The sequence below is a fragment of the Oenanthe melanoleuca genome, chromosome 9, assembly GCF_029582105.1.
Source record: "Oenanthe melanoleuca isolate GR-GAL-2019-014 chromosome 9, OMel1.0, whole genome shotgun sequence".
NCBI classification, from domain to species: Eukaryota; Metazoa; Chordata; class Aves; order Passeriformes; family Muscicapidae; genus Oenanthe; species Oenanthe melanoleuca.
The window spans coordinates 23690730-23939681 of record NC_079343.1 but is presented as its reverse complement, the minus strand read 5'-3'; the positions used below and the strand labels follow the sequence as shown (position 1 = coordinate 23939681).

The window sequence follows — 248952 nt, the reverse complement described above, 5'->3', positions numbered from 1 at the left end:
GAGTACTATTTGGCCCTCTTAGAAGCAATCCCACTAACAATATGCTTTCAATATTCAAGTTTCAGAAAATCTCTGAAAATTTCCATCCTCTGCCTGGGAAACTGTATGTGAAGGCATGGAGACCTGTCATCCACTGGTGGTTTTGGATAAGGAGATTCAGGGAGATCCACTGGGTCTGAGAAGGTTTTGAGTGATTCAGGGCTGCCTGAATTTGCTTTCTTAATTTTACTTGGAAACATCAGAGTCTAAGGAGGGGGAGGGAGAACCTGGTTGCTGCTTGTTGAAAGTAAATGATCAGACCACACTATGGACTTCATCCTCAAAGGCCCTTGGGAAGCTCTGTGTTTTGACAGCTGAAAACATAGACCAAACCAGCTTCTTCCAAGCAGGAAGGAGCAGAATTTCTTGTAACAATACCAGGAAGACAGAGTTATGGCAACAATGAAATCAGTCTTGTTTCAAAGGCTGGTCTGTTCCGGTGACAATGTCACTGTAATTCATCAAATTTCAGTTTCCAGTTTTCCAGGACTGTAGACTCAGGAATATTGCATTATTATGTGTTTATAAAGAGAGATGCTGGGAAAGACTGGAAAACATGTGAAACATAAAGAAGAACACCAAGATTCCTGGGAAGTATGCTGAGATGACAGTTGTTGAGACAATAGTTCATAAACATGAAATCACTGGTCTGATTACACAGGTAGAAGACAGAGAATGTGAAATTGTCAAAAGCAAAACAGTCACCTGTTATTAACAAACCACCTTATCAAGAAAGACAAAAGCTCAGGATGGAATTGGTTTGGTAATCAATGACCAAGATATCTCACTTTCCTGACCTCTTCTGGGCTCCTGTGGAAGGAATAGAAATCCTGCCTCAATTCCCATTTTCTTCTGGGCTGTGGAGAACTAGTCATCTTTTCACAGAAGATCAGGGAGGAACAGTACAACATGTACACCAGAAATATTGTCCAGCTTTTGCAGACGAGACACTATATGGAGTATCTATACCCAGACAGTGGTTTTGACCTTAATCAAAACTTTAATCAGAGCTTATGCTGGGGCTGAAATCCTGAAAGGATTTCCACTGGCCTCACTGCAACTGCATGTATATGACTCCTCCCACAAACAAGCCTTGGGCTCATTAAGTGTCATTAGTTAATGCTACAAACAAGTTTTCATTGCTTTTCAGTTGAATATGGACAGAGCCAAACAAACAGAGAGATGCACAGCCTGAAACTGAACTGCTGTATTTCTCTTAGCTGAATTGCATCTGCTGAAGATTTAGATGCATAAGTAATATTGATATGTTAAATTTCCAGAGCAGATGTAGGATCACAGTAATTGCATGTGTCACATCAAGTGTGTTGTGCTATTCTAAAATTTCCTCCTAATTTATTGCCATGTAAATTTAGCATTGAGTTACTGACCCAGCTTGTAAAGGTTTCAAATATTAGCAGTGCAAAGCTGACTGTGGACATGCAAATTACTGTTATTAAGGATATTAGTTGATATTAATACTCATACCAAGGCTTCTGTCCTCTTGCTGCAAATAAGCACAGGCTTTCCTTTTTTGTCTATTAAGAATATTATGGGCTTGTCCTCAAATTTGTCTGCAAATTTGAAGCTCAGGTCACTCCTATAATTCACTGAATACCTTAAAACAACCCCAAGCAAACACAGAGCAGATGATCTATGGCTCTGTGGTTTGTTATTTTAAGTGTCACCGACGTGCAAAGAGGTGAAGGGCTCCTCAGTGCAAGAAAGACAAGGAGCTACCTGAGAGGGTCCAGCAAAGGCCACAAAGATGATTTGGGGTCTGGAACATCTCTCTTATGAGAAGAGACTGGGAACTGGACCTGTTTAGTATGGAGAAAAGTGAGAGGAAATCTCATTAATTAATATTATAAATATCTCAAAGGCGGGTGTCAAGACGAAGGTGCCACACTCTTTTCACTGTCCCCAGTGACAGGAGGAGCAGTGGCCATAAACTAAAACACAGACAGTTCCACCTCAATATGAGGGAGAACCTTCTATTGTGAGCAGCAGAGCACTGGAAGAGCTGCCCAGGGAGGTCATGGAGCTCTCCCTCTCTGGAGATGGTCACAACCCACATGGATGGTTCCTGTGTCACCTGCTCCAGGTAACCCTGCTGGCCAGGGGGTTGGACTGGATGATCTCTAGATTCCCTTCCAACTCTAACAATTCTGGGATTCTGTGAGAGCAGTTTTAACAGACGATAGAAAGATTTCATTTAGAACCACATAAGATCTAATGGCACAAGACTCCAGACAAGCCAACAGCAGCAAGAAATATGTCTTCAAAAGAATGTTCTACTTTCTTGAGTTTCTCAATAGCTCTTCTTATCCTATCTAGATTGTTTCTCTGTTGATTGCAGCTCACTAGGTACTGCACTGTAAAGCTGTGATTGCAGTGTCTAGTAGAAAGTATATGCAGAAAAATGCTGCAGAGTTAAACAGAACCCTTTGCTTTTACAACCACAGGAATGATCAGAAAATTGAAAAATTAGTATTTAGAAAAATTCTTACAGTTAACATATAAGCATAAAAGCAAGTTCTTCAGTCGTGATTTACTATTAGCAGGTAGCAAAATCAGGCTCATTGAAGCAGACAAACTGGGGGATTCCAGTTCCAGCTTCCATTGCCTGGCAATTGGCAGAAAAATGCGAAAGCAAACACAGCTGCTCTCTACATAAGCACAGCCATGGATGGCTGCTTTTGAGTACCAGGGGGAATTTAATGCTTTTAATGCCTAATAGCTGTCTCCTTGCTGGGGATTCAGAGGTAGCTCTGAGGAACAGAGGAAGCCTGGAGCTAGTTCATATCTCCCCCAGAGTATAGGGAAGTGTGGTAAGAACTCTGCATCCACTGGGGACAAATCATTAATAGAGTGGTTCTTTCCTCAGGACTGGTGACATTACTACACAAAAAACAGGCAAGGCTCTGCAGATGCAGTGGCCACCCCAGTCATGCTTGAAGTGTGCAGAATGAATACAGTTATACATTCTTGTCTGTGTGACAATTCGCTGGCCAAATTTCAGTGTCTGAACCAGCAGCCTTTGGCTAACTATAGGCTGGTATGTGTGAAAATGTGTAAAGAATCAAATATTGCCAGATGAAAGTTCTACAAAGGGATGTTGCAGAAGGCTGTGACCCTGGTTTCCTGGAGGGATGTTGACAAGGTGGAAGTGAAATGGCTTATTATGATCTCAGTCTGAAACTAAATGTTGTGTTATTTCTAGTAGGTATATGTTCATACCTGAGGTAAAGATCACCCTGGAAGAAGTCTGAAACCATTTTGCAATTAATAGAAAGTCCTCTCCCATTATTGTCAAGCACTTCTACAGGTTGCTGCTGTAGGTTAAGAGGAAACAATGCACTTACTTGTCTCCCTATTTTATTTCATGTCAGTGGAGTTCTGTTAGGAGAAAGTGTTTTTTCCGTCAGCAGCTGTAACATTATTTCACTTTTTGACAACTACTAGGCAAGCTCCCACCATGCCTCAAGTTTAACCCAAACAGCTTGCTTTCAGCATCTTGTAACACCTCAGATGACAGGGTGGCTGTGGTGCTGTGAGCAGGCTGCACAGCAGAGTTACTCTGTGGTCACCTTCTCAATTCCAGTTTAATTAAAAACATCAGCTCCATGACCATGTGCCACTTCCATAGCCAGCAATGCCTTGCTCAGCAGGGACAACAGGAGGAATATGAAATACCCACCTCCAGCAGCAGAGACCTTCACCTCCTATCACTCAGTCCATAAAATAGCTGGTGCTGGGACAGACTCTCAGATCTTATGCTCTCTAGACAGTTACAGATAGAAGAAACCTCTGGCTGAGCAGTGTTATTGCTGCTGTCATCAAATGTCTGTTCTGCACTTGGGAAGCCCTTACAATTTTGGCTGCACTAAAGGCTGCTGCAGAGCATGTGGTGATCACTGGCTTCACAGCACCTCTGACAGAACAGGCGTGTAGGGTCATGAGTGAGAGTGCACAGATCTGAAAGGTGCTGATAAACCAAGCTTAATTCCTCAGGAACTGCAAAAATACAGAAGATTAGGGGTTTGAATTGGGTTTGACCCAATTTCAGTGCTGGGATGATTCTTGTGATGTTAGGAGAGCTTTGTGCTTGGCAGCTAATATTTCTGAATCAGGTACAAAAGTGGAATCATGTGAAGGGGCAAAATATAACTGTGACTACAGCATAGATTTCTCTGCCATTAGTTAAAAAACTTTCAATCCAGATGCTGCAGTCACGGAGCAGCCAGTAAGAATACCTTTTACCCAAATGTATGTGAAAATAATTACCTGTTTGTGTAGAAATGTGCTTGATTCCCAGAATTGTTGAGCAAATTAGTAATGTAAAAGCAACAGCAGCTTAATCTGGGCATTAAAACTGTAGCTGCAGAATAAAACAGAAGAAACAGACTGCTGCAGGTGAAGGGTAGTTAAGTAGCTGTGCAATACCTTAAGGCAAAAATATTTGTCTATGGAATTTGATCAGTTTTCCACTCTTCTGAGAGAGCCTAAGCATAGACCCTAAACACAGAAACCATCTGCAGCACTAATAAACCCACAGCACTGTAGCTGTTAAGTAGGATTTGTGTTTTGTGTTTGGAGCAGGGAAGGTGGAGCTGCTGCCTTTGCTGTGAACACCTGACCATTTAGGACGTGATTAAGTTTGTTGGCACCATTCTGGTGTTTTGGGCCAGTGTTGCATCCCCAATGTTTGTATGTACATGGTTCTCACCATAGGTTTTTATCCTTATTGGTATTACTCACCAGGGGAGAAAGGACATACAGGGCTTCAAGTTTAACAAAGATCTGAAAAGCTGCATAATTACAGTCAGGGTGTAGATTGACTGTAGGGATCCTGAGAGTTAAGAAAAAGCCCCATGATACAACTTCATCTCTTCCAAAAGAAGAAATGGAGCTAGAAGGGTCTGAGTGCTGCCTAGCTGGCTGGTGGGGGCCAGGGAAGAGGACTTGCTGTATAATGGGGCTTTGGGAGAGATGGAAAAAAAACCTTGAGAAAGAAGTCATTGTCTCAGGCAGGCAAAGGAGGGTAGTTAAGGAGAAATTACCATTGTGTATCCACAGTATATGAAGGTCCTCTGAACATTTGATATATTAAAAGGAAGAGTGAAGGAAATTTATGTATGGATTTACTCTGGGCTCCCTCCCTTTGTCCCAGTCCATGCCCATCTTGGGGGCACAGACCCACAGAGGATGAAGAGCAGAGAGCAAAATAAGATCCTGTGAATCTGAAAGGTTCATCCAAGGCTACTGGGACCACTGGGACCACTGGTAGGTCACCATGTGGGGACAGCCTTCCCCAGCCAATAATCTGGGGCCACCAACATGGTCTGTGTCCCCACTACCCAAAGGCATTTCAACCTGGCATGAAGGGACAGTTTGGCTGTCATTGCTAGTACTGTGTGCTGGGAGTGCATCACCTGACCCAGTGTTTCAAGGGACATTGGTATCTGCAGAGAGAAGGGTGGAAACACATTCAAATGCCACATTAACCCACAAGTTCTGTGAACTAGAGAGGCCTTCAGTGGGATCCAGCTGGTGAGCTGGACCTGCTGTTCCTCATGGGGCTGCACCACGGCTCTGGGGCTGCTGCTGCTGGTGGCAAGATGCTGCTCTCAAGAACCATTGGATGCACATTTATTGCTAAAGCCTGAGGGCCAGCACATGTCAGTTTTCCAAATGCATCCTCTGAAGCAGGCAGGGTGCTGCCCTTCTGGAAATGCAGGACAAGTGCCAGTGCCTGTGCCCATCCCCAGCCCCCTCTGCCCATCCTCACTGCCCTCTCCAAGGACTGGCCACACAGCTCCACCAGGGAATAAAACAGCCTTTGGCCTGGTTTTTCTGGAATCCAGCTTTGCTTGAAAAATGTCTCTGACAGAAGCTGGCTTGCTCCCATTTTTCCAAAAGCAAACAGACTCTCCCCATATTCCAGACTCAAACTTTATTATGTATTATTCACGCATACATATATCACAAACAGTCATATGGAATAGAAAATTTGGTTGCAAGTACTTGGGGACTACCACAAAAATTATCTCAGACAGTGAAATCAAAGCAGGTGTGAAAACTAGGCTAGTTCTGCTGGTGTCATCTAGAATGGTGACATTCTTGTCTTATTAAATCTAATTGGATTACAGAAAGAAGCAAGTCTGAGCAGTTGAATCTGCATACAAAGCAATACTCAAATAGATAAAAGTGGATTTTAGGCAAGATGTGTTTCAATTTTAACATTTCAGTAAGAATTTTAATTATCACTGCAGTTGCTAGCAAATCTTGATTACACTTGTAGCAAAAGCTGGACAGGGATCATGGAATCCATGTATCCCTTGAGCTCTTCCTAACAGCAGCTCTTTTCTAGTATATCTCTTCCTGGCTTTCTGAATTCGGCACAAATGTGAAAATGAGCAATACGGTTGCAAGCGAAACAAACACAGGCAAGAGTACAAACAGAAGCTATAAGAGCACCACTGGGAACAAAACTAAGTCCTATCAGTCCTGTCACAGTCGCTGCGGCAGAAAAGTTATGGATATAATCAAGTTTTGTCATGACCTGTAAAGTGAAAGCGAAACACAGGTTATAGACATGATAAACAATTACAGTTACACCCAGACATGACAACCAGTGACAGGCAAAGATAATGAGGGTAATTAAACCAGAAAGAGGCATGTGCCCCATAAGCCACAGGGGTAACACCAAGATTTGCACCCCTCGGAGGTGGCACTCAGTGGCAGGGCACTGTCAGGGTGCAGACAGAGCAGAGTGCCCCTCCAGGTGCAGGGGCTCTGGGCAGGCCAGAGGCAGCGCTGGTTTGGAGCCCACGCCTGGCACTGGGCTGTGCCCATGCAGGCTGCAGGCTGTGTCCCAGTGCCCAGCTCACAGCCAGCAGCCAGGAGCTGCTCTGGGAGCACCCAGGGCTCACCCTGTCACACTCACCTGCTCAGCGACTGCCTCTCCATAGCGGACCTTGGTCACAAAGTGCTCACAGTTCCTGTACAACAAACGATACAGCACCACCTTGCCAATCTCGCGCTCAGCACGCCGGATGATCTCCTCCACAGGGAAAGGCTTGCGGTACAGGTCATATTTGTTGTTGACACGCCATTTATAATTTCCAATCATATCTCGCAGGAGCTGCTTCTTCACCTTCGCCCTTCTTTTGACTAATGAAACACTACTGGCTAATGTGGGTGGTAATTTTTCACCTGGGGAAGGCAGGGAGGAGATAAGACAGGCAGGAAAACCTTCTCTGGCCCCTCCAAAACCTCACATGGCTTTTGGACTGCTCCTGGAAATCTCATCTACACACACAGGCTCCACATGGAACAGCACCTGGAGGTAGAAAGGGAGCCAGGAGCCCAACACCCCCTCTGCATCTTTCCAGTCTACACCCTCCTTACCTACAGGTGTCACATGGATGACATATCCACCTCCCACATAGATGGCCCAGTGCTGGTAAAGTGGACGCTTGATCTCAATCAGGTCCCCAGGCTTTGGGGAGCCCCTCTCATTAGTTATACCATGACAGTGCATTTCAGCATCTAAAAAAGCCTTCTGCTGGAAAACACACAGTTAACCCTCAGCAAGAAAATTAGTTTACTTTTTGAGAAAGTTAAGGTTAAAATCACTTTCTTCATAGAAACAGCCAATAGGATGTAGCTGATAAAATAAGGATGAGACTGAAAGCTTACACCAGTCCTTGGCAAATCACTGGAGGGGGGGTGGCAGCATAAGGAAAGAATGATTTGCTTTCATGTGCTTGAAGACTTCCACAAAAATCATCACAGACAAAAGGTAAAAGCACATGTGAGAAACAGCTCAGTACTGCTGGGGATCAGCTTGAATTGATGATATGATTGACTTGGTATTTCTTAATGGGATGACAGGGAGAAGCAAGGCCAGAATGCTGAACTTCCACACAAACCTAAGTTCATAAAAGAGAAGATTCTAGGCATGATGAGCTTGAGTTTTTACATTTTATTAAGGCTTTCATTTAAGTGTTTCACTAAGGGTGGCAAAAGCAGAGCAGAGATCCCATGCAGCCAGGGAATCCCTGCCTTTCTCTGACCTTTCCTGATGGCCCATCATTGGTCTTCTCTCTGGATTTCACTCCAGCAATCCCATTCACAAAGTCAAGGCAACAACACGGATCCTACTGCCAGCATGCAAACAATTGCTACCTTAAAAGGTAAAGGGAAAGCAAAACTAAGGCTGGAAATATGAAGAGCATTTTCATTTAGCCCAAGGTATGGTAATGAAATATAAGCAGCTATAGTTAGGTGAATTAAATAAAAAGAGGCATGTTCTTCATTTGCAGGAGAGGGTAACACCCAGGTCTGTAGCCCCAGGAGGTGGCACTCAGTGGCAGGGCACTGTCAGGGTGCAGACAGAGCAGAGTGCCCCTCCCGGTCAGGGGCTCTGGGCAGGCCAGAGGCAGCGCTGGTTTGGAGCCCACGCCTGGCACTGGGCTGTGCCCATGCAGGCTGCAGGCTGTGTCCCAGTGCCCAGCTCACAGCCAGCAGCCAGGAGCTGCTCTGGGAGCACCCAGGGCTCACCCTGTCACACTCACCTGCTCAGAGAATGCCTCTCCATAGCGAAGTTTTTTCACAAAGCGCTCACAGTTGCTGCCAAACGAACGGTATGTCACCTCCTTGCCGATATAAGCTTTAGCATGTGAGATGATCTTTTCCACTGGGAGAGGATTGTGCTGCTTATCAGATTTGTTGTTGACCTGCCATTGATTCTTTCCAGCCACGTTCACCAGGAGCTCCTTCTTCACTGCTCTGATGAATTCTTGCACCCTGAGACCTTCCTGTTCAACCTCCCATTTATCTGTATATGGAAGAGAGGAAATAAGGCAGGAAGGCAGACTCACTATGGCCCCTCCAAGCCCTGTAATGGGTTTTCTCTTCTCCTTGACAGGGACTTTTACAGAATTACAGAATTACAGAATAATGAGGTTGGAAGAGACCTCTAAGATCATCGAGTCCAACCTATGTCCTAAACACCTCAACTCAGAGTCTACACTACAGCACCAAGTGCCATGTCCAGCCTTTTGTAAACACATCCAGAGATGATGATTCCACCACCTCTCTGGGAAGAGCATTCCAGTACTTTTACACACAAAGGGTCCACCGTCAGCCCATGGAGGGAGACAGGGCTCCCGGAGCACAATAAGAAGTCCACTGGAGGTTGTCACTCGGCAGTACCCTTACCTTCAGGTGTCAAGTGGATGACATATCCATCGCCCATGTAGAGGGCCCAGTGCTGATGAAAAGGCCGGTCGATCTCGATCAGGTCCCCAGGCTGGGGGTTCCTATTGTCCTGTTCCATCTCAGGAGCGGGCAGTCAGGAGGCACAGCTGTATCTGGGCAGGCTGAGCGCAGGGCAGAGCGCAGCGGGGAGGCGAGGGCTGTGCAGGGCAGCTGCCGGGAGCGCAGGCACGGAGGGTGTCAGCGGCGGGCCCCGAGGGCAGCGGCTGCCGGAGCGGCGGCCCCGCTCCGCCGGCCCCGGCTCGGGGCCGCTGCCGCCCGCCGGCGCAGGGCGAGGCAGCGAGCGGCCCCGCTGCCCCCAGCGCCCCCGCCCGAGGCCGAGCCCGGCCCGGCTGTGTGTCCGGCTGCTGCCGCCGGCCGCGCTGCCCCCGCCCGCCCGCGGTGCCCGCGCTCCCGTCCCGGCCGCGCTCCCTTCGGGGCTCCGCTGCCGCCGGGGCCGGGCCCGCTGCGCTGCCCGAACGCGGCTGCCCGGGGGTGCCCGCGGTGCCCAGCCCGTGCCCGGCCCCTGGGGCAGCTCCGGCCTGCAGGGGCTGCATCCTGCTGGAAAACGCCCGCTCGCAATTCCCGAGATCCGCTCACCCCAGCGCCTGCCCCACTGCTGCCGTGAACGAGATCCCATTCTATCACTATAAATACCATAGCAGAGGAAATTGCGTGGTTCCTGCTGGGCTCACTGCGAGCACTGACCCAGAGTCCTCCCGTAGGTCTTCGGACGACCCCCTGCTACTGGGAAGGCTGTGCTTCCAAGGGTGGTGCCAAAACAACCCTTTGATTGGAAAATCTCATCATGTACCTGACAAAGTCTGGCCACTGCCCTCTTACATGGCGACTCTTTTCCAGACAGGCCCTCCTGTCCAGTTTTGGGCAACTGACCCTGTGCATTTTCAATTCCACAGAACATTATCTATCAGAGCAAACACCTCTGTGTGCTGATTAAATCCTTCCTTGAGGACCAGTCAGTCAGGAGCACAAATGGCCAAGACATTTGAAATGGCTTTGTGTAAATATAGAAGAGTTTGCAGCAAAAACATGGATTGGATTGATGTTAATACCAACTACAAACGCAGTGAAGAGGACCAGGTGAGATCCTGAAGCTGGGCTCCAGGCTTTACAATGCTGGGGCTTCACTGGCTTGCACTGACTCAGCCCAGATTTTCATCCTCTGATGTGCTCCAAATTGAGACTGTTGAAATCCCTGAAAAGCCTTTCCATTTAGGGACACACTGTGCCTGTGCAGGTTGTGCCCCACAGCACAAGCAAGGTTTGTTCCCTCAGCTGCTGGGGAAAGAAGAGCCTTGACTCTACTGCATGGCAACTGGAGCAGGTCTGGGACCTGGCCAACATTTCCTAGAAAGGCTCAGGAGTGTTGGATACAGCAAGTGATGGATTCTGCTGTTCCTGTTCACACTCTCAATTGGTGCTTCAGGCAGTGTTCCACCAAATCCTGTCCATGCACTCACTAGGTTGTAGCTGCTTTTCTTCCAGTTCCCTTACAGGCACCCCTCTCCATCTGGAGCACTAGCACCCCTCACCCAGACAGAGCCACTGCCTCTCTCCAGCACAGCACAGAAGGCAGCACTAATTGAGGCTGAGAGGAAAATGCCAAGGCAGATGCCCACATTTACAAATAGCCCCAAATCCAGCAACTCCTGCATGGATATGGGTGTTGTCCAGCAGCCTAGCAGAGCTGAAAACTACCTGGCTTTGTTTGGGGGTTTGACCCCTGTCACGGATCCGCTCAACCCGAGCGGGAGTCGTGATGGTTCGTTCAATCCCAGGGTGCAAAAGACAAAAGGCAAGAGACTCAGGTTTGTTCAGCAGAAAGCAGAAATGCAGTTTATGGTGATTAACAATTTGGTTTTGTGATAGAGAGAGAGGGGGGGAGAGAGAGAGTAAGAGAGATAGTGCGAGGGGGAGAAAGAGAGGTAAAAGGAGAGAGAAAGAGAGAGAGAGTGAGAGAGGGAAAGGATGGGATATAGCTACCAACAGACAGGATGCATCCTTGTGCTTCGTCCGACGAGACACATCTTCAATCCGTTGGGGAGAAAGAGATCTCTCAGTCTCTTTAGGAAAGTCACTATTTACAGTCCTTTTCCAAAGCAAGTGGCCTCTGGCCAAAACGTGGGGAGATTTATGGACTCTTGTATGTGGACATCATTGCTCCAAGAAACAGGTGGAACAGGACGCTACAGGCAGTACCCTGATCGAGCACAGCGCACCATGACAAGCACCAAACACACCTACAAACAGTCCTTGGCAAGCATCCACCTGGGCCAGGCCAGAAACTCCCGTCCAGAGCGAGTGGTGCAGTCCCAGGGTCTCAGTCTCTGATGATGGTCGTGAGGCAGATCAGAGAAAACTTCGAATCGACTCTTACAACCCCAAAGATGCTCCTCTAGGACCCCCAAATGAATGCTTTCTCCTCCAAACAGGGTTCTCACGAATTATGGAGATTGCATTTTAAGAATTTCTGAAAAAGCCACAGTTCAGTATTTATTAATTATGAATTGGGAAGGATATGTTTTCACCTTGTGACTGCCATGGATTTCAGGCCTTGAAAGTGATCCATGCAGTGACATCACTGTTAGAACAGGAGGTGTCTGTGGCCTCATCTTTCACCTCCCAAGTGCCCAGTCTCCAGTGTCTGCCTCAGCTGATCAGGTGAGTTTGCTCACAGGGTACTGCTGCCTGCTCTGAGCTTGGTGTGTAGTGTTGTGAGTGGGAGTGCACAGCTCTCAAGGGTGCTGATAAACCAAACTTGATTCCTCAGGAACTGTAAAAAATACAGAAGATTAGGGGTTTGAATTGGGTTTGACCCTCAAATTTCAGTGCTGGAAGGATTCTTGTGATGTCAGGAGAGCTTTGTGCTTGGTAGTTAATTTTTTTGGATTAGGTTCAGAAGTGGAATCATGTGAAAGGGCAAAATAGAATGGTGATCACAGAATAAATTTGCCTGCCATTACTTAAAACACTTTCAATCCAGATGCTGCAGTCATGGAGCAGCCAGTAAGAATACCTTTTAACCAAATGTATGTGAAAATAATTACCTGTTTGTGTAGAAATGTGCTTGATTCCCAGAATTGTTGAGCAAATTAGTAATGTAAAAGCAACAGCAGCTTAATCTGGGTATTAAAACTGTAGCTTCAGAATAAAACATAAGAAACAGACTGCTGCAGGTGAAGGGTAGTTAAGTAGCTGTGCAATACCTTAAGGCAAAAATATTTGTCTATGGAATTTGATCAGTTTTCCACTCTTCTGAGAGAGCCTAAACATAGACCCTAAACACAGAAACCATCTGCAGCACTAATAAACCCACAGCTCTGTAGCTGTAAGTAGGATTTGTGTTTTGTGTTTGGAGCAGGGAAGGTGGAGCTGCTGCCTTTGCTGTGAACACCTGACCATCTAGGACCTGATTAGGTTTGTTGGCACCATTCTGGTGTTTTGGGCCAGTGTTGCATCCCTATTGTTTGTATGTACATGGTTCTCACCATAGGTTTTTTATCCTTATTGGTATTACTCACCAGGGGAGAAAGGCCATACAGGGCTTCAAGTTTTAAAAAAGATCTGAAAAGCTGCATAATTACAGTCAGGGTGTAGATTGACTGTAGGGATCCTGAGAGTTAAGAAAAAGCCCCATGATACAACTTCATCACTTCCAAAAGAAGAAATGGAGCTAGAAGGGTCTGAGTGCTGCCTAGCTGGCTGGTGGGGCCCCAGAAAGAGAACTTGCTATAAAATGGGGCTTAGGGAGAGATGGGAAAAAAAACAAGACTTGAGAAAGAAGTCAGTGTGTCAGGCAGGCAAAGGAGAGTAGTTAATGAGAAATTACCATTGTGTATCAACAGTATGTGATGCCCACTAAAAATTTGATATATTAAAGGAAGAGGGAAGGAAATTTATGTATGGATTTGCTCTGGGCTCCCTCCCTTGCCCCAGTCCATGCCCATCTTGGGGGCACAGACCCACAGAGGATGAAGAGCAGAGAGCAAAGTGAGATGCTGTGAATCTGAAAGGTTCATCCCAGGCTACTGGGACCACTGGTGGGTCACCATGTGGGGACAGCTTCCCCAGCCAATAGTCTGGGGCCACCAACATGGTCTGTGTCCCCACTACCCAAAGGCATTTCAACCTGGCATGAAGGGACAGTCTGGCTGTCATTGCTAGTACTGTGTGCTGGGAGTGCATCACCTGACCCAGTGTTTCAAGGGACATTGGTATCTGCAGAGAGAAGGGTGGAAACACATTCAAATGCCGCATTAACCCACAAGTTCTGTGAACTAGAGAGGCCTTCAGTGGGATCCAGCTGGTGAGCTGGACCTGCTGTTCCTCATGGGGCTGCACCACGGCTCTGAGGCTGCTGCTGCTGGTGGCAAGATGCTGCTCTCAAGAACCATTGGATGCACATTTATTGCCAAAGCCTGAGGGCCAGCACATGTCAGTTTTCCAAATACATCCTCTGAAGCAGGCAGGGTGCTGCCCTTCTGGAAATGCAGGACAAGTGCCAGTGCCTGTGCCCATCCCCAGCCCCCTCTGCCCCACATCACTGCCCTCTCCAAGGACTGGCCACACAGCTCCACCAGGGAATAAAACAGCCTTTGGCCTGGTTTTTCTGGAATCCAACTTTGCTTGATAAATGTCTCTGACAGAAGCTGGCTTGCTCCCATTTTTCTCAAAAGCAGGAAGATTCTCCCGATATTCCAGAGCCAAATTTTATTATATATTATTCACACATACATATATCACACACATATATAGAATAGAAAATGTGGTTGCAAATACTTGGGGACTACCAAAAAAATTATCACAGTGAAATCAAAGCAAATGTGGAAATTAGGCTACAGCTGCTGGGGTCATCTAGTCTAGAATGGTGACATTCTTGTCTTATTAAATCTAATTGGATTGCAGAGAGAAGCAAGGCTGAACAGTTGAATCTGCATACAAAGCAATACTCAAATAGATAAAAGTGGATTTTAGGCAAGATGTGTTTCAATTTTAACATTTCAGTAAGAATTTGAATTATCACTGCAGCTGCTAGCAAATCTTGATTACACTTGTAGCAAAAGCTGGACAGGGAAGAAGGACTCCAGGCATTCCTTGAGTTCTCCCTAACAGCAGCTCTTTTCTAGTATATCTCTTCCAGCCTCTTTGAATTTGGCACAAATGCGAATATGAGCAAAACGGTTGCAAGCGAAACAAGTACACACAACAGTACCAACACCAACAGAAGCAAAAAGAAGACCACTGGAAAGAACAGAAAGACCCAGCACTCCTGCCATAGTAGCTGCGGCAGAATAATAATGGAAATGTCGAAGTTTTGTCATGACCTGTAAAGTGAAAGCGAAACACAGGTTATAGACATGATAAACAATTACAGTTACACCCAGACATGATAACCAGTGACAGGCAAAGATAATGAGGGTAATTAAACCAGAAAGAGGCATATGCCCCATAAGCCACAGGGGTAACACCAAGATTTGCACCCCTCGGAGGTGACACTCAGTGGCAGGGCACTGTCAGGGTGCAGACAGAGCAGAGTGCCCCTCCAGGTCAGGGGCTCTGGGCAGGCCAGAGGCAGCGCTGGTTTGGAGCCCACGCCTGGCACTGGGCTGTGCCCATGCAGGCTGCAGGCTGTGTCCCAGTGCCCAGCTCACAGCCAGCAGCCAGGAGCTGCTCTGGGAGCACCCAGGGCTCACCCTGTGACACTCACCTGCTCAGCGACTGCCTCTCCATAGCGGACCTTGGTCACAAAGTGCTCACAGTTCCTGTACAACAAACGATACAGCACCACCTTGCCGATCCTCGCGCTCAGCACGCCGGATGATCTCCTCCACAGGGAAAGGATCGCGGTACAGGTCATATTTGTTGTTGACAGCCCAGTCATCATTTCCGATCACGTCTTGCAGGCGATGTTTCTTCACCTCCGCCCTTCTTTTGACTAATGAAACACTACCGGCTGATGCGGGTGGTAAATTGTCACCTGGGGAAGGCAGGGAGGAGATAAGGCAGGCAGGAAAACCTTCTCTGGCCCCTCCAAAACCTCACATGGCTTTTGGACTGCTCCTGGAAATCTCATCTACACACACAGGCTCCACATGGAACAGCACCTGGAGGTAGAAAGGGAGCCAGGAGCCCAACACCCCCTCTGCATCTTTCCAGTCTACACCCTCCTTACCTACAGGTGTCACATGGATGACATATCCACCTCCCACATAGATGGCCCAGTGCTGGTAAAGTGGACGCTTGATCTCAATCAGGTCCCCAGGCTTTGGGGAGCCCCTCTCATTAGTTATACCATGACAGTGCATTTCAGCATCTAAAACAGCCTTCTGCTGGAGGAAAATACACAGTTAACCCTCAGCAAGAAAATTAGTTTATTTTTTGAGAAAGTTAAGGTTAAAATCACTTTCTTCATAGAAACAGCCAATAGGATGTAGCTGATAAAATAAGGATGAGACTGAAAGCTTACACCAGTCCTTGGCAAATCACTGGAGGGGGGGTGGCAGCATAAGAAAAGAAAGATTTGATTTCATGTGCTTGAAGACTTCCACAAAAATCATCACAGACAAAAGGTAAAAGCACATGCGAGAAACAGCTCAGTACTGCTGGGGATCAGCTTGAATTGATATGATTGACTTGGTATTTCTTGATGGGAACACAGGGAGAAGCAAGGCCAGAATGCTGAACTTCCACACAAACCTAAGTTCATATAAAAGAAGATTCTAGGCATGATGAGTTTGAGTTTTTACATTTTATTAAGGCTTTCATTTAAGTGTTTCACTAAGGGTGGCAAAAGCAGAGCAGAGATCCCATGCAGCCAGGGAATCCCTGCCTTTCTCTGACCTTTCCTGATGGCCCATCATTGGCCTTCTCTCTGGATTTCACTCCAGCAATCCCATTCACAAAGTCAAGGCAACAAGCACGGAATCCTACTGCCAGCATGCATACAATTACTAACTTAGCAGATATAGAGAAAGCAAAACTAAGGCAGGAAACATGAAGAGCACTTGCATTTAGCCTCAGGTATGGTAATGAAAAATAAGCAGCTATAGTTAGGGGAACTGAATAAAAAAGAGGCATGTGCCCCATTTACAGGAGGGGTAACATCCAGATTTACAGTCCCAGGAGGTGGCACTGCAGTGAGAGGGCACTGTCAGGGTGCAGACAGAGCAGAGTGCCCCTCCAGGTGCAGGGGCTCTGGGCAGGCCAGAGGCAGCGCTGGTTTGGAGCCCACGCCTGGCACTGGGCTGTGCCCATGCAGGCTGCAGGCTGTGTCCCAGTGCCCAGCTCACAGCCAGCAGCCAGGAACTGCTCTGGGAGCACCCAGGGCTCACCCTGGGACACTCACCTGCTCAGAGAATGCCTCTCCATAGCGGAGTTTTTTCACAAAGCGCTCACAGTTGCTGCCAAACGAACGGTATTTCACCTCCTTGCCGATATAAGCTTCAGCATGTGAGATGATCTTTTCCACTGGGAGAGGATTGTGCTGCTTATCAGATTTGTTGTTGACACTACCATTGATTCTTTCCAGCCACGTTCACCAGGAGCTCCTTTTTCACTGCTCTGATGAATTCTTGCACCCTGAGACCTTCCTGATTAACCTCCTGTTTACCTGTATATGGCAGGGAGGAAATAAGGCAGGAAGGCAGACGCTCTCTGGCCCCTCCAAGCCCTGCAATGGGTTTTCTTTTCTCCTTGACAGGACTTTTACAGAATTACAGAATCACAGAATCACAGAATACTGAGGTTGGAAGAGACCTCTAAGATCATCGAGTCCAACCTATACAATAACACCTCAACTCAGAGTCTAGACTACAGCACCAAGTGCCATGTCCAGCCTTTTGTAAACACATCCAGAGATGATGATTCCACCACCTCTCTGGGAAGAGCATTCCAGTACTTTTACACACAAAGGGTCCACCGCCAGCCCATGGAGGGAGACAGGGCTCCCGGAGCACAATAAGAAGTCCACTGGAGGTTGTCAGTCGGCAGTACCCTTACCTTCAGGTGTCAAGTGGATGACATATCCATCGCCCATGTAGAGGGCCCAGTGCTGATGAAATGGCCGGTCGATCTCGATCAGGTCCCCAGGCTGGGGCTGGCGCTTGCCATCAACCATCTCAGGAGCGGGCAGTCAGGAGGCGCAGCTGTATCTGGGCAGGCTGAGCGCAGGGCAGAGCGCAGCGGGGAGGCGAGGGCTGTGCAGGGCAGCTGCCGGGAGCGCAGGCACGGAGGGTGTCAGCGGCGGGCCCCGAGGGCAGCGGCTGCCGGAGCGGCGGCCCCGCTCCGCCGGCCCCGGCTCGGGGCCGCTGCCGCCCGCCGGCGCAGGGCGAGGCAGCGAGCGGCCCCGCTGCCCCCAGCGCCCCCGCCCGAGGCCGAGCCCGGCCCGGCTGTGTGTCCGGCTGCTGCCGCCGGCCGCGCTGCCCCCGCCCGCCCGCCCGCGGTGCCCGCGCTCCCGTCCCGGCCGCGCTCCCTTCGGGGCTCCGCTGCCGCCGGGGCCGGGCCCGCTGCGCTGCCCGAACGCGGCTGCCCGGGGGTGCCCGCGGTGCCCAGCCCGTGCCCGGCCCCTGGGGCAGCTCCGGCCTGCAGGGGCTGCATCCTGCTGGAAAACGCCCGCTCGCAATTCCCGAGATCCGCTCACCCCAGCGCGCCTGCCCCGCTGCTAGCGTGAATGAGGTCCCGGGCCGCTTCTCTCAGTATAAACACCATAGGAGAGGAAATTGCGTGGTTCCTGCTGGGCTCACTGCGAGCACTGACCCAGAGTCCTCCCGTAGGTCTTTGGACGACCCCCTGCTACTAGGAAGGCTGTGCTTCCAAGGGTGTTGCCAAAACCACCTTTTGAATGGAAAATCTCATCTTGTGCTTGAAATATAGTCCTGTTAAATGGAGACTCTATTCCAGAGAGGGCCACCTGTCCAGTTTTGGGCAACTGAAAATGTGCCGTTTCAATCCACAGAACATTATCTATCAGAGCAAACACCTCTGTGTGCTGATTAAATCCTGCCTTGAGGACCAGTCAGTCAGGACCAGAAACAGCAGACGATGCTGCCAAGACATTTGAAATGGCTTTATTTAAATGCAAAAGACTTTGCAGCAAAAATCATGGATTGGATTGATGTTAAGACCAACTACAAATGCAGTGAAGAGGACCAGATGAGATCCTGAAGCTGGACTCCAGGCTTTACAATGCTGGGGCTTCACTAGCTTGCACTGACTCAGCCCAGATTTTCATCCTCTGATGTGCTCCAAATTCTGTTGAAATCCCTAAAAAGCCTATAGATTTAGGGACACACTGAGCCTATGCTGTGTGCTTGCCCCACAGCACAAGGCAAGGATTGTTCTCTCAGCTGCTGGGGAAAGAGCCTTGACTCTACTGCATGGCAACTGGAGCAGGTCTGGGACCTGGCCAACATTTCCTAGAAAGGCTCAGGAGTGTTGAATACAGCAAGTGATGGATTCTGCTGTTCTTCACACTCTCAGTTGGTGCTTCAGACAGTGTTCCACCAAATCCTGTCAATGCACCCACCAGGCTCCAGGGAAAGGCAGCCCCATAATGAGCAACATCACCCCGACTGCAAAGAGAAGCACGGTACAATTGCAAACTGCCACATTCCTTGAAATGTTACAGCTTAGATGTACAGCAAGACATTCCCCAAAGGAAGTGATTCTGATATTCTTCTCTTGGAGGACTAAGTAGAGGTGTGGGAGGTCCGTATGCTGCCCTCACACAGTGCTCCCTTAGCAGTGTGTGGAGACAGAATTCTCTGAGAACATAAAGGTAAAAGTCTATGAGTTGCTGTATAACCACTTAATTAGCCATGAAACAAGCTTTGATCCAATTTCCAAGAATCCAAAATGAGTTTCAGTTTCATTTTGATTATAACATGCCTTCCTGTATTGAAACTAAGAGCGTTATTCAGATGTAACGACAATGGGCATTACGAAACAACAGGAAGTGTTGGCTTGTTTATTTCAAGCATTATAAAACTGTCATTTAAAAAAGCAGTGAATTAATTTTCTGTTTTGCTTTGTTTGCTTGCACAGCTTATGATACACCTACTCATCCACCTTTCTCTAAAGGCAAAAGTTTTTCACTTCAGCTCTTCTGATTACTTTCTGGATGAGGCTGAGCAGGGAGTGAGTGAGTGGCTGCCTGGTGCTTTGCTGCTGGCTGGGGTTAAACTGGGACAACCTGTTCAGAGCAGACAAAATCAGCCAGCCTCTCACAGACAGCTGTCCTGCTCTCACCTGTCCCAGCAATGCAGGTAATTGCATGTAAGAAAAGCAACACAGGATTGTGTGTCTCACAAGTGGGATGCAGGTTACCTGGTTCCAAACACTTGAGGCAGATACTCGAGGTACCACCAGGACAATAAAGCATACTCCTCTTGGAAGTTTTCTTCCAAGACAATCCACACATCAGCTTTGTGACAAGGAAATGGTGTGGCTCAGTACACTAAAAAATGCTTTGTAGGCAGGGAAAAATCAAACAAAACACCATCATCCCAAAATCACAGCACTCCTTTAAAACTCTGAAGGATACAGCTCATAGGACCTGCTCTTCCATCCAACCTCCCAACCTCCCACGAGTTTCTCAGTTTAGGCAGCACAGACTCCAAGACACTGCACATGCCCTGCCTGCTCCTTTGCAGATATTCCAGCCAAGGCTTTCCCTCCTACATAGAGCCTCAGCTGGAAAACACTCAGCAGTAATTTTTTTTTTACTTTTTCAGAAAGTTGAGGTAAAAAATCACGGATATACAGAAAAAGGCTACAGGATCCAATTGATGAAAATGAATGAAAAGCTGGTACCTGTGCAAATGCACCCAGACTACCACAAAAATCATCATAGGCAATGAAATAAGAGTAGATAAAGCAAGAAGGCTAGTACAGCTGTAGGCTACCTTAAATGATGCCAATCTTGACTTTTCTTCATGAGATAAAAGAGAAAAGCAAGGCTAAATAGTTGAACTTAGATGCAAAGTTATACTTAGATAAAAGAGTATTTGGGGCAAATAATGTTGGGGTTTCTGGCATTTTATCAAGGCTTATTTAATAGTTTCCAGAAAGGCACCGTTGCAAGGAAGCCTTGAGGGAAGGTGTAGCAAAAGTTGACCAGTGACAGCTGTGTCCAGGGGCTCCTCCTGCCTTGCTCTGAGCTCTTCCTGACAGCCCATCACTAGCAGTTCCTCTCTTTACTCGAATTAGAAGAGAAGCTCTTCACAACAGCAGTAGCCATATGAGACAGAAGGAAAGTTTCTGCGGCTACCACAGTACGGAAAACTACATTTCTGACCTATAAAGGGAAAGTAAAACACAGGCTGAGGAGCACTTATGTTTACAGCCCCCTTGCATGATAATACAGACGCAGCAGGGACCATTAGGGTAATTAAATCAAAAAGAGGCACGTACTCCATAAGCTGAATGGGTAACACCCAGGTTTGCACCCCTAGGAGGTGGCACTCAGTGGCAGGGCACTGTCAGGGTGCAGACAGAGCAGAGTGCCCCTCCAGGTGCAGGGGCTCTGGTCAGGCCAGAGGCAGCGCTGGTTTGGAGCCCACGCCTGGCACTGGGCTGTGCCCATGCAGGCTGCAGGCTGTGTCCCAGTGCCCAGCTCACAGCCAGCAGCCAGGAGCTGCTCTGGGAGCACCCAGGGCTCACCCTGTCACACTCACCTGGTCAGAGAATGCCTCTCCATAGCGGAGTTTTGTCACAAAGTGCTCACAGTTCTTGGAGAACAAGCCCACCAGGCTCCATGGAAAGCAGTCTCATAATGAGCAACATCACCCTAACTGCAGAGAAGCACAGTACCATTGAAAACTTCTGTATTCCCTGAAATGTTACACTGTTCAAGAATGACAAGACAATTCCCCACATAATAGATGCCAGTTCTCTCGTGTTCCAGGACGAAGAAGTGAAAGGTCCATGTGCTGCCCTCACACAGCACTCCTTTGTCAGGGTGTGCAATTGAGAATGCTCTGAGTGCAGAAAGGTAAAATATCATGGATCATTGTATAACTATCTAAATTGCCTAGGCATAAAACAAGTTTTGATTCTATTTACAGGAATCTAAAACCGAGTTTTAGCTTAAGTTTGATTATGATGTGTTTTCCTGCATTAAAAGACAAGAACTTTACTCAGATATAATAAGAAAGGCAGTACAAAATACAGGCGGAAATCTTGGCCTGGTTATTTCAAACATTACAAAACTGCCATTTTAAAAAAGCAGTGGATTAATTCCTTGCTTCGCTTTCCTCCAATGTAGAGCTTTTGTTTACCTACTAAACAATTTTTTCTCAAACCACAAGTTTTTCACTTCAACTCTTCTGATTCTCTCATTAATGGGGCTGGCAGGGGAGCTAGTGAGTGGCTGCCTGGTGCTTTGTTGTTGCCTGGGGTTAAACCTGTAGAAATTGTTTAGAGCAGACAAAACCAGGCAGCCTTTCACAGACAGCTGTTCTGCTCCCACCTCTCCCTGCAGTGCAGCAGTTGCATGTAACAACAGCGACACAGGATTCTGTGTCTCACAAGTGGGATGCAGGTTACCTGGTTCCAAACACTTGAGGCAGATACTCCAGCTAAAGGACAATAAAGCACACTTTCCCTTGGAAGTTTTCTTCCAAGACAATCCACACATCAGCTTTGTGACAAGGAAATGGTGTGGCTCAGTACACTGGGAGATGAAGCATGGGTGCCTCACAGCTCATTCTTCACATCCCTCAGCCCCAGCACTGCAGGGATCCTGGCTTTGTCTTCCTGCTGCCTGGCCAAAGATTGAGCTGGTACTGGCACTATGAAAGTTTTAGAATCAACATTTGGTCACTGAAGTGAGAATGGCCACAGCTCTGTGAGTCAAAGTTTCCTGGCTGCCTTAGTAATTCTTTAAGGCCCTCAATGTTTTGGCAGCTCAAAGAGTAGAATCCTAGAACAGGCTATGAGTTTGAAGTGATGATAAAAATCGTCTATCAGGCTTGTTCTGGTCCAAAGTCAGCAAGCACTGCAAATACAGGTGTGAAGTGGGAAATTTTGATGGCACAGAGGAACAAAGAGCTGACAGAGAAAAGAGAAGCTGGGGTTTCTCTGTCAGACCTTTCCACACTGTGGGTCTGCCGCTGCAAAATAGTCAGAAGAGTCAGGGATAGGAAAACTTTGTAGTCAGGGGAAAACACCATGGCACCAAAATCAGAATAACCCTGTAACAGACTGAAGGATACAGCCTGTAAGACCTTCCCTTGCTTCCTATCTCTCCACTTCCCAGGAGCTGCTCAGCTTAGGCAGCACAAGCACAGGTTTCAAGACACGGTACGTGCCCTGCGTGTCTATTTGCAGACCTGGCAGCCAGAGCTTTCCCACTCTTACGTGTTCAGGCTTCTTAGTGAATTTTTCCCATTGTCATCGTGAGGACGCCGGAAGCAGGAGAGGGTGAATACGTGGAGATAGAATGCGGGTGAATGAGCCATATGAAGGAATTGTCTGATAGCCCTGGACACCAACGGATCCGTTTGTGGCAGGGAATGGGGGTTCGGCAGTTTCGTAGCCGGTTTTGAGCTCTCTCGCTCTCGGGGCGCGGTGCCAGGGGCAGCGCTGCGCTCTGTGCCAGGACGTGGCTGCGCTGAGGGTCGGCAGCACGATGTGTTCAGAGCAGACAAAACCAGCCAGCCTCTCACAGACAGCTGTCCTGCTCTCACCTGTCCCAGCAATGCAGGTAATTGCATGTAAGAAAAGCAACACAGGATTCTGTGTCTCACAAGCGGGATGCAGGTTACCTGGTTCCAAACACTTGAGGCAGATACTCGAGGTACCACCAGGACAATAAAGCCTACTCCCCTTGGAAGTTTTCTTCCAAAACAATCCACACATCAGCTTTGTGACAAGGAAATGGTGTGGCTCAGTACACTAAAAAATGCTTTGTAGGCAGGGAAAAACCAAACAAAACACCATCATCCCAAAATCACAGCACTCCTTTAAAACTCTGAAGAATACAGCTCATAGGACCTGCTCTTCCATCCAGCCTCCCAACCTCCCACGAGTTTCTCAGTTTAGGCAGCACAGACTCCAAGACACTGCACATGCCCTGCCTGCTCCTTTGCAGATATTCCAGCCAAGGCTTTCCCTCCTACATACAGCCTCAGCTGGAAAACACTCAGCAGTAATTTTTTTTTACTTTTTCAGAAAGTTGAGGTAAAAAATCATGGATATACAGAAAAAGCCTACAGGAAATAATTGATGAAAATGGATGAAAAGCTGGTACCTGTGCAAATGCACCCAGACTACCGCATAAATCATCATAGGCAATGAAATAAGGGCAGATAAAGCAAGAAGGCTAGTACAGCTGTAGGCCACCTTAAATAATGCCAATCCTGACTTTTCTTAATGAGATAAAAGGGAAAAGCAAGGCCAAACAGTTGAACTTAGATGCAAAGTTATACTTAGATAAAAGAGGATTTGGGGCAAATAAAGTTTGAGTTTCTGACATTTTATTAAGTCTTATTTAATGTTTCCAGAAAGGCACAGTTGCAAGGAAGCCTTGAGGGAAGGAGTAGCAAAAGTTGACAAGTGACAGCTGTGTCCAGGGACTCCTCCTGCCTTGCTCTGAGTTCTTCCTGATGGCCCATCACTAGCAGTTACTCTCTTTACTCGATTTAGAAGAGACATACCCCACAACAGAATTAGCCACATGAGACAGAAGGACAGTTCCTGAGCCTACCACAGTACGGAAAACTACATTTCTGACCTATAAAGGGAAAGTAAAACACAGGCTGAGGAGCACTTATGTTTACAGCCCCCTTGCATGATAATACAGACTCAGCAGGGACCATCAGGGTAATTAAATCAAAAAGAGGCATGTACCCCATAAGCTGAATGGGTAACACCCAGGTTTGCACCCGTAGGAGGTGGCACTCAGTGGCAGGGCACTGTCAGGGTGCAGACAGAGCAGAGTGCCCCTCCAGGTGCAGGGGCTCTGGGCAGGCCAGAGGCAGCGCTGGTTTGGAGCCCATGCCTGGCACTGGGCTGTGCCCATGCAGGCTGCAGGCTGTGTCCCAGTGCCCAGCTCACAGCCAGCAGCCAGGAGCTGCTCTGGGAGCACCCAGGGCTCACCCTGTCACACTCACCTGGTCAGAGAGTCGTACTCCATAGCGGAGCTCTGTCACAAAGTGCTCACAGTTGTTGTTAAGCACACTAAATTCCACCTCCCTGCCAACGCAGCTCTCAGCACGCTGGATGATCTCCTCCACTGAGAAAGGCACATGGCGGCGATCATACTTGTTGTTGACACGCCATTTAGCATTGCCGGCCACCTCAGTCAGGAGCTCCTTCTTCACCGTGGCCTTGCCACTAAATGTTGATGTGATGCCATCTGTACTGATTACGATTCCTTCATCTGGAGAAGGCAGGGGGGATATAAGGCAGACAGTCAGAATCCCTGAGGCCCCTGCAGGACCTCAGATGGGTTTCTGACTGCACCTGGAAAACCAGCTACACACAAGGTCCAATATCAGCCCATGGATGGAGAAAGGGCACCTGGGGCGCCCACTTGGCACCTTGACAGGCTGCACAAACCTGTCACATGGATGACATATCCATCGCCCATGTAGAGGGCCCAGTGCCGGTAACCACGCCGGAAGATCTCGATCAGGTCCCCAGGCTGGGGGTTGCTGTTTTTCTGTCCCATCTCAGGATCCTGCAGTCAGGAGGCGCAGCTGTATCTGGGCAGGCTGAGCGCAGGGCAGAGCGCAGCGGGAGGCGAGGGCTGTGCAGGGCAGCTGCCGGGAGCGCAGGCACGGAGGGTGTCAGCGGCGGGCCCCGAGGGCAGCGGCTGCCGGAGCGGCGGCCCCGCTCCGCCGGCCCCGGCTCGGGGCCGCTGCCGCCCGCCGGCGCAGGGCGAGGCAGCGAGCGGCCCCGCTGCCCCCAGCGGCCCCGCCCGAGGCCGAGCCCGGCCCGGCTGTGTGTCCGGCTGCTGCCGCCGGCCGCGCTGCCCCCGCCCGCCCGCGGTGCCCGCGCTCCCGTCCCGGCCGCGCTCCCTTCGGGGCTCCGCTGCCGCCGGGGCCGGGCCCGCTGCGCTGCCCGAACGCGGCTGCCCGGGGGTGCCCGCGGTGCCCAGCCCGTGCCCGGCCCCTGGGGCAGCTCCGGCCTGCAGGGGCTGCATCCTGCTGGAAAACGCCCGCTCGCAATTCCCGAGACCCGCTCACCCCAGCACCTGTCCCGCTGCTGCCCTGGATGAGGTCCCGGGGCGCTGCCTCCCGCTATAAACGGTCGTTTCGTCATCACCGCCTGTCCGGCCCCGGAGCTCGACATCTCACACCACCCATTCCTACAGAGGAAAGGCTCCTCTCCTAGGGCATTGTCAAATCCACTCGTCGAGTGGAAAACATGATCTTGTTGCCGAAAATAGGGCCATCACCTCCTCATGGGGAGACTCTATCCCCGTGTCGTCCTGCGAAGTGCAGCAGCCCTGATCCTGCACCTTGTCACTCCGCTGGACGTTTTCTTGCAGAACAACTGGATCATGCTTAAACCTGGCTTGGCTACCAGTCAAACACTTGGTACCAATAATGGCAGAGGATGCTGCAGAAGGATCTCGAATGGCCTCTTGGACATGCAAAAGTCTTTTCAGGAAAAAGCAGGTGGATTAGATTTATGCTAACCCCACACAAAAACATAGAGAAGGGCACCAGGTTGCACAATGCTGGTGCATTTCTGGCTTGCACTGAATCAGCTCAGATATTCTTCCTCTGATGTGCACCTCATACACATGGTTGAAATCTCTGCAAAAGCCTTTCCATTTAGGGACAGGCTGTACCCATGGCCCTGACCATAATCAAGGATATTTCTCTTGGGTCTTGGGAAAAGAGCAGCCTTGACTCTGTTCCATGGCAACTGCAGGACTTGGGCCTTGCCAATATCTTCTATAACAGCTCAAAATGCAGCAAGTGATGGTTTCTGCTGCTCCTCCTCACACTCTCACCACATGGTTTGGGCAGTGTTTCACCAAATCCTGTCAATGCACTCACCAGGCTCCATAGAAAGGCAGCCTCATAATGAGCAACATCACCCTGACTGCACAGAGAAGCACAGTACAATTGCAAACTTCTGCATTCTGTGAAATGTTACAGATTCAAGAGCAGCAAGACAGTTTCCCAGATAAAATAATGCCAGTTCTCTTGTGTCCCAGGATGAAGTAGAGAAGTGAGAGATCCATATGCTCCCACAGCACTCCTTTCTCAGGGTGTGCAGTGAGAACGCTCCGGGTTCAGAAAGTAAAATGTTCATAGGTTGCTGTATATCCACCTAAAGAGTTTGCCCAAGAAAGAAGTTTTGATTTCATTTCCAGGAATCCAAAATCGAGTTTTTTATACACCTACTAAACCAACTTTACCTAAAGCCACAAGTTTTTCACTTCAACTCTTCTGATTCCTTGCCTGATGGGGTTTTCAGGGGAGGGAGTGAGCGAGTGAGTGGCTGTAGCTGGGTTTTTTGGGAGAGCAGGAGCTTCCTTGCTCTCCTCCAAGCAACTACTAAGAGTCCGGATAGCCCAGAACTACAGTGGCTACTTGCAGCTACTCGCTAGCGACGAACGAAAGCTTGAGACAGTGTTGCAAAAGTTCCGGAGACAGTTTATTATCTTCGAAGGGACTTGCAAGCAACCGTCTAATTACATTAAACAATACAAGGGTATTTATAGGTTTCTGGAGGATTGACTTTTTTTCCAATAAAATTAACACATTTCAAAGTAACCAATTATCTCTAAATTCTAAGTACAAAAAGAACCAATTATTGTAACACTTTAAGTACCAATAGAAATCCTAAAAGATAACGGGAGCTGAGGTAGGGAAGAGGGCCCCTGTCCTTAGGAATGTCTTTGTTCTAAGGGATATATTTCCAGGGTCCTGGTTTGGGGAAATCTGAATATCCTACAAGTGGCTGTCTGATTCTTTTCTGCTGGCTGGGCTTTAACCTGTTCAGAGCAGACATATCCAGGCAGCCTCTCACAGACAACTGTTCTGTTCCCACCTCTCCCTGCAGTGCAGCAGTTACATTTAAGAAAAGCAACACAGGATTCTGTGTCTCACAAGTGGGATACAGGATACCTGGTTCCAAACACTTGAGGCAGATACTCCAGGTAAAGGACAATAAAGCACACTTTCCCTTGGAAGTTTTCTTCCAAGACAATCCACACATCAGCTTTGTGACAAGGAAATGGTGTGGCTCAGTACACTGGGAGATGAAGCATGGGTGCCTCACAGCTCATTCTTCACATCCCTCAGCCCCAGTACTACAGGGACCCTGGCTTTGTCTTCCTACTGCCTGGCCAAAGACTGAGCTGGTGCTGGGACCATGAAAGCTTTAGAATCAACATTTGGTCACTGAAGTGAGAATGGCCACAGCTCTGTGAGTCAAAGGCTCTTGGTTGCCTTAGTAATTCTTTAAGGCTCTCAGTGTTTTAGAAGCTCAAAGAGTAGAATCCTAGAATGCACTGTGAGTCTGAAGTGATGATAAAAACCATCTATCAGGCTTGTTCAGATTCAAGGCAAACAATCACTGCACTTTGAGGGGTGAAGTGGGAAATTTTGGTGGAAGAGTGGATGAAAGAGCTGACAGAGAAAAAGGCAGCTGTGGTTTTTTCATCAGACCACCCCACACTGGGAGCCTGCTACTGACAGAGAGAGTCATCAGAGCCAGGGAAAGGAACACTTTGTAGGCCAGCAAAAACTGACCAAAACACCATCGTACTGAAATCAGAATGACCTGTAAAACACTAAGGAATACAGCCTGTAAACCTGCCCTTGCTCCCTATCTCTCCACTTCCTAGGAACTTCTGAGTATAGGCAGCACAAACACAGGTTTCAAGACATAGCTCATGCCCTGCCTATCTTTTTGCAGACAATGACGCTCTTGATTTATAATTTCTTAGTAGGATGGCATGGAGAAGAAAGGCTAAATTGTTAAACTTGAGCATTAAGCTATACTCAGAAAAATGAGGATTTTAGGGCAATATGAGTTTGGATTTCAGATATTTTATTGAGGATTGTTTAATGTTTACAGCAAGGGTGGCAGAGTGCCTAGGAAACGTTGATGGTAGGTGTAGCAAAATCTGACCAGTGGCTGCTGTGGTTAGGGGCTCCCCCTGGATTGCTCTGAGCTCTACCTGGCAGCCAAGCAGCAATACTATATCCTGGACAGTATCATCACAGCAACAGCAACCACACCAGCAACAATAGCTCCGATTGCTGCTGCAGCACCGTCAGAAGATGATTCTTTGTCCTGTAAAGTGAAAGTAAAACACAGGCTGGAAACATAAGGAGCACTTATATTTACTCTCCCCCTGTGTGATAATGTAGAAACGGCAGGGATAATCAGAGTTCATAAATCAGTGAAAGACATGTGCTCCATCAGCAGAAGGGGTAACATCCAGGTTTGTAGCCCCAGGAGGTGGCACTCAGTGAGAGGGCACTGTCAGGGTGCAGACAGAGCAGAGTGCCCCTCCAGGTCAGGGGCTCTGGGCAGGCCAGAGGCAGCGCTGGTTTGGAGCCCACGCCTGGCACTGGGCTGTGCCCATGCAGGCTGCAGGCTGTGTCCCAGTGCCCAGCTCACAGCCAGCAGCCAGGAGCTGCTCTGGGAGCACCCAGGGCTCACCCTGTGACACGCACCTGCTCATAAAGTTCTACTTCATAGCGGAGCTTGGTCACAAAGTGCTCACAGTTCTTCCAAAGCACATCATATGGCACCTCCCTGCCAACCCAGCGCTCAGCACGCCGGATGATCTCCTTCACGGGACGAGGAGTGCGGGAGCGGTCATACTTGTTGTTAACACGCCATTTATCATTTCCAGCCACCTCAGTCAGGAGCTCCTTCCTCACCTTGACCATGGCGGCCCATACTGATTTGATGCTACCCGAACTGGAATGGGCTCCTTCATCTGGGGAAGGCAAGGAGGGGATAAAGAGGCAGGCAGATCCTCTCTGGCCCCTGCAGGACCTCAGATGGGTTTATGACTGCAGCTGGAAAAGCCAGCTACACATGCAGGGTCCAGTACCGGCCCATGGAGGTAGACAGGGCTCCTGGGGCACTCCAATACCGACTCGGCACCGTGCCAGGTTGCACAAGCCTTACCTGACACATGGATAACATATCCATTTCCCGTGTAGAGGGCCCAATGCTGGCAAACACGCCGGTCAATCTCGATCAGATCCCCAGGCTGGGGGTTCCTATTGTCCTGTTCCATCTCAGGATCGTGCAGTCAGGACGCGCAGCTGTATCTGGGCAGGCTGAGCGCAGGGCAGAGCGCAGCGGGAGGCGAGGGCTGTGCAGGGCAGCTGCCGGGAGCGCAGGCACGGAGGGTGTCAGCGGCGGGCCCCGAGGGCAGCGGCTGCCGGAGCGGCGGCCCCGCTCCGCCGGCCCCGGCTCGGGGCCGCTGCCGCCCGCCGGCGCAGGGCGAGGCAGCGAGCGGCCCCGCTGCCCCCAGCGCCCCCGCCCGAGGCCGAGCCCGGCCCGGCTGTGTGTCCGGCTGCTGCCGCCGGCCGCGCTGCCCCCGCCCGCCCGCGGTGCCCGCGCTCCCGTCCCGGCCCCGCTCCCTTCGGGGCTCCGCTGCCGCCGGGGCCGGGCCCGCTGCGCTGCCCGAACGCGGCTGCCCGGGGGTGCCCGCGGTGCCCAGCCCGTGCCCGGCCCCTGGGGCAGCTCCGGCCTGCAGGGGCTGCATCCTGCTGGAAAACGCCCGCTCGCATTTCCCGAGATCTGCTCACCCCAGCACCTGTCCCGCTGCTGCCCTGGACAGGGTCCCGGGGCGCTGCCTCCCGCTATAAACGGTCGTTTCGTCATCACCGCCTGTCCGGCCCCGGAGCTCGACATCTCACACCACCCATTCCTACAGAGGAAAGGCTCCTCTCCTATGGCACTGTCAAATCCACTCGTCGAGTGGAAAACATGATCTTGTTGCCGAAAATAGGGCCATCACCTCCTCATGGGGAGACTCTATCCCCGTGTCGTCCTGCGAAGTGCAGCAGCCCTGATCCTGCACCCTGTCACTCCGCACTCCGCTGGACGTTTTCTTGCAGAACAACTGGTTCATGCTTAAACCTGGCTTGGCTACCAGTCAAATACTTGGTACCAATAATGGCAGAGGATGCTGCAGAAGGATCCTGAATGGCCTCTTGGACATGCAAAAGTCTTTTCAGGAAAAAGCAGGTGGATTAGATTTATGCTAACCCCACACAAAAACATAGAGAAGGGCACCAGGTTGCACAATGCTGGTGCATTTCTGGCTTGCACTGAATCAGCTCAGATATTCTTCCTCTGATGTGCACCTCATACACATGGTTGAAATCTCTGCAAAAGCCTTTCCATTTAGGGACAGGCTGTACCCATGGCCCTGACCATAATCAAGGATATTTCTCTTGGGTCTTGGGAAAAGAGCAGCCTTGACTCTGTTCCAAGTTCCTGCAACTGCAGGACTTGGGCCTTGCCAATATCTCCTATAGCAGCTCAAAATGCAGCAAGTGATGGTTTCTGCTGCTCCTCCTCACACTCTCACCACATGGTTTGGGCAGTGTTTCACCAAATCCTGTCAATGCACTCACCAGGCTCCATAGAAGGCAGCCTCATAATGAGCAACATCACCCTGACTGCACAGAGAAGCACAGTACAATTGCAAACTTCTGCATTCTGTGAAATGTTACAGATTCAAGAGCAGCAAGACAGTTTCCCAGATAAAATAATGCCAGTTCTCTTGTGTCCCAGGATGAAGTAGAGAAGTGAGAGATCCATATGCTCCCACAGCACTCCTTTCTCAGGGTGTGCAGTGAGAACGCTCCGGGTTCAGAAAGTAAAATGTTCATAGGTTGCTGTATATCCACCTAAAGAGTTTGCCCAAGAAAGAAGTTTTGATTTCATTTCCAGGAATCCAAAATCGAGTTTTTTATACACCTACTAAACCAACTTTACCTAAAGCCACAAGTTTTTCACTTCAACTCTTCTGATTCCTTGCCTGATGGGGTTTTCAGGGGAGGGAGTGAGCGAGTGAGTGGCTGTAGCTGGGTTTTTTGGGAGAGCAGGAGCTTCCTTGCTCTCCTCCAAGCAACTACTAAGAGTCCGGATAGCCCAGAACTACAGTGGCTACTTGCAGCTACTCGCTAGCGACGAACGAAAGCTTGAGACAGTGTTGCAAAAGTTCCGGAGACAGTTTATTATCTTCGAAGGGACTTGCAAGCAACCGTCTAATTACATTAAACAATACAAGGGTATTTATAGGTTTCTGGAGGATTGACTTTTTTTCCAATAAAATTAACACATTTCAAAGTAACCAATTATCTCTAAATTCTAAGTACAAAAAGAACCAATTATTGTAACACTTTAAGTACCAATAGAAATCCTAAAAGATAACGGGAGCTGAGGTAGGGAAGAGGGCCCCTGTCCTTAGGAATGTCTTTGTTCTAAGGGATATATTTCCAGGGTCCTGGTTTGGGGAAATCTGAATATCCTACAAGTGGCTGTCTGATTCTTTTCTGCTGGCTGGGCTTTAACCTGTTCAGAGCAGACATATCCAGGCAGCCTCTCACAGACAACTGTTCTGTTCCCACCTCTCCCTGCAGTGCAGCAGTTACATTTAAGAAAAGCAACACAGGATTCTGTGTCTCACAAGTGGGATACAGGATACCTGGTTCCAAACACTTGAGGCAGATACTCCAGGTAAAGGACAATAAAGCACACTTTCCCTTGGAAGTTTTCTTCCAAGACAATCCACACATCAGCTTTGTGACAAGGAAATGGTGTGGCTCAGTACACTGGGAGATGAAGCATGGGTGCCTCACAGCTCATTCTTCACATCCCTCAGCCCCAGTACTACAGGGATCCTGGCTTTGCCTTCCTACTGCCTGGCCAAAGACTGAGCTGGTGCTGGGACCATGAAAGCTTTAGAATCAACATTTGGTCACTGAAGTGAGAATGGCCACAGCTCTGTGAGTCAAAGGCTCCTGGCTACCTTAGTAATTCTTTAAGGCCCTCAGTGTTTTGGAAGCTCAAAGAGTAGAATCCTAGAACAGTCTATGAGTTTGAAGTGATGATAAAAACCGTCTATCAGGCTTGTTCAGGTTAGGGGAGGCAGGAGGGTGCGGGCTGCTGTGTGGAGAAACCCAGAGCAACCCCGAAGGAGCAGCGGTGCTGGACCAGCCCCGACCCAGCTCAGAGCAGGGCAGGGAGAGGGGGAGTTCAGGATTTACGGGCACACGAGCAGGTGGTGATAGCGCCCTCAGGCGCCGGTGAATTCTCCGTGCAGTAAGCGGTAGCCTGGATGTCTTTTTGTGATGTCAGAGAGAGAGAGCTAAAAAAGATGCCTCTGGGCCAGTCACAATTGGATGTTTCTGCCACTGTCCCCAGCAGAGCCAGTTCCTGCAATCCCCCATCACCCCAGCAACAGAAATAGGTTCTGCCCCCACATGTCCCGATGACATTTGGGTACACCATGCACCAGTATTAACTAATGCCTCATATTTTTGTTGCTGTTAATATGTCCGGCCATCAGATCTACACTGTCTAAAAGACCTGGGATTCCCATGCTTCTTCCTGGCTAGAGGAAGGGACCCTCTAGCCTTGGTTATAATTTTTTTCTTGGACATATATACCAGATGTTTTTTTAAGGGGGTCTGGCAGATCATCTTCTGTTCTGTAATACCTGGCAGCTTGGTTATGGGAGGTTGAGGCTACCTTCACTTTGGTAGAACTCCCTTGGTTAGTGTTTCCCTTCCTGAACTGATCCCCCTGTGCTTCTAGTACAGAAGTGGGTTTCCCATCCCATAACATACCATGAGAAAATTGTTTTCTTGTGGGCAAAATACCTCCATAGACTGAAGAGAAGTCTCCTCTCCCAAGTAAATTGGTGAAAGACTATTTTTAGAGATGGTGAACTGAGTGATTTATTTCTGTACATCATCAGTGTGGAAAAAAAAAAGTTGTTGAGAGAGGAGAAAAGTTCTGAAAATGTCATTCTGAGGGTTTTTTTTCTTTATAGTTTCTAGTAATAAAGTTTTTCCTTGTAACTTTTTAAGTTTGAGCCTGTTTTGCCTTCCTCCTAATCCTATCTCACAGCAGGAAATGAGTAAATAATTCTAGTGGGTGCACGGCAATTTGGCCAATGCTAAATCGACAACAACACATCCAAAAGATTTCCTCTGATACTTGTAGTCTCACCTTGCCAGACTTCCAGTCTTAGAGAAGGGAGAGAGAAAAGTCTGTGGTGATAATATCACCTTTAAAAGCCTATCTCTCCTTTTCTGTTTGAGTCCTCCAGAGATGATTTAGCCCACCTAGCTGTCAGATGACTGAGAGCTCTCTTGCAACTGCAGCTTTTTGCTCATGGATGAGAAGGCAGGACTTGGGTTAATCTGAGCAGACTTGACTTTTTTTAGGAGTTTTGTTAAAAGGCGGGTCCCAAGCCCATTTCACAGAGCATTGGTTCCCTACAGAAGACAGGTAAGACCAGAAAGAAGCTGCAAGCAGGCAGGCTGAGATATGACAGAGGATGTATCAGAATGCAGCTGAAAAAACCAGGATGTGGGTAGGGAGCCTGCAAGCACTGAAGAGGAAGTGGTGGGGGGGCTAGGGTGAGAGTGGAAAATAAAATGGTGACATTCTTGGTTGCTGAACTGTTGAACCTGCACACAAAGCTATGTTCACACAGATAAAAGATGATTTTAGGCCAGATGAGTTTGGATATTTACATTTTTACAAGCCTATAAATTAATTATCAGAGCAGTGGCTAGTAGTCTTCATTATACTTCTGGCAAAAGCCGGACAGTGACCAGGGACTCCATGCCTTCCTTGAGCTCTTTCTAACAGCACCTATCTTGTAGTATATAAATCTTTGCCTTTATGAATTTGTCAAAAATGAAGGTATCTGATAAATTCCTCTTGAGGATAGCAGAAAGAAGAGTAACACCATCAGCAGCTACAAGAGTAAGAGTGGCCGGAAAAGTAAAAATGATGAGAACAGAGACACTGGAAGTTCCTACCCCAGCAAGAATGGAACGGATCTTTTCAAGTGCTGTCATGGCCTGTAAAGGGAAAGTAAAACACAGGTTAGAAATATGATAAGTACTTATATTTAGCCCCAGAAATGATAACTGAAAACAGGCAGAGACAATCAGCATAATTAAATCTACAAAAGGTACATGCTCCATAAGCAGAGGGGTAACGCCCAGGTTTGCACCCCTAGGAGGTGGCACTCAGTGAGAGGGCACTGTCAGGGTGCAGACAGAGCAGAGTGCCAGCTCTCAACACACTGGATGATCTCCTCCACTGAGAAAGGCACATGGCGGCGATCATACTTGTTGTTGACACGCCAATTATCATTGCCGGCCACCTCAGTCAGGAGCTCCTTCTTCACCGTGGCCCTGGCGGTAAATGTTGATGTGATGCCATCTGAACTGAATAGGATTCCTTGATCTGGGAAAGGCAAGGAGGAGATAAAAAAGACAGACTCTGTGGTCCCTGCAGGACCTCAGATGGGGTTCTGACTGCACCTGGAAAAGCCAGCTACACACAGGATCCAATATCAGTCCATGGATGGAGATAGGGCACCTGGGGCACCCATTTGGCACCTTGACAGGCTGCACAAACCTGTCACTTGAATGACATATCCATTTCCCACGTAGAGGACCCAGTGCTGGTAACTACGCCGGTCGATCTCGATCAGATCCCCAGGCTGGGGGTTCCTATTGTCCTGTTCCATCTCAGGAGCGGGCAGTGAGGAGGCGCAGCTGTATCTGGGCAGGCTGAGCGCAGGGCAGAGCGCAGCGGGAGGCGAGGGCTGTGCAGGGCAGTTGCCGGGAGCGCAGGCACGGAGGGTGTCAGCGGCGGGCCCCGAGGCCAGCGGCTGCCGGAGCGGCGGCCCCGCTCCGCCGGCCCCGGCTCGGGGCCGCTGCCGCCCGCCGGCGCAGGGCGAGGCAGCGAGCGGCCCCGCTGCCCCCAGCGCCCCCGCCCGAGGCCGAGCCCGGCCCGGCTGTGTGTCCGGCTGCTGCCGCCGGCCGCGCTGCCCCCGCCCGCCCGCGGTGCCCGCGCTCCCGTCCCGGCCGCGCTCCCTTCGGGGCTCCGCTGCCGCCGGGGCCGGGCCCGCTGCGCTGCCCGAACGCGGCTGCCCGGGGGTGCCCGCGGTGCCCAGCCCGTGCCCGGCCCCTGGGGCAGCTCCGGCCTGCAGGGGCTGCATCCTGCTGGAAAACGCCCGCTCGCAATTCCCGAGATCCGCTCACCCCAGCGCCTGCCCCACTGCTGCCGTGAACGAGATCCCATTCTATCACTATAAATACCATAGCAGAGGAAATTGCGTGGTTCCTGCTGGGCTCACTGCGAGCACTGACCCAGAGTCCTCCCGTAGGTCTTCGGACGCCCCCCTGCTTCTGGGAAGGCTGTGCTTCCAAGGGTGGTGCCAAAACCACCCTTTGATTGGAAAATCTCATCATGTACCTGACAAAGTCTGGCCACTGCCCTCTTACATGGCGACTCTTTTCCAGACAGGCCCTCCTGTCCAGTTTTGGGCAACTGACCCTGTGCATTTTCAATTCCACAGAACATTATCTATCAGAGCAAACACCTCTGTGTGCTGATTAAATCCTTCCTTGAGGACCAGTCAGTCAGGGGCACAAATGGCCGATGATGCTGCCAAGACATTTGAAATGGCTTTGTGTAAATATAGAAGAGTTTGCAGCAAAAAGCATGTATTAGATTGATGTTAATACCAACTACAAACGCAGTGAAGAGGTCCAGGTGAGACCCTGAAGCTGGACTCCAGGCTTTACAATGCTGGGGCTTCACTGGCTTGCACTGAATCAGCCCAGATTTTCATCCTCTGATGTGCTCCAAATTGAGACTGTTGAAATCCCTGAAAAGCCCTTCCATTTAGGGACACACTGTGCCTGTGCAGGTTGTGCCCCACAGCACAAGCAAGGATTGTTCTCTCAGCTGCTGGGGAAAGAAGAGCCTTGACTCTACTGCATGGCGACTGGAGCAGGTCTGGGACCTGGCCAACATTTACTAGAAAGGCTCAAGTGTTGAATACAGCAAGTGATGGATTCTGCTGCTCCTCCTCACACTCTCAATTGGTGCTTCAGCCAGTGTTCCACCAAATCCCGTCCATGCACTCACTAGGTTGTAGCTGCTTTTCTTCCAGTTCCCTTACAGGCACCCCTCTCCATCTGGAGCACTAGCTCACCCAGACAGAGCCACTGCCTCTCTCCAGCACAGCACAGAAGGCAGCACTAATTGAGGCTGAGAGGAAAATGCCAAGGCAGACCCCCACATTTACAAATAGCCCCAAATCCAGCAACTCCTGCATGGATATGGGTGTTGTCCAGCAGCCTAGCAGAGCTGAAAACTACCTGGCTTTGTTTGGGGGTTTGACCCCTGTCACGATCTGCTCAACCCGAGCGGGAGTCGTGATGGTTCGTTCGACCCCAGGGTGCAAAAGACAAAAGGCAAGAGACTCAGGTTTGTTCAGCAGAAAGCAGAAATGCAGTTTATTGCGACTATCAATTTGGTTTTGTGATAGAGGGAGAGAAAGAGAGAGAGAGAGTGGGAGAAAGAGAGGTAAAAGGAGAGAGAGAGAGAGAGAGAGAGAGAGAGAGAGAGGGAAAGGATGGGATATAGCTACCAACAGACAGGATGCATCCTTGTGGTCGTCCGACGAGACACATCTTCAATCCATTGGGGAGAAAGAGATCTCTCAGTCTCTTTAGGAAAGTCACTTTTTATAGTCCTTTTCCAAAGCAAGTGGCCTCTGGCCAAACCGTGGGGAGATTTATGGATTCTTGTATGTGGACATCATTGCTCCAAGAAACAGGTGGAACAGGACGCTACAGGCAGTACCCTGATCGAGCACAGCGCACCATGACAAGCACCAAACACACCTACAAACAGTCCTTGGCAAGCATCCACCTGGGCCAGGCCAGAAACTCCCGTCCAGAGCGAGTGGTGCAGTCCCAGGGTCTCAGTCTCTGATGATGGTCGTGAGGCAGATCAGAGAAAACTTCGAACCGACTCTTACAACCCCAAAGATTCTTCTCTAAAGAAAAGCTTTCTCCCCCAAAAATGGTTCTCACTAATTAAAGATATTGCATTTTAAGAATTTCTAAAAAAGCCAGAGTTCAGTATTTATTAATTATGAGGTGGGAAGGATATGTTTTCACCTTGTGACTGCCATGGATTTCAGGCCTTGAAAGTGATCCATGCAGTGACATCACTGTTAGAACAGGAGGTGTCTGTGACCTCATCTTTCACCTCCCAAGTGCCCAGTCTCCAGTGTCTGCCTCAGCTGATCAGGTGAGTTTGCTCACAGGGTACTGCTGCCTGCTCTGAGCTTGGTGTGTATGTTTGAGTGGGAGTGCACAGCTCTCAAGGGTGCTGATAAACCAAACTTGATTCCTCAGGAACTGTAAAAAATACAGATTAGGGGTTTGAATTGGGTTTGACCCTCAAATTTCAGTGCTGGAAGGATTCTTGTGATGTTAGGAGAGCTTTGTGCTTGGTAGTTAATATTTTTGGATCAGGTTCAGAAGTGGAATCATGTGAAAGTGCAAAATAGAATGGTGATCACAGAATAAATTTGCCTGCCATTACTTAAAAAACTTTCAATCCAGATGCTGCAGTCATGGAGCTGCCAGTAAGAATACCTTTTACATAAATGTATGTGAAAATAACTACTTGTTTGTGTAGAAATGTGCTTGTTTCACAGAACTGTTATCGAATTAATAATGCAAAAGCAACAGCAGCTTAATCTGGGTATTAAAACTGTAGCTTCAGAATAAAAAAAAAGAAACAGACTGCTGCAGATGAGGGATAGGTAAACAACACTAAAATACCTTAAGGAAAAAATATGTGTCTATGGAATTTGAACTGTTTTGTACTCTTCTGAGAGAGCCTAAACACAGACCCTAAACAGAGAAACCATCTGCAGTACTAATAAACTCCCAGCTCTGTAGCTGTAAGTAGGATTCGTATTTTTTGTTTTGAGCAGGGAAGGTCGAGCTTCTGCCTTTGCTGTGAACATCTGATTATTTAGCTATTAAGTTTGTAAGATAGAGTTTGTTGGCACCATTTTGCTGTTTTGGGTCAGTGTTGCATCCCCATTGTTTATAAGTACATGGTTCTCACCATAGGTTTTTTTAGCTAGAAGGGTCTGAGTGCTGCCTAGCTGGCTGGTGGGGGCCAGGGAAGAGAACTTGCTGCAAAATGGGGCTTTGGGAGAGATGCGGAAAAAAAGAAAAAAAACCTTGAGAAAGAAGTCAGTGTCTCAGGCAGGCAGAGGGTAGTTAAGGAGAAATTACCATTGTGTATCCACAGTATGTGATGCCCACTTAGACCTTGAAATATTAAAGGAAGAGGGAAGGAAATTTGTGTATGAATTTACTCTGGGCTCCCTCCCTTGCCCCAGTCCATGCCCATCTTGGGGGCACAGACCCCCAGAGGGTGAAGGGCAGAGAGCAAAGTGAGATGCTGTGAATCTGAAAGGTTCATCCCAGGGCTGGTGGGACCTCTGGGACCACTGGTGGGTCACCATGTGGGGACAGCTTCCCCAGCCAATAGTCTGGGGCCACCAACATGGTCTGTGTCCCCACTACCCAAAGGCATTTCAACCTGGCATGAAGGGACAGTTTGGCTGTCATTGCTAGTACTGTGTGCTGGGAGTGCATCACCTGACCCAGTGTTTCAAGGGACATTGGTATCTGCAGAGAGAAGGGTGGAAACACATTCAAATGCCACATTAACCCACAAGTTCTGTGAACTAGAGAGGCCTTCAGTGGGATCCAGCTGGTGAGCTGGACCTGCTGTTCCTCATGGGGCTGCACCACGGCTCTGGGGCTGCTGCTGCTGGTGGCAAGATGTTGCTCTCAAGAACCATTGGATGCACATTTATTGCTAAAGCCTGAGGGCCAGCACATGTCAGTTTTCCAAATACATCCTCTGAAGCAGGCAGGGTGCTGCCCTTCTGGAAATGCAGGACAAGTGCCAGTGCCTGTGCCCATCCCCAGTCCCCTCTGCCCATCATCACTGCCCTCTCCAAGGACTGGCCACACAGCTCCACCAGGGAATAAAACAGCCTTTGGCCTGGTTTTTCTGGAATCCAACTTTGCTTGAAAAATGTCTCTGACAGAAGCTGGCTTGCTCCCATTTTTCTCAAAAGCAGGAAGATTCTCCCCATATTCCAGAGTAAATTTTATTATGTATTATTCACACATATGTATATCACAAACACAAATTGTGTTGCAAGTACTTGGGGACTACCACAAAAATTATCACAGACAGTGAAATAAAAGCAGATGTGGAAATTAGCCTAGTTCTGCTGGTGTCATCTAGAATGGTGACATTCTTGTCTTATTAAATCTAATTGGATTGCAGAAAGAAGCAAGGCTGAACTGTTGAATCTGCATACAAAGGAATACTCAAATAGATAAAAGTGGATTTTAGGCAACATGAGTTTGGATTTTAACATTTCAATAAGAATTTTAATTATCACTGCAGTTGCTAGCAGATCTTGATTACACTTGTGGCAAAAGCTGGACAGGGATCAAGGACTCCATGCCTTCCTTGAGCTCTTCCTAACAGCAGCTCTTTTCAAGTATATCTCTCCCTGCCTTTTTGAATTTGGCACAAATGCGAATATGAGCAATAATGTTGTAAGCGGAACCAGAACCGAGAATAGTACCAGCGCCAGCAATAGCAAGAAAAGGAACACCAGGCACAGAAAAAAGACTTATCAGTGATGCCACACCCACTGCAGTAGCAATCATATTGGTAGATCCAAGTGTCATCATGGCCTGTAAAGGGAAAGTAAAATATGGGTTAGAGATGTGATAAACATTCATACTTACACTCAGACATGATAACCAATGAGAGACAAAGATAATGAGGGTAATTAAATCAGTGAAAGACATGTGCCCCATCAGCAGAAGGGGTAACAGTCAGGTTTGTAGCCCCAGGAGGTGGCACTCAGTGAGAGGGCACTGTCAGGGTGCAGACAGAGCAGAGTGCCCCTCCAGGTGCAGGGGCTCTGGGCAGGCCAGAGGCAGCGCTGGTTTGGAGCCCACGCCTGGCACTGGGCTGTGCCCATGCAGGCTGCAGGCTGTGTCCCAGTGCCCAGCTCACAGCCAGCAGCCAGGAGCTGCTCTGGGAGCACCCAGGGCTCACCCTGTCACACTCACCTGGTCAGACACTGCCTCTCCATAGCGGAGTTTTGTCACAAAGTGCTCACAGTTGTTCCAAAACAAACGATATGGGACCTTCTCACCAACCCAGCCCTCAGCTCTCCAGATGATCTCCTTCACAGGGAATGGATTCCAGTTCTTGTCATATTTGTTGTTGACACACCACTCATCTTTTCTAACCACCTTCTCCAGGAGCTCTTTCTTCACCACCACCTCTCCAAAGGCTGATGAAACACTGCCAGATGACGCACCAGTTCTATCTGGGGAAGAGATGGAGGAGATAAAGCAGACAGACAAACATTCTCTGGGCCCTCCAAAACCTCACATGGCTTTTGCACTGCTCTTGGAAACTTCATCTACACACACAGGCTCCACATGGAGCAGCATCTAGAGGAAGAAAGGGTTCCTGGAGCACCCCAAAACCCCCTCTGCATCCTACCAGGCTATACCAGCCTTACCTAAACCTGTCACATGGATGACATATCCACGCCCCACGTAGATGGCCCAGTGATCAAAGTATCCCCGTTTGATCTCAATCAGGTCCCCAGGGATGGGGAGGTACTTGCGATTTATCAGATCACGATGGTGAATTTCACAACCTTCAAAAGCTCTAAACTGGAAAACACACAGTAAACTCTCAGTGAGAAATTAATTTCTCTTTTCAAGAAAGTTAAGATTAAAATCTGGTTTTCCTTAGAAAGAGCCAATAGGATGTAGATGATAAAACCAGGATTAGGTAGAAAGCTTGCACCTGTCCTGAGAAAATCGCTGGGAGGAGGTGGCAGTGTAAGGAAAGGAAAATTTGGCTTTCAAGTGCTTGCAGATAACCACAAAAATCATCACAGATAAAAGACAGAAGCAGGTGTGACAAAAAGCTCAGTACTGCTGGGGATCACCTGGAATTGATGACATTCTTGACTTGGTGTTTCTTAATGGGATGGCAGGGAGAAGCAAGGCCAGAATGCTGAACTTGCACACAAACCAATATTGATACAAAACAATATTCTAAGTATAGTGAGATTGGATTAATCTGTTTATGAAGGCAGTCATTTAGTACTTTCACTAACGGTGGCAAAAGACCCCGTGCATCCAGGGAATCCCTGCCTTTCTCTCAGAATTTCCTGATGGCCCATCTCTGCTCTCTTTCTTTCTGGAATTCATCCCAGAAAGCTCACTCACACACTGAAGGCAACAGCACAGATCCTACTGCCAGCATGTAAAACACCTGCTATCTTAGCACATAAAGGGAAAGCAAAAGGCAGGCTGGAAACATGAGGAGCACTTTCATTTAGCCCCAGGTATGGTAATGGAGAATAGGCAGGTCAGGAAATTAAACCAAAAAGAGGCATGTGCCCCATAAGCTGAATGGATAACACCCAGGTTTGTAGCCCCAGGAGGTGGCACTCAGTGGCAGGGCACTGTCAGGGTGCAGACAGAGCAGAGTGCCCCTCCAGGTCAGGGGCTCTGGGCAGGCCAGAGGCAGCGCTGGTTTGGAGCCCACGCCTGGCACTGGGCTGTGCCCATGCAGGCTGCAGGCTGTGTCCCAGTGCCCAGCTCACAGCCAGCAGCCAGGAGCTGCTCTGGGAGCACCCAGGGCTCACCCTGTCACACTCACCAGACCAACATGTCGAAGTTTGCTCAGAAAATCGACAGATTTGAATTTAGACACATCATATGTCAACTCCTTGCCAACGCAACCCTCAGCATGCCAGATGATCTCATCCACAGGCAGAGGAGGGAGGTGACAGTCATACTCATTGCTGACACGCCATTTCTTCTTTCTGGCCACCTCCCTCAGGAGCTCCTTCTTCACCTTGGCCCTTCTCATGTGTCTTGTGTCACTGCCGCCTGACAGAGATGGGGCTCTTTCATCTGGGAAAAGCAGAGAGGAGATAAGGCAGATAGGCAAACCTTCTCTGGCCAATCCAAAACCTCACATGGCTTTTGGACTGCTCTTGGAAACTTCATCTACACACACAGGCTCCACATGGAGCAGCATCTAGAGGAAGAAAGGGTTCCTGGAGCACCCCAACACCCCCTCTGCATCCTACCAGGCTACACCAGCCTTACCTAAATCTGTCACATGGATGACATATCCACACCCCACGTAGATGGCCCAGTGATCATAATGTTCCGAACTGATCTCAATCAGGTCCCCAGGGATGGGGAGGTACTTGCGATTTATCGGATCACGACAGTGAATTTCACCACCTTCAAAAGCTCTAAACTGGAAAACACACAGTAAACTCTCAGTGAGAAATTAATTTCTCATTTCAAGAAAGTTAAGATTAAAATCTGGTTTTCCTTAGAAAGAGCCAATAGGATATAAATGATAAAACCAGGATTAGGTAGAAAGCTTGCACCTGTCCTGAGAAAATCGCTGGGAGGAGGTGGCAGTGTAAGGAAAGGAAAATTTGGCTTTCAAGTGCTTGCAGATAACCACAAAAATCATCACAGATAAAAGATAGAAGCAGGTGTGACAAAAAGCTCAGTACTGCTGGGGATCACCTGGAATTGATGACATTCTTGACTTGGTGTTTCTTAATGGGATGGCAGGGAGAAGCAAGGCCAGAATGCTGAACTTGCACACAAACCAATATTGATACAAAACAATATTCTAAGTATAGTGAGATTGGATTAATCTGTTTATTAAGGCAGTCATTTAGTACTTTCTCTAAGGGTGGCAAAAGACCCCGTGAATACAGGGAATCCCTGCCTTTCTCTCAGATTTTCCTGATGGCCCATCTCTGCTCTCTTTCTTTCTGGAATTCATCCCAGAAAGCTCACTCACACACTGAAGGCAACAGCACAGATCCTACTGCCAGCATGTAAAACACCTGCTATCTTAGCACATAAAGGGAAAGCAAAAGGCAGGCTGGAAACATAAGGAGCACTTTCATTTAGCCCCAGGTATGGTAATGGAGAATAGGCAGGTCAGGAAATTAAATCAAAAAGAGGCATGTGCCCCATAAGCTGAATGGATAACACCCAGGTTTGTAGCCCCAGGAGGTGGCACTCAGTGGCAGGGCACTGTCAGGGTGCAGACAGAGCAGAGTGCCCCTCCAGGTGCAGGGGCTCTGGGCAGGCCAGAGGCAGCGCTGGTTTGGAGCCCACGCCTGGCACTGGGCTGTGCCCATGCAGGCTGCAGGCTGTGTCCCAGTGCCCAGCTCACAGCCAGCAGCCAGGAGCTGCTCTGGGAGCACCCAGGGCTCACCCTGTCACACTCACCAGACCAACATGTCGAAGTTTGCTCAGAAAATCGACAGATTTGAATTTAGACACATCATATGTCAACTCCATGCCAACGCAACCCTCAGCATGCCAGATGATCTCATCCACAGGCAGAGGAGGGAGGTGACAGTAATACGCGTTGATGACACACCATTTCCTCGTTCTGGCCACCTCCCTCAGGAACTCCTTCTTCACCTTGGCCTTTCTCATGTGTCTTGTGTCACTGCTGCCTGACAGAGATGGGGCTCCTTCATCTGGGAAAAGCAGAGAGGAGATAAGGCAGATAGGCAAACCTTCTCTGGCCAATCCAAAACCTCACATGGCTTTTGGACTGCTCTTGGAAACTTCATCTACACACACAGGCTCCACATGGAGCAGCATCTAGAGGAAGAAAGGGTTCCTGGAGCACCCCAACACCCCCTCTGCATCCTACCAGGCTACACCAGCCTTACCTAAATCTGTCACATGGATGACATATCCACGCCCCACGTAGATGGCCCAGTGCTCGTAATGTCCCAAAAAGATCTCAATCAGGTCCCCAGGGATGGGGAGGTAATTGCGATTTATCAGATCACGACGGTGAATTTCACCACCTTCAAAAGCTCTAAACTGGAAAACACACAGTAAACTCTCAGTGAGAAATTAATTTCTCATTTCAAGAAAGTTAAGATTAAAATCTGGTTTTCCTTAAAAAGAGCCAATAGGATGTAGATGATAAAACCAGGATTAGGTAGAAAGCTTGCACCTGTCCTGAGAAAATCGCTGGGAGGAGGTGGCAGTGTAAGGAAAGGAAAATTTGGCTTTCAAGTGCTTGCAGATAACCACAAAAATCATCACAGATAAAAGATAGAAGCAGGTGTGACAAAAAGCTCAGTACTGCTGGGGATCACCTGGAATTGATGACATTCTTGACTTGGTGTTTCTTAATGGGATGGCAGGGAGAAGCAAGGCCAGAATGCTGAACTTGCACACAAACCAATATTGATACAAAACAATATTCTAAGTATAGTGAGATTGGATTAATCTGTTTATGAAGGCAGTCATTTAGTACTTTCACTAACGGTGGCAAAAGACCCCGTGCATCCAGGGAATCCCTGCCTTTCTCTCAGATTTTCCTGATGGCCCATCTCTGCTCTCTTTCTTTCTGGAATTCATCCCAGAAAGCCCACTCACACAGTGCAGGCAACAGCACAGATCCTACTGCCAGCATGTAAAACACCTGCTCTCTTAGCACATAAAGGGAAAGCAAAAGGCAGGCTGGAAACATGAGGAGCACTTTCATTTAGCCCCAGGTATGGTAATGGAGAATAGGCAGGTCAGGAAATTAAATCAAAAAGAGGCATGTGCCCCATAAGCTGAATGGATAACACCCAGGTCTGTAGCCCCAGGAGGTGGCACTCAGTGAGGGGGCACTGTCAGGGTGCAGACAGAGCAGAGTGCCCCTCCAGGTCAGGGGCTCTGGGCAGGCCAGAGGCAGCGCTGGTTTGGAGCCCACGCCTGGCACTGGGCTGTGCCCATGCAGGCTGCAGGCTGTGTCCCAGTGCCCAGCTCACAGCCAGCAGCCAGGAGCTGCTCTGGGAGCACCCAGGGCTCACCCTGTCACACTCACCAGACCAACATGTCGAAGTTTCCTCAGAATATCGACAGATTTGAATTTAGACACATCATATATCAAGTCAATGCCAACGCAACCTTCAGCATGCCAGATGATCTCATCCACAGGCAGAGGAGGGAGGTGACAGTCATACTCATTGCTGACACACCATTTCCTCGTTCTGGCCACCTCCCTCAGGAGCTCCTTCTTCACCTTGGCCTTTCTCATGTGTCTTGTGTCACTGCCGCCTGACAGAGATGGGGCTCCTTCATCTGGGAAAAGCAGAGAGGAGATAAGGCAGATAGGCAAACCTTCTCTGGCCAATCCAAAACCTCACATGGCTTTTGCACTGCTCTTGGAAACCTCATCTACACACACAGGCTCCACATGGAGCAGCACCTAGAGAGAGAAAGGGTTCCTGGAGCACCCCAACACCCCCTCTGCATCCTACCAGGCTACACCAGCCTTACCTAAATCTGTCACATGGATGACATATCCACGCCCCACGTAGATGGCCCAGTGCTTGTAATGTCCCAAACTGATCTCAATCAGGTCCCCAGGGATGGGGAGGTACTTGCGACTTATCTGATCACGATGGTGAATTTCACAACCTTCAAAAGCTCTAAACTGGAAAACACACAGTAAACTCTCAGTGAGAAATTAATTTCTCTTTTCAAGAAAGTTAAGATTAAAATCTGGTTTTCCTTAGAAAAAGCCAATAGGATATAAATGATAAAACCAGGATTAGGTAGAAAGCTTGCACCTGTCCTGAGAAAATCGCTGGGAGGAGGTGGCAGTGTAAGGAAAGGAAAATTTGGCTTTCAAGTGCTTGCAGATAACCACAAAAATCATCACAGATAAAAGATAGAAGCAGGTGTGACAAAAAGCTCAGTACTGCTGGGGATCACCTGGAATTGATGACATTCTTGACTTGGTGTTTCTTAATGGGAAGGCAGGGAGAAGCAAGGCCAGAATGCTGAACTTGCACACAAACCAATATTGATACAAAACAATATTCTAAGTATAGTGAGATTGGATTAATCTGTTTATGAAGGCAGTCATTTAGTACTTTCTCTAAGGGTGGCAAAAGACCCCGTGAATCCAGGGAATCCCTGCCTTTCTCTCAGATTTTCCTGATGGCCCATCTCTGCTCTCTTTCTTTCTGGAATTCATCCCAGAAAGCCCACTCACACAGTGCAGGCAACAGCACAGATCCTACTGCCAGCATGTAAAACACCTGCTCTCTTAGCACATAAAGGGAAAGCAAAAGGCAGGCTGGAAACATAAGGAGCACTTTCATTTAGCCCCAGGTATGGTAATGGAGAATAGGCAGGTCAGGAAATTAAATCAATAAGAGGCATGTGCCCCATAAGCTGAATGGATAACACCCAGGTCTGTAGCCCCAGGAGGTGGCACTCAGTGGCAGGGCACTGTCAGGGTGCAGACAGAGCAGAGTGCCCCTCCAGGTCAGGGGCTCTGGGCAGGCCAGAGGCAGCGCTGGTTTGGAGCCCACGCCTGGCACTGGGCTGTGCCCATGCAGGCTGCAGGCTGTGTCCCAGTGCCCAGCTCACAGCCAGCAGCCAGGAGCTGCTCTGGGAGCACCCAGGGCTCACCCTGTCACACTCACCAGACCAACATGTCGAAGTTTGCTCAGAAAATCGACAGATTTGAATTTAGACACATCATATGTCAACTCCATGCCAACGCAACTCTCAGCATGCCAGATGATCTCATCCACAGGCAGAGGAGGGTGGTCAGAGTCATACTTGTTGATGACACACGATTTGTCATTTCCGACCACCTCCCTCAGGAGCTCCTTCTTCACCTTGGCCTTTCTCATGTGTCTTGTGTCACTGCCACCTGACAGAGATGGGGCTCTTTCATCTGGGAAAAGCAGAGAGGAGATAAGGCAGATAGGCAAACCTTCTCTGGCCAATCCAAAACCTCACATGGCTTTTGCACTGCTCTTGGAAACCTCATCTACACACACAGGCTCCACATGGAGCAGCATCTAGAGGAAGAAAGGGTTCCTGGAGCACCCCAACACCCCCTCTGCATCCTACCAGGCTACACCAGCCTTACCTACATCTGTCACATGGATGACATATCCACACCCCACGTAGATGGCCCAGTGATCATAATGTTCCCAACTGATCTCAATCAGGTCCCCAGGGATGGGGAGGTAATTGCGATTTATCTGATCACGATGGTGAATTTCATCACCTTCAAAAGCTCTAAACTGGAAAACACACAGTAAACTCTCAGTGAGAAATTAATTTCTCTTTTCAAGAAAGTTAAGATTAAAATCTGGTTTTCCTTAGAAAGAGCCAATAGGATGTAGATGATAAAACCAGGATTAGGTAGAAAGCTTGCACCTGTCCTGAGAAAATCGCTGGGTGGAGGTGGCAGTGTTAGGAAAGGAAAATTTGGCTTTCAAGTGCTTGCAGATAACCACAAAAATCATCACAGATAAAAGACAGAAGCAGGTGTGACAAAAAGCTCAGTACTGCTGGGGATCACCTGGAATTGATGACATTCTTGACTTGGTGTTTCTTAATGGGATGGCAGGGAGAAGCAAGGCCAGAATGCTGAACTTGCACACAAACCAATATTGATATAAAACAATATTCTAAGTATAGTGAGTTTGGATTAATCTATTTATGAAGGCAGTCATTTAGTATTTTCACTAAGGGTGGCAAAAGACCCCGTGCATCCAGGGAATCCCTGCCTTTCTCTCAGCATTTCCTGATGGCCCATCTCTGCTCTCTTTCCTTCTGGAATTCGTCCCAGAAAGCTCACTCACACAGTAAAGGCAACAGCACAGATCCTACTGCCAGCATGTAAAACACCTGCTATCTTAGCACATAAAGGGAAAGCAGAAGGCAGGCTGGAAACATAAGGAGCACTTTCATTTAGCCCCAGGTATGGTAATGGAGAATAGGCAGGTCAGGAAATTAAATCAAAAAGAGGCATGTGCCCCATAAGCTGAATGGATAACACCCAGGCCTGTAGCCCCAGGAGGTGGCACTCAGTGGCAGGGCACTGTCAGGGTGCAGACAGAGCAGAGTGCCCCTCCAGGGGCAGGGGCTCTGGGCAGGCCAGAGGCAGCGCTGGTTTGGAGCCCACGCCTGGCACTGGGCTGTGCCCATGCAGGCTGCAGGCTGTGTCCCAGTGCCCAGCTCACAGCCAGCAGCCAGGAGCTGCTCTGGGAGCACCCAGGGCTCACCCTGTCACACTCACCTGCTCAGAGACTGCCTCTCCATAGCGGAGATTTTTCACGAAGCGCTCACAGTTGCTGCCAAACGAATGGTATGTCACCTCCTTGCCGATATAAGCTTTAGCATGTGAGATGATCTTTTCCACTGGGAGAGGATTGCGCTGCTTATCAGATTTGTTGTTGACACGCCATTGATTCTTTCCAGCCACGTTCACCAGGAGCTCCTTCTTCACTGTTCTGATCAATACTGTTATCTTGAGACCTTCCTGTTCAACCTCCTGTTTACCTGTATATGGAAGGGAGGAAATAAGGCAGGAAGGCAGACTCTCTCTGGCCCCTCCAAGACCAGTGATGGGTTTTCACTGCTCTCGGAAAGGGCTTCTACATACAAAGGGTCAACTAGCAGCCCATAGAGGGAGACAGGGCTCCCGGAGCAAACCGAGACGTCCCCGGCACCTCGCCAGTCTACAATATCCTTACCTACAGGTAACAAGTTTATGACATATCCATCCCCCATGTAGAGGGCCCAGTGCTGATGAAATGGCCGGTCGATCTCGATCAGGTCCCCAGGCTGGGGGTTCCTATTGTCCTGTTCCATCTCAGGATCGTGCAGTCAGGAGGCGCAGCTGTATCTGGGCAGGCTGAGCGCAGGGCAGAGCGCAGCGGGAGGCGAGGGCTGTGCAGGGCAGCTGCCGGGAGCGCAGGCACGGAGGGTGTCAGCGGCGGGCCCCGAGGGCAGCGGCTGCCGGAGCGGCGGCCCCGCTCCGCCGGCCCCGGCTCGGGGCCGCTGCCGCCCGCCGGCGCAGGGCGAGGCAGCGAGCGGCCCCGCTGCCCCCAGCGCCCCCGCCCGAGGCCGAGCCCGGCCCGGCTGTGTGTCCGGCTGCTGCCGCCGGCCGCGCTGCCCCCGCCCGCCCGCGGTGCCCGCGCTCCCGTCCCGGCCGCGCTCCCTTCGGGGCTCCGCTGCCGCCGGGGCCGGGCCCGCTGCGCTGCCCGAACGCGGCTGCCCGGGGGTGCCCGCGGTGCCCAGCCCGTGCCCGGCCCCTGGGGCAGCTCCGGCCTGCAGGGGCTGCATCCTGCTGGAAAAAGCCCGCTCGCAATTCCCGAGATCCGCTCACCCCAGCGCCTGCCCCGCTGCTAGCGTGAATGAGGTCCCGGGCCGCTTCTCTCAGTATAAACACCATAGGAGAGGAAATTGCGTGGTTCCTGCTGGGCTCACTGCGAGCACTACCCCAGAGCCCTCCATCCTGCCCCCTGACGGTGCCCTGCTCCTGGGAAGGCTGTGCTTCCAAGGGTGTTGCCAAAACCACATTTTGAATGGAAAACCTCATCTTGTGCCTGAAATACTGTCCTGTTACAGGGAGACTCTATTCCAGAGAGGGCCACCTGTCCAGTTTTGGGCAACTGACCATGTGCCTTTTCAATCCACAGAACATTATCTATCAGAGCAAACACCTCCGTGTGCTGATTAAATCCTGTCTTGAGGACCAGTCAGTCAGGAGCACAAATGGCCGATGATGCTGCCAAGACATTTGAAATGGCTTTATTTAAATGCAAAAGACTTTGCAGCAAAAAGCATGGATTAGATTGATGTTAAGACCAACTACAAATGCAGTGAAGAGGACCAGGCGAGATCCTGAAGCTGGGCTCCAGGCTTTACAATGCTGGGGCTTCACTAGCTTGAACTGACTCAGCCCAGATTTTCATCCTCTGATGTGCTCCAAATTGAGACTGTTGAAATCCCTGAAAAGCCCTTCCATTTAGGGACACACTGTGCCTGTGCAGGTTGTGCCCCACAGCACAGGCAAGGATTGTTCTCTCAGCTGCTGGGGAAAGAAGAGCCTTGACTCTACTGCATGGCAACTGGAGCAGGTCTGGGACCTGGCCAACATTTCCTAGAAAGGCTCAGGAGTGTTGAATACAGCAAGTGATGGATTCTGCTGTTCCTGCTCACACTCTCAATTGGTGCTTCAGGCAGTGTTCCACCAAATCCTGTCCATGCACTCACTAGGTTTTTGCTGCTTTTCTTCCAGTTCCCTTACAGGCACCCCTCTCCATTTGGAGCACTAGCACCCCTCACCCAGACAGAGCCACTGCCTCTCTCCAGCACAGCACAGAAGGCAGCACTAATTGAGGCTGAGAGGAAAATGCCAAGGCAGACCCCTACATTTACAAATAGCCCCAAATCCAGCAACTCCTGCATGGATATGGGTGTTGTCCAGCAGCCTAGCAGAGCTGAAAACTACCTGGCTTTGTTTGGGGGTTTGACCCCTGTCACGATCCGCTCAACCCGAGCGGGAGTCGTGATGGTTCGTTCAACCCCAGGGTGCAAAAGACAAAAGGCAAGAGACTCAGGTTTGTTCAGCAGAAAGCAGAAATGCAGTTTATGGTGATTAACAATTTGGTTTTGTGATAGAGAGAGAGAGGGGGGGAGAGAGAGAGTAAGAGAGATAGAGCGAGGGGGAGAAAGAGAGGTAAAAGGAGAGAGAAAGAGAGAGAGAGTGAGAGAGGGAAAGGATGGGATATAGCTACCAACAGACAGGATGCATCCTTGTGCTCGTCCGACGAGACACATCTTCAATCCATTGGGGAGAAAGAGATCTCTCAGTCTCTTTAGGAAAGTCACTATTTACAGTCCTTTTCCAAAGCAAGTGGCCTCTGGCCAAAACGTGGGGAGATTTATGGACTCTTGTATGTGGACATCATTGCTCCAAGAAACAGGTGGAACAGGACGCTACAGGCAGTACCCTGATCGAGCACAGCGCACCATGACAAGCACCAAACACACCTACAAACAGTCCTTGGCAAGCATCCACCTGGGCCAGGACAGAAACTCCCGTCCAGAGCGAGTGGTGCAGTCCCAGGGTCTCAGTCTCTGATGATGGTCGTGAGGGAGATCAGAGAAAACTTCGAACCGACTCTTACAACCCCAAAGATGCTCCTCTAGGTCCCCCAAATGAATGCTTTCTCCCCCAAACATGGTTCTGACTAATTATGGAGATTGCATTTTAAGAATTTCTGAAAAAGCCACAGTTCAGTATTTATTAATTATGAGGTGGGAAGGATATGTTTTCACCTTGTGACTGCCATGGATTTCAGGCCTTGAAAGTGATCCATGCAGTGACATCACTGTTAGAACAGGAGGTGTCTGTGGCCTCATCTTTCACCTTCCAAGTGCCCAGTCTCCAGTGTCTGCCTCAGCTGATCAGGTGAGTTTGCTCACAGGGTACTGCTGCCTGCTCTGAGCTTGGTGTGTAGTGTTGTGAGTGGGAGTGCACAGCTCTCAAGGGTGCTGATTCCTCAGGAACTGTAAAAAATACAGAAGATTAGGGGTTTGAATTGGGTTTGACCCTCAAATTTCAGTGCTGGAAGGATTCTTGTGATGTCAGGAGAGCTTTGTGCTTGGTAATTAATTTTTTTGGATCAGGTTCAGAAGTGGAATCACGTGAAAGTGCAAAATAGAATGGTGATCACAGAATAAAGTTGCCTGCCATTACTTAAAACACTTTCAATCCAGATGCTGCAGTCATGGAGCTGCCAGTAAGAATGCCTTTTAACCAAATGTATGTGAAAATAATTACCTGTTTGTGTAGAAATATGCTTGTTTCACAGAACTGTTATCAAATTAATAATGCAAAAGCAACAGCAGCTTAATCTGGGTATTAAAACTGTAGCTGCAGAATAAAACATAAGAAACAGACTGCTGCAGATGAGGGATAGGTAAATAGCACTAAAATACCTTAAGGAAAAAATATGTGTCTATGGAATTTGAACTGTTTTGTACTCTTCTGAGAGAGCCTAAACACAGACCCTAAACACAGAAACCATCTGCAGCACTAATAAACCCACAGCTCTGTAGCTGTAAGTAGGATTCGTATTTTTTGTTTTGAGCAGGGAAGGTCGAGCTTCTACCTTTGCTGTGAACATCTGATTATTTAGCTATTAATTTTGTAAGATAGAGTTTGTTGGCACCATTTTGCTGTTTTGGGTCAGTGTTGCATCCCCATTGTTTATAAGTACATGGTTCTCACCATAGGTTTTTTTAGCTAGAAGGGTCTGAGTGCTGCCTAGCTGGCTGGTGGGGGCCAGGGAAGAGAACTTGCTGCAAAATGGGGCTTTGGGAGAGATGCGGAAAAAAAGAAAAAAAACCTTGAGAAAGAAGTCAGTGTCTCAGGCAGGCAGAGGGTAGTTAAGGAGAAATTACCATTGTGTATCCACAGGATGTGATGCCCACTTAGACCTTGAAATATTAAAGGAAGAGTGAAGGAAATTTGTGTATGAATTTACTCTGGGCTCCCTCCCTTGCCCCAGTCCATGCCCATCTTGGGGGCACAGACCCCCAGAGGGTGAAGGGCAGAGAGCAAAGTAAGATGCTGTGAATCTGAAAGGTTCATCCCAGGGCTGGTGGGACCTCTGGGACCACTGGTGGGTCACCATGTGGGGACAGCTTCCCCAGCCAATAATCTGGGGCCACCAACATGGTCTGTGTCCCCACTCCCCAAAGGCATTTCAACCTGGCATGAAGGGACAGTTTGGCTGTCATTGCTAGTACTGTGTGCTGGGAGTGCATCACCTGACCCAGTGTTTCAAGGGGCATTGGTATCTGCAGAGAGAAGGGTGGAAACACATTCAAATGCCACATTAACCCACAAGTTCTGTGAACTAGAGAGGCCTTCAGTGGGATCCAGCTGGTGAGCTGGACCTGCTGTTCCTCATGGGGCTGCACCACGGCTCTGGGGCTGCTGCTGCTGGTGGCAAGATGTTGCTCTCAAGAACCATTGGATGCACATTTATTGCCAAAGCCCGAGGGCCAGCACATGTCAGTTTTCCAAATACCTCCTCTGAAGCAGGCAGGGTGCTGCCCTTCTGGAAATGCAGGACAAGTGCCAGTGCCTGTGCCCATCCCCAGTCCCCTCTGCCCATCATCACTGCCCTCTCCAAGGACTGGCCACACAGCTCCACCAGGGAATAAAACAGCCTTTGGCCTGGTTTTTCTGGAATCCAACTTTGCTTGAAAAATGTCTCTGACAGAAGCTGGCTTGTTCCCATTTTTCTCAGAAGCAAGAAGATTCCCCCCATATTCCAGAGTAAATTTTATTATGTATTATTCACACATATATATATCACAAACAGTCATATGGAATAGAAAATTTGGTTGCAAGTACTTGGGGACTACCACAAAAATTATCACAGACAGTGAAATCAAAGCAAATGTGGAAATTAGGCTACAGCTGCTGGGTCATCTAGTCTAGAATGGTGACATTCTTGTCTTATTAAATCTAATTGGATTGCAGAGAGAAGCAAGGCTGAACAGTTGAATCTGAATACAAAGTAATGCTCAAATAGATAAAAGTGGATTTTAGGCAACATGAGTTTGGATTTTAACATTTCAATAAGAATTTTAATTATCACTGCAGTTGCTAGCACATCTTGATTACATTTGTGGCAAAAGCTGGACAGGGACCAAGGACTCCAAGCATCCCTTGAGCTCTTCCTAACAGCACCTCTGTTCTAGTATATCTCTTCCTGGCTTTCTGAATTTGGCACAAATGTTATAATGTTCAATAATGCTGGAAGCAGAAACATAACAGAGGAGTCCACCAGCACCAGCAACAGCTAGAAGAGGAACCCCAGGCACAGAAAAAAGACTTATCAGTCCTACTACACCCCCTGCAGTAGCAGCTATATTGGTAAATTGAAGTCTTGTCAAGACCTGTAAAGGGAAAGTAAAATATGGGTTAGAGATGTGATAAACACTTATACTTACACCCAGACATGATAACAAATGAGAGGCAAAGATAATGAGGGTAATTAAATCAAAAAGAGACATTTGCCACATCAGCAGAAGGCGTAACACCCAGGCCTGTAGCCCCAGGAGGTGGCACTCAGTGAGAGGGCACTGTCAGGGTGCAGACAGAGCAGAGTGCCCCTCCAGGTCAGGGGCTCTGGTCAGGCCAGAGGCAGCGCTGGTTTGGAGCCCACGCCTGGCACTGGGCTGTGCCCATGCAGGCTGCAGGCTGTGTCCCAGTGCCCAGCTCACAGCCAGCAGCCAGGAACTGCTCTGGGAGCACCCAGGGCTCACCCTGGGACACTCACCTGGTCAGAAAATGCTTCTCCATAGCGGAGCTCTGTCACAAAGTGCTCACAGTTCTTGTCCAACAAACGATAGGGCACCGGATTGTTAATCTGATTGTTAATCTGCTCAGCACGCCGGATGATCTCCTCCACAGGGAAAGGCTTGCGGTACTTGTCATATTTGTTGTTGACGCGCCACCATCTTTTTTTAACCACCTCCTCCAAGAGCTCCTTCTTCACCATTGCCTCTCCATGGCCTGATGAAACACTGGCAGATGACAGAGCAATTCCATCTGGAGAAGGCAGGGACAAGGTAAGGCAGGCAGGAAAACCTTCTCTGGCCCCTCCAAAACCTCACATGGCTTTTGGACTGCTCTTGGAAACCTCATCTACACACACAGGCTCCACACGGAGCAGCACCTGGAGGTAGAAAGGGTTCCCGGAGCACCTCAACGACCCCTGTGAATGCTACCAGGCTCCACCAGCCTTACCTACACCTGTCACATGGATGACATATCCACGCCCCATGTAGAGTGCCCAGTGCTGGTAAGGTGCCAAGTGCGGGATAAATCTCCATTTGATCTCAATCAGGTCCCCAGGGATGGGGAGGTACTTGCGATTTATAGTATCCTGATGGTGAATTTCACCACCTTCAAAACCTCTCAGCTGAAAAACACACAGTAAACTCTCAGCAACAAATTAATTTTCCTTTTCAAGAAAGTTAAGATTAAAATCCGTTTTTTCTTAGAAATGTCAAAGAGGATCTAACAGATAAAACCAGGATTAGGTAGAAAGCTTGCACCAGCCCTCAGAAAATCGCTGGGAGGAGGTGGCAGTGTAAGGAAAGGAAAATTTGGCTTTCAAGTGCTTGCAGATAACCACAAAAATCATCACAGATAAAAGACAGAACTAGGTGTGACAAAAAGCTCAGTACTGCTGGGGATCACCTTGAATTGATGATATGCTTGACTTGGTCTTTCTTAATGGGATGGCAGGGAGAAGCATGGCCAGAATGCTGGACTTGCACGCAAACCAATATTCATATAAAACAATATTCTAAGAATAGTGAGTTTGGGTTACTCTGTTTGGTAAGGCAGTCATTTAATACTTTCTCTAAGGGTGGCAAAAGCATGGCAGAGACCCCATGCATTCAGGGAATCCCTGACTTTCTCTGAGCTTTTCCTGATGGCCCATTAGTGCTCTCTTACTCTCTGGATTTCACCCCAGAAAGCTCACTCACACAGTAAAGGCAACAGCACAGATCCTTCTGCCAGCATGTAAAACACCTGCTATCTTAGCACATAAAGGGAAAGCAAAAGGCAGGATGGAAACACAAGAAGCACTTTCATTTATCCCAGTCATGACAATTGAGAATAGGCAGGTCAGGAAATTAAATCAAAAACAGGCATGTGCCCATTAAGGCAAAGGGGTAACACCCAGGTCTGTAGCCCCAGGAGGTGGCACTCAGTGAGAGGGCACTGTCAGGGTGCAGACAGAGCAGAGTGCCCCTCCAGGTGCAGGGGCTCTGGGCAGGCCAGAGGCAGCGCTGGTTTGGAGCCCATGCCTGGCACTGGGCTGTGCCCATGCAGGCTGCAGGCTGTGTCCCAGTGCCCAGCTCACAGCCAGCAGCCAGGAGCTGCTCTGGGAGCACCCAGGGCTCACCCTGTCACACTCACCAGACCAACATGTCGAAGTTTGCTCAGAAAATCGACAGATTTGGATTTAGATACATCATATGTCAACTTCTTGCCAACACAATCCTCAGCATGCCAGATGATCTCATCCACAGGCAAAGGAGCGAGGTGACAGTCATACTTATTGCTGACACTCCATTTCTTATTTCTGGCCACCTCCCTCAGGAGCTCCTTCTTCACCTTGGCCTTTCTCATGTGTCTTGTGTCACTGCCGCCTGACAGAGATGGGGCTCCTTCATCTAGGAAAGGAGAGAGGAGATAAGGCAGGCAGGCAAACCTTCTATGGCCAATCCAAAACCTCACATGGCTTTTGGACTGCTCTTGGAAACTTCATCTACACTCACAGACTCAAAATGAATCAGTATCTAGAGGTAGAAAGGGTTCCTGGAGCACCCCAACACTCCCTCTGCATCCTACCAGGCTACACCAGCCTTACCTACAGGTGTCACATGGATGACATATCCATCCCCCACGTAGAGGGCCCAGTGATCATAATGTCCTTGTTTGATCTCAATCAGGTCCCCAGGCTTTGGGTATTCCTCATCATCTCTCATATCAAGAATGTGCATTTCACCACCTACAAAAGCCCTCCACTGGATAACAAACAGTGAACTCTCAGCAATAAATTTAGTTTCCTTTTTGAGAAAGTTAAGGTTAAAATCCATTTTTACATATAAACAGCCAATAGGATGTAACTGATAAAACCAGGATGAGACTGAATGCTTACACCAGTCCTGAGAAAACTGCTGGGAGGAGGTGGCAGTAAAAGGAAATGAAAATTTGGCTTTCAAGAGCTTGCAGATAACCACAAATATCATCAGAGACATAAGATAGAAGCAGGTGTGACAAACAGCTCAGTGCTGCTGGGGATCACCTTGAATTGAAGATATGCTTGATTTGGTCTTTCTTAATGGGAAGGCAGGGAGAAGCAAGGCCAGAATGCTGAACTTGCACACAAACCAATATTCATATAAAACAATATTCTAAGCATAGTGAGTTTGGGTTATTCTGTTTGGTAAGGCTTTCATTTAGTACTTTCTCTAAGAGTGGCAAAAGGATGACAGAGACCCCGTGCATCCAGGGAATCCCTGCCTTTCACTGAGCTTTTCCTGATGGCCCATTAGTGCTCTCTTACTCTCTGGATTTCACCCAAGAAGGCCCATTCACACACTGAAGGCAACAGCACAGATCCTTCTGCCAGCATGCAAACACCTGCTATCTTAGCACATAAAGGGAAAGCAAAAGGCAGGATGGAAATATGAGGAGCACTTTCATTTAGCCCCAGGTATGGTAATGGAGAATAGGCAGGTCAGGAAATTAAATCAAAAACAGGCATGTGCTCCATAAGCCAAAGGGGCAACACCCAGGTTTGCACCCCTAGGAGGTGGCACTCAGTGGCAGGGCACTGTCAGGGTGCAGACAGAGCAGAGTGCCCCTCCAGGTGCAGGGGCTCTGGGCAGGCCAGAGGCAGCGCTGGTTTGGAGCCCACGCCTGGCACTGGGCTGTGCCCATGCAGGCTGCAGGCTGTGTCCCAGTGCCCAGCTCACAGCCAGCAGCCAGGAGCTGCTCTGGGAGCACCCAGGGCTCACCCTGTCACACTCACCTGGTCACCATAGCGGAGTTTTGTCACAAAATCATCAGATTTGAAGTCAAACACATCGTCTACCATCTCCTCGCCAATGCAACCCTCAGCACACTGGATGATCTCCTTCACGGGCACAGGAGTACAGTGGCAGTCGTACTTGTTGTTGACAGCCCAGGTATCGTTTCCAGCGACCTCCTTCAGGAGCTCCTTCTTCACCTTGGCCTTTCTCATGAGTCCTGTGTCACTGCCGCCTGACAGAGATGGGGCTCCTTCATCTGGGAAAGGTAGACAGGAGATAAGGCAGGCAGGAAAATCTTCTATGGCCAATCCAAAACCTCACATGGCTTTTGGACTGCTCTTGGAAACTTCATCTACACACACAAGATCAACATGAATCAGTATCTAGAGGTAGAAAGGGTTCCTGGAGCACCCCAGCACCCCCTCTATATCCTACCAGGCTACACCAGCCTTACCTACAGGTGTCACATGGATGATATATCCATCCCGCATGTAGAGGGCCCAGTGATCCTTTTTGATCTCAATCAGGTCCCCAGGCTTTGGGTATTCCTCATCATTTCTCATATCAAGAATGTGCGTTTCATCATCTACAAAAGCCCTCCACTGGATAACAAACAGTGAACTCTCAGCAATAAATGTAGTTTCCTTTTAGAGGAAGTTAAGGTTAAATACAGATTTTCCATAGAAATAGCAAATAGGATGGAGATGATAAAAACAGCATGTGGTAGAAAGCTTAGAAAAGTCCACAGCAAAGCACTGAAGGGGAGGAGGTGGCAGCGTAGGAAAAGATTTGCTTTCAAGTGCTTGTAGATAACCACAAAAATCATCACAGACAAAAGGTAAAAGGAGATGTGACAAACAGCTCAGTACTGCTGGGGATCAGCTTGAATTCATGATGTGCTTGACTTGGAATTTCTTAATGGGATGGCAGGGAGAAGCAAGGCCAGAATGCTGAACTTTCACACAAAACAATATTCTAGGCATGATGAGTCTGGGTGTTTACATTTTATTAAGGCTTTCATGTAATTCTTTCTCTAAGGGTGGCAAAAGCAGAGCAGAGATCCCATGCAGCCAGGGAAACCCTGCCCTTCTGTGACCTTTCCTGATGGCCCATCATTGGTCTTCTCTCTGGATTTCACTCCCAGCAATCCCATTCACAAAGTCAAGGCAACAACACGGATCCTACTGCCAGCATGCAAACAATTGCTATCTTAATAGGTAAAGTGAAAGTAAAACTAAGGCAGGAAACATGAAGAGCACTTTCATTTAGCCCCAAGTATGGTAATGAAATATAAGCAGCTATAGTCACGTGAATTAAATAAAAAGAGGCATGTTCTTCATTTGCAGAAGGGGTAACACCCAGGTTTGTAGCCCCAGGAGGTGGCACTCAGTGAGAGGGCACTGTCAGGGTGCAGACAGAGCAGAGTGCCCCTCCAGGTGCAGGGGCTCTGGGCAGGCCAGAGGCAGCGCTGGTTTGGAGCCCACGCCTGGCACTGGGCTGTGCCCATGCAGGCTGCAGGCTGTGTCCCAGTGCCCAGCTCACAGCCAGCAGCCAGGAGCTGCTCTGGGAGCACCCAGGGCTCACCCTGGGACACTCACCTGCTCAGAGAATGCCTCTCCATAGCGGAGTTTTTTCACAAAGCGCTCACAGTTGCTGCCAAACGAACGGTATGTCACCTCCTTGCCGATATAAGCTTTAGCATGTGAGATGATCTTTTCCACTGGGAGAGGATTGTGCTGCTTATCAGATTTGTTGTTGACACGCCATTGATTCTTTCCAGCCACGTTCACCAGGAGCTTCTTCTTCACTGTTCTGATGAATACTGTTACCTTGAGACCTTCCTGTTTAACCTCCTGTTTATCTGTATATGGAAGGGAGGAAATAAGGCAGGAAGGCAGACCCTCTCTGGCCCCTCCAAGACCAATGATGGGTTTTCACTGCTCTCGGAAAGGGCTTCTACATACAAAGGGTCAACTAGCAGCCCATAGAGGGAGACAGGGCTCCCGGAGCACACCGAGACGTCCCCGGCACCTCGCCAGTCTACAATATCCTTACCTTCAGGTGTCAAGTGGATGACATATCCATTCCTCATGTAGAGGGCCCAGTGCTGATGAAATTGGCGGTCGATCTCGATCAGATCCCCAGGCTGGGGGTTCCTATTGTCCTGTTCCATCTCAGGATCGTGCAGTCAGGAGGCGCAGCTGTATCTGGGCAGGCTGAGCGCAGGGCAGAGCGCAGCGGGAGGCGAGGGCTGTGCAGGGCAGCTGCCGGGAGCGCAGGCACGGAGGGTGTCAGCGGCGGGCCCCGAGGGCAGCGGCTGCCGGAGCGGCGGCCCCGCTCCGCCGGCCCCGGCTCGGGGCCGCTGCCGCCCGCCGGCGCAGGGCGAGGCAGCGAGCGGCCCCGCTGCCCCCAGCGCCCCCGCCCGAGGCCGAGCCCGGCCCGGCTGTGTGTCCGGCTGCTGCCGCCGGCCGCGCTGCCCCCGCCCGCCCGCGGTGCCCGCGCTCCCGTCCCGGCCGCGCTCCCTTCGGGGCTCCGCTGCCGCCGGGGCCGGGCCCGCTGCGCTGCCCGAACGCGGCTGCCCGGGGGTGCCCGCGGTGCCCAGCCCGTGCCCGGCCCCTGGGGCAGCTCCGGCCTGCAGGGGCTGCATCCTGCTGGAAAACGCCCGCTCGCAATTCCCGAGATCCGCTCACCCCAGCACCTTTACTGCTGCTCACATGGATTGGGTCCCGGCGCGCTGCTCCTGCTCTAAATATATTGGAGGAAATTGCGTGGTTCCTGCTGGGCTCACTGCGAGCACTGCCCGAGAACCCTCCCATCTGCCCCCTGACGGTGCCCTGCTCCTGGGAAGGCTGTGCTTCCCAGGGTGGTGCCAAAACCATACTTTGATTGGAAACCTCATCTTGTACCTTACAAAGTCTGGCCACTGCCTCATTGCGTGGAAACTCTGTTCCAGAGAGGGCCACCTGTCCAGTCATGGGCAACTGACCATGTGCCTTTTCAATCCACGGGGCATTATAGAACAACCGCCTTTGTGTGCTGATCAAATCCTGCCTTGAGGACCAGTCAGTCAGAGCACAAATGGCAGATGTTGCAGCTGAGCCATTTGAAATGGCCCCGTGTAAATGCAAAAGACTTTGCAGTAAAAAGCATGGATTGGATTGATGTTAAGACCAACTACAAATGCAGTGAAGAGGACCAGGTGAGATCCTGAAGCTGGACTCCAGGCTTTACAATGCTGGGGCTTCACTGGCTTGCACTGACTCAGCCCAGATTTTCATCCTCTGATGTGTTCCAAATTCAGATTGTTGAAATCCCTAAAAAGCCCTTCCATTTAGGTACACTCTGAACCTATGCTGTGTGCTTGCCCCACAGCACAGCAAGGATTGTTCCCTCAGCTGCTGGGGAATGAACAGCCTTGACTCTACTGCATGGCAACTGGAGCAGGTCTGGGACCTGGCCAACATTTCTCTAGAAAGGCTCAGGAGTGTTGAATACAGCAAGTGATGGATTCTGCTGTTCCTCCTCACACTCTCAGTTGTTGCTTCAGACAGTGTTCCACCAAATCCTGTCAATGCACCCACCAGGCTCCAGGGAAAGGCAGCCCCATAATGAGCAACATCACCCCAACTGCAAAGAGAAGCACGGTACAATTGCAAACTGCCACATTCCTTGAAATGTTGCAGTTTAAATGAACAGCAAAGCATTCCCCAAAGGAAGTAATTGTGATATTCTTCTCTTATAGGCCTAAGTAGAGGTGTGGGAGGTCCGTATGCTGTCCTCACACAGTGCTCCCTTAGCAGTGTGTGAAGACAGAATGCTCTGAGTACATAAAGGTTAAAGTTCATAGGTTGCTGTATAACCACTTAATTAGTCATGAAACAAGCTTTGATTCAATTTCCAGGAATCCAAAATGAGTTTCAGTTTCATTTTGATTATAACATGCCTTCCTGTATTGAAACTAAGAGCTTTATTCAGATGTAATGACAATGGGCAGTACAAAATAACTGGAAGTATTGGCTGGGTTATTTCAAGCATTGTAAACCTGCCATTTAAAAAAGCAGTGAATTAATTTTCTGTTGTTCTTTGCTTGCACAGCTTATGATACATCTACTCATCTACCTTCTTCTAAAGACACAAGTTTTTTACTTCAACTCTCCTGATTACTTTCTGGATGAGGCTGAGCAGGGAGTGAGTTAGTGGCTGCCTGGTGCTTTGCTGCTGGCTGGGGTTTAACCCGTTCAGAGCAGACATATCCAGGCAGTCTCTCACAGACAGCTGTCCTGCTCTCACCTCTCCCTGCAGTGCAGGCAGTTGCATGTAAGAAAAGCAACACAGGATTCTGTGTCTCACAAGTGGGATGCAGGTTACCTGGTTCCAAACACTTGAGGCAGATACTCCAGGTAAAGGACAATAAAGCACACTTTCCCTTGGAAGTTTTCTTCCAAGACAATCCACACATCAGCTTTGTGAAATGATGTGACTCAGTGCATCGGGAAATGCTTTGCAGGCAAGGAAAAATCCAAAAAAACACCATCATCCCAAAATCAGAGGGCTCCTGTGAAACTCTGAAGGATACTGCTCCTAAGACCTGCCCTTCCCTCCAACCACCCAACCTCCCACGAGTTTCTCAGTTTAGGCAGCACAGACTCCAAGACACTGCACATGCCCTGCCTGCTCCTTTGCAGATATTCCAGCCAAGGCTTTCCCTCCTACATAGAGCCTCAGCTGGAAAACACTCAGCAGTAATTTTTTTTTACTTTTTCAGAAGGTTGAGGTTAAAATCGTGGATACACAGAAAAAGGCTACAGATATCCAATTGATGAAAATAGATGAAAAGCCTGCACCAATGCAAATGTACCCAGACTACCAGAAAAACCATTATGGCAATGAAATAAAAGAAGATATAGCAATAAGCCTAGTACTGCTGGAGGTCACTTTAAATTGTGCCAATCTTGATTTTTTATTTCTTAATGAGATAGCAAGGAAAAGCAAGGCTAAGCAGTTGAACTTAGATGCAAAGTTATACTTAGATACAAGAGGATTTGGGGGCAAATAAAGTTTGAGTTTCTGACATTTTATTAAGTCTTATTTAATGTTTCCAGAAAGGCACAGTTGCAAGGAAGTCTTGATGGCAGGTGTAGCAAAAGCTGACCAGTGATGGCTGTGTCTAGGGGCTGCCCCCACCATGCTCTGAGATCTTCCTGACAGCCCATCACTTGTTTTTTTTCTTCTTACTCGAGAAAATGGTGAGAAGTGTTCCACAAATGACACCTAGGGCTCCAACAGCAGCAAGAACTACTTTTTTGACCTATAAAGGGAAAGTAAAACACAGGCTAGAAACATGAGGAGCACTTATATTTACTGCCCCCCTGCATGATAATAGAGAAATGGTAGGGACCATCAGGGTAATTAAATCCAAAAGAGGCATGTGCCTCATCAGCAGAAGGGGTAACACCCAGGTCTGTAGCCCCAGGAGGTGGCACTCAGTGGCAGGGCACTGTCAGGGTGCAGACAGAGCAGAGTGCCCCTCCAGGTGCAGGGGCTCTGGGCAGGCCAGAGGCAGCGCTGGTTTGGAGCCCACGCCTGGCACTGGGCTGTGCCCATGCAGGCTGCAGGCTGTGTCCCAGTGCCCAGCTCACAGCCAGCAGCCAGGAGCTGCTCTGGGAGCACCCAGGGCTCACCCTGTCACACTCACCTGATCAGAGAATGCCTCTCCATAGCGAAGCTCTGTCACAAAATGCTCACAGTTCCTAGTAACCACATCATATGGCACCACCTTGTCAATCAATTGCTCAGCTTTCTCGAGGATCTCCTTCAGAGGGCGAGGTTGGCGGGAGCAGTGAGGCTTGTTGTTAACACACCATTCTCGATCTCCCACCACCTCTTTCAGGAGCTCTTTCATCACCTTGCCCTTTGTGATGAATATTGATGGTTCCCCTGTATCTGAGGAATACAAGGAGGAGTTCAGGTAGGCAGGCAGACCCTCTCTGGCCCTTTCAACACCTGAGATAGGTTTCTGATTGTTCCTGGAAAGGCCACCTACACACGCAGGGTTCACCAGCTCCAGCCCATGGATGGACACAGGGTACCTGGGACATCCCACTCAGCACTCTGCCGGGTGGCACCAGCCTTACCTAGAGGCATCAAGTGGATGACATATCCATCCCCCATGTAGAGGGCCCAGTGATGAAAAGGCGTTTTGTCGATCTCGATCAGGTCCCCAGGCTGGGGCTGATGCTTGACATCAGCCATCTCAGGAGCGGGCAGTCAGGAGGCGCAGCTGTATCTGGGCAGGCTGAGCGCAGGGCAGAGCGCAGCGGGAGGCGAGGGCTGTGCAGGGCAGCTGCCGGGAGCGCAGGCACGGAGGGTGTCAGCGGCGGGCCCCGAGGGCAGCGGCTGCCGGAGCGGCGGCCCCGCTCCGCCGGCCCCGGCTCGGGGCCGCTGCCGCCCGCCGGCGCAGGGCGAGGCAGCGAGCGGCCCCGCTGCCCCCAGCGCCCCCGCCCGAGGCCGAGCCCGGCCCGGCTGTGTGTCCGGCTGCTGCCGCCGGCCGCGCTGCCCCCGCCCGCCCGCGGTGCCCGCGCTCCCGTCCCGGCCGCGCTCCCTTCGGGGCTCCGCTGCCGCCGGGGCCGGGCCCGCTGCGCTGCCCGAACGCGGCTGCCCGGGGGTGCCCGCGGTGCCCAGCCCGTGCCCGGCCCCTGGGGCAGCTCCGGCCTGCAGGGGCTGCATCCTGCTGGAAAACGCCCGCTCGCAATTCCCGAGATCCGCTCACCCCAGCGCCTGTCCCGCTGCTGCCCTGGACAGGGCCCGGGGCGCTGCCTCCCGCTATAAACGGTCCTTTCGTCATCACCGCCTGTCCGGCCCCGAGCTCGACATCTCACACCACCCATTCCTACAGAGGAAAGGCTCCTCTCCTAGGGCATTGCCAAATCCACTCGTCGAGTGGAAAACATGATCTTGTTGCCGAAAATAGGGCCATCACCTCCTCATGGGGAGACTCTATCCCCGTGTCGTCCTGCGAAGTGCAGCAGCCCTGATCCTGCACCCTGTCACTCCGCTGGACGTTTTCTTGCAGGACAACTGGATCATGCTTAAACCTGGCTTGGCTACCAGTCAAATACTTGGTACCAATAATGGCAGAGGATGCTGCAGAAGGATCCCGAATGGCCTCTTGGACATGCAAAAGTCTTTTCATGAAAAAGCAGGTGGATTAGATTTATGCTAACCCCACACAAAAACATAGAGAAGGGCACCAGGTGGCACAATGCTGGTGCATTTCTGGCTTGCACTGAATCAGCTCAGATATTCTTCCTCTGATGTGCACCTCATACACATGGTTGAAATCTCTGCAAAAGCCTTTCCATTTAGGGACAGGCTGTACCCATGGCCCTGACCATAATCAAGGATATTTCTCTTGGGTCTTGGGAAAAGAGCAGCCTTGACTCTGTTCCATGGCAACTGCAGGACTTGGGCCTTGCCAATATCTTCTATAACAGCTCAAAATGCAGCAAGTGATGGTTTCTGCTGCTCCTCCTCACACTCTCACCACATGGTTTGGGCAGTGTTTCACCAAATCCTATCAATGCACTCACCAGGCTCCATAGAAAGGCAGCCTCATAATAAGCAACATCACCCTGACTGCACAGAGAAGCACAGTACAATTGCAAACTTCTGCATTCCATGAAATATTACAGATTCAAGAGCAGCAAGACAATTCCCCAGATAAAATGATGCCAGCTCTCTTGTGTTCCAGGATGAAGCAGAGAAGTGAGAGATCCATATGCTCCCACAGCACTCCTTTCTCAGGGTGTGCAGTGAGAATGCTCTATGTACAGAAAGGGAAAAGTTCATAGGTTGCTGTAAAGAGTTTGCCCAAGAAAGAAGTTTTGATTTCATTTCCAGGAATCCAAAATCGAGTTTTTTATTAACCTACTAAACCAACTTTATCTCAAGCCACAAGTTTTTCCATTCCAACTCTTCTGATTCCTTGCCTGATGAGGTTTTCAGTGGAGAGAGTGAGCGAGTGAGCGGCTGTCTGATTCTTTTTTGCTGGCTGGGCTTTAACCTGTTCAGAGCAGACAAATCCAGGCAGCCTCTCATGGACATCTGTTCTATTCCCACCTCTCTCTGCAGTGCAGCAGTTACATGTAAAAGCAGCAACACAGGATTCTGTGTCTCACAAGTGGGATGCAGGTTACCTGGTTCCAAACACTTGAGGCAGATACTCCAGGTAAAGGACAATAAAACACACTTTCCCTTGGAAGTTTTCTTCCAAGACAATCCACACATCAGCTTTGTGACAAGGAAATGGTGTGGCTCAGTACACTGGGAGATGAAGCATGGGTGCCTCACAGCTCATTCTTCACATCCCTCAGCCCCAGCACTACAGGGATCCTGGCTTTGCCTTCCTACTGCCTGGCCAAAGATTGAGCTGGTGCTGGGACCATGAAAGCTTTAGAATCAACATTTGGTCACTGAAGTGAGAATGGCCACAGCTCTGTGAGTCAAAGGCTCTTGGTTGCCTTAGTAATTCTTTAAGGCTCTCAGTGTTTTAGAAGCTCAAAGAGTAGAATCCTAGAATGCACTGTGAGTCTGAAGGGATGATAAAAATCATCTATCAGGCTTGTTCAGGTTCAAGGCAAACAATCACTGCACTTTGAGGGGTGAAGTGGGAAATTTTGGTGGAAGAGTGGATGAAAGAGCTGACAGAGAAAAAGGCAGCTGTGGTTTTTTCATCAGACCACCCCACACTGGGGGTCTGCTGCTGTCAAAAAGTCGTCAGAGCCAGGGAAAGGAACACTTTCTAGGCCAGCAAAAACTGACCAAAACACCATCGTACTGAAATCAGAATGACCTGTAAAACACTAAGGAATACAGCCTGTAAACCTGCCCTTGCTCCCTATCTCTCCACTTCCTCGGAGCCTCTGAGTATACGCAGCACAAGCACAGGTTTCAAGACATAGCTCATGCCCTGCCTATCTTTTTGCAGACAATGATGCTCTTGATTTATAATTTCTTAGTAGGATGGCATGGAGAAGAAAGGCTAAATTGTTAAACTTGCGCATTAAGCTATACTCAGAAAAATGAGGATTTTAGGGCAATATGAGTTTGGATTTCAGATATTTTATTAAGGATTGTTTAATGTTTACAGCAAGGGTGCCTAGGAAACGTTGATGGTAGGTGTAGCAAAATCTGACCAGTGGCTGCTGTGGTTAGGGGCTCCCCCTGGATTGCTCTGAGCTCTACCTGGCAGCCAAGCAGCAATACTATATCCTGGACAGTATCATCACAGCAACAGCAACCGCACCAGCAACAATAGCTCCGATTGCTGCTGCAGCACCGTCAGAAGATGATTCTTTGTCCTGTAAAGTGAAAGTAAAACACAGGCTGGAAACATGAGGAGCACTTATATTTACTCCCCTCCGTGTGATAATGTAGAAATGGCAGGGATAATCAGAGTTTGTAAATCAGCAGAAGGGGTAACACCCAGGTTTGCACCCCTAGGAGGTGGCACTCAGTGGCAGGGCACTGTCAGGGTGCAGACAGAGCAGAGTGCCCCTCCAGGTCAAGGGCTCTGGGCAGGCCAGAGGCAGCGCTGGTTTGGAGCCCACGCCTGGCACTGGGCTGTGCCCATGCAGGCTGCAGGCTGTGTCCCAGTGCCCAGCTCACAGCCAGCAGCCAGGAGCTGCTCTGGGAGCACCCAGGGCTCACCCTGTCACACTTACCTGCTCATAAAGTTCTACTTCATAGCGGAGCTTGGTCACAAAGTGCTCACAGTTCTTCCAAGGCACATCATATGGCACCTCCCTGCCAACCCAGCGCTCAGCACGCCGGATGATCTCCTTCACGGGACGAGGAGTGCGGGAGCGATCATACTTGTTGTTAACACGCCATTTATCATTTCCAGCCACCTTAGTCAGGAGCTCCTTCTTCACCTTGACCATGGCGGCCCATACTGATGTGATGGTACCTGAACTGGAATGAGCTCCTTCATCTGGGGAAGGCAAGGAGGAGATAAAGAGGCATGCAGATCCTCTCTGGCCCCTGCAGGACCTCAGATGGATTTCTGACTGCAGCTGGAAGAGCCAGCTACACGTGCAGGTCCAGTACTAGCCCATGGAGGTAGACAGGGCTCCTGGGGCACTCCAATACCAACTCGGCACCATGCCAGGTTGCACAAGCTTTACCTGTCACATGGATAACATATCCATTTCCCGTGTAGAGGGCCCAATGCTGGCAAACACGCCGGTCAATCTCGATCAGATCCCCAGGCTGGGGGTTGCTATTGTTCTGTCCCATCTCAGGATCGTGCAGTCAGGAGGCGCAGCTGTATCTGGGCAGGCTGAGCGCAGGGCAGAGCGCAGCGGGAGGCGAGGGCTGTGCAGGGCAGCTGCCGGGAGCGCAGGCACGGAGGGTGTCAGCGGCGGGCCCCGAGGGCAGCGGCTGCCGGAGCGGCGGCCCCGCTCCGCCGGCCCCGGCTCGGGGCCGCTGCCGCCCGCCGGCGCAGGGCGAGGCAGCGAGCGGCCCCGCTGCCCCCAGCGCCCCCGCCCGAGGCCGAGCCCGGCCCGGCTGTGTGTCCGGCTGCTGCCGCCGGCCGCGCTGCCCCCGCCCGCCCGCGGTGCCCGCGCTCCCGTCCCGGCCGCGCTCCCTTCGGGGCTCCGCTGCCGCCGGGGCCGGGCCCGCTGCGCTGCCCGAACGCGGCTGCCCGGGGGTGCCCGCGGTGCCCAGCCCGTGCCCGGCCCCTGGGGCAGCTCCAGCCTGCAGGGGCTGCATCCTGCTGGAAAACGCCCGCTCGCAATTCCCGAGATCTGCTCACCCCAGCATCTGTCCCGCTGCTGCCGTGGATGAGGACCCGGCCGCTTCCTCCCTCTGGGTACAGAAAGGTTAAAGCTCATGGGTCGCTATATAACCACCTAAAAAGTTTGCCCATGAAAGAAGTTTCGATTTCATTTCCACGAATCGAAGATCAAGTTTTTTATTAACCTACTAAACCAACTTTATCTTAAGCCACAAATTTTTCGATTCCAACTCTTCTGATTCCCTGCCTGATGGGTCTGGCAGGGCAGAGAGTGAGCGAGTGAGTGACTGCCTGGTGGCTTGTTGCTGGCTGGGCTTTAACCTGCTCAGAGCAGACAAAACCAGACAGACTCTCACAGGCATCTGCTCTGTTCCCACCTCTCCCTGCAGTGCAGCAGTTACATGTAAAAGCAGCAACACAGGATTCTGTGTCTCACAAGTGGGATACAGGTTACCTGGTTCCAAACACTTGAGGCAGATACTCCAGGTAAAGGACAATAAAGCACACTTTCCCTTGGAAGTTTTCTTCCAAGACAATCCACACATCAGCTTTGTGACAAGGAAATGGTGTGGCTCAGTACACTGGGAGATGAAGCATGGGTGCCTCACAGCTCATTCTTCACATCCCTCAGCCCCAGCACTGCAGGGATCCTGGCTTTGCCTTCCTACTGCCTGGCCAAAGATTGAGCTGGTGCTGGGACCATGAAAGCTTTAGAATCAACATTTGGTCACTGAAGTGAGAATGGCCACAGCTCTGTGAGTCAAAGGCTCCTGGCTACCTTAGTAATTCTTTAAGGCTCTCAGTGTTTTAGAAGCTCAAACAGTAGAATTCTAGAATGCGCTGCGAGTCTGAAGGGATGATAAAAATCATCTATCAGGCTTGTTCAGGTTCAAGGCAAACAATCACTGCACTTTGAGGGGTGAAGTGGGAAATTTTGTTGGAAGAGTGGATGAAAGAGCTGACAGAGAAAAAGGCAGCTGTAGTTTTTCTGTCACTGACACTGGGAGCCTGCTACTGACAGAGAGAGTCATCAGAGCCAGGGAAAGGAACACTGTCTTGGATTGAAAGACAGATGTCTGCTAGGGAAGGTAGGACCCTCTTTTGAAATTTAGAATATAAACTCTCTCTCTCCGAATAAGTGTCATTTTGAAATTAAGGGGCTTCCACTTAAAGGTATGAGGGTAGGAATAATAGGTTTTTTACCAGTCTGTGTAACAAGGCAAAAACCCCCAATAACTATGGCATCAACAGCAAAGAGAACTAAGGACCTGCGAACATTCTTCTCGGCCGCAGGCACTTTCCCTTTGGTGTGGTTACTGTTCCTGTCGGCAGGAATGAGCGAGAAATCCCGCGGTGCTGGACGGCCGTAGCTGTAGAGCGTCCCGGGAAGGCAGGAGGGTGCGGGCTGCTGTGTGGAGAAACCCAGAGCAACCCCGAAGGAGCAGCGGTGCTGGGCCAGCCCCGACCCAGCTCTGAGCAGCGCAGGGAGAGGGGGAGTTCAGGATTTACGGGCACACGAGCAGGTGGTGATAGCGCCCTCAGGGGCCGGTGAATTCTCCGTGCAGTAAGCGGTAGCCTGGTTATCTTTTTGTCATGTCAGATAAAAAAGATCTGCTACAGCTTTAGCCTCTGTTCGGTGCGACTGTCCCTCTGGGAGAAACTCCTAAAAAACCAAGACAGATTTCTCCCTCTCCACTCCCGGATGCCTGAAGCACTTAATCATCAGTGCTTTTTTGCAAAGCAATGGGAAAAATTCCACAAGAAAAAAGAAAAGAAAAAGAAAGGAAAAAAAGAAACTCAGCTCCCATCATTATCCACGTTGAATATTTTCTCATACCAATATGTTACATCAAATTTAAACTTTTAAATTATATGTGTACATGCACTACCTTAGTTTTATACATACATACACAAAATACGGATACAGACATAGTGTCATGGGTAGTTCACCTTAAAATAACATTTTTTTTAGGCATTGGAGCTCTCTGTTTATTGCATTAGTCACCAGGAGCAGCCTGGATCAGTCTTATGCAGATGGTGGGGCTGTGTTTCTATTCTTGGGGAGTCGGTTTTAGGTCTGCTGCACGCACCAGGTGCAAGCAATCAGAGACCTGCAGTCTGCTGCCAGGGAAATGGAGAAAAACATGTTAGCAATGTCAGATGTGGTGCACCACTTTGCTGCCTTGGACTGCAGTTCCTATTGGAGTTCCAGCATGTCCAGCACAGCAGCATTCAGCAGTGGTGTCACTTTAGTTAAACTATGATAGTCTACAGTCAATTGTTTTTTTCTGTTAGACTTGAGCACAGGCTAAATGGAACTGTTGGAGGATGACTGAGCCCTGCTGACCTTCCCTTGGCTCTCCAGATCACAGCTGATCTTGTGGATGGGGATTACAGCATCTTGATTTGTTTGCTACTGCTGGCAGTGCACTGTTGAGGTGGCAATTGGTACCTGCTGCTCCTCTGCTTTCAGGAGTCTTATTGTAAATGGATTTTGTGATAGTCCAGGCAAGGTGTTCAATTTCTTAATGCCCTCTGCCTCTACAGCAGCTATTCCAAAAGCCTACCTGAGCCCCTTTGGCTATTTGCAATAGCCATTCTAGAGGAAGTCTACGCCTAGAATGCACCATGCCTCTGGGCCAGTCACAATTGGATGTTTCTGCCACTGTCTCCAGCAGAGTCAGTTCCTGCAATCCCCCCAACAGAAATAGGTTCTGCCCCCACATGTCCCGACGACATTTGGGTACACCATGCACCAGTATTAACTAATGCCTCATATTTTTGTGGCTGTTATGTCAGGCCATCAGATCTACACTGTCTAAAAGACCCGGGATTCCTGTGCCTCTTTCTGGCTAGAGGCAGGGACCCTCTAGCCCCGGTTATAATTTTTTCTTCTTGAGCATACATACTAGATGTTTTTTAAGGGGGTCTGGCACATCATCTTCTGTTCTGTAATACCTGGCAGCTTGGTTATGGGAGGATGAGGCTACCTTCACTTTAGTACAGAGACCCATAGGATGCAGCTGATCAAATCAGGATGTGGGGAGGAAGCCTGCACAAATCTTCAGAAAAGCACTGAAGGGAAATGGGGAAGGGAGGGGCAGAAGTGGAAAATTTGCTGACAATTGCTTGTGGACTACTACAAAAATCATCACAGACAATGAAACAAAAGCAAATGGGGAATCCAGGCTAGTGCTGCTGGGGTCACCTAGACCAATGACATTCTTGACTTACTACTTCTAATGGGATGGCAGAGAGAAGCAAGTCTGAACAGTAAAACCTGCACACAAAGCAATGTTCAAACAGATAAAAGATGATTTTAGGCCAGATGTGTTTGGAGTTTTGCATTTTAATAAGCCTTTGAATTAATTATCACATCAGTTGCTAGCAAGTCTCCATGAAGTTTGTGGCAAAAGCTGGACAGTGACCAGGGACTCCATGCCTTCCTTGAGCTCTTTTTAACAGCACCTCTTTTGTTCTATATATATCTTTGCCTTTATTATTTCTTCCAAAATGAAGTCATTCCTCGCAAGGATAGTGGAAAGAAGAGCAAGACCATTACCAGCCACAACAGGAAAAGCAGGTGGAAAAATAAGACCGGCTAGAACAGAAAGACTGGCAGTTCCTACCCCAGCCATCACTGTACCTATCGTGGAACGGATCTTTCCCAAGGCTGTCATGGCCTGCAAAGGGAGAGCACAACATAAAACAGAGACATGACAAACAATGATATTTACCCCCAGAAAGGATAACTGAGAACAGGCATAGATAATAAGCATAATTAAATCTCCAAGAGGCATGGGCCCCATAAGCCAAAGGGGTAACACCCAGGCCTGTAGCCCCAGGAGGTGGCACTCAGTGGCAGGGCACTGTCAGGGTGCAGACAGAGCAGAGTGCCCCTTCAGGTCAGAGGCTCTGGGCAGGCCAGAGGCAGCGCTGGTTTGGAGCCCACGCCTGGCACTGGGCTGTGCCCATGCAGGCTGCAGGCTGTGTCCCAGTGCCCAGCTCACAGCCAGCAGCCAGGAGCTGCTCTGGGAGCACCCAGGGCTCACCCTGTCACACTCACCTGCTCAGACACTCCCTCTCCATAGCGAAGCTCTGTCACAAAGTGCTCACAGTTCTTGTAGAACAAACGATACAGCACAACCTTGCCAATTTTTCTCTCAGCATGCCGGATGATCTCCTCCACAGGGAAAGGCTTGCGGTAGTGGTCATACTTGTTGTTGATACGCCATTTATCCTTTCCAGCAGCGTCCTCCAGGAGCTCTTTCTTCACCTTTGCCCTTTTAATAAGTAATGTCATAGTGCCGGCTGAGGCAGGTGGAGAATTTTCACCTGAAGGCAGGGAGGAGATAAGGCAGACAGGCAAACATTTTCTGGCCCCTCCAAAACCTCACATGGCTTTTGGACTGCTCCTGGAAACCTCATCTACACACAGAGGGTCAACATGGGGCAGCACCTGTGGGGGACCCTTCACTCCTGCAGCACCACAACACCCTCACTGTGTGCTGCCAGGCTGCACCAGCCTTACCTACAGGTGTCACATGGATGACATATCCATTCCCCACGTACAGGGCCCAGTGCTGGTAAAGAGGCCGGTCAATCTCAATCAGGTCCCCAGGGATGGGGTACTCCTTGTCACCTCTCGTATCAAGGATGTGCGATTCACCACCTACAAAAGCCCTCAGCTGGAAAACACACAGTAAACACCAATAAATTTACTTTCTGAGAAAGTCAAGGTTAAAATCAGTATTTCCATAGAAAGAGACAATAGGATGTAGATGATAAAATCAGGATGAGGTAGAAAGCTTACACAAGTCCCCAGCAAAGCACTGGAGGGAAGGTGGCAGCATTAGGAAAGGAAAAATTGCTTTCTAGCACTTGCAGACTGCCACAAAAATCATCACAGACAAAAGGTAAAAGCAGATGTGACAAACAGCTCAGTACTGCTGGGGATCACCTTGAATTGATGATATGTTTGACTTGGTATTTCTTGATAGGATGGCAAGGAGAAGTAAGGCTGGAATGTTGAGCTTGCACAGAAACCAATATCCATACAAACTCCAGGCATGATGAGTTTGGGTTTTATGTTTTATTGAGGCTTTCATTTAAAACTTTCTATAAGAGTGGCAAAAGCAGGGAAGAGACCTCGTGCAGCCAGGCAATCCCTGCCTTTCTCTTAGCTTTTCCTGATGGCCCATTAGTGCTCTCCTACTCTCTGGATTTCACCCCAGAAAGCTCACTCACACAGTGCAGGCAACAGCACAGATCCTACTGCCAGCATGCAAATAATTGTTATTGTAGCAGATAGAGGGAAAGCAAAGCTCAGGCTGGAAACACGAGGAGCACTTTCATTTAGCCCCAGGTATGGTAATGGAGAAGAGGCAGCGACAACCAGAACAAGTAAATAAAAAGAGGCATGTGCCCATTAAGGCAAAGGGGTAACACCCAGGTTTGCACCCCTAGGAGGTGGCACTCAGTGAGAGGGCACTGTCAGGGTGCAGACAGAGCAGAGTGCCCCTCCAGGTCAGGGGCTCTGGGCAGGCCAGAGGCAGCGCTGGTTTGGAGCCCACGCCTGGCACTGGGCTGTGCCCATGCAGGCTGCAGGCTGTGTCCCAGTGCCCAGCTCTGGGAGCACCCAGGGCTCACCCTGTCACACTCACCTGGTCACCATAGCGGAGTTTTGTCACAAAATCATCAGCTTTGAAGTCAAACACATCATATGCCATCTCCTCGCCAATGCAACCCTCAGCACGCCAGATGATCTCCTCCACGGGCAGAGGAGTGCAGTACTGGTCATACTTGTTGTTGACAGCCCAGGCATCATTTCCAGCCAACTCCTTTAGGAGCTCCTTTGTAACTTTTATGTTGAGTATTGTGCCACTGTCAGCTGACAGGGATGGGACTCCATCATCTGGGAAAGGTAAGGAGGTAAGGCAGGCAGGCAAATCTTCTACGGCCAATCCAAAACTTCAGAATAATTTTGGACAGCTCTTGGAAACCTCATCTACAGACACAAGGTCCACATGGCGCAGTACCTTGAGGTAGAAAGGGCTCCTGGAGCACCCCAACAACCCATCTGCATCCCACCAGTCTACACCAGCCTTACCTATAGGTGTCACATGGATGACATATCCATCCCCCACGTAGAGGGCCCAGTGATCATAATGTCCCCGTTTGATCTCAATCAGGTCCCCAGGCTTTGGGTATTCCTCATCATCTCTCATATCAAGAATGTGTGATTCGCCACCTTCAAAAGCCCTCACCTGGAAAACACACAGTACACCCTTAGTAATAAATTTAGTTTAATTTCTAAGAAGCATAAAAATATTTTTCCGATAGAGAGAGCCAATAGGATTTAGATAATAATGCCAGGATGAGGTAGAAAGCTTACACCAGCTCTCAGCAAAGCTCTGGAGGGAAGGTGGCAGCATTAGGAAAGGAAAAATTGTTTCTAGCACTTGCAGACTGCCACAAAAATCATCACAGACAAAAGGTAAAAGCAGATGTAACAAACAGCTCAGTACTGCTGGGGATCACCTTGAATTGATGATATGATTGACTTGGTATTTCTTAATGGGATGGCAGGGAGAAGCATGGCCAGAATGCTGAGCTTGCATACAAACCTATATCCATATAGAAGAAGATTCCAGGCATGTTGAGTTTGGGTTTTATGTTTTATTAAGGACTTCATTTAAAACTATCTATAAGAGTGGCAAAAGCAGGGAAGAGACCTCGTGCAGCCAGGGAATCCCTGCCTTTCTCTCAGCTTTTGCTGATGGCGAATGACTGCAGTTTTTCTCTCTCGATTTCACCCCAGAAAGCTCACTCACACAGTGCAGGCAACAGCACAGATCCTACTGCCAGCATGCAAATAATTGTTATCTTAGCAGATAGAGGGAAAGCAAAGCTCAGGCTGGAAACTCGAGGAGCACCTTAATTTAGCACCAGGTATGGTAACGGAGAAGAGGCAGCGACAACCAGAACAAGTAAATCAAAAAGAGGCATGTGCCCATTAAGGCAAAGGGGTAACACCCAGGTTTGCACCCCTAGGAGGTGTCAGGCAGTGAGGGGGCACTGTCAGGGTGCAGACAGAGCAGAGTGCCCCTCCAGGTCAGGGGCTCTGGGCAGGCCAGAGGCAGCGCTGGTTTGGAGCCCACGCCTGGCACTGGGCTGTGCCCATGCAGGCTGCAGGCTGTGTCCCAGTGCCCAGCTCACAGCCAGCAGCCAGGAGCTGCTCTGGGAGCACCCAGGGCTCACCCTGTCTCACTCACCTGGTCACCATAGCGGAGTTTTGTCACAAAATCATCAGCTTTGAAGTCAAACACATCATATACCATCTCCTTGCCAATGCAGCCCTCAGCACTCTGGATGATCTCCTCCACATGCAGAGGAGTGCAGTACTGGTCATACTTGTTGTTGACAGCCCAGGCATCATTTCCAATCACCTCCTTCAGAAGCTCCTTTGTAACTTTTATGTTGAGTATTGTCTCACTGCCAGCTGATAGGGGTGACACTCCTTCATCTAGGAAATGTACAGAGGACATAAGGCAGGCAGGCAAACCTTCTCTGGCCCCTCCAAAACCTCACATGGCGTTTGGAGTGCTCCAAGAAACCTTGTGTACACACACAGGGTCAATATGGAGCAACATTCGGACATAGAAAGGCCCTTGGAACCCCCCAAAACCCCCACTGAATCCTACAAGACTGCACCAGCCTTACCTATAGGTGTCACATGGATGACATATCCATCCCCCACGTAGAGGGCCCAGTGATCATAATGTCCCCGTTTGATCTCAATCAGGTCCCCAGGCTTTGGGTATTCCTCATCATTTCTCTTATCAAGAATGTGCAATTTACCGCCTACAAATGCCCTGTGCTGGAAAACGCACAGTAAATTCTAAGCAACAAATGTAGTTTATGTTTAGAGAAAGTTAAGGTTAAAATCAGTTTTTCTGATAGAAAGAGCCAAAAGGATGTAGCTGATAAAATCAGGATGAGATTGAAAGGTTACACCAGCTCTCAGCAAAGCTCTGGAGGGGAAGTGGCAGCATTAGGAAAAGAAAATTTGCCTTCAAGTGATTGCAGACTGCCACAAAAATCATCACAGACAAAAGGTAAAAGCAGATGTGACAAACAGCTCAGTACTGCTGGGGATCACCTTGAATTGATGATATGCCTGACTTGGTATTTCTTAATGGGATGGCAGGGAGAAGCATGGCCAAAATGTTGAGCTTGCACACAATCCTATACCCATATAGAAGAGAATTCCAGGCATGATGAGTTTGTGTTTTATGCTTTATTAAGGCTTTCATTTAATACTTTCTATAAGAGTGGCAAAAGCAGGGAAGAGACCCCATGCAGCCAGGCAATCCCTGCCTTTCTCTCAGCTTTTGCTGATGGCCCATTAGTGCTCTCCTACTCTCTGGATTTCACCCCAGAAAGCTCACTCATACAGTGCAGGCAACAGCACAGGTCCTATTGCCAGCATGCAAATAATTGCCATCTTAATAGGTAAAGTGAAAGTAAAAGTCAGGCTGGAAACTTGAGGAGCACTTTCATTTAGCCCCTGGTGTGGTAATGGAGAAAAAGCAGCAATAATCAGGAGAATTAAATCAAAAAGAAGCATGTGCCCCATGAGCCAAAAGGGCAACACCTAGGAGGCTACACCTACCCCTAGGTTTGTAGCCCCAGGAGGTGTCAGGCAGTGAGGGGGCACTGTCAGGGTGCAGACAGAGCAGAGTGCCCCTCCAGGTGCAGGGGCTCTGGGCAGGCCAGAGGCAGCGCTGGTTTGGAGCCCACGCCTGGCACTGGGCTGTGCCCATGCAGGCTGCAGGCTGTGTCCCAGTGCCCAGCTCACAGCCAGCAGCCAGGAGCTGCTCTGGGAGCACCCAGGGCTCACCCTGTCACACTCACCTGCTCAGACACTGCCTCTCCATACCGGAGCTTGGTCACAAAGTGCTCACAGTTCCTACCAAATGAACGATATTTCACCTTCTTGCCCATGTATGCTGCAGCACGCGAGATGATCTCCTCCCCTGGGAGAGGATTGTTGGACTCATCATATTTGTTGTTGACACGCCACTTATTAAGTCGCACCACCTTCTTCAGGTGCTGCATCTTCACCATTCTGGTGAATACTGTCACCTCGTGGATTCCCAGTTTTATCTTCGGTTTACCTGTATATTATATTGAAGGAGGAGGTCAGGCAGGAAGGCAGACCGTCTCTGAACTTCCAAGAAGTCAGAGGGGTATCTTCTGCTCCTAAGAAAGGCTTTTACAAACAAAGAGTCGAGCACCAGGCCATGCAGGGAAACAGGGCACCCAGAGCACACCGAGAAGTCCCCTGCACCTCGCCACTCTGCAATATCCTTACCTACAGGTGTCAAGTGGATGACATATCCATCGCCCATGTAGAGGGCCCAGTGCCGATGAAACGGCCGGAAGATCTCGATCAGGTCCCCAGGCTGCGGTTTACTTTTTTTCTGTCCCATCTCAGGAGCGGGCAGTCAGGAGGCGCAGCTGTATCTGGGCAGGCTGAGCGCAGGGCAGAGCGCAGCGGGAGGCGAGGGCTGTGCAGGGCAGCTGCCGGGAGCGCAGGCACGGAGGGTGTCAGCGGCGGGCCCCGAGGGCAGCGGCTGCCGGAGCGGCGGCCCCGCTCCGCCGGCCCCGGCTCGGGGCCGCTGCCGCCCGCCGGCGCAGGGCGAGGCAGCGAGCGGCCCCGCTGCCCCCAGCGCCCCCGCCCGAGGCCGAGCCCGGCCCGGCTGTGTGTCCGGCTGCTGCCGCCGGCCGCGCTGCCCCCGCCCGCCCGCGGTGCCCGCGCTCCCGTCCCGGCCGCGCTCCCTTCGGGGCTCCGCTGCCGCCGGGGCCGGGCCCGCTGCGCTGCCCGAACGCGGCTGCCCGGGGGTGCCCGCGGTGCCCAGCCCGTGCCCGGCCCCTGGGGCAGCTCCGGCCTGCAGGGGCTGCATCCTGCTGGAAAACGCCCGCTCGCAATTCCCGAGATCCGCTCACCCCAGCGCCTGCCCCGCTGCTGCCGTGAAAGAGCTCCCCGGCCGCTGCTCTCAGTATTAATACCATAGCGGAGGAAATTGCGTCGTTCCTGCTGGGCTCACTGAGAGCACTGCCCCAGAGCCCTCCCCTGTGTCCTTGTATGACCCCCTGCTCCTGGGAAAGCTGTGCTTCCCAGGGTGGTGCCAAAACCATACTTTGATTGGGAAATCTCATTTTGACAAAGTCTGGCCACTGTCCTTTTACATGGAGACTCTTTTCCAGAGAGACCCTCCTGTCCCGTCATGGGCAACTGACCATGTGCCTTTTCAATTCACAGAACATTATCTATCCAGACAACCACCTCTGTGTGACGATGCTGCCGAGAAATATGAAACAACTTTGTGTAAATGCAAAAGACTTTGCAGCAAAAAGCATGGATTGGATTGATGTTAAGACCAACTACAAACGCAGTGAAGAGGACCAGGTGAGATCCTGAAGCTGGGCTCCAGGCTTTACAATGCTGGGGCTTCACTGGCTTGCACTGAATCAGCCCAGACTTTCATCCTCTGATGTGTTCCAAATTCAGATTGTTGAAATCCCTAAAAAGCCCTTCCATTTAGGGACACCCTGAACCTATGCTGTGTGCTTGCCCCACAGCACAGCAAGGATTGTTCTCTCAGCTGCTGGGGAATGAACAGCCTTGACTCTACTGCATGGCAACTGGAGCAGGTCTGGGACCTGGCCAACATTTGTCTAGAAATACTCAGGAGTGTTGAATACAGCAAGTGATGGATTCTGCTGTTCCTCCTCACACTCTCAATTGGTGCTTCAGACAGTGTTCCACCAAGTCCTGTCAATGCACCCACCAGGCTCCAGGGAAAGGCAGCCCCATAATAAGCAACATCACCCCAACTGCAAAGAGAAGCACGGTACAATTGCAAACTGCCACATTCCTTGAAATGTTGCAGTTTAAATGAACATCAAAGCATTCCCCAAAGGAAATAATTCCAGTATTCTTTTCTTATAGGCCTAAGTAGAGGTGTGGGAGGTCCGTATGCTGTCCTCACACAGTGCTCCCTTAGCAGTGTGTGGAGACAGAATGCTCTGAGTACATAAAGGTTAAAGTTCATAGGTTGCTGTATAACCACTTAATTAGTCATGAAACAAGTTCTGATCCATTTTCCAGGAATCCAAAAATGAGTTTCAGTTTCATTTTGATTATAACATGCTTTCTTGCATTGAAAATAAGAGCTTTATTCAGATGCAATAACAACGGGCAGTACAAAATAACTGGAAGTATTGGCTGGGTTATTTCAAGCATTGTAAACCTGCCATTTAAAAAAGCAGTGAATTAATTTTCTGTTTTGCTTTGCTTTGCTTGCTCACACAGCTTTTGATACACTCATTCATCCATCTTTTTCTCAAGACATAAATCTTTTACTTCAACTCTCCTGATTACTTTCTGGATGGGGCTGAGCAGGGAGTGAGTGAGTGGCTGCCTGGTGCTTTGCTGCTGGCTGGGGTTAAACTGGGACAACCTGTTCAGAGCAGACAAAATCAGCCAGCCTCTCACAGACAGCTGTCCTGCTCTCACCTGTCCCAGCAATGCAGGTAATTGCATGTAAGAAAAGCAACACAGGATTCTGTGTCTCACAAGTGGGATGCAGGTTACCTGGTTCCAAACACTTGAGGCAGATACTCGAGGTACCACCAGGACAATAAAGCATACTCCCCTTGGAAGTTTTCTTCCAAAACAATCCACACATCAGCTTTGTGACAAGGAAATGGTGTGGCTCAGTACACTAAAAAATGCTTTGTAGGCAGGGAAAAACCAAACAAAACACCATCATCCCAAAATCACAGCACTCCTTTAAAACTCTGAAGAATACAGCTCATAGGACCTGCTCTTCCATCCAACCTCCCAACCTCCCACGAGTTTCTCAGTTTAGGCAGCACAAGTACAGGCTCCAAGACACTGCACATGCCCTGCCTGCTCCTTTGCAGATATTCCAGCCAAGGCTTTCCCTCCTACATACAGCATCAGCTGGAAAACACTCAGCAGTAATTTTTTTTTACTTTTTCAGAAAGTTTGAGGTAAAAAATCATGGATACACAGAAAAAGTCTACAGGAATGAATGGATGATAATAGATGAAAAGCTGGTACCAGTGCAAATGCACCCAGACTACCACAAAAATCATCATAGGCAATGAAATAAGAGTAGATAAAGCAGGAAGGCTAGTACAGCTGTAGGCCACCTTAAATGATGTCAATCATGACTTTTTATTTCTTAATGTGATAACAGGGAAAAGCAAGGCCAAAGACTTGAACTTAAATGCAAAGTTATACTTAGATAAAAGAGGATTTTGGGGTAATTAAAGTTGGAATTTCTGACGTTTTATTAAGGCTTATTTAATGTTTCCAGAAAGGCACAGTTGCAAGCCCCTCACTAGCAGTTCCTCTCTTTACTCGATTTAGAAGAGAAGCTCTTCACAACAGCAGCAGCAAGACCAGCAAGAAGGACACCTCCTACAGCTGCCACAGTCCCGATAACTACATTTCTCACCTATAAAGGGAAAGTAAAACACAGGCTGAGGAGCACTTATGTTTACAGCCCCCTTGCATGATAATACAGACACAGCAGGGACCAGCAGGGTAATTAAATGAGTGAGAGGCATGTACCACATAAGCTGAATGGGTAACACCCAGGTTTGCACCCCTAGGAGGTGGCACTCAGTGGCAGGGCACTGTCAGGGTGCAGACAGAGCAGAGTGCCCCTCCAGGTGCAGGGGCTCTGGGCAGGCCAGAGGCAGCGCTGGTTTGGAGCCCACGCCTGGCACTGGGCTGTGCCCATGCAGGCTGCAGGCTGTGTCCCAGTGCCCAGCTCACAGCCAGCAGCCAGGAGCTGCTCTGGGAGCACCCAGGGCTCACCCTGTCACACTCACCTGCTCAGAGACTGCCTCTCCATAGCGAAGCTCTGTCACAAAGTGCTCACAGTTGCTGCCAAGCACATCATAATCCACCTCCTTGTCAATCCACTGCTCAGCTCTCCGGATGATCTCCTCCACTGGGCGAGGAATGCGGGAGCAGTCATACTTGTTGTTGACACGCCATTTATGATCTCCCACCACCTCTTTCAGGAGCTGCTTCTTCACCTTGGCCTTTCTGGTGAATACTGATGTGGTGCTCACCAAAAGGGAAGGGGCTCCTTCATCTGGGAAAACAGGTAGGAGTCAAGGCAGGCAGGCTGACCATCTCTGGCTCCTCCAGGACCTCAGATGGGTTTCTGATTGTTCCTGGAAAGGTCATCTACACATGCAGGGTCCACCAGCAACTCCATGGAAGGAGACTGGGCTCCTGGAACATCCCACTCAGCACTCTGCGAGGTAGCACCAGCCTTACCTACAGGTGTCACGTTGATGACATATCCATCGCCCATGTAGAGGGCCCAGTGCTGGTAAGCACGCCGGTCGATCTCGATTAGATCCCCAGGCTGGGGGTGGCTCCTGCCATCTGTCATCTCAGGATCGTGCAGTCAGGACGCGCAGCTGTATCTGGGCAGGCTGAGCGCAGGGCAGAGCGCAGCGGGAGGCGAGGGCTGTGCAGGGCAGCTGCCGGGAGCGCAGGCACGGAGGGTGTCAGCGGCGGGCCCCGAGGGCAGCGGCTGCCGGAGCGGCGGCCCCGCTCCGCCGGCCCCGGCTCGGGGCCGCTGCCGCCCGCCGGCGCAGGGCGAGGCAGCGAGCGGCCCCGCTGCCCCCAGCGCCCCCGCCCGAGGCCGAGCCCGGCCCGGCTGTGTGTCCGGCTGCTGCCGCCGGCCGCGCTGCCCCCGCCCGCCCGCGGTGCCCGCGCTCCCGTCCCGGCCGCGCTCCCTTCGGGGCTCCGCTGCCGCCGGGGCCGGGCCCGCTGCGCTGCCCGAACGCGGCTGCCCGGGGGTGCCCGCGGTGCCCAGCCCGTGCCCGGCCCCTGGGGCAGCTCCGGCCTGCAGGGGCTGCATCCTGCTGGAAAACGCCCGCTCGCAATTCCCGAGATCCGCTCACCCCAGCGCCTGCCCCGCTGTTGTCTCAGCCGAGCTCCCGGCCCGCTGCTCCCGCTATAAATAACAGGAAGATGGCGCTTGATCCAATCCTGCTGGGCTCACGGGCGACAACCGGCTGACCGAGCTCTGTCGCGCCCGTCCCCTTCTCTTCCATCCCGTCCCATCCCACCGTCCCCGCCTTCTCCGTCCCACCGCCCCTCCCACGCTGACATTCCTCTCCCGAGATTGCTGCCAAAGCATTCATTAAGTGGAAATTCCGATCCTGTCCCCGAGGGGGACGTGGTATTGCCACTTTCCCGGATACTGCATCAGCTTCTCGAGCCCCTCCGTCGCGGAGGGGCTCCGGTCCCGCTCGGCCGAGCGGTGAGTGGTCATCCCTCATCAGGAAACCTTTCGAGAGAAAAATGGGGTGCTGCCGTTCTACTTCTTCCCCGTGATGAGAAACAAAGGAGGTGGATCTCTGAGTGAAATAATTTTAGTGCAAAGGGATTTTTAGGATGTGTTTTTATGACGTGGCCTCGGCATTTCCTTTGGGACATCAGAGGAAACTCATGATTGTGCCCAGCAAGTGTCCTGGTCCAAGAGTTAAGCACGGCTGAACCCGTACAGGCAACTCTTTTGCTGGTGCTGGCACAGCGTGCTAAAACTAAAAAGAAAACTCTCCTCTGGGTAAGTTGAACTAAGCAGTGTATTTAAAGCCTTGCATTTCAGAAGTTGTGTGAGCAAGCTGATTGATTTAAAAGATGGGAACAGTGGAAAATTTGTCAGTTTTCTGTCTTCAAGTGACATGAAATTGTTAATTCAGTGGAGCATTGAACAGCAGTTCTGCTTTCTGTATCACCCCCTTCTTTAAGTCTGAATTATTTGCAAAGCTTTGCAGTGGAAATTCAATCACCAAGGCAATTCTTGTGGTATGGAAAATAAAAAAACCATATAAATGGAACCCAGATATCTGCTTTACCTGGGCACAGCAGGGTCCTGTTGCTTGGGGGTGCCTGAGCTGGGATCCTGCAGGGCAGGGACTGGCCTGTGGTCCCAAGCAGTGCAAAGGGAGGTGAGTGTGGGCAGCACTGCTCAGCAGTCACTGAATCACTGTAGCAGGCACGAGAGTGCAGTGGAAACTGCCACTGAACAGGCAGTAAAGATGGTATTATAAACACAGTGAAATTCCAGCATAAAGTTGACAGTTCATTTGTGCACGAGTAGGTCTCTCTCGCTGATTCATTTTCATTGTGTAATGAGGTTGAAAGGCCCTTTCTATTCATACCCTTTCCAAAATAGATGTGGCCTGTGTGTATGGACTGCTGGTGTGTTCTTAAATGGACCAGAATCACCTAACTCAACATGGAGACTGCAAATACTTCTCTGGCTAACAGCACACATGAGGATAGAAGGGAAAGGAGAAAGGGAAAGTAAATAATAACCATCATTACAGCAGAAACAGCAACAAGGTCTGGCCATCCAGGACCCACTCTGGCAGTCACACTTGCTGCACTTGAGCTGGGACTGAGCCCCTTTGAGGTTCCCCCCTTGACTTCCTATGCACTTCACACTCACACATTCAGTCAAAATCTTCTCACCTGCTGGGCCCCACAGCAGAGTCTCAAATATCTGGATCCTTAAAATAAATTAATCATGGTGCAACAACAAAACAGCTGATAATGGATGAGCTGGGTGTCTCTGATCAGGAACCCCAAACAAAAGAAACCCTGTGGATTTTGTGCCCTCACAGTCTGGGCTCCTCAGCTCCTGCTGTATTTCTGAGTGTCTGTTCATGTGCCTGAATCACAGGTCCCTGTTCCCTTTGTTATGTAAAGGGTTGGCACCAGTTCAGTCAGGCTTTACCACACAGAGCTCAATCTGCATCTCACACTGCATCTGCACACTGAGCTGCCTGCACTTTATGTCTTCCTCAACAATCTGAAAGTGACCTGCAATGAAGTGGAAAAGCACCAGAAAAATATTTCATGGTGCTTTATGTCCTAAAGTTTCACTCACAGCCCTGCTAATCTGTTCTGGGCTTGGACAAGGCTCAGGCAATGCTTCAGTCCCTGAGCTTTCTGAGTGATCTGTCATGGGGTGGGTCTCACACAGAGTGTGTAACCAGGTATTGCTACCAATGCCTTTGGTCTCCTGATGCAAGGGAGTCCTTAGTATGATCTGGGGCTGAGTTGGTGCTGAGCTCCTCTCACAATTATCAGTGTGGCAGCTTCTCAGTTTGCAAAGACCCCCAAGGAAAGTTTTTAACACAATCTCATTCTTCAGAAGGTTTTTGTTAAGTTATGCTCTTGCTTATCCCCCACAGACTGGGGACTGATGACAAGCCTGCTTCTTGTCCCTCCACTCTATGTGGATAATGGGGGTCATCCTTTTTATTACTTTTATCCTCAGGTGAGCTCAGTGTCTTATTTCTTTCTCTCCCTAGTTGGACATGCCTTGCCAGAAGAGGGGTAAAGAACTGTCTCCATGTCAGTCAACTAATCCCCTCCCCATGAAAGGATTTGGGTAAGATCTCATGAAGACCTGCATGGGATGCTATAACTAGTTCGTAGAATCATAGAATGGTTTGGGTTGGAAGGAATCTGAAGATCATCCAGTTCCAACCCCCTGCCATGGGCAGGGACACCTTTCAAAGGAATTCTTTCCTAAAGCTGACTTAAACCTACTTTTTGATATCTAACCTTAACCTACTCTCTTTCAATTTGAATTTGAATTTGATCACATCAGTCTATGTTTTGTACATCTGTCAGAGGTGTGTATGTGATGTCATGCAGCACACTTGTGCCATCAAGGTCTGGCTGGAATTTGTGTTTTTCAAACATCCTTTAAGGACAACAGAGTCTCTTCTGTCAGTTAGAACATATTTCAGTTTGGGCCTACAATGTGAGATCTGAGAGATATTTTAAATGAACGATTTCAAAGGTTTTCAACAAATGCAATGATAAATTTATTATTCTATCTTCTCAAAGTATTAGAAATACAATTGAAATACAAAAGTAAAAGGTATGACAAATTAATAGGAATAGGAATAGGAATAGGAATAGGAATAGGAATAGGAATAGGAATAGTATTGTTAATTATAGGTGTGTATTTGGGGATTCATTTTGATCAAATGCTCTGTTCACGATGCAGCCATAATCTTGCTCACGTACTCTGGCATTTGATTCATCTCTGGACCATTTAAAAGAAGAATCCCTTGATACTGTAGCTGAACCAGACTTTCTCTTCCTGCTGTACAATGGAAAAGAAAACAAAAACCTATTTTAATTTCCATTCTTATTTATAGTGTGAGATCAAACAATATTGTGAGCATGAATGGAACTGGGTTTTGGAGAAGCTAGAATTTTATGATAAATGATGCATATGCTCTGTATAAAAGAAATGGCATATGTTCATTCCTGATTTTTTAAGAAAAAAGTTAAGTTTTCCCTCAGAAGAGATCCCCAGTGTTGTGGCTCCTTTCTGGTCTTGCAGTATGTGACTGATGGGAGTTTTGAGGTTTACAGGTGCTAAAAGAGGTGTCTTTACTTTTCTGAATGTAGCAAAGCTGGGAAAAGCCTTACCTGAACAGGTACACTGTGGAGGAGATGAGAATGACAATAACAACTACACCTGCCACAACTCCGATGACAATGGCAACTGTGTTGTTCGAATCCCCTGTGTCAGGCTCTACAACTGAAAAACAGAGTCTTGTTACTGAAAGCTAACCGTGCTGTGAACAGGAAGGTTTTTTCTCCACCCTTGCCTGTCTGTTTGGTTTTCTGGAGTGGTGTCAGACCCAGGTCCTGTGTGCTGTACCAAGCCCTGCTGTCCTGCTTTCTGGTACCTCTCCACTGGACTTCTGACCCTTCTTTCTGCTTGGATGACCACAGGCTCTCACCCACTGGGCCACTAACTTACATCATGAAAATGAAGAGCAAGCCCAGTCTTCTCCATAACAACATCCATTTTTGAAAATGATGTGTTTAATGCAGACAGGGAAATCCAGAATAGTTTTATTACCTAATTTTTCAGCCTCACAGTTTGGTCCCGTGTAGAGTTCTGAACATTCACAGAAGTGGAGGGAGGGGCCGTTGGAAGTTTCAGAGCAAATGCCATCATTCTTACAAGGATTTGGCATACATGGGCCACCTGGGAAAAAAGGAGAAACACTTGGCTCTCAGATAATCCAACCCTGAAGAGAACCATTCTTGCTTAGATTACTCTGACTCCTGTATTTTAGCGTGTTTCTTGTATCTGACAATGCGAATAAGGGAAAGAAACACTGTTCCTTTAGTAGGAAACACTGTTTCTCCAGTGGAACATCAGAGCAAGATCCCTTGCATGGTTTTCTTCTGTACACTCTTTTTTGCAACTATCTCTAAGCCAGTGATGCCCTTTAAAGTTAGACTTCATAGAATCAAAGACAATGTGATAATTGTTGACTCACTCCTGTAGCATCCACGACTGTAGTTTGAAACGCCACAGATTTCATCAGACCCACACACTAGATCAGTGCAGGAAACAGTGGAGCTTTCTGTACACCAGCATTTCTGAGAGCAGTCATCAGTGGTGAATATTTCTCCAATCTGGAAGACCAGGAGTTAAATGTTAAAGAGACCAAATAAAATCAGCAAAAACCCCACTAATGTAGCACTTGAGCCCTCATTATACTCTCTCCAACACTTTCCTGATGAATGGCAATAGGGTAGGTTGAGTTTTTTAAAGTAGCTTGTAAAAAAAAAATATATATATAAAGCAAGAAGCTTACTAATGCAACTCTCTGAAATTCAAGGATGGCCCAAGAAAGAAAGCAAAAGAAGACTTGGGGCATGAGATCCTACCACCAGGCAAGGTAACCAAAAATGGGCAACGATTGCTGTTGCTGGAGATGAGTGGCAGATGAATCACATCATACTTCCAAGACAATGTGGAAATGCTATCTGCCATCTTTCTTAAAAGTGCTACCTGTTAATAGTAAATCTTTACTGGCTTTATTGGCTTAGGACTTTTTTGTACCAAATCTCTAGTGGTTAACCAGAAATCTGTGAGATGATGGAGCTGTTCTATCCTGCAGTGGCAGTGAAGTGTTCTCCTCAGAGCCCAGTTTTGCTCAGGGGTCTCTTCATGACCTTTCCAACTTTACAGACTCTCAACCCTGCCTGCATCACTCTTCACTTGGAGAAACAAGGCCACAGTGATGCACAGAATTTTTCTGTAACTGGTGTGTTGTAAACTTTAGAGCCTATGAGTGTAATAAAGGTCAAGAATTAACATAAATTTAATCACATAATTTCTCCAAGTGTCTGCCTTGGACTGTCAGGCAGAGTTTCAGAGAGAGACCAAGAGATCTTGACCTCTCTTCCCTTTCTCCAGAGACCAGAATTTTATTAAGCAATTGCTCTTTGTTTCTAATGTTTCTACTGCAAAATTACATGCTGAAGATTATGAGAAGATAGTCAAAATAACTAATAGAAGAAAATACTGTTTAGTGCTGTGGGAGCTATCTGACCCACAGAGAGACCATACCTCATAGTATTTGTTAAGATATGTGCAGCCACACTGTTTGTAAGGCACACAGTCAAAGCCACTAAGAACATAACCAGGGAGACATTCACAGCCTTCAACACAGGGTGATTCACACTCAGAGGGGCTGGTCAGGTCGTTGCAGGATGCTGGGCATGCAGACATGCATGAGCTGTACTGGCTGTTGGCAGGACATGTCAGAGCTGTAAAAATAAGGAGTCCAGTTATACCAGGCTGCTGTGTGGTACTTACCTACAGAATTCACTTTCTGATCAATTTTGCAGGAGGCAATATGATAAATAAACACACAGATGTGCATACCTATATAATAGTGTTGAAGTTGTAAGTAAAGCACTCAAAAGTCAGGAAATGCATCATCAAAGATATTTGTCTATTGTGTTCTCATTCCTGGTATACACTGGTCTCAAAACAACTTCTCACAAATTCAGGGTTGACATCCCTGAAGTGCCAGATCTGTTCCACAACTTTGGGAACTGTGTTTCACCAGAAATACAAAGTTACCTAACCATATCAGACACAGGGAAAATATGGTTTGTTGAATCTCCAAACTCAAAAAAAAAAAAAAAGGGTGGGGAAAATATGTTTAAGATGGTTATAATTTCTATTTCAGCATTTTTTACTCTGAAAAGTATTGAGTTTTCAGTTGAATTTTTTAAAAAAATCTTGAAATTTCACAGGAAAAAAGACGATTAGTATATTTTGTAGATTTAAAGAGAGTTTGAAATTACATTTCAGATTTGTAGCTTGTGATGGTCTCCAAAATTTAAACTTTTTGTCCCATTGGGAATAGGGACATCTTTTCACTCACAAAACTTCTGGTGATAGGGGGCTGACAGCTAATTTCCTAAGTATCTCTCTCTAAGCTGGAGTTTAAATGTAGAAGTCAGCATAGGACACAGAAGAAAGTCCAGAAAAACAAGTGTGCTTAACTGTGAGGGGTGAACAAAGTGTGAATCAATATGTTTTTACTCCCTGAAAAAATTTGATACAAGAAAAGACTTAAACTTCAGATTTTTAGAGTTGTGTAGGTAGAATCCCTGCTTTCTATTTCTTCCTGTGCTTACCACACTCTGTCTGTTGCCTCCAGCCATCCATGCTGACTCCTTGCTGCTGACAAGCCAGCACATATTCCTCCAGACTGCGACACAAGGTAGCGACCTCATCTCCTTCCACACACATATCGAACAGGCAGCTCCTGTGAGAAAACAGTAATTCCCAGTACATTTGTTACTGGTTATTTTCATCTGCTGCCTGACTCCAAGTTAGTTTTGTTTTCCAGTATCTGGCTGACAGGAAACAGAGGAATAAAAGCACATGATTGGGAAGATCAGGTCATTTTTGTGCAGCTGCTGCTGCTATGTGAGGTGTCCATATAGGATCATAACATCATTAAAGCTGGAAAAGGCCTCTAAGATAATCTAGCCCACCCTTTAATTTAATTCTGCCAGGTCCACCACTAAACTATGGCCCTAAATAGAAAATTTTCCTCATAAGCAATCTAAGCCTCCCTTGGATCAAGAATGAAGAGTTACCTGACTTAACACAGTGAGTTCTTCTTTACTCTCTGCTTCTGTTTCAGAATACATCTTGCTTATAGAGCACTTTTTCATGCTGCTAAGTGTTACAACTGAACTGCACACTCCTTTTAACACGTGGGTGCCCTGCCCATGTCCATGTGCCTTGAATGTTGACAGAGAATTCTGCTTTATCTAGTGTTTGTTTGCTAGTGCTGCCTTCTCGGTTTTGCTCATCATTTGAGTTTTCATGGCTTGATTTTCAGAGGCATTGATATCCAAGATGAATGGAATCTGCAAATATGCAGCACCTCAGAAAAATCAGGGCAACCACTAAGCAGGTAGAGCAGGCTGCCCAACCAAAATCTAGAGTGAGTAGGCTTATGTTAATAATCAGGAGATATATCTACATCTACATCTACATCTACATCTACATCTACATCTACATCTACATCTACATCTACATCTACATCTATCTATATAATCTATGTATAACCCATAGCTAGATATAGATATAGATGCAGATATAGATATAGATATAGATATAGATATAGATATAGATATAGATATAGATATACACATTGAAGCCGGTGGTCCACTTTATTTGGCTCAAGATACTGCTAACATACTTCTCACAGATAAGAGGGACTTTGGGGTGAGCATTATCTGTCTTTAAACAGACATAACTATGTAACTAAAGAAAACTGGCAGCTACTTGGCAAATTTGTGACTGATGATGGATGAAGAATGAAAGATGAATGTGGGGATGAATATAGCTCAGAATTAGGTATGATGGAGTTGTATAGGTAGGAGGCAGAGCAACCTTGAAACACAGCAGAGGGAACTTTCTTGAAGATACCAGGTTAATTACTCTTCACTAATCTGTTTTTGTACTTCTCCATGAAAAGTCCAAGAAGTGTCATTGACAGCTTCAGCCTTTGGCTAAGGCACAATACAGATTGTATGAAGCTAGAACTGCTACCCAATAGACCCAGGTGCTAAATTCTTACTGAGTGTGGATGAGAGCTGTAAGCACATTGGAAATTCCAGGCTACAGGGATAATGCTTAACACTGTTGCTTTACCTGTGTGGGAAAAGAGGAAAGCTGCTTTGTAGAGCTGGCAGAGAAGTTAAATGCTGAATAGATGAAAGAAAGATAATCACAACTATTTAAAAATAAGTAAGAGGATGTAAATATATCAATAATGGAATCACTGGGTCCAGTTCTTCAAAGACACTTATTATCCTCCACTCCTGTTAATATCCTGGAAACTCCAGATGACTGAAGATAGTTCTTGTCAGAAACTATTGCCAAAATGATTTTGCAAATGGAGAGAACAACTGTCTGCAGTAGACACTTACGTGAAATAGAAACCTGGTTCGACTGTAGAATGACACTTGGCAAAAGGACCATTCGAGTAAGTCAGGATTTGACACTCTGTTGTTGTGTTTTGCTGCTCCAGCTGATTTTCATTGCAACCTTGGAAAAGCCCTGGATCTGGTTCCTCCTCAGACTCATTTTTGGAGATGACATCTCGTCTGTAAATGAAGTCATTATGAAATAATGAGTGTTCTGTGTATATCCAGCATTCATGGTACTTCTTTCTGAGTAACACTGCAAGAATACTTCTGCCTTGTGGTGTAAATGTAAGCTTATTTCTCTTTCATGTTTTTTCCTGAATGGGAAGAAGGTTGAGCAAATCAAAGATGGTCTGGAACACTTCCTACCATCTCAGAGATTTATGTATTTTTAAAATAAAAAGGATATGTCCAGTTATCTGTTTGGAAATTCTTCATGGTACATGTTTTATCTATTGCCTCCTCCATCCAATCTATTCAACAAAACTGAATGTTAGTCAGAAGGATGCAGCTGGAATAAAGCCCTGTTTCTTGGATATATGTTAACTTTCACTGAACAGCTGGCTGCATGCCTGAAATGCCAGAATTTTCCTATGGGCGCAGCCTCCAGTACCCCTTTATGCTCAACACTGCCTCATATACTGTTTTCTGCTATTCTAGCAGGCAAATTTTTGCAGTCAATACATATCTGGACATTTAATACAGTTTCATTTTCTTTCTGAAAAAGCAATGTGATAGTGGCTAAGCAATTTCCAAAGGGCTTTCAAAGCAACAGGAAGAAAGGCAGGAAGGCAGGAAGGCAGGATGGAAGGAAACCTCAAGGAAACAAGAAAAATATTTTTCAATGTTGTGTGTGGACTAATTGGCACAGCATCTTCCTGACCATAAATATCATGTTCATGTACAGTCAAAATAATGCCCTTACTTTTTGTGTACCCACAGAAAAAAAATAGATAGCTATGAAAGCAAGAAAATTGGATTCTTCATGAACCTTTTCTGGGAGGAACTGTGAATTTATGTTTACGGATTTCAAAGCTACCTTCATGTTTCAGAGGAAAGACTGACATTGAATCAGGATTTGCACTCACTCAGGCCCATCCAGAGCATGTATTCATCTTTGCCATGATCTTGGCAAAGATGTTACTCATCCCTGTGCCCTAACAATTCTAATGGCTGTGGCTCCAAACAGGGGCACAGAACTGGGCTCATGCACTGAGTATTCAGGACTCTTTTGGCCAGATAGAAAAGTCACTACACACAAACAAAGGGAAGAAGAAAGGTAAGAAGAAATGAGATGGTGTAGCTACTCCTAGAGGTTAACTACAACTTAATCCACTCACTTCTAGTGGCAGTGCTTGCTGTGGATATTAAATAGCAAATCAAGTACCTGAGACGAGAGCTTCTTTTCAGAGGAACTTTCCAACTTTCACCAAACACATTCACATTCCGCACCCAAACACCATTTGGATTTTTAAAGTCATTTCTGTATCGCCCATCAAAGTCACCACATAAGCCTTCCACTCTGCTTCTGTAGGTGGTAGCCAGCTTTATGTCTAGGCAAAATCAGAAAGAGGAAAAGCTGTTACATAGAAATTGTTGCCACTGAGTGTGTGGAAGAGGTGGAAATCAATGCCAAGTGCCACATGTCATGATGCAGATTGCAGGTGGTAACGTGACATGGGCTGACTACATAGCATAAGAGCACAGCCCTGAACATACCTGTTCACACGTTCCTGTGCTCTGCAATGTGGATCATGAAAAAGTAATTTTTGACAGGTTTTTATATAACATTATATCACTGCCTGCCTGCTCTTAGTGCATGCTGCTTACTGCTTTGCCACAAACAGAATGCATCACCCACTTTTTGCCCTTCCCCCAAATCCACTTGATCACTGAAAAATGGAATTTCTATAGACAGGCATTTGCTTTCTGCAGTTGGAATTTCAGGGTTTGGAATGATGGCCATGTAAATAAAAAGCCTGGCACTTTCACCACTTTCAGAAATACTCTAGCTATATGCTAGGAGTAGCTCTGCTTTGAACAGAGGAGGTATCATGTGTCTGGCTTACATGAGTGACTTGTGTATACACCGTGTGAAAATCCTGACAAACACTGAGGAATGGGATTATCTGGAGCAGGCTTAGGAGGAGGCATGCAAAATGATACACTCACAGGGTATAGCTTGAGGATCTCAGTCTTATGACTCCTGTGGCTGGGTTCAGCTGGCAAAGAGGCAGATCCAGATTTTGCCCCATTATCACAATTAACAATTTCAAATGATTTACTTCTGTTTTTATCATTCAGACCTTACTTAACATGAAAAAAATGCCTGACAGTCTGACTCTACATCTCATTTCTCCTAAGTTCACAGGGATCCAGAGAAATGCCAGTTTTATGTTTTTTTTCTGGTTCCTGGGAAACACTTCTCACTGGTATTTTCTGGTTTTCTTCTGGTATTTTATATAAGAAAGGACCATAGTGCAAAAGGTGAAGATTTCAGATTTTGCCTTGGGTTTAGACTTCCTCTGGAATGAGAACATTTTTGGGGGCAGTGCATAAATATTTCTGCACAGTTTTTTAATATCACTTACCTGCATTTTGATTGCCATCAAAGCTCAGGTATAAGCCAAAATCTGTCTCCAGGTAAATTCTTGTTGTCCTCTGATATATACGAATACCTTCATGAGGTCGAACAGGGGGCCTCACCCTCACACCATCCAACTAAAAAGGAACAAAAAAAAATAAAATTCATTATATATAGGCCAAATTAAAATCTGCTTTCAGTACAAGTCAATACTACAATACAATACTTCTCTGGTTTTATGATAAATATATCAGATAATTTAAAAACATTTATTTTTTTAAGTTAACAAAATGATGTATTGAGGAAAGTGATCTGAACGCAGTACTTTCATATCATCCAAAGAAATTTCTATTATTGAGCTAAAAATGTAATATAGCAGCAATGTATGCTCTTACACAGCAAAAAGAGGAAGGAAATTTAATTATCCAAGCATGACACCACTGATGAAAATTGGTGTGGTTTTATTGCTAGCCTTAGGATATTTGGGGTTTCACTGCTAAAACTGTATTTATTAATTTATTTGTTTGATGTAGAATTGTATCTTTCATAGCTATGGAGAAAAAACACTCAACACAACTGCAAATCTCATTTGTGGTTGCCTCACAGCACTGCTGTAATAACACAGTTTGCTTTAATACTTTAATTCTTAAAAAGAAAAAATGTCCATTACTCAAAGATATTTTATGTCAAGGGAGGGTCTTCCTCTGTGCTCTGAAGTCAGGGAGGGACTTACCAGAACCTGCTTGTTCTGCCTGAACCGCACTGTGTGGTTGTAAACATTGATGAGCATCTCTTTCAGGTAAGTAATGTGTCGACTTCCACGTAAAGGATAGTTTGTGCCTTCAATGCTGAACTGTGCCAGAGTGTCAGGCAGGTCAGGGATGGTCTGAGCCAGAATATATGTGTATTTCCCTTGGAAGTGGTGCACCAACCCATCAAAGGTGATGTAGTGTGGGTCACCCATCACCTGGCATTTCCCAAAACCTGCAAGGAAAGAGTTAATTACTCTCTACTGGTTTTGCTTATCAGTTTTTGGGGTTTTTTTCCCCTCTTCTCAAATCAACATGCCATGGGAAAAATGGAGTCATTGTGATAGGATTCACAAATTGAGTTTTGGGTTCAGCAGTGGGAATTTTTAAAAAGAAATTTTATTCCAACTAGTCAAACTTTATTCCAACTGTCAAATTTCTAGATATAAGTAAATTATACCCAGGTATCCATTATAAATTCTCTGCATGTAATAGGAACCTTCTATTATAAGAACTGAAGCCTTTTTGTATTTTGTAGCATGTTGTCAACAAAACAGTCAGAGATGCCTTCTTTCCCCATGAAAGAATGGAGTTGCCATGAAAGAAAGTATGTACACCCACATTCTCCCTTTGCAGCCTTCAAGTGAGCCCCAAGTGAAGAGCTGCTGCACATACCTGTTGGATTGCACTTGTGTTTTCCATTTTTAATCACACAGGTTTCTCTAGAATCACAACTATAGCTCTTGCAACTGATGACACCATTCTTCTGGCACTGGCATCTTTTGGTGCAGTGTGGAGTTAGCCATGTCTCCCCAGCCTGGACACAAGTTGTGTTAATAATATGTTAAAGGTGCTCAGCTCTGCAGTGCAATGGAAGTTCAATAGCCATGGGTGTGGGCACTAGCTAGGTGCAGCCTTGCCCAGTTGGCAATTCCATAACTGCTTGATTAAGTGTAGTCTCACCAAGAGACTGTGAGAGGGGATCTCTGTCCATTTGTCTTACTGTCTTTGACATGAGAATTTGAACAAAAAACCAGACTAGGACAGGCTGCCTGAATAATTCTGGTCAGTTGGCGGTTTTAAAATAAGCCTCAGTTTTGGCCTCAGGTGCAATGTACCAAGCAAGCTTCTGTATCTCCTAATACCCAATACCTAATACCAGCTTTTACTAATCAGATGAAATGTATTTAAGAGGTAGATCCTTAAGTATTTGATCTCTCTCTCTCTTTCATATTAAGATGGACAGGAGACCAATTTTCTACAAGTTTTGAAGTCAGAGATTTGCCCCAAAAACTACTTACGCTGTAGTAATTGTTGTCATCATCCCTGCAGCCACAGCTGCTGAGAGGCACACAGTTGCCATTGCTGAGCACATAATTATCATCACATTCACAGCCTTCTGTGCACTCTTCTGTCTTCTCACAAAGGGAAGAGGCAAAAATGTCACTGCATGTTGATGGGCAGGGAGAGACACAGTCTTTGTAGTGGCTCCGGGATGGGCAGGGCAGTGCTGTGTGGGAGAACAGAGCCAGTGTTATTTAATACATTTACAAAGTGCACTGCAAACACTGAAAGCTACACCTTGGCCTATGGAATGGTAGGACTGAACTGCCTTTTAATAGCTGATTTTGATCATCAGCTAGTTTTAATTTTTATATTTTACTTTAAAAAAACAAACCAACAAAAAAAAAAACCAAACAAAAAACAAAACAAAAAAAACCACCCAACAGAACAAAGAATGCATTCTGGAACTGCTTATTCAGTTTAATTACAGGTATGAGTGAACCACCTGGCACTAGATTATCCAGATTCGGTATTCCAGTTCAGCTGCAAAGGCTTCTCTGGGCACTGCTATAAATGAGCCTCTCAAAGGCAAATTCCTTAAGACATTCAACCCTCCATTGATGCAGGTGTACATTTTGCTTAACTACAGACGTGCAAGAGCAGCAGATATGTGTTCTCAGACTGCAGGGTCATCTAGCTGTAAACCCTGTTTATACCAATGACTAGATGTGCATAACAGGACAGTTCAAAAACAGTGTAACATGACAAAAAGTCTGTAAGTCCAGTATTTTCCTCCACTCATGACAAGGAGGCAGCTGGGGATTTCTGATGGATCTATTAATCTGGCTTGGTTTCTAACCAGTTAACTGTTTTGTCCTCCACAACATTATGTGATAATCCCATGGTACAATACTAAATCGTAAAAAACCCCACCCAAATAAAACCCCATTACATGATCTTTTCTGATTTTTATTTAACTTGTTTGTAGCTTTGTTGAAAGGGTGGAGTGAAGCATATACCCTGGAGATGAATCTGAGTTCAGGGTTCATAATAAAACACTGGGGAAATTGACAGGTTTTATTCAAATGACAGTGAGTTCTGTGTCCTAGAACAGTATCTTTCTTTCTTTTAGTTTTCTGATTATATTATTTCTATATTTTAAGCTCACTACAATATTTCATTTACTACCAATACGATTCTAACTCCACATCAATATTCATAACTTGCCCAGTTCTGAGTTATCTCTGGGTTTTTCTGAGTGTGAACACAGTTCAGTGCAGCAATGGAATCATGATGGTAGAATTGTATTTTATAAGAATTTAGATTTAATTTTCTTTTACATAACTTGTTCAATTAATGTGCTAATCTTTGCATGCTGTCAGTCATCCAATTTTCTGATTTTTCACTTGCTTGTGTACTTACGACAGAATGTGCTATTCCTCCATTTAATGGTGATTCCATGGTTCTTGCAGGTGTCCACATAGGCTTGAACAATGTCACAGAGAGCAGACTTCATACCATCATACTGGCACATATCATAGATGCAGATCTCTATGAAGTCATCAGGGTTGACTAGACTATGGCATTCTTTGAATTTGTCTGATTTTAGAACATTGCACTGTCTTTCAATGGGTTGTTTATTCTCAGCAGTGCAAGGAGGATTATCATCTTCTCTTAAGTCTGGCAAACAACTGCAAGAAAGCACAGACACAGGCTGCTATAAAACAGACTGAAACTGAAAAGTATCTTTCCACTGCAAAGTAGAAAAGGCTGGAGACTTCCATCTGTCAATAGATGAAAGACAGGGCAGAAGTGGACCTGGCTGACAACCACCACGTTGTGTCTGGTGCCTGTTACTCTCATTGAACTTGACCCTGACTAGAGGATTGACTTTACAGCTTGACCTTGGATCTGTCTCATCACTGCACGTTTCTGTGTGGTGACCTGAACTGAGCCAGGCTGACCTCAGCTTCCATCTGTGGGGCTTCCCCACTTGCCTCACTCTGGTAGAGTGGGATGGACCCTGGCTGCTGAGGCCACAGTTTTCTCAGCTGTGTTGTCACATATGGCTCCCTGTCTGCCAGGGAGCAGTTGGCCCTCACCATTCCCCAGCACCATCATCTTGCTCTGGGTGTTACCAGTGTAAAATAAACAGTCTGCACTGTGGACTGCCCCAAAGACTAATTCTCCAAGTATGTGTGTAGATTGATAGAACAGCTGTGGTTTTCCTCTGGCCTGTGCAGTAATTTCCTGTGGGAATGGCTGTTTTTTGAGCTACAAATTCAAGAAGAGGAAACTCTGGTATACTGTGCTTATGTATCAGCCAGTCAAAACAATTGAAAACATTTCTGTTTCCTGAAGCAAGATGAGAGGTATGAAAATTATTTAATATTTACCCCTTATCACTGTCTGTCTCCACTTCCCAGCTATTTCCAAACTGTGGGGCAGTGACAAGTGTACCATTGGTCAAGGACAGATCATCTTCATGATTACCATTGAAATTGCCACACATGCCATGCACCTGCAGAGGAAAAAGAACCATGACCCTTTTGCATCAACTTCCCCAATAACTTCTTATTCATTGCCTATGAAATAATGTGGCCAAATCACCACCAACTACCAATCCTGTACCAGACATTTTAGACATTCTGACTGCACCCACAGAGAAACAAAACAGAAATTACAGTAAATCTGTGATTCCCTAAGGCTTCAAGCTGTTTATTTCTCTAAGTTAGAAGTATTCCCCTAGAAAGGCAATTTCTTTAACTACCGTCTTGGAACACAAAGAAACTGTTGTGAGGAGAAAAAAATAGAAAGGAAAAAGTTACAATACAGCTGCAAAGAAAGATGCAACAGCAAAACACAGGAATAAAAGGAACTAAAAGTAAACATACAAAGCAGCAGTTTTGAAACAACTCCAGATGTCCTTATATTAAATCTTACCTGTGAGAAATAAGAGCGTGGGAGGGTGATTTCCAGATGATGATTGCCATCAAATTTCACTGTCACACCAAAGTCAGTTTCCAGTACTATAAATCTGCCAACATTTCCAATGGACATGCCTGGCAGTCGGTTCTGCACTGGAGTGTAGACTCTCTCGTTGTTCAGCTGGAGAGATGTGTCATTTGTCAGTATGGACATTCTTCCATGAAAGCTCACAATCTATATTCCTATCAGTGCTGAAGATTTCTCTGTGACAGTTTTAGCTTTTTACATTTCCACCTTGCATATTCCAACTATGGGTTGCAGGAATCAGCCTTTTAGCTGAGGAGGGCTTGGCAGGATTTGTATCCTTTGCTTTTAACAGGGAACTGGAAAGATCCCTGGTAGTAAGCAAGCTCTTTCTCTGCCCATGGGGCAGATTCCCTGCCTCCAGTACTGCCATGGCTCCCTATGCTATTCCAGGCTGATACGTTATGTCTTTCTTGCTAAGGTGACTGAGTTTATAAAAGTTGCTGAAGTGGAGAGTCCCATATTTTAATTCAGGCAATAGTTCCCCAGTCTGAGGCCCTGCATTTAATCTCTAATATACGGATGATAGAGCAGTAAACCCAAACCAGAAGCCTTGGAAACTAGTGAGAAATTCTATTTCCTCATCACATCCACTTAATGGGGATGCCCACAAGTGTTAAGCATATGCATTTATGTTCCTTAGGAAATGTCAAGATCCTTTTTGCTACAGCTATTCTAAGTGAGCTAATTTTAAGATACTTCTTGCCAGAAAGAAGAGCACCTCCACCTACCAGGATTCCTTGGTTTTTCTGAAGGGTGATTCGTATACCATGCACATCTACGTAGACTTCTTTCAGGTATGTGGCCCCTCTTAGTCCCCTGTCTTCATTCTTGCCAAGTATGGTTATAGGAATGACATTGGTGGCAGTGTTGACAACCTCAACCAAAGTGTAGGTGCAGGTTCCCACAAAAGTGTACTTCATTCCATCAAAAGTGAAATAATGGGGATCTCCTACCACTTGACATGTTGCTTGACCTGAAGGCAAAAAAAAAAATCTAAGAATTTTGTACTGGATTGCACGATGGACTCAGCTGACCAAAGCAGTTTGCATTAGTGGAGCAATCTCATCCTGATAATTGGGCAAATTGTGGGCAAATTTCCAGAGAGGCATCTCAGATTCATGCCAATGACACTTATTTTTAAATAAGAGCTTTCCAGAAAGCATCTCCTACATTTAATTTGCAAATTATATACAAAATAAACTTCTGTATACATTACTACATGCTGTTGTAGCTATGATTTATAGCATAGTTGAGAGAAATACAGAACTTTTCTACTTATCTATATGAAAACACATAATTAAATGTATAAATGTAGATGTAAATATTAAAGTAAGTAAAATTACATCTATATGTACATCAATATGTAATGCACTTGTCATTATGCAGGCCCACAGAAACACAATTCTCATGGAAATGCAACCAAATTTAAATCTTTCAGCACTGGTGATGTGGGACTTGAATTTTCATTATCAAGACAAATGGAATCCAAGCAATCTGGCAAACTTTGGGCATCATCAGTTTTTGCTGATATCCACTGCAACAGGAAGGTATCTGTGCTTGCAGGACAGAACATGCATTTTCATTTCTTAGCACTGGCAGCAGTAAGTTGGGACTTCTTTACTGTCCCTTATGAAATTCTATTTATAACAAAGATAGAAGGAGAAGAGGATCTAATTATGGAATTGACCTTGGGGTGGTTTTCAGGCAGGACTCACCATTGGAATGGCAGCCCAGCACACCATCCTGAATACTGCACTCCTCCTGGGCTCCACACTCCCAGGATTTGCACTCTATGGTGTTATTGGCCTTGCAGGTGCAGCGCTCAGTGCAGGGGTAACGGGTGAACCAGCTTTCATTCAGCTGCATGGGAAGAAAGAGTGCAGAAGTACACATTATAAGATAAATAGGAAGGTAAAATCATAAGGAAAAATCAAAAGATTAGCATTTGAATGTGCATGATATATTATTTGGGCAATTGTAGCCACACACCTCATGGACCAAGAAAGCTGACAAAGTAAGTCTATCTTGAAATTATTAATGGTATAAATATGAGTTATGTAGTGTTATTAAAATGGTTTTTCCCTCTCAGTGATAAAGAATGAGATGCCCTGATTTTGTTTTTTCCTTTTTTTCTTTAATATCTGATGTAACTTGCCTGGTGATACTGGTTTTTTTCATCAACACAACCACAGTTGCTTTCTGGCACACATTTGTCTCCACTCAAAACATAGCCTTCCTTACAGAAGCAACCTTCCACTGGCAAAGAACTGCAGGAATCAGCTGATGAGATGTTCAAACAGGTAGAAGGACACCTAGTACCACAACTCTTGTAGATGCTGCCTCCAGGACATGACATTGCTAAATAAAGAAAAAAAATAAGATCACTCAAAAGGACAAAATCATAAAAAAGGTTTTCCTGATGCTTTCATTGTTTGCTCCTGAAAATATACAAAATGGCTGTTAGAAAGTCTGACAGGAGAGTGCTGAGTACAAACCTTTTACTGCTCAATTAAAGGCATAAAGGTACCCAGTTATGGGAATAGAAGAATTTTTGCCATACCAGTTGATATGTCCCCATTACTGTAGTTACTATTTGAGCATCTGCTATATATTCCAAAATAGAACAAAAATCACACTCTTTCACTGAGACTCCTTGAGAACAATATCCTTTCACACCCCATCTGCTTATGGTAGAATTGGGCTACTATCACACAGTACATGGTCTCCAATGATAACATTATATTTTACAGAAATAATTTGTCCATTTCTGTAATCTGAAAAAACAGAGAAAAACATGGGTTTGGCTGGATTCTGTTAAAAATCACTACATATGATTTTTATTTATTTCTGTACCTACAACAGGATCTCTTAGTCCTGTCAGACAAATTCAGCTGACATCTCCAGTCATTTAGCCAGACTTCCTTCCCCTAGTCAGAACCTCAATTGAGTTTTTATTTGAATCATTAATGAAGAGAGCACTTGAGAGTCAGTCTTTCTAATGTTACTAAGTTTTCTCTATTACTATAATGAAGCCATAGATTATTAGGTTCTGGCCTATATCCTCAGACTATGGAGTTTGGATGTCCACGGCTTTAATCTGATTTGGAGGGTTAGACACTCATTTCTTGTTCTGTCTTCTTTTTATGTAAGAATTCCTGGTGCTCTTACTCTCAGGGCTGACTTACTGGGTGCTTTATCACAGTAATTCTTCTTCCAAACTGACCAGCTCCTCAAACCTATCTATTTTTTTATGCTTTAGCTTAAATGCAGTGCTAATTGTTCACATTAAAAAAAAACAAAAAACAAAAAACAAGAAACAAGAAACAAGAAACAAAAAACAAAAAACAAAAAACAAAAAAACAAAAAAACAAAAAACAAAAAACAAACAAAAAAAAAACCCCACAAAAACAAAAACAAACCAAAAAAAAAAAAAAAAAAAAACACCAAAAAAGAGAAAGAAATAAGGTGCAGGTCTGCAAAAGGTAATCCAGTGGTAAGGGGTGTAATAATAATTAGTGCAAGACAAAAAAAACATAGAGAACAATTACAGTTTATTTAAGTATGGTTGACCTTTAGAGGAGTTTCTTTTCTCTCGAGTGTGTAGTTTGTGGGCTTAAACATTCTGTAGAAAATGCTGCCCAGAGAAGTTGTGGATGCCACTTTCCTGGAATTATTCAAGACCAGGTTGGATAGGGTTTTGAGAAAGCTGTTTAAATGGAGGGCATCCCTGCACATGGCAGGAGGGCTGGAACTATATGATTTTTAAGGTTCTTTCCAAGCCAAACCATTCTATGATTCTATGATTCTAGGTGTGACAAGCAGAAAGCAGCCCAGTGTTGCTTATAACCAGCACCAGTGTGACCCCTGGAAAGCTTTATGCTAAGAAATATGAGTTCATTATAATAAATTTGCCATAAGGTCATTCTAAAGAGAATTAATCAATAAGTGACTTTGCTTTAGAGAGAAATAGAGCATTTCCTAGAAACAGCTGCTTTTCAAGGTCTCTTGTGTTTTTTAACCAAAGGCCATTGACAAACATGTTTTATGGAGGACTAGCAGCTCCACTTACATTGAGGATGGCAGATTTTCACTGAAGCAAAGGAACTTATTTCTCCAGTGCAGAAGCTCACATAAGACACAGTTGAACGTAATCGGACTTTTCAAGAAACTAATAGCAAATTATAAATATTATAAAACTTTAAGGATTTAACCTGCATGTATCCTAATGTTCTCGAAATTAGTGGTTTATTCAAATCCTGGAGTGGTTCTGAATCTGAAGCAGGCTCAAGACATTATAAAAGACAGACTATACTCAGAACATTACATAAAATGAAATAACATGCACAGGAAAGGTAAAGGACAATGAAGTTAAAATTCAGAATAGATATTTATATCAAAATACTCACGGCAAAGAGTAGCATTCCTCCATTCTATGCATATCTCAGCATTGACACATGACTCAGCATAGGCCTGCAGTCCATAGCATAAGGAGGTTGCCTGTCCCCCAGTGAAACACATGTCATAAACACAGTTTTCAAAGAAATTCTGTGGAGGCACCTTGGAGTGACAGTCCTTGAAGATTCCTGTGTAAATCAAGGAAGATATATAGAAGGGTAGAAAAAATCCCACTGGAAAACTACTAGTTCTAGACAACTATAGGGAACATGTCCAGAATTCAGATGAAGTATCTGTAATACACACACCGACAGTCTGTCTGCATTATTTCTTTTTAGCAAGCAGAGTACAAGTCACCATAACACAAAGAGCAGCTATGGTTCCCTGCACATGTTCTCAGATAAAATTCATGGACAAATTGACATTGTCTGAACAGATGACATATTCTGGCAGGCACCTATGGGTTTTACACTGGCCATTCACACTGGAAGTTTTATATGCTTCCAATATAAGTTCAGAAAAAGAGACTATAGAGAAGGGACAAAACAAGCTCGACCATGCTCCATCACCTGGCTCACAGAGATCTACCAACACACTACCTGTTGGGTCTGTGATCATGCCACATGCTGTGTTTTTCTTTGCTTCACTCTCCAACACAGGATCACATTGCTCTTCCGTCCCACCACTGGAGCATCTGGGGAAAGCAAACAAATCAAACATGTTTTACATCTATTGCTATCTGATTTTCAGTGGAAAATTAGTACATGACAACCCTGCACAAAAGAGTGCATTTTATTTCTGTCACAAGACTTTATCCAGCTTCTTTGAAAAGCTGATGTCAGCCCTCTCATTGAATGGACTCCTTTTTTGGTCCCTTCTGGGTGATTCAAAGGCTTATTCTTAGTTTAAAAAAAGGGCTATGGGATCCAAACAGTTATGGTTTCCAATCAGGGAACTGGACTGGTGTACCATCCCCCCTCACACTCAACAGACAGTTCCTGCTTTGGAAAATGAGACTTAAAGGACACAAGCCCTCTTATAATTCACTTTTATGTTTATGTGGAAGTTTATGTGAAAGTCCAGCTCCCTTCTTCTAATGGGCAGCTGGAAGATATAGAATGGCACTAGATGAAAAAGCCAGTGAGTAGATGGATGTTTGATTTTAAGAGTTTGCTCAGAAAATCTACATGATGAAATGATTTTACATACATGGTGTTATTTTCAGGCACCTGCCAGCTTTCTCCAAGATCAGTGGAACCACTTGCAATGTCACCATTGGGCTTGATATTGTCATCATTGGGATCACCATTATAATTACCTGTGAGGGTAAAAAGATATTTATGGTACATATGAAATTCAAACCTGCAGAAAAAAACCTAGGTTTCAGGCTGTAAAATAAATTGAGATAGGGAGAATATATATGTAACATTAATCTGTACTGCAGAATAGTGTTTTGATTACTGACATGAGCTGCTGCTCAGACATTTGGAGCAGGAAGTCTGTAAGTTCCTATGTAACTAGATTACATGGCATCCAAGAAAAAACTTATCTAAACTTGTCTAAAAAACCCCTCATTTTCTTGCATCCTACATGTAGAATGTTGGACTAAAAATTAAACAGTCCTATTTGTACCATTATATTCTTTAGGTAGATTTCCTGAAATGAATGTGTGAAAAACTCATGAAGAGATAATTGAACTAGAAAAGTCCAGATAATCCAAACCGAAGAATAACCAGAAACTTGCAAGACAAACTAGTCTTGTAATTTCTACATGCTAAGAAAAAAAAAATTAAGTAATCACCAGCTACCACTTACCACAGAGGCCACAGAGCAGACCACTGTAATTAGAGGGCACAGAGACTTCTGCATAATGATTTCCATCATATCTCACCCACAGTCCAAAGTCAGTTTCCAAGAGAACATATCCACCACTGCTTTGAATACTGATCTTCTTTTCAATAAATACAGGCAAGTTCATTCTGTAACCATTCACCTGTACAGCAAGTTGTAAAAGTAAGTAAGTATATGGCTGTTGGGACCCCTACAACTACCACAGATAGAACAGATTGCTGAAAGATAGGATCTTGTGCATAGGGGAACTGGAACTGATTACAGAACATCTGAGCAAGTTTGTTGGAGATTTCATTAAAAGAGGTAGATACTATTAATAAAAAGACAAAAGTTTTGTTATAAACTCTACAGAGATAATAATTATTTGCATGTCAGTTAAAATTTATATATGTCTTTTAAGTAGGTATTTTCTTACATTCACTTTCTTGTTTTTCAGCAGAGAAATCTGATTGTCATAGACTTCCACGTGCACTGACTTCACATAGGAGACTTTGGTGTTGGCTCCTCTGTGCTCATTTGTTGTGGACACATCAAAGTATGGAAGACTCTCAGAGACAGTGCACACTTTGGAGAGGGTGTAAGTGCAATTTCCCATGAAATTATGGACTTTGTGGTCAAAAGTGTTGTAATGTGGGTCCCCAGAGGCGCTGCAGGAAGCACGATCTGTAAAGAAAGAAAAGGTCTCTCTGAGTTTTCACCAGACTTTTGCAGCTGCTTGGTTCCCAGTTTGTTTGTTTTATGTTGTATTTGTTGCTCAGATGTAACAGTGATGACATCAGTCAATAGCACTCCAAAGGCCAACCCAGCCTTCTATCTTTGGACCCACAAAGACCTACTCTTGTGTATCAGAAATCTGTGCTAGAGGTTGATGAAGAAAGTTGGGTAAAAGGCATTATTAAGACATCATTATATAAAGTGGACCTGTGAGATTTTAGTGTCCAGATCTGAGCAGCTCTTTCTCACTAAATAGGAAGAATTTACCCAAAAAACTTCACAGGATTAGTTAGCCAGAATAGATCGCTGCACTATCAGCTGTCTGGGGTCCAGTACTCATTTATGGAACTTAAATTGAGTATTGCTTTCACAAGATATCCTTTGCACACTTTAAAAATATTAAAATTGAATAGCCAGTGATAATATGTACAAATGGAGATACACTGTGTATACAGTTATGTGCGAGATCTGCATAAGATTTTTGAATGCTGATAAAAACTGATTTGAGGGAAAAAACTTCCCATCACATCTTATAAGAGTTGAACCTGAAGGTACTTTTTGGTGTTTACAAAAACCAACAAAAAATAAGGAAAAGAGATTCTTATATCTTTGCTTTTCAACGCCATATTAAACTATAGCTACACTTGGAGTGGTGTCTACATGTCAACCTTAACTCCTTATAAAGAAAGATATACTTAAACAGTTACTGAGAAAAGCAGAAGAAATCTAAATTGACTAGGTGAACCAGGACTGTCTTGTACTTAACGAGCAGATAGGTATAAAAATTAATGATTAACATAGGAGGAAATTAGAATTTATCTAGACTGACAATTTAGTACATATCCTATATAATAAACTAGTCATTCCAAGAAAAGATAAGAGGTTTATATCTGAAAAAAATCCAAAATTTGGAAATAAAAAAAAAATTAAAATATACAGAAAATAACATATGAATAACAGGTGAAAATTTGCCATACGAAAGACTAATTTACAAATACATGGACAAGGCAATAAAGAGTATGTGAGATAACTATCACATCTGGTCTACTCCTACAAAAATATGACCACTGTGGCAAAGAGACCTATTGGAAGATGTATAGAGTTGGAAGTCAGAAAGACACCAAGAAGAGCAAAAAGGTTCCGGAAGTCTGTTTAGCAAGGAAAAGCAGGAATCTTCCTGGACACACTCACAGAAGTCCTTCTCGAATGTGCAGGCAAAATTACAGTCTGTTGGTGGAGCTGAACATAGTGCAGAAAGGAAAGCAGAGGTTGTAGAGTGAGGGTGGGGCCGCCTTTTCCCCATGTCCAGCAGGGCTCAGAACATCCATGTACATCATACATGGCAGGCCCAGGGACAGTCAAGGGTGGCCAGCCAAGGGCAAGTGCTCAGCACAGCCACTACAAAAGACAGATGGGAGACAACGGTACCTGTGCTTGTCCCAGTTGACGGTGATGTTGTCGTATGTGGAGGCCGCGTTGTAGTGCCTGGCGACGGGGGTGAGGCTGTAGGAGCTGGTGAATGGAACAGAGTGAAACAGAAGTGGAGAAGGTATGTTTGAGAATGGAGATTTGTTCCCAAGTGGGGATGTTGCACGCTTCCCAAACACCCCCACACCATTGCAAACAAAGTGCAGGACGGGGATTCCACCTGCCTGGAAGAGTCTCTTCACGCAAGGGCTGGCTGGCCCACCAGAGTGGGGGACTGGTAATGTGATAGATGGAGAAATCCCTGCCCCCTGTACTTCCCTCCAGAACTGCCCCATGCCTTGTCTCTGAGACTCAAGGAAATCAAAGGAGGTGAACAGAAGACTTACCACAGACAGTGCCAGCACTCCAGTCTCCCAGATCAACGCCCGCCTCAGCACAGGCCGCAGCGTAGGCCCCCAGGTCATTGCAGAGCTGCTCCGTGCTGCCAGCCGTGGCACACTGGTCATAGACACAGCTCTCAAAGTATGTCTCGGGTGGCAGAACTGCATGGCACGGCTGGAATGGGCCACCGAGCTGTGTGAGGATTGAGCACTGCTTGTTAGCTGCCTCCTCTTCAGCAGGGGAGCAGGACGCAGGCGGGCTGATGTCTGGGTCACACCTACAAAGCAGACAGACAGCCCTGAGTTCCCTGCAGCCTGCTGACAGCTGCCTGACCAGCATTTCCTGAATTCCTCCTGAGCTGTAATCTCAGCTTCTGCAGTCCAGACCCCTCCCTAAGACAGGCACCCATGGCTGTCACTTGAAAGAGGGGAACACAAAGCCCACAGGCACCATTGCCCTCCCTGGTTTCAGGTGGAAAGAAGCAAACGATTGAGGCAGTTGCAATCCAAACATCTTATTAAAACCGTCCTGCCCAGACTCAGCCCACTCTCCCTGGGGTCAGGAACCAGCCTCTTCTCCCTTGCCCCATGCTTGCCATCACCAGCCCTCCCTCCTGATGTCCCTCACAGCTCCCCTCTGCCACACTCCCTTGTGTCCTTCATCTGCATGATGGTACAAGGACTCACGGCCACTCAGCATCTGGCACCCTCCAGCTGGCTCCAAAGTCGTTGAAGTCGGGTACAACCACCCCATCGGGTCGCATGAAGTCGTCCTGCTGGCTCCCAGTGTACGTCCCACAGAGCCCACAGAGTTTGCCCTTGTATTTCTCAGACACCTTCACTAGGAGCTCATGGTCCCCATTGAACTGCAGCTGCAGGCCCAGCTTGGTAGAAACCCTCACGTAGGAGCCGCTCAGGGAAATGCTCACACCAGGGGCAGGAGAAGCAGGCAGGGAGACCAGAGCACCGTTGATCTGGAGGAGGGGGACAGAGGGAGACAAAAGCATAAAGAGCTGCCCTCCACTGAGAGGTCACTGGGGTTCCTCCCCAGGGTACTGCCAGTGGGCCAGAGGCAATGCTGGCATGAGAAACACTGCCTTGGCCTATGGGGTCAGCAGCCACTGTACAGTGACACACTGAAAGCTCAGGGAAGTAACCCAGAATGTGTGTCTGCATGAGCAGCCATGTAGGGCCCATTCAGAGCCCTGCCAGGCTCTTCTGTGAGTGTGCGGGAGGCTCAGGGAACAGCAAGCTGTCCCTGGGGGCAGAGGGGTATTTAAGGGTGTGCAGCATGCCTGTTGTTCCCAGGTATAAAAACGAGAGGCTTACGTAGACTGCCTTGTGCTTGCGCAGAGCAATGTGGAGGCCTTCGAGGGACAGTGCCACAGAGTCCAGAGCTGTCCAGCTCTGGCTGCCGCGATGTTCGTTGCGGGTGGTGACACTGAAGCCAATGGAGGAGTTGTCACAGCCTGTCACCACTGTGTAGTTGCAGGAGCCCTGGAAGTGGTGGAGCTTGCCATCGAAGGTGCTGTAGTGTGGGTCACCGTAGATGTGGCAGATGGCAGTGCTGGCTGGGTAACAGCCCCTCTGGCCATCCTGGATCTTGCAGACCTCGTCCTCGCCACAGGACAGGGCAGAGCAAACCATCTGGCCTTTGGCTTCACAGCGGCACCGGCGAGTGCAGTTCTCATTGACGAAGGATTCGCCTTCCTGCAGGCAGGGAAACACCAAACCTCAGCGTATGAAGCAGGAAAGTACAGGCAGAGGAGTGGCCTGGCAGGGGGGCAAAGCAGAGCAGGCTTTTCACTCACAGTATAGTAGTTGCCCTCAAAGAGGCAGCCGCAGTTGGCCTCGGGCACACAGGTGTCTCCGCTGAGGAGGAAGCCAGAGCTACATGCACAGCCCTCCACACAAGGCTTGGAGCAGTTCTGAGGGGCATGTTGGTCAACACAGGTGGCAGGACAGCCGGTCATGCAAGGGTCATAGTAGCTGTTGGGAGGACACTGCAGAGCTGCAATGGGAAGGGGAAAATTAGGACCAGCAAGACTTCAACCATGGTCAGCCAAGTGAGATGGGAAAGACCAAAGACTGTCTTTGGCCAGAGACTCACAGCAGAGAGCATGGCCATTTGTCCCTTTCTGACAATGGCAAGACAAGTACTCACGGCAGAAGGTGGCATTTCTCCAGGGAAGAAGAGTCACACCAGCTGCCTGGCACGCGTCAGCATAGGCCTCCAGAGCAGCACACAGGAACTCCTGACCACCATTCAGGGCACACAGGTCATACAGGCAGGTGTCAAAGTAGTCCTGGGGGTTGATCACGCCGTGGCAACTGTCAAAAGAGCTAGGCCTGGTGGTCAGTATGCCACAGAACTGGTCGGAGCGGTAGAGCTGCTCGTCTTCTGCACTGCAGGGTGGGGAGGGGACTGGAACACCGCAGGAGGGGTCACTGTCTGGCACCTGCCAGCTCTGTCCCAGCGCATTGGAGTCCGCAGCTTGCTGCCCGTTGGGCATCATGTACTCATCGTCTCTTCGGTTGTTGAAGTTGCCACACATGCCACAGGTCAGGTTGAAGTAGGTGGTGGGCACCTTCACCTCCACCGAGTGGTCAGCGTCGTAGGACACTCTGAGGTTGAAGTCTGTCTCCAGGACGATGTAGCGGCCGCTCTTGCTCACCGTGACGGCCCCTCCCGCTGCGCTCACAGGCAACGTCTGCCGCACGTTGTTCACCTACAGCACACAGGCACAGTGGGCCCCGGGCCTGTCCCCAGCCTCCCTGGCTGCTCCTGCCCAGGGAAAGCAGCTGCCAGCCCCAGCATGGCAGACAACTGCCTGGCATGTCCTCACACCCCAACACCCCTGGGGCTCACAGAGCTGTGTGCTGTGTTCTGCACTTTACTCAGCATGGCCCATGTTCCCCATTTATCCCCTTGCTCCTCCATTCCCTCTAGAAAGGGAAAACAAAGTGATCCAGTGCCTTCAAGAGATACAACGCACACCTGGCATGTGCCAGGCCCTGCCAGCTGCAGCCAGCCCAGCCTTGCAGCCTCACCCCACTGGAGACAGCCCCACTGCCTACCAGCACGTGGCTCGTCTGCTGCTTGACCATGACGATGCGCTGTCCGTACACCTCCACCGCGACTTCACGCACGTAGGACACTCGGGTGTTGCCCCTGTGCTCGTTCTTGGCCTCCACGTTGAAGTAGGGCAGGGAGCTGGTGTTGGAGCACACTTTGGCCAGGGTGTAGGTGCAGTTGCCCATGAAGCTGTGTGTCACCTTGTCAAAGGTTTTGTAGTGGGGGTCGCTGTGGACGTGGCAGATGCCGTAGGAGTGTTCGAGGCACACGGGTTTCCCGTTCTGCACCCCGCAGTACTGGCCCACAGGGCAGGAGGCATTGAAGCACTGGACTTTGCTTCCCCGTGCAGGACACACACACTTGGAGGAGCAGCTGTCGTCCGTCCAGAACTCGGAGCCCACGGGGTAGTGCTGCCCGTTGTGCCAGCACCCGCACTGCTGGCTGGGCACGCAGCGGTCATTGTAGAGCAGGTACCCGCTGTCGCACACACAGCCCTCCACGCATGGCAGACTACAGGTATCGGGAGCTGTTGGGTCAACACAGGTGGCTGGACAAGCTGCAGCACAGGACTCGTAGTGACTGTTGGCCGGACAAGCGATTGCTGCAAAGATAGAAGAACAGGCAATTACTTGGTGAACAGAATGCACCTCTCGGCAGAATATCTATCCATCCCCTTCTGGAAAAGTAACATTCTACATTCTCTCTATTGTCTCTTTGGCTCTACTTGTATTCTTACTCCTACCTGATCAAAATGAAACAGAAAATGGTGCCTGTAATACTGATGTGTATTTGCCTATCCCTACAGCCCCCAGTTCTTATTGCCCAGCTCACTCTTCCAATTGTGTCCTGTGTTTTTCTGAGAGTACCAGCCCATGATGCCATGTCTGGACTTACGGCAGAATGTTGTGTTCCTCCACACAGGTATGTGGACACCGAGTGACTGGCAGGCATCTGCATAGGACTGCAAGCTCTTGCACAGGGTCTCGTGATCCAGCCCCAGCTCACACAGGTCATAGAAGCAGGTGTCAAAGTAGCTGCTGGGGCTCAGCACAGCGTGGCACACCTGGAATGGGCCTCTGGTGTCAGTGAGGAGCCCACAGAAGTGGCTGCTGACGATGAGTTGTTTGTCGGTCTCATTGCAGGCTGGGGTGGGCAGAGGTCCAGCTGAGCAGCTGTGGAAAGACACGCAGAAGGGCCCCTGGGTCATTTGTCCACTTCTCCTGGTACCTGCTTCTCCTCCTTATTCCCCTGCCCAAATGATCCCCAGGGCTGCTGGGGGCCATACTCACCTGCTGTTGTTGGACACCTCCCAGCTGTTGCCCAGGCTGGTGGAGTCTGGCTCCATTGCCCCTTCTGGGTTCTGGAAGTCATCTGCTGCAATCCCGTTGTAGTTCCCGCACATGCCACAGACCTTCTGGCCAAAGGTGCTTGGAAGTGTCACCTCCACTCGATGTTTCCCATCAAACTTGACTCTCAGGCCAAAGTCTGTCATGACCATGGTGTAGAAGCCGCTGGACAAGACCTGCACGCCTGCGGATGGGCTGCAAGGCAGGATCTCTTCCACTCCATTGACCTGGAAGGATAGGAATTGAGACAGGATTGAAGCAGCCTGTTTGGCACAGTTCTCTCCTCTCACACAGCCCCCACAGCATGTCCCCCTCAAGCTCACCGTCACCACTCCACCCTGTCCCAGCCTTATCCGCTGCTCAGCCACATCCACATCCACGTATCGGACATAGGACACACGGGTGTTGCCTCCCCTGTGCTCATTGGCCGCTTCCACATTGAAGTAGGGCAGGGAGCTGTTGCCCTCGCACAGCTTGGAGAGGGTGTAGGTGCAGGTGCCCATGAAATGGTGTAACTGCTTGTCGAATGTGTGGTAGTGAGGGTCTCCTTCCACCACACAGGTGCCTGGCAGTGGAAAGACCAGAGGAAACTTTCAGTTGCGCACCTCCTACTGCCTCTCTTCCCCAGCTCACTTTGCTCAAACACCATTTGGAGCATGACTGGTCTCTTGCCTTTACAGACAAGCAGAGTTATTACAGATCTATATCATGATAGTATTAATTTTTATAGACATACAGTTCAAAGCTCTTCAAGCATCCTAATGCTACCAGCACAGCTGTCCCGCAGAAACCCTTAGAAGTGCAAGAGGATCCAATGCATGTCTTAATTGTTACAGAGAATGAAATAAAACAATTAATAGCCCTTCAACACGAATGCATCATATTCCCAGTATGGGTTTAGAAGAGGACTCAGCACTCTACCAATAATAGCAGTACCTGAGGTCACCCCAGGTGGTCTTGTTGATGGTGTCTGTGTTGTAATGTTAGGCAGTGGAGTAGGGGATGTAGTAGGAAGTGGACCTAAGGAGAGACAGGGGAAGAAGTGGTAAGTGTCAGCATAGGCCATTGACATGAACAGCTAATCCAGCCTTCCTGAAAAATCCAACATGATGACTGAAGAAAATCAGGGCAGGGGTGGCATTGTTACGTCGCTACTAAAACACTACCGCTAGCAACAGAGCTGGTATATAGGGGGCGACACACCCTCCTACAGTATGGACCCTCTATCCCAGATCCTGGGCCTTGGAAGAAGCAAAAGGAAAAGTTTCAACAAGCAGGATCAGAAGGGGATGGGAGGTGTCAGTACCTGAGCTCGGTGTGGGTCCGGTTGGTGAGGTGGTGAGTACAGGCTGCGTCGTGGTACCTGGCAGGGGGACCGTGGGTGTTGGTGTCCATGGATCTAGAAGAAGAGAGTGTAAGAGGAGATGTGCACCAACAGGGGAGTTTTGTTGCAAGCATCTATTTCCCTCACCCTTTCTGAAGTACTCAACACCATGACCAGACATACCCAGGACAGGGATTGAAGTGCGTCATCTCAGGCAGAGCTGTCCCACTCAAGTGCTCTGCCACCAGCTTAGCTGGGTGACAGCAGTAAGCAAGGCACTTCTGTACCTGTGGGCAATGACTGTGGGCCTTGTAAGACATGAGCTAAAACAGTGGCTGCAGGCATTGCCAGTGCTCCAACCTCCCAGAGGAGAGTTGACTTGGGCACAGGCTGCATCAGTGCCCAAAGACAACGTGTGCTCCTGCCTCTAGCACAGCCTGCCACCTCGGTCAGTGGCATATCTCAAGCTTCCCTTCCCTAAGGCAAGCCTTGTACCTGATACACAGGATCCCTTCTCAATGGAGATATCATCCAACGCTATGTTGCTCCGCACATCTTCACCCCATTCTCCCTCCAGCAAAATCTAAGGGAAGGAATGGTTCCAGCATTAGCTCCAGCTGCGTGTGTGAAGAGCTGTTAGAAAGCACTGCTCCTCTGAGGTGACAGTGAGAGCCTGTGGCCTTACCTGCATGTTTCCTGTGGTGTGCACTGTGACCTCTCCCAAGTGCCACATGTCGTTTTGGTTCCCAGCTTTCTTCCAGACCAGCACTTGCTCACCATCCTTCTTCACGTAGACGCCCAGGGCCATTGTTTGAGCAGTTCCGTACATGTGGTACCAGAAGCGGAAGCAAACTGTTCCTTCCCAGCTGCACACCGGACTGACCAGGTGAGCCACAAAGTCAGGGAGAGCGTCATCACCCCCTTGCAGGAAGATGTAGTAGCCATCTGAAACAGAGCACAAGCCACACTGTCGCAGATGCATCAGAGCTACACAAAGCAGCCAGGGAGAACACAAGCACAGTCCTGGGAGCACTCTGGCTGCAGTTTCAGGCAGGTCAAAGGAGGAGAAAGCAAACGCAATTCTGTCACAAGCCACAACCCACGCCAGACCCAAGTGCTTCTCTGAATGTTCTCTCAGGGCCATGGCAGATGTATGCTTTGGCCTGGGACACGGCAACAGCTCCAAAGCATTGCCAAAGTCTTCACTTGTCTCTGCAGATTTAGAGAACTCTTATCTTTGGCTTTTGGACAAGCCATGATCTTGTAATGGAGACACAGACCCATTTGCCTTGCCCAGAGATTGACACATCATGCAGCTGTGCAATACATTGTGCCCTGCATGGCAGGTCCTCGCCTGCTCTAGGGGTAGCACAGACTGATTGCCAGGGCTGGAAAGCCTTCCAAGGGAATCTGCCAGCCCTCTGGGACACCGGACAAAGTGCTCTGGAGGAAGGCCAGGAAAGATGTGGTCTGTGTTCATTGTTAGAGGTTTGTTGCCGTCCTTGCAGGGACATCCCACTGCCTGTGTCCTGCTTGCTGCTCCTACCTCCTGTTGTGTGATCAGAGGACGGGCCGGTATTTGGCGTGGGCGTTGGGCCTTTGTTCCTTATCCAGTCAATGCTGCTGTAATCTTCCTGGACCCACTCACAGAAGTCCTTCTCGAATGTGCAGGCAAAATTACAGTCTGTTGGTGGAGCTGAACATAGTGCAGAAAGGAAAGCAGAGGTTGTAGAGTGAGGGTGGGGCCGCCTTTTCCCCATGTCCAGCAGGGCTCAGAACATCCATGTACATCATACATGGCAGGCCCAGGGACAGTCAAGGGTGGCCAGCCAAGGGCAAGTGCTCAGCACAGCCACTACAAAAGACAGATGGGAGACAACGGTACCTGTGCTTGTCCCAGTTGACGGTGATGTTGTCGTATGTGGAGGCCGCGTTGTAGTGCCTGGCGACGGGGGTGAGGCTGTAGGAGCTGGTGAATGGAACAGAGTGAAACAGAAGTGGAGAAGGTATGTTTGAGAATGGAGATTTGTTCCCAAGTGGGGATGTTGCACGCTTCCCAAACACCCCCACACCATTGCAAACAAAGTGCAGGACGGGGATTCCACCTGCCTGGAAGAGTCTCTTCATGCAAGGGCTGGCTGGCCCACCAGAGTGGGGGACTGGTAATGTGATAGATGGAGAAATCCCTGCCCCCTGTACTTCCCTCCAGAACTGCCCCATGCCTTGTCTCTGAGACTCAAGGAAATCAAAGGAGGTGAACAGAAGACTTACCACAGACAGTGCCAGCACTCCAGTCTCCCAGATCAACGCCCGCCTCAGCACAGGCTGCAGCGTAGGCCCCCAGGTCATTGCAGAGCTGCTCCGTGCTGCCAGCCGTGGCACACTGGTCATAGACACAGCTCTCAAAGTATGTCTCGGGTGGCAGAACTGCATGGCACGGCTGGAACGGGCCACCGAGCTGTGTGAGGATTGAGCACTGCTTGTTAGCTGCCTCCTCTTCAGCAGGGGAGCAGGACGCAGGCGGGCTGATGTCTGGGTCACACCTACAAAGCAGACAGACAGCCCTGAGTTCCCTGCAGCCTGCTGACAGCTGCCTGACCAGCATTTCCTGACTTCCTCCTGAGCCATAATCTCAGCTTCTGCAGTCCAGACCCCTCCCTAAGACAGGCACCCATGGCTATCACTTAAAAGAGGGAAACACAAAGCCCACAGGCACCATTGCCCTCCCTGGTTTCAGGTGGAAAGAGGCAAACGATTGAGGCAGTTGCAATCCAAACATCTTATTAAAACCATCCTGCCCAGACTCAGCCCACTCTCCCTGGGGTCAGGAACCGGCCTCTTCTCCCTTGCCCCATGCTTGCCATCACCAGCCCTCCCTCCTGATGTCCCTCACAGCTCCCCTCTGCCACACTCCCTTGTGTCCTTCATCTGCATGATGGTACAAGGACTCACGGCCACTCAGCATCTGGCACCCTCCAGCTGGCTCCAAAGTCGTTGAAGTCGGGTACAACCACCCCATCGGGTCGCATGAAGTCGTCCTGCTGGCTCCCAGTGTACGTCCCACAGAGCCCACAGAGTTTGCCCTTGTATTTCTCAGACACCTTCACTAGGAGCTCATGGTCCCCATTGAACTGCAGCTGCAGGCCCAGCTTGGTAGAAACCCTCACGTAGGAGCCGCTCAGGGAAATGCTCACACCAGGGGCAGGAGAAGCAGGCAGGGAGACCAGAGCACCGTTGATCTGGTGGAGGGGGACAGAGGGAGAGAGAAGCATAAAGAGCTGCCCTCCACTGGAGGTCACTGGGGTTCCTCCCCAGGGTACTGCCAATGGGCCAGAAGCAATGCTGGCATGAGAAACACTGCCTTGGCCTATGGGGTCAGCAGCCACTGTACAGTGACACACTGAAAGCTCAGGGAAGTAACCCAGAATGTGTGTCTGCATGAGCAGCCATGTAGGGCCCATTCAGAGCCCTGCCAGGCTCTTCTGTGAGTGTGCGGGAGGCTCAGGGAACAGCAAGCTGTCCCTGGGGGCAGAGGGGTATTTAAGGGTGTGCAGCATGCCTGTTGTTCCCAGGTATAAAAACGAGAGGCTTACGTAGACTGCCTTGTGCTTGCGCAGAGCAATGTGGAGGCCTTCGAGGGACAGTGCCACAGAGTCCAGAGCTGTCCAGCTCTGGCTGCCGCGATGTTCGTTGCGGGTGGTGACACTGAAGCCAATGGAGGAGTTGTCACAGCCTGTCACCACTGTGTAGTTGCAGGAGCCCTGGAAGTGGTGGAGCTTGCCATCGAAGGTGCTGTAGTGTGGGTCACCGTAGATGTGGCAGATGGCAGTGCTGGCTGGGTAACAGCCCCTCTGGCCATCCTGGATCTTGCAGACCTCGTCCTCGCCACAGGACAGGGCAGAGCAAACCATCTGGCCTTTGGCTTCACAGCGGCACCGGCGAGTGCAGTTCTCATTGACGAAGGATTCGCCTTCCTGCAGGCAGGGAAACACCAAACCTCAGCGTATGAAGCAGGAAAGTACAGGCAGAGGAGTGGCCTGGCAGGGGGGCAAAGCAGAGCAGGCTTTTCACTCACAGTATAGTAGTTGCCCTCAAAGAGGCAGCCGCAGTTGGCCTCGGGCACACAGGTGTCTCCGCTGAGGAGGAAGCCAGAGCTACATGCACAGCCCTCCACACAAGGCTTGGAGCAGTTCTGAGGAGCATGTTGGTCAACACAGGTGGCAGGACAGCCGGTCATGCAAGGGTCATAGTAGCTGTTGGGGGGACACTGCAGAGCTGCAATGGGAAGGGGAAAATTAGGACCAGCAAGACTTCAACCATGGTCAGCCAAGTGAGATGGGAAAGACCAAAGACTGTCTTTGGCCAGAGACTCACAGCAGAGAGCATGGCCATTTGTCCCTTTCTGACAATGGCAAGACAAGTACTCACGGCAGAAGGTGGCATTTCTCCAGGGAAGAAGAGTCACACCAGCTGCCTGGCACGCGTCAGCATAGGCCTCCAGAGCAGCACACAGGAACTCCTGACCACCATTCAGGGCACACAGGTCATACAGGCAGGTGTCAAAGTAGTCCTGGGGGTTGATCACGCCGTGGCAACTGTCAAAAGAGCTAGGCCTGGTGGTCAGTATGCCACAGAACTGGTCGGAGCGGTAGAGCTGCTCGTCTTCTGCACTGCAGGGTGGGGAGGGGACTGGAACACCGCAGGAGGGGTCACTGTCTGGCACCTGCCAGCTCTGTCCCAGCGCATTGGAGTCTGCAGCTTGCTGCCCGTTGGGCATCATGTACTCGTCGTCTCTGCGGTTGTTGAAATTGCCACACATGCCACAGGTCAGGTTGAAGTAGGTGGTGGGCACCTTCACCTCCACCGAGTGGTCAGCGTCGTAGGACACTCTGAGGTTGAAGTCTGTCTCCAGGACGATGTAGCGGCCGCTCTTGCTCACCGTGACGGCCCCTCCCGCTGCGCTCACGGGCAACGTCTGCCGCACGTTGTTCACCTACAGCACACAGGCACAGTGGGCCCCGGGCCTGTCCCCAGCCTCCCTGGCTGCTCCTGCCCAGGGAAAGCAGCTGCCAGCCCCAGCATGGCAGACAACTGCCTGGCATGTCCTCACACCCCAACACCCCTGGGGCTCAAAGAGCTGTGTGCTGTGTTCTGTACTGTACTCAGCATGGCCCATGTTCCCCATTTGCCCCTTTCTCCTCCACCCCCTCTAGAAAGGGAAAACAAAGTGATCCAGTGCCATCAAGAGGTACAACACACACCTGGCATGTGCCAGGCCCTGCCAGCTGCAGCCAGCCCAGCCTTGCAGCCTCACCCCACTGGAGACAGCCCCACTGCCTACCAGCACGTGGCTCGTCTGCTGCTTGACCATGACGATGCGCTGTCCGTACACCTCCACCGCGACTTCACGCACGTAGGACACTCGGGTGTTGCCCCTGTGCTCGTTCTTGGCCTCCACGTTGAAGTAGGGCAGGGAGCTGGTGTTGGAGCACACTTTGGCCAGGGTGTAGGTGCAGTTGCCCATGAAGTTGTGCGTCACCTTGTCAAAGGTTTTGTAGTGGGGGTCGCCGTGGACGTGGCAGATGCCGTAGGAGTGTTCGAGGCACACGGGTTTCCCGTTCTGCACCCCGCAGTACTGGCCCACAGGGCAGGAGGCATTGAAGCACTGGACTTTGCTTCCCCGTGCAGGACACACACACTTGGAGGAGCAGCTGTCGTCCGTCCAGAACTCGGAGCCCACGGGGTAGTGCTGCCCGTTGTGCCAGCACCCGCACTGCTGGCTGGGCACGCAGCGGTCATTGTAGAGCAGGTACCCGCTGTCGCACACACAGCCCTCCACGCATGGCAGACTACAGGTATCGGGAGCTGTTGGGTCAACACAGGTGGCTGGACAAGCTGCAGCACAGGACTCGTAGTGACTGTTGGCCGGACAAGCGATTGCTGCAAAGATAGAAGAACAGGCAATTACTTGGTGAACAGAATGCACCTCTCGGCAGAATATCTATCCATCCCCTTCTGGAAAAGTAACATTCTACATTCTCTCTATTGTCTCTTTGGCTCTACTTGTATTCTTACTCCTACCTGATCAAAATGAAACAGAAAATGGTGCCTGTAATACTGATGTGTATTTGCCTATCCCTACAGCCCCCAGTTCTTATTGCCCAGCTCACTCTTCCAATTGTGTCCTGTGTTTTTCTGAGAGTACCAGCCCATGATGCCATGTCTGGACTTACGGCAGAATGTTGTGTTCCTCCACACAGGTATGTGGACACCGAGTGACTGGCAGGCATCTGCATAGGACTGCAAGCTCTTGCACAGGGTCTCGTGATCCAGCCCCAGCTCACACAGGTCATAGAAGCAGGTGTCAAAGTAGCTGCTGGGGCTCAGCACAGCGTGGCACACCTGGAATGGGCCTCTGGTGTCAGTGAGGAGCCCACAGAAGTGGCTGCTGACGATGAGTTGTTTGTCGGTCTCATTGCAGGCTGGGGTGGGCAGAGGTCCAGCTGAGCAGCTGTGGAAAGACACGCAGAAGGGCCCCTGGGTCATTTGTCCACTTCTCCTGGTACCTGCTTCTCCTCCTTATTCCCCTGCCCAAATGTGTCCCCAGGGCTGCTGGGGGCCATACTCACCTGCTGTTGTTGGACACCTCCCAGCTGTTGCCCAGGCTGGTGGAGTCTGGCTCCATTGCCCCTTCTGGGTTCTGGAAGTCATCTGCTGCAATCCCGTTGTAGTTCCCACACATGCCACAGACCTTCTGGCCAAAGGTGCTTGGAAGTGTCACCTCCACTCGATGTTTCCCATCAAACTTGACTCTCAGGCCAAAGTCTGTCATGACCATGGTGTAGAAGCCGCTGGACAAGACCTGCACGCCTGCGGATGGGCTGCAAGGCAGGATCTCTTCCACTCCATTGACCTGGAAGGATAGGAATTGAGACAGGATTGAAGCAGCCTGTTTGGCACAGTTCTCTCCTCTCACACAGCCCCCACAGCATGTCCCCCTCAAGCTCACCGTCACCACTCCACCCTGTCCCAGCCTTATCCGCTGCTCAGCCACATCCACATCCACGTATCGGACATAGGACACACGGGTGTTGCCTCCCCTGTGCTCATTGGCCGCTTCCACATTGAAGTAGGGCAGGGAGCTGTTGCCCTCGCACAGCTTGGAGAGGGTGTAGGTGCAGGTGCCCATGAAATGGTGTAACTGCTTGTCGAATGTGTGGTAGTGAGGGTCTCCTTCCACCACACAGGTGCCTGGCAGTGGAAAGACCAGAGGAAACTTTCAGTTGCGCACCTCCTACTGCCTCTCTTCCCCAGCTCACTTTGCTCAAACACCATTTGGAGCATGACTGGTCTCTTGCCTTTACAGACAAGCAGAGTTATTACAGATCTATATCATGATAGTATTAATTTTTATAGACATACAGTTCAAAGCTCTTCAAGCATCCTAATGCTACCAGCACAGCTGTCCCGCAGAAACCCTTAGAAGTGCAAGAGGATCCAATGCATGTCTTAATTGTTACAGAGAATGAAATAAAACAATTAATAGCCCTTCAACACGAATGCATCATATTCCCAGTATGGGTTTAGAAGAGGACTCAGCACTCTACCAATAATAGCAGTACCTGAGGTCACCCCAGGTGGTCTTGTTGATGGTGTCTGTGTTGTAATGTTAGGCAGTGGAGTAGGGGATGTAGTAGGAAGTGGACCTAAGGAGAGACAGGGGAAGAAGTGGTAAGTGTCAGCATAGGCCATTGACATGAACAGCTAATCCAGCCTTCCTGAAAAATCCAACATGATGACTGAAGAAAATCAGGGCAGGGGTGGCATTGTTACGTCGCTACTAAAACACTACCGCTAGCAACAGAGCTGGTATATAGGGGGCGACACACCCTCCTACAGTATGGACCCTCTATCCCAGATCCTGGGCCTTGGAAGAAGCAAAAGGAAAAGTTTCAACAAGCAGGATCAGAAGGGGATGGGAGGTGTCAGTACCTGAGCTCGGTGTGGGTCCGGTTGGTGAGGTGGTGAGTACAGGCTGCGTCGTGGTACCTGGCAGGGGGACCGTGGGTGTTGGTGTCCATGGATCTAGAAGAAGAGAGTGTAAGAGGAGATGTGCACCAACAGGGGAGTTTTGTTGCAAGCATCTATTTCCCTCACCCTTTCTGAAGTACTCAACACCATGACCAGGCATACCCAGGACAGGGATTGAAGTGCGTCATCTCAGGCAGAGCTGTCCCACTCAAGTGCTCTGCCACCAGCTTAGCTGGGTGACAGCAGTAAGCAAGGCACTTCTGTACCTGTGGGCAATGACTGTGGGCCTTGTAAGACATGAGCTAAAACAGTGGCTGCAGGCATTGCCAGTGCTCCAGCCTCCCAGAGGAGAGTTGACTTGGGCACAGGCTGCATCAGTGCCCAAAGACAACGTGTGCTCCTGCCTCTAGCACAGCCTGCCACCTCGGTCAGTGGCATATCTCAAGCTTCCCTTCCCTAAGGCAAGCCTTGTACCTGATACACAGGATCCCTTCTCAATGGAGATATCATCCAACGCTATGTTGCTCCGCACATCTTCACCCCATTCTCCCTCCAGCAAAATCTAAGGGAAGGAATGGTTCCAGCATTAGCTCCAGCTGCGTGTGTGAAGAGCTGTTAGAAAGCACTGCTCCTCTGAGGTGACAGTGAGAGCCTGTGGCCTTACCTGCATGTTTCCTGTGGTGTGCACTGTGACCTCTCCCAAGTGCCACATGTCGTTTTGGTTCCCAGCTTTCTTCCAGACCAGCACTTGCTCACCATCCTTCTTCACGTAGACGCCCAGGGCCATTGTTTGAGCAGTTCCGTACATGTGGTACCAGAAGCGGAAGCAAACTGTTCCTTCCCAGCTGCACACCGGACTGACCAGGTGAGCCACAAAGCCAGGGAGAGCGTCATCACCCCCTTGCAGGAAGATGTAGTAGCCATCTGAAACAGAGCACAAGCCACACTGTCGCAGATGCATCAGAGCTACACAAAGCAGCCAGGGAGAACACAAGCACAGTCCTGGGAGCACTCTGGCTGCAGTTTCAGGCAGGTCAAAGGAGGAGAAAGCAAACGCAATTCTGTCACAAGCCACAACCCACGCCAGACCCAAGTGCTTCTCTGAATGTTCTCTCAGGGCCATGGCAGATGTATGCTTTGGCCTGGGACACGGCAACAGCTCCAAAGCATTGCCAAAGTCTTCACTTGTCTCTGCAGATTTAGAGAACTCTTATCTTTGGCTTTTGGACAAGCCATGATCTTGTAATGGAGACACAGACCCATTTGCCTTGCCCAGAGATTGACACATCATGCAGCTGTGCAATACATTGTGCCCTGCATGGCAGGTCCTCGCCTGCTCTAGGGGTAGCACAGACTGATTGCCAGGGCTGGAAAGCCTTCCAAGGGAATCTGCCAGCCCTCTGGGACACCGGACAAAGTGCTCTGGAGGAAGGCCAGGAAAGATGTGGTCTGTGTTCATTGTTAGAGGTTTGTTGCCGTCCTTGCAGGGACATCCCACTGCCTGTGTCCTGCTTGCTGCTCCTACCTCCTGTTGTGTGATCAGAGGACGGGCCGGTATTTGGCGTGGGCGTTGGGCCTTTGTTCCTTATCCAGTCAATGCTGCTGTAATCTTCCTGGACCCACTCACAGAAGTCCTTCTCGAATGTGCAGGCAAAATTACAGTCTGTTGGTGGAGCTGAACATAGTGCAGAAAGGAAAGCAGAGGTTGTAGAGTGAGGGTGGGGCCGCCTTTTCCCCATGTCCAGCAGGGCTCAGAACATCCATGTACATCATACATGGCAGGCCCAGGGACAGTCAAGGGTGGCCAGCCAAGGGCAAGTGCTCAGCACAGCCACTACAAAAGACAGATGGGAGACAACGGTACCTGTGCTTGTCCCAGTTGACGGTGATGTTGTCGTATGTGGAGGCCGCGTTGTAGTGCCTGGCGACGGGGGTGAGGCTGTAGGAGCTGGTGAATGGAACAGAGTGAAACAGAAGTGGAGAAGGTATGTTTGAGAATGGAGATTTGTTCCCAAGTGGGGATGTTGCACGCTTCCCAAACACCCCCACACCATTGCAAACAAAGTGCAGGACGGGGATTCCACCTGCCTGGAAGAGTCTCTTCATGCAAGGGCTGGCTGGCCCACCAGAGTGGGGGACTGGTAATGTGATAGATGGAGAAATCCCTGCCCCCTGTACTTCCCTCCAGAACTGCCCCATGCCTTGTCTCTGAGACTCAAGGAAATCAAAGGAGGTGAACAGAAGACTTACCACAGACAGTGCCAGCACTCCAGTCTCCCAGATCAACGCCCGCCTCAGCACAGGCCGCAGCGTAGGCCCCCAGGTCATTGCAGAGCTGCTCCGTGCTGCCAGCCGTGGCACACTGGTCATAGACACAGCTCTCAAAGTATGTCTCGGGTGGCAGAACTGCATGGCACGGCTGGAACGGGCCACCGAGCTGTGTGAGGATTGAGCACTGCTTGTTAGCTGCCTCCTCTTCAGCAGGGGAGCAGGACGCAGGCGGGCTGATGTCTGGGTCACACCTACAAAGCAGACAGACAGCCCTGAGTTCCCTGCAGCCTGCTGACAGCTGCCTGACCAGCATTTCCTGACTTCCTCCTGAGCTGTAATCTCAGCTTCTGCAGTCCAGACCCCTCCCTAAGACAGGCACCCATGGCTGTCACTTGAAAGAGGGGAACACAAAGTCCACAGGCACCATTGCCCTCCCTGGTTTCAGGTGGAAAGAGGCAAACGATTGAGGCAGTTGCAATCCAAACATCTTATTAAAACCATCCTGCCCAGACTCAGCCCACTCTCCCTGGGGTCAGGAACCGGCCTCTTCTCCCTTGCCCCATGCTTGCCATCACCAGCCCTCCCTCCTGATGTCCCTCACAGCTCCCCTCTGCCACACTCCCTTGTGTCCTTCATCTGCATGATGGAACAAGGACTCACGGCCACTCAGCATCTGGCACCCTCCAGCTGGCTCCAAAGTCGTTGAAGTCGGGTACAACCACCCCATCGGGTCGCATGAAGTCGTCCTGCTGGCTCCCAGTGTACGTCCCACAGAGCCCACAGAGTTTGCCCTTGTATTTCTCAGACACCTTCACTAGGAGCTCATGGTCCCCATTGAACTGCAGCTGCAGGCCCAGCTTGGTAGAAACCCTCACGTAGGAGCCGCTCAGGGAAATGCTCACACCAGGGGCAGGAGAAGCAGGCAGGGAGACCAGAGCACCGTTGATCTGGTAGAGGGGGACAGAGGGAGAGAGAAGCATAAAGAGCTGCCCTCCACTGGGAGGTCACTGGGGTTCCTCCCCAGGGTACTGCCAGTGGGCCAGAAGCAATGCTGGCATGAGAAACACTGCCTGGGCCTATGGGGTCAGCAGCCACTGTACAGTGACACACTGAAAGCTCAGGGAAGTAACCCAGAATGTGTGTCTGCATGAGCAGCCATGTAGGGCCCATTCAGAGCCCTGCCAGGCTCTTCTGTGAGTGTGCGGGAGGCTCAGGGAACAGCAAGCTGTCCCTGGGGGCAGAGGGGTATTTAAGGGTGTGCAGCGTGCCTGTTGTTCCCAGGTATAAAAACGAGAGGCTTACGTAGACTGCCTTGTGCTTGCGCAGAGCAATGTGGAGGCCTTCGAGGGACAGTGCCACAGAGTCCAGAGCTGTCCAGCTCTGGCTGCCGCGATGTTCGTTGCGGGTGGTGACACTGAAGCCAATGGAGGAGTTGTCACAGCCTGTCACCACTGTGTAGTTGCAGGAGCCCTGGAAGTGGTGGAGCTTGCCATCGAAGGTGCTGTAGTGTGGGTCACCGTAGATGTGGCAGATGGCAGTGCTGGCTGGGTAACAGCCCCTCTGGCCATCCTGGATCTTGCAGACCTCGTCCTCGCCACAGGACAGGGCAGAGCAAACCATCTGGCCTTTGGCTTCACAGCGGCACCGGCGAGTGCAGTTCTCATTGACGAAGGATTCGCCTTCCTGCAGGCAGGGAAACACCAAACCTCAGCGTATGAAGCAGGAAAGTACAGGCAGAGGAGTGGCCTGGCAGGGGGGCAAAGCAGAGCAGGCTTTTCACTCACAGTATAGTAGTTGCCCTCAAAGAGGCAGCCGCAGTTGGCCTCGGGCACACAGGTGTCTCCGCTGAGGAGGAAGCCAGAGCTACATGCACAGCCCTCCACACAAGGCTTGGAGCAGTTCTGAGGAGCATGTTGGTCAACACAGGTGGCAGGACAGCCGGTCATGCAAGGGTCATAGTAGCTGTTGGGGGGACACTGCAGAGCTGCAATGGGAAGGGGAAAATTAGGACCAGCAAGACTTCAACCATGGTCAGCCAAGTGAGATGGGAAAGACCAAAGACTGTCTTTGGCCAGAGACTCACAGCAGAGAGCATGGCCATTTGTCCCTTTCTGACAATGGCAAGACAAATACTCACGGCAGAAGGTGGCATTTCTCCAGGGAAGAAGAGTCACACCAGCTGCCTGGCACGCGTCAGCATAGGCCTCCAGAGCAGCACACAGGAACTCCTGGCCACCATTTAGGGCACACAGGTCATACAGGCAGGTGTCAAAGTAGTCCTGGGGGTTGATCACGCCGTGGCAACTGTCAAAAGAGCTAGGCCTGGTGGTCAGTATGCCACAGAACTGGTCGGAGCGGTAGAGCTGCTCGTCTTCTGCACTGCAGGGTGGGGAGGGGACTGGAACACCGCAGGAGGGGTCACTGTCTGGCACCTGCCAGCTCTGTCCCAGCGCATTGGAGTCTGCAGCTTGCTGCCCGTTGGGCATCATGTACTCGTCGTCTCTGCGGTTGTTGAAATTGCCACACATGCCACAGGTCAGGTTGAAGTAGGTGGTGGGCACCTTCACCTCCACCGAGTGGTCAGCGTCGTAGGACACTCTGAGGTTGAAGTCTGTCTCCAGGACGATGTAGCGGCCGCTCTTGCTCACCGTGACGGCCCCTCCCGCTGCGCTCACAGGCAACGTCTGCCGCACGTTGTTCACCTACAGCACACAGGCACAGTGGGCCCCGGGCCTGTCCCCAGCCTCCCTGGCTGCTCCTGCCCAGGGAAAGCAGCTGCCAGCCCCAGCATGGCAGACAACTGCCTGGCATGTCCTCACACCCCAACACCCCTGGGGCTCAAAGAGCTGTGTACTGTGTTCTGCACTTTACTCAGCATGGCCCATGTTCCCCATTTATCCCCTTGCTCCTCCATTCCTTCTAGAAAGGGAAAACAAAGTGACCCAGTGCCTTCAAGAGATACAACGCACACCTGGCATGTGCCAGGCCCTGCCAGCTGCAGCCAGCCCAGCCTTGCAGCCTCACCCCACTGGAGACAGCCCCACTGCCTACCAGCACATGGCTCGTCTGCTGCTTGACCATGACGATGCGCTGTCCGTACACCTCCACCGCGACTTCACGCACGTAGGACACTCGGGTGTTGCCCCTGTGCTCGTTCTTGGCCTCCACGTTGAAGTAGGGCAGGGAGCTGGTGTTGGAGCACACTTTGGCCAGGGTGTAGGTGCAGTTGCCCATGAAGTTGTGCGTCACCTTGTCAAAGGTTTTGTAGTGGGGGTCGCCGTGGACGTGGCAGATGCCGTAGGAGTGTTCGAGGCACACGGGTTTCCCGTTCTGCACCCCGCAGTACTGGCCCACAGGGCAGGAGGCATTGAAGCACTGGACTTTGCTTCCCCGTGCAGGACACACACACTTGGAGGAGCAGCTGTCGTCCGTCCAGAACTCGGAGCCCACGGGGTAGTGCTGCCCGTTGTGCCAGCACCCGCACTGCTGGCTGGGCACGCAGCGGTCATTGTAGAGCAGGTACCCGCTGTCGCACACACAGCCCTCCACGCATGGCAGACTACAGGTATCGGGAGCTGTTGGGTCAACACAGGTGGCTGGACAAGCTGCAGCACAGGACTCGTAGTGACTGTTGGCCGGACAAGCGATTGCTGCAAAGATAGAAGAACAGGCAATTACTTGGTGAACAGAATGCACCTCTCGGCAGAATATCTATCCATCCCCTTCTGGAAAAGTAACATTCTACATTCTCTCTATTGTCTCTTTGGCTCTACTTGTATTCTTACTCCTACCTGATCAAAATGAAACAGAAAATGGTGCCTGTAATACTGATGTGTATTTGCCTATCCCTACAGCCCCCAGTTCTTATTGCCCAGCTCACTCTTCCAATTGTGTCCTGTGTTTTTCTGAGAGTACCAGCCCATGATGCCATGTCTGGACTTACGGCAGAATGTTGTGTTCCTCCACACAGGTATGTGGACACCGAGTGACTGGCAGGCATCTGCATAGGACTGCAAGCTCTTGCACAGGGTCTCGTGATCCAGCCCCAGCTCACACAGGTCATAGAAGCAGGTGTCAAAGTAGCTGCTGGGGCTCAGCACAGCGTGGCACACCTGGAATGGGCCTCTGGTGTCAGTGAGGAGCCCACAGAAGTGGCTGCTGACGATGAGTTGTTTGTCGGTCTCATTGCAGGCTGGGGTGGGCAGAGGTCCAGCTGAGCAGCTGTGGAAAGACACGCAGAAGGGCCCCTGGGTCATTTGTCCACTTCTCCTGGTACCTGCTTCTCCTCCTTATTCCCCTGCCCAAATGTGTCCCCAGGGCTGCTGGGGGCCATACTCACCTGCTGTTGTTGGACACCTCCCAGCTGTTGCCCAGGCTGGTGGAGTCTGGCTCCATTGCCCCTTCTGGGTTCTGGAAGTCATCTGCTGCAATCCCGTTGTAGTTCCCGCACATGCCACAGACCTTCTGGCCAAAGGTGCTTGGAAGTGTCACCTCCACTCGATGTTTCCCATCAAACTTGACTCTCAGGCCAAAGTCTGTCATGACCATGGTGTAGAAGCCGCTGGACAAGACCTGCACGCCTGCGGATGGGCTGCAAGGCAGGATCTCTTCCACTCCATTGACCTGGAAGGATAGGAATTGAGACAGGATTGAAGCAGCCTGTTTGGCACAGTTCTCTCCTCTCACACAGCCCCCACAGCATGTCCCCCTCAAGCTCACCGTCACCACTCCACCCTGTCCCAGCCTTATCCGCTGCTCAGCCACATCCACATCCACGTATCGGACATAGGACACACGGGTGTTGCCTCCCCTGTGCTCATTGGCCGCTTCCACATTGAAGTAGGGCAGGGAGCTGTTGCCCTCGCACAGCTTGGAGAGGGTGTAGGTGCAGGTGCCCATGAAATGGTGTAACTGCTTGTCGAATGTGTGGTAGTGAGGGTCTCCTTCCACCACACAGGTGCCTGGCAGTGGAAAGACCAGAGGAAACTTTCAGTTGCGCACCTCCTACTGCCTCTCTTCCCCAGCTCACTTTGCTCAAACACCATTTGGAGCATGACTGGTCTCTTGCCTTTACAGACAAGCAGAGTTATTACAGATCTTTATCATGATAGTATTAATTTTTATAGACATACAGTTCAAAGCTCTTCAAGCATCCTAATGCTACCAGCACAGCTGTCCCGCAGAAACCCTTAGAAGTGCAAGAGGATCCAATGCATGTCTTAATTGTTACAGAGAATGAAATAAAACAATTAATAGCCCTTCAACACGAATGCATCATATTCCCAGTATGGGTTTAGAAGAGGACTCAGCACTCTACCAATAATAGCAGTACCTGAGGTCACCCCAGGTGGTCTTGTTGATGGTGTCTGTGTTGTAATGTTAGGCAGTGGAGTAGGGGATGTAGTAGGAAGTGGACCTAAGGAGAGACAGGGGAAGAAGTGGTAAGTGTCAGCATAGGCCATTGACATGAACAGCTAATCCAGCCTTCCTGAAAAATCCAACATGCTGACCTAAGAGACCCAGGGCAGGGGTGGCATTGTTACATCTCTACTAAAACACTAACGCTAGCAACAGAGCTGGTATATAGGGGGCAACACACCCTCCTACAGTATGGACCCTCTATCCCAGATCCTGGGCCTTGGAAGAAGCAAAAGGAAAAGTTTCAACAAGCAGGATCAGAAGGGGATGGGAGGTGTCAGTACCTGAGCTCGGTGTGGGTCCGGTTGGTGAGGTGGTGAGTACAGGCTGCGTCGTGGTACCTGGCAGGGGGACCGTGGGTGTTGGTGTCCATGGATCTAGAAGAAGAGAGTGTAAGAGGAGATGTGCACCAACAGGGGAGTTTTGTTGCAAGCATCTATTTCCCTCACCCTTTCTGAAGTACTCAACACCATGACCAGGCATACCCAGGACAGGGATTGAAGTGCGTCATCTCAGGCAGAGCTGTCCCACTCAAGTGCTCTGCCACCAGCTTAGCTGGGTGACAGCAGTAAGCAAGGCACTTCTGTACCTGTGGGCAATGACTGTGGGCCTTGTAAGACATGAGCTAAAACAGTGGCTGCAGGCATTGCCAGTGCTCCAGCCTCCCAGAGGAGAGTTGACTTGGGCACAGGCTGCATCAGTGCCCAAAGACAACGTGTGCTCCTGCCTCTAGCACAGCCTGCCACCTCGGTCAGTGGCATATCTCAAGCTTCCCTTCCCTAAGGCAAGCCTTGTACCTGATACACAGGATCCCTTCTCAATGGAGATATCATCCAACGCTATGTTGCTCCGCACATCTTCACCCCATTCTCCCTCCAGCAAAATCTAAGGGAAGGAATGGTTCCAGCATTAGCTCCAGCTGCGTGTGTGAAGAGCTGTTAGAAAGCACTGCTCCTCTGAGGTGACAGTGAGAGCCTGTGGCCTTACCTGCATGTTTCCTGTGGTGTGCACTGTGACCTCTCCCAAGTGCCACATGTCGTTTTGGTTCCCAGCTTTCTTCCAGACCAGCACTTGCTCACCATCCTTCTTCACGTAGACGCCCAGGGCCATTGTTTGAGCAGTTCCGTACATGTGGTACCAGAAGCGGAAGCAAACTGTTCCTTCCCAGCTGCACACCGGACTGACCAGGTGAGCCACAAAGCCAGGGAGAGCGTCATCACCCCCTTGCAGGAAGATGTAGTAGCCATCTGAAACAGAGCACAAGCCACACTGTCGCAGATGCATCAGAGCTACACAAAGCAGCCAGGGAGAACACAAGCACAGTCCTGGGAGCACTCTGGCTGCAGTTTCAGGCAGGTCAAAGGAGGAGAAAGCAAACGCAATTCTGTCACAAGCCACAACCCACGCCAGACCCAAGTGCTTCTCTGAATGTTCTCTCAGGGCCATGGCAGATGTATGCTTTGGCCTGGGACACGGCAACAGCTCCAAAGCATTGCCAAAGTCTTCACTTGTCTCTGCAGATTTAGAGAACTCTTATCTTTGGCTTTTGGACAAGCCATGATCTTGTAATGGAGACACAGACCCATTTGCCTTGCCCAGAGATTGACACATCATGCAGCTGTGCAATACATTGTGCCCTGCATGGCAGGTCCTCGCCTGCTCTAGGGGTAGCACAGACTGATTGCCAGGGCTGGAAAGCCTTCCAAGGGAATCTGCCAGCCCTCTGGGACACCGGACAAAGTGCTCTGGAGGAAGGCCAGGAAAGATGTGGTCTGTGTTCATTGTTAGAGGTTTGTTGCCGTCCTTGCAGGGACATCCCACTGCCTGTGTCCTGCTTGCTGCTCCTACCTCCTGTTGTGTGATCAGAGGACGGGCCGGTATTTGGCGTGGGCGTTGGGCCTTTGTTCCTTATCCAGTCAATGCTGCTGTAATCTTCCTGGACCCACTCACAGAAGTCCTTCTCGAATGTGCAGGCAAAATTACAGTCTGTTGGTGGAGCTGAACATAGTGCAGAAAGGAAAGCAGAGGTTGTAGAGTGAGGGTGGGGCCGCCTTTTCCCCATGTCCAGCAGGGCTCAGAACATCCATGTACATCATACATGGCAGGCCCAGGGACAGTCAAGGGTGGCCAGCCAAGGGCAAGTGCTCAGCACAGCCACTACAAAAGACAGATGGGAGACAACGGTACCTGTGCTTGTCCCAGTTGACGGTGATGTTGTCGTATGTGGAGGCCGCGTTGTAGTGCCTGGCGACGGGGGTGAGGCTGTAGGAGCTGGTGAATGGAACAGAGTGAAACAGAAGTGGAGAAGGTATGTTTGAGAATGGAGATTTGTTCCCAAGTGGGGATGTTGCACGCTTCCCAAACACCCCCACACCATTGCAAACAAAGTGCAGGACGGGGATTCCACCTGCCTGGAAGAGTCTCTTCATGCAAGGGCTGGCTGGCCCACCAGAGTGGGGGACTGGTAATGTGATAGATGGAGAAATCCCTGCCCCCTGTACTTCCCTCCAGAACTGCCCCATGCCTTGTCTCTGAGACTCAAGGAAATCAAAGGAGGTGAACAGAAGACTTACCACAGACAGTGCCAGCACTCCAGTCTCCCAGATCAACGCCCGCCTCAGCACAGGCCGCAGCGTAGGCCCCCAGGTCATTGCAGAGCTGCTCCGTGCTGCCAGCCGTGGCACACTGGTCATAGACACAGCTCTCAAAGTATGTCTCGGGTGGCAGAACTGCATGGCACGGCTGGAACGGGCCACCGAGCTGTGTGAGGATTGAGCACTGCTTGTTAGCTGCCTCCTCTTCAGCAGGGGAGCAGGACGCAGGCGGGCTGATGTCTGGGTCACACCTACAAAGCAGACAGACAGCCCTGAGTTCCCTGCTGACAGCTGCCTGACCAGCATTTCCTGACTTCCTCCTGAGCTGTAATCTCAGCTTCTGCAGTCCAGACCCCTCCCTAAGACAGGCACCCATGGCTGTCACTTGAAAGAGGGGAACACAAAGTCCACAGGCACCATTGCCCTCCCTGGTTTCAGGTGGAAAGAGGCAAACGATTGAGGCAGTTGCAATCCAAACATCTTATTAAAACCATCCTGCCCAGACTCAGCCCACTCTCCCTGGGGTCAGGAACCGGCCTCTTCTCCCTTGCCCCATGCTTGCCATCACCAGCCCTCCCTCCTGATGTCCCTCACAGCTCCCCTCTGCCACACTCCCTTGTGTCCTTCATCTGCATGATGGAACAAGGACTCACGGCCACTCAGCATCTGGCACCCTCCAGCTGGCTCCAAAGTCGTTGAAGTCGGGTACAACCACCCCATCGGGTCGCATGAAGTCGTCCTGCTGGCTCCCAGTGTACGTCCCACAGAGCCCACAGAGTTTGCCCTTGTATTTCTCAGACACCTTCACTAGGAGCTCATGGTCCCCATTGAACTGCAGCTGCAGGCCCAGCTTGGTAGAAACCCTCACGTAGGAGCCGCTCAGGGAAATGCTCACACCAGGGGCAGGAGAAGCAGGCAGGGAGACCAGAGCACCGTTGATCTGGTAGAGGGGGACAGAGGGAGAGAGAAGCATAAAGAGCTGCCCTCCACTGGGAGGTCACTGGGGTTCCTCCCCAGGGTACTGCCAGTGGGCCAGAAGCAATGCTGGCATGAGAAACACTGCCTGGGCCTATGGGGTCAGCAGCCACTGTACAGTGACACACTGAAAGCTCAGGGAAGTAACCCAGAATGTGTGTCTGCATGAGCAGCCATGTAGGGCCCATTCAGAGCCCTGCCAGGCTCTTCTGTGAGTGTGCGGGAGGCTCAGGGAACAGCAAGCTGTCCCTGGGGGCAGAGGGGTATTTAAGGGTGTGCAGCGTGCCTGTTGTTCCCAGGTATAAAAGCGAGAGGCTTACGTAGACTGCCTTGTGCTTGCGCAGAGCAATGTGGAGGCCTTCGAGGGACAGTGCCACAGAGTCCAGAGCTGTCCAGCTCTGGCTGCCGCGATGTTCGTTGCGGGTGGTGACACTGAAGCCAATGGAGGAGTTGTCACAGCCTGTCACCACTGTGTAGTTGCAGGAGCCCTGGAAGTGGTGGAGCTTGCCATCGAAGGTGCTGTAGTGTGGGTCACCGTAGATGTGGCAGATGGCAGTGCTGGCTGGGTAACAGCCCCTCTGGCCATCCTGGATCTTGCAGACCTCGTCCTCGCCACAGGACAGGGCAGAGCAAACCATCTGGCCTTTGGCTTCACAGCGGCACCGGCGAGTGCAGTTCTCATTGACGAAGGATTCGCCTTCCTGCAGGCAGGGAAACACCAAACCTCAGCGTATGAAGCAGGAAAGTACAGGCAGAGGAGTGGCCTGGCAGGGGGGCAAAGCAGAGCAGGCTTTTCACTCACAGTATAGTAGTTGCCCTCAAAGAGGCAGCCGCAGTTGGCCTCGGGCACACAGGTGTCTCCGCTGAGGAGGAAGCCAGAGCTACATGCACAGCCCTCCACACAAGGCTTGGAGCAGTTCTGAGGAGCATGTTGGTCAACACAGGTGGCAGGACAGCCGGTCATGCAAGGGTCATAGTAGCTGTTGGGGGGACACTGCAGAGCTGCAATGGGAAGGGGAAAATTAGGACCAGCAAGACTTCAACCATGGTCAGCCAAGTGAGATGGGAAAGACCAAAGACTGTCTTTGGCCAGAGACTCACAGCAGAGAGCATGGCCATTTGTCCCTTTCTGACAATGGCAAGACAAGTACTCACGGCAGAAGGTGGCATTTCTCCAGGGAAGAAGAGTCACACCAGCTGCCTGGCACGCGTCAGCATAGGCCTCCAGAGCAGCACACAGGAACTCCTGGCCACCATTCAGGGCACACAGGTCATACAGGCAGGTGTCAAAGTAGTCCTGGGGGTTGATCACGCTGTGGCAACTGTCAAAAGAGCTAGGCCTGGTGGTCAGTATGCCACAGAACTGGTCGGAGCGGTAGAGCTGCTCATCTTCTGCACTGCAGGGTGGGGAGGGGACTGGAACACCGCAGGAGGGGTCACTGTCTGGCACCTGCCAGCTCTGTCCCAGCGCATTGGAGTCTGCAGCTTGCTGCCCGTTGGGCATCATGTACTCGTCGTCTCTGCGGTTGTTGAAATTGCCACACATGCCACAGGTCAGGTTGAAGTAGGTGGTGGGCACCTTCACCTCCACCGAGTGGTCAGCGTCGTAGGACACTCTGAGGTTGAAGTCTGTCTCCAGGACGATGTAGCGGCCGCTCTTGCTCACCGTGACGGCCCCTCCCGCTGCGCTCACGGGCAACGTCTGCCGCACGTTGTTCACCTACAGCACACAGGCACAGTGGGCCCCGGGCCTGTCCCCAGCCTCCCTGGCTGCTCCTGCCCAGGGAAAGCAGCTGCCAGCCCCAGCATGGCAGACAACTGCCTGGCATGTCCTCACACCCCAACACCCCTGGGGCTCACAGAGCTGTGTGCTGTGTTCTGCACTTTACTCAGCATGGCCCATGTTCCCCATTTATCCCCTTGCTCCTCCATTCCCTCTAGAAAGGGAAAACAAAGTGACCCAGTGCCTTCAAGAGATACAACGCACACCTGGCATGTGCCAGGCCCTGCCAGCTGCAGCCAGCCCAGCCTTGCAGCCTCACCCCACTGGAGACAGCCCCACTGCCTACCAGCACGTGGCTCGTCTGCTGCTTGACCATGACGATGCGCTGTCCGTACACCTCCACCGTGACTTCACGCACGTAGGACACTCGGGTGTTGCCCCTGTGCTCGTTCTTGGCCTCCACGTTGAAGTAGGGCAGGGAGCTGGTGTTGGAGCACACTTTGGCCAGGGTGTAGGTGCAGTTGCCCATGAAGCTGTGTGTCACCTTGTCAAAGGTTTTGTAGTGGGGGTCGCTGTGGACGTGGCAGATGCCGTAGGAGTGTTCGAGGCACACGGGTTTCCCGTTCTGCACCCCGCAGTACTGGCCCACAGGGCAGGAGGCATTGAAGCACTGGACTTTGCTTCCCCGTGCGGGACACACACACTTGGAGGAGCAGCTGTCGTCCGTCCAGAACTCGGAGCCCACGGGGTAGTGCTGCCCGTTGTGCCAGCACCCGCACTGCTGGCTGGGCACGCAGCGGTCATTGTAGAGCAGGTACCCGCTGTCGCACACACAGCCCTCCACACATGGCAGACTACAGGTATCGGGAGCTGTTGGGTCAACACAGGTGGCTGGACAAGCTGCAGCACAGGACTCGTAGTGACTGTTGGCTGGACATGCCAATGCTGTGTAAGAAAAGGTAAAGACTTATATTAATATTTTCGTAATTACTCAAATATTGGGGTTTGTTTAGTTTCATATTTTGATTTATTTTAAAATATCTGAAATGTTTGTGAGCATGTTGGAACTAGCAGCATTTTCATGCATGCCTTTGTTGTCTTACCACACTTGAATTTCTTTTGAGGTTTTGCTGTCTAAACTTTCACTCAGAGAGAGCATTTCATAGGACATGAAGATGATTTGTTGAATTCTTGCATTGGACCGAGGATATCAATGTCACGTTAGCTATTTGTCCTAGATATTCTATATTTTGTCTATAGTTCTGATATTTAGTTCCAAACATATTGTAATGTCTTAATTCTTTTTTTCTCACTTCACTGAGGTAGTTAAGGCTTGTTGAATTATCAGGATATAGGCATGTTCTATTCTATTTTTGTATTTTGTTACATGCTTGACATATAACTATCCTTTATAATTAGATGTTTAAAATACTGTCATATTCTGATGAGAAGGTCTGAGAACTGAAGCTTCCTGAGCAATCTTTTTTCAGCTTCCAGATGTTTATGTGATATGAAACAATTTCTAATGACATGTTTTCTCACTCTATCTTTAGCCTACTTTTTTAAGGAGACAGAGATAATACAATAACCTTGTACATTTCTCTGCCCATTCTCCCACTTTATTTGACCCAGGTGATCTACAGGAAATAAGTTGGTGAGGTTGGCAGAGGACAAAAATATATTCAGGTTCATTAAAGGAAATAGGCACAAGGCAAGCAGGAGGCATCCTGGAAGCTCTTTCAGCAGAAAGAAGAGTTGCAGAGACAGCTCACTCCTGCTTAGAAACCGTAGAACCTGTAGGATATAAAGCCTCAGTAATGTCCCCAGCCTTGAAAATGCTCCAGATGGAGACTGAAGTTAAATGGGATACAAATGTCAGAAAAGAAATTAGGTAATTTCAGTAATTCCAATATTTTCAGATGAGCTTTTTAGTCTCCCCATCTCATTCAGCCTAGAAGACACATGGGTCACTGAATTACTATTTCTTATTCCTTTTATTGTTACTCCTTAGCACAGAAATTTATCTGTTGCTTCAATATTTGACACCTTTTGTCTTGTGCCTCTGTGTGTTTCTGTCTCTTCCATCTCTTCCCTACTCTCTCTGTGTTCTCTGCCCTCAGTAGAATTGTTAAAATCTCCATTGTTACAATCTCCAATTACTTTTGACTTCACTCCTGGTCTTTAATTGCAGGCTGCCTCTCCCATCTGAAACCATGAAAGACTACACCTGTAGGGGACACTCTGATGCTTTCTTCCACATTTAATAGGGAAGAATGATCAGCTCAGAAGAATGGCCCCTACTCTCATACATATGGGAGTCTGTACCACTAATAGTGTCTACAACACTCTCCTCCCTTTACCCCAGATCTCCTGTTCAGCTTGTCAGAAGAGTTCCTCCATCTTGCTCTCTTTGCAGAGAGGAATTCAAAGGAAAGGCCTCCAATTCTATTTTAAGATGGATTAGATGGAATTTTTCCCCTTTCATTAAAAGCAGCTGAATTATTTTTACTAGCATCTTCCCAAAGGAATCAAACTGAGAAACTACATATAACATTGAAATCTTTAGCCTGATCAGTCAAGGTTGTCAGTGTTACATGAATTCAAAACAGGGTTGTAAATCTCTGTCTTCAGGAAATCCTCACTAAACCCTCCTGACAAGTGGTAATTTCTATCAATCTTTGATACACTAAACCCTCCTGACAAGTGGTAATTTCTATCAATCTTTGATACATACGGCAAAAGGTTTCATTTCTCCATGGTGGCAGCTGGACTCCTGCAGCTTGGCACACATCTGCATAAGCCTGTAGGCTTTCACAGAGGGCTGCATTGTCCAAGTGGAGTTCACAGAGATCATACTGGCAATCTTCAAAATAACTCTGTGGATCAACCACTGAGTGGCATTTCTGGAATGGACTATTTGGATCTGTGATCAGACCACAGTATGCATTGCTTTGGATCATGTGCTTTTCATCATCAGTGCAGTTTGGAGTATGGCCATCATCTGGTGAGCACCTAATGTGGAAAAAAAAATGTAGAAAAATTAACGGATCAACTTTGGATTCACTAGTACCTGAGATGCTTTTAAAATCACATCTACCAAAACTACAGGTCTCTTCCCAGACTAAGAATGATGTATTTCCAATCCCTCTATTTCTATCCTCTTAGGATAGAAATTCAGATTTTAACAGGATCTGAACCTGATATCTTTGAGAGGTCTGCATGAACTCAGATATTTATTTTTGGCTTTCTGGTAAGTCAGGTTGTTTACGTGGAAGGGGAATTAGAAAGTGAAAGCATTCAAAGTTAAACTCCTACTCTCCTGAAATAACATACTGTGAAATAATTAATAACAAGTCAAGTAGCTCAGAAGAGTTGATGCAATGTCTTCAAGTATTAGCATTCATAAACTAAACCAAAAACTGAAATATTCATGGGCACCTTCAGTGTTTTTATTCAAATACTGAAATGTATATTTAAATGTACAAAAGGAATTTAGCCAAGTCAGTGCTAAAACTCACAGATCATTCTCCCTTTCTAGTCTCTGCTTGTATTTAACATAGTCTTTGTGTTTGCTCAAACAGCACCAAGGGACAAAAGAAGCCCCCGTGGCCTTTCTCTCCTATCAGCAAGGCAAAACAAATGAGAAAGGCAGTGTCCCTTTTATGGAAGTGTTGTTTGCTTGCAGCTGTGAGCCAGGGTTGCATCAGGGTGCCTAAAGAGACCATTTATGGAGACATTGCAAAACACATTTAATTTATATTTAATTTCTGATTTAATTGGCCACTGTTCCTGAAAACCCCAAGAAGCAACCTTAAAACTCAGGCCCAGGGGTCCCTCCAGGAGCAGGTGATGTGAAGATATGGATGCTGTGTGTCCAGTCCCAGCACCTGGCAGGATCCAGCCCAGAGCTTTAGGGACAAAAACTTTCCCCATGGTGAGGCTACAGAGATGATACTGGCAGCCTGAGCCCAGCAGAAGCCTGAGCTTTTCCTGAGGATCATTATGATGTGAGGGAACAAAAACACTCCCCCCTCCCTGCCTCAGCTGGACTCCCTTTGGGCACAAAACATGTGGAGTAAGATTTAAAGGGGGAAGAGGGAGGTATTGATCTCCTGTCCTTGGCGATTTTGAGGCCACACTTTGATTCTTATGTTTGGTTTTGGACCTCTCACTGCCAGAAAGATATTGAGGTGCTGGGCTGTATCCAGAGAAGGGCAATGGAGCTGGTGAAGGGTCTGGCATGAGGAGTGGCTGAGAGAATTGAGGTTGTTAGGCCTTGGGAGGAAAAGGCTCAGGGGACACCTCCTCACTCTGCAGCTCCCTGAAAGGAGGCTGTAGTGAGATGGGGACAGTCTCTTTTCCAGGTGACAGGGTGCGAGGAAGTGGCCTCAAGTTGCACCAGGGGAGGTTTAGATTAGGTATTAGGAAAAAATTCTTCTCAAAAAGGCTCGTTGAGCATTGGAACAGGCTGCCCAGGGAAGTGGTGGAGTCACCATCCCTGGAGGAATTGAGAAAGAGCCTAAGTGTGGCATTTGGGGGTCATAGTTTTTGGTGGATATAGCAGTGCTGGGCTAACTGTTGGACTCAAGGATGTTAAAGGTCTTTTCCAGCCTAAACAGTTCTAAGAGTCTACGAAGTTTTCTCTTCTTAAGCACAGTTACTTTTTCTGTGAAACTTTACCTGGCTGCATAAAGTAAATACACTGACAAGGATAGATTTTATCACACATGTCAGATATTTTTGGCCTCCAAAGAAGAGTTGCATTAAGCACTGGTCATTGCATAGCCAACAGGTAAGACCTGACATCCTGGCAAGAGTCCTACCTGGAGTCATTGTAAACTTGCCAACTGTTGCCAAGGCTGGTTGAGTTTGCTTCCATCTCTCCATCTGGGTTGAGAAAATCATCTGCTTTTTGCCCGTTGTAATTTCCACACATTCCACAGACTTTAGACATATAGGTACTGGGAAGAGTGATTTCTGCTCTCTGATTTCCATCAAACTTGACTTGCAGCCCAAAGTCAGTAGTAACCACAACATACTGCCCGCTGAGGTAGATACTAACACCTGGGACCAAGGTCACAGGGACCACCTGGCTGACTCCATTGACCTGCAGGCACAGAGAAGGACAAGTATTGTAAGCACTTGACAGGAAGTATTTTTAATGGTGACCCTGTTAGATCCCTATATTGACAAAGTGAGCAGTAAGAGCTTACTCTGTGCTAGTATAAGTACGTATATGTGTATATGGCCACAGGCCATATAAGTGCCAGCACTTAGCCCACCTTTCAACAACACAACACAGAATTTTGGCTAATGCTTTCAGCTCTGAAATTCCCATGCTTAAGAACTCCACATTACTCCTGCTCCTAAATATCTGATTGCCCTCTAATAATTATTGTATGGATGCTGTAAATTTATAGCCGTTGTACAACATTATCTTCATTCATGCTATGAGTTATAAATGATAATAAGTGGGCTCCAGCCTTACCTTAACAGCTCTTTTTTGACCAAGGTTGATCCTGTAGCTATAGACATCAATGTCCACATACTGGACATAGGACACACGGGTGTTGCCTCTCCTGTGCTCATTGGCTGCTTCCACATTGAAATAGGGCAAGGAGCTGTTACTCTCACACAACTTGGAGAGGGTGTAGGTGCAGGTGCCCATGAAGTCATGACGTTGCTTGTCAAAGGTGTTGTAGTGGGGATCCCCATGAACACTGCAAATAGCTTCTGGAGACAGGAAAAATGAAGATGTTCTCATTAACATACAGCCACATCCCAAAAGCCCATCTTATTGTGTCCTCCCACTGCACAATCACCCTAACTTTGTAGATTACACCTGGAAGAACTGGAACAGAAAAGGCTGATATGCATGGCATAAAGCAATGTTTTAGACAAATACCCATAGAAATTAACTGAAGCAATGAAGCAGTACTGCTAGTAAAAAATGTAACTGTCCAACAACCCATTGAGTAGTATATGTGATTGGCTAAAATTACCTGTCACTGGGAGTGGTGTAGGTTCTGTTGGTGTAGGTGTTGGTGGTACAGGTGTAGGGCCAGCTTCTGTTAGTGGAAAAGACAAAGAAATACATTGTGCTTTAACATTAAAGAGTGAACACTATTTACACATCAACAAAGGAATTTTCACTTACTCCTCACCAGTATAAAGTTACAAGTTCTTCAGTGAAGCAAATAGAACGGCCTGTGTTTAAAACTGGGATTGTGTGGATCTTTTTTAGCTCTTAGGAACGCTCATCTGATTGTTAGTTTGATAGCAGTGACTGAGCTCAGGCTCCTCTCTGGAGCTGGAAGTGTGGTTACATTTAGGTGTGTGACTCCCTCTGGTGTATGTTAAGACACATGAAGGTCCTACTGTCAGTGAGTGTTGGCAGGTGTAGGAATGAGATGAACAGAGAAGCTTTTGTCTCTTGGAGTTACCTTTGTGCACCATCCAGTGGCTGAATTATGTGCTAATACTACCGGAGAAATGAAGAACTGGTTCTCCCTAGCCCTCAAACAAAATAAGGCCCCAAGTCTTTTTCATGGAATTTTAAATAAAATCAAATGATCAGAGGATGTGGACCTGAAAGGAAATCTTTGTCACAACTAGTGTAAATTAGAAATATTTTGTGTCATTACCTTATAAATATTTAACAGAGAACACCTAGTAAGACCTATGAAACTTTCTATAAGTTTTTCAGCAAATTTCTTTGTCAAGTCATATTCTGTAGGTATTTCATGCTTGTCAGTAAAAATGGATCTCAGCCATGCACAGCTTGTGCTAGTCTTGGCTTATCTGTTACAGGGTCAGAGATCAAACTCAAACTGCTGATTTGTAGCCAAAGCTGGTAGTGCAATTGACTCATTGTTCTTTCTTTGCGCAACATATGGTTGTTCTGCATATTTAACGAGCTTGTGTGACCTGATATTAGCTGTAAAATGCCAATTAGAACACTTAATCTGGAACTGAAGATCAATGTGCCTAACCTTGTCTAGGTTTAGAGAAGCATTTCAGACTTAGAAGTGAGGATGAATTTTGCTGGACCAGGTGAAAAAGGTCACATTTGCAGAGAAAGGGATAGCTTATCTTGGATATTGGAGGTGATGAGGAAAGATTTAAGAAGAAATATCAGCAAAACAAATGACATTGAAATGAAGTGTAATGTTTTTGCCATTTCTCTTTTGTGGTTTGAAGTTCTGAGGGGTTGCTATATTGTATATGGAGTGGAGTAATGGAAATTTGTGTTCAGCTCTAAACAGAGAGGAGGAAGTAGCACAGACTTGGGTGCAAACACAGACTTACCACAGGGTCCATCCCTTACTCTCACATTGTCCAGTGCTGTATCCCCATACTCTGTCAGTCCTCGGACAGCCTCAAAAATCACCTAGGCAGGACACAAAGTGATCCCCATGTCAGAGGTGTTTAGGCAAACAAAAGACCATTTCTCTTAGCATGCTTTCAAACTAATCTCTCTGCTTTTTTGCTAAAACTTGCAATTAGCAAGATGAGGTTATAACAACTAAAGAAATATATATTCTGTAATAAGGTGAGGACTGCAAGAAACATTGTCCTCTATTTTGCTGTCTTGTAAATTATTTATGATAATTAGTAGTCCTGATTCTACAGAGGAGTCTAACAGAGGTGGCATCCCAAGGTTCAAACCTTGAAACTCACAGCAGACAAACCTGCATTTATTAAGAGGTTTAAAGTCCTTGACTTCATGATAAAATCATGAAAAAAGGAAGGAAAAAGAGAGAAAATTAACTGAATTGTATCCCTTAACTAACAGCACTGATGAAACTAGGAGGTTGGTGGTTTTCTCTCTTAGTTCATTGGCAGAAATCATGAGGCCATTCTATTTACAAAATATAAATCAAGCAAATCTTGGTTATGTTTTCTAGCTTACATGCACAACACTTTGCAGCCTGCAAGGGGAGTAAAAATACTAACACTGTACAAAGAAATATATTTTACAAAAACATTACCTTTATCTTTCTCTCTGTTGGAAAAGTGTGAGTGATGGCACCATATTCCCAGAAGGAACTCTGGTTTCCCTTCCGATACCACACCACAGCCTCCTTTGTGCCATTTTGGACAAGCACTCTCAGCTCATTCATCTCTTCTGTTCCAAACATGTAGTACCAGAAGTCTATGCATATTTTTCCAGAAACTACAATGTCTGGGCTCTCCAGCCTGTTAGTGTCAAAGGGGATCAGATTACTTGCTTCTTGGTAGATGAAATAACCATCTGCAGAGTGAAACAGAAATTAAAATGCAGTTGAGGCTTCTGATAACTTGTTAAGTATCATTTAAAACTGAAGTACAATCCAAATCTGGAAGAAATTAAGGCATCATTATCAGTGTAAAGAAGCAAAGCAAAGGGTGTTTGGACTTCACATTGCAATGGTTAACACGTGTAGTTATATAAAGTAGAATGTGAGCCTGAGAGAAAAGTAAACACATTTCATCTCATAAGAACAGTTATTTGAGATCACAATTAAAGACATGGAATTCTTTCAAGAGACTGCACATCCAGATATTACCACACTGGTCTATGTTCAGTTTTCACTTTTCACCCCACCATGTTTTTTTGTGGGATATTTTTTAAAATAAATATTTTGGTCTCAAAGTGAGTAAATTCTTGACACAAAGAAAATTTTAAACTGTCAGCATTTTGTTTTGTCTCAAAATAGAAGAAATAGAAAGCAATTATGATATTTCCTTTGAAATATTTAAATTTGACATTATGAAAAGGAAGGAAATTTTTCAAAATTCAAGAACTTGCAGTGTTTCTTTAGGATTTGAAATACCTTAGTCTAATTGGTGAAATATGAAATCAGATTTTGCTTTACTAGGTCTGAAATCTTTTGCTTCACTTGGGCTAATGTCAAAGTTACCTTTCCCCAGTGCAGCTAAAGTCAAGTCTCTCCCATTTGACTATGGAAAACAGTCAAGAATAAATGAATGACCATTTCTGTCTGGTAAAGGATGGCTCCACACAGAGCATCTAACATTCAGTCATGGATTTAAGTTGGCAAGAAAATCTAAGTCTCATTCAAAGTGATATGGTCTGTGTCGATTCAAAAAGCAAAGCATTATTATTTATGCTAATCCAAACAAAAAATGCTTCATTTTTTCTATCAAAAGGCAATTATAGTCATTATTATCAAAACAGAAAAAAATGCAGAAAATTATCTAGCAACAATCCCAACTAATAGTGTTCTAATCTGCTTACTGACACTGACAGTAGTTGACCTTTCAGTCTTGGGATAATTACAGGAAGCCATATGATTGCAGACTGATCCCCCTAAATGGGTCTGCTGGGGCAAGGACAGCAGTGCAAACATACAGAGACCACGTCAGATTCCAGTTTTTAGACCACAGATATCAGAGGACAAAGTTTTTAAAAATGTTCTTCAATTTCAGACTTGATTTTGTAACCACTGGTGTGAACTTTATCTTGTGCCAGTGCAGTAATCACTACACTTGTTGCCATAAACTGCTATCAGTGAAATTTGGCCAGAAGCCCTCTCTTGAAAAATGATCTGTGCCATGTCACTACATTCTCTATGAGGCCTTAAGTGTGATAAAATTTGCTTTCTTTTGCTTCCATGCACTGATAAAGATATCCAATCTATGATGGGCAAGTCAGTTTAATTCACTCCTGTCTGACATGATGAAAAATCAAAGATAGGTGTCAGCATGAAGGAAACCAGACACACTTCAAAGGGCTTCATGAATCTCTTTTCTCTTTCAAGGAAAGGTAGTCAAGCTGTCTTCAGAAAAGGAGAATCAAGGCAGCCACAAACGAGCACTTACTTCCATCAGGATAGTCTCCATCAGGACCTGTTCCATGAGTTGGAGTGTCATGCTTGGTTCGTATCCACACTCCCTGGTTGACATTGCAAGGCTGAGTCCAGTCACAGAATGGCCTTGAGTTATTGTTAAAATCACATCTGGTGAGGTAAGCTGAAATAAAACACATGAAAGTGAAGAAAAGGAGCCAGCATATCCAAAGTCTGCCTTGGATGGTTATCAGCACTAATGCCATGCAGTTACCTGTTTCAGGATCCCATGTCTTCACGCCACCTCTTGGTCTTTGCTTGATCCTGTCAAGAAAAAAATGGAGTTAATCCCTTGCGGAATTATTGATTAAAAATCTCTTTAAAAAAGAATGTTGGGACCTCAATTTACACCACTGGGTGTTTCACTGAATAACAATAGATCCAGGGTTCCACCCATGCCTGAATTTCTCTTCCCATACGGAAGTTACTCGTTCATGGCAAAACTCTGATGTGAATCAAAGGTGAGAAGGATTCTCTGCTCTGGATCCCATTGAATCAGAATGAGAGGAGTTCTCCTGGGCTCAGAGAGCTGCAGGAGGATGGATGGATGGATACATCTCAGCTCAGACAGCAGCAGGATAATAGCAGAGACTTTCTAGGATCTTGCTCGTGGCACTATTATCTCCACTGTTGCTAGGCAAGCCAGTGCTCTGTGTAACTCAGTTACTTGTTGGAAGGCTATGTACTTGCTTTAACCCCTGAAAATCTCTCAGGACACAAGGTTTTATTTCATTCAGCTCTTCTTTGCCCTGAAAATGCTGCAAAACAAAAGCAGCTACAAATGCACAGTTGTGCAGATGAATTGACACAAGACCAAAATCACTCTCCAGGTCACAACACAAATGGCTCTGCTCTTTGGGTGTTTTGCATAGGGAAGGGATAGTCTCCAATTTCTGGAGGCAGGATTCTGTTCTAAACTCTATGGTGCTCCCTCCTTAATTATCCTTATTGTACTTGACACAGTATAGAGAATCTGTCCTCAAGTAAATGTCTGCACTGCTCAAAATCCAAGCAATGACATTCAGAAACCTAGGGAGATTAGGAGCAAATATCACAATTAATTTATTGTGAAATGACGCAATGAAATGCAGCTAGCAACTAGAAACAGATTGAGCTCAGGCAAAAGAGGAAAAAGAATATGTAAAGACAGATAAGTGAGAAAGTGAGAAAGTTTTCTTCATTGTTCTTCTTGGATTTCTTCTTCCTGGGAAAGGGAAAGCCATGAAAAGTTGCCACTCAGTCTCTATTCAGTGCTATCTTTAAACAGTTATACATCAGGCAAATCCTAAAGCAAAGGTTACTGTAGGTATATTCAAAGTCAAGAGAGTTTTGTAAGTATTGTGGCTATTTGTCCAGATCTCTTCTTTACAGATGAACCATTGGAAATCCACATGTTAAAGGTTTCTGACAGAAGCTAGTGCAGAATTAGATAACCACAAATTTAAATGATTTCTTTTTTAAAATGACCTGGTTCAATTGTACAACATTCCAAATTTAAAAAGGGAAGAAACATTCCACATTTTAAAAGTGAAGAATGGATATGTATCATTAACAGCTAATTTTTCTGAATTAAGCTACATTCAGTAGCTTGCTACTTACCCTGTGGTACTTGGCACCGAAATACAGAGCAAAATTAAAATGTATTGTAAGTGCCAGAGGGTCCCCATGCTAGAAGACAGAGTCAAATCTTCTGTGTAGTGTAGTTTACATAGTAATCTACTTGCTGTACTGAGCAAGGAGAAAAGGAGGATGTCCTAGGGTGAAGCAGGTGAATATATTGGCAAGAGGGTGGAGACGATTATAAAAAATCTGTCCAATCATGTATCCAATCATGGGCTGTCTACCTTGAGAAAAGCACCTATGAACTGAATACTCATACTCTGTGTCACTTTCTTTGACACCCTTTGCTGTTTGCTAGAGAAATTGATGTGATTTTGGAAAATTTTCCTGCTGTTCTTGTATATTAATTAAGCCTGGAAATTTAAAGGGATTAGCAAGACTACTTTTTCCATTTTAAGACTCCTACCCAGCTTTTACGTCTAGTCTAAGTGGGATTTCTCATTCTGACTGAATTTTCTCCATTTCTGAAATTAGCAGTCAGCAGAGCAGATACAACATTTCAATTTACTCACAACAGTCCAGTTGTCGTGGGCATAACTCAGGAACTTGCTGAAATATTACTGATATCATACCAGTGTTGCTTTAAAATAAGGATCATTTTCTGGTCTTCCATGAAGTCTCTGTTGGGTGCTGGCAGTCCAGAAAAAGCAGGTGGATCAATCCCACTGGTGCTTGGGCCTTTACTGTCCTCTTCCTTTGCAGCATTTCTTGCACTGGGGTCTGCAACAAAGGCAGACAAATTCCTACTCCACTTGGTTTTCATGAGTGATGAAAGTCAAAGGAGTATCATAAGATGTACAGTGTTTCCTTGCACTGCCAGGAAACTCTAGACCACGGCTCTTTTTTTTTTTTTTTTTAATCTAAAAGGAGGATGTATCTAGGAGTGGGCCTTTCTGTAAAAGTGGCCTCCTAGTTGCAATCACTTTCTCTTTTCTATTATATTCTAATGATTAAGATAATTAAGTTTTCATAAATTAAGCCTGGAATTTCTCCAACTCCTTTCTGCCTTGCTCATTAACAAGTGACTAAGGAGACAACTTACAGAAACAAGAGAAACAGGGGCAGATCAAAGGAGGTTAAGGAGCAACACAAAAGTATTTCAAGTTAGATGTCAGCTGATGTGTTGACAATGGGCTGGACCTGCATTCTGCCACAATGTCATGCCCTGCACAAGCCCCTCCCGAGCAGCAGGGTAGATGCTCATTTGACTGGCAATAATCCCTCTCCAGCACAAATATTTCCTAGAAAAATGTGCATAATTTTGCCAGACAGTATAGATGGAAGAGGATTTCTGTGACTCAGAGATATTTCCTGCACAAAAGCCTTGACCACACTTCCCAGTTCAGTTGAGGAGAGCTCAGTGGGATGGGGAAAATAGAAGTGACCACCAGATACACATGCATTCTGCACACTGCATTTTCAGCAGGGCTGAATGATCCCTTTGCCACCTGAGATGCTGGTCCAGCAGGTGGAAATGGAGCAATAGATGTGCTTAGCACTGCAGTGGGGAGCAGGGGGCTCTCCATGTACTCACATGCTTTCCTGCTGCAGACCAGGGGTTTGCCCTGGATCTGGTGCTGCTCTGTACAACTCTGACAAGATGTGAGTCCATCTTAGAAGGAAAGCAGCTCTCTGATAAACCCATCCTTTCATTCACACATTCTTTGACCCCTCCTCCCCCACAGCAAGTGTGAAACCCTGCAGCACCATGAAATCCCCCCAGCCTTGCTGTGGGATTTTTCTTGTGACTTTTCTGTCATTCCAATTTACTGCCATCTCAGGTACTCTGTGAAAAGTGAACTAAAGTATGGATAAAGGCTTTTCAGTGAGGGACAAAAGAGGTTATTTATAACCTCTTTTCCATATGGAAAGGATGGCAAGAAAATGACTTGTAATTGTGATGTGACAGTATCCCACATTCCTGACAGTCAAACTGATCACTTTGCAGACCTACTATTTCCCTCCTCTACTTGTACACTTTGTATCTCTGAAAGGTGCCTGGAAGACACTGCCATTTGTATAAAAATACTGGGCTGGACTGCCCAGTAGCCTGGGGAAGAAAACCAACATCAGTTCCTAATTGCTAATGCAGTGAAGCTAAAATTCTTTCTAAGGAAAGGCATTTGCAGGCAATCTCATCAACAGTTTATGTTTTACTTCTGCCTTAAATCCAGTATACAGGTGATGCACACCTGGTTGCTAATGCCTATGTCTGGCTTGCTAGTGCTCTGTACTGCTGTGTTTCATTCTGACAGCAGATTTCACTCCATCTGCAGCCAGCATTAGAAACCTCACCTGCTGCCTGTTGGCAAGGCACACTGGGGCTGCTCATAGTGACTTAGGTGATACAAGAAATTTCCCACATAAAATCTGCAGCAGAAGATGCCAATAATAGGGCTTGTCAATGATCAGCGTGACACACAACACCCTCAAAAGGACAGATAATACTGCATACAACTTTATTTCTGGCCGGTGGTCAGAAAGGGGCTCTTCAAGAGATTCTCCTAATTTTTGCAGCATGAACTAATGGTTCCCAGGAGACAGAATCAGCTTGATATGCACACAGGGGGACAGCACAATGAAGATAATAAAAAAAAAAAAACAAACCAAAAAACCCAACCAAAAATCCCAAGCAAGATAAATCAGACAATAAAAGAAGCAAACTCAGCAGTTCACCCATTCTACTGAGTGCTGTCTAGTGCAGCTTTTGCTGCACAGTTACTCCAAAACATCTAATTGTCCTCAAGTACCTAAATCTGGCTCCCCCCATTTTCTTGAATCCAAGTGTTCTCTAATGAATAGCAATTGGGATTCACTGTATAGCTCATGCTCAGTCTGTGGTGTTGTAATCAGTTGAAAGCTATGGAGCTTGAATAGCTGAAAGAATGGGGGAAATTACACACGACCTCTTTCTCCTAAGGCATCAGCTGGAGGCCAGTTGAGCCTCACAGGGACACTACAGGAGCTGCTACACTGCTGGTACCTAGCACAAAGCAGAGAGGTGACTGCCTGATATGAAATGCTGCAGTCTTGTTGGGATGCACTTGCAGCATGTGTATCTCAAGGCTTATTCTGTCTGAGGCTATATATCTAGAAAAAAAATTAAATTAATTAATTAAATGGCTGTTCTTAAATGGCAGAATTCTGTTCAGATTCCCTTAATCTAGAATACCTTAGGTTCTGTAAATTTGTGCACAAAACCTAAAGATCTTTATGTATTTTTCAGGCAGTGTATCTGTATCTCATTGGGCTTTGCACAGATTTAACTGCACTGGTGCTTTTGCATAAATTTCAGTTTAATTGATCCAATTTATATAAGTAAAAGGATCCTCCTGTTGTTTTTATTTATCTAATAATTTCTTCCTCTGTCCTCACAAATGGCTGAGTCAGTTTTTGGAGCCTGTATTACCTCTGTCACAGTTTCTGGAATTCTCACTGACCTCTGGCTCCATTCTGCCTTTACTGACGTTGTGGGTGAGAAGGCCTGATAGATGTCCCATTCCTCCAGAGATCTCTCCATGCTGGACTCCTATCAGAGCTACATTCAAATCACTGCCCTGAAAAACCTGCACCAAGGAGTTATAAAACAAGCAATCAGCACCCATAAATCTATAAACAGATAAATTCAGATTATACAATGGTGTAACTAATGTCGCATTTGTACTGCTGAGTAACTTATGGTGATAGACTGATAGGACACAAAAAATGTGTGTTATAACTGGATGTTTGCCTGATGAGTAAAGTGTTTGTGTTCTCTGAGCACAAGCTGAGGCTGTTTTTTTAACTGCTGACTCTCCAAACTGAAGCTTTGATTTGAAAGTCAAGTTGTCTCTTTCCTGGTCTGAAATCTGTAATAATTTTGGTCAAGAAATGTAGCATTCTTACAAGAGTACAGATACCAGATTGAAATTTAATTCTCTTTCTTATGGTTTGAACAATGCAATGAGATAATAGTAATAAAAAGATAGCAGCTTTTTGGCCAGTATTTTCTGTTGTCAACTGCCTAGGGCCAAAATTTCAGAGGGCAAATAGTGCTCCTATATCACAATATAAGAAGAAAGGCTTTTTCAAGGTAACATTCATGAGTTTATTCAGTGCTTACAAATGTGTACTATATGAATAATGTATAATTAAATCTGTAACTACTAGGGCCTTTCTTATCCTTCAGCTGAAATGCATGTCAATACATTTTATTTCCAGCATCCTGAGATAAAGACATTACCATAATATTCCTCCCAATTAAGGAGGTTTGATGTTATTCCAGGGGATATCTGAAGAAAGAAAAGACTGTAATAGGTAAAACTCTTCTTAATTTTAGGGGACTACACTTACAATCATAAGATTACTAAACCAGTTTATAAAAGCCCAGAAAATTTCCAAGTTTGTCTCCTAATAATAGATTAGATATAAAAGGCAATTTTGAATGTGTGTTTTGGGAGTAGATCTCTGGCAGGAGGAAATAGGTTATATTTATTTCTTTAACTGCCTACTTTATACAGAGCTGGGTTTTTTTTGGTTCAGTGATAATCTAAGCAACTGTCTCTGGTTCATGGAGTTCAGTAATTTCATATCTGCACCTTTATGCATTTTGCATTTATTACTGCATCTACAGTACACAAAAAACCTGTGGTAAGCAGAGACCATACCCTAATAGCACTTTATTTCAGAAGCAGAGTGCTGCTCTTTATTTCTGTCTATGGATTTGTAAATCCAAGTCACCCACAGAGACAGAGGTCTGTTTCCACTATTGCACTGTTTCAATTTCAGTATTCTACTGTTAAAGCTGGTGGTGCTGGTCCCAGTTCATTGTGATAAAACCAAATGGGGCTCCTGGCTCATTCTTTAAATATAACTTGTATTACAGCAGAAGCTGTGTCTAAAATTAGCAGTCTCAGGCTTGGCTTAATGAATGCTGAAGTCTGAATTTTCAGCTCACCCCTGCATACTCCTTTGGTGCTGATGAAGCCTACATTGTCTCTCCTGTTATCAGCACTCTGGCTTCAGCAAGCCTTTCACTTACTTGAACAGGATTCTAAACAGCTGTGTGTGCCTATTTGATTATTTTTGCTACAGATCCCAAATGGATTGGGACCTTTGCCTTCCAACCCAGCTCCTCATGAGTAATTCTGCAAGCCTCTTAACTCTTCTTGGTCATTTCAGAAAGGATGACTTCTCCCATTTCTTGTCTTCTGGATAAATCTGCTTCCTCTGAAGTTACAGTCCTAAGGCATGGTCACTTCTTACAGCCCCTTCTGTAAGACAGCCCTCTGAATATCAAATGGTTCCTGCAATTAAGCTATCATAACTTTTTACTATGGTTGCTTCACAAAAATTTGAGTGCAATTTCAGTTTTATATAAATTCTTAGAGGCATAAAATTATAAATTACTTAAAAATTAGGAAACTTTTCAAAATCTATTCATACGGCCTTTTCTGATCTAAGTCCTACACTTCCCATGTCTACTGGAGCTATGCAGCACTCTCTATTACCTAAATCACAGATCTACAGAAAAGCACACTGAGAAGTGATTGAGTTCAGCTAAGAAAAGTCTTACTCCAGCAGCTCCTGCTACTTTTACAATCAGAGAAACAGGAAAGTTAGCCTGTTGCTCAGTCTGTCCACAGATCATGAACCAAACCCACCCTGGACCCTAACAAAGTATGAAGGTTGTGAAATGCATTGTTTCTTGTACTTTGTTCTGCAAGTTCTACACCTGAAATAAACAAAACTGAAATGGAACTCACTTGTGTCATTGATGGGTTCAGAGCAGAGTGATTCTGTTGTTTGCTTTGGAGTGAACTGTATTTGCACAAGAGTACTTGAGTTTTGAGTTATGCAGGAAAACAAGGTTTGTGTCTCTTGAGGTACACAGGGTCCTTATCAGCAAGGCATTTAGTACTCCAGGTGACACCTGGGTGTGTTTGCCTGTTATATATACATAAAAACTTGTGTGAACGAAGTTTAGGACATATAGCTGACCTCAGAAAACCATCTTTTAAAAAGTGGATGACTGTGATTTTAGTTTTCAGAAACCAAAGACAGTTGAATAGCATTTCTGAGTCCACAGTAAGTGTGATGTCCTAGAAAACATAACTGTATTTTGATCAAGAGAAAATGTTTAAATTTGAGTTCTGCTAGTCAAAATTCAATCTTTACACATTTCTTCTAGGCTTCTCTGTTTGTCATCAGATCTTAAAATCAAACACACGTAGATAAAAGATGAAGAATATCAGCTACCAGGATACTGTAAATTGAAATGTTAATTATCAAAAGGAACACATGCATATAAATTGCTTTTAAGATCTAGATTAAGAAATTACCTTTCAACCTTTAAATGCAATAGAATCTGTGGAGAGAGTGCCTACAGCAGTGGATATGGACTCAAGAGAAAAGCCACTGGATATATTATTTCAGCATTTAGTAGATAGAAGGGTTTGGCAAATTAGCATCTCTCTGCTTAAAGGAAAAGCCTGAATGGAGGATGTGGGTTAGGAAATTAACATCAAACCAAGAAAGTGTATAATTCTTGGAAATGAGGATGTCAAAGCCATGGCAATTAAGTGACTTATAACACACCTAGTTCTTGATAAGCATCACTGTGTTATACTCATAAGAGCAAGGACATAAGTAGCTATTAACATGATTCAGAAAGATAAAATAAATTGCCTTTACGACAAAATCATATATGATCTCAGAAATCTGTAAAATTATGGAAATGTCTTGATTAATCTGGAATGATATCAGTCAAGATTCCCCAGTTGGGCAGGCCCATGACAATGCATACAAATAGCAGAATTATGAAGGAAGCTACCTGCTTCACACCCTGCTTAAAGTCTAAGTAACTCCAAAATGATATTAGGCTGGTCTGGCCCTTGTCCAATCAAGAAGGAAACACCACAACATGTCTGGGTCCTTCTTTGATTCCTCTGACCACTTCCACTATGAAGATTTAAAAGTATAGTTAGGAGTAGATACCCATCTTGAAATGAGTTTCCCTTCACAGCTGCATTCAGCAATGCATGTAGAAGTGTCTATAAATGTGCTCTAGTCAGGAATAACAAATTACAGAGCAGACAGACCTTTCTCTAATAGCTGAACCAGACAAGAGAGGATGTGAGATTTACCTGGACAGCACAGTGTCCAGATTTTGTGTTGGACTTCAGAAGTAATCATGTGATGGCTTAATAATCACAAAGCTCACAACTCTGCTTCTTCTTCAGTGCCTAAGCTGTGAGCTTCCAGGTCAATATTGGGTTATGTTATCAGTATTTTGAAGAAATATAATTATTCTCTCTTTTTTTTTTTTTTTTTTTTTTTTTAACCTGGGTGGGGTGGTGGGGTGGGGTTGTGTTTTTTTGTTGTTGTTGATTTATTTCATTTTGTTTTTAAGCATAACACCACCTGTAAATAAAAAATACTTCATTCCACGACTTTCACTTTATGAAAATAATTTCTTAAGACTAGGAGAAAAATGGGAGAATTAGCAAGGTTAGAGAAACATCCAAGTAAAACTGGGAAACAGAAGCAGAAGCAATTCCCTTCTCACTGATAATGTTGATAGTACACAGCTTTGAAGAAAAGTAAACCCATAAATCCTCCTTGTAGTTTTTCATAAGCCTTTTAGAGATGGAGTGCATGACACCCCCAAGTCCTGGCAAGTTCTCTTTATTTCAGGTCTGCTATAGAAGCATAACAAAGGATAATCTGTGAGAAAAGCTCTACAAAAAATAAAAAACCTAAATAAAAATTAAGCATACAAATCAGTTAAGATTTTACTATGGAAAATGGCTTTTATTTTATCCCACAGTTCTTCTGTTGCTTTATGTTAACATGTAAATCCAGGAGAGAAATAAAATGAAGAAAATAATAGGATAATATACTTAGGAAAATCTTTTAAGCAACCATAGGCTGTAAAATGTTACTCTGGGCTCTCTCAACATGCTGACATACTGAAACAGGTCTCTAAACCACGGTGCTCAAGGGACTAGGCGCAATAAATTACTGCAGTTGGTATCACTCAGTGAAACCACACGGGGTTTCCCCTTATTTCTGATTTTTTTTTCCTCAAGCTGAGGTCTCAGAGTTGCTGCTTTGTTCCTGTTTTCCAGGGTGGAACAGTATGAGATTATAGGGCTGCCAGACGTCACAGACTGGAAAGGAAACCTGGCCTTTCCTTTATCTCTAATGTCTGTTCCGCAGGGTGAGTTCTTGTACCTTGGTCTCCTGCATCCCATGTGAGTCAGCCTAGATTTCTGGATTCTTCACATGAGAAATTGAAATGAGAAAGTCTATAGAGGAAAAATGTGAGTGAAATTACCTGGTTAGCTCAGGGATTGGAGATCTCACACCATTTGTAAAACACTTGGGTTTACCAAAGTGAAACAGTAGCAGTGATGGAGCCTGTGGGCACACGAGCAGATTGCAGCCCTTAAGGCATGAAGGTGACCAAATCACATTGTGATAGCCATGGAAGAAACTAAAACCTGTGCATTAGAAAGTGTGGTGAAGGGTGAGGCTTCTCTCCTTAGGGCAAGTGGCCGAGGCACTGCCAGACTTCCCTGGCTCTGGTAGGAGGCGATGTGCTTTGGGAGGCAGGATAGTCAGTCACTCTGAGAGCCACCACTGTAAGCCCCTGGGACAGCTGGGGCAGCTGGCTTTGCTCAGGACATTCCCCCATGCCAAGGCATGTGCCAGAGATGTGGTAACAGAAGGTGGTGTTTACAGGTGGTAACAGAAGCAAGGAGATGATTTTGGTACTCCAAATGTGAATTAAAAAGTGGTCCAGTCTAGGGCCACTCTCTGGCCTTGCTGCAGCCAGGCCTGGCTCTTCTCCCTGTGCCTGGTTCCCATCCCTGTGCCCAGCTCCTCTCCCTGTGCCTTGTTCCCACCCCTGTGCCTGGTTCCCATCCCTGTGTGGTTCCCATCCCTGTTCCCAGCTCCTCTCTCTGTGCCTGGTTCCCACCCCTGTGCCTGGTTCCCACCCCTGTGCCTGAGGGTCAGTGCTGGTGCATGAGGGACCTGTGCTGCAGCCAGCTGGGGGAAGGGGTGTGGTGCCCCATTGTCAGGGAAGAGGCTGGTACATGGATGGAAGCCATGGTGGGCAGGTCTCTAGTGTCTCACAGGGAGGAGGAGGGAAGAGATTCTCCAGGCTGAGATGGTTTCACCTTTTACACAGTCCCCTGTGGGGCTGACACACCCTGAGCATCCTGCAGTAATGCCATAGCAATTTTCTGTTCGTGCCAGAGTTGCTCTTTAGTTTGGTTTCTCGTGTCAGATTTTGATAAGTGGGAAATTCAGTTGTTGAGTAAGCTGATGGCATTGATTTCTTCCTTGAGTCCAAACTTCCTTTTCACAATACCAGGTGTTAAAAGAATGAGGTTTGATGTGCACAGTGACAGCACAGCCTGGCACGTAACTGGCTGGGGTCCAGAATCTGTTCATGCTTGTGGACCCGTGGAATTACTTCTTCATTGCAAGCCACTTCATCTTGGTGCCTGTACAGAGCTGTCAACTGATTTAATATCTGCAGACAAAATGAGGAAAATGAGAAAATAATGGTTTCAGTTATCCCTCTAGATTTCAATGTTAGCACTGGCCTGAAAATCTTGGGCTTTTTTATTAAGTCAAATATCCATCTACCATGATCTTTGGCTTTTGATTAATTTCCTCAGATTGGATAAGATCATATTCATCTTTCAGTCCAGCTCAGTAAGAACATCTTCTGGCAAGCCTGTGTTTTGCCCTATTGATCTTGGTAAGCCTAGCCAAAGCTCAGATGCTTTTGAGCTTTCTTGGACATTTTTCAGACTCCAGACTTGGAATTCTATGAAACTGAGGCAAAACCTCCCCAGTATTTGGCAAACAATTTTTCCTCCATTTGCATATATCTTTAGGCACAGTCCTTTCTTCCTATTCCTCCAAACTTTAGGGCTGAATTTCACAAATAATTCTCTCTCTGCACTAGACTGAAGCAAAACTCATGGAGTTAAACATCCTGGCCCTGAAATTGTGGGCAATAATGGAAGAAAGACAGTAATTTCCCTAATCTTGTTTGATGCTATTCCTGCTCATTTTTGTCAACTCTACTATTTTTAGAGACCACCAGGCACTGAGAAGCAATGTCTGCCTAAAATGAAGCAAGGCTAAAATTGTGAGGAGGGGGCAACCATTAGGTCCAGTCTGCACTAATACTTGAATAATCCCAGCGCTGCACATGATGGCTGTGGTCAAACTGTGCTGTGGTCCTTTAATTAAAGACTTGCTCATGCCTTAGGCTTCAGAGCTGTCTGGGTGTGTTTTTGAAGAGATGACCTCCTGTAGAACTGACATCTAAGATACCTGTATGGCCATTCACATGCTGTGAATACCTGAGTAAAGCTTGCAAGTAAAAACATTTTTACATGGTCTCTGCCTGGCAGCCAGTACTGTTGGAACTCAATGCAATTCTCTAGAAAAGCCACATCTTATGAATTGTGCTAAATGTTTTTGTGATAATGTTTTAATTTTTGAGGAGCTCCTCACCCAGCTGAATTATTTGCTAAACCCCAGTGGGTAACTATAAACAAGGGATTATCACAGTCTGGGTGTGGAGTTTAGACTTATTTCTTGGGTGTATGCTGTTTCATAGTCTGAGCACTGATGTGGAAGAAACCATAAAATCATGAGTGATGGAGTGTTCAGATGAGACATTTATGGATATATTATATAAGGCAACCTATAGAGAGGTGGTACAGAGATCTATAGTGCTTGTAATATACATGGATGTTCACCTAAGGAAAATACACAGCTCTACTCCTGTTACCAAAATACAGTCTATAATTTAAGGATGGTGACAGGGCTAAAGAAGTTTTCCAACCGTCTGGATTCTCACAGTGCAAAATCAGCAGAATTCAATATCGTAAACAGAAGGGCTGATCTTATTTGAGGCTGGGATTATTGAGTCAGCTGTGGCAGCTGTAATTAATTAAATGTTTTTGCTTATTTGAAGCATGCTGTCTTAGTCTGGAGTCAAGGGTTCAAGAAACCTGCTGAAAATATTGAAATGATTTGGAAGAGAGCAGGTAGAAGAAGCTAAAATAATTGAAAAACATTTTGCTATAAATAATATTCAAAAATGTTCTTAAATGGCTTAATGCCTACTGAGAATAAGAGTACAGTGAAGAAAGCAGCCCAGGTAGTTTTAAATTTTGACATTACGAGATTACTTAATCTAGGATTCTATAGATTGTATAAAGGCATGAGGTTTCCTTGGTTTGTTTCTGATTTTTTTTTAATACTGTTTTGCATGTGATGAAATAATTTTTTTGTGTGTCATAATTTCCTCTCTGGTAAAACATGTTAGAAAGAGAAGTATTTCCTCAGCTTTGTAATGATACCTTATAGTTACCAGCAACATGAGACTCACTGGCTCTGCTGCCTCATGGCATTGCCAGTGGCTTTTATTAGCTCCTCACACTTCTGCTATTTCAGTGCTTGCAGATGAACTCTTTGATCTGCCACTGCTTTGGCTGCTGCTTTCTAGGAGCAGGGCACAGCACTTTGTTCTGCCTTCATGTGCCTGAGCTGCCCTGCTGTTCCTGTCACTCTGACCAGGCTGCTGGCATTCTCCCACTGTGTCCAGTGCTATGGAGGCAGCAGCTTGATACTGAAGAGGAAACAGGATACCAGATCTGGTTCCTAAGAAGTCACTTGTTTAATCCTTAGCAGCACTTTGGTGCTGGGTAAATGGGGCTTTGCTCACATACAGTTGGTCTGAAGCTTGCTAAATGCACTTAATGCAGCCTGAAGAGGAAATTCAGTTGCAGGAATCCAACTAAACTGTAGAGAAGTTGAACAGATGTGGTGTTAAAAGCACAGTGTTGTTAAATGCACTTCTCTGCCAGCAAATTCGTATTACTTCCTAAAGAGAGGACAAATTAACCTCTGACAAGGAAAATGTCACTAGAATTTTAAAGCACAAGTTTTTGACTAATTTTGGGGTAGGCACTTTTAGATGAGAGATGTTCTGCTTGGAGTACCCCAGAAAAGCCAAGTCTGAGGCTTAGCCTCAGATGTTCAGTTTGGCTGTTCAGTTTGGCTATTTCATTTATAACTAAAGACAGCTGAAGAGTTCTACATTTAATTGCTCAGAATCTCAAAAGTTTGTTCTGACTGCCTACATATCAAGACTTTCAGCTGCTGAGTTGTTCTTGGTCTCTGAAAACCAAGCTTCTTCAGGGTATTATTAAGATAGGCAGGATAAGTGAAATATCCTGAAGACTCAACATGGTAAAACAGAAGATTGTCAATTATCTGTTGGTCTTTTACTAGGAACTACAAATGCATGTCTTTTAAATGTTTGTCCACACATAAAAATATTTTAACTCTTCACACTATCTTATATAATCTCTGGGACTTTGAAGACACTGAAAGATCTGGACTCTTGTAACAGAAGTTTCATCTCTGGAAGCTGTAAATAATTTCATTGTATTTAATGACTTCTGTAAGTCAGAGGAACCTCCGCTATGGGATGAATCAGTAGCTGGAAATCTCTGCATTGCACTTGTGCAGACGTGTCCTGAGTCATGTTCTTTAATTGCCTCAGACTGTAGCTGTAGAAAGTACAAAGATGAGTTGAATACTCCAACTGGTGCCCTTTGATATTGCAGCACTGAGAGTGTCCTGTAAATTAAATCTTAGGAGTTGTCTGGTTCTCAGGTTGATGGTGCAGAGTAGAAACTGAACAGGGGCCCTGTAGTCATTCCCATCTGAAAGTGATGGATGGTGCAGCTTAGACAGCTTAATACTTTTCAACATTTGCAGGTACAACAAGGTAGGGTCCTTAGATAGGAGCACCACAAATCACAAACCCTTTCTGAAACCTGTGAGTAAAAACTGGTCTCAATACAGAAGAGACATACTCTGAGGTACATATGAATGAAAGATGGTATCTAAAATAGGCAGGAATATAAAAGGAATCTATAAAAGGCCAATTAGGAAATTTCCTCAAATTTCTGGAAGGATTTTAAACTTCACAGGAAATTAACTTTTTCTTCAAGGTTGTTTCATCATCTCTCTTTATCAGGATTCTTTGAGTGACTTATGGGGTGGTGAATGACACTGAATGAAATCTATTTATCTATTCTTACTGCAGTGATTACTAAAGAAATACCACAGTTTTATTGCCCAGCTACTGCCAGCAGGAACCCTGAATCTTCCTCAGACTGAAACAAGTAGATGGTGAAAAGTGTGCAACTAGGTGCCCTCTGCCAACTCTTTAACTTTGAAATACAAAATACATGCCCTTTACTGAAGGCCAACTTGAAAGTTTCTTTTCAGTTAGGTACTGGACAGAAGATCCATGGTTAAATCCTGGTCCCTGCAGCCTGTTCACAGAGAGAAGGGTGGATGCTCCTGTGTACATCCAGATGTTGACTTGGCTGAACTAAATCTGATACCAGAAAATTAACAAAACCTGGGGGTTGGACAGCCAGAGTGGCTGTGCAATCACCAATCTAGTCTGGAAACAATCTAACAATCCAACTAATCTTGCCAGAGTACAGATCTGGTAAGGCTGCTCTGTGCTAAAAAGAGAAGGCTTAGAGGTGACCTGATTGTGCTGCTCCAGTACCTGAAAGGAGTCTACAACAAAGATGGGGAGAGACTTTTTACAGGAGCATGTAGTGACAGGACAAGGGGGGATGGATTCAAACTGACAGAGAGTAGATTGAGATTAGATATTAGGAAGAAACTCTTTGCTTTGAGGATGGTAAGGCACTGGAACAGCTTGCCCAGAGAAGTTGTGAACTCCCTGTCCCTGTAAGTGTTCAAGATCAGGCTATACGGGGCTTTGACAACATGGTCTAGTGAAAGATGTCCCTGCCCATGGCAGGAAGGGTGGAACTAGATGATCTTCAAGGTCCCTTCCAGCCCAGACTGTTCCATGAATTCTGTGAAGAAGGGATGAGGGATGTGCCAACTCAATGTAATGTCAAAGGGTGCTGTCTCTGCCTGTCCAAATGATGATTTTAGCAACACCAGGTGTTATCAGCTGGTTCAGGGCCCTGAGCAGCAGTGTGCACTTTGGAGATCCCCACTGTCTGCCTACAGCATAGAGACAAAAATCCTTTCCTCCTCTGATCTCCACCTGTCAGGACCCAAGGTCTGTCAGCCCTGCCCATCTATCAGTGCACTTTTGTACTGCCCCTGTGCTGACATGCAGCCTGACCTAAGCAGGGACACGCAATATGTGGCTGGCTGTAAACCTTGTCTAATTAATGTCATTTTCCTGTATCCTGTCTCAGTAAAATGACTCAGAAAAATGCATCAGCATTTTACCCACTGACTTTTATCTCAGAAATGTTCAGGTCCAGACCATTCTGCCTCACAGAGTGCCTGTCTGCCAGTGTGTCACCATAAGAGAGATCAAGCAGTGTCTCACCTAGACCCACCCTTTTGGGAGCCAAAAAAATTTTACTGATAGCTTTGTCTTTGACTGTCAAATTCTCCCTTGATCAAATAAGACTCCCTACGTTGACAGGACAATAAAAATGAATTCTTTGTTGGGTGAGACTTCTGTCTGTGGGTGAGATAGAGCACAGGTCATGGAGTGTGGGGAGCCTATTTTTGCAGCCAAATAAATGTTAATATTTAATTTGGGTTTAGCTTGTTTCATGAACAGGAAAATGTTTTACCCTCAAGATGACTGAAATTTTCACTGTCTATCAAGAAATTATGCCAACAGGAAAGGAGGATATGACAAAATTCATTGCCTAAAGATGAGGAAGGTACTCAGTGATTGCAGCTGAAGGTGCTGCCAATTTTCACACATTTCTCTTTATCCTGGAGCCTAGCCAAACCAGAGAGCTGGAATGCACAGCATAAAGAGCAGTTCCTTCCTGAAGAGCGTGATGCCAGATGAGGCAGGCAGGAATTGATTGCCACTGTGGGGCAGAGAGCTGTAGCTCTGTTATGGTTGTATTCCCATTCTGACAGCAACATGTGTGGTGGGACAGCTCGTGGCCACCTGTCTCTTTGCTGTAAGGATTCCTCAGGGATCTCCTGTGTGGCAACTTCTGAAAGAATTCTACTGCCTATTCAGGAATAAAAAACTTTGCCATATGGCTGCTTTACAATAAATCAAGACACATATCAACATTATTACTGTTGTCTGATGCTCACCATCACACAGTTCTTCCTTCATCCGCAATATAATGAGAACATCTAAAAGACTTACATTTTTGGGCTTCATTAAGTTGGTCTTTTTTCAGATGGAGTGGACAGAAGATGCACATTAAAAAAATCAGAAGTAACATCTGAGTGCACACAACTGAAACAGATTTGTTTTCCAAGTATAAGAGTTTTTATCACTGCTGGCACATACATTTCCAAAGTGTTGTACTGCAGGAACTCTTAAAATAAGTCTTCTCTTTAGCAATAGTTGAAGGATTAAGACCTGCTTCTTAATGCTGGCTGTATAAGCCTTTGACAGAGGCAGACATCTGACACACATCCATGTAGTCAGGAAATTTTCTCTCTCTTGGGTCCCTGGTGGGAGGTGCCAATGCTCCCAAATAACCTCTGTTCTACAACCTTCCAGTTAATGAGTATTATGTAATAACAAGGCAACAAAAGCACACCACTGTATAAACAAGGCATATGGCTATCCCTGCCCCAGCTGTGCCTGCTGATGCTGCAGTAAAGTTGTAGGATGCTGTAGCACTCTCTTTGTCACTCTGTAGAGGATAGCCAGTGGGATTCATTCACTCACAGAGAAGTGGGGGTGCACTGAGCCAGCAATCTCCTCTGCTTCAGTAGAGATGAATAATCTCAGAGTAGCAGAAGAAGAAAGTAAGATGAAGTCTCATAATAATAATGATATGAAAGGGATTCAGCCCACTTCCAACAAGGCTCTGGTTTCCCCATATCCTGACCTGGTCCAGTGGGAATCTCTCCTGAAAAAGCTGATGGAGGCATGGTGAAAAAAAGGAGTCCAAACTGTTGCCAGACTGTACCAGGCCAGCAAACTTTCCTGCCAGAATGCTTGGAGATCAGTTGTGGGATCCCCTTCACCAGAGAGATTGCTCACAGGTTTCACACTGAGGCTGGGGAGTCTCACTCTCTGGAGATATTAAAAAACTGTCTGGACATAGCCCTAAGTAACATGCTTCAGAAGACTCTAATTGAGCAGGGAGGTTGGACTAGATGACCTCCTGTGCTTCCTTCCATCCTTAACCATTCTGAGATTCTGATTGTGACAGGTGGAATCATCATTTTCATTTATCTCAGGCTGCAACAAAGTACATTCATTATCCTAGAAAACCTGTTGCCATCTCTCCTTCTGATTTTAATTTCAGACAAGTAAAAGATCTTTCCTTTCCACTGAAGGGCATTTAACCAACATGAGACTGAAGTCTTTCCCCCAGACTCCCAAGAGCAATCAAATCACAGCCCCTGCTCAGCTGCACTGGGAGGTGACAGTGTGTAATCCCTGCTCACTGGGCTGGGACTGGCAAGTGAGAAACAGCAGCCCTGCAGTTCATACCCTCTGAAAGGCCACTACCACAGCAACAGACCCACAAACAATCTTTTGTTATATGAAGTTTAAAGCTTCACAAGCTTGTAAACCACAATTGCATTTATCTAGAAGATCATATTATTACTAAGCTACGATATGGCTTCACCTTTGCACTTGCAATACTGGAGATTGACATTTTCACCAGCTATAAAGTCAGTCTATTCAGCCACAGTTAAATTTAATTATAAATAATAAAGAAATAAAAATGCTCAAAAAATTATGGCCATTTTTATAGAGCAAAATGGATTCTGATCTCAGCCCAGTGAAAAAAAGAAAATTTTGCTGCTTTTTTCTAAGTCACAGGCTCCAAGATGCAGCTTCCAGTACACCACCCTGGGATGCACACTGCATTCATAAGAAACAAACAGACTACAAAAAATCTGAATGCAAATCATGCATAGCAGTGCAGATTGAATGGTGTCTCAGTCAAGACTTGTGATTCACACAAGATACAGTACTTGCAGAAAGCTGCCAAGAATGCAGGAGTAGGTTTTTGGACACCCACTGCTACTATTATGGAAGTTTAGATTCAGTTTTCCAAATACATTTTTTTTTTAATCTCAGCAACAGAAAAAGAAACACTGGTGTGGAAGGAGCCCTGAGGTGACCAAATCCAGGCTCTCTGTGATCACAGAAACTAAACAACCATTGAGACCCCACCAGTCAGGCTGTTAAGAGAATGCCATGGTAGTTTGTTGTTAAGTTTTGTGATTGGAACTAACAGGGACAAGGGAGGGAGAAGCAACAGGAGAGGGCTTTTTCCTTGGCCAGAGGAAGATGAAACCTCCCACAAATATTTTTGGTATATGGAAATTTTTATCTTCTCATGAAAAACATTCCTTTTATTTTCATTGAAATCCAGAAGTGAAGTCCATCATTTAGTATTTTGGCAACGGCCAACTTCCCTTTCTTAAGGGTAAGGAGAGAGCTGATCACAATTTGTCAGAGGAAAGGAGGAACCTTATTCGTGGGAAATTCTGAAGAGGATTTCTGTGTGAAAGTGTATGAAGGGAAGTGCTCTTATTCCTCAGCTCCTACAAACCACAGTGAGGTGATTTCTTCCAGCATTTTAAAAGAAATAGAGTAATTCATACTAGACCTAGAGTAGACTTGTGGCTACCTGCTCCAAATACTTTCTACATAAAATTTCCTGTCACAGGGCACAATACAGTGTACATTTATTTCTTCCCAGCAATATCCACTGGAATTTGAGGTACAAATGGTTAATGATTCTAGTCATTCTAGCACTCTAGTCCCATGCTCTGAGAAATAAGCATGCTCATCCCAGAAGAGCTTAGGTTTATTTTTCTTCTTCATGCTGCTATTGTCTGGTGAAGTAATTGACTTTGCATATCTTACTCAGCATCTCCTTGGCAACCTGGAACAGACTCCTCCTGTCCTCCTATTACTAAGGGAGGCACTGCCACACTCAGCAGCAGCAAGGAGAGGAGAGGAGAGCAAGTGTCTCTAGAGAAGAGTGAGAGTGCCTCCCAAAGCCAGAGGTGCAAGCAGCACTGGAGGGGGTCAGCACAAACTCTTCAGAGCAGTCCTGAAGGAGACTGCAGGAGACTGGATGCTGAGCTCCATGATTGGAAGCCACCCTGAGCTTTGAACACGGTGAGATTTCCACAAAGAATACAAAATTTAGGGCTTGAGCACCTCTCCTATTAAAAAAAAAAAAAAAAGCTAAGAGAGCTGGAATAGTTCTGCTGGAGAAGAAAAGGCTCCAGGGAGACCTTACTGCAGCCTTCCAACACCTAAAGAGGGCTTTTAAAAAGAGGAAGAGTGTCTGTTTACACAGGCAGATAGTGATAGGGAGGGGAAATGACTTTAAAATAAAAGAGGAGAGACGTAGATTAGATGTTAGAACTAAGTTCTTTGGTTCTCTGCTCATAGGGTGGGGAGGTGCTGGCACAGGCTGCCCAGAGAAGCTGTGGATGCCCCATCCCTGGCAGAGCTCAAGGCCAGGTTTGATGGGGCCCTGAACAGCCTGGTTTAGGGACTGACTTCTCTGCCCATGGCAGGGGGGCTGGAGCTAGATCATCTTCAAGGTCCCTTCCAACCCAAGTCCTAATACTATTATGTTAAAATACATTTGTAAACATCAGTATAACAGAATAATAGTGAAGAAGACAGCTCTGTAGGAGATGGTTTTGGCACACTGCCTCTCTCCTTGCTCCAAACCCTGGCAGCAGGCTGCCTGGGTTACTTGAAGTGGAATTTGATTATGGCCTGCCAGCCAGAGCCTCTGCTGCTTTGCTAGACTGCACAATGTGAGTGTGTCAGAACAAGTTCACTGCAAGGGAAACTCCACTGAAGTCAAGAGAGTTGTACTAAGAACAAATCCAGCCCATCACTAGGCTTTTTCTTCTGGGTGAATCAAGTGCTGATGCAATCAGGCACTGGTCCCATTGCAGTTGGCAGCAGTGTTCTGAGAGACTCGTGCCTGTCTATTCATTGCTGCCCTGTTCTAGGACCAGCAGAATCCTTCAGTGTTTCCTGCCACATGACACTCCTTTGCAGGGAGAGATACTGTTAAATACAGTTATCACAAGTGCTTATAGTTGTGGGGAAAACTTCAGCAATATGTCACTGATAAAATATGACTTTCCTGATATGACAAACAGTGTGGGAAACCAGTTTGAGGCATCCACATGTATTTATCACAACCAGGTTACTACAGTTACTACCACAGCAGTCCATTTTGCCACTGATCACATTACAGAACCATCCAGCTTATTTACTTATCTCATCCCAAATTGCCAAATTCTGTGGCAGCCTGTCTAGTGGTCATTGTCTTTCCCTTCCCACTGTTCCCACTGTCTCCAGCTGTAACAGCTCCTGTAGCCCCATGCTGAACTACCAGCATGGAGATCAGAGCAAATGGAGCTGAATATATGGAGTGGAAATTTCATTCAAAATAAATTAATTAATAAAAATTCTTCAGTGAAGAAATTTTTCTGGATGTCCAGTCCAAACCTGAACCTCTCCTGGGGTGATGTGAGGTCATTTCCTCTTGTCCTGTCAAAGGACTTTTCCAAACATCTTTTGTGGTGATAACAGATGAGAAACCTCCAGTTTCCAGAGATATCTGCCACTAAGTTTTCAGGCTGGTACACCGACAAGATGCAGAATTCAGAGGGACTGGGCAAAACAGATGCTCAAGGTACTTGATGAGCTCCTCAGCAACATCCCACATATTTGGAAATTGTCTTCCAAGATGATTTTTAAGATTTTCCCCCATTTTCTTCTCTTTTACAAAACACTGGCTGAGGCCAGTCCTGCAGAACCAGCCTTGGTGCAGGATCCCTGTTGTCTGATGTACACCAGCACAACTGCACTGCCTCTCCTGGGGCACAGGGAACCAGCTTCAGGGAAATGGCTGGACAAGCAAAGTAGAAGTGGGGATACCAGTGGAATGGCATTTTTTTCCAGATCACAGTGATAAATTTGGTTTAATATCTTCAGTGGTGATGGTCATGACATTTTCCAGAAAATTAGAAATGCAAGGAGAGGTTTCTGTCCTATGGTAATTATAAACCTGAAATATGGCTCACAAAACATGGGAGAAAGCCCTTCCATTACCTGCTTTACAAAACCTATGGGACTTCTCATGCAAATACAAGCTAGAAACTATACCCATGGGCTGACAAGCCTCTTGTTTACAGGCAATTTCACCCCTTGGCAGCAGTATCTCCAGGACAGGACTTCTGCAGTTATGTGGAGTTGTCACTGCAGTCACACTACTACAATTTTTTAAAGGGAAGAAAAATATATGCAAGTGCTACTCTGTAAACAGCATTGATATATCAGAGATAAAATCACTGATGTGTGCATGTGAATGGCTGAGATTGTACAGGCTGATGTACAGTCTTTGTCATTTGGGATTTCTGAGAGAATGTTGTTAGAAAAGGAACCTATAATTCAAACTAACTGTTCCTTCAGAGAGCAGGACAGAGGGGATGGGAGTGTTCTCTGAATGCAGGGAAATTCAGATAGTGATGGAGACACTGTAAGGGGAACCTAGCCAGGTTTTGATTATTCCAGTTCAGATCAACACAAAAGAATCAGTGACCTGCTGGATTTAAATGGTCAGTTTCAGTGGCCTGATTCTACCTTTTATGTTAAATCCCATCAATGCTTCTTTGACACACTTTCCAAGCCCTCTGCCTGATTGAGGCCATAGGGAGGAGCCAAGCACACACTGTGACTCAGGAGACACAGCACTGATGATGTAAGGGAAACCCTGTCCACTCCCCCAGTGCTGGTTGTGGCCCCAAATGTCCTGGGCAGTCCTAGGAAGCAGCAGCTTTCAAATATGTGCAAATTCATGTGTAAGCATCTTTTACCTGCCTGCAGCCCTGATCAGCTATTGTACTAAGGGGCATGGGAGGTGGGAAGCAAAGCAAACAGTCAACAGAAACACATTTTCTTACACATCTGAATACACAGTACCCAGCACAGGAGGAGTCCATGCAGCTCCATAGGACAGGCTGTGGGACACTGAGATCTGCTCTGCATGGCACAGACTTGTTGTCTGGCCACAAACAGATTGCTTCGCTTTGCTTTTTCATATTTATTCCCACCTCTAAAATGGGGTGTCTGTGCTCCAGCTGGGGGAAATTAGGGCTAAAAGCACGCCCTGAGTCACTAAGAACAGCTCCCCACAGGGCAGGCAGAATCATCTTCACAGCAGCTTAAGGACTTCAGCTTCCAGGAACTTCAATGCTCCTCGCACTTCCCTTGCCCTGGGCTCTGCATGGATAGGGGGTTTGGAGATCACACTACACCCTGAGTTCTCTTTTATTTTATTAACTTACATGAAACTCTACTCCATGCTTGTAGATATGATGATGTAAGTAAAGAACAAGAAGCCTAGTAGCATAAAATAGTAGTTTCAAAGGACTAATAATTTAAATAAAGGCAAGACAGCTGGTCTCAGAGACAGAGAAACAATATTGTGACTCAAGAGGCTAATTCTGCTAAGCTCTGTACAGAGGCTGTGTTTTTAAAGATTTTTCTCTTACTTCTAGTCTTGAGCAATCCAGCATTTCCAAGACTGCTTTTATAAAATCTATTAATAAATGTATTAATTCACCTACTTTACTAAGTCTAGGATGATTAATTCCCAATGGGATAGAGGAAACAACTTAAGTATAAGTTGTTTTGCTGCTAAGAGGCTTAGAGAGGTGTGAATTTACTTGCAGATTCTACATATGCATAAATACACATATATACAACTTCTGCTTAAAACACAGGAGGGAAGGATGTGGCATGTATGTATTTTCAATAAAACGATGAAGATTTTTGTTTAAGCTTTCCATAAATAAACTACACCTGGAAGCAAAGAAAAATAAAATCAGAATTTCATTATTAAAAGGATTAATTTTCTAAATCTCTGAGGGAAAAAAAGGAATTTTTCTAGACATGGAAATGATTTTTTTTACTATTATACTTGCTACACTAAGTGTAATTGGATTAATATGATAGGTTAGCTTGCAAATATTTGCAGTTTTTGACTGTGCTTTTTTACATCTAGTTATTTTGTGCTTTGTCATGTTTTGAATGCAAATATATGGCCAGAAATGCAGCTGATGGTGTTTATTTGTTGGTTTCAAAAGCAAGGGAAAGTATCTCCCTTGTATTTGAGTTATGGCTGAGCAGGTTAGAAGGATCCCAGCTTATGAATGTCCCCTAAGTCTAGGAGATCTCCCAGCTGCCTTTCTGTTCATGAAATCCATCTTTGTCACAAACAGCAAATCTTGGGCTATGGAATATCACAATCTCATTATGGGATGTCATCCCACAGCACAAATACATTCTTCTCAGTGGATTTACAGAGAGCATAGCCAGCATTGCCACCTGGATGTGACAGATGTACTGGGTATATTTACACTGAGACATGATTTACCCTTGTCAGGACAGTGGCAAGAATAGGCTGCAGAGAGGACTAGAAATACTGTTTAGAGAGTTTCTCCTTCATGGTTCCTTAGGCACCATAATCCCTGTCCTGAAGCACGGGGTGGGGGAGGGAGCAGCTCTCCATTGCTCTTTAAGGTACAGCTGGATGTAAGGAATAATATTCAGCTCAGTATTTCTGCCCGCAGGGCCTGGGCTGTGCCTTCCAGCTGTGGGAGCAGTGTTAACCCTTACCAGTGAGAGGAACTTGTAGCACTCCTGTCAGCCCAGCCCATGGGTCCTCCAGATGTATCTCAGGGGGTGAGGGATGATGTCTGTGTCTGAGAGAGTTCAAATTGTGCTATGTACAGTGTGCCTCCACCTTTACTCCCAGGGGAACAGCCCTCAGTGGCTCCCCAGGCACTCCCTCTGTGCCAAGGCAAACAGCCCTTGGCCACACTCTCTGCTCCTTTCTTGAAGGCTGAACTCTTGGCTTTGTTGGTGCTTGAAACCCATCCTCCAGCTTCAGCTTTGCAGGAGTCTGCAAAAGAGCTGAGCTGCACAGGGAACTGTTCTCACAGCACAGGTGTCTGCATGGTTTGGGTGCCTTTCCAGCCACTTGGAGGTTACTGATGGAGAAAGGGTATCCAGCTTCCCAGTGAGTTAGCAGCAAAATGCTAATAACAAAATTACTACCAGTAAGAACATGTTGGTTTAATACTGGCCTCTCTAAGAAGGAAGAATATAAATGTCTGTGAATGAAGGTAAATCAAACTGAAACAGGCAAATCTGTTCCACCAGAGCCAAAAATAAATGTGAGCAAACCTCCAGGGTTCTATGAGATGAGACAAATGAGAGAGGAAATGATCCACTTAGGGCTAGAGAAGTCCAGATAACATATTAGCATGGAGAGGACAGCCTGAGGGAATGTCTGCAGAGCTCTGTCACCCACAGAATCAGCAGGACTGATGGCACTCAGTATCCTGGCACTCAGTATCCAGTCCCTGTAAGGCCAGCAGGGACTGTGTCAAGGGCACAGAGAGGAGACTTCCACTTCTTCCTAATGAAGGAGGCAGTCAGAGCATCCTTGCCCATGCAGGTGGGGCAGGAGTGTGGGGTGCTGCTGCCAAGAGGACATCCTCTGCTTTCTGCAGATAGGAGAAGCAGCAAGTGCTGCTCTGGGGCAGTAGGGAACAAAACAGCTTGGCTGGGATAAAAGCAGAATGTGGAGAGAACTGTGAGCTGTGGAGCTCCCCCTGCATCTCCAATGGATCTGGTCCCTAAAAATGTTGGTCCCTATCATCCACCTTGTGTGGGCTGTGGACTACTGCACATCCCTAAAACATGGTGCCCTTTCTCATGAACAGCAGGACACAGTGAAGTGCTGAAGAGAGCTCTCAATCCAAATTCAAGGCCACACGGGGTCAATGATCCTCTAGCTGAGCAAAAGGGAGGCAAAGCAGAACAAATCTGGCATAGCACCAACCAGCAACTTACAACCTAATTTCCATTTCTCAACTATGGACATTTTAAGCCCAAAGCCTTTCTGAGTAAAATGTCTGTGAAAATTAGGGCCTTTACAATCCAGAGGGTTTGTTTATGGCTCAGGTCTGTATGAGTCTAGTGCCTGAATTTCCCATCTGTGAAATTTTAATGGGGGAGCTGTAGAAAGAAGTGAGTTCTGCATGGATTTACAGTAAAATAACAGATTTATGTTTTAAATATGAGATATCCACAGTGCAAAATTGCAGTCAAGCACAAAGTGAGTAAATGAAGAAATGAAAAGAAAATGAAAATTAAATTTAAAAAACCTGCACAAAAGTGAAAATCTGTTGGCAGATTACATTTGTGCTTCTGTGGTCACCAGTGCAACTAGTCTGACTCCTTGAACAGAAGTTAGGAAGATAGATGGTCCCTTGTCTATTCATTTTTACTGGGGATGTCTTTATTTTTTTCAAAGTTTGTGGTAGTACTGATTAATTCTGGACTTTAAATATAAGTGAAAGTGACTCTTGACATGTTGAAATAAAAATTCACACAGAAGAGAAATACTGTTTCCTGAGCAATGGCAATGTGACATTCATTCAGAAATTATGCATATCAGACCTTGCTTCTCTCTAAACCAGAGCGGATTTGAATTCAGAGGATAATTATGTTATTTTCCTAACCCAGGGAAATGGGAAATCACATGCCCACCTAGGAAATGAGCACCTCTAATGGCAAGGCAGCTGCAGAAGCTGCACACAGACACTTCTGCATCTCATTAGGTCAGACCTGTAGGGAAATTCTCAAAATTAACCTTCTGCAGCCAGAGCTGCAGGAGGATTGTTATAGATCTCAGTGCAGGGAAAAAAGTGGGGCTCCCATGCAGCCAGTCCCCAGTTCACAACTCCCCATTTGCCATCTGCTTATGCCAGCACAAGGCTGCTGTGCTGGGGCCTTGTTGCTGTGAGCTTCATGGCTGAATCCTCCCACACAACTTGGAAACTTATCTTGACCTGTTTCTCTTGGCAGATAAATAAAATTGCTTCTGAATGCAAAGACACACAAGATATAGCTGTGAATAACAGCTTCCCTTGACACCAACATTTCACCTCATTGCCTAATCAGAAAGAGAGGCAAGGACTGTCTTGGTGGTTAAGGGACTGAAATTTCAGTTTAATGCTGAATTCACACTTGTCCATAGCCTGTGTCTGTTTCTAGGCAATTCTGCTCACCCAAAATGTACTGACATTTACCTTTTCAAATGCATTAATCTTTGATTGTCAATGGGAACTCCACCTCTCAAAATTCAGGTGATTTAAGTAGATATCCAAGTATGAACATCTTTTGATTTGGTTTCATAATAAAGTTCAGGGTTTCTCAGAGAGAAACATTCTGCTTTTGGATTACTAGCACTTCCTCCTTCCTCTGTGAATCAAGAATGGCTTTTCCATTTTTACTCTGCAACTTGCTGTGTTCAAGCTGCCTTTCAAAATTTCACTGACCAGCAACACCTGAGGTTTCACACTACATCACTGCCATAATAATGGCAAAGACCCAGAGCAGGGAAAGAGTCCTGTGAAATTGTTTGCCACAACACTGAAGGAAATGGCTGCTCCATTGCTCAAGGTTATCCTGCCTGCAGTAATTTCCAGGAGTCCTATATATCCCCTTCTGTTAGTCAGAGCACTCTGTTACTTCATCCTGGTCTCTTTATCATGAGAATCCATCCATGGCAGAGTGCAGTCAATAAATAAATTTACCTTGAGGTCTTCAGTGGGTGTTGGATCAGCTCCAAAATGGCTCTTCCTAAATAACGTCTTAACTTTGACAGGAAACTTTTCCAAATGTCTCTGGTTAGTCTTCTAAACCCTGCTTTTGGCATGTAGCTGAAGCACCAGAGCTTTCTGAGATCTTTAGCTGATTGACATTAGTAACACTGCAACCATGCTTCCAAGTTGTCAAAATACACATTTTGTTTGGAGCAGAAAAGTGTCAGTCTGAATTTGTTTGCAGCAGGAACAAAAGTTCAGCTATGAGGTTTGTTGTGTTTAATACAAGGAAATGTTGTATTTGTTTATGGGTTATAGACCTGTGAATAAGTACATTAATGTCCATAATCTCAGCAGTTATTTCTGCTCTACAATATAAGTGAAGCATTTAATGACAGAAATATGGCAAGGTGAATATTGGCCTTTTGTGACTCTGGAAAACTTCCTAGGGCTTTCACTCTGTGTGTATCTGTGTGCTTTCACTGTCTGTGGACAAAGCCTGGCTCTGTTTCTGTGCTTTTCAGTACTTGTCACTGAGAAGAGATGAGAAAAATGTCTGCAAAGTTACCCAGCTTGGTCAAAGGTAATCAGACTCAAATATGGTGAGGTGCATGACAATTTCTAGCATGTCCCTGACGCCTGGAGTTTCACAACAAAATGTTCAGAAATGTGGAAGGTCATTGAAAACCATGACAGATGGTACAAAGCTCATATTTCTATAGACCTTCTGTATTACAGGAGAAAAAGAAAATAAGCCAATGATCTTCAATTTTTTGAAGGTCTCCTTCCTGCAACACCAGGAATGTGATGCTGGGTGAATGTGGGTGCAGAACGCTCCATCTGTCATGGTGGCCAGTGCTGTCTTGTTCCTGTATTTCTTCTCAGATTCATGCTTGTGTGAGAGCTCTCTGAGGCAGATATCCTACTTTTTTTTTTTTTACTTTTTTTTTTTTTTTTTTTTTTTGGCACAGCATCTGACATGGTAAAGTTTGAATTCATAACCAGCTCTAGCGAACTAGCTCTAAACAGTTCTGACATAAGCAATATTTAAGAAAAAATCAGACTTCTAAAAATGCATGTTGTTCTTGTGCTAGGCTTCTGTGCACAGGTGAATTTCACCCTGTGAGGGGCAGGGTTTTATGTTCCAAAAGTGTGTCAAAGTCAGTGATCTAGAGAATACTCATGGCCTATATCTCACCCCACCTACTCTCTTAACTATATCAGTGCTACTCTTTCTGGGGTCCATGCTAAGAACAAGAATAGGGAACTGATCTGGCTTTTGGAAGAAGAAAATGACTAAAGAATGCAACTATATATTCATTATTGGCAAAGCAAATCAGCAAAGTCTCAGAACTTTGTAAAGCCAAGGGAGCAAGTGAATGGGAATGAGCAGTAGTACTGGTGGAGGATAGGGACCAGTGTGGCTGTTAAACACAATTCACTGAAACACAGTCTGGAAGTGATGCTCTGGACTTTTGTCTTCCTTCCTGTTCCTCTTTCACTCCACCAAAGTAATAAAATCTCCTGCCTGTTTATTAAGAGCAAGCTGTCTGTTAGGGAAGATGTTGGTTAGCAGAGAGTGGAAGCTCTGAACTGATGCTCATCACCTGAATTGGCAGAGGTGTAAATCTGGGTCAAGAGGGGGTGGTGAGGCCAGGCCAGGCCAGGCCAGGGGTGTTGTGAGGTTGTTTCACTGCTCACTTTGCTGCTCTGCTTCACCAGCACTGATCTACTTGCTTTTTCTTTCATCTCATGCAGAGCACATAGTGCAAGGAGACAGGTGCTCTGATTCCTGTGATGTCCTGAAGTTGATGACTCCTAGTTTGCTCATCTGTGCAGCAAAGAAATCAGTCAGTTGAGGTGACATGCTAACATGAATTTTGGCCCAAAGCCTCTCCTGCTAGAGCTGTGAGAATGGCTTTAGTTCTGCTGCAGTGGAGAGTAGAATTCTCATGTATATTTTAAACAACATGCTGAAAGTAAGGCCTGATCTTCCTTGCTAAAACCAGGGAAATTTTACTGAACTCAATGAAAATTGCATCTGAAATCCCTCAGTGATAACAGGATCAGGTGTCACAAGCTCCCTGTTATGCCTACAAAGTTAATTTCCATTAGCAAATTAATTTTCTTCTGCTTTTGTCTAAATGAGCCATGAGAATTCAGCCACCACTACAAATAAGTGTACTAACACCAGTAGCATTGTCCTTTTCTGTCTACAGCTTCTCTCCTGTCCTGAGTTGATTTGGACACAAGTGACATCAGACACATCTGGAGACATTGCAGCCAGGGTAAGTGGATGTGGCAGAGGAAGGAATTTGCAGAGATACTGACCCTGATGTGAAGCAGGGAGATACTGCCATGAACCAGGCCAGGAGAGAACTGTGCCCATCTGTAAATATAGTGGAAGAAGGGATGTATTTTTATGGTTTTGTTTGTAATGCAAGAGGCTGTAAATTCATCTATAATCCAATATGGACTAAAAATTTCAGCAGACTTTTAATGGAGGATATGTCCACTTATCCCATGCTCAGACATCACACATAACTACAGAATATCTGATGCTCCTGGATATGAATAAGACTGGCAGGTGCTCATGTGTTGCCATTGTCTATTTCATTATAGCTACAGCTCATCCTATCCTAATTTTGGTAACTAGGCAGGTAAAAATTCTTGCATCTGCAAGGGTTTGCACACACAAAATTGTATTTTAAACTTTTACTTTCACTGGAGAATGCGTAGTTGGTGACCGCTCCCTTCTGGACCCTCAAGTAGACAGAAAAACAACTTACTTTTGCAGTCTAACATAGATCTGTGTGAGGAAGCCACACTGCATGGAATGCCCCAACATATTGTAGGCTGATTAGAAAAGGCAAACTGTTGTAGTTGGGGAAATGTGCCAGCAAGAAAATGAAATTTAACTGAGCCATGACGTTTCCTTTGTAGGGGTCTATATGGGGAGAACTGGTGACAGCTTTCTAAATTTTACAGTAAAATGAGCTGGTGTTACAGAGATGGACAGAAACTGACTGACTGGCTGACCAACCTTTTGGCTCTAATACACAGTCTATGGTGTCAGGTTCCTGGCATGCTGCAGGCACATCTTTCCTGCTGGAAGCTGAGTAAATACCCTTAAAACAAAGCAAACTGAAAAGTCACAGTTCATTGACAGTAACTGAAGAGAACTGAGAAAGTATAGCTTGAGGAGACAGGAGGTAAATTACCTGCAGAGAGCATGGATGGGCAGAGACACCAGCCACTGTGGACTGCAGCCAAAACACAGTCAGCCAGCTGTCTATCCAGTTCCATAACACATCTGCATTATGGATCTGCCCTCCTCAGCTTGTCTCTTAAAAACAGTGCAGTGGTGGTAACTCAGCACCTGGGCTGGGTTGGCTGAAAGGATGGTTTGTTGTAGTTTTACCCATAATATTTTGCTGTTTTTTTGTGTCTATTTTACTCATTCATGAGCAGCTACTAGAGCCTTTCTTCTTCCTACTTAAAGTCTTTATTTTCTTCTCCTCTAGCAGCATGTTGTTTACATGCCCTGATCAGAATAATCAAAGGAAGTTGTGAGATGCCCAATTCATGCTGTTTGACTCTCTGTCTAAAGGTAGGCTTTTTCTTCAAGCCTTGAAGTAATGTTTTACAGGCTTCCTCAAATCTTTTCCCCATAAAATGAAGAAGCCAGTTTTACCCAGCTCGAAATGCTGTTTGAAGTCAGATGGTAACTGTCTGTACATCAGTGGGAAACACAAACCTCTGCACTGAATTGATCACACTGGCTCACAGCCAGCATCTGGTGTCATCCATCTGCTTCACCTACTTCAGTTCAGAGCTCTGGGGATAAGAAATAAGTCTGTGGAAAAACCTTCTGCATGGGTACTTCCACCCCTTCCCATCTGCAACAACCTAGCTGGACTTCTCAGCTCTAGAGCTGAGCACAAAGGGGAAAAAGGGAACACAGAGGTGTTTTTAGACACTTAATTTCCTTCCACACTCCTGGCTTGAATACTGGCTAAAGCAACAGAGAACCAGGTTATGAAAGCAACTAAATCACGTTAGAGAGGAGTTGTGGACAAGGTATTGGCCTCAGATGAATAGGATAGGAAATTTCCTCCTTAGCTTGCAGCTTCTTTCCTACCCTTACTGCTAGTCTTGTCTGCTGCTTTGCAGTGCTTCACAGGTGGACAAGGTCATCCTTTTCTCTCCAAACCACATCATATGACTTGAGACATCACTTAAGGACAGACATGAGCCAACCCATTACAGACCCGCATGGGGTCTGTGCCAGACACTGCAGGGCTTTCCTGTGCTAATACCCCACTTCAGCTCAGGACTTAATCCAACAAGGAATTCTTATGTTCCAATACCAGGAAGTAGAGTGTAAAAACACAATTATAAGTAATACTTCTCTGAGATATGTTCTGCAAGCCAGCCTGGAGAGGACAACACTGTAATCTTTTTGGTGTTATTGTAGCCTGGTGCCCATCAGGAAAAGCAAATATCAGCTTCAAATTAACTGTGATACACACAGTGAAAGTTAAGTGGAGTGAGTGAGGAGAGCCCAGAGATAAAATAGGCTGCTGTCAAGATACTATTCTGAAAATTAAAGTGAGTGGATGAAAGATATACATCACTAAAATATTCTATTTTGTGCAGTGTACTAGAGTGGAACTCTCACCCCTTTAAACTCTCATTAAAATGCAGCCATTTTTGTTTCAAGGGATTAACATGTTGGCTCTAAAGAGAGAAGAAAATATGATTCATGGTGTGCTTGGAATTAGATATTATTAATTGCAATAGGCATTTACACAGCGCTTTTCAGCTCAGAATCTTGAAACTATTTTGTTTGTATAAAATTCATTCATGTAAAGGGGCTGCTAAAAGACATGTGCAGTAAAAATCTCATCAAAAAGTACTGAAGGAGCTCTTGTGTGCTTCCACTGTGCACTAAGGCAAACATCACTTATGGGCAGAAGGCTTTTGAAAATGTGGAGACTCACTGTCACATAGGAACAAAATACCTGTCTGTAAAAATAGCAGGAAATTATTTATGATGGTTTGGCTACAGCTGAATGGGTATCTGTACAGCCAGATAAAACAAGTCCTCTGAAAACTCTGGAAAAAAGACACTGGTGCAGTTTGACTTCTGTCACTCTGAACATGGAAAATATTCATTGTGAAATAAGGGCTTTGTAGCCTTGTGCAGACTCCTAATCAAAATTAATGTAGAGAGAAATTACTAGTGATGGGTTTTGGCCATATTGAATTTTCTGATGGACTGAATCCTCCAGTTTAGCAGGGAGGTTCAGATCACCCTTAAATCCACTGTGGTCAAAAGCCACACCAAGATTCCCCAGAGGACTTCCACAAGAACTCAAAGGGCAGGCACATTTTTACAGGACTTTATGAATGAAGGTCAGTGACTCAACTCAGATTCATTGCAAATGTTCCTGCTTGGCAAGTGAGGGATCAGGTGTCCACAGAGTGTAGGGGCCTGCTTAAGGTCAGAGAACCATTTAGTCTGAGGGAAATGAAAACCCATTCAATCATGTCCTTTTCCCCACTCTCACAGTATCAAACAAAGAAGCAGCACCACTCATTAATACAATAATTTTATAAAATATCAAGCAAAAGCCATTAAATTTATCAAAAGCAGAATCAGCTTATTCAGAGGGTGGTCTCTTTCCTTTGGTCTCTGGAGTAGTACAGTGACATTCTGTACTGGTGCTCTGAAGATTTATGGTTTACTTGCTTGTGCAGTACTGGCACTAATCACAGAATCACAGAATCACAGAATCACAGAATCACAGAATCACAGAATCACTGGGTTGGAAGAGACCCTCAAAATCATTTTTAGTCCAACCCATGCTCTAACACCTCAACTAAACCATGGCACCAAGTGCCACATCCAGTCTTTTTTTAACACATCCAGGATGGTGACTCCATCACCTCCCCAGGCAGACAATTCCAGTACTTTATCACTCTTTCAGTAGAAAACTTGTCCTAATATCCAACCCTGTATCTCCCCTGGTGCAGCTCAAGGCTGTGTCCTCTCATTCTGTCAGTGCTGCCTGGTGAAAGAGACCAAACCCACCTGACTACAGCCACCTTTCAGGGTGTTGTAGAATGTGATAAGGTCAATCCTAAATCTCCTTTTCTCCAGGCTAAACAACCCCAGCTTCTTCAGCTGTTCCTCACAGGGTTTGTGTTCCAGCCCCTCTCCAGCCTTGTTCCCTCCTCTGGACACTCTCAAGAGTCTCAATGTCCTTCCTGAACTGAGGGGCCAGAACTGGACACAGCACTAGAGGAGAACATCCACCTATGTGACTTATTTTAAGTTTACTGATAGGTGGCTGGGATTTACAGTGGTTGGGACAGTGACATAATCGAAGTCACACTTTGGTACATGGAGGCAAAATAATGTCAAGGCCAGGAAATTTAGTGAAGTGCCACCAGATGAAATAAATAACTCTGGAACAAAGATGAAGAGAGCACCACATACTGAAAGGAAATATCTGTTTGAAGTGGAGAGAGCAGGATGACAACTTTCATGTGGCTAATTGATGCATCAATTCCAGCAGGAAGTCTTGTAACTGATGAGTGTATCCCACACCTCCAAATGCCTGCTGAGAAGCAGAGGTGATGAATATCTTTGATAAGCCATTTTCTGCAGGCTTTCATTCTTTGCTAAGGTAAGGGATGATTTCTCACAGACTGACTAGCCCCTAATGACCTTTTTGTATTATCAGTTGGGGTCTGCCATCACTCCTGGAAACAGGAATAGCTTCCTTTCACACTGTGTATGGGAGTCAGGTAATGGGATATGGAAAGATACAGGTACAAGACTTAGGGAAGATAACTAAATCCAGAGTGCTTTATGCTGTACCCAGTTTTGGCTCTGGTTTCTCCAAAAAAGAACTAGCTATAAGCTGCATGTAAAAGGCCAGTGATATTAAAGCACTTGGCTCTGAAAGGATCTGGGAATGAGAAATGCCACACAGTAGAAGTTATTACTATCATTATTTTACTGTGGGCAGTTCACTGCCAGCCTCAAAGAGTGGTGGAGGAGAAGGGTGGAGTGGAGGAGGCTGGAGAAAAAGTCATTAGAATGGGCAGAGAGGGCACTTCCTGGAGCAGATTTATGATAGAGCTGTGGGCAAATCTCTCACACCAGAAACCCAGAAAAGTCAGTGGAAAGGCTCTTATTGTTGTCATCAAGGTCAGGATTTCGTAGAGGTCTGACCTCAGCCTTATGTAGTCCAAAGTATAGGTCACAGCCTCACAAAGGGAGTTCCAGCAAAGCATGGCGCTGGAGTGATATTTGCCTTTTAGCTCTTCAATATGTCACCATGGCTTTTATGTCTCATTCTTCTCTCCTATGTGTGACCTCTTCCTAAGGCTCTGCATTGAGCTCCCTGCAGAGGTCATTAGTGCCTCTCCTGGGGCAGCAAGTGTGGAGACAAGGACTAAAAAAGTACATGAGTTTCACAGGAACTCAGTACTACATTCTAGAAACACCATCTCTGTCCTGAGACAGCTTCCCAAGCACACGATGGGGAAAACACGAGTTGTGCTTCAATTAGCACTCTGCAGCTCCCCAGATGTGCCAGGGCTCTCAGAGCCCCGAGTTCAGTGCTACACTGAGCCTCTTGCTGTTAATGGAATAGCACCTGCTGCTGAGTGCAATGCCTCCTGAGAGCACACCTTCCCTGCCAGCCCAAAGGGAAGATGTGGCAAAATCACTGAAACTCTGACTCTAGCAAAAAGTGGAGTTTGATGTCCTGTTAGAAAATCACATACAGGGAGTCTAATCCTTAACCCTCATTGTCTCCTGAAATTAAGTGAATTTCCCAAAGAAATTCAAGGAAATTTTATCTTAATAAACCTTCAGTATTTACTGGCTTTACTTTGCTTAAGGAACCAGGGGGAATTTAAACTGATCATTTGTTTTCCTGTGGAAAAATCCCATGCACAGTAATAGAGAAGACCCTGAAAGGCTTTTATCTTAATTACTGCAGAAAATTACAGAGAATTAGATCCTTTGTAATTGTTTTCTGAATCATCCTTTGGGATTTGATAGCAGGAATATAATTCACTATTGAATTGTATAGACTAGTGGAATAACAATGCCTCTAGAAAAGTGTTCACTATCTATTAATGTCTATAGGGCTTCCCTATAAAAAGTTTCTAAAAGCCTTTTATTCACAAATATTTCCAGGGGGTTCTATTATGCTGTTCACCTTTGTTTACAATGTAGACTCATTAGAGTAAGAAAAGCAAAAATAGACAGCAGAGACCAGTGATCTTGTTTCTGGGAAAAAGGACAGCATGAAATCACAGGAGATCATCTTCATAACCCTGTGAAAATGCTTCACATAGCTAAGGAAGGCAGAAAAAAGCTAAGGTTTTTATCCTGCATGGAGTTACTGCTGGCAGACCCTTGTTCCCACCTAGATTATGCAGCTTTAGGAAACTGCAAAGATATTTATTTTGGATTACAGCTCCATAAACTAACACAGTAAGTTGCTAGTGGCATTTCATCGTACCCTGGAAGCTTGCATGCAAGTATCCGTGATTGCATGTGTAATATAGCAAAAACTGATCAATTCCTTGTTTCCTTCCCTCAGCTGAGCAGCAGCCAGGTCTTTCAGCTGCAGTCACAGCTCCCTCCTGAGCAGACTGTGCTGTGCACAGACTGTTTCTTCCTCCCCTAGTCCTTGTTGCACTGACAGAAAAGGACTCCCTGAACCCTGCTCTGCACCCTCACTTCCACCTCACAGACACCAATACTGTAACCTTAGTTGTGCAGTGGTTTTTCTACACAGATCTGGTCTCATTGTTGACATGCTTAAGTGTCCAAGGAATGCTTGCAATGGCAGTGTGGTGGGGCACTGTCAGGTGTTTTGTGCATTTGGGAGTGACACCAATCTGCTCTGCCATGCCCCTGGGCAGCAGTAAGAGCTGCACAGTACCTGCTTTGGGAGTTCTCCATTTCTGATGGGCATTTTTTGGTTTAAGCTAACTGATTTGCTCTCTTCTTATAGCACCTTGAAGGAAAAGACTTGTTGAGTGTAGGTGTGTGCTTTTCAACAGATTTGTGATTTCACCACCTGATGGGGAACATGCTAACTGTGCCTGACTCCAGCATGTGCTGCCAGAGCTGCCCTGGGTTTAAGCAGTACAGCTAAGGCTGCCACATGCAAGTGTTTGCAGATTTGGGAACAAGAGAAATCAGAGAGAAAGTGTAGGCATCTATCCTCAATTGCCCAGCAGGAAAAATGGAAGAAGGATGTCAAAAACAGCTTCAGAATTTGCTTGTTTCTGCAAAAGAGGTGAGGATAGAAGAGGAAACATAGTGGCTTTATGTGACTTTCCAGGTGACAACATGCCAAGCTTTCACACAGGAGTCACAGAGGGATTCTAGCACTGAAGGGGTTTTTCTGAGAGAAATTAAATTAGGAAAATGTTACAAAGGTATCCCAACATGGCATACCTGTGCCAGGTATCCCAACACTGCATACCCGTGCATGGACCAAAGTCCACATGACAAAAGGTATTTGATAATCTCAGACTAAAAAGGTGTTTTCATTTTCCAGGGACCCATTTATATTGCAGATATTCATGTATTAGCTGCTAACACAAAACACTTAAGAGTAAATATGGACCATTCCACAAAGCAGAAAACAGCATGCTCATTACTGGAAATGTAAAACAGATTATGTTAGTTATTAGATTTATAAGTTGAATTAAAGCTAGAAAAACCATTCATATGTGTTGCAGTTCTGACCAAGTCCTGGCTCACTAATACCTTTCATGAAAAGCACAATTACCTTGACTTTCCATATCTTTCCTTCCCTCCCTCCCCTCCATTATTCATTGTTTTTCATTTGCAATTGTCTGTCTTGGCAGACAGACAAGTCCTGTGTTCAGGACACAAACTCCTACTCATTATTATAGATCTCTAAAATGTTTTATCTAACACATTTTCAGGCTGTCACAAGAATTACTGGAAAATTTGTTTTATTATTATAGATTGTTCCTGTTTTTGTTTATCCATTTCAGATTTTCTCTTTCTCTCATATGAACCCATGCACCAGCTAAAGCTATTCTGAAAGCTGCTTCTCAGCAATACAAAAATTGAGCTCTTAAAATCTGTCAGCAGTGGACAGATGCAGAGAGGTTTTTTAGTGAAGCAGGGCAGTTAAATACAGTACAGAGCTCAGGCCTCCTGGATTTCATTTTATGTTAATGGATTTTTGTAGAAATACACGAAGAAAACTCTTAGATCTTCATGCTAATGAAAAGGAAATTGATATATAAGTCAGTGTGGTTTGATAATCATTTACAGATTGGGGTGTTCTAGCAGGAAGCATAATTTGGGTAAGGCAGAAGAAAGGGACTATTGGCTTTAAACATGTGACCAAGGGACTGTTTCCTCTTTGTGTAGATGCTGCCACAGGGAATTGTAGCATTCCCTGCAAACTTCCATTTTCCCACACCTTTATGACAACTAGTAAGAAACGTGTTCTTCATAGGAAAGAATCTGAGTGTTGGAGTGTTTCTTTTTTTTCAGACTTGGAAAAATATCCGTATTTTACAGCTACAGCCATTTTACAGCTGTGGCCACTACACAATGGCCTGGAGAACTGAGCCAGCTGTGAACTCAGTGTGGGATTTGAAGTAAGAAATGATGCTGAGACTGCTACATTACAAGGCTCCAAAGAGATAGCAGGTATGTCTAAATCACAGTTGCACTTTTACTGAGTTTGCATGTAAAGTGCTGTGTTGAAATCTGCTCAAGGGCTGCAGAATACAATGTGAAAGTCAAACTGCTGCTGGTGGTCACCTTGTGAGCAGAGGGGTGGCTCAAGGAATGGTGCCATTGAGTCTTCTGGGTCTGTGCATCACTGACAGACCCACTGGTAACATTTATGAGATCCTGGATGGGAGGAGAATTACTGAGTGAGGTCTCTGAGCAAATAAAACAATGAAACAAATGCTAATGACCACTTCTTCATTGTGTTTCTACCTGGTTTCCAGTATAATAGGGCCTGATTATAATTTGTAGCTTTTGATATTATTGTAATACAACCAAACAGCTACAAATTAACAACAGCAATGTGTGGACAAGCTATACATAATGCATATAGATGTGTAAGGGAGCATGTCATACTGTGTGTGTTTCCCAGACTGCTCCATCAAAATTTATTTATTACATATGGAACCAAACTCAAGCATCAAATCTGTGTCCTCTCCATGTAGGATAAATTTGCACATGGATGAGGGATTTAATGTTCTGGTCATTTCCCTGTACCAAGGAATTATCTACAGTGCAGCATTGCAATGCTCAGCACTGCTCAGATATGAATCTAAATTTTACTGCTTGAGAAAATCCCAATTTCAGAATTAATCTAATGACAGAAAATTAACATAAATCCAGGAAATGAGCAGCAGAAATTGATACAAACATTGCTTACAGAGGCCCTGAGCCAGCTCACTTAGAGACCATGAAGTTTATCAGATCAACTTCAAAGGTGCCTGGCTACAATCTAATGACTACAATAATGAGATAAACACACCACCAGTATATTTTAACCAAAATAAAACAAACCAAAAGAAACAAAACCAAGACTCTGAGGCAAGAATAGTAAATGATCCACCTGGAGACTTTCAATAGTTGTTGTCTGAAGCTGGTTGAGAAGCAGGAGTTTGCTTCTTAGAACCTTACTTAAAAGTATTTTCTCTTCTTTTAGAAAATGTTTTAAGCATCCTGAGTATGGGTACTTTGAGGCTGGCTATGACAGATGCAATATTATTGTTTCAAAAAATTTTAATGAGCACAGTTCTGCTGCCATGTGGATGGCTCGATGCTGTGTTCTACTGACAGGATGCAGATCACAGTTTTTCACAGGGGAAGGCTTTCTTTTTTTTATTTATTATTATTTTTTTTTAATCTGGAGGAGAAGTTTAAGTCTGTCAAGGAAGCAACACACACCTTTTAAAAACTGTCTGAAGATTGTGGTGTGTGCTGGATGCTGTTGGTCTGACATAATCCTTGGCATATTGAGATTGTGCCAGTAAAGCATCCAGATTTTTAGCTACAGACACAAAATTTGTGGTGCCTGGAGGGGGAGATAGGAGTGACCACACATGTCCCATGTGGAGACAGCTCCAGATGGTGAAAGTAATGGAGTTCATGGGTCAGAATTGAGCTGATTTTATCCTAAAAATGGGGGAAATCAAGAGGGAACTGTGAATACAAAACAGGACCCCAATTCCTTGCCAGTTCCAGATCTCCAGAGTCTGGAAGTGCTGTGATGGGGCTCTGTGACTGCAGTTCCTCCAAGTCTTGCCCCTTTTGAACCCTGTAACTTGACAAGCAAAGGCAGGGAAATATAATGAGTCCAGACTTCATGTGAAAGACTGTGTGCCCTGAGTTTGCACTTAACTCAGCCTTTGCAGACCCCAGCCTCGTGGAGCCTGAAGACTGCAACCTGTAAGTGCTGTTTTGAAGATATTTTTGGGGTGTATGAAATACAGGCAAAGTTTCTGGCATCAGAAGGAAGGGAAGACCTAATGCAAAGGAGCACAAGGAGTGCTTTGGTGACATCATGGCATTCTGTGACATTCCAGCAGCTGAAGTACACTGGATATCACCAACCCAATGACAGTGAGTTCCTTGTTAATGTTTGGTGCTTCTCTGGGCTCCTTCCTACTGCAGCTGGTGCAGACCTGGGAACTGAGGTCCCACAGAGAAAGAGTACAGGCAAAAGGAAAGGGAGAAATCTTGGCCAGGATTCAGCTATCGATGGGAAGAGCATGGCTGAGTGCAAACCAGTGAAGGAGAGGGTGGAGGATGGCACAGCAGGGTCCTTGGTCTGCCACTGAGTGACTCTCTCCATGTGAGCAGCTCATTTCCCTGCTCTGTCACTCTTCTTACCTGCACAAGCATCCTGTTCTACAGGGCAGGACCAGGTTTCTGCAACACAAGGAACAAAGGATCCTTGAACAGCTTAGAAGGTACTGCAATAATACAAAGCAGAAACTGTAGCCACCAGATGGAGAAAATAGAGCATTTCCAGTCAGCAATTTTGTTCCTGGTGAAGTCCCATGCCACATGAAGCTTTGAGCTACAGCTGCTGCAGTGCTAAGTACAGAAAAGGGAGGTCTTTCTGTAGTCTACTTTTAAATTTAAAAAACTTGGTACAATTTCCATGAAATGAGGGATGAATTTAGCTCATTTTGCATCATGCTCTAATTACCAACTGCAGTGAAATATTCTAAGATGATGTATCTCATGCTCCATCTTATTTCTGGATCTTGCTCCAATTAATTCCCTCTACCAGTTTACAGCACCTAAATGAAATGCACTGAGCATCAGGCCATGAATTGCCTGGTCTTTCTCCCTTGGTACCCTGGGCCAATTGCTCTACATAGCTATTGTAGTACTGTTTAGCCAATCTTATGATGATAGTATTAATACTCACTTGCTATCCAGCAATTTATTTGAGACAGTCTATTCAAGCATGAAAAGCTTTTGGAGGTCCCAGGTCATGCTACAGAAGTGAGAACTGTTATTTCTTCTCTTTCACATCATTTCTTGTGGCCTGTTCTATTTCTGCATGCTGGGCAGTGGCACTGAAAAGAGGGTATCTGTTCTGCAAGAAAAAAGGAAGAGGAAGTCTGTTTTGAAGGAGGAAAAGAGGGAGGTTTTTTCAAGGAAAGAGAGAACACGAGAGAAAGGAAGTGTGACTGTGAGAGGGAGAGCACAGATTCTAGTGCAGGTGAGAAGTATTTAGCAATCCAGGTTTTCAATCCCTAACCTGAATAAGGTGAATGTCCTCACTGGCAAGTCTTGTGACTAGCTTAGCAGAGGCCATAGGTTGCTTCCAGATCCCAAAAAATGCTCACAAGAGGAGCTTTGAGGATGCTGCATTTTTTCCACAAAGAGTTCAATTTCAGAAAGAAAAAAGATACGGTAAAAAACTCTGGGCCAACACTATTTGCAATCTCATTCTCATTTATTTGCTCAAGTAATCCCCAGTGCTTGATTTACGTAAGACTTGAATTAACTGTGTATTTATTCAGAGATCTTAAATTACTCTGATGTGATGAGGTAAAATTGCAAGCTGATGCAGTTTCAAGGGTATTAACAAGCACATGATGGTGAGGCAGATCCCACTTGCCACTGAGGAATCCAAGCCCATTTAAAGGTTTCTAGACAAGGTGGTAAGAAGGATCTTTTACAAGTACAACTGCTTTTCATGAAGCAAAATTTTTCTTTGCACTGAGGTAAGGTAGAGAGGTGCAGTACCTGTCAGCGACTTTTGAAGAAGATTAAAGCTTCTTGCTTGATACTGCTCTTGGTGAACTGTCTTGGTTTGAGCTCAGACACTGAATGAAGCAAATTTTTGGATCTAAGCAATTTCTGAATAATGCTGAATAATGGTACCAGGAATAAAACAAATTCAGATGAGCAAGAAGCATGAAGCAGTTATGACCCTGATTTAATGGAAATTTCCTCTAAATATGAAGGTGACTAACTTCAAGCAGAGGTGCCATTAAAAAAGACAAACTCAAATTGCCATTTCTTCTGGTGTTAGCTGTTTCTGAAGTACTTCATGTTTTCAATAGGTGCTTAGTGAATTCAGGCAATGAAAGTTAGCTATGAAGTTGTGACTGAATGAGATTTAAACCTGTTAAATGGAGAGGGAGGAAAATTATAATGCAAGCCTATGGTTGATGTGGGTGGACAGTTGATAGGATCATTTGGAGGTCCACTGAAAGACAGAATCTGAGACAAATGCTTATAAAGAAATGACTGAAAGTTCCACTATTGAAATACAATGCAGCAAATAAATAGAGTTAAGAAATAAAGCTATCTGGTCCACGAAGCTTGTGGAGATCATCAGCTTGAAAAAGATGAGACAAGAGGATTGGGGATGAAAACTGTAACTGGTATAAAAAGATCTGTCTGCTTTGCCTAAGTGGTGCCAGTGCTGCTTGCAGTGGGTCTGCCGGTAGTTTGCACCACGTGAAAGGGAAACAAAGATACCCACAGAGCTAAAAATGGTTATGACAGGCACACAGGAGACTCAGAGGTGTACAGAGATGGACAGGGCAGGTCTGGAGGTGGGTTGGGGTTCAGGAGCTACCGCGACTCCGTGGGAGCAGCATTATCACCAGAGGGAGCTGTCCGCCTGTGTGAGATTGTCACCCCGGGCACAAACACGGCAGGGACAAGCACCAGGGCTCCCAAACCTGCAGGGGCAGCACGCCAGGGGCCCGAGGGCTCGGACAGGCACGGGCTGAGCCGGGCTAGAGCTAACCCCCAGGGCAGGCCAACACTGCGCACTGCTAAGTGCTCTTCTGCAAGTCAGGTCCTGCATTGTGCTACTGGATCACTTAATTGTTTTTTTTCTGTAGGCTTTGCTGGGGAGGGAGAAAAAGGAGAGGTGCTCGGTCAAAGTCAGACACGGTGATTGTCAGAGGTTCGTGTGACAAGGCAGCTGCTCACCAAGGCTCGGATGGTGAATGAAGTGTCAGTCGGCTGTGAGCAGTGTCTGAACACACCAGGGCCCGAGTACCCAGCAGAGGGCATGTGCACACACACACACACACACACACACACACACAGGCTCCTGCCTTTACCTCCGGGACATCATTTCTTAGATAATGAGCACATCAGCGCTCAAAACGGCACAAGTGGCTACAGGACAAAGCCTGAGGCATCCGGTGTTCTGCTTGAATGGTCTGTGGTTTCTGTTACAGAATCCAAACCTACCCTTCCGCTGAACTTCCACTTCTGATCAAGGTAATAGTTCAGAGGAAATAAGTAACGTCCCTAAGCTTCGGTTTAAGAACTAGCACCTGTATTTACAATGTATCAGGCAAACCAACTGTAACAACTTAATTCGCACCAGCCTGTAACCTCTTCACACTGAGCTTCGTTTCATCTTCCAATTATTAATCTGAATGTTCATTCCCGATTTTGGTAGACAGATTTTACCATCATCTGAGACTGAGCTGAAAGGTTTGTTTCCTGCCAAGAATCTTGAGAGGGTAATACATGTCCAAGCGGTTTGCATCAGTGGCACAACATCTAAACGCCCTACAGAAGACAAACACAATATATTGGTATGCTCCCTGGGCAGGAAGATAGAGTTCTTCCAGTGGATGCACTAACATATGTAATGGATCGTGCTGTATGTATTCAATGATGGGTCAAGGCACAGAAGATCAGGCTAAAGGGAGGAAACCACTGCAGGTTGAAAAGTTAGAAGGCATTAAAATTACATACAGAAGAAAAGGGTGTAGTCTTGTCGATGAGAGAAATGGACGATCAGAGGTCTGGGCTCCTTGCCACAGGCTACTTGACCTCAGGCAAGTCTTCCGAGATCCCATTTCCCTTCCTACCCTTTGTCTATGTGGCTCCCAGGAGCTTCGAGGCAGGGTTGGTCTCAAGTGCAGGAGTGACCGTACTTTATCTTGGTCATTTCTCCTAAGAAATCACTTCTTATATATAAGTACACATATGTACATGTAAAGTAACCTTCGAGATAGCGTAAAAAGCTAAACAGGAATAAACACAGAAAGCCTTGGGAACGTGGGAGGAGCAGAGTTCATAGCCAGTTATTAATCCACTTTCAGGACAAGGCTTTTGCTGAAGTTTAAAATTAAATTTAAATAGGAGAAAAAAAAAAAAAAAAAAAAAAAAAAGTATTTTTATCCCTAGCCAGCGGTCTGGCTCCATCCTCAGCACCCGCCCGCCGTGACGCCGGCAGCGGAGAGCGGAGCAACCCCCCCGCGGCCCGGCCGGGCTCGGGCAGCCCCCGCTGCTGTGCTGGGCTGTGCCGAGCCGTGCCGGGCCGGGCCCTGCTCTGCTCTGCCGTGCCCTGCTCTGCCCTGCTCTGCCGTGCCGTGCTCCCCGGCGCGGCAGCGGGCGGCTCCGCGGGCGGGGGCTGAGCCCGGGCTGAGCCCAGCCCGCTGCCGCTTGTTGATCGCGGCCGGCGCCGCTCCGCGCTCCGGGCTCCGCGCCCAGCCCCGCGCCCGGGCTTGCCGATGCGCCGCCGCTCGCATTCTTCCATTGCAACAGTGTAAACCCCTCCTTTTTTTTTTTTTTTTTTTTTTTTCTCCCTCTCTTTTTTTTTTTTTTTTTTTTTTTTTTTTTTCCTTTCCATGAAGATGGCGGCGCCTGTCGCCAGCAAGGCAGGGTCCGCCGGCACCACCAGCAAGCCTCCCTTCCCGGAGCTGGATTTCCGATCGGGAGCCAGGGTGGAGGAATTAAATAAACTCATCCAGGAATTCACCAAGCACGATCAGAGGGAGTACGACGACCAGCGAGCCCTGGAGATCCACACGGCGAAGGACTTCATCTTCTCCATGCTGGGTAGGGCAGGACCGTGCGGGGCGGGGCGGGGGCGATGCCGGCCGGGGACCCCGGGCAGCGCTCCCGGCGGTGCGGCACCGCGGGCCCTTTCCCCCGCCGGCCCGCGGGGGTCTCCGGCCGCAGGGCGGCTCTCACCCCCAGGAAACTCATTTTTCCTGTGCTATCCAACTAGCCTTTGGCAGCGATGTATTTATAAGCACGGAGGAAAGGCTGGGTCGCAGAGCTGACCGGTGTCCGAGAAACACGCCGAGCCAGCAGGGCTGCAGCCGAGGCGAGCCCGACCCTTTATTGTTTTTCTCCCCAGCTATCGAGGCATAGGAAACACAGATTTTTTAATTTTTTTATTTTTTCTGGACTGCTTATTTTGGTTATTAGACCGGCGGATGCTTGTGCAGGAGCATCTCCCGAACTGCCTTTCTTGCTTAGGTTGCAAAACTCTCAGCGAGTGGAGCAAGTCGGATTGTGGCGGGGGAGTCTTCATCTCTGTGAAACTTTGAATCGCGGGCAGGGAGCCTTAAACCAGGGTGAAGCATGTGTTGGCCCTTGCGGAAATCACCTGGGCTCTAGCATGACTAAGGCTTCTGAAGAGTAGCAGTAGAATGACTAACAGCTCTGATTCTCCAGGTAGTCAGTTTCTGATAAATATTTACCTGGAATTAACTAGGAAGTCACTCAGACGAATAAGAGCCTTCAGAATGCAAAGAGATGCTCTTTAACATGCAGATTAGACCTTGAATTCAGTCATCCAAGTTTCAGTCATTGTCTTACACGTTCAAACATTTTTGCTGAAACAGCTGCTGTGGCCAGTGAATGGTTCTTTGTAGCTCAGAGGTGCACATACACCCTTAAAGCATACTTGGCCCAAACCAAGTGTATGGTCTACATGTACACTCTCAACAACCTACATCACTTTTCTCATCAAAGACACAGAGCTTTCCTACTGCAATAATTATTATTTTCTGTATTGAAGGATTGTCACTGTAATAGACCACCTCCTCTATAGCCATGAACACACCTACACTCTGTAATGAGAATCTGCCTGTCCCACTGGTTATCTGTAAAGTACCTGGATAAGTGTAATTGCCCACTGTATGGGATTTGCACAATTTTATATGTGCATTGCTTTTTCACCAAGGGCTGGACAGGATATAGCAGACTAAATTTAGCCTGAGAACAACAAGTTGAAAAGTCAGTAATGTGTATATTTATAGTTGCAGTTATAAATATTTTTCTCTTCCCAGTTAAACAACAACAGTAAAGATGTGGTGAAGCAATGGTTGCATCAAAGCCTGTAGGATTTTTGTTCTTGAAAACCTGATCTGGTGGAAGTCATCCGATATTATGATCTGATACATTTTTCAATCAGGGCTTTAAATACCTGTCTGAGAAAGCATGGCTGGATGGGTGGAGAGAAAACAGCTATAGCTGCTGTGTGGCTAGCAAGTAGAGAAAGCTTTGTATGATCCTGTTTAAGCATTAATAGTCTTTGCAGGCTGCAGGGATCACAGAATTTCTTCTTGCCTCATGTGGGAGAAGGCAATAGAAGAATGAACTGGAGCATGCCTTGTATTTCTGCAAATGCACTGTAATGCCTTGCTGTTCATGAAACAGGGAGCCTTAGGCTGTTTAGAATTAAGTAAATTAGTGTGGTTGCCTTTGTTAATGTAATGACTGGGAGATGAGCATTCTTCAGTTTTAAATGTATAGCTAAACCCTTGGTTTCAACAAAAGCTATATTTCTGTCTAAGTTGTACCTGATAATTTTCAGTAAGTCTTGTTTCTGAATAAAAGAAGAGACTTGAGGACTGAGCCCAGGACAGAAATGGAGATGGGATGTCTGATTTGTGTGCATTAGACCCAGAAGATGTGTTGGTGGATCAGATCCTTCTTAGCAAGAGAGGCTCTTAAACCTAAAAGGATTTAACTTATTAATAAATAGCTCTTTCCCCTGTGCCTGATCCCTCCCATACGTGCTGCTCTTATCTCGTCGGGTGATGATAGGAAAATTAAACACAGCTTTCCTGATTTAATTACACTGGTGTGTAATTGGTGGATGAATGATAGGTGAGGAGACCTTGGGAAGATTCTCAGGTGTTTGTACTCTGCATGGCTTGCCCTCTAGGTCAGATTTTGCTTTTAATTTATATTAACTCTTTTTCATCTGTGTTGTCTTGCCCTGGCTATAAGCAGCTGAACCCTAGGAAGTCTAAGGAGCTGGACTGTGAGAAAAATAGAGAGAAGTACTACTTGTTGTGTGTCCAAAATCTTGTGCCTCAAGCATTAGAACAGGACTGTAAATGACTTACCTCTCTGGTGAGGGAAGTGAGTATTTTCTGAATGTGGGTAGTTCCTGGTCATGCACAGTCCCTTTCACAGTCACCAAGACCATATGGTCTTGCCAACACCCTACACCAAAACAACAGGTGTGTTTTGTTGCCTTTGTTGGGTAAATTCCTGTATGCACACTGAGCTATGTCTGATAAATACTTGTCTCTTTGATTCAGGAATGATTGAGCTTCAGAGGAGGGAGAGGCTGTAGGAACCAAGAAAAAGAATGGAGAAAAGACAGCCTTGTGTGCTGGGCAGAGGGCTGGCTAAGAGAGGCTGAGAGACCAAGTCTCTGCCTGCTAGTCATGAAAGGAGCTAATTACTTATTCCCCTGGTGACTCAGTTTTGGGAGGTTTTGTGCTTAAAGAGTGATAAAGGAGTATTTTTATCAAATGATATTACAGTCAATGATATTTTGATTTTTAAAGCACTTGCTGCCATTGTGATGGGAAGTGCATAGCAGTCATATTAAAAACCTTTTAAGGCTACCTGACCTAGAGAGTATTGTTCTTGCAGTACAAGTACTTTCAGGAAATTCTTTAATAAACACTACCTGTCTCTTTCTCTTCAGCACATAAGTAAAATGCTTTAATGCACAGATGTGGTAGGCTTAAAAACCCTATATATTATGCTCTTGGGAACTAGAACATTGCATATAAAATAACTTCCTGAAATTTCTAGTGAGTGCTATTGCTGCCTCAAACCAGCTCATGTTATTTGGAATACTGACTCTAGAATTTTATATAGTAACAAGAGAAAGGAACAAAGATATATGAATAAGTACAGACTGTATAGAGCTATGTTCTCCACTCCAGCTACACATCAGAATTCAGGCATCTAGAGCAGTTTTCAAGCTCTTTGGGTTGGTGTTTTGTTTCTATTTTCTACTGTGAGACTTCTCAGCAGAGCCAGAAGATAGATGCTTGGGACATTTCATGCCATTCTTCTTCCTGAGAAATCAGATCGGGGAAAGGACTGGTTTAAATTGGTGCTAAAGTGGCTTTTTTGGGTTTTAAGGCTTCTAGTGTATATTTTTGTTACTTCAGTGGTTTCTTCTCTGGGAACTGCCACCAGGGCAGGCCATACTTTGAGCATCTGCAGCCAGCTGCAACTTAGAGCTGTTGACAAGACCTCTAGAGAGCTTTTCTCAGCACCTGATACAGGAGAGGTGGTGATCCTATTCTGAGATCATTTCCTAATTCTCTGGTGTCTGCCTGGTGCTGCACTGGGTGTGCTAGCAAGTGTTTGTGATAGAGGCAAGTCTCAGAGTGGAAGAGGGGCTGGCATCAGCAAATGATTTCTGCTGCCAATACCAGTTTCCCAAAAGGAGTGAGCTACCCTGCTGAGCCCCTGCATCTGTAGCAAAGCTTCCAGCTGCTTCTTGGACTGATGGACCCCTAAAATATATGCTGTGGAGGTGCAGATTGCTCTGCTGGCAACACAGGTGTCCTCACAATAGCTTGCTTTTATCATCAGCTTCTACAAGGAAAGAATTTCCAGTCTCCCCCTGTACTGAGGTCTGTGTAGCAGAACAGCACTGGCAGTGTGACTCCTCTGTGGGTTTGTGTGGCATTTTTTTTCTCCCCTTCCCTACCTGCCATAACTTGCTGATAAAATCTATTGTAGATTAGATTTCAGGCATTGTTTGAAGTGTTATCTGTTTGTCTAGGATACATCATGGAAATTCTCTGGCTCCTGCTGTAGCATGGAGCTGATGAAATAGCAACAGGATTGGAGTGATCTCTCTAGGGTTAAGTCTTTTGTGTGTGTGCGCCTTCTCTCAAGAGAAGCCAATCATGATAGGAGCACACTGTACTCTGAGGCCTGTGTTAATAAAGGCTCCCTGCTGGCATTCCCTGTGCTGCTGAATGCATAATGCACAGCTGTTAAAAACAACCTTACTCCATCGCAGATTTCATTTCTGGCTTCACTTGTGCCCGCTCTCCCTGCAGACCACATGCTTCTGTATTTGCATTTGAGGCTGTGGGGGTTTCTCCATGGTTTTGTTTTTCTTAATTAAGGGACAGTGTACCATAAACTGGTAAGGTAAGCCTACAAGGCATTGGTAGCTTCTATTTGCTTGTACCTGTCAGAAATCAACCAATTTCATCCACTGGGAATTAGTTAAAAAATGTTTGGTCGCCTCCTCTGTCTCTTTGTTCAAAGGGATTGTTGGTCCATATATGTGTCATCAGTGAAAATAGATTGAAAATCTTTGTCTCAATTTGTTTTAAGATGCTGGTATTTTAGTTGCTCAACTACTGTTTTGAAACATTAGTCTGTGATGCAAAGTATTTAGTGTAATAGCTAGGAACATGTCCTAAGGGCACAAATTCTCATGGCAGGCTTGTCAGGCTGCCCACCGCCTGCTCCTTTAGTCTGTGGAAATATTTGTAAAAGATTTTGGTGAATACTTGCCAAGCCCAATTATGCAATTATGTTTTAAGGGCAATTTTATAATTACAGTGGAGGATGGTAACCAGGATACAGGAGTTGTTGAGGTTTTGACTTTTCTTTTTTTTTTCCTATGTGACTTTGCATGAATGCTAAAATATTCAGGGCAATTCTAGTTAGAAACCAGTTGATCAACTTTCTTTTAAGCAGCTGGCTACTTTTATAGATGAAGCTAAATTAAAGATGACTCCAACATTGCTCAAGAAGGCTGGAGGACATGTTTTATTATAGCTTTGTTAATCTGCAGGTTGGATGTGTACTCAGAGACCTAAAGCAGCCCATAGACAATGTCCATTCTAGAAGAAATGCAGAGGGTAAAAGTCCTGCCTGGAATTCTCAAACAGAATCTCTAAGCTGGCCAATTTTTTTGGACAGTTGGGATTGTCTGTTGTAATTTTTATTTGACACATGCCAGGTTCCTGCTGTTTCCTGCACAGCTGAAACTTTTGCACCTTTTTTTGAGCCTTGACATGCACTTTTGCATTTAGGTGCACCTTTAAGTGCATGTCCTTTAGCTGCAAAGATGGTTTTCCCAGGCACACCTCTGGAATCTTCTTCTGCCCAGGTCAGACCCTGTTTGTACTCTGCAGGGTCAGTTAGGTGAGAAAATGCCAGGGAGAGATGTGGTTAGGGCCAAGACTGCCTTTCACCTCCAGTCAAGGGGTCATGAGTTGCAAGGGCTGCTTCAGGATGTCACTGTGAACAGTGACTGAGGTGGCAAAGTGCCCTTCTAGGGATATCTGTGTGAAACCCTGTGGTGGCAATGCAGGTAGAGGCTCTGGAATAGACCTGTCAGGTTTCTCTAAGAAGAATGTCTTGCCACTGAGTCCATCACCTTTGTCTGGGTGATGCTGATGTATGAAGCTCACTTGAGAAGCAAGAGCTGTAGATCATTTGCTGAGTTGAGTGCATTATATAGGGTGACACATCTCCTGGCTTTTCCCTTTGCTACAGCTGGGGTGGTTTATGTTCCATGTCCTAAAAGAAAACCATTAAATCTACCCATTGGTACCTTGGCCTGCTATCCTCTGAACAAGGAGAAAATTCCTTGAAAGTGACAGTCCCTTCGTGTGTACAAAACACTATGTTAAATTTATGTCTTTAATTTGCTTGTCTTTGGGGTATGAAACAAGCAGCAGAGTAGGTAGAGTTCTGGTGAAGCAAAGGGGAATATCTCCTTCATTTTTTCCCCTTGGAAAAGGAGAAGACCTTTCATGGGAGCTCAGCAGAAAGCAGCTTTGGAGGTTGAATTTACTGAATGTCCTTTATTGGGAAAAGAGCATTGAGCCTGCATGGGAACAAGGGTGAGAGAGCTAAAAAATGATCTCTAGCAGCAAATCTCAGGTTATTGGTCTGAGTCTTGTCCTGATCACTCGCAGTGTGGTGTGAGTTCAGAGCTGATCTGTAGCTTTATTGAAACTTACAACCATATTTCATAGGTTCCCCAACTTAACTATGGATTTTATATCCAGTGAAGTTTTATGACTTCTGTTAGCACAAACCTCTCTTAGTGTCTGAGTAACAAAAATATAGGAGTAGGCTTCTCTTGCTTTTTGTTTTTTTTTTTGGTTTTTTTTTTTTTTTTTTTTTTTTGTTTGTTTTTTTTGGAGGGGTTGGTTGGTTTGGGTTTTTTGGTTTTTTTGTGTTTTTTTTTTTTTTTTTTTTTTTTTGTTGTTGTTTTTTTTTGTTTTTTTTTTTTTGCTTTTTTTTTTTTGCTTCTTTTTTTTTTTTTTTTTTTTTTTTTTTGTTTTGTATTGTTTTACCAGAAGGCAGCTTGAGAGACATTCAAAATAAATCTTTCAGCAGCAGCTGATTTTCCAATTGACAGATGCAGCTATGGATTTTGCTGTGTTTCATTAGGAGGACTCCACTGTTTGCTTTCATTTCTACCATTCTGTTGCATTCCTTTTTACTGTAAATAGAAATTGTCCTGGACTGAGTGGATTAGTCTGTGACTTAGTACTTCAGCCAAACTGACAGGTCTCTGAATCATGTACTTCTGCACTAGATAAACTTTCTGCAGTTCTCTCAGAGCACTATTTCAGTGACTGTGTGGTTGTATAGGAATCATTCAGTTTGAAGAAGACAGATTCCCTGCTCCCCAACATATTTGACTTTTGAGCTTTTAATAAACACTTGATGCTAAGAAAGTTACAACAATCTTTTTGATGCATTGTGTTTCAACTGTCAGACAGTCTGATTTTAACCTAATTTAAAGCATTTAATTAGAAGGTTGTTAACATATTTTGTTATGAGCACGCTGGTGTCAGAAGTACAAATACCATTGAGTGGGGTTGATTGGTTGCTCTAAGGTTCATAATATCCATGTCTTTGACACAGCAGTGGCAGCTACTGCCACCCACTCATGTTTAGGGCTGTGGGCAGACATTTTCACAGCACTGGGTGGCTTCAGCTGGTAGAACAGGAGGTGGGTGGCATCTATTTCAATCTAAGAAGATCATTCTGTGGGTGAAACACTGAGTCAGAGTGAGGACACCCTAGACCTCTGTTCTGAACTGCCCCCAAATTTATACAAATCTATGCAGGTTTCTGAATATAATGATGTGTAGTAGGGCCTTGGTACTATGAGAAGCCTTCCTTGTCTCCTGTGCTTCAGCAGTCTGTGAAAGGTGAGGTGGGATTGGAGGAGTGGAACATTGTGATGATGCAGTTCTTCCTGACAGGATGGTTTAATCATGCAACTCTCACATGTAAAGGGAAGTTTGAGAGTCTTACCATGAAAAGTATTTAAATAATGAAAGCAATAGTTGCGCTGTCATTGAGGGTTGATCTAGTGGCTTTGAGATCAAGTACAATTGAACCTCTGTGAGAGATTACAACCTGACCCAGTTCTAACAAGTAATCTTATTTTGTACTGAAAGGATCCCAAAGCAAAATTGGGACAAATTAGTTTAAAGAATGCATCCTGTCCATAGTGTGCATATAGATGCAATTTGGCAGTGTCAGGCAATGCTTCTCAATAAAAGGCAGCAGTTTGGGACACAAGGCAAGGAAAAAATATATGGCCAAAACTAGAAATTATGCTTGGATAGCCATTAGCAGTGAATTTTTTTAAATTACCCATGACACACTTATAAAGTCATAACTTAGGAGAAAAGTAGAGGTTTATGTGTGGGATGTCACTGATCTGCCAAGAGCTTCTTTATGTAGCTTGCAGTCAGACCATACAGAATTTCTCCCACCCACTGATGGAGTGAGAGTTCATAAATGATTTGGTCCAGAACTGCTGAGCAGCTAGAAAACACTTTCAGTTTCATCTGGAAATAACAAAGTCAGTTCTTGCTTTACTACATAATCTCCTAGGCAGTGTGCTTTTTTTTGTTCTAAAATGTCTTAACTCTCCTGTTCCTGTTTGTGGGATCTTTTGGCATTGCTCCACAGCCCTCTCTTAAGGATGGATGCTTTTATTCAGTGGTACATATTTGACCTGGTTCAGAAAATCAGGTGCTGAGGTTGTGAAGGAGTGGTATTAAACATCTATCAAAAATGCTAAGACAAACATTGCAATTAGCTTCTCTGCATTTCCCTTCAACTTTTCTACTCTTTGCATTTTAATAGTCTGAAGAGCTTTGTTTTTGTGATGCTTTGGGTGACCCCTCTTGGAAATGAATCCTGTGCTAGTAGTTCTGGCTGTGTCTGATCCACAGGCACGTGCTTGGAGATATTTTGTGCTTGTTCTGTACCTCACTAATTAATATATAAGTTAGTGGTAGAACAGCAGGAAAGCTGTGTTTGCTGACACTTCATGAAATAATGATTTAATCCTTTGTGACACATTCCTGCTGAGTGTCAAAGCTGATAACTCTAATCTCTGTCCCTAGCTCAGTGCAACAGGAACCTGTTCTAGAGGGCATTTTGCATGATCTTGCAAGCTCTTGTAGGTAACTTTTTTTACACATTGCCACTCTTGTGATTGTTTGTACAGGATTGTCTGGTGCACTGAGGAATCTGGAGTTGAGAGCAAACAAGGGTGCTAACATTTGTTAGCTGTCTTCATTTGAAGCTGTCTGCTTCAAATGAAATAAGGGTTGTCCTGTGAGCAGCACATTTCCTTCTAAATGCAACTCTTCCTTTGGCAGCATTCAGAGCAAGGCATGGTTCTATTGATCCAGAGGTGCTCCTTGACAGAGCTTTAAAATAGTTTGGAAGGAGTAATGATGGACCAAGGGGGTCTCAGCCCTGAGCTGGAGGACCATGACTGAGAGAATGATCAACTCCCAGTCAGCCATGAAACTGTGGGATCTGCTGCTCCAGCTGGATCCTTACAAATCTGTGTGTCCTGATAGAATCCATCCAAGAATTTTTAAAGACCTGTTGATGTTATCGCAAAATTTCTCTTAATGGCTTTTGAGTGGTCTTGGGAATCCAGAGAGGTCCCAGCTGTCTGGAAGTTGGGAAACATTCCTGATTTTCAAGAAGGGCTAGAAAGAGGACCCCAGAAACTACAGGCCTGTCAGTCACACTTTGGTGCTCTGTAAGGTTATGGAGATTATTCTGGGAGATATTGAAAAACACTTTGAAGACAACACAGACATTGATCACAGCCAGGACAGCTTCATGAGAGGAAAGTCTTGCTTGTTGAATTTCCTTTTATGACAAGGTAACAACCCTTTCCATCAGGCACAGCATCACCAGCTGGGCTAGGGAGGGGATTGTCCTGTTCTGCTGTGCACTGGGACAGCCGCACCTCCAGTGCTGGGGGCAGCTTTGGGCACCACAATGTAGGAAATACACTGAACTATTAGAGAGCACCCAAAGGAGGGCTGTGAATGGTGAAGGACCTTGAGGGGAGGCTGTGTGAGCAGCAGCTGAGGGCACTGGGTCTGTTCAGCCTGGAGGAGACTGAGGGGAGACCTCACTGCAGCTACAGCTTCTCCTGAGGGGAAGAGCAGGGGCAGCTCTGATCTCTGCTCTGTGCTGGCAGGGACAGGAGCTGGGGGAATGGCCTGAATTGTGTCAGGGGAGGTTTAGGTTGGATTTCAGGAAAAGGTTCTGCCCCCAGAGGGTGGTTGGGCACTGAACAGCTCCCCAGGGCAGTGGTCACAGCGCCAGCCTGGCAGAGCCCAAGAAGTGTTTGGACAATGCTCTCAGGCACAGGGTGTGACTCTTGGGGATGGTGCTGAGCAGGGCCAGGAGTTGGACTCGATGATCCTTGTATCCCTCAGAACTCAGCAGATTCTGTGAATCCCACTCCTCTTCTTTCTATGTGATTCTGAATCCTGGGTGTAGATGTAACTCTGTATGCAGGGATAGCTGAGAAACTGCTCTGCAGGAGTTAGTCCTTGAGATACAACAAGCAAAGCTGGCATGGACTCTGAATTGCTGTTTAAAATAAACTTTCGGTTTAATGGTATTAAGCAAAAAATGTGCAGCTCTGCAAATTGAGAAGGTAATGTCACTGTAACAGCAGTTCAGGGCCTCTGGAATTCATCTTTTATAGCTGCAGTACAGTGTGTTGAATGGCAGATCAGGTATTGATATTGGCCCCTTGATGTAAGACCCTTAAAGCCTGAATTGCTGAAATATCTGTATTTCATAGACAGTAGGACAACCATGTGCTAAGCAATCAGTAAGCTGAGGAAAATAAGAGGAATGCGAGTGTCTCTGCCAGCACAGCATGTCTCTGAAAAGCTGAATTAAATGCCCATGTTTTTTCCAATGAGCAGGCTGTAATGCACATCTAAGTGCATTATTGAGAAAAAGGAACCTTTATAATTTGATTGAGCATCTCTCAGAGGCTTGCTTTATGTAATAAGTTGTCTGTAAAAGTTTGACCCTCAACCTGCATTTTTTTCTCAGTATCCTGTGAATTTTTTTGTGGATGTGCAAAATTTACAGTTGGGGCAACAATGTTACAGTGAAAAGAACCCCTTTGACACAGGCTTGTAACATCAAAGAAAGACTGTTTCTGTGTTGTCTTGGGGAGAGGTTCATTTGTGCTATATAAGCACTTAGCAAAACTATTTTCATGTTATCAGAGCTGCAGAGTTAAGTTACAAGTTAGTCTGGAAAATCAAAGTTTAAAAAATTATTTTGATCCTTTAAACCTAAATTCTGGCTCTGTACTAGGGCACTCATGACTTACTTTAAAAACTAGATAAACCCTTTCACTCCTTCACCCAAGTCACATACAGAGATCTGGAATCATCTTTTTACCTAAGCTGCTGCTTAAAAATTCAGGTAAAGAAATTGGTGTTTAAAAATCTGCTCTTATGCTGAGACCAGTCTTGTAAGACATTGCTTGTGTATGTATGAATCACTCTATTGTTCTGTGTATGTCACTGAGTTCTCAACTCCTTTTAAGTATCTCTTTCTTTACCTTAAAATGTGTGTATGCCTTTGTTTTGTTCTGTGTGGAGGTCTCACCCCCTCCCGACAGAGCTGTTCCAGTGACAGCCTCACTGCTTGGCAAGGACTGTAGGAGCCCTGTGGAAGAGATTTCTGTCTGAGGGAGACAGGGGTGAGGGAGACAAATGAAGAAAATCCCCAGACCCACAGCATGTTGATAGACCTCCTGTTGTTCTTAATTCGTGTCTGTAAATGGCACTGGCTTCCGCTGTTGTGCACCAAGACAATAATAAATAACAATCCTTAGCATTTATATACCACTTCACAATCTTCAGTGTGTTCAACACACATTAACTAATTCAGCTGAGATGCACATATTCTGTGAGCAGAACTACTCTTCTTGCTGCCCAGGGGAACCTTTTATTACAGCTGGGACAAAGCTTTTCTTTTTACCCTTAACTGGAGCTATTGGCAGGAATGTTCTATACAGGCCTGTGTCTTTCTTTCTGAAGGTTTTAAGCATTTGCACATACCCCTGTTTGCACAGGAATTGGATTACTCCCAAGTCATATGTGATACTATGAAAAAGATATGCAGGAGACTTGTCTTTGTATTTTGTGCAGCAAATACGCAGACCCAGGGTTAATAGATTTGTGGTTTCAGAAGTCATTGAGTTAGCAAAGATGTGGCTACATTAAGTGCATCTTTCTGTGCCTGCATAAGGCCTTCAGGGACCACCATCTCCAGTGGTCCTCGAGGCTCAGGAGGGGAATGAGTCTCTGTCAGTTTTGACTGCATTGGATCATCACACCATGTGCTGAAGAAAATTGGGGATGCTTGGTGGTTTTGGTGCACTAGATCCTCTCTTTTGGGGCAAGAGAAAGCTCAGTAGAAGCCTATTACCATATAAGAGGTGATTTGAATGCAATTAAAGACATTATGCCAAATAATTTGTAATCCTGAATCCCAAACATGTTGTTTGGGGTCCCAGACGTGTACTGGTGTGAATCTAATCTGTCTGGCATTTGACTCATTTTCTGCCTTGGCATTTTGCAAATGTGTATAGAGCTAGTGAGAGGGAGTCTGATGCATCCCTGTCTGCATCTTCAAGCTGGGCAGGACTAGTTCCACACTTTCTTTCCAAGAATAGCACCATTTTAGCATTCCATTAGGGTGACTAGAAGATAAGCATCTTATTCAATCAGATCATATAGTGTGGGATTAATGATTTACCTTGGAAATAACTGTTTTGTAGTCTTTGTCAATTGATGCCTGGTACTTCCAAATGGCTTTACAGTTGCAACTCTTTTTTTCTGATCTGAGAGGTTTAGTTATAGCTGGTGGTCACATTTCTGGATTACCTCTTTGTCTAATCTTTTAATAACCTTCTGGTTTAGAAATGGTGCCTGCAGATTTGACCTGAAACTGCTTCTGCAAGACCAGCATAGAGTATAATTTTCCTATAAATGGTTGTATGAACCAGGAGCACCATTAGCCTTTTAGTGACCTAATTACACAGGCAGGTAGCAGTGCATTTTGAGATCAGAACTCTCATCTTGCAACAGCTCTTCCTTCAGCTAACAGTGCAGGAGAGAAGAACAGCATGTTTCCTGCAGGTGATGATTTCTCTTTCAGTGGCTTTGATATCCTCATTTTGTGTTTGAAGGTAATGTGCAGATTGCTGGGTGGCATCACTCAAAGTGACTGACTGAGCTGCTCTAGCATGTGAAGATGTCTCCAAGACAACTGATTTCCTGGTCAAACAGCACATTGGCTTCTGCCACAAGACATTTTAAGGGAACTGGTGACTGAAGCAGCAAGATCTTTTAACAGTTAATTATTAGCACTGTAGCTGCCAAATGCAGCTCAGAGCCTAAAGCTGAAAATGTACCTATTAAACACTGCAAATGAATAATAATAAAAAAAGGAAAGGATTGTGTTATTTGATTAGCAAACTGGTTTATCAGAAAACTTCTACCAAATAATAGGAATTAATTCCCTTCCTTCACAGTTCTTTTCTTGCAGTTGCCATATGTGGAATTTAGGGACCTTATTTTACTCTCACATTTTGTTACTCTATGTCACTGCTACATTTCAGCTTTGCTTTTTAATTATTAGTGTACTATATTTTTTCTGAAATATACCCAAAAAAATCAAGCATTTGTTTTCATTTTCCTTCTGCTCTAAAACTCAAAAAGGTTTAGTGACTGCCTTCTATTCTAAAGTTAGAATAATAAAAGCTTAAAGCATTGGATTTTTTCCCCTGTTATCCCCTCCTCCCAGTCCCCTTTGTCTCCTGAGAAGCAGTGTTACTGAACAGGTGTAGAGCACTTAAATTTTTTTTTCTGCATTACAAATATTAAACATTTCTTCTGAAAATATTCCTGCGCCCATGCTGTTTCAAGGTACCAAAATCAAAAACACCCCCATTTTTTCCTGCCCTCCTTGCAAGGCTTGGCTGTTAGCTCAGCTGAACAAACCCCACCTTTCTTCTCCTTGGGATGAGAAACGAGCAGGCTTGTTGATTTCTGCTGCATTAGTACTCTCCTTCCTCCCAGAGATGCAGGGTTATCAGGGGTAGGGTGGGAGCTGCTGGCTGCTGTTTTCATGGGATCTGCAGCCCCAGAGACAGCACAGGCTGAAGGAACACGAACAAAATGTGCTTTGTGCAGTGGTGGGTACTGAGAGCACAGAGGGTGCTGAGAATGCTTGAGGATTTTCAAATGAATGTGCAGGAGAGACAGGGAGTTGCATCCCTGCTCTGACCTCTGTCCCATGGCACATCTGAACCTGAATTCTCAGCTAATAACCCCTAAGCTGCCTTCTCTGAGCCTGCCTGCATTGGCTGGGGAATTTTAGGAATGCGGATTTCAGCACAGTGCTGCTGCTGCTCACCCTCTGTTCAACTAAGAGCTTTAGAAGCTGGTGTGGGGTTGGTATTGCCAGGATAAAACCCCATTGTGGTTTGCAGTATTCTTTAACTAAAGATTTATTTTCCTGGGTAAGGTTTCATTTAGAGCAGCAGGAGTCAACATCAAAGAGCTGGAGAAAGGCCTCTTCCCTTTCCCTGACACAGCACAGCTCCAACCCTCTGCTTTCACCATCCCCTCTCCCAGTGCCTTTGTTTTTACAACTTTGATGACTGGAATATTGAAGAGACTGTAGTTAGTGTTGTATTGCTCACAATTACAGGGGCAATTGATCTAAGGAGGCAAGAGGACAAAGCTCGTGGGAGGGTAGAGCTGGTATCACTGATGCAAACCTCTCTCTTTTGATGTGCCCTCCTTGCTGATGCAACTCCATCTTTAGCCTCCAGCCACTTAAACTGTTCCTGTTGGAGGATGGGGGAGATTTGCTCTTGACCCATATGGGAGGAAGTTTGGAAACTGGTCATTTATGCCCCAGCTGTATGGGGCTTGGCTTTGTGCACAGCTCTGTGAACTACGTGCCTTTTGCTGCATGTGTGTCTCACACAGCAAGGCAGCAGGAGTCTAGGGGTTTGTTTTGTAGCAGATCTGGTAGCAAGGACACTCCTTAGTCAATCCCTGTCTCTGTTTCTGGTGGATAGTTGAAAGTCCTTCCATTTGCTTTAAGAAGCAGCTGACGAAGGAAGGCAAAGCAATTAGTGTCCTCAGCAGGGCAGAATAACTGTGTGACCAGCATCTCTGAAAGATCTCAACAGTGCATCTTGGAGTCTCACCCGAACTGTGTTAATGCAGAATTCCTACATGTGCAGGCGTTCAGTGCCACGCTTGATAACTAGGCAGTGATTCAAGCTATTTGAGATTCTACATGCAGTATGAGAAGCAACCTGGACCAAAATGAAAACCCAGGGTGATTCTGGAGGAAAATGTAAGGTTATTTTTAGGGTTGTTGCTATTCTGTTGTGCACCAAGGAAGATAATGCTCCAGCTTTGCACTACAGTTCAGCATTGCTCTGCCTTATTCCTCATTTCTTGGCCCCATCTATTTTAACTGGCAAATACTGGTTGCTTGAGCACTTCCTTTTGTGACTGTGTATCTACTTATCTAGGTGCTGGACAAAGCAGGGGTTTGAAGCAATCCAGGGCTTGTGTTCTATATAAAATGCACTTAAATTTGTTCCTGGTCATCTTGCAGCAAAGCTATTTGTGCCCTGCCTATGTCCTGGCTTGCGAGCTGCAAATGTCTGGATAGGATTTATTATATCTGGCTATAAAATTTTAAACTCCTTTTAATGGTAGATGTTAAATCACTGCTGCCCCAATTCCAATCTCTCTGCAGAATTTCTGAGTTCCTAGGAAGGCATTTTGCCTGCCAGTAACCTTTGGTTTCTGAGAAGAGAGGTAAGTTTCAGGGCTGTTCACAGGATGATGAAGCACTAGGTTGGTGAGGGACCTGTGTGCTGGCCGGTGTCCAGGCATCTGTCTGGTTCCAGGGAGCAGAGCCAGGCAGACCTGGTACAGCTGGGATGTGACTGAGGGATGTTTGTGTTGGTGTCTGGGTGCAGACACTCTGCTGGGACACAGGGACTGAGTGTCTCTGCTCTTGGCTTTGTTCCTCCCTGATTGAAGTATCTTTGACACAGCAAGAAAACTGGAATCCAGTGTTTCAGCACTGAGCTGCTCACAACAAGCTATTTTATTTTTGTTCATGTCTAATAAATACTGAATTGTTCAGTGTTGCCACTCAATGTGGCTTTGTTCCTTGCTGCTGGGAGTCTCTCCACAGATTTCTCTTGAGACTGGTGGAATGCTTCCTCCAGGATGGCATGAGATGCACACTGTTCTTGTTTGTCACCTTTGCCTAGAGAGCAGTGGCAGCACTAAAACAAAATCTAATGTTTCTCAAATCAATTAATAGCCTTAAAGCCCTTTTCATCAATGTGCAAGGACAGCTGTGGCAGGTGGGCAGGAGATGTCTTCCTTGCCAAGGAGGGGGAGAAGGCACCTTCTGTGCTGCTTTTGCAGGGGAGGCAGAGAGCTACCCAGGGCTTCCCACTCTCAGGCCTATACACTTTACACTGCTCCATCTTCTTCATGGCAACCTAGCTTTCCATTTCATCACCAGAAGTTCTATTTATTATGTTTTGCTTTAACCCAAAGCTAGACATCATCGAAAATCATCCAAGACTAGGCTAGGTAGGAATTGTTTAGCATCAGCATATCAGAAAGGGTTGCAAAAATTTACAATATGCTGTGGCAGCGTTTTCCAGAGCTTGTGCCTGACTGAAGCAGGATAGCTCCTGTTCCTGATATGGTGTTTAAAACCACTGTTTATAGCAGTGCCTGCAGTGATGGCAGTTAGAAGCAATCTTCTGGACCAGAGTAGCCAAAAGCTTAAAAACATTCAATATTTGATAATTTTCATCTCCTGGGAGATCTGTGCTGTCTAACTCAGGGGTTATTTCACTTCCCTTATGGTGGGAAAGGCAGGTTATCATCAGTAGAGACTGGTAGTCCTGGACCAGGGTTTAAGCAAAACCACTTTCAGCAAGAATGGTTTCCACAAGTGGTTCTGCCTGTCTGGAGTTAAAAGGAGACTGACTTTTCCTCTGCCCATTCTCACAGCTCTAAGGGTTGAGCAGTCCATTTTAACAGTGCTGCTGTATGGCTTCTTCCCATATTAGAAAGGAAGCTGCTGAATATGGGCATCCCAGGGTGCGTGCGTCTGTCTGTCTGGACCTGTCCCATCAGTTTAACAGGAGCTGACGTCATATTTGAAGGTCAGCTGTTTTATAACCTAATATTATCATCTTTTTTTCCCTCTGGGTTTATTATCTCTCTCCAACCTGCAGCTCAGCACCATCTGGTGCAGGCACACAAGGGAGAAAGATTAGAGAAAGTAAAGCAGCTTTGTTCGCTTCCCCCATTGCTTCCGACGAACAGAGGAGTCGGCAGTCTCTCACAATATTGAATTTTAAGTGGTGGGAAGGGCTGGATCCTGTTCCCTATCCAAGAGAGGAAAAAATAGACTGTGCTTACCAGTGGTCTGTCAGGAAGTGTCTCAGATTCTTAAGGGTCTTACTGTGGCCACAAAGTGCACTTTGCTGGCATTTTATTTTCTATTTAAATAGTCTGGGGTTTTTATGACCTGTTTTTCCCAGCACACATATTTTCCTTACCTGTAAATGAGGCACATGTGCAGTGCTGACCCCAACTAGAGTCTGCTTTGGAGGTGAAGATCTCTGAACACCTGAAGTGCATTTACACCTGACAGAGCCAGGCTGTCACACCACAGGCGTGTCCTGCCACACAGAGATAGCTCCATCTTCCCTGGGGGCATCTGTCTGCACATACCAGGGAAGTGAACATTTATTTATCCAGCCTCAGCCTGCAGGGAAGACCACCAGTTGTTCCCATTTTACAGGCAGGGTTGGGTTGGACACAAGCTTCACCCTCTGTCCCATCCTCCCTCCTTCTTTTTCTCTGTCCATCTAGAGGTGTGGTTGCTTTCTGTCCAAACTGCATGCTTTCTGTAAAGGCAAAACTCTTTTCTTTCCAGTAATAAAATGATAATAATTCTAGGATTCTGATCTCTTCAGCCAGCCAGCATACTTGCAAACTAGTGTTGTGTTCCTTTTCTTCAGTGTTGCAAATTTTGCAGTTGGCTATTTTGAAACAAAATTTCTTTATGCATAAATAACTACTGTTTTTGGCTATAGGGAAAGGATAAATAGTTGTTGGACACAAATAAAAAGGTTTAATTATGAAAACAGTTGGCTGACTGGGATGCATGGCATGTACATGGCACTGTATCATAAGACATACTCCTTTTTGTCCACCTGTCCTTTGGTGCTGTGTAGCCTTCTCCTAAATTGTGATTTTGTCAGGTCAAGGACACTTCAAACAGATTCCTAATTTCTGGAGAATAGATCAGCTCAGAGGGGTTTTGTGGAGGTTTAGGTTTTTATTTACTCTTTTAAGAAAAAATGACATTAGTTTCTAGCTTCTCCCATTATATAAAGAATCTTGAACAAACAAAAGTAGAATTTCAGAAGAGGAAAATTCACTTGGAAACACGGAGGAAGTTCTGGTTTTTCCAGTGCTTTAGGTTTAGCTCCAATTTGTAACAGAAAGGAGTTTGTCTCCTTTCACACGTTCCAATGCAATTCTTTCCACTGTGACGTATTTAGGGTTGAGATTGAACTTTTTCCTCTCCTAAAGCAGTATAAATATGGTGTTTCTTCAATATTTGATTCAGCCATTCCTGTCCCTAGCATCTTGATTTTTACAGGGCTCTCCCTATGGAAGATGCATGGCAAATGGAGCAATGGTTCCTGCATTTCTTGACAGGTTTTTAGGTTTGTGAAGTGTACTTTTCCAAGTAGTGAGACAAACTGAAATCTCCACAAATGACAGTGAAGAGCTGAGAAAACAGATGCACACAATGGAGGGTCTGTCATGTTACCACAGTCTTCTAATGTGAATCCTCTTCACCTTGAATGAGCTTGAAAATGGTGCTATGGATTCTCATTTGCAGCCTAACTTTGAAACCAATGGTTGCATATCTGTTAATATTTTTAAGATCATTCTCAAAATAATTTTAATCACTCACAGCAGTTTACAACACATTTTGTTTCCAGTACTGACTCAGTTTTCTCTATACTTAAGCACTATATAAGTAGAAAACCCAAACGCTTTTTTGTGCTGTCTTGCCACGAGGAAGGCTAGATCTAGGAGATACTGAAATGGGGTTTCAGGAGAGAGAAGGAAAGTGCATGAAAGCTTTGACTCTTTTTTGCAAGTTTGCTTAGATGTTTTTAGTGCCCAAGAGAAAAGATGAATTTTTTTATTATTCAGGTCATAATGTGGCCTTTGCAACCTAAAATGCTCCTAGACGTATTGATTTTGTTCTTCTACTGCTCTCTCCAAAAAGATCTCTCACTTCTCTTTTCAAGGACAGTACAAGGCAGCAATGCTTGGCTTGGAACACTGTGAAATCCCCTTATCTGCCTGTTCTCACTTTATTTTTCTTCCAATTCTTACAGTGTCTTCATTGGCGCTGAAAACACGCAGCCAAGGTTGATGAGGGCAAAACTTAAGCTTTACTTTAACTTCCACCTTAACTCTTTGCAGCATTTTTTCAAGGACTGTGGGTGTGGGTAAACAGAACCATTAAATCCTTTTTTTTTTTTTTTTTTTTTTCCCTATCCCAGTGCAGCAAGTAGTTTTAATCTGCCTTTTAAAGATCTGGGAGTTCAGTCACTGGTTTAGAATGATGTACTGTGCCTGGTGGTGCTGTGCACTCTGCAAGGAGCTTGGGTTCCTTCATCCCTTTAGTTTTTTCTTCTGGGCACCAGAGGATGCATACACATTACTCCAGATGAGGTTGTACTTGCCAGATTGGCAAATTCAGGCTTCAGAAAAGAGGCAGCATGATCACTTTGCTATTCAAGATTTGTGTCCCAGAAGAGCATCCTGCTGACAGATATCTTCATGTGGCTCCTGATGCTGTGGCCAGCCAGGCACCCACCCTGCTGATGTGTTGGCAGGGAATGAACCAGCAGTGCTGTTTCACCTGATAACACATCCAGCAGAGCCATCCCTCCATGGCCAGGTTAATGGCAGGCAGTAATACTTAAACCAGCTCTTCATGATGAAATAGGGATTTTTGGTTTATATTGCCAGTACCTCTAGGACTTCTTGGTTGGGGACAGAGCTCCTTTGTACTCCAGTCTGCGTAAAGATCAGTTGAAAACTGCAACTTTTGTTTCTTCAGGAAATAAGTAGCAGAAGCATTTTAAGAGTCTTGTGACTTCTAGTGCCTTGTTAACTTTCACTTCCATTGGCTGGACTGTTTGCAGTTGCTTGGTGTTTTGATTTTTTCTCTTTGCACCTCAGCAAAAATTCCTGTTGACAGTCTCTCAGGGTTTGTCTTATTTGTTTCTGGAGCTTCCTCTGTTGAGGGGTTTGGCAGGGTTTTGCTCACTGTCTCTAGTACTGGTTGAGGTAGTTGAGTGAGTTATGAAGAATAAGCTGGATTGATTTCCCTTTTGCAATTGGGACTGGAAAAGCTGATTGCCTTGGTGTGCAGCATGCTTAAAGCCATAAGCCAAGCTGCTATCAATTTTACCTTCTCCTCCTGTGAAATTGCTAAAGAAAATATGTTTTCCAGATCATGCATGTGGAACAGATGTGGCTTATACTGCTAGATGATTCAGCTAAGACCGGTGCCAAAACATTTTCCAGAACTCTCAGCCACTAGTTGGGTTGAGAGAAGGAATAACTTGATAGAAGTGATCTGGCTCTGCCCTCCATGTCTGCACTGCAGCCATGTCAGGTGCAGCTCTTTGATGTGGCAAAGGTCTGACAGAGTGATGGGATGAGGGCTGCACACAGAGGTCTTGTTCTATGAGGCCAGGGAGGCAAGGGAGATGTCCAGAACTGGGTGCTGCCAGCCTGGGAGCCTGAAAGAAATACAGAAATGCATTTTCAATAGGCTAGGTTAATGTTTGGAGGTAATTACACACAGCCTGTGTGTGCTTCTCCCACTGCAACTGTTCCTTTATAGACAAATACCATCAGCATAGAGATCACTGGGGTCCTCTTGGCCAAATGTATTTCCTTCCACCTTCTGCTGAGATGGAGAAAATTCTGTTTTCATGAGTAGGAATGTGATTAGCTCACCTATTTTTCCCTTTGCAGTCACATTTGGCAGTCTCCCAGAAAGCCACTGGAATGAGCTTTTCTAAGGCTGTATGCATGCATAGAATTATGCCAGAGATGGGACTGGGCAGTTGTCTGAAAGTCTGGCTCAGTAAACACACATTTGTTTGTTTAAAACTTGATTGTATGTGGACTGAGGAGTGCAGAGGAGGAGCAGAAGTGCTTAATCAAATTCAGCCTGTATGTCTTACCAACACAGCTCTTTGGACTTTACTGCTAACGTTGTAAATGGAGCACTTTAACCCTAAAGCTGGTTAAAGGTTTATGCATGGGTGAAGTCCAAGTGAGGTGTGCTGGTGGTGGGGCTTGGGGACCGTAGCCCAAAGAGGAGAAACTGGTTATTTTGTAACCAATAATAGGGAAGTGTTCATCACAACTGCTGAACAAGACGTGGTTTTTACTGCACACAAGGCATTTATGGGGAATACAGTGTAGCCAGTCTTGGCACTGGGGAATGTGGAGTCTATAGTCTTGTGTCTGTGGCTGTCAGAGGAGACATTTATTCAAAATGTTTGCAGGGTACCAGCAGTCTCCAGCAACCAGTACCATGGGGTACTAGTGGCCTCATTCATGGATGGATCAAAAAAGGGGATGGTGGGAAATGTCTTTTCTCCATATTCCCAGAAAAACTTTTGCTTTGTCAGATTTCTGCTGATATATATATATACTACATTCTGCCTTAATAAAGGGAACTATAGGAAGAACTGTGATTTTTTTTTTTCTGCAACTGCTGAGTCAGGAGGGGGTGGAGATGAGAAACTCAGGGTTGTCATTCTGGTCCCATGGGAAAGCTGTTCACAGCTTGGCACAACAGTTTCACTATCTGTCCTCTGGGAGCTCATGCTATGGTTTAGCAACCTGTCTACCTTCCATGAGAAATTAGGATACCTCCTTATTGCTGTTTGATTCTTGACTGTGGTTTGTAAGCCAGATCTCCTGTGGCAGTGAGCAGAGCAGCCAAAAATGCAGACTCTATCCAGTGCCACTGCTGCAGCTCCTGGAGATTTGGAAGAGGTCTAGTGTGGCAGGCTTGGGCTACTGCACACTGCCGTAGGTAACCTTGGTGCTCTGTGGGAGATGGGTTCCTTTGAGCAGTGGGTGGTGCTCCCTGTGCTCTGTAGCTGCCTGGGGAGGGGACACTGTTTGCACACTCTGCCATGCCTCTTTCTGTGTAATTATTAAATAAGGTTGTGGTCCCAGCTGTGCTCTGGTTTCTTTTGTGCTTAAAATGTCTGTTCTCTATCCAGCCACTGGAGGTTTTCATGCAGCTCAAAGTGCAGGGGCTGATGCTTTCAAAGCAGGAGGCTTGATGTCCTTTCAGGTTAGTAAGGGCAGGCTCTGTCAGCAAAATCTTGCTAAGGTTCTTTAAGGTTTTTTTCCAGGAAGGCTCTTTCCTACCTTTGCCTGTGTCTGAGCAAAAGGCGGCACCAAGTGGCAAAGAGACTGGGCTCATGCTGCAGGACTTTAATGGCAATTCAGTTGCATCTCTTGCAGTTTTTGTTGATGCTGATGGAAGAGCTTGAAGTATGGGTTGGGTTAATAGTGCTTTTGTGTTGTTATTCAAGTTCTTTTTAATTATAGAGTACTTTACAGCCCCTGGAATTTAACTTAGAAGTGCATGCATGTTTTGTTCCAATGCAGTAAAATGCTGCATGTTGCAGACTGAGGTGTACCTTGATAGGTGAAAAACCATCCAGTAACCACAAACCCAATGCCAGCTAGATACAAAGATGAAGTAAAATGTAATTACCAAGTTTTTATTATTTCTATGACAAAGATTCTGACTTAAAACATGGGTGCTATTTGGCTGCTTCATGTATTCCAAGTGTGAAACTTTTTAGTCACACTGAATAAGTTGCTGAAATATCAGAAGTTTGCAGTTTCCTCCCTAGCTCTGTAACCATTGAATAGTGGAGAGGATAGAGTAAGCAAAAAATATTATTTGGAGGAAGCTAATTTCTCTCTGCTCCACCTCTTCCTGTGAGCAAGAGGAGGGGGAAGGCACAATGAAGACATCTGTTCCTTTGAACCCACTCACAGACTTGCTTGATAATAAAACTAGGGGAGAGGAGGAGAAGATACTAGTGCTGTGCAAGTGGTTGCTAATCCCTTTGAGTACTGAGGGGGTGAGCTTTTATCATGTTGACCTTCTTAGGAGATATTGAAAAGAAGCTGGCACTGACCTCTGCCAGGATTTAAATCCCTTTGTGCCCCTTTCAAAAAGGAGACAAATCTCTGTGGTAGCTACGCTCTCCCCTTGCCTCAGGGTAGGCACCTCAGCTGTTCTGACCCAGATACTGTGCTCTGGTCTCCTGGATGAGCCCTTCACTGCCTGGGTATCACCACGACCAGGGCTGCAGCAAACATAGTGGGAGTCCTGCAGATAAAAAAATTATCCTGTGCCTGAACTTAAAGCATGCCCTGCTCCCATCCACACTTTGCTCTTGTTATGTGTAGTGCTTAAAATCTTGTGTCTGTAACAGAGCTGCAGGGTCCTCCCCATCCCCCCACTCCTCTTGCCTAATCTCATTGTGCTGCTTAGTCACAGCAAAGACCCCTCTAATGGGTTTAAGGGCCATGCTCCTGGCTGGCTGTGCAGTGCTTTCTGTCCAGCCTGGGATGGTGTGTGTGAGGAAAAGATGAGGCTGCACACACCTACTGCCTCCCAGTCCTCCTGAGTGTCAGCAGGTGCCTGCATCAAGATTAGGTTTTCCTCTAAGTGTCATATCTGGAAACAAAAGCCTGTTAAAAATGCCTAGGGGGTGATACATTATTCTCAAATAAAATGTGGCCAAGAATGCCTCTATGAACTCAGCCACAGAAGGCAGGGGCAGATGGTTCCTTACAAGCTTTTCCACCTTAAAGTGTCTTAAGGCATAAACCAGTGGCTTTGGCACACACTGGTACTGGCAAGGTTGATGAGGGACATTCTTCAGCTGTGGATTTTGGGTCTTCTCTGTATTCTTCCATGACATTCTCCCTTAGCTAGTGAGGACCTCTCAGGGAAGGGCCACCTGGGAGCTGGTATAAAATGTATAAGCCTGGAATGTTCATTCAAAGTGGGAATGGCTCTGCCTTAACCAAAGGTAACAAGCAGGCAGCTGCTAAAGAGAAGAAAGATGGCTTTGTGTGGTGATGCAAGGAGCAGGTTTGCCAAACAACACAGTGGAGGAGAAATAGGGACTTTGTTACTGTAGGTGGCACTGGAGCATGATGATGTGATTTAAAGTTATGGGGTTCTCTAATTTGTGGCTATAAACCATAGGAAGATAAGTAATAGAGGTGAGAAAGGGCTAGAGGAGCTCCCCAAATACCTCCCTAAACTGTAATTGGTGACACAACATCAAGGAAAGAGAGAGCACCACACCATAACACTGCATAGAGTGTGAAGTTGAGCAAGGTAGCAGGGCTAGGCTGCTGCAGGGGCTTGAAAAAAAATGAGCCACACATTGACAGAAGAGAGGCAAGTGAGGCTGGTGAAGCAATAGGCAAGAACAGAAGCTGGTACTGAATTAATCTTGTGAGCTAAATAGGAGTTTGTTTCAGGTTATCACTTGAAATATTAAGCAGTGGAGGCTAAGGTGTTAAATGCAGTTCCTAATAGGCACAGTTGTCCCACACCTCAAGGACCCTCTGACTGCAGGATTGAAAATAATAACCACCAGAAAGAACCCTGTGTTTCTCCACACAGTGTTTTGATCCACCTTCTGTCACTTATGGCATGGAGCATCTTGGGGCAATGCAAAGAGCCTTTGGAGAGAGATTCACCCTTAGCAAGAAGATTAGGTGGGAAAACCCAGCACTCCCACATCACTGAGCTCCAGAGGAGGAGGGAGGCAAGTGCCTCTAAACAACAGAAGATTGCTTGATGCCTGCACAGAAGCATGTAATGCATGCAAGATGCATTATCAAGGGAGAGGGGCACAAAGAGAAGGATGTCATTGATGGGAGACAGCTCTCAAAAACATAATTTGTGTACCCATCTGTAGGTGAGGTGAGCAGAGTGGGAGAATGTTGCTTCAAGGAAACCACCTGAGGCTGGGGATGGAGCTGCTCTGTCATGAAATAGCTGGCAGCACCACAAGCTGGTGTGATCATGCAGATGGCCACTGTAGCACCATGTTTGCTTAGCTTGAAAAGCAAAGCTGTAAGCAGAGACAAGCAGGACAGAATGAAGGAAATTAAGGTCAAAGTAAGTTCCTTTATAATAATTACATTAGGGTGGTTAAAGGGGAGAGGCAGATCTCTCACTAATAAGTTGTAGCATGTTCCCTAGGCTGGGTTGGTTTTAGTTTCAGCAGAGATAGAGAAGAGATAAGAGCAGAGCAAAGGTACTCTGTCTACCCAGTGAGCAGGAATTTGGGCTGATAGGCTTTACTGGGCTGTCTGAGGGAGGTTGGATCATATGTGATAACTTCAAGATCTCTCCTTGTCCTTGAAACACATTGCTTATCTGGAGTATGTGTGAACACAAAAATGCAGAACTTAGCCAATTTTATTCATCTGTCAGGGCACTACATGGGATCAGACTTCACAACTGTTTTTAGAGGAGGTTACAGCACTGCCTAGAATAGATTACTGTATTAATAGTTAATATTTGTATGCAACACTAGTAAGTTTGGACACTACTGTGTGCTGGGACTTAGAGAACTCTTGAAAGAAAAGGCTGGAAACCAGAACCTGTGAAGTATTGTTCTCCTTTGTGCTTTTGTGAAGTGCTAGCCTTGGGCCTGAAATGTCCTGAGTAGAAAAACTGCTTCGAATAACTCATGATGCTGCTGACTTCATGGAAGTGAAATCTCTGTGCAACACTGCTCTCCTTTCTCGTTGCCTTTCAAGACAGAGCTTGGTGCAGATCCATGTTGTGCTTCTAGGAAGAGCAAAGGGTTGCAGTAGTGTCCTGGGAGCTGCTGCCTGGCCCCAGGCCTCTCTAGTTAGGGGTGGAGTCTTGGGAGCTTGCACCCAGATTCCCTGTGAGACCCCTGTCAGATGGCTCCTCAGGGATGTGAGTAGCTGCTCTCCTCCACAAAACATAATGTCCAATCCACCGTGCAGGGAACCACAGAGCTGTTGGGCACTGCTTTGGAGAACACTGGGGACCCAGGATGGAAGCAGGCTCTGGGGAGTGCCACTGCAGGCTGTGAGCAATAATCCTCTTTTGCTGTCTTGTGGCAGCACAGTTAGGAGAAACCTCAGAGTCTCTCATCCTCTCCTGAAACAACCAGACAGCTGGCTTTACAGGCTGAAGGGTGGGCTCAGCAGGCAGTTGCTTCTTCTCTGAGGTGATTGTACCTCTAGTCTGAGTGATTCATAGCAGGGTGGGATGGACAGGGAAAGTGGGTTTTACTATCAAATTCCCATATCTTCCCTTCAGTCCTGACAACATTCTTCTATTACAGCTCTTCTTACAAATCTCCCAAACTTCAACTTCAATTTAGCAATGTGCAAGTCAGACACAGTTTGTCAGTTCTCTCCCCTGGAGCAGGGTTTGTTAGCCAGCTGTGCCAGAAGGGATGTGTGTGCCCTGGTGCCTTCCTCCCTTTGCCCCAATCTCTGTTCTGCAGTGGGACTTGTCTGGACTGATTATACTCATATCATTTACAGAAGCACTCTGCCCAGACTTGTCATTGCCTGGTAGGAAGATTTTTTTCTGATCATCAGAATATGATCCTTCTCTTCTTTGTAAAGCAGCTAAAGAGCAGCCCAAACAGTTAAGATACTCCTTCAGGAAAGAAATGGCTTAGAATAATGGCATTTGTGACTGCAGTCTAGTTTTCCCTAGGTCTTTACTCCTTTTTCCCCAGAGAGGAATGACAGTGAATGGAGTAGAAGGAATGTTATGATACAAGTTTTGGTTGTCTTCCACGCTGCAGAAGAATTACAGGCACCAATAAACTTAGCAGGTGCCCACTGAAATGCAAGCATTTCTCATGACCCATAGTTGCAGCACGGAGCTTGTTGCCCCACGACACATGGAGATTAAAGTACAAATGGGTTTAAAAGGAGTGGTATGAATTCATAGATAATTTCCCTCACAATCAAAGTGACTATTTAGCACTTACAAGGCTGCATGCAGAAAGCTCTAAGCCATGTACTGCTGACAGATGGGGAAGGTGTGTCAGAGAAGTGATTGCTGTAGGCCACTCTGCCTTTTCACACTTGCCCCTGAAGTTTCTACTACTTGTCACTGTCAGACAGTCCATGGTTGATGAAACGACCCAGGGTTGGTTTTCTAGTGTTGTTGAACACTGACTGTTTTTTTGCCATAATGTCTCTCCCACCTTGCCATCTTTGCCTTTTGGAGAGGCTTGACACACTGGCATCCCAGTCAGAGCCTGCTTGTGTGAGGCATCACCCTAATGAGTGCTGGAGCTCACAGGTTCCTTTATCACACAAGCAGGGCAGCTGCTCCAGTGTGGGTGAGAGAGGAAAAGTAGATGCAAGTATCATGAGCAATAACAGTGTTTAAAAATAAAAGACACAGCCATTCAGTGGTGCAGACAGATCAGCTGCTTGGTTTTTTTCACATGTGTGAGCTTCTTTGATGTAGCTGCCATTGTATTTTGCTGCTCAGTACCTTCTCATTCCTTCTTCATTTGCTGAGCCCTTGTCTCCAGCACTCTGACCAAAAGAATCTCCAATATGTTAAAGAGGTAAATGCATATTTTCTGGCTTCTTAAACAGCCCTTACTCATAGCAGTGGAATTTAAAGTATATTGTCCACTTCCTTTTCAGACCCTCTTTTTAAGGGGTTTGGATATGGAACTCAAGAGTTCTGCTAACAGGGAGGTAATACTTCTGTTTGACCAGTGTCTGAATATGTGAGATCCCTCTCTCTGAGCCCAGCCAGGGATGTGCTCTGTAGCAGACTGTGGGGCACAGTCTTTCTTAAGGATTTTGATTCAAAACATGTAATTCACAAAGCTTGTTTTGCTGAAACAAACATTATGACCAAACATGAACAGCTCTTAGTTTGTGGGTCTGATTGCTTGTGTGTTTCAAACACACTGAGTCAGCTTCTTCACCTCCAGCAGCAGGAGTCATCTCTGGGTTGATTTTTAAGGTCATACATATGTGTTAGGTTCCCTTAGTGAGTTTCTGTGACTTTAGAAACCTGTGTGCTCACAGGTCATAAAATACTAGTCTATACACTACAGAAACTTGCCACTTAAAGCTCTTTAAGAATTGTTGCATTCTCCTAGGACTGCTTATATATATCATCTAAACTCTCTTCTCAAAACATCACATTAACATGTGGCTGTCCTCAAAAACTGCATGCATGACCTGCCTGGAATATGCAAAACAGTGCTATTGATTTTACCTTAGCTTTATTCCTTAGATGGTCATGAGTTCATGCATTTATTCCTGTTTATTTATTATTTGCAGTGCCTAGCTGTGTTACCTCATTACCTACCCAATTCTGTGATCAGCTCTTTCCTTCTAGGAAAGAAATAAGGAAAGAAAATAAGGAAAGAAAATAAGCACATGCAGTCTGCATTACTAATCACTGTGTGCTGATGTATCTTGGCATTGACAGTGGAGCTGTTCTGCACTTTTGTGTCTTGTGAAAGCTCAGAGTAAATGTTTTATAGGATCCAACCAAGTTCCCACTTAATGGAAAAAAATCTTATTGGTTTCAGTGGTATATGGATCAGTCTTCTAATCCTATGAAGGAATGTAGCTGTATTCTTCTGTGGATTTTAGCATGACTGTATGCTGAATGCCATAATGGCTGCTGCAATATTAGCCTGCATATTTTCCATCGAGGTGTGAAATCATCTTGATGTTTGGAACTGCTCAGATATTTTTCTAACCCACTGCTTATCTCTGCATGGGAGCAGCGTGTGGTAATAGCCTTAGGACTGACTGAATATTGCATGCTACTGGACTATGAGTTTTCCCTTAATCCAGGAGATTCCTGCAGTCTTTTTGAAAACAAGAATAGAGCAAGGGGAGAAGTATGTGAGAAAGGTTTTTAAAGGAATTTGTAATGAGCCTTTGCAGACTAGCAGTTAGGTACTACAGGTCTGTTACTGTGGTTTTCTGTATAAACTGCCTGATGTCTTACTTTGAAGTCATGCTGTAGATTTCCATCATGTTTTTAATCTTTGAAGCATTATTGAAGCATAACTAAATGCTACCAAGAAAATTTCACTAACATATAATATGTGTCATCTCTGACAATATTTCAATATAATAGTTAAATATTTTTGGCAGGAGTGTATCATTTACACAGTGGTTTAGAAAAGCATTTTAAAATAATTTTTGTGTGTTATTAACACCTCCTGTATCAAGACTCAAAGTAAAATTCTGTATGGTGGGTTTCCTTTACACTGTCAGGTTGAAGTTGCTGCACTAGATTCACCCTGAAGATTCATCAGAAACTGGCTACTTTCTCTGCTTCTGCTCTGAGCCTGCTGCTTTCATGCAAGGCCAAAATAGTGACTCCACATACTAATGCAATGGTTTCTATTAAAAAAAAAAAATCTTAAAAAAACCAGGACGATGCAACTTCCCCTTCCCTTTCCTGTGGATATAGCTTTGCTTTTTCTGTCTGGGTAACTTCTGACCTTGTTCAATTTTCCTTGGAACTGGCAACTCCCACTACCAATATGCCATTTCACTTAAACAGCTTTGGGAGTCATTTCCTTTACAGAGTGGTTGCATGTCCCTTCAGGGTGGTGGAGGGCACAAGATACAGTATGCTGGCTGCCTTGTTTCAGTTCCTGTTTCAGATGGATTTTTTGCTATAATGTTGCATTTCTGCAGACCCCTTGTCAATCTTCTGGTATCCTTTTGCATGGCAGTGGGAGAGTGAAATGCCACTAAGTCAGAGGGTTAAACAGATTGTGAGGATCAGCTGCAATGGCTGAATGGGGCAGTTGAAGGTCATGGCTGAAAATTTCGTACTCTGAAGTTTTAGTGACCTTGTGTAGCACTACAACAATTGCTTTTCATATCTGGACATGTCTTTGATTTTTTCCTATGATGACACAGAGTTCCTTTCATGGGCTCATCCCAGAACGCTGGTGGCATCAGGACAACAAGATGTATCACTAGTGTCTTCCCAGGTCTGGCTGGTAGATGAGAACAGACCTTCCTTAAGCAACTCCTGCTTTTTCTGGGTTTTCTTGCTCTGTGACCCATCTGTGGCAGTGAGCTGTAGAGCCCTGCCATCCATCCCCTGTGTGCATGAGGAAATAGCAGCTTCCAGGCCACCGATGGCGACAGCCTGGGGAGAGTTGTCTTGGCACAAGGAGTGCAGAAGTGCTTCACTGGCATTTGGTGCCAGATGTCTACTTATTTCTGACTGCTGGAGTAATGCCAGCTCCGGGGTGGGTGTGGAAAAAGGGATTTGGGCAGTTAAATGCGGGAAGGGGAAGAGAGGTCAGGCCTGGCAGCTCCTTGGTGCCTTACAGGATCTTCTTACAGCAGAAGCTTTAAGGGACTGTCTTGCTGCAAGATCCATGGGCAGCCCTATGATCTGTCCCCAGATGCATTCCTGACTATGTTCCTTTTTAAATAACTGTGAAATACATGGGAGTCTGGGCTCACACGTGCTTGGCATGAACAGAGCCAAAACCATGCCATGGGAATCACTCTTATCCTGGGGACTGTGGCCAGCAGCACAATTGAAGCAAGTCAGATATGGATCACAGGGTCAGGATAACGATTAGTCCTACCCTTCCCCCTAGTTGTAATTAGCTGTGGTGATGTCACCCTCTGTTCTGACTTCTCACTGGCATTAATTACAGAGCTGCAAATTTCCTGCCTTTCTCTTCTAATTGCTCTCTGGGAAACTCAGAGTTTACACCCTCTGTTCAATGCCAGCAACCTTCCACATGACATGCTCCATGCTGTAGAGCTGTTTGGAAATGGGCTTGTTTGGGGTGCTTGCTCATTTCTGAATGTGAACATTTCTGGTTAGGAAAAACTCCTCTGCTTCTCTTCAGCTTGTGTCCTTTCATCCCATTTCATTTTGGATTCAGTCCTGAGGAGCAAAAAGTGTTCAAACCCTGCAAGGAAGTTAACCCTCCCTTTAAGAGAATTCTGTCCCTCACTAGATTACCCTGTTTCTATTGGAGATAAATTCTCTGCTGGTGAGACAGTATTTGGGAAATCTGAGCTGGTGTGGTTCTACCTGACTTGAGTGGCCTGGAATGTGTTCTGGTCCTGTGAGGACCCTGCAGCCTTTGGCTTGGACTCCACCTGCTTGAGGGGCTGTGGCTTGAACCCAACCAGTAGTGGCTTGTAGTCTGTGACCCATGGACTCTCATGAGCTCTCTGCAGCCCCTAATCACTGGGGTCGAATGGGAAGAGTGAGCACATGCTGGGTGGGGATGAGGGAGAGAGACTGCAGTGATTGCACTAAGAGTTATCAGGGAGAGAAGGACGAGCTGTTCAGGGCAAGTGAGATCCTGGGACAGGAATGTGTCAGCATGCACTGGCTGGATCCCCAGCAGCTGGGAGTGGGCAGGCTGGTTAAGTGCTGATGCTGGAGGTCTGCCCTGTCTGCCCTGAGGCAGGCTGGTGCTGAGGGAAGGAAAGCACCTCTCCTGTCTTGGGTGCTCCTCTGAGTGTGGGTGAGCAGGGCTGCCTGGACCCCAGGCAGGCTCCCCAGAAAGCTTCTGTGCTCTGTGGAGAAGCTCATGTAGAACCAAGGGTCTACACTAATACTTACCTATCTAGAGAAGATCATAAAAATTCAGTCCAGATCCTGTTCTGAGGAAGCTAAATCCAGAGTATCCATGCCCCTGATCTTTAAACTTGTTTTGCAGTCGTTTGTTTTCCTGGATGACTTTTCAGCCTTGTGCATTTTGCTCTGTACAGACCTCAGCAAGGTGGCCTTGTGACTTCTTCAGTCAAGCATCTCCCAGTCAATCCTCCTTTTATTTTGGGTGCCACTCCCCTTTCAAGTGGGGTGCGTTATGACAATAAACATCATCATTAACATGAGGGGGAACATATCCCATAATCAGGAACCTTCTGTTTGGAGAGAAGTGTTTATTATACACAACTTGTTAGGGAGTGTCAATCAACCAGGCTCCCTTTGTTACTCCATAATGCATCATTAATGATGGCTGCTGCTGTGCATTTAATTTCATTGCACACAAGGGCCTTGTCTCTGTCTCCTCACCCCCTTCCCCCTCTTTATAATCACCAGCACAGAAGAAATTAATAAATCAATCCAGGATAGGAGACCTACAGACTTGCTATAGGCTATCTTTGGTGTCCTTGCTCTCATTGAGCTGTATCTTACTTGTGGAGAAATCTTTAGGATGTCATTGGAGGTATTTTGGGATTACTACTTGCTCTGCATCTTGAGAAAGGAGACTTTGCACATATACATGAGCATGGATAACTGGCCATGGAAATATCTCATGGGACTGATCTGTGGAGTCCTGGGGATGGATATGTCACATCCTTTTCAACTCTTCATTTCTACCCCACCCTTCTGGATCTTTGAGCCCTGAGAACATGCTGATGCTTTGCTGTCTGACCATCTTGCTTATTCAGCCCAACTCAATTAACTTTAAAAAAGAATATTCAACTGCTCCAAGGCTTGTGAAAGGTGGATGGGAGAAACAAGTTTACTAGAGGCTATATATTCACTCAGAAAGTCAGTGTATACCTTGGTATTTTTTAGGAAACTACAAAGGGTTAAAAAAAAAAAAAGCAAACTGGAAAATCCCCACTTAACAGTGACAAGAGAAAATGCTAGTTGTAGTGTATTTTGTTTGGTAAATAAATCTAACTGTGTGGTTTGGGACCCGCCTGTTGGAAGCCCTGAAGCTGATTTTCTCCTACTGTCAAAGTTTCCAGCCTTCATCTGCAGCTGAAATTCAGTGTGCCAGTGATGGCAAGGATAATTCTGCCTTCTGGCTGGAGTCTGCTAATTGGTTTTGGTTGATCTCCCTGTCTCATTTCTTTCTGATTGAGTATCTCTAGGGCTTTTTTTGAGCAAAGGGGGTCAAGTCTTGGTGTGAACTGTGGACACCAAACACTCTGGTTTTGTTGTACTTTCCCAGATCAGAAATTATGTGTTTTATCTGGGTCCTTTCCCACTCTGGAAAATCCAGTCCTGTTTTGTGGTCCCAAAGTAGCAGCTTGGTGTCCATCTTGGCACCAGATATTTCCTAAGTCCTTACGTGGTGCTCCTGCTCATACATGTCACTTAGGTGCACAATCCAGTGGTGTTTCTTTGTGTGGGAGCAGGGGTTTGTGTGGTCATTTGTCATTAAAGCAAGAACTGGCTTGTGTCTAACAAATACTTCTGTTCATTCTCCTGGGCTTTTCCAAAGGAGCTTCACTCCTTATCCTAGCAGAAAGACCCCATCAGTCCTGAGGACACTGCACAGCAATTAGAGGAGAAGGAAGTTCAGTCAACTTTCCATCCAATTCAGATGGACTTGTTTAATTCCCTGTCCTCACATCCTTGGCTCCAGGCCAGTGTTTTGGGATTTCCCTCTGGCAAACAGCTTTGGCAGAGTGCTGCTGGCTGGGTTCCAGCTTGTTTGCCTTTGTCCTGCTCTGCTGGGGCAGCCAGGGCTGGCTGTGGGGTCTGCTGCTGTCCCATGGAGCCAGCTCCTGTGGGTCTGCAGGGCCACCAGCTCTCCCTGGGCACACACCTGTCCTCTGTGGCCACCAAAAGGAGAATTTCACCTCTGCTGCTCCTGGCCAGCGCTTTGGCCTCTCAGGCAAAGGGCATGAGTGCAGCTGGTTTAACACCTGATAAGCAGAGCTGTAGCAAAAACCTTCCATCATTCTCCATCTCACAAGACTGCATTGCCCTGATTTTCCATGGTAAAGGAAAAATAACGAGATTTGAGGTTTCTTTTCTGGAACAGAGCACTTGAAGTTTTTGAAATGTTTTGTGTATTTTCTGTTTGCTGTTCCTGTACGTAAGTACCTGAAATATTTTTAGATTTTCCCTCTTGTGGATAATTTCACAGGTTTTATGTCCTTTGTTTCAACTCCAAAGTCAAATTTCAGAATGTTTCAATCTTGGCCATAGTGAATTTCTGTCTTCTGTACTGCTCTGTGGATTTATTTGATATTAAAAAAACCAAAACCACAGAATTCAGCACAAATTTTACCTTTTTTTCCCAGTTCTTTTTCTAAGACCAACTGTTTCACTGGAGATGTATTTCTGGAGTTGCTGTTTCCTCTCTAGTGTTACTTTATCCCTCCACTCAGCATTAATTCTAGAGGCCTCCAGTGGTCCAATAAGGCACCAAATGACCTTTTGGTGCTGGCTATGAACCTATTTTCCCAGGATAAAAACATACTATTTAGGTTAAGGGAGTCACCGTGCATTCACCATGGTGCTGAGGGCATAGAAGGCCTCTCAGTGTGATAATTTTTAGAGTTTATACAAATTGACAGAGATGCTAAATGCACATTACTGAGAAGAAAGTGTGAAAAATCTAGTGACCAATCTCCTAAAAAAAAAAAAAAAAAAAAGATAAAAGGAGAAAAGAAATTCAGTACTTACAATTTTGTTGTATTCTTTAGTTTGATGCTGTAGGCTGAATTCAGATTTTAATAAATATATATAATAAAGAGAATTTACCTGCTAATAATTTCTCTTCTTTTAGTGGAAAGTTCTTCAGAGAAGACTTTGCAATGTGATAAATTGGTGCTGAATTTCATCTCTAGACAAACAATCTAGGTCTTTGTTATAGAAGGAGACTGATCAAGAACTTGGTATGGAATGAAACTCTCAACTTGATATTCTAAGTTCTTTGCTAAATTTTGTTCCTTTACATCCAGTGCATTTTCAGGCTTGCTGCATGAAGATGAAACTATAATCCTTGTTACCTTCCCTTTCATTCATGGCCAGTGTAGAGCAAAGAATTAATTATGGAGACTTAAATCACTGCTTGAGGCAGATCATCATTGCCCTTAAATGTCTCTGGCACAAGCTCCCTATCTCTGATTTTCGTGTCTCACCAGTTGCTATTTTTACGTGTTTTGTACAGAAGAGTCTGCACCAAATAAAGCTGTGTGTTGTAGTAAGTGATTGAAGACCTTAAAATGGCTCCCACTCTGCTATGTGCCTTATAACCTGAATTCCCAGCTCAGCTTTCTCCATGTGCCAGGAAACATCTCCTACCTTTGAAACTCCTCTCCAGAGATGTAAGATTAGCTTTATGCTGTCAGGAGCTGTCATTTCAGGCAATTAGGAATAGATCAGCTGACACCTGGTGGTTTTGCAAATGCCTTTCTTTCCTGCAATGCTTCATTTCTGGCTGGTTTTGAAGATTACGTGCAGGGTAACTCTTCCCTGTTACTCACATGCACTCTTTGTTCCTGGCTGCTATTCTCTGGCTGCCTTTTCAGTGTTGGTGGAGTTACTGGTAGCTCATAATGCTGCTGTTAAGAGAGCTTTATTTTATTAGAGGGGTGGAAGTGGCAGATTTCTCCCTCTTAGCTAACCCAGTGTCTGAAGGAGGAAACAGAGAAAATAGGAATTGTTATTGCTGAAAGCAGAGGGAAATGAAAAGGGAGCTTTTATTGCTGTAGAGATCTGTCCTCTACCAGGACTGGGAGCTGGAAAACTGCATCCACAGAGTGAAACTCTTTGCATGCCCTTCAGCTGCATCCTTCATTAGGCTCTGCCAGCCCTGTGCTCAGCACCATCCCAACCCACCTGTCTGGTCTTGTGCTCTCCCTGTACAGCTGCTTCTGCTTTCACTTGTTTCTAGGTTAAATATTGCCCCCTGAAATATGTGGTTCCCAGAGGAGACACAGTCAATGTTAGTGAAAGGCTAAGATCTGTTTCTTTGTATTTTGGCTTGCATTTGGATTATAAAATCAGTGTAAAAGACTGAGGGGGAGGTTGAGCCATGACACTAGAAGGAGCACAGCTCTCTTTAGTGACCTTGCATTGCCTCCAGAGAATCCTGTATGTATGTGAAATTATGAACTCTGGGAATTGGTTATGCTGCCAACTTCATTTTGATCTTCTCTCTCTCTGAGGCTGTATTTTAACAGAGGCAGAGCTAGCAGGCAGTTAACCCCAGTGCTCCACACTGGAGATGTGCTACCCTAGATAATAATATAGTTTCTAGCAAACTGTTGTTTGAAAGTGGTCTCCTTGGCAACTAAGTTTCTTGGCAGGGATCTGTTATCTCTGGGTAGAAGCTAAGCAGAGAGCCTGAAAGGTAACCAAATGCTGGGCTCTGGCCTGGCTGCTATGTCAGACATCTTCCCTGGCTGAGGCAGAGGAGGGTCTGCCCACCCAGAAATAGCAAGGGACTGGGGCTCTTGGCTCCCTGTCTGCACACAGCTGGGGGGCAGATAAAATGAGTGCTCTCAAGGAGCTTGGAGTCCAAGACTTGGTTTAGTCACTGTCTGTGAGCCCTGAGGGGCCCTTTGGGAGGTGAGTGATGGGGAAGGCTCTGGGGCAGGGTGGCTGTGTCCCTGGAGCATCAGAAGAGTGCTGAAAAAGGCCAGGACTTGGACAGATGGAGGCACAGAGATTGGAGGCAGGGGAGCCTGGCCTTGTGCCAGGCTGTGGGATGGGGGGGCAGATGACAGCGAGGAGCTGAGGGGTCAGAGGAGGATAATCCCCAGGCAGAGATGGAGGCTGCAGCTGTCAGTGTTGGAGTGTGGCCCTGCAGAGGTTTGCTGCTGCTGGCTCTGGGCATCAGCAGGGTCTGGCAGTCCTGAGAGCTGGGTGCAGTGGGGTGCTGACAGGCTTGTCCCCTTCCCAGGGGATGTTCTGGGACATCAGCTGAAGGTGGAGGAGCCTGGAGGTGTGCAGAGCCCTGGACAGAGCCTCTCCTGGCCTGGTGTGGGGTTGTGAGAGCTGTGGCAGTAGCTGGAAGGAAAGGCAGGATCTGGCTTTTGGATTTGCTGGTGTGTGTTGCTTTAGAAGAACTGCTGAACACAGCTTGCTTTTCTGTCCCTTTTTCCACCAAGTCACAGCCCTGCCCTGTGTGAATGCTTCTTCCAGATGCCCCAGTGGGGCAAACACTATGCTCTGGTGGGAATAATTAACTCACACTGAGCAGGGGAGCAAACAAGGAGCCCATCAGTAAAGCTGGGGAGCAAGTGAGGGCTCTCTGAGCTCCTGGAAGCCTCTTGCTACTGTCCCTGGCAGAGGCACCCAGGTTGTGCTGCACTGCAGGAGCTGGCAGGAAGTGGTCCTGGGAATAGAGCCTTTCCTCCCTGATCTCTGTGGTGTTTCTAACACCTCCAGCACAAGTGTACATTGCTGCTGCTTAGCTTTGAGTCTGGAGGGAGTTTGCCTACCTGGAAGAACTGTGGAGGGATATTATAAATCCAGCAGAGTTTGTGATGTGAAAGTGGGAACTTAGAAGATCACAGCAAGACAGGGACCAGTGGTGGGAAAAGATGCACTGCACTCCTGCACTCAGAGGAGGAAACTCTCTGACCAGGGAAGGGTATACCCTGCCCCTGCCATCCCTAGGGCTGCAGGCAGATTCCTTTTTGGAGTGTTTTTCCCAGAATATCACTGTCCCAGGGAGCAATACATGGGATCCCTCTGTCCCTTTCTCTCATTGCTGTCCCTCCATCTCCCTATATGAGACCCAGTGAGTTTTACGTCACCATTTTTTTACTCAATGAATTTGTAGAGAAAGCTGATGACAGCCATCCAAAGGAAAGCTTTGAGGGAATAGCAGTGAGCTGGTTTGCTAAAATTGAGGCATTCAGAAGCTGAGCTGGACTCTAAAATTAAAAGCTCTTGGTGTATTTTTACATCTGTTCTGTTTTCTTCTACTTTTAAGTGCGACTCATCTCCTTCAGGGTATTTTTGGTTATTTGCAGCTGTGATGGATAGGAGTTGCTCATTTCTTTTCATAAATTTAAGCTGAGACTTTTGCTCTGTCTTAGGACTCCAGAAACTTGGATTTCCAGAAAAGGACAGAAGACAAGAATTGGCAATATGGCCAAATAAAAATATTGAACATTTATCAAGCACCTCCAGCACATCTTTGCCAAGTGCCTGGACTTGAATCCAGTACAAATACTTGTCTTTGGCTCAGGATTTGGAGACTTAGGGACGAACAGCTCTGTAGGTGTTAGGTTGGTACATGGTGGTGATTGATGAGAATGGATCTTGTGTGTCCTAGCCAAAAATGGTTTGTAACAAAACATAACAGTTATTTCTGTCCAGCTGGCAGGGACTGTTGAGAGCTACTGTCTCAAAAGTGCAGACAGATCTCTGTTTTCCTCTCTGTGTTCAGTGGAAAGTTTGAGATGGGGTTCTGGCAGCAATTCTGTGCAAAAGCTGTCGAAGCCCAGCCCCAGCACCGCTTGCTCTCCTGCTGCAACTTCGGATGTGCTGGAGCAGGCACATCAAATAGTTACAAAGGGTGTGATTAAGCCCTGGGAAAGAGCAAGCCGGCAGCTTGTTTTATGTTTCCTCCCCTGTGTTTGTATGAGTCACGGAGCTGGCAGCAGTCCTGCTTTCACCTCGCAGAGAGCAGAAATAAGTGTGTAAGAGCCCCACACTCATTTGCTGAAAATAGCCAGAAGCCATGCTCTTAAGATACCCAAAAGAGATTGCAACTGCTCCATTTATTGATTCCTTTTCTCTCTGCTTCAAGTTAACAGCTTTTAAAACATATAAAATGGGAAGAGCATCCACACTGCCAGCAGTATGGTTGTCTGTCCCAGCCCTTGCCTCAATGGAGTGTGTGTGACCTTGAAGGACAGACAGTGGGATGGTGTGTGGAGACACACATCTGAAGCAATAGAGGAGAGGTCGAAAATATCTTCCTCTGTTATCCTGGAGGCTGCTGGCCTGTCATGCCACTGCCAGGGCAGCAGAGAGGCTGGCTCTCACCATCACACACCAACTCTGCCCTGAGCAGTCAGGGACCAAGGGGGTTTACACCTGAGCTGTGTTTGTGCAAGTCTCTAGTGGTTGGCAAAATGCCACCTGGGTGCCTTGCAATGCTGCCAGCTCAGAATCTCATTTTTTGTTTCTCTTTTTAATCAAGTGTGATGTTAAATTTTATGCTGTCATTAAAGCTCCAGCTTCTGGAGCCGGTAGATGATGCTGTGAGAATTCCAGCTTTGTTTCTGAGCAGGGGAAGGAAGTCAGGAAGGCATTGCTTGGGGACAAGCAATGGATCTCGTGTTGCTTCCATGTTTCCATGGGCTGAGTCTGTGTTCCAGGTTTTGAAGACAAGGGTTGGCAGAGCAGCCCCTGATCCTAGCTGACATGTTGGGAAAAGTGCTTCAGCTTGCAGGGGATACAAGGCTTGCGTGATGATCACAAATTCAGCTCAGCTCAGTTGAGCAGGAGGGGAAATAGGTGAGAGAGGCTGCTCTCACTTCATCCACTGGTGTGGGGAATGCAGCTGTGGTTTGGGGCTCACTGAGCCAGGGCTGTTTGTGTGCTGAGCATCTCAAGCAGGCAGGAGACTCAGACATCTCCCAGCGTTGGTCCTTCGTGCAATCAAGTGATTGCTCTTTAGCAGTGCAGGCTCCCCTGAAGCCCAATTCCTGCATTTCCTCCCTGCTGTAAGCAGTCTTTGCTTCACTTGTTTCCACATTTGTTTCTTATGTTACACAAACTCTGGTCTCAAGCCTCTGAGCTGAAATACTCTGGGCTTGCTAAAGCATGACAGAATTGCAGGGTCTCTGGTTCCTCTCTGCTCCATGCCCAGATCATCTACCCTTGGCAGAGTGAGCACCAGAGTTAAGGAGTTCTAGTGACTGTTGCTGTTCAAAGCTTAAAACCTGTGTCTCCTGAACTGTCACAATTTTCCTTTAAATCCAAATCACATTCCATTGGATTCAACAAGTATTCCTCATGGAATCTGCAAGGCTCTGTTTACCACTTTATTCATTTTTTTCTGCTTCCTCTGCTGTTTTCCAGATGTGTTCCTTTTTTCATCCCTGCTACCTTGACTTCCCTACAGGAGAGAATTTCCTCCCATGGTTCTTAAACTGGACATCCACTCAGCCCCCTTGAAATAAATGTCCTGTCCCTCACACTGACTGCTGGGGCTGGGCCCTTCCCTTTTCATTGGAGTGGAATGGGAAAATAGGTATGATGATTTAGAATTATCCACTCACCTCTCTTTTTCCAGACTCCTGACTGAATATGGGGTTGGGGATAAGGAGGAAAGAACATGGCAGGACATCCTGCATCACTATCCAATCCTTGGAAATCAATTCCAGGGCTTGAAATGGGCTTGCTGGTGGGTTGCTTCTGGATATGCAGAGAAGTATCCCAACAGTGTCTCCTATGACAGTGTCTGAGCAGTGTTCAAAGGCTGGGGAATGTTCTGGGGTAGAGAAATACATGTTTGTGTAACCTCCATTAAGGTTTTTGCTGGCCTGCAGCTACAGTGTGGGTGTGACAGTAGCTGTTTAAATGCAGCTTCAGAAGGGTCTGTAGGAGACACCCAGCCTCACTGAGAGCTGATGCTCTTGCTGGGCACAGTGCTGTAGTTCACACAGTGGCAGCATTACCAACACAGTGCTTGTGGGGGCAGTTTGCTATTTCTATAAACTCAAAGGGTGCTTGTGTTTGTTCCTTTGATGTTCCCTCATCCCAGATGTGTTCTGTGCAGATGTGTTGGCAGATGTTCACAGCTATCTGTTAGAGCACACCCATTTAAGGCTGCATTAAAGGCACCCACTTCCCACTCTGGATTCCTTAACTGACCCATAACTCAGCTGCCACATGGGCAGTTTGATGGATGTTGGTCCTACAGGTGGAGCCATGCTGTAACCTTTTCTGCAGCACATCACTCATAGAGGAAGGTCTGTATTTTAAATCTCTAGAAGTCACACTGACAGAATAGAAATACAGTTCTCTTGACTAAGAAGCTGGCTTTGGCTTCCTTTGTCTCTGCTATTTAAGTGCATTTAAAATTTATTTAGTTCAGAAATTTTATACACTGGATTAAAACATGCAAACATGACTTTACTACAGTTCTGTTGATTTTTTTTCTTAATGCTTTCTGCTTGTCCCCCATTTCCAGATATACTCTATTTATTGCCCTGAAACAGTTCCAAAATCCCAGCCTTTAAATACACATGGGTGTATGTGCATTCCTAGATGATCCCCTTTGCATTTAATTTTGAATGCTCCCAGATTGCTTTTTTTGTGTTCACTATGTTCTGAGGAGGAAAATAAATAAGGGAAACTGATTAGTTAGATGTTGACTTCACCTTCAATCTGACTCTCTGGAGGGCTCTGTCTTTAAACTGAAGTTTCTGGTTCCACTGAACACAAGAACTGCTCCTGGGCAGCTCTGTGCTTGCTGAGAGTTTACTTGGTTTTTGATGAAAAAATAGAAAATCTAAGTTTTGAACTGAATTTACCTGCAATGATTCATTCTCTTTTCATAACTTATCAAAATGCATTAGCAATAAATTCTTGACAGTGCTTCTATAAACAGCAGTTGTTCTCCTTTGAAGCCGTGGTGCTCACTGCCTGCTCAGTTGTGCTGCTGTGCAAAGTGGCATAAATACTCAAAGAGAAACGACACAAAAGGAGCCGTGTACAGATGGCTTAGACAAAATGCTGGCCTTTCCCTTCAGCCGTCACAAGCTGGAAATCTGGCATTAAATAGGATTTGCAGGCAGGTTTGGTGTCTATCGTCTGGCTTATCCCCTCTAAAGTCGCGTCTCGCTCGCACCCGTACATTGTTTGCTGCCGGAGGGCTCCTGGTGTAAAGGATGGAGCCGGAGCGGTACCTGGGGCTGGTCTCACGGCTGTGAGTGTGTCACGGTGAGCCCTGCGGGGCGGTGGGAAGGGGTGGGGTGCTCTCTGTGTGTGTGTGTGTGTGTGTGTGTGTGTGTGTGTGTGTGTGTGCGTGTCCGTGCCTTGCCGCCGGGCGGCGGGAGATGCTCGCGGCTCTGTTCGCACAGCGGAGCGCTCCTGCCATCTGCTGCCCGGGGACGGCGGGGTTACCACCTTCCTCGGGTTATCTTTAACGAGAGAAGCAGCTAAACTTGCTAAAAAGGTTATTTATTACAAAGCACACCAATCGCAAAAGCACAAATAAAAGCAATGGCAAAAACCAAATGGCAAAAGCAAATGGCTAAAAGCCCTGGCAAAAGCACCAACTCTTCCCAATAAAAACTCTTATATAGGATCTTTCCAATAAGCTAAGACACAAACTCGGACCACCACTCCTTAACCTATTAGAATTCTAGGACCACCACTCCTTAACCTATTAGAATTCTAGTTTTTTAGCATGCCAGGTTACATATACAATTACTCACACAACCTATCTTGTTCTATCTGAAAAATGTAAGCAATGTTCTTACTATGGCTCTATTATGTCTAAGTACTGTCTACAGTCATGGTCCAGGAGCCACTACTGAAAACATCAGTATGTTTTTAAACCTTCACTAGAACTCGGACTTCCATGCTGGTATTTGAACCTTTTACTTACTAAAAGCGTTAGAACTCATACTAAAACTTACTGACTGACTTATTTATCCTAAAACTTAAACTTACACTAAAACTTACACTTAAACTTCTACTTTATGTGTGAGTGGCTCAATATTCTTCAATTCATCCAAAGGCTTTAATTCAATCCCTGCACTCTAATTTCTCTCTGAAGAATTCAGAGACACCCCTGACTCACTGACTCCAACAGTGGAGCCTCCCTGCTTCCCCAGCCCCTCCTGCACAGCAGGACGATGTGAGCATCCCCACAGCAAGGCAGAGTGCTTCCTGCCTTCTCCTGAAGGGTAGCTGCCAGGAAAATTTGAAGTATGTCAGGAAGATTAATCCACAAACACTAGAGGGCTATGTCCCAATAGGAGTAACAAAATACCACCTGGGTGCCTTGCAATGCTGCCAGCTCAGAATCTCATTTTTTGTTTCTCTTTTTAATCAAGTGTGATGTTAAATTTTATGCTGTCATTAAAGCTCCAGCTTCTGGAGCCAGTAGATGATGCTGTGAGAATTCCAGCTTTGTTTCTGAGCAGGGGAAGGAAGTCAGGAAGGCATTGCTTGGGGACAAGCAATGGACCTCGTGTTCCTTCCATGTTTCCATGGGCTGAGTCTGTGTTCCAGGTTTTGAAGACAAGGGTTGGCAGAGCAGCCCCTGATCCTAGCTGACATGTTGGGAAAAGTGCTTCAGCTTGCAGGGGATACAAGGCTTGCGTGATGATCACAAATTCAGCTCAGCTCAGTTGAGCAGGAGGGGAAATAGGTGAGAGGCCATGGGGCATTCCCCTGGGGTCTCTCAAATTTTTGGAGGATGCAGCCTTCTTTTTATCCTAATTTCCCAGCTGCATGTCCCTCTCTCTTTCCCCTTTGGCTGGGGTACGTGAGAGGTACAGAGTTCCCAGAACACCTAAAACCCCCTTCTAACTATACCTCCTCTTTTCCTTTTTTCAACAGTGGAACCTATGGAATTTATGGTTCTTCCTGTTGTTTCTTTCATCTCTCAGTATCTGACTTTATTTATCAGCAGACTAAGTTTGTTTGTAAGGACAAATCCCTCTTGCTCCTTTCATCAATTAGTGGAATCTTTCCCATTGTTTCTTTTATCTCTCAGTATTTAGCAGCAGACCCACAGGTTTTTTGTAAAGACAAATCCCTCATTCCTTTCAGATTTAAAGCTCAATATGATGATCTAAAGAACCAGCAGCAAACTAGAATGTCTTCAGCTTGGGAAAGCAGAGATGTTTTAGCAGCATTGTGATTTCATGAGCCATCTCTCTGGGAAGGGGTAAAGTGCTGCTTCTTCCTCAGCCACAAAGTTCTGTGGAATATTTCTTACTAAATTTCTGAATACTCAGAATATAATTTGGGGCAGGTGTTTTGTCTTAGCAACACAATTTTTGCAGGGTCCTCCTAGTGGTACCCCTGTCTATAGGCAGAGGATGCCAGTGACTGTTTAGGAACTGACTTACTTCTGCCCTCCTCTGGGCTGTGCCTGAGGGAAAGAGCTGGCTGATCCCTGAGCTTAACTAGGAGCTGCCCCAAACCCCATCAAGTCGGGAAGGAAATCTGAAAGGTCTTTTTAGACTCCTCCCTGTGGGTTGTTTGTGAGCCAAGGAGAATAGAGCAGTTCAGATCTTGGCCCAGCCCATCATCCAAGGCAGGTCTCTCTGGGCACAAGTAGAACAATACCAGCCAGAGCAGCAGCTCAGTGTATGATTTGTGCTTTGGTGATGATTGTCTTCAGCTACAAACCAGTGTTTTTCTGTCTCTGCCTCTGCCAGCCCCTTCCTGAAGTGCAGCCAGGAACAAACAAGTAGGATTGTGCTCAGATTTCTGCTGGGTGTGAGATGTACATCAGTTCTCTCTGACTTCAGGGACAAGCATCCCTGTTACAGGACCAGCTCACACCCTTGTATTCCTGCTTCTACCTCATGCAATTAATTCTGTGGACAGTGTTAGCAAATTTAGGAGGTCTTTAATCTTCTTTCTTTGTCTGTTAATCACAGTGTGGGGACCAGCTGTCAGTGGGAAATCAGCAAGCACTGTGTTATTCGTTGCTTTCTGTGTAGCCAGACTGTATTCAAACAATATCCATCTCTGTTGTGCTGGGAGGTGTTTTCATGCAAGGGATAGCAGGCCTTGCAGGAGCTGAATATCCACAGGGAAATTTTACAAGGCATTTTCACAGCAACATCTATAAAATACAGGTGAGATTTCTAATTACTGAATCTGTTTGAAGGATCTGTGTTCTCCATGTACCTGCCTCTTCTAAGCATAATTTTTTATCATCATTTGTGAGTAAAGCTTTTTAGCATTTTTCATTATTGTATATATAAGGGAACTTGTAGGGTTAAAATTCCAGATTATGCACTGTATAAGACAATAAAGAAGGTACTTTAATTTTTGAAAGAAACCCCAAATGCAGGTTGGAAAATTCTACCACTATATTGTGGTTTTTCCTTAAGGCATATTACTAGAGTTATGAGGTTCTCTGTTAAATAGAGTGTAAACAAAGCATTTCTAGTTCTCACATTTTCAGGGGAAGGCTAAGTGAGCTAACTGAATTTTCTATTCTATTGAATTCTATTTCTATTGGGTTTCGAACAGTAGTTGCCTTTCCTCTCTCGTCCTTGCAAAAATAGCTGGGGAAAACGTAACTGGGAAGATATTGTGATTTTTATGGCCTGTCTTTTCATGTATGTTTGGGCTGGGGACACTGCTTCCTAAAACAGGGGAGCATTGGTGAATGGGATTCTGCTCACCTGAGTTTTCAGAGTCAGGAAGGTGAAGCAGCCCTGATAGGAGATGAGATTTGAAAAATGATCTTTGATTGTCACCTTTCCATTACAAGAAGACTTTAAGATCCTGCTTTGTGAGGTTTTTGCATATGTTTCTGACAGTTTCTGGGCCAAATCTTGCTCATGCCATTATTCCATTAGATTTTTAGATGAGACATTACTTTGGGACTAGGCTATTGGTGGGGGGACAGCTTCCTGGAACATACTTTGCAAATTTTATATTTGATCAGCAACAATTTTGCTTTCTCCTCCCTCCTTCACCTTGCAATGTAGCTTTCATTCTGATGAGCCAAGAAATCATCAGGCCTTTCTTTAAATAAATGTGTGTGTGAGGCTTTATTTCATTCCAGGTAAGCACAAAAAGGCTTTGCAACAGATGTGGTTGTTCTCTTGGAATTTCTCCTGAGTGAACAGAGTGGGTAAAATGGGATGGGAGTTCTGTGCAAAGGGCATTTCAAGCCCTGTTCCTGGTATCAGAGATTTGCTTCAAAAATATAGCCCTCATCTCACTGTAAATGCTTTCAGGACATCAGCCAGTCAGCACTGCCAGCCCCCCAGCTCCTCCTTCCCAATGCACACCTTGCACTGGAAGGAGGGTGCAATGCCTGGATCTTTCAGGGCCACCTGGCAATGTCACTTCTTACTGCTCCCTTCTTAAGGTGACTGCATTTCACCTTTGCTGTCCTGTGCCAAAGTGACAGTGGCATTTTCCTGCACACCTTCACACAAGGTGGTCCAGGCTCTACCCTGCTGTAGCAGCGGTTGCTGTTTCCTTTCTCTTTTACTCTAATTATTCAGTTCCTGGCTGCTGCCTGTGCTGCAGGGATAAGAGATCCTTGACAGCTGCTGGGGCCGTGGGCTTGGTGCTTGATGGAGATTGAATCCACACAGTGCTTCCTGCTGCTCTCTGACAGATTACAGTGCTCAGCTGCAAAAAAAATGGCTGTAAAATCTGAGATTTTGGTTAGAAACTTCTGCTGGCTTTTGTGTGCTGTTAAATATGACCTCTGCAGGATGAAGCTGGAGCAGGATGGTTGGAGCAATGGGACGTGTACAGGCAAGTTTGGAGGGCTTAGGTTTTCCTCTGCCTGTCTCCTATGAGAAGCAAGGAGAAATACTCTTGAAATTTCCATTCATCACAGGAGAGCTGCTCTGTTTTCTGCTAACAACAAATTTGGCCTGTATTAACTTCTCCTGGTGATGTGGATGAAGAGGAATTGTGCATGAATGTCAAAGCCAACCAGCAGTTTTCATACAGCTGATGCTGTACATGGGGGTTTGGCTAAAGCATCTCCTCTAGGTGACTTGATCCAGTTCCACATGGCTTTGGCCATGTTCTTAGTGGTGGGTGGAAAGTTGGTTAATACTGCAGGAAAGCTTGCTCTTAGCTTCGTGATCTCAGAAACAGCTGTACTGTTTAAGCCTTTTTGATTTCAGCACTCTCTGACAAGGATCTGCATTCCCTTCCTCATCTTGCTAGTCCAGTCCATGCTCACATGCAGGGACAGAGAAAAATGATATTGTGCTTCTGGCATTGGTTGTGTCAGCCATATTTGGCCTCTCTGTCTCATCTTCTCCCAGTGTTTGGATACCAGATTTGTCAAAGGGGCCAGCTCTGTACAGGTGGAGTCCAGTGAATTCCAAGAGCTGGAGAGAAGATTCAGTTCATGTAATTTTCTCCACTACTTGCCTCAGAAGGGCTTCTGAAGACACCTGCTCTCCTTCTGTATTCAGAGAACTCAGGATTTCCAGCACTCTCTTGGTGCTTGGCTGGTTTCCTGGAATCATCCTTCATTCCCTCTTTTTCTGACCTGTCCCTTTGTATAAACCTAAATAGATTTAGTTATTGGTAGATTAAGAGAATGGAATCAACTGAAAGAGATGCCATTCTGATCATGTCATTGACCCCAGGAGCTTTTTAATGGAAAATCAAGGACATGAATTACAATTGTGGTTATTCATCAACTCCCTGATGGTTGTTAGTCACCATGTGTACTCCACATATAAGCTTAGCATTTCTGGATGATTTAGTGGGGAATTGTGGAGTCAAGGACAAATCTGCTGCTGCTCTGCAGCAAGGCAGAGCTGCTATTACAGAAAAGGCAGGCCCTGAAGATGGGCAGTGTTAGCTCAGGCCCAGTTCATAAGGAATGGTGCTGTGATTTGTCTTGGCTGTGACTTATCTTTGTAGAAAACAGCTACTAAAGGAACAGAAAGCAAGCTGGTAATTTAGCAGCTGGGGAGAGAATCTCTGGTGTGTTGGATAACTGTAAGCAGGAGGATTGCTAGAACAGCTCAAAGTGTATTTACAGTGGAGGCTCTTATGTTATTTAGAGAATGTAAGGCTGTGGTGGCATTCCTGTATGCCCAGCCCACTGGTACCAGAACATAAAGTGGTGTGGTAACTTATCCCTTTCAGGATGGGCAAAAGATACCAGACAGTAACTGAGAGCACAAAACCATCCCAGAGGAGGCCAAAGTGGTTTTGCAACCTTGGAGTCAAGTTCTGCCTGATATGTACTTGTGTCCCTGTGGCTGACTGGGGTGAGAGGAGGATGTGTTCCCAGGTCTGGAAGGGAATGGCTTTGCTCATCAGTGGAGAGCTGCCACGTGCTGTCTGTGAGAGGCACCTGGTGCTGACTCTTAGCTTAGGATGAGAGCCTGAGGGAGGCTGGGCACTTTGTTCCCCTGGGCAGTCTCCAAAACCTTACCCTGTCCTACTTCCACGGTTCTTTTGCAGTGTCAGCAACACCCCTTGCAAAGTGATGGCATTGGTGTTGGCTTTTGCAAGGGAACATCCTGAAGGTGAAATAAAATTTTGGTGAGGAGGACTCTGTTACATTGAGCAAACCAACAGTGGAGTGGGGCTAATTTAGCAAGCAAGGCTGCTGAGGGATTTCACAGAGGACTGTGACTTCACCCAGAAGTCACCTTTCCATGTGCCAGGCAGTGTTGACCATCTCATTTCACTTGAGTGTAGCAATACCAGGGCCCACACAATTGCAGATCAGGACTGTTGGCTAAGCAAAGTTTAAATAAGTTGTCATTTTCAACGTGGAGGAAAGATGACTGATGAAGCTGTGTAAGATATTCAGTGATCTATGGAAGGTGCCACGGTTAGGTGATTTTCTTCATTTCCTAGCAAGATAGCAAAAGGAAATCCTTTTGACATATGTGCTTTGTGAAACAGTGCTGCAAGGCACTGACTATAACAGAAATATTACTGATTTACAAAGCAATGAGAGACATTCCAAGCAGATAAGTCTGTCAGTGCTATTAAAGATAAAGCTGCAAATACTGCCTCTGGTTTGGCCAGAGAATGCTTGGAGATTGCAGAAGGAAAATTATTATGCTGTACTTCTCTTGCTCTTAATGCTCTTCTGAAAGCCCTCAGCAGCAGTTGCCTGAGCCAGGATGCTCCAGTAGATGGACTTGTTATGTACCACACTGAGGTTCTTCTGCTCTTGTAAGGATCTCAGTAACAATGAGGGGACTAGGAAAAACAAGGGCAGAGCAGCCTCTCCTGCAAGCTGCATGTTTGCACTCAAGATGCTCAACCTGGTTTGTGCCCACTGCTGTTACCTTGTAAGCAGATCCAAGAGAGGAATCCTGGTGAGACTCCCCCAGTAACATCTTGCTGAATGTTTGCAGTGCCCCGTAGGGGTGTGAGCAGAAATGGCCCATCTAGACCCTTTATAGCCCTTACCAAATGTGCACTCTCAGTCCCAGAGGGTGGAACTGTTAAAACAATCTGTCCCTTGGCATATTTCTCCTCTGGGATTGCAGTTCCAGGAGAGATGGCATCTTGTGCCATTTCCAAAGGGAATTTCATGTCTTATGCACATTTGGAAATCTGGACACCGTATGGACACAGTGTGCAGTGTTAACTGGGGTGTAACAGCAGGTTGTTCTTATAGCTATCCTCTCTGTCCCCTCTTCCCTCTGTTCTGTTTGTCAGCTGCTCTCAGACCTCATCACCCACATTTTTCAGACCCTAGAGTACTCCTTTGATTTGCACTTCATATTCCATGTAGGTTTTCACCTTTCATCACTCCTATCTTAGTTTGGCTAATATGACTCTGGAGATAAGACTCTGGAATAAGCAGGCTGCCATGCTGGAAACCCAGCATCAGTTTGGAGCTGACTCTCACACTCTTCCTGCCCAGAGCAGAGGTGCACAGCAATGCAGGGCCTCCCTCTGAAAATGCAGTTTAAAATCTGGTCCTGTTATGGTCTCTGAGCCCTGACTCATTTAACTGAGCAGATCACTACAGAAACACTGCTGCTGGTTTTGGTACCAGAGTGGGTTTAAATGTTTGTGACAGCACCACTCTACAGTCTCACCCTTTGAATCTGGGCTCTTTCTTTATTTTCTTTTTTTTTTTTTTTTTTCATGCTTGCACCATGAAACACCTCTTTCCATTGCTAAACAGGATTTCAGCTAGGTAGGTAGCTTCCATCAGGACACTTGAAAACTGGAAAAAAACTGGGACACTACTTTTAAGATTGTTTTTAAAGAAGACTTTGGAGAAAGAAGCTGATTTCTTTTACGAGGGGGTGCTGTCTCCTGCAGTGTGTTCTGTCACCATGTCACAAGATTTCTAAAAGGAGCAGAATCAGTAGGACACTGGTGTATCAGTCTGCAGGAGCAGCTTCCTTTGCCTGCATCCCATATTTGACTAAACTGGTATCACATGGTTCAGTCTCCCCACTCCTCTCCCACCCCCTGCCTGCTTCCGCCAACAGCCCTCTCCAAATGTGCTTTGTAACTAAAGGCTCCCCTAAAGAGCTGACTCTTCCAGTTCTCCTGTGTAACAAAAACTTGTGCTGCTCATAAATAGATTTGCAATTACCAAGGGAAACAGAAGAATCTGCGCAGTCCAGATGCATCAGAGTGGCCTCTCATCCTGTCTTAAAGAAGCCTCTGAAATTCAACACACATTGCTCAGGCATGGCTGGGAGACCTCTGCAGAAATCTTTCATTTGAGCAACATTCCTAAACTGCAGGATCTGCTGTTTGCAGCAGAATTCTCAAGGAACCTCAGAGTCCCTGTCTAGTGTCTTTACATAAAATGACAGAAGCTCTTTGTATTTTTGACTAGCCTGGAGTTTCATGTATTTCTTATAGCAGTTGTGGGTAAGAATTGCCTGGCCAGCATGAGAGATCCTGAGCTTTCAAATTAGTGTCCTGCTTTATAGCATCCAGTGTGTGGTTATGCTGTCTGAGCAATTCCAACCACTGTCTGATCATCCAGGTCTTACTCCCTTAGGTCTTGGGGCTTACAGAATGGTAATAGTTTCATATGGAAGAAAAAAAAGCATTCTCAAGGTTATGCATCAAACAGGATGAACCTGTGAGGAAAAATCTAGAGCCTTGACTGTAGATGCATGCTGAGTCCTGTGGAAGGATTAAGCAGTAGAAAAGAGGGAGGCAGTAGGATATGAGTGGTCCTTAGTGTTCCCTATAGAACAGATCACATGAATAAGGAAGATCCCTTCTATATATCTTCTCCCTAGGCTGCCAGGGAACTCCAGGGGGCATACACCAGTTAGTGCCTGAGTCTGGTTTGACTCCCAAAAGAATTCCTGTAATATGCTTCTTCTGAGTGCAAGGTTCTGCTGATTCTCCTCTGTGGAACCCTTCTGAGCACCCCATTGCTCCTTTCACCACTCTCTGGTTCCACACAGCAGAAGCCTCCCTGAATTCAGTGACTGCCCTGAGCATCACCCCATTCAGTTTGCTGAGACCAAGTTAGACTAACAGAACAGCATCTTGGTTTGCCTGTGTGTTTCCTTTTGGTGGCATTGGTTTTACATCTGAAGCAGCAGGAAGAAAGACTTCTAGGAGGAGCCCAAATTTAGGAAATGCATATGTTAGAAATAAGTTTTTATGTCATATTTTTCTTGTGATGAGTTTTTTCAGAAACAAATCTGTGTGTTCCTCCTTATTTACAATGAGCTAGTCATTAAATAGCAGTGTATCCCAGCACACACTGCAATGGTCATGGAATCAGTTCATCTGAAATTCTGTAATGGATGGATAGCATCTTTGCATTGCCTGGATTTTTTTGTTTGATTTTTTTTTTTCCTAATGGGAAGAATTGTCTCTGTATCATCTACATCAAAGTCACAGTTCATTCAAGGATGTATCCCAAATATAGGTGTTATATAATAGAAAAACTCTTTTCTCTGTTTTTATTCTCTTTGTATCTTAGTGCTTGAAGTAGAAATAAATCCTTTTTTTCTTACACTGAAGAAACAACAAAGGAATGAAGTTCTGTTGGTAGAACTCACTTGTTCACCTGTGTTCCTCTGAATTCATCTTTAGTAAACCAAGCCTGGCCTACAGGTGGTGCTCCTGACTCTTACAATCCTTGTCTTTCTCATGCTTGCAAGCATTCTTACTTGTTAGAATACCAAATTTAATAGTTTGGGAAGATCTTAACTCAGTTGCATGTCTAGAAAAACAGAACATCTTTAAGGTGCTTTAGAAAGAAGTGGTAACTGTACACAAGTCTCTCTCTTAGCTTTGCCAAACAACCTTTCCAGTGTCACACAAGGTGCTACTGCAAATTATGTGTTTTGGCTGCTAGCAGCAAGAGGCTTCTTAAGTATCAGTGAACCTACTTTTATACCATGAGAGCTGGTCCTTCAGCTGAAAATTTGTTTTTTGTGTATTTGACCCTACAAATTCTGCTTTGGTCTTTACAGACAATTCCAAAGGGCTTCTATATATTTCATTAGTTTTTCTGTGACCCCTATTGGCTCCTCCTCCCAGGTGTTCTGGGGCTGAGGTGAGAAGAACAGAGCTCAAATGGCCCACTGGTGCTATTAAGTACTTGGGTTGAGTACCAGTCTGGGTATTTTTCTTTGTATTTGCACTTGCATGCTTGCTGAACTGGAGTGCCTACTTCTGTTGTACATTCATGGGTTGTAGAAACTTGGGATGAAAGCTTTGTGACAGGATTGTATGTGACACACAGTGTTGGATGATGAGATTCCTTGAAATCCCTTCACATTTTAAATAGATTTGTGATCAAGGGGGGCAGCTTGAAGACACTGCAAACCTCTAAAGCCTTAGGTAATCCTGAATTTGGCCACTCAACTATTTATAGAGGACTCTATACCTATTCTAAATATATGTTCCTCAAGGGGACCTTGTCTCAATTCTCTGCTCCACCACTTCAGTTGGATCAGCAATGCTGCTGTGATCTGTTAGCAAAATTTCCTTCTCTTGCTCTGTGGCAGAGCTGCAGATGTTGCTGGTTTGGGACCTGAAGGGGAGATTCTGTGCCAAGCAGAGCTCAAGGGTTTGAATTTTAGCTGCAGCCAGCATGGCAGGTGCTGCAGATCACTGTCCTGAGTGGGAAATTTTGGGTGAGTGTAGAGGCAGGGTGGGCCATCAGACCCCTCCATATTGTGAATAGCTGTGCTGCCCCACAGTAAGGGCCAGTAGTACTTTAATCTTTGGGGAAAAAAAAATAATTACTCCCTATCCCTATGATGTGATTCATCCAGAGTCTACTTCATGGGTACTGGACTGAACTTACAGCAGAGGTGTAAAGCACTAAGGCTGCTTGCACTGGTTCAAGGACAGGATTCAGAGGCAGTGTGTCAGTAGTGTCTGCAGAAGTCACATCAATTTAGGTACCCATTAGAAAACCCCTTCTGGGTACAGCAAAAGAGTGACTGCTACTTATTTGGCCTCTGGGATAGAGAAGCCTGTGCAAGACTGCTGCTCCACAGATCAGGGTAACACAGCTCACTGTGTGTCTAAGCCTCAGAAAATGTTTTTGAGGCTGACAGAAGCTTTTCTTAGTTATTACCCTTTGAGGATGAACAGGGCAGCATGTGGCAAGATCGCAGAATGGGATTAGCTCAGGATTTAGCAGGAAGAGTTTCTTAGCACTCCTTTAGAACTATTGCCTTCTATTGCAGCCCCTGGAGCTGCATGAAATGGAAGGGGTTATGTCCTTGCCTGCCTGGCAGGAAAATTATCCCAGCTCAATGCAGCAAAATGGAGTGGGTCCAGTGCTTTTGAAAGGAATGGAACAGGTAAAATGTATTTAACAAGGAATTTCACATGGGGGGTTTCAGGTACACTGAATATTGCTTGAAGATGCATTCTGCTTCACACAGAGGCCTCTTCCTACCATCTCCTTGGCTTTTCCAAGGAGTCAGTGTCCACAGAGCTTTAGATCTTGCTCTGGTCATGGCTTGCCTGTGTGCATGCAGATAGCAGTTCCCTGTTGCTATCCTAGCATGCAGAAAGGACAGGTGAGTCTCTCTGAAAGCACTGCAGTGTCACTCAGCCTAGTGCAGCCCCCAGTGCCTTGGGGTGCTGCTGCTCTCTGCTAGGGTCAGCCACTCAGTACAGGCAGTGCTGTGATCCTACAGGGATGCATTACCTCAGGAAAGGCTCTGCAGTCACTGGGACAAAGACAGGATGGGTGCTCAGACTCTAGTGCTGATCATTTGTGTTTCAATAAAAAAACATTCCTAATGTGTCTGCCTGTGATTTCTGGGCTGACAGAGTGACTGGCAGCTTTCTGGCTCACTCAGTTATGCCTCTGGCTAGTTATTCCCACTGCTGTCTCTCTAAGGCTGGCTTCCTTTTAATGGAAGTTGTCCATTTGGCCCTTCTTGGTGTAAACAAACCATATTGCCTGTTAGGAGCTGGAGTCAGTAATGCATGCCAGTAGAAACTAGTGCATTTGTACTTGTAAGGAATAAATATCTATCCCTTTTGCAGTGCTTATAACAGCTTCAGCATCTCATTCAGAATCACTGGCCTTTGTTCCCTCATGGCTGAGGTGTGGTGGCTGAATTGAGGCTGGGAAGCAACCAAAAGCGTTTAACCACAAGAGGAACACCAGCAGTGAAACAGCCCAGAAAGCAGGAGCAGACTGCAGAGCAGTTGAAGTGCAGAGCTCAATTTTAAGCCTAATTTGAACACTGAATGAGGTGCTAATATCTCAGCTTCTGTGTAGAGTCTCTTCTCAGCCTGCTGTTCATGTTCTATAGACACAGTATAGTGGGGTGTATATATAGAATTCCTGGTGAAAAGCTGGCTTTGTGCAACTGGTACAGGCACTGCAGGGCGACTGTCATGTCTGGTTTTGGTGCTGAAAAGAAAAATTTGTCATCTTGTCTGTGTTCTGGGGAGCTGATCAGATATTTTATATCATTGCAGCCTGAAGAGCCAATTCCAGAGCTGACTTCTCTAATTGCCTGATCATTTAACCTGCTCCATTCACCCATAAGAGAAGGATGCATTTCTTTTGTTCATGTTGCCTTGTTCATCAGTAAATGTAAAGCAGATTGTAAAATCAGACCTGCTTGAACTAGCATTTGTAGCTATTAATTCACTCATGAACAAACCAACTCCCTGATGCTGGTCCAGCTTTTTTCTACACCAGAGAGAAAATAAGAACAGCGAGAACAGTCAATTAATATTCTCTTTTCTTTATGGAGCGTCAGTAAAAGATTTGGATACCGTGGAAATGAAAGTCAAGATGGTGAAACACTGGTTTAGAAAGTGTTTAAAAAATTAAATTTAGTTTTGGAAGTAGCTTTGCTGTGTTTCACCAGAGGCCTTGGCTTTTTTCCATTGCTTGCAGTTTGATATTTAGGATGGACTTCACTCATTCCCAGGAATGCAGGAAAGGCCATTCAGGTCTTCCTGCATTCGGTCAGGTGAGACCAAAGGTTGCTTGAGTGCTGAGCCTGACGTATATTTTTTGCCACACCAAAAGTGATAGATACCTCTGGTTGCTTTTTTCCCTGCTGGACATGGAATGTGTTTTAATCCTGGCTAAATCCTGGATCTGTTTGGCTTTTTTAAAAATGACTTCTCTTTCTGTGTTTTCCAGGCATGGTTCAGAAACTCGACCAGAAGCTGCCTGTAGCCAACGAGTACCTGCTGCTGTCCGGCGGCGTGCGGGAGGGCGTGGTGGACATCGACCTGGACGAGCTGAACGTCTATGCCCGGGGCACAGACTATGACATGGACTTCACGCTGCTGGTGCCCGCGCTGAAGCTGCACGACCGCAACCAGCCGGTGACGCTGGACATGCGCCACTCGGCCCTGTGCCACTCCTGGCTCAGCCTGCGCCTCTTCGACGAAGGCACCATCAGCAAGTGGAAGGACTGCTGCACCATCGTGGACCATATCAACGGAGCTACCAACTACTTCTTCTCCCCAACGAAAGTTGCAGACTGGTTCTACGAATCCATTAGCATTGTCCTCTCTGAGATCCAGAAAAAGCCCCAACGAGGGATGCCGAAGGTGGAGAAGGTAGAGAAGAATGGGACTATCATATCCATAATTTTGGGAGTGGGCAGCAGCCGCATGCTGTATGACATTGTCCCTGTGGTGTCCTTCAAAGGCTGGCCAGCTGTGGCGCAGAGCTGGCTGATGGAGAACCACTTCTGGGATGGGAAGATCACGGAGGAGGAAGTCATAAGTGGGTTTTACTTAGTGCCTGCGTGTTCCTACAAGGGGAAGAAGGACAATGAATGGAGGCTGTCATTTGCCAGGAGTGAAGTGCAGCTGAAAAAGTGCATCTCCAGCAGCCTCATGCAAGCCTACCAGGCCTGCAAAGCCATCATCATCAAACTGCTGTCCCGCCCCAAAGCCATTAGTCCATATCACCTGCGGAGCATGATGCTGTGGGCTTGTGACAGGCTGCCAGCCAGCTACCTGGCCCAGGAGGATTACGCTGCCCATTTCCTCCTGGGCCTCATCGATGATCTGCAGCACTGCCTGGTCAACAAGATGTGCCCAAACTACTTCATCCCGCAGTGCAACATGCTGGAGCACCTGTCGGAGGACACGGTGATGCTGCACGCGCGGAAGCTGTCGTCGGTGCGCTCCGACCCCGCCGAGCACCTGCGGACTGCCATCGAGCACGTCAAGGCGGCCAACAGGCTGACGCTGGAGCTGCAGCGGCGCGGCAGCACCACCAGCATCCCCTCCCCGCAGTCCGACGGCGGGGACCCCAGCCAGCCCGACGACCGCTTAGCCAAAAAGCTGCAACAGCTAGTGACTGAGAACCCCGGCAAGTCCATCTCCGTCTTCATCAATCCAGATGATGTCACGAGGCCCCACTTCAGAATTGATGATAAATTTTTCTGAGCTTTTGTCAGTGTTTTCTTGGGATTTTTTTATTTGTTTTGTTTTTTAAAACTCTTGCAGTGTGCAGGTTTTTTCATTTGGTTTTCCTTGATGACTTAGTCTCTTGATTTTTACATATCCAGTATAGATTGGATCTGTTGAGAACAATCTGAATAAATTATAAATCCTGGTTCTGCAGGACGGTGCAGATTTTGGAACAGTATATTACTATTTCATATGCTGCTTTGTTTGTTTTTCACCCTGCCCCATTGTCTGTGAGTAGTTTCTAAAGGAGGGCCTGCATCATAAACACAAGCCACAGTGTAATGTCGGGATTTTTTCCAAGCTTCCATAATTTATGTACTTTGTTGGGCCGGGAGAAGAGACAACTCACCTTCTGTTGCTTCAGAAATTCACTTTTTTTCCCGTGAGCTTCCATCACCCTAAAGAAATGAGGAGAGACTGGGTTGGAAAGCACTACTGGTAATTTGATGAGGCCAAATCTACTGGGCTGAAGCTCAGTTCATCTGTTCTTCACATTTCTGATACTAGGGGAGAAAGCTGACTTTAAAGATGATGACGCAGCTTTTTGGGGAAAGAGTTGTTTCTGTTTTCATCTACTTTTTGAATGTAATTGTTCATTAATTGGACCTTGTACAGTCCAGAGGGTTGTTTCTGCTGCTTTTCCATGCGGAATAAGGTTATGGAATGTTAGTTTTAGTGTGTGTAATTATTCAAAGCCTTATTTAAATTCTATTAAAGAACATACCATTTTAAATGTAATTGCACTAATGAAATCTCTGCCATTACCTCAGTCCCACTGTTTGTGTTTCTTTCATGAATTAGCATCTGTTATTAGGTCTCAATATTGCTGATTGCTTGAGGCCCCTCAGGTCTCATGGTTTCAGGTGATTTCTTGATTGTCTTTTGTAAAAGACTTCCTTGTTAGCCCGGCTATGTGTGAGCAGTCAGAGTTTTGCATTGTGTGTTGCAGTGCATATTGCATTAATATGTATTGCATGTTGTTGAAACAGGTTTACCATTAGATAAGGATGTAATGCTAAAGCAGTGGTATGTGCAAAGTGAATCAGCCAGACCTCGAGCAAAGGAGCTACCTTGCTTCTCTAATGCATGTATTGGGACTGATCCTTTCTGGCAGTTGCCATTCCCTGGACTCCTGAGAACTTTCTGACTCACCCTGGGACATGGGAGATCTTACTCTGGTCTCATGTTTGCAAAAGTTGTGTTTGTATGTAAACTTGTGGTGCAACAGTAGCCTTGAAAAACACATACACTTATTTTCTGTGTGTAGGGTAAGATGTATGGTAACAAGGGTTAGTCTGAGCCAAAAATAATTCCAAGAGTTCAAGGATAGAGTGACTTATTGTGGCTGGCTGGCCAGTGACTGATATTTAGGCCTTAAATCAGCAATTTGGGCTTACTGATTATCCCAGAGACGCTGTTCTGATCCAAACTTGATGCATGTGTTAAAATGTGATTATTAGAGCAGGTTGAAGTATTTTTTAAATATTTGACAGACAAATGAGGTGCATATCTAGTAATTTCTAACTGATAAAAATTGTGTATGAAAAATGTGTCACTTTTTCAGCCCAGCCTTTGTGGTAAAGAAACCAGGCTGGTGGAGCAGCACACCAACAGCTTTGGCAACTGCTTTATTAGATGGCCGGGAGGTTTCAATACCTGATCTAGTGCCCAAGTCATGTCTTAAAACAAAACTTTAGCTCCTCCATCTCTTGGGCATAATTGAAAACTTCACCCCATTGCTATAGCCAAGATGTTCACATTTACCTGAATTTACTGGTACACATTTACAAGAAGCTTTCAGAAGTTGCTGGCCTCATGGAGTGGATGAGGATTTAACCTTAAAGCACAATTGGCTCTTAATCATGAGCCCTGGTGCAGCTGCAGTTTGGTCTGGGGAAGGACATGGATTGACTTCAGCAGAAGCAGAACCAGGTCCAACCTGTGTGGCTATTGCCAAAGATGAGTCTCCATATAAACCTGTGCAACCTGCCTGGGGGAGGCAGGAGAAACAACGGGGAATCCTCTCCAGAAGTGCTTGGAAAATGCAGATTTGTTTCTTCCCCAGTCTCTGGGACTTTGTTGAAAGAGTCTGGGCTGCAGGATGAAGTTTCCCATCACCACATGAGAAATCTGCTCAGCACAAAGCGGCAGCAGCCTGGCAGGCAGAGTGCTCTCCCAGGAGTCCCATTGTCTGTGCCAGTGCTCCTGAGATATGCAGGAACACAGCATATCCTCATGCCAGTTCAACATCCTGGTGACCAGCAGTTTGACTAGCCCATGTCAAGCTCTGGTGTGTGCTCCTTTTTTTGGTTTTAATTAAAAAACATTTTGAAAAGTATTTACCTTGTTCTTCCTGCATTCTATGTGTTGGGTTTTGGTTTTTTTTGGGTTTTTTTTTTGGTGGGGGAATGGAGGCTTGACTTTTTACTGGACTGAAAAGCAGTTTTCCAGGTAGGTTTGTGAGAATGTTATATCCTCTGCCTGGGTCATCTGTCTTCCAGGGAGACAGAATCCTAATCTGCAGCAGGTTTGCATCTGTATCGTGTTTGCTCCTCTCCATGTACTATAGTTAACTGAAACCGTATAGTTAAATGAAACCGACTGCCAGCCCAGAGAGGTGACAAGTGTTTTGTATATCTGGGAACACAAAAGAGGAGGGCTGTGAGACAGGCTTGTGTCTGCTAAAAATTGACTGAAACATGCACTGAAATGTGGCACAATAAATTCCATTGGGAGATTTGAAAATATGCTTGAAACAAAATGTTCATTTTATCCATTTTCTGGATAAAAGCTGATTGTGGTCAGACCACAAGTAAGCAGATATTTGTCATATTTTATTAATCCATGCATAATACAGTGGCCATGCACAATGCAAGTGACTGTGGCAGAGGGAAAGGAAGACAGACTTTGCTAATGATTATTTATCATATTTTTTTTTAAGGTGTGCATAGTCAATGCTTAGAATTACTTAAAAACATCCATCTGTCCCTTTTTGTGGGTTCATCAGTGCTGGATGCATTTTGCCACTTTGCCTTGTACTAAAGTGAGTGTGTTTGGAAGGTTGCTGGGCAGCTGAGTGTAGTGATGTTCACATTCTCCTGGCATTGCTCAGTGATTAGAAGTATTCAGCATGCAAATAGCTTGTTCAACTTCAGCAAGTACATCATCTCCCTCCTGCCAGCCTGGCTTGGGGTGAGCTAATGGACTTTTAACATTATACAGCTTAGAGAGCACTGTCTCTAATAGCTCCTGATTAAGCTCTCCAGAAAGGCAAATAACCATCATGGGGCAAAGGCTAAACCAGGGGAGGGGGGGAAAAGAACACCCTGGCCAAGGGACTCTTGCTGACATGTTTTGGGTTTAGGGACATTCAGCATTATATTTAGTACATTTTGTCTTTTGAGAACTGTCAAGTGAATCCAAATTTATTTCCTCTGAATGCTCCCTTCTCCTCCCCTTTTGCCACTTATAATCTATTATTTTAGGACTGCTCTGAGGAACTATTGTGTTTTCCTATTATCATTGTCCCTGGCTCAGCACTGTGCTTCCAGTCTGAATGTAGGCTTTTGGGGGTTATTTTTATCTTACTGGCCTTCTGTGGTAGAGGACTCTCATTCAGTCTCCAGACAGCCTGATTCTCCAGGCAGAGATGTGGGTGCATATTGGGGCATCAGGCTCTCTTTAAATTGACTCAGCCCTGTCTTTCCCTTCATTTCTGTGTGCTAGGAATATCAGGAATATGAAAGACATGACTGAGGTCTTGCTAAGCACATGGAAGACATGGTACATGATTCTGAAGTCATGCAAACTCCAGTGCTAAGTGAAAATTGAGCCCAAAAAGCCACTTTTCTCCCTGATTCTCAACCCCTCTGACTCCTTTGTTTTAGCTTTATTTTGGGGAGCTCCTTTATTTTGCTTTTGTCCACTTCAGTGGTTACAAATCATAGCTTTGGCCTAGGACATTAGGCACTTCACTCATTAATGGCTTTGTCTCC

The 248952-nt window shown here is 46.4% G+C and overlaps 10 protein-coding genes and 1 pseudogene across 20 annotated transcripts; 1 reads left to right on the top strand and 10 right to left on the bottom strand.

Annotated features, from left to right (window-relative positions):
• Positions 1–5977: 5977 nt before the first annotated feature.
• LOC130256691 (uncharacterized) lies at positions 5978–9958 on the bottom strand. 3 transcript variants are annotated; one of them, XM_056498546.1, is made up of 7 exons: positions 9901–9958; positions 9265–9474; positions 8619–8881; positions 8118–8201; positions 7450–7603; positions 6986–7254; positions 5978–6601 (listed from the first exon to the last, which is right to left on the bottom strand). In XM_056498546.1, exons 2-7 carry the CDS (start codon positions 9380–9382, stop codon positions 6389–6391), a joined length of 1101 nt encoding a protein of 366 aa, XP_056354521.1. In that variant the 5' UTR covers positions 9383–9474; positions 9901–9958; the 3' UTR covers positions 5978–6388. The 3 variants fall into 3 exon arrangements, with proteins under 3 accessions (XP_056354521.1, XP_056354522.1, XP_056354523.1); XM_056498547.1 differs by lacking the exon at positions 8118–8201 and having other exon boundaries at positions 7450–7606; positions 9901–9933; XM_056498548.1 differs by lacking the exon at positions 8118–8201 and having other exon boundaries at positions 9901–9933.
• A 4058-nt stretch (positions 9959–14016) lies between these two features.
• Positions 14017–16750, bottom strand: LOC130256692 (phospholipase A and acyltransferase 1-like; annotated as a pseudogene).
• Positions 16751–18177: 1427 nt separating this feature from the next.
• On the bottom strand, positions 18178–25215 carry LOC130256693 (phospholipase A and acyltransferase 1-like). 3 transcript variants are annotated; one of them, XM_056498552.1, is made up of 3 exons: positions 24880–25215; positions 24432–24700; positions 18178–18890 (listed from the first exon to the last, which is right to left on the bottom strand). In XM_056498552.1, exons 1-3 carry the CDS (start codon positions 24989–24991, stop codon positions 18882–18884), a joined length of 390 nt encoding a protein of 129 aa, XP_056354527.1. In that variant the 5' UTR covers positions 24992–25215; the 3' UTR covers positions 18178–18881. The 3 variants fall into 3 exon arrangements, with proteins under 3 accessions (XP_056354527.1, XP_056354526.1, XP_056354525.1); XM_056498551.1 differs by lacking the exon at positions 18178–18890 and adding an exon at positions 19212–20614 and having other exon boundaries at positions 24880–25212; XM_056498550.1 differs by lacking the exon at positions 18178–18890 and adding an exon at positions 23779–24052.
• A 3099-nt stretch (positions 25216–28314) lies between these two features.
• On the bottom strand, positions 28315–82894 carry LOC130256689 (uncharacterized). 2 transcript variants are annotated; one of them, XM_056498543.1, is made up of 14 exons: positions 82735–82894; positions 78086–78294; positions 77626–77888; positions 76432–76588; positions 75984–76234; positions 74819–74975; positions 57914–58170; positions 56747–56903; positions 43731–43987; positions 42573–42729; positions 42118–42374; positions 40967–41117; positions 28968–29236; positions 28315–28581 (listed from the first exon to the last, which is right to left on the bottom strand). In XM_056498543.1, exons 2-14 carry the CDS (start codon positions 78201–78203, stop codon positions 28486–28488), a joined length of 2547 nt encoding a protein of 848 aa, XP_056354518.1. In that variant the 5' UTR covers positions 78204–78294; positions 82735–82894; the 3' UTR covers positions 28315–28485. The 2 variants fall into 2 exon arrangements, with proteins under 2 accessions (XP_056354518.1, XP_056354519.1); XM_056498544.1 differs by lacking the exons at positions 28315–28581; positions 28968–29236 and adding an exon at positions 34012–34752.
• On the bottom strand, positions 39560–50292 carry LOC130256690 (uncharacterized). The gene is made up of 9 exons (XM_056498545.1): positions 49660–50292; positions 49054–49233; positions 47410–47438; positions 46955–47211; positions 45798–45954; positions 45343–45599; positions 44186–44342; positions 40500–40762; positions 39560–40115 (listed from the first exon to the last, which is right to left on the bottom strand). Exons 2-9 carry the CDS (start codon positions 49140–49142, stop codon positions 39897–39899), a joined length of 1428 nt encoding a protein of 475 aa, XP_056354520.1. The 5' UTR covers positions 49143–49233; positions 49660–50292; the 3' UTR covers positions 39560–39896.
• LOC130256696 (phospholipase A and acyltransferase 1-like) lies at positions 58669–60339 on the bottom strand. Of its 4 annotated transcripts, none has more exons than XM_056498555.1 (3): positions 59970–60339; positions 59513–59775; positions 58669–59095 (listed from the first exon to the last, which is right to left on the bottom strand). In XM_056498555.1, exons 1-3 carry the CDS (start codon positions 60085–60087, stop codon positions 59027–59029), a joined length of 450 nt encoding a protein of 149 aa, XP_056354530.1. In that variant the 5' UTR covers positions 60088–60339; the 3' UTR covers positions 58669–59026. The 4 variants fall into 4 exon arrangements, with proteins under 4 accessions (XP_056354530.1, XP_056354531.1, XP_056354533.1 ...); XM_056498556.1 differs by having other exon boundaries at positions 58672–59123; positions 59970–60335; XM_056498558.1 differs by having other exon boundaries at positions 58682–59098; positions 59970–60331.
• LOC130256695 (phospholipase A and acyltransferase 1-like) lies at positions 62968–64166 on the bottom strand. Its single transcript, XM_056498554.1, has 3 exons — positions 64049–64166; positions 63610–63857; positions 62968–63222 (listed from the first exon to the last, which is right to left on the bottom strand). The coding sequence occupies exons 1-3, from the start codon at positions 64164–64166 to the stop codon at positions 63127–63129; spliced, it is 462 nt and encodes a 153-aa protein (XP_056354529.1). The 3' UTR covers positions 62968–63126.
• Positions 67015–68836, bottom strand: LOC130256694 (phospholipase A and acyltransferase 1-like). The gene is made up of 4 exons (XM_056498553.1): positions 68728–68836; positions 68099–68301; positions 67637–67905; positions 67015–67273 (listed from the first exon to the last, which is right to left on the bottom strand). Exons 2-4 carry the CDS (start codon positions 68208–68210, stop codon positions 67178–67180), a joined length of 477 nt encoding a protein of 158 aa, XP_056354528.1. The 5' UTR covers positions 68211–68301; positions 68728–68836; the 3' UTR covers positions 67015–67177.
• Positions 81147–82217, bottom strand: LOC130256576 (phospholipase A and acyltransferase 1-like). The gene is made up of 3 exons (XM_056498313.1): positions 82100–82217; positions 81643–81911; positions 81147–81263 (listed from the first exon to the last, which is right to left on the bottom strand). The coding sequence occupies exons 1-3, from the start codon at positions 82215–82217 to the stop codon at positions 81147–81149; spliced, it is 504 nt and encodes a 167-aa protein (XP_056354288.1).
• A 2768-nt stretch (positions 82895–85662) lies between the features above and the next one.
• LOC130256575 (IgGFc-binding protein-like) lies at positions 85663–145868 on the bottom strand. Its single transcript, XM_056498312.1, has 85 exons — positions 145741–145868; positions 144356–144405; positions 144116–144265; positions 142282–142544; positions 141599–141680; positions 140293–140358; positions 139779–140023; positions 139114–139397; positions 137025–137302; positions 134637–135235; positions 133723–134287; positions 133370–133569; positions 132888–133268; positions 132246–132532; positions 131572–131843; positions 131186–131269; positions 130847–130996; positions 129986–130245; positions 129796–129883; positions 129283–129375; positions 128913–128996; positions 128300–128541; positions 127920–128203; positions 127524–127801; positions 126632–127230; positions 125718–126282; positions 125365–125564; positions 124883–125263; positions 124241–124527; positions 123560–123831; positions 123174–123257; positions 122835–122984; positions 121974–122233; positions 121784–121871; positions 121271–121363; positions 120901–120984; positions 120288–120529; positions 119908–120191; positions 119512–119789; positions 118620–119218; positions 117707–118271; positions 117354–117553; positions 116872–117252; positions 116231–116517; positions 115550–115821; positions 115164–115247; positions 114825–114974; positions 113964–114223; positions 113462–113565; positions 113261–113353; positions 113121–113134; positions 112891–112974; positions 112278–112519; positions 111898–112181; positions 111503–111780; positions 110611–111209; positions 109697–110261; positions 109344–109543; positions 108862–109242; positions 108220–108506; positions 107539–107810; positions 107153–107236; positions 105426–105673; positions 104975–105152; positions 104369–104477; positions 103759–103853; positions 103171–103347; positions 100920–101122; positions 100480–100624; positions 99493–99737; positions 98693–98857; positions 98146–98270; positions 97172–97440; positions 95767–95975; positions 95141–95282; positions 94450–94700; positions 93724–93853; positions 92520–92685; positions 91136–91312; positions 89324–89454; positions 88242–88441; positions 87163–87301; positions 86736–86864; positions 86297–86408; positions 85663–85964 (listed from the first exon to the last, which is right to left on the bottom strand). The coding sequence occupies exons 1-85, from the start codon at positions 145806–145808 to the stop codon at positions 85811–85813; spliced, it is 19404 nt and encodes a 6467-aa protein (XP_056354287.1). The 5' UTR covers positions 145809–145868; the 3' UTR covers positions 85663–85810.
• Positions 145869–184094: 38226 nt separating this feature from the next.
• Positions 184095–247295, top strand: MB21D2 (Mab-21 domain containing 2). Of its 3 annotated transcripts, none has more exons than XM_056498950.1 (3): positions 184095–184141; positions 188656–188860; positions 243669–247295. In XM_056498950.1, the coding sequence occupies exons 1-3, from the start codon at positions 184136–184138 to the stop codon at positions 244931–244933; spliced, it is 1476 nt and encodes a 491-aa protein (XP_056354925.1). In that variant the 5' UTR covers positions 184095–184135; the 3' UTR covers positions 244934–247295. The 3 variants fall into 3 exon arrangements, with proteins under 3 accessions (XP_056354925.1, XP_056354923.1, XP_056354922.1); XM_056498948.1 differs by having other exon boundaries at positions 184135–184491; XM_056498947.1 differs by lacking the exon at positions 184095–184141 and having other exon boundaries at positions 188628–188860.
• The last annotated feature ends 1657 nt before the right edge of the window (positions 247296–248952 follow it).

Coding starts and splice junctions, on each gene's coding strand:
- LOC130256691 (XM_056498546.1), bottom strand. CDS start 9,382: ATGGAACAGGACAATAGGAACCCCCAGCCTGGGGACCTGATCGAGATC. Junction 7,604..8,117: donor ATGATGGGCCATCAGGAAAG/GTCAGAGAAAGG, acceptor GTTTTCCAGCAG/AAGGCTTTTTTAGATGCTGA. Junction 7,255..7,449: donor CATCCATGTGACACCTGTAG/GTAAGGAGGGTG, acceptor TGCCTTCCCCAG/GTGAAAAATTACCACCCACA.
- LOC130256693 (XM_056498550.1), bottom strand. CDS start 24,991: ATGGGACAGAAAAACAGCAACCCCCAGCCTGGGGACCTGATCGAGATC. Junction 24,701..24,879: donor ATATGTCATCCATGTGACAG/GTTTGTGCAGCC, acceptor TGCCTTCTCCAG/ATGAAGGAATCGTAATCAGT. Junction 24,053..24,431: donor GAGTACGACTCTCTGACCAG/GTGAGTGTGACA, acceptor TTCCCTTTATAG/GTCAGAAATGTAGTTTTCCG.
- LOC130256690 (XM_056498545.1), bottom strand. CDS start 49,142: ATGGAACAGGACAATAGGAACCCCCAGCCTGGGGACCTGATCGAGATC. Junction 40,763..44,185: donor CATCCATGTGACAGATTTAG/GTAAGGCTGGTG, acceptor TCTCTTCCCCAG/ATAGAACTGGTGCGTCATCT. Junction 40,116..40,499: donor GAGAGGCAGTGTCTGACCAG/GTGAGTGTGACA, acceptor TTCCCTTTACAG/GCCATGATGACACTTGGATC.
- LOC130256696 (XM_056498555.1), bottom strand. CDS start 60,087: ATGGAACAGGACAATAGGAACCCCCAGCCTGGGGATCTGATCGAGATC. Junction 59,776..59,969: donor CATCCACTTGACACCTGAAG/GTAAGGATATTG, acceptor TTCCATATACAG/ATAAACAGGAGGTTAAACAG. Junction 59,096..59,512: donor GAGAGGCATTCTCTGAGCAG/GTGAGTGTCCCA, acceptor TGCTGGCAGTAG/GATCCGTGTTGTTGCCTTGA.
- LOC130256695 (XM_056498554.1), bottom strand. CDS start 64,166: ATGGCTGATGTCAAGCATCAGCCCCAGCCTGGGGACCTGATCGAGATC. Junction 63,858..64,048: donor CATCCACTTGATGCCTCTAG/GTAAGGCTGGTG, acceptor TGTATTCCTCAG/ATACAGGGGAACCATCAATA. Junction 63,223..63,609: donor GAGAGGCATTCTCTGATCAG/GTGAGTGTGACA, acceptor TTCCCTTTATAG/GTCAAAAAAGTAGTTCTTGC.
- LOC130256694 (XM_056498553.1), bottom strand. CDS start 68,210: ATGGGACAGAACAATAGCAACCCCCAGCCTGGGGATCTGATCGAGATT. Junction 67,906..68,098: donor ATATGTTATCCATGTGACAG/GTAAAGCTTGTG, acceptor TGCCTTCCCCAG/ATGAAGGAGCTCATTCCAGT. Junction 67,274..67,636: donor AAGTAGAACTTTATGAGCAG/GTAAGTGTGACA, acceptor TTCACTTTACAG/GACAAAGAATCATCTTCTGA.
- LOC130256689 (XM_056498543.1), bottom strand. CDS start 78,203: ATGGGACAGAAAAAAAGTAAACCGCAGCCTGGGGACCTGATCGAGATC. Junction 58,171..74,818: donor CATCCATGTGACACCTATAG/GTAAGGCTGGTG, acceptor TACCTTTCCCAG/ATGAAGGAGCCCCATCTCTG. Junction 41,118..42,117: donor AACTTCGACATGTTGGTCTG/GTGAGTGTGACA, acceptor TGTGTTTTCCAG/TTTAGAGCTTTTGAAGGTTG.
- LOC130256576 (XM_056498313.1), bottom strand. CDS start 82,217: ATGACAGATGGCAGGAGCCACCCCCAGCCTGGGGATCTAATCGAGATC. Junction 81,912..82,099: donor CATCAACGTGACACCTGTAG/GTAAGGCTGGTG, acceptor CTGTTTTCCCAG/ATGAAGGAGCCCCTTCCCTT. Junction 81,264..81,642: donor GAGAGGCAGTCTCTGAGCAG/GTGAGTGTGACA, acceptor TTCCCTTTATAG/GTGAGAAATGTAGTTATCGG.
- LOC130256575 (XM_056498312.1), bottom strand. CDS start 145,808: ATGGGGACCCTCTGGCACTTACAATACATTTTAATTTTGCTCTGTATT. Junction 140,359..141,598: donor AGTAAGGGATGGACCCTGTG/GTAAGTCTGTGT, acceptor TTCCACTAACAG/AAGCTGGCCCTACACCTGTA. Junction 125,565..125,717: donor GAGAAATGCCACCTTCTGCC/GTGAGTATTTGT, acceptor TTCCCATTGCAG/CTCTGCAGTGTCCCCCCAAC.
- MB21D2 (XM_056498950.1), top strand. Junction 188,861..243,668: donor CTTCATCTTCTCCATGCTGG/GTAGGGCAGGAC, acceptor TGTGTTTTCCAG/GCATGGTTCAGAAACTCGAC.